At 44.9% G+C, this 240,292-nt stretch overlaps 5 protein-coding genes, 1 non-coding gene and 2 pseudogenes across 11 annotated transcripts; 2 read left to right on the top strand and 6 right to left on the bottom strand.

Annotated features, from left to right (window-relative positions):
• Positions 1-2,728: 2,728 nt before the first annotated feature.
• Positions 2,729-12,890, bottom strand: NT5DC4 (5'-nucleotidase domain containing 4). Its single transcript, XM_024999761.2, is given in 17 exon segments — positions 2,729-3,192; positions 4,521-4,598; positions 7,395-7,455; positions 7,812-7,863; positions 8,288-8,458; positions 8,634-8,700; positions 8,948-9,021; positions 9,024-9,361; positions 10,373-10,501; positions 10,714-10,766; positions 10,954-11,047; positions 11,391-11,445; positions 11,539-11,630; positions 11,842-11,937; positions 12,019-12,136; positions 12,243-12,313; positions 12,814-12,890. Coding segments are annotated over 17 exon segments (1,776 nt in total). The 3' UTR covers positions 2,729-3,042.
• Positions 12,891-17,299: 4,409 nt separating this feature from the next.
• On the bottom strand, positions 17,300-17,718 carry LOC101903687 (large ribosomal subunit protein uL16-like; annotated as a pseudogene).
• Positions 17,719-51,467: 33,749 nt separating this feature from the next.
• On the top strand, positions 51,468-51,571 carry LOC112448970 (U6 spliceosomal RNA). The gene has a single exon (XR_003037419.1). It is a non-coding gene; the product is annotated as a U6 spliceosomal RNA (small nuclear RNA).
• A 30,048-nt stretch (positions 51,572-81,619) lies between these two features.
• On the bottom strand, positions 81,620-96,112 carry SLC20A1 (solute carrier family 20 member 1). Of its 2 annotated transcripts, XM_005212777.5 has the most exons (11): positions 95,907-96,112; positions 94,801-95,416; positions 94,481-94,621; positions 94,205-94,290; positions 90,087-90,183; positions 87,449-87,568; positions 85,490-85,759; positions 84,812-85,370; positions 84,065-84,250; positions 83,609-83,693; positions 81,620-82,581 (listed from the first exon to the last, which is right to left on the bottom strand). In XM_005212777.5, the coding sequence occupies exons 2-11, from the start codon at positions 95,144-95,146 to the stop codon at positions 82,426-82,428; spliced, it is 2,046 nt and encodes a 681-aa protein (XP_005212834.1). In that variant the 5' UTR covers positions 95,147-95,416; positions 95,907-96,112; the 3' UTR covers positions 81,620-82,425. The 2 variants fall into 2 exon arrangements, with proteins under 2 accessions (XP_005212834.1, NP_001178114.1); NM_001191185.1 differs by lacking the exon at positions 95,907-96,112 and having other exon boundaries at positions 81,948-82,581; positions 94,801-95,356.
• A 1,568-nt stretch (positions 96,113-97,680) lies between these two features.
• CHCHD5 (coiled-coil-helix-coiled-coil-helix domain containing 5) lies at positions 97,681-164,921 on the bottom strand. 4 transcript variants are annotated; one of them, XR_009496282.1, is made up of 5 exons: positions 164,776-164,809; positions 163,082-163,222; positions 162,834-162,999; positions 138,030-138,106; positions 131,625-133,311 (listed from the first exon to the last, which is right to left on the bottom strand). XR_009496282.1 is itself a non-coding variant. In XM_059891204.1 (4 exons), coding segments are annotated over exons 1-4 (339 nt in total). In that variant the 5' UTR covers positions 164,778-164,809; the 3' UTR covers positions 97,681-99,064. The 4 variants fall into 4 exon arrangements, 3 of the variants coding, with proteins under 3 accessions (XP_059747187.1, XP_015328970.1, NP_001032690.1); XM_059891204.1 differs by lacking the exons at positions 131,625-133,311; positions 138,030-138,106 and adding an exon at positions 97,681-99,094; XM_015473484.3 differs by having other exon boundaries at positions 131,625-138,106.
• On the top strand, positions 122,713-129,672 carry LOC132346507 (large ribosomal subunit protein eL43-like; annotated as a pseudogene).
• An 8,374-nt stretch (positions 164,922-173,295) lies between the features above and the next one.
• On the bottom strand, positions 173,296-195,269 carry POLR1B (RNA polymerase I subunit B). Of its 2 annotated transcripts, none has more exons than XM_059891025.1 (15): positions 194,927-195,042; positions 193,248-193,415; positions 192,652-192,798; positions 190,886-191,018; positions 189,916-190,052; positions 188,567-188,790; positions 187,709-187,880; positions 185,618-185,789; positions 184,221-184,502; positions 183,039-183,172; positions 180,366-180,536; positions 179,679-179,835; positions 176,466-176,662; positions 175,612-175,865; positions 173,296-174,712 (listed from the first exon to the last, which is right to left on the bottom strand). In XM_059891025.1, exons 1-15 carry the CDS (start codon positions 194,969-194,971, stop codon positions 173,830-173,832), a joined length of 3,276 nt encoding a protein of 1,091 aa, XP_059747008.1. In that variant the 5' UTR covers positions 194,972-195,042; the 3' UTR covers positions 173,296-173,829. The 2 variants fall into 2 exon arrangements, with proteins under 2 accessions (XP_059747008.1, NP_001093762.1); NM_001100292.1 differs by lacking the exon at positions 194,927-195,042 and adding an exon at positions 195,069-195,269 and having other exon boundaries at positions 173,297-174,712.
• A 9,979-nt stretch (positions 195,270-205,248) lies between these two features.
• Positions 205,249-238,605, bottom strand: TTL (tubulin tyrosine ligase). Its single transcript, NM_001113233.1, has 7 exons — positions 238,449-238,605; positions 234,375-234,453; positions 227,016-227,248; positions 220,060-220,195; positions 218,153-218,422; positions 212,810-212,953; positions 205,249-205,768 (listed from the first exon to the last, which is right to left on the bottom strand). Exons 1-7 carry the CDS (start codon positions 238,603-238,605, stop codon positions 205,654-205,656), a joined length of 1,134 nt encoding a protein of 377 aa, NP_001106704.1. The 3' UTR covers positions 205,249-205,653.
• Positions 238,606-240,292: the final 1,687 nt, after the last annotated feature.

The following is a 240,292-nucleotide window of genomic DNA, read 5'->3' as shown; positions in this document are numbered from 1 at the left end:
CAGTCCTGGGTGTTCATTGGAAGGACTGATGTTGAAGCTGAAACTCCAATACTTTGGCTACCTGATGCGAAGAGCTGACATATTTGAAAAGACCCTGATGCTGGGAAAGATTGAGGGCAGGAGGAGAAGAGAACGACACAGGATGAGATGGCTGGATGACATCACCAACTCAATGGATGTGAGTTTGGGTGAACTCGGGAAGTTGGTGATGGACAGGGAGGCCTGGCGTGCTGCAGTTCATGGGGTCTCAAAGAGTCGGACACGACTGAGCGACTGAACTGAACTGAACTGAACTGATATCTGCTTTACAATATTGTTAGTTTCTGCTGTACAAAAACATGAATCAGCTATATATATACATATATCCCCTTCTTCTGGGACCTCCCTCCTTCATGCTCCCCACCCCATCCCACCCCTCTAGGTCATCACAGAGTTATCACAGAGCATCAAGCTGAGCTCCCTCTGCTATACAGTAGGTTCCCACTAGCTATCTATTAATATTTACACATGATAGCATATATATGGGATAAGGCAATAGCAACCCACTCGAGTACTCTTGCCTGGAAAATCCCATGGATGGAGGAGCCTGGTGGGCTGCCATCTATGGGGTCGCACAGAGTCAGACACGACTGAAGCGACTTAGCAGCAGTAGCAGCAGCATATATATGTCAACCCTAGTTTCAGCACGTGGGCTTAGTTGCCGCATGACATGTGGGATCTTAGTTCTCCAACGGAGATTGAACCTGCACTCCCTCCATTGAAAGGTGGAGTCAACCACTGGACCACCAGGGAAGTCCTGACATAATGTGTTTTTTTTTTTAACACACACACACAAACTGCATCAAATGAACAACCCCCAGATAGAAATACAGATGACTTCCTAGGAGTTGAGCAGAGTTCTAATCCAAAGCTGTCTAGCCTTTCCCCACTTCCTCTTGTCTTTATGATATATCTGTAGCCCCACTCTTTTCCCTGCAAGTCTACATGCCGACCCAGAGTAATGATAAATCAGGTTACGTGGCTCATGCAATAAAACAGGACACTTGACAACAGAGATACCATGGTGACCCAAATGACCTGTCCCCATGGAGCCACAAGTCTAGTGGGGACACATGTTAGAGCATCACAAATGTCAGAGTATGATGATCCTGAGAAAGAGGATCAGGGAGGTGGGAGGCCCCTGAGACCTGAGGGAGGAGCAGAGGTAAGATAGAAGGAGAAGCACAGGAAGGGGCCTTCACCTCTTCTTTCTTCGGGTCTGCCTTCCCCCTCCCCCTCCCCCTCCCCATGCCTTTTCCCCTCCCTCTGCCTCATCTCTTCCTCAGACCCCTTAAGGATCTTCTGCCAGACTGCTTATCCCCCAGGCCATTTCTGCATTCTCTCTGCCCTAGGAGGGAATTCTAAGTGTTCATTTTTGTAGTATTAACAAAATACTTTTTATAATGCTGCTGCTGCTAAATCGCTTCATTCGTGTCTGACTCTGTGCGACCCCAGAGACAGCAGCCCACCAGGCTCCCCCGTCCCTGGGATTCTCCAGGCAAGAACACTGGAGTGGGTTGCTATTTCCTTCTCCAATGCATGAAAGTGAAAAGTGAAAGTGAAGTCGTTCAGTCGTGTCCGACTCCTAGTGACCCCATGGACTGCAGCCTACCAGGCTCCTCCATCCATGGAGTTTTCCAGGCAAGAGTACTGGAGTGGGGTGCCATTGCCTTCTCTGTTTATAATGCTACTGGATTTCAAAGAAAAGCATGCACCCTAGGGTCTGAGCAGTTTTGCTGGTAAAATACTATCCTCTAGGCCTTTTCACTTTCATGCATTGGAGAAGGAAATGGCAACCCACTCCAGTGTTCTTGCCTGGAGAATCCCAGGGATGGGGGAGCCTGCTGCGCTGCTGTCTCTGGGGTCGCACAGAGTCGGACACGACTGAAGCGACTTAGCAGCAGCAGCAGCAGCAGCAGCAGGCCTTTAATAAGAGTCTAGTGTTTAAAGACACAAGACCAGGGACTTTTCTGAGAGCCCAGTGGCTAAGACTGCACTCTCGATGCAGGAGGCCCGGGTTCCATCCCACACGCCGTAACTAAGAGTTTGCATGCTGCAACTAAGACCAGGTGCAGCCAAATAAATATTTTAAAAGACTGAAAACAGCTAAAAATATACTTTCTGTTTCTTTAAAAAATAAAGACACAAGGTCAGGGGTACCTAGTCCTTTCCTCGAAAACTTGCCCCTGGTGACTCTGAGGCACAAAAGTCGACACAGGAAGAATAATGAAAGGTCTGGAAGCTTCTGAAATGCACAGGAGATGTCAAAAAGTGTGAACTCTGAGCACAGGGCCTGTTGTCCCTTATTTATCCTCAGATATTCCAAATGTTTCCCCTATTTACCCACAGAAAATAAAACGAGTGAACTGGATCACATGCTTTCATTTCAAACATCTATTCCTTCTAAGCCTCCACTGAGGGCAGGAGGAGAACGAGGTGACAGAGAATGAGATGTTTGGATGGCATGCATTGGAGCAAACTCCAGGAGATAGAATGAAGGACAGGGAGGCCTGGCATGCTGCAGTCCATGGGGTTGCAAAGAATCAGACACGACTGAGAGCCTGAACAACAAAAGCCTCCAGATGATACCATTAACAAGAAAAGTGAATTCAAATTCAGTAAAGGGCAAGGGCTTAACACCATGGAGGAGCTCCAACTAGAATGAAGAATCAAGCTTTAAAATCACAAGTAGGACTTTTCATAGATTTTAATGCATGTATATACATCAAGTTCAAAAACTATCTCGCTGTCTTTCACAGTGACTGGAAAGAATAGTTAATGAAGTCATCGATGGCCATTGTCATTACTAGTAACAGAATCAAAAGTGCACAGAAACACTATTTTTTTTAAAATTGATAGAAATAAAAATGGATGAGAAATACACTCAGGGGAACTGGGTTAAATAGTTCCACTTAGTACACAAAAATGGCCCAGCAGCCAGGGAGAACAAGACCCCTTCCTCCTCCCTAAAAGAGGGGCTCTTGGGCTCCAGATCTGTTACATTTAGATTTCAATATGGTTGCTTTCTCTCTTTCCCATATTTGTCCTGTTATCTGAAAAATATCTCATAGAAGAGGATGGTGATGCCAGCCATGTCCTGGATTCAGTCTGCCTCCATGCAGCCCTCCTGGTCCTTCTCGCTTTGCCCTCAGCCTTACAAGAAACAAAGAAAGCTGGTTATGGAACCTTCCCAGGTTCACACAGTGACTCCCAGCCAGGGGTAGAAAATGTGTCCAAATGCCTTAGTCTGTGCTGGGATGGAGATGAGAGCATAGAGTAACCAACACATCCCCAGAGAACCCACAGTTACAGAGGGGAGTGGGTCTAGTCCCCTGGTGGGTTGGGAGGGAAAAAAATAGTTGCAAACCACTGGTTTAAGATTGGAAATAGCTCAGTTGGAATTCCGTTATCTCCACTAGCTTTGTTCGTAGTGATGCTTCCTGAGGCCCACATGACTCCACACTCCAGGATGTCTGGCTCTAGGTGAGTGACCATACCATCATGGTTATCTGGGTCATTAAGACCTTCAGTTCTTCTTTTGCTTCTGTTAGGTCCTTGCCATTTAATGTTATCGATGTACTTGAATTTTGAGCTTCTCCTGGGCAGGAGTAAAGTGGCTCATAATTCAGTTTCTACTTTGTCAGGCATATGGGAGGCACCTGGTGAAAAACACTGATGGAAAGAATGTACACTGAGCCTGGAGCCACCACACTAAAGGGAACCGATAAGATGGGCATTTTGAAAATCAAGCCCTAAGAACGCCAGGGTAGAAACAGGAACCCTCCTGCAGGGCTCGGGGCTGCAGAACTTGGTGAGGAGCCAAGCCTGCCACTCAAGAAAGCTTGGGTCTCCACTCAGAGGGCAGAGTCACAGAGCGGGCGAAGAAGAAGCCCCTCCACTTTGTGTCCATAAAAGTCGCCTGCTGAGGAAGCCTGGCCAGGGAGAGTCTGTGTCCTGTCACCTGTCCCAGAATGAGGATGGATCTGTCAGAGGAATGATCCAGAAGAGATGTGGGGAGATATGGGACCCCATTCAGTCAGCCGAGCAGGACCTGTGAGTCTGAGAGCCAGTGATTCTTGGCCCTCTCAGACCCCCTGCCTCGTCTTAAAACCAAATACTTTCTAACACAACACTGCAAATCAACTATACTTCAATTAAATAAATATTTTCATTTGCTCTTCTTGATTCTGAATTGAGATTCATAGACAATATGATTGTCTCTATAATCTTAACAATCAATATCATACCTTAACTATAACAAACAAGAAGTGAAAAGCAACGTATAATAAAATAATATGTATTCCTACATGAATATTCAGGAATGATTGCACTAGAAGACAAAATAGCTCCCGCAGACCTCCCAAATAACCCCTCGGGTTGATACTGCTCCACTGGGACCCCTGCTCTAGCCCAAGAGGAGCCCCCAAGTCTCTGAGCTCCCCGGCCAGTCAGCTGGCAGCCCTCACTTTCCAGTAACTCACCCTCTGGCTGCAAGAGAAGAAGCTGAAGGCGGGAACCAGAGCAGCCCTTTCTTGCTCCACTGCTGTCTCATGGGGCACCTGTAGGGACCAACACCGGAGGTGGAGGAGCTCCAGCAGTGCTGAGGCCTTCCAGAGTCCCCAGTTACACATCAGTACCCCCAACGCCATCCTCTGCCTACAGCTGCCAGCTTCCTGCCCAGTGATGCTACAGAAAAGGGAGCCCAAGAGGGTCAGCAGGAGGAGGAAGTTTCTGGCAGATGGACTTCCTCAAAAATCCCAGGCAGCACTGCTGGGTAAGTTCAGGTTTCTTTAGCTCTTTCACCTGGGCTCTCCCGATGCTGTTTCTTCATCTGTCTGGTCTCTACTTTAGCAACGGTGTCTAACTGCACGATAATGCCTCAGACCCCCCATTTTGCCTACAGGAATCCTCCAGCCTGCTCATTTAAAAGCCCAGAGATGAGACGAGGCTGCACAGTGAGAGCTCAGTGTGGCAGTGTGACGCAGTGGACAAAGTGGCCCTGGATTCAAATCCTGACTCTGCAGTCTACCTAGCAGCAGTCTGAACCTAAGTTATTTAGGTTCTCTGCACTTCCAGTTCACCAGTGGTAAAATGAGAAGAAAACCTACTTTGCTGAGTTATATTAAGCATTAAGCAGAATCAATTAAAAAAAAGAAAAAAAAAAAACCACCCAGCCCAGAAACATAAAATGGTTTCTCCTGCTCTCAATTATCAGGAAGGCAGCTGAGAGTGGCAAGAAAAATAGGGTTCACGGAACCCCAGAGAACTAGCTTCAAGTCTAGATCCTTGACTGCAGACGGTACATCATCTAAGATGGAAATAATGACCGCTCGTTGGGAGAAGGGACATGCATGCCCTGGGGAGCTCTGCACTGGTCAGTCTCATGCCCTCCGTGAACCCTGTGGCGTCACTGTCGCCTTCACCTCATTGCTCTTGACTGAGAAGCATTCCAGGTCTTCCAGAGGAAAACCAGCTGGAGTGTTTACTATGCAGTCTGCTGTTTCGTCCACTTTCCCTGCGATCACTGTACTGCGATTACTGAGGGTAAGGGGACCACAGCCTTCCTCCTTGAAAGCGGTATCATGTGTCCTAGGGAGATAATGCAGTCTCAGTTTAAAGCAGGAGTTAAAATTGAGCAGGAGGAAAACTTCTCAGCAGAGGCATCTTATCTATAGAATCATAACCCCTCCAGAGCATTCTTTATGAGACAGTTATCTGCAAGGGTTTGGCCCGTTTGTGCCTGGAGATGGGAGAAGGGGGTCTGGTGATCTCAAATGCTCTTGGCAGGGCCAAGCATCCATGGGTCCTTCTGAGATGGAGGTTCAGGGATGCTAGGGAGGTTCCGCGGGGACATACCAGCTCCCCAGCTGCCCGGTACAGCGAGCTGAGTGGGCGGTACAGGAAACTGAGACAGGTGGCTGTGTAGAGGTCGGCGTAGTGCATCAGCTGGCTGGAGAAGAGTGTCTGGTGGAAACCACACCGGAACCAGGCTGCCCATCACACTGTAGCACAGGTCCAGCTCCCGGCTGACTCTCTGGCAGAGGGGCAGCTCACTGATTCGAGATCCCATTCCCACCCCCACCCCCACGCACAGGACCTGCATCACCCACAAGCAAGCCTGTCTGCCAGGGTCAGGCCCAGCTCTGCCCTCCTGGGAAACAGTCCCCTAAAGACATTGAGGCCCTCGCCCACCGCAGGGAAGGAAGGAGCTGCCATGGCGCTCAGCCAGCCCGGGCTTTGGGAGGTGGGGCGACTCTCTCTCCTTGACCCCAGGTCCCACTCCCTGTTTTCCTGCCTGGTCCTGGAGAGCGACCAGCCTGCTCTACACTCTCAGCGTCACTTACTTTCTGGTAAGACCCACACACCCAGGCCCACTCCTGCCCCACCCCACTAGCAGGCCCCTACCTCATTACAGGCCCTGCTTTCAGAATCTAGAAAAGCATTCATTCCCTCGTAGTTCAGTGGTTAAAAATCTGCCTGCCAGTGCAGGGGACACGGGCTCCATCCCTGCTCCAGGAAGGTCCCACGTGCCTCGGGGACAACTAAGCCTGTGCACCACAACTACTGAGCCTGTGCTCCGTGACAAGAGAAGCCACCACAGTAAGAAGCCCACATGCCACAACTAGAGAAAGTCCATGCACAACAGTGAAGACCCAGGTCAAAAACAAACAAATAGTTTTTTTTTTTTTAAAGAAAAGTGGTCCAATATTACTCCCAGAGTGACCAAGGATGTCTTTGTTACCCTCTCTGTGCCTCAGTTCCCCCATCTATAAAATAAGGGTGACGATCCCTGTCCAGTCCCCCTCGAGGGGATGTGGGAGGATCACATGGCATGAAAGCACTGAATTCCCCACAAGAGGTTCAGCCAAGATCCTACACTATTGGTCCCCACTGGGCCTGGGAAGGTCAAGTGGCCTGAACCCCTGTGGGATTCTTCCACCTCTGGTGACTGGTCAGGAATGACACTAGGGAACGTGTCCTTTCCTTACCCAGACACACCAGCGCATCCACCCTAAATCCAAAAGGTCTTCTCAGGCCCTTTGCCTGGCTGACCCCAGACATGAGCCAGGCAGTCGGTCACTTGAGGACCCAATGCAGGAGGCAGGCAGTTCTCAAGGTTAATGGTGGAGATGGAAGGACCTCAAGCCTTCAAGAGCACACGGCTGTCATTCAGCACGAGGGCCAGCAGAGGGCACAGGCTAACAAGGCCCAGTGGCACTCCTGGAGACTGCGGGAGTCATAATAGGGCTCTGGAGACCTGGGAAAGAGCTAATCCAGGCAGGCAACCTGGAGTCACATGCCTCACCCACCGCCCCGCCAGGCCCATCCCCTCCTCCTCAGCACCCTGCTCTTACCTGAAACTCCCTCTTGGTGGAGTTGATGAGTTGCAGGCCGTAACTGCTGCCATCTGTGTGCCTGGTGCAAAAATGGCCACTTGACCCAGGAGGAGAGGAGCTGGGGGCCCCGGAGTCTCCGGGTACAACCTCCCCAGATGCCATGGGGTGGGAGGCACTCTGCGGGCACCCAGTGGGGGCGCTGAGCTGGGTGTGTGCCCACGTGTGACAGGGTCAGTGGTTCAGGAGGAAGGGCCTAGCGGTCAGTGTGAGCATCTCAAGGGGGTCAGAGTCCAGTTTAATAGGGAAGCCCAGTCTGAAACAGATCGTGATTTCCTGAGCAACCTGGTGTGGACCCTGCTGCCAGGTGTGGACATGGACCACCACCCTCCATCCTGCTCCCCTCCTGGGGTAGGGGTCACAGGTCAGGGCTCTCACTGGTACAGGTCCGCTAGATGCACATCCAGCCTCTTCAGCATCTCCATTCGCTCTGAAAAGCAGACAGGTGACAGGGGGCATGACAGCCCTGCCCACTTTGTCCTGGGCCTAGCTCAGCTGGTGAGGTCAGGGTGGAAAGATCACTGGAGTCTAACCCCACTCCCCTGCCCCGGGCCCAGCTGTATGCATAACATCCTTGCCCCTCTCCTTACATTGAGGGAGACTCCGCCCAGGGCAGAGCAGGGAGAGCCCTGTGGGACAGATGCCTTCAGGCTGTGTGACTTTGGGCAAGACACTTAACCTCTCTGGGTCTCTGTTTCCTCATGAATAAATAGATCCACTCTCATAAACCACAGAGCAGACAGTATGATCATGGTCACTACTGACCCCACATGGGAGAGAGGAGATAATGACCATGGTGCAGGCTTTAGCATCACTGGCCAGTGCCCCCTGCTGGTCTGCCCCCTACAACTCACCCTTCTCTTGGGCCCAGATGCCCAGCTCCCAGGACAGCTCAGGAACCACCAGACAAGTCCGCCAGCCCTGCGGCTTCTTGGACTTGAGGATGTCCCCAAAGATGTGATCCCCAGTGTATAGGATGTCCTTCCCCCGCACCTCAAGCAGCTCACATACCACATCCAATGACCCTGCCGGACCAGGGGAGGACAGGCCCACTCACAGTCCTTCCTGTCCTAGCGAGCAGGCTGGGGACAGGGGCTCCTAGTCCCATCCTGGTGGGCAGGCCTGGGATGTGGGCTTCTAGTTGAAGGTGGGTTGCTAAGGAGGAATGGGAGGGAGGGAGGGAGAAGGGGGAGCTGGTACCTCCAGAGTAGACAGCACAGTGCTGGTGGGGGCTGGTGTAGGTACCAACACAGAGCTTGCCCGTGTCCTGGAGGGGGCAGAGGGGTGCCCTGGTCAGAGACAGTGGGGGGTTGGGACTAGCAGGAGTAGCTATGGGGTAAGGAGAGAAGGGGGCCACAGGGCCCTGAAGGAGTCCCCTCCCTGGATCCCTGCCTCCAGGGACAGACAGACAGCAGAGCAGCCACCACCAAGGGCAGGTCAAGCCTGAGAGGCGGGCTCCCTCCCCACAGTGCAGTCCATGGGTCACGGAGGACAGGCCTCGACCCCTGCATTACTGTGTTGACCTGTCTCAGCACTGTGGCCTCCACGAAGAAGTGGGGCTTCTGTGTGTCCACCACGATCAGATCAAATAAGACCTCCAGGGCCTGGCTGCAGCCTGCAGGTGGGAGGACGAGACGTGGCGGGCCACATGGAGAGGCACATGCCAACACACGCGCTCAGCCTGGAAAATCTGATTCAGGCTCTCAGCCAGGTCCTCACCCACAGCTGTCCCACCCACACCTGACCGGGATGCCTGGCTCTGGACCGGTGAAAACTCGCCAGCTCCCCATCTCAGCCCTGGCCTCTCAGCTAGATGGGACATCCTGAGGCTCAGGAACCGGGGCCTCTGACCATCCAACATCCCCAGCCATGCTGGCAGGAAGTGCTCCAAAGCTATTAGCAGAGGCCAGCGTTGGATGTCGAGTGGGCTGTGTCAGCCCCTGGAGTCCCTCATAGCACAGAGTCAGAGACCCAGGGACACAGGACGAGAGCACAGGTTCCTCCCCACCCCACCCCCAAGCTGGAGCCCTGCTTACCCATTAGCCAGCTGGGTCCCCACAAGGTATGTCGCACTCCCTGCCCCCAGGCCTGCCAAAGCCACTTCTCACCCCCTCCCTCACCCGCTTCTGCCCCATCCAGCCCGTCCCCAAATATCTAGTCACTTTTCCAAGGTCTCTCCACCCCTCCAGGCTCCTCCCATAGCCTGGCTGAAGTCACCAGTCTCCACCCACTGGGGAAGTTCCAGCACCCACTGGGGAGGTTCCGACGGGCCCACTCAGGTGAAACGATCCTTCCCATACCCTTGGTTCCTCCTGGAGGAAAGAACTGGACATGGGAGGGACCTGCAGCAAGGTGGCCTGGTCTCCCTGCCCTAGACACAGCCTCCACCAGCCAGGCCCATGGCACTCACCTCACCAGCACCTAACAGGTAGGTCATGATGGCCTGGCAAGGACAAGGCAGGAGTTAGGGCACCTAGCTGGGTCGGACCAGGGGCAGCCAAGGCCCTCAGCCCACAGGACACACCGGGCACCACAGGAGCAAGATGGAGGGGAAATGGATAATTTCACAGAGACCCTAGGCTTCCCTGGTGGCTCGGGGTAAAGAATCTGCCTGCAGTGCAGGAGAGGCAGGTTTGATCTCTGGGTCAGGAAGATCCCCTGGAGAAGGAAATGGCAACCCACTCCAGTGTTCTTGCCTGGGAAATCCTGTGGACAGAGAAGCCTGGCTACAGTCCACGGGGTCACAAAGAGTCAGACACAGACAGTGACTAACATTTCACTGAGACCTTAAAAGGTCAAGAAATGGAACCCAAGATACCAACCAGGCAGTGAGGGTTTCATCCCCACTGTTTCTGCAGAGCCTCAGTTTCCCCAGAGCCAGAAAAGAAAGTTCTCTGGCCCAGAGGCTGAGCTCCGCCCCTCCACCCACCTCCATTTACACACTCACATCTGTGTAGTTGTAGCTGCTGTTGGTGGCCAGGAACACTTTTCCCACCTCCTTCATCTTGTCCAGAAGGACGAGGATTCATGCCTGGGGCAGAGAGAGGAGCCACCTCCAGCAGTGGGGCCTCCCCGGAGCTGCCCTGGGAGCCTGTTCTCAGGTTTCAGCCCCATGGCTGGGCAGGGGGCCCCAGGTCAGGCAGGAAGGCAAGGAACAAGGCCAGGGTGCAGAGCTCTGTCTACATCTTGAAGAAAGAGCCAGGGAAAGGAGGAGCAGCCCCACCGCCCTGGGAGAGGGGGGGACAAGGTTTAGTCATGACCCTAGTCTAAGGCCACTCACATCCTTCTCCAGAATTTCTCTAAGTCCTCCAAGGTCTTCTCCTTGAGACAGCCCTGCAGGAGGGAGCAGAGCTGTGAGTTCACGTGCTCATATGTGTATGTGTGTATGTGCACACAGGCATGCGTGCACACGCATACATCCAAGATGGAGGAACACAGACCACTATCCTCAACCGGAAGCAGAGTGAAACCTTATGGAGTCTGGGGACCTGGGTGTGGCCTGGGGTCCTGGGACATTCACCAAAAGGTGGACATAATCCATGGCATCCATCACATCCTGGAAGAGGCTTCAGAAGGACATGAGGAGGTTCCCGTGCTGATAGCCTGTGTCACAGCTGAGTCAAGCCAAGAGGGAGGCTGATATGGGCCCCTGAGGTGACCACCGCCCTGGAGCCCTACCAGCAGGACTCCTTCCATCCACAGTGAGCAGGACACCAGCCCTCTTGGGAGGGGTGTCACCCTGTGCTGAGGGTCATCCCTTGGGGCTATCAGTTATAGAGTTGAGGGCGCCCACATCTAAGGCCTTCCCACTGAGTTCTTGAAGCCCTTGTTGAAGGGGTTCCTCAGGAGGAGCCGCTGCCTCTTGCTGGAGCCCCCATTTCAGGGCTTGGCCCCTAAGGGGAGCGCTATCCTGCTGGGTCACCCAGGGCGGGGCGAGGGGAGGGGCACAGAATGCACTTGATGTAGTGGGAGCAGCCAGAGAAGTCTACCAGGCAGGCATACAGGTAGGTTTCTGGGGGTGGGGAGAGCAGTCAGTCTCTGGTCCAAGGATCCAGGCCAGAGCCGAGACTACCTCACCATCAGCCCTCACCCCATCAGCCCTCACCAGGCAGGTTGAAGAGCATGTTGAGGTTGTGAAACCGCTGCAGGTCATCCCTCTGAATGAACTTGCTGAGGTAGAAGCCCCAGACCTCCGCCCTGGGGAAGAAGTGAGCACTGTGCCATGATGCCACCTCCTCCACAGCGCCCACCAGTGGTCGGCCAGGCTCTGCCACTCCTTCGCGCCTCTCCCCATCTTCCTGTCCCTCTTTCTCCAGGTGGCACTGCCAAGCCCCTGCTGTGTGCTTGACTCACCCCTCAGCCCCAACGTCTTTCCTGCACCATCCTTGCCCCCCAGCCAGTGCCTTACTCTGAGAGGGAGGATAAGCCATGGGTGCCCAGCAGCATGTTCCTGTGGGCATCCACCTTCAGCAGGTTTCCGTAGAGCACGTTGAACACCAGCCCCGTGGGTGAGGGCACAGAGGCTGTGAATGGGGTGCCAGGGCCGGGACTCGGCTCAGCATCCCGCCCTCTGGGCTCTGCTCACCTGGTGGGGAAGGTGGGATCATAGGTATAGCGCAGGATCTCGTGCGGGTACCCTATGCACACCAGGCGCTCCAGCAGCAACTTGAAGGCGAGTGTCTCATAAGCTGGGGAATTGTAAACTGCAGGCCGAGCAGACCCAAGGCCGTTGGTGCCCATTCCCCAGCTGGCACCCCTGGCCCCCAATTCCTCACTCCCCCACCCCCCATCCCTCCCCCTCTCCGCTACCAGCCAGAGTGTAGTCCATGTCAAAGCCGCAGCCAATCTTCCCCATCACCAGGCTGCAGTTGACAAAAATCCTGGAAAGGGGAGGATGTCCCCAAACTCCAAGGGCCAGGGCTTCCCTGGGCCTGTGTGTGTCTGAGCACATGTGTGTATCTGAACACGAGTGCCAGCGTGTGCAGGGCTCCTCTCACCGTGGGAGTGTGCTGGGGGCATCCCCAAGAACAAGGATGTGCCCTGATCAGTGGGGGTGTCACTTTCCTGATCGAGGTCACTGTGTCCAAGCTCAGAGATGTTATGTTTGTCCCAGGTGGGCAGCACAAAGCACCATGTCTGGGGGTGGGGGAGGGGGAGAGCCCCTCCCCCCACTGAGCGTACACAGTCAGTTTTCCATGTGGTCAGCCACTGCCCACCTACAAGGGGATGTTCCCTTTTGAGAGCAGGGGCTTGCCTGTGTTTTGAGTGTCATCATCTCTGTGTACTTGAAGGAGTCAGTCCCGGGGCTGCTATGTTGTGTGGGGTATGTCAGGAAATGGGGTGTTTATCATGATCCCCTCCCCTCCCCCATTCATCTCACCATTGATGCCAGTCCGGCTCCAGGGCCTGCGGCTCCCCTCTGGGCTCCCTTAGCTCTCCCCCGTCCACACTGGCCATCGCCACCAGGAGTGAGAAGGCAGTGGTTCCTTCTCCAGTCACCTGCCCACTATCAGTGGTGTCCAGCAGCTCCCCTCTCCCTCAAACCTTCAGACACCACTGCTGACCCTGCTGGCCCCACCCTGGGCCCCCATCTCCTCCTCATTTGAGGGTGGAGTCAGCCAGGACAGTCTCTGGTGTCCCTTCTGTTCTTTAAGTGCATGTGCCTGGGTGCTCAGTTGTGTCCAACTGAGACTCCAGGGACTGCAGCCCTCCAGGCTCCTCTGTCCATGGGATTTTCCAGGCAAGAATACTGGAATGGGTTGCCATTTCCTCCTTCAGGGGATTTTCCCAACTCAGGGATCGAACCCACATCTCTTGTATCTTTTGCATTGGCAGACTAGTTCTTTACCAGCTGAGCCATCAGGGAAGCCCCTGTTTTTTAAGAGAGAAAGCAGTAATAATCAAGGAAGAACAATTCATCTATATTGTACTATCTTCACTTCTTGAATTTATGCATCCAAGGACCACAACGACCTAGAATGTAGCAGAGAACTCAGACTGCAACAAACATAGGGTTGCAAAAGCAGGAGACTCACGTGCTTTAAAAATAAAAGACTGTCCCATGACAGAGGGTACCAGAGATAAGCATTTTAAGAGCTTTGAGGTACTGTTCTGAGAATATATCTTTCTGTTCCTGAGTAATGTGGTCCACTGTTAGAAGACTTAGAGTTTCTTTACTGTAGCTCTCAAAAGCAAACTGAGATTCCAGGTTACTGTGCTGAACTCTGCAAAATTTCCCTTGGAGTCTCATCTGAATGTCAAGTTTGCTTGCCACATTTGTGGCTTCCTCAAACCAAAATTCATGATAAACTTCGATATTTTCCATCATTCACTTACTAAATGCGGCATGACAATCAAGCTATTGGCTGAGCAGAAGACATGACTGTGTCTACTGCCTCATCTTGATTTACAAGCAAAACCTAGAAAACCTAAAAATATAAGTGTTTTGTGGTTTACCTAGGAATAATACACAAAGTATTGTGGGTATTTTTAGTGAAGGAAATCAATTTTGCATAGTTAATTTCAACCTAAATAAAATGTGAATTTTGTTTAAAAGATTTTTTTTTAATAAATAAATAAAAGTGTCTAATAAAGAAAAAAAGCACTTAGGATTCTTGCTTTACAAACAATTCTTGCATGTTGGGTTATCCAATCTTCCTAGCCCAAGGCCATTTAAAGAAGTCATTTCTGGAGACTTCCTTGGTGGCTCAGGGGTTAAAAATCCACCTTGAGATGCAGGTGACCTGGCCAGGGAACTAAGATCCCACATGCCAGGGAGTACTGAGCTTCGACTACTGAGTCATGCATTCTGGAGTCCGAGCACAAAGAAAGATCCTGCATGTCACAACCAAGACCTGACACAGCCAAATAAATAAAAATAAACTGTAAAAAGAAAAAAAGAATTGCTAGAAGTGTGCCTAGTTGCTCAGTTGTGTCTGACTCTTTGCAACCCCATGGACTGTAGCCTGCCAGGTTCCCCTGTCCATGGAATTCTCCAGGCAAAAATACTGGAGTGGGTTACTATTTCCTTCTCCAGAGGATCTTCCTGACCCAGGGATCAAACCCACATCTCCTGTGTCTCCTGCCCTGCAGGTGGAGTCTTTACCCTCTGAATTATCAGGAAAGCCCTAGAAGTGTACCAGGAGCTGTAAGAAATGGCAGATGAGTAGAATCTCAGAATCAGGAAAAAAAAAAAATACAAAAATGAGTACCCAAGAGCAGAGTAATTGCGATCATTTAGTGCAGAGCTGTAAACAGGCCCTGTGCTGTGCTGTGCTTAGTCCCTCAGTCATGTCCGACTCTTTGCAACTCCATGAACTGTAGCCCACCAGTCTCTGTCCACGGAGAATCCTCAGGTTAGAATACTGGAGTGGTTTACCATACCCTCCTCCAAGGTATCTTCCCAACCCAGGGATCAAACCCAGGTATCTGCATTGCAGATGGATTCTTTACCATCTGAGCCACCAGGGAAACCCAAACAGGCCCTAAGGGTCCATAATTGCTGGTTTTGCAACAAAGCACGATGATTTCCATTTAGAGTTTTGATGTGGATCATCCAGAAAGACTTAAAGGATGTAGCATGTCCTCTTTTAAAAAGGAACACAAGTTTGTTCTCTCCAAAATGGCCAAACTAAATGAAGTTAGGCACTGTTGAAGGGATAGAAATTATCTTGGGGGAAGAAAATATTTCAGTGAAAGAGTCCCATACTTGGTAATTCCAAATGAACAACGGTTAGATGGTGAGGCAAGAGTATGGAGGCTGCAGGAGGTACGTTAGCTCATTTTCACCCACCTCTGCTTAGAGTCCTCACCAAGACTTTTCAACAGCGCGGAAGACAAAAGCAGAAGGAATGTTTCAGAGGAGGAGGCTAAAGAGACATGCCAACTAATTGTAGTATCTACTCTCAGATATTCAATCAGGGAAGGGGATTTAACCCAAGGACATAATAAGATCAACGAATAGGACTAGAAGATCAACGGCAGCTTAAAGCACTGGCTCTAGGTCAATTTCTAAAGTTGACACCACAAGAAAAATATTCTTGGAAAATATCGAAGTATTCAGGGTGAAGGTCATGACATGTGTAACTTACCTTCAGATTGTTTAGGGAAAAAATTATGCATGTACACATATGTGTGTGCGTGTCCATTTGTGTGTGTGCATACTGGCGGGGACAGATGATAAAACGATAAAACAAATGGAGTAAAATGTTAGCAACAGGTAAATCTTTTTTATTTTCGGTGGTGGGGGAGGCACACAGCTTGTGGAATTTTAGTTTCTGCCCCAGGGATTAAACCTGGGGACTCAACAGTGAAAAATGTGGAGTCCTAACCACTGGGGACTTCCCTGCTGGCTTAGCAGTAAAGAAGCCGCCTGCAGTACAGGAAACACAGGAGACTCAGATTCAATCCCTGGGTCGGTAAGATCCCCTGGAGAAGGAAATGGCTACCCACTCCAGTAAACTTGCCTGGAAAATTCCACAGACAGAGGAGCCTGGCAGGCTACAGTCCATGGGATCACAAAAAGTCGGACACGGCTGAAGTGACTGAACAGCAACAACACCACCACTGGACTGCCAGGGAATTCCCAACAATAGGTAAATCTTGGCAAAAAGAATAAAGATGTTCTTTGAACTATGTTTTATTTTTACAACTTTTCATAAAAGTTGGAATTATTTCCAACTTTTAAAAATATATATTTTAATTAAGGAGGTCCAAGGTGGCCACATTACCACCTAGAATGGTCACTTCTGCTCCCACTTTCTTCTGAGCTCCCAGCCGGGCCCCTCCCATCCACCCAGAGGCAGCGTAAAAACAGGACCGTTCAGCCTGCAATCCTGTTGACTCTCACACCCAGGCTGTGCCTGTTTGGAAGGTGTCCAAGCCCAGCATGTGATGGCCTTGTTCCCCGTGGCCACCTGACACTCGCCCAGGGCATGGGGTAGGTCAGTCACCGCTCACACTTCACCTCCACCTTCAGCCGGAGGCATTATTCCACACAATTGGTCCACTGCAGTACAGAGTTTGAGGGGCATTTTGTTCCCCTGAGTTTGGAGAAACCCTCTCAAAATCACCAGAAACTTCCTGTAGACCAGGCTTCCTCACACAGGGGTGGCTGGTACGTGGAGGGATCAAGATGGGAAGTGGAGCAATACATCAGGAAGGCCTTTATTCTGTTTTAACAGGAAAGTAGAATTTATTGGTGAGTGTGATAAGAAGGGGACAGCGCCAGGCTCTCCTGAGCACAAGGCCTACCATTTGCCCAGGGGCAACAATTAAGGATGTGTTTGACCACAGTCATCTGGGATGAGCCACTTTTCTGTCATCATGTTTTCAAATTCATCTACATTAAACTTAGTAAGTCCCGGGACTTCTCCAATGGTCCGGTGGCTAAGACTTGGCGCTCCCGAGACAGGGGACCTGGGTTCAATCTCTGGTCAGGGAACTGAGATCCCACATAATACAACTAACAGTTCACATGCTACAACTACAGATCTCGAATGCCACAACTAAGACCCGCCCGATGCAGGCAGATAAATAGATTTTTTAAAAATAATTAATAAACTCAGTAAACCCCCCACTTCTTGGAGACAGGGATCTTCTGGTGGCCAGGGAACTTGAATCTGGCCATGAACAGAGTCTCAGGGCTTCCCTGGTGGCTCAGCGGCAAAGAATCTGCCTGCAAAGCAGAAGCCACAGGAGACACGGGTTCGATCCCTGGCTGGGAAAGATCCCCTGGAGGAGAACATGGCAACTCACTGCAGTATTCTTGCCTAGAGAATCCCATGGACAGAGGATCCCGGCAGGCTACAGTCCATGGGGTCACAAAGATTTGGACACATCTGAGCAACTTAGCACACACCAGGGCCTCAATCACATGCTCCTTGCTCTGCAGCTTGGTACAGATGGACATTATAATTTGGCCAGTGTGGACCCTGGTCACTGGGTCCTGGCGCTTTCCAAAGGCACCGTGCATACCTGTCTGGAGCCTATCAGAGCCTAAGAGCACAGAACAGCATCTTGTTGATGCAGGTGATGTGAAGGGGTAGAGCCACACTTGGATGTGAAAGCTATCTTTGCCACAGCTTTTCACCATGTACGTGTTGGCACACACAGAGGCAGCCTCTGGGGCCTCGGAGGACAGCTGCCTATCCTCATCAGACACTGTGTGCCCACAGAGTGGGAACTCATCCACTTTTGCCTTCTTCTACCCTAGGTCAAAGATGTGGATCTTGGCATCAGGGACATTTCAGCAGAAGTGAGACTCTGGGTTCAGCTTGTTTTCATGTTACCAGTAACACCAGGCAGGGCAGAAGCTCATGGCAACAGCAGGATCTTCAGTGGGCATGCCAAAGGGAGAGTCATCAGGAAGACTTTTTGTTTGTTTGTTTGTTTTTCTTGGCAGCACTATGCAGCACGTGGGATCTTAGTTCGCTGAGCAAGGATGGAACCCACTCCCCCTACATTGGAAGCATGTAATTTTAACCACTGGACCACCAGGGAAATCCCAGGAAGTTTTTTTTGTTTTGTTTTGTTTTGTTTTTCAACAAAGGGGCATCCTGAATGAGATCTTCTGGAAATGTAGGATTTGTATTAGTTTAGAAGAGAAAGAGATTTCATGTAGCCCACAGTGTGCCCAGTGCTTAGGGGCTGAAAAGAAATTGACCCACGAGGACAGTGGAGGCTGGGCACTGCCTACAGGCCATTGGCCATGGGAGCCCGGGCTGGTCCAAGGGGGCTCCTCCCCTCTGATGTGGCCACAACAGCCAAAGGACACATCACCCGTCACCCCCAGGTGAATAAGGAGGGACGTGACTCCACTTGCAAGAAGGGCCTGGGGCTGAGTCAGGGCCCACATACAATTCTGCCCCAATCCTGCCCCACCCAGGGCAAAGGCCAGTCCCCTAAATGGGTGGGGGACCATGGAGGGAGACATTTGGGGTAAGAGGTTAGGAAACTTGCAAGATCCTGTCTCTCTCACCATCAAAATAAAGGAAGTGTCTGGGAGTTTGTTGTGTGGGTGTGAGTGCAGATGTGAAAATGGGCATGAGTGTATGCGTGCGTACTGACTGGCCACTCGGCCATTCTGACCATCCTACAAGAGCACAGGGTGGGGGTAGGGAGGCGAGGGGCCAACATTCCCCCTCAGGACATCATACAGCACTTTGGGGCCACTCTTTTAGGAAAAATTGGCCCCTGAGGGAGTGAGGTGAGGCCTCGTCTACCCCTAACACAATCTTGCAGACCCAGGGTCCCCACAGGATCTGAGGCTGGCAGGAGGTAGAAGAAGCCACAGCCTGGGAGATAGTGCCCTCCTGTCCCTAAACTGATGAGGCAGTCTGAGCCCGGGTTGGAAAAGAATTTCCAGACAAAGAGCATTTTGGAAGGAAAGGAGTTTAAAAAGAACAAAGAGCAGAGATAACAAGGGCACTGTGAGTGCAGTGGGCCGACCTCCTGACAGACCAGGAAGAGGCCACAGTTTTTGTGGGTTAATTGTCAATTTTTATAGCCTCAAGACAAAGAAAATTCTTGCCAGAAGGTTGACATTAGGTGATTGGTTAGGATAACCCACTCCAGTATTCTTGATTGAGGGACAGAGGAGCCTGGTGGGCTATAGTCCATGAGGTTGCAAAGAGTCAGACATGAATGAAGTAACTTAGTATGCATGATGATTACTGGAGTGGGCATCTTTGCCTAATTTTCAACATAAAGCTTGTTAGTGATGATCGGGGCTTTTGGCAAGAGTTACAAAGGGGCTCATTTAGCTTCAGAGGTGACCTTGGTTCTGGGCTCCTCTTCTTGGCCGTGGTACAAGGCCTCACACCTGTGGCCTTGGGGCAAGACTCAATGTAAACCATGTAGCTTGGTGATCCTGATGGGCAGAGGGTGAGGTGCTACAGGAAGGCCCCAAGACAGGTCTGGGGCAGGTTTGTTGTTCAGTTGCTCAGTCACGTCCAACTCTTTATGACCCCATGGACTGCAGCATCCCTGGCTTTTCTGTCCATCACCAACTCCCAGAGCTTGCTCAGACGCATGTCCATCGAGTTGGTGATGCCATCTAACCAACTCATCCTCTGTCATCCCCTCCTCCTGCCTTCAATCTTTCCCAGCATCAGGGTCTTTCCCAATGAGTCAGTCTTTTGCATCAGGGGGCCAAAGTATTGGAGTTTCAGCTTTAACATCAGTCCTTCCAATGAATATTCAGGGTTGATTTCCATTAGGATTGACTGCTTTGATCTCCTTGCAGTCCAAGGGATTCTCAAGAGTCTTCTCCAACACCACAGTTCAAAAGCATCGATTCTTCAGCGCTCAGCCTTCTTTATGGTCCAGATCTTACATTCATACATGACTACTGGAAAAACCATAGTTTGACTAAATGGACCTTTGTTGGCAAAGTAATGTTTCTGCTTTTTAATATGCTGTCTAGGTTTGTCATAGCTTTTCTTCCAAGCAAGCATCTTTTAATTTCATGGCTACCAAACACCATCTTCAAGAAAATAGTCTGTCACTGTTTCCTTTGTTTCCCCGTCTATTTGCCATGAAGTGACGGGACTGGATGCCTTGATCTTAGTTTTCTGAGTGTTGAGTTTTAAGCCAGCTTTTTCACTCTCATCTTTCACCTTCATGAAGAGGCTCTTTAATTCCTCTTCGCTTTAGGTCATAAGGGTAGTGACATCCTGGGGCATGTTGGAAGGGCATCTGAGACCTGCCAGACATGCCTGAGGCTGGGTCACGGGGCTTGAGAGCCACAGGCAGGGGCAGGCTCCACCCCTGACAGAGACCCACACCTCTCCTTGCTGTGATCAGGAGAGACAGGAGGGGACTAGGTAGGATGAGTGCCGGCTTGCACAGAGGGTCAGGGCAAAGGGAAGCTGCACGAGAGTCAGAGATATGGTGCATTTCAGTATTACGTGCCGTATTTTCTTGCACATAAATCCATCTAGTCAGACACTGTGCATTCATTAAGTGTCTACTTCATGCCAAGCTTCTGCTAGAAGCTGGATTTAAAACTATGAAGAGGACTTCCTTGGTGGTCCAGTGCTCAAGAATCCACCTGCCAATGCAAGGGACACAAGTTCAATCCCTGGTCCAGGAAGATCCCACATGCCACAGAGCAACTAAGCCTGAGCATTATAACTATTGCAGCCGTTGTGGCCTAGAGGCTGAGAACCGCAGCAAGAGAAGACACTGCAATGAGAAGACACTGCAATGAGAAGCCCTCATACCGCAACTAGAGATTAGACCTGCTCTCAGTAACTGGAAGACAATGGCACCCCACTCCAGTACTCTTGCCTGGAAAATCCCATGGACGGAGGAGTCTGGTAGGCTGCAGTCCATGGGGTCGCTAAGAGTCGGACACGACTAAGCGACTTTACTTTCACTTTTCACTTTCATGCATTGGAGAAGGAAATGGCAACCCACTCCAGTGTTCTTGCCTGGAGAGTCCCAGGGACAGGGGAGCCTGGTGCGCTGCCGTCTATGGGGTCACACAGAGTAGAACACGACTGAAGTGACTTAGCATAGCATAGCATAGCAGCAACTAGAGAAAGCCTGCACACAGCAGTGAAGTACTCAGCGTAGCCAGAAATAAAATAAAAATTTTAGAGAAACTATGAAGTGTTACCTGCCCTTAAGTAGCTGAAGAAGACAAACAATGCTCATTAATAGGAAACAGTGAAACGAGAAACCTACTGGCTCAGTGGTAAAGAATCCAACTGCAATGTCAGAGACTTGGTTTCGATCCCTGGGTCAGGAAGATCCCCTGGAAATGGAAATAGCTACCCACTCCAGTATCTTACCTGGGAAATTCCATGGACAGAGGAGCCTGGCTGGTTACAGTCCATGGGATCACAAAAGAGTCGGACACGACTTAGTAACTAAACATGCCCAGAGAACCCAGGGGAGGTCAGGGACGGCTTCCTGGAGGAGGAATTAGCCACTCAAGGGCTACCTCCAAGGGTGCTGATCGACAGCCTGGCAAGCATGTGGAAGTCACAGACATGCTTGATTGGGGTACAGAGTTGGGGTGTCAGCTGGGGCTCACTGTGGCCAGCTTTCCAGGCCACACTAACAGGTGGAGACTTTCTCTGGGAGGTGATGAGAGCAAAGGAGTGTAAGAGAAGAATGATCTGGTCCCATGTACCCAGGGGTGGATTGCCACGGCTCAGGGTGGAGGAGGACACATGAGAAGGGTCAGCCAGGAGTCAGAGGCCAGTTCAGTGCTTCTCAAACTTCAATATGCATGTGAATCATCCAGGAGTCTAGTTAAAATGCAACTTCTAAGGGGCAGGGGGTTCAGGATAGGGAACACATGTACACCCTAGACTGATTCATGTCAACGGCAAAACCACTACAATATTGTAAAGTAATTAGCTTCCAATTAAAATAAATAAATTTTTAAAAAATAAAGAAGAAAATAAATAAATAAATAAAATGCAACTTCTGACTCAGGAGGTATGGGGTAGGTCCCAGGAGTCTGCATTGCTCACAAGGGCTCAGATAGTTGCATGATGCCCATCTCACTATATTTCAGTGACAAGAGTGGAGCCTTAGCTGGCAAGTTGGAATGACTAAGGGAGTTTTAAAACCTCTGACATATGACTTACCTGGTGGTCCAGTGGTTGAGAATCTGCCTACCAATGCAGGGGATGAGGGTTCAATCCCTGGTCAAGGAACAAAGATCCCACATGCCTCAGGGCAACTAAGCCTGCGAGCCACAACCAGAGAAGCCCATGTGCCACAACAAGACCCAGAGCAGCCAAAAGAAAAATAAATAAATTAAAATGAAGTCTCTAGTGAATGGGAAGCAGTCAGGCAAGGGCAGGTGGGCACATTGAAGTCAAGGATGGCCAAAGCCAGTGCTGAGTAACAGCCTAGTGGGGGGAACCCCTCCCTCTCTGAGAGTTTCATGAAACTGGTCTAGGGTAGGATTCAGCCATGGGGCATTTTTGCTCCCTGGGTGACTCTGTGTGTTAGTTGCTTAGTCATGTCTGACTCTTCACAACCACAAAAGTAGCCCGCCAGGACTATAGCCCTCCAGGTTCCTCTGTGCATGGGCTCGTCCAGGCAAGAATAATGGAGTGGGTGGCCATTTCCTTCTCCAGGAGGTCTTCCCGACCCAGTGATTGAACTCAGGTCTCCTGCATTGTAGGCATGTTCTTTACCTTCTGAGCCACCAAGGTGACTCTAATATATAACAAAATTTCAGGACCTTGGCTTTTAAAAGTCATTCAACACATCCAGCCAACGATAGATGTAATGAGTGCAAGAAGAAGCTGAGATCACCCTACCTTGGGAGTCTCATGCCTCTGGAAATATTCAGTGTCTGGATAGGACTGACTGTGTCCCAAATTCATTTTCTCATTTGCTTCTCACCTCAGCCCTGTGATGTAGATATTATCACCATGATTATTATCCTCTTTTTCTAGAGAGGCCAACAAAGGCTGGGCTGGGTGAAGGACTTGCTCTAGAACCTCACTCACTCCTTGGAGGCTTCACCTGTCCTTTCACCGCCCCTCCTTCTAAAGGTCAGCCGCCACCACAGACAACATGAGCACTGTTTGTTTTTTTTTAATATTTATTTATTCTGCTGCACCAGGTCTTAGTTGCAGCACACGGAATCTCTGATCTTCATTGCAGCATTCAGGATCTTTAGTTGTGACATTAAAACTCTTAGTTGCAGCATGTGGGATCTAGTCTCTGGACCAGGGATCGAACCCTGGCCCCCTGCATTGGGAGTGCGGATGGAGTCTTAGTTACTGGACCACCAGAGAAGCCCACCAGCAGTGGGTTGGTAGGAAGATTTAGCGGCAGGGGTGGGGGGAGATTCACTTCCTAGCGCGTTCTCTGTAGCCTGCCCTTGGGAATCAGTCACCACTCCATTGCAGTTTGTGGCGGCAAAGGAGGAAAACAGTCACCTCCCTTCTGGGGCTACTGGTCCCTCTTACACTAGACCCATTAGCCAGATGCACTTCAGGGGTAAGAACAGAAATGCCCAGGAATTGTCAGGAGTTCAGCCCAAGGTAGAAATGAGCAGAGGGTAGGAGAGAAGGGTCATATCCCAATGTTTTATTGTTTTATCATCTGGTAAATCCTTCTGAAGCCTGGCCAGGCCCCACATCTCATATAGAATTGTTACGGGAAGCACACTGATTGAAACCGCCCACCCTGGCCAGGCACCATAGTAACCATTTGCATGAGTTGTTTTATGACAGGAGATCCTGATAAGGAATACGGAACTAATAAGCCACCACCAACCGGAAGAATTCGGGAAAGGTCAAAAGGAGACAACGGGTGTCCATCCACTTCCCAGAATCCCTCCCGCTAGCATCCATCTTGGCTGAGTGATGCGTGCACCACCAGGAAAGACTGAGTTAGAATGATTGATCAAAGACCACCCGGAAACTAATTCCATCACCATCAAACCCAAGACTGTGAGCCACACAGCAGAGCAGTTCTCCTGGGTTCCCTTACCCTACTGCTCTGCACCTGGGCACCCTTTCCCAATAAAATCTCTTGCTTTGTCAGCATTTGTGTCTCCTTGGACAATTCATTTCTGAGTGTTAGACAAGAGCCCAGTTTTGGGCTGTGGAAGGGATCTGCCTTCCTGCAACAGAATCAGGCAGGACTCAAGTGGATGGGAGGTCAGCTTGTCTAATAGGCCGTGTTCCTAGAATGACCACCCCTCCTGCGCACAGTGTTTTGTGTCATCAACTAGTCCCCCAGGGAAATGAGACTTGCTTTAGAAAACCACTTGGTTTTGCAGATCAAGTCATGAAAATGTACATTTCCTTGGAACAATCCTGTTCTGAGAATCCATCCTAAAAGTATACAGAAAACAGAAAAAGCTAAATGCAAGAAGAGGATTCACGGATGGGGGACAGATAAATTAAGAGTTTGAGATTAACATATACACACTGTGTGTGGGTGTGTGAGAATTGCTCAGTCGTGTCCAACTCTTTGCGACCCCATGAACTGTAGCCCATCAGGCTTCTCTGTCTGGAATTTTCCTAGCAAGGAAAATTTCCTGGCAAACAACAGGAGTGGGTTGCCATGCCCTTCTCCAGGGGATCTCCCCAACCCAGGGGTCAAACCAGGATCTCCCACATTGCAGGCAGATTCTTTACCATCTGAATCACCAGAGAAACTCCATACACACTTTACTATGTATACAACAGAAAATAGATAAGCAATAAGGAGCTACTGTATAACCCAGGGAACTATACTCAATATTTTGCAATAACCTATCAGGGAAAAGAAACTGAAAAAGAATCACTTTGCTGTACACCTGGAACTAAATAACATTGTAAATCAACTCTACCTTAATTTAAAAAAAAGAGAGAGAGAATTCATGAAAAATCAAAGGCTCCTTCAATGTCCATCTAGAGAAGAGGAGACTCTGTTATTTATAAATTATTACACAAACTTTGCTAATTGTGGTCAAGAAGATTAACTCAGAAAACGTGAAAATGCTTTTCCCACATGGGGAAAAGAAAATCAGAACCCCAAATTGCATTTGCACAGGCTTGTCAACCATTAACAAATCGCATACACAAAGGCTGAAAAAAATAATTCAAATGAAGAGTGGCTTAACATGCATATGAATCACCCAGGGGAGGGTCTGGGTAAAATGCAGGACCATATTTAATTTATTTTTGGTATCTTTATTTCAATAATAAAATTTCAACTACATAAAATGACATAGAAATTTCAAGAAATGTTTATGCTAACTGAAAAAGGAACAGAAAATGATGTATACATTAAGATTCTCTGTTTTTTGAGTAAAACCTCTTTTTTTTTCCTTTATGCATATTGTGAACACCTGCCCTGAACTGCCTTGGGGCATTAAGGGATGAGCCCATTGGTGCTGACTGTACCATTCACCCTACCCCCACCACTCCCATCCCCACCATGCCCATCCCCCCCAACCCCTCCACATTCACCTCCCCCCACAACCTCCCACACAAGCCAATCAATACTGCCCACAATGTCCAGACACAGCCATCCGGAGGGACAGGAAAGCACGTCTGTTGGGATAAGGGCAATTCCAGAAGGTGATGCCCACCAGCCTCTTGAAAAGTAAGCAGGAGCTTCCCCGGAGATTATATGAAAAATTCCTAGCCAAGCAACTGCAGCTGTAAAAGGGGGAAAGAGGGGTCATGAACCCACAACTGTTCCCAGGGCCCACAGCGGGTGGGGGAGGGGGCAAGACCAGATTAAGAAGGTTCCTGTGCCCTAATAAAAGAGCTTGACCTGGACTCCGCAGCTGGTGGGGAGCCCTGGCAGCGTTTTGAGCAGGATGAGGTGTCAAAGCCGCTCTGGTGTCAGAGCAGGGGAGGCTGGGCAGGCTAGGATGAGGGGAGCTGCCAAGCTGACCTCCATGGCCCAGGCAGGAGCTGTGAGCGCCTGGATTCATGAGGAGGGGGTAAGGGAGAGCTGGCCAGGGAGTCACTGGGCTCATCAGGACCTGGGGACTGATTAACCGAAGGGGATTCTGGAGGGAAATGAGGATGAGACACTGAGAAACCTGCAAGTATATGACCACCAAACCAGAAATATCAGCAAGAAGAGCAGGGGCTTGTTAAGACAAAGCCTTCGTCCACAAACTAGAGAGAGCATTCGGGCTCCACCAGCACTGACCTGACACCCTTGGGGCCTGATATATCTCAGAAGTCAGTATTTTCTGAGTCTAAGGAGGTAACACATGATTTACTGTATATATGCATGATCACACACTTGCTGAGGTCTGATGCAACAGCCCATAATCTAATACATTAGCATTCCTGCTGCCAAGCCATGAATATTCATTCACACGAAGTAGGTCCACAAAGACAATAAACAACCTCAGGTCAGGTCAATCAACGCTGCCACCAAATGAGTTTGAAATCCTTTGGGTTTGGGGAAGTGAGATTGAGGATGAGGGATGTTGCTTGAGCAACTATGGTAACTGAAGACCCAGTGGCAGGTGGGCCCCTCAGAGAGACAGGAGCAGAAGAAAGCTGAGCACAGAGTCCTGGCAACAACCATGTGGGGGCCGAGGCAGGAGAGGACCCAGCAAAAGAAGCTGAGAGGGAGCTGCCAGATTTACAGGGAAGAAGTAGGAGGAAGGGCTGTCCCAGCAACCCCAGAAGGAAAGAAGGAACCATGAGCAGTGACAGTGCTACAGAAAAACCAGGGGCAGAAAAGGCCCAAGGTCACAGGACTGGAGACTTGGACCCTGTGGGATGTCAGTGGCAAGAGGTAGTAGCAGTAGAATGAGGGCAGAGGGCAGGGAAGGGGGAGCCACAGGTGAAGACCTCCTTTTGCAGGAACCAACTGGACATGGAACAACAGACTGGTTCCAAATAGGAAAAGGAGTACGTCAAGGCTGTATATTGTCACCCTGCTTATTTAACTTATATGCAGAGTACATCATGAGAAATGCTGGGCTGGAAGAAACACAAGCTGGAATCAAGATTGCTGGGAGAAATATCAATAACCTCAGATATGCAGATGACACCACCCTTATGGCAGAAAGTAAAGAGGAACTAAAAAGCCACTTGATGAAAGTGAAAGAGGAGAGTGAAAAAGTTGGCTTAAAGCTCAACATTCAGAAAACGAAGATCATGGCATCCGGTCCCATCACTTCATGGGAAATAGATGGGGAAACAGTGGAAACAGTGTCAGACTTTATTTTGGGGGGCTCCAAAATCACTGCAGATGGTGACTGCAGCCATGAAATTAAAAGACGCTTACTCCTTGGAAGGAAAGTTATGACCAACCTAGATAACATATTCAAAAGCAGAGACATTACTTTGCCAACAAATGTTCATCTAGTCAAGGCTATGGTTTTTCCTGTGGTCGTGTATGGATGTGAGAGTTGGACTGTGAAGACGGCTGAGCACCGAAGAATTGATGCTTTTGAACTATGGTGTTGGAGAAGAGTCTTGAAAGTCCCTTGGACTGCAAGGAGATCCAACCAGTCCATTCTAAAGGAGATCAGCCCTGGGATTTCTTCGGAAGGAATGATGCTAAAGCTGAAACTCCAGTACTTTGGCCACCTCATGCCAAGAGTTGACTCATTGGAAAAGACTCTTGATGCTGGGAGGGATTGGGGGCAAGAGGAGAAGGGGACGACAGAGGATGAGATGGCTGGATGGCATCACTGACTCGATGGACGTGAGTCTGAGTGAACTGCGGGAGTTGGTGATGGACAGGGAGGCCTGGCGTGCTGCGATTCATGGGGTCGCAAAGAGTCGGACATGACTGAGCGACTGATCTGATCTGATCTGGCCAAAAAAGCAATGAGACTGGGTTATAGAATTAGACTGATGGTGCGGCTGCAGGACCTGGGGTCTCGATGAGTGACAGAGAAGATGAAGGACAGAAAGTGAGTTCAAAGACACTGCAGCACTATTTACAATTGCCAGGACATGGAAGCAACCTGGGTATCCATTGACAGATGAACGGATAAAGAAGATGTGGTACATATGTACAATGGAATATCACTCAGCTATTAAAAGGAATGAAATTGGGTCATTTGTAGAGATGTGGATGGACCTAGAGTCTGTCATACAGAGTGAAGTAAGTCAGAAAAAGAGAAACAAATATTGTGTATTAATGCATAATGTGCAGAATCTAGAAAAATGGTACAGATGAACCTATTTGCAGGGCAGGAATAATGACACAGATGTAGAGAACAAATATGTGGACAAGGGGAAGGTAGGATGAACTGGGAGATGAGCATTTACACATAGACACTGCGTGCATGCTTAGTCGCTCAGTTATGTCCAACTCTTTGCAATCCTATAGACTGTAGCCCACCAGGCTCCTCTGTCCATTGGATTCTCCAGGCAAGAATACTGGAGTGGGTTGTCATGCCCTCCTCCAGGGGATCTTCCCAACACAGAGACTGAACCCAGGTCTCCTGCATTGCAGGCAGATTCTTTGCCATCTGAGCCACTAGGGAAGCTCATATAGACATTACCATGTGTAAAACAGATAGCTAGCAGGAAGCTGTTGTATAGCACAGAGTGCCCAGCTCTGTGCTCTGTGATAACCTAGAGGGGTGGGATGGGGGTGGGAGGGAGGTCCAAGAGGAAGTAGATATATGTATACATATAACTGAGAGACAGGGAAGCCTGGCATGCTGCTGTCCATGGGGTCCAAATAGTCAGACACAAAGGAATGGCTGAACAACAGCAATAGCTGATTCACTTCATTGTGTAGTAGAAACTAATACAACATGGTAAAGCAATTATACTCCAATAAAAAAAATTTCAAATGGCATCCACTGAAAGACATGTATAAGAATGTTCGTGGCATCTTTATTCACAATAATCCCCAAACTGGAAACAACCTGAAGGCCCATCAAGACCAGAAAAGATAAACAGTGACTTATCCATCCAATGGGGTTAGAAGGAGAATAAACTGTATTGCCCACAATAACTTGGGAATTTCACGGACACAATGTCAAGCATAAGAACTCATGTATTGGGACTCCTCTGGTGGTGCACTGGATAAAAATCTGCCTGCCAATGCAGGGGACACAGTTTTGATCCCTGGGGCAGGAGGATTCCACATGCCCTGGGGCAGCTAGGCCCGTGCTCCACAACTACTGGAGCCTGTGCACCTAGAGCCTGTGCTCTGCAGCAGGAAAGGCTGGTGTAAAAGGGAAGCCCGTGCACTGCAACTTGAGAGTGGGCCCCAGCTGCAGAAACTAAAGAAAGCCGGAGTGCAGCAACGAAGACCCAGAGCAGCCAGGAATAAATAAATAAATAAAAATTTTAAAAAGAGAAGGAACTCATATATTTTACTGTCTGTACATTACACCTCAAGGAAAAAAGTTAAGGATGATGGACTTGAGGGTTTCAGATGAGAAACAGTGTAGGAGAGGACCAGGCCCTGCAATCCAGGGCTGAAGCAGATCCCAGGGAGGCTGATGGAGTCTGAGAAAGGAGGGAACCACGTGCCCCCTGGACAACTGAGCCCCTCAATAGTGACGTGATTGTAGGGACTTCCCTGGTGGTCCAGTGCCTAAGACTCCGAGAGTCAAATGCAGGGGGTATGGGGTTAATCCCCAGTTGGGGAGCTAAGATCCCAAGATCCCACATGCCCTGTGGCACAAACAAAAATTTACAAAAAACAAAAGCAAAAAATAAAATAGTGACATGATGTGAAACAGCTATGAAAACCTGCTTTGCAAAGTGGGTGGCACTGTATTCAGTTCAGTTCAGTTCAGTCTCTCAGTTGTGTCTGACTCTTTGTGACCCCATGAATCGCAGCACGCCAGGCCTCCCTGTCCATCACCAACTCCCGGAGTTCACTCAGACTCATGTCCATTGAGTCAGTGATGCCATCCAGCCATCTCATCCTCTGTCATCCCCTTCTCCTCCTGCCCCCAATCCCTCCCAGCATCAGAGTCTTTTCCAATGAGTCAACTCTTCACATGAGGTGGCCAAAGTACTGGAGTTTCAGCTTTAGCATCAGTCCTTCCAAAGAAATCCCAAGGCTGATCTCCTTCAGAATGGACTGGTTGGATCTCCTTGCAGTCCAAGGGACTCTCAAGAGTTTTCTCCAACACCACACTTCAAAAGCATCAATTCTTCGGCACTCAGCCTTCTTCACAGTCCAACTCTCACGTCCACACATGACCACAGGAAAAACCATATTATTAATGGTTTATTCAATGAAACTGCCGGTTCCAGCTGCTTCCTCCCTGTCTGGCCCAGGTCTGGCCCCCAAATCCACTGCAGCTTCTGTTGGGCAACACTGTGGACACCTGCCCACACACACAATGCACACACACACCGCACACCACGTGGCACACTCTCACAAGGACCAAACCTGGATAAAGGCTTTAGTGACACCATATCAGTGGAGTAGCCCTGGCTGGCCCACTACAGCTGAGGTCCTCTAGGACCAGCCTGGTCACACTGGGCTCCTTTTCCTCTCCCGAGCTCCTCTCTAAGGGACTTCTGGCTCTCAGGCACATTCAATGTCCCCTGTCTGCTCACCAGTCTCTCGGGACCTCCATGTATGTGACCCAGGACAGACCCGGCAGGCCACAGGGGAACATGAACAATAGCTGCCAAGCACAGCAGTTATCCTCAGCCAAGACTGTTGTTGTAGTCACTAAGTTGTGTCCAACTCTCTTTGACCCCATGGACTGTAGCCCACCAGGCTCCTCTGTCCATGGGATTCTCCAGGCAAGAATACTGAAGTAGGTTGCCATGCCCTTTTACAGGGGATCCTCCTAACTCAGGGATCAAACCTGCATCTCCTGCTTGGTAGTGGTTCTTTATCACTGAACCACCTGGGAAGCCAAGATTATATCCATCCAAAAATGGATAGTCTCTGTGGTGCGATCGGTTAGCGCATTTGGCTATTAATCAAAAGGTTCATGGTTCGAACCCACCCAGGGACGAATTGGCTTGGACTCTAGCCACATCTCAACTGTTGGGCTTCCCTTGTGGCTCAGCTGGTAAAGAATTTGCCTGCCATGTGGGAGACCTGGGTTTGATCGCTGGGTTGGGAAGATCCCCTGGAGAAGGGAAAGGCTACCCACTCCGGTATTCTGACCTGGAGAATTCCATGGACTGTATAATTCATGGGGTCACAAAGAGTCGGAACGACTGAGCAACTTCACTTTCATACTTTCACTTTCTTTCAAAAACGGGTAGGACACTTACTTCCTGAGTCTTCATTTTCTCTTCAATAAAACAACTAGGTCCCAGTTAATTTTTAAGGAAGATACGTTAGACAGGCATCATACATTTCTCAAATTCAGACTAAGCTAAAGGCAGGCAGCAACCCAGCTCCTGGCTGTGAGGCTCCAAGTTCAGGCAGGGTGCATCCCAGGAGTTCGGGCAACACAAGCTAAGCCCTGTGCAAAGATTCTAGGTCGGCAGGAGAGTGACCTAATTAAACACACAGGCTTATTCTTAGATGAGGAGCCCCAATTAAGGCCCCTGGGCAGCCACAGCGCAAAGGCACAGCCCTAGAAGTGACCGGAATAATTCTTATTTTTAAACAGCAGTTACTTACTTCTGATTATAAAACTGGCACATATTCATCAGAGCACATTTGGAAAATACAGAAAATACAGACAAGAAAATGCTACCCAGAGATAGCCCCTGTTTTTCCTCATTTCCTCATGGGTATGGAAATATTTACATGTTTGACTTTTGGGGGGAATATGTATTCACATAATGTAAGTGAAAAAAAGAGACAAAAATAAACAGTGTGATCCTAAATTTGTTAGAATTGTCATAGGGATATAGTTTCCTATCTTGTTTCTTTCACTCAGTACTAAAATACAAACATCTCCTCTGTCTCATTAAATATTCAGCTACTTGATTTAGTTTTAGATGTTTGTGTGTGTGAACCATTTTTAAAGTGTTTATTGATTTTGTTATGAGACTGCTTCCGATTTATGCTGTGGTCCCTTAATCCTGAGGTATATGGGATCCTAGCTCCCTGATCAGGGATTGAGCCCACACCCCCTGCATTGGAAGGCAAAGTCCCAACCACTGGACTGCCAGGAAGTCCACAGCTACTTGATTTTTAATGACTGCATAGTGTCCATCATATAGAATAATGTATAGACTCTTCCCTTGTGATGGGGTATTGACATTGTTTCCAGTTTTTCAAATAACTTTACAGTGGACCTCTGCGTATATCTCGAGTTTTTTTCTTGGGCTAGATTTCCAGAAGTAAAATTTATTTAAGACTCTCATTATACATGACCAAAGGACTTTCTGAACATTTGAAGCCATTGGCACTGCTATGAGCAAAGTTAGAGCCATCATTGTGCCTGTGGCATGTCTTGATTCTTGTAATAACAACCAGAACTCCTTTCTTAACTGGTGGTAGACTCAGATCCAACCCAGAGGCCAGTGTCAGCAGGTATCATTTCCTTAGAGTCACCTGGACTTTGTAACAAAGCACAATCCTGGCGTAAGTCAGCTTTCACTAGATGAGGCTGCTGTAACAAACAGTCCTAGAATTTTAGGGACTTACAATGAGGAAGCTTTCCCTCTCGCCCGAATTACTCATCAGATGTGACTCAACTGTAGCTGTCTTCCATATGCCATCTTGTTCCAGGACCCAGGCTGAAGAAACCACCCCTGACTCCATTCTCATGGTCAAGGACAAAGAGGCAGAACAAAGAAGCCCACCTTGGTTTTTGAGGCTTTGACATAGATATGGTGAGCATCACTCTCACTTCCGTTAGCCCAGGAAGGTGATCAGTCCAGAGCCAGTGAGAGGAAGAAGTACCAATATATTCCTCCCATGGGGACACAGCTCACATCCAAGTGTGCAGAACCCTCTACAGAGTAGACAGGAAATAACTGGGAGCAAGAATACAACTGACCAGGGACTTCCCTGGCAGTCCAGTGGTTAAGACTTTGAACTTCCAATGCAAGGGTCACAGGTTCAATCCCTGGTCGGGGATCTAGGCACCCACATGCCTCGTGCATAAATCGTGCTGCACGGCACAGCCAAGAAATTTTAAAAATAAAAATTATACAGCCAACCACAGCTCTGAGCTCTCAGATACAAGGCTCCCAGCTTGCCATCACATCCTGGAATGTGACCTCTGGAATGTTTGGCAGGGAATTTCCCCAGTGGTTCAGTGATTAAGACTCCATGCCTCCAGTGCCAGGGACCCAGGTTCAACCCCCAGTTGGGGAACTAAGATCCCCAAAAGCCAGGCAGTGCGGCCAAAAACAAAAAAGGAATGTTTGACAACCAGAATTCCTCTCCCTGTGGAAACTCCCATGCCCTAGAAAGCATCACCGGTAGTGCATGAAGGGGGTCACCTATGTTTCAAATACAAGAAAATACATATGTGCTTGTATGTGTGTGTATTTATGTAATATACTTATAAGTGGCTCCATTAAAAATAGTAAAGATATACTGTTATATTTTCAAAAGTTAAAAGAAAAGCCTTATGTATAACAGGCTACTATTTCTTTTTTAAAGAGGGAGCATACTTACACTTAATACATACAATTTATGCTTATATATGCATAAAACATTTCCCAAAAGTCAGTAAAAAGCCAGTAGCAGTGGTTATTTTAAGAAAGTGAACTAAGGGACTGCGGGTGGAGAGGGGAGACTCTTCACTGTATACTCTTATTTACAATTTGATTTTTTTTCCTTGTGTTTATATTGCCTCCCCGTCTCCAAACTTTTTTATAAATCTTTTGGCTATGTTGCATGGCATGGGGGATCCTAGTTCCCCAACCAGGAATCAAATCACACCCCCTGCATTGGCAGTGCAGAGTCTTAACCACTGGACCACCAGGGAAGTCCCTCCAGATTTTTTTTAATTAGAATCTTTTAAAATTGTCCTTTCTCAATCTGCTCCCACCCATGTCACACAGACTCCCCATCTGTTCTTTCTTCATCTCTCCCACACCAGGAAATGCCCTAATTCCCATACCGCAGTTTTAGAAAGCAGAGTTCCCAGAAAGCACTGGAAAATCCAGAAAAGCAAATAGCAACAGGCCCCCGAATCTAGTTGTGCAGGTCATGCTCTGTTATGGGCAGCCAGTTAAGCCCCTTGGAGCAAGGTGAGGTTGAAGGATGGGGATAATTCTCTTGCAGGAGTCAGGAGTCTTGCACCCAGGAGGGAGCTAGAGAGATGGGGACAAAAGGAGATAGAAGGAAGGCAATAAAGTTTGTGAAGGAAGCTAGTGGTGCCCCCAAGTAAGGACACTCTAATGACGGAGCTGCCTGTGTGCCACCAGCTGCCCTAACCCATGCTCTGTCCTCCCGACATCCCCAGTCTGCTCAAAATCTTCTGTAAAGCCCCCTCTACCGCACATGTTTGGGGCAAGCTAGTCCCTTTGTAGATACCTAAAGGGCTGAAATTTACCATCTGGAACCATGGAACAGGGCAGCATTCATAGAAACAATAGCTTACATCAGAGATAATATGAGAATACAATTTCCAGAGAAACAATGGAGATCCTGGGGAGTACTTCGGCTTTCTAGAAGGCATGGACTTTGGAGTCCAAACTAAGCTTCTTGCTGTTCAGTTGCAAAGTCATATCCAACTCTTTGCGTTCCCATGGACTGCAGCACACCAGGCTTCTCTGTCCTTCACTGTCTCCTGGAGTTTGCTCCAACTCATGTCCATTGAGTCAGTGATGCCATCCAACCATCTCATCCCCAGTTGTCTCCTCCTCCTGCCCTCAATCTTTCCCAGCATCAGGGTCTTTTTCTATGAGTCAGTTCTTCACATCAGGTCGCCAAAGTATTGGAGCTTCAGCATCAGCATCAGTCCCTCCAATGAATATTCAAGGATTGATTTTCTTGACTGCTTTGATCTCCTTACAGTCCAAGGGACTCTCAAGAGTCTTCTTCAGCACCACACAGTTCAAAGCATCAATTCTTTGGCGCTCAGCCTTCTTTACAGTGCAGCTCTCACATCCAGTCCACATGACTGGATGGACCTCTGTTGGCAAAGTAATGTCTCTGCTTTTTAACATGCTGTCTAGGTTTGTCATAGCTTTTCTTCCAAGGATCAAGCATCTTTTAATTCCATGGTTGTAGTCACCATCTGCAGTGATTTCAGAGCCCAAGAAAATAAAGTCTGTCACTATTTCCTTTGTTTCCCCATCTATTTGCCATGAAGTGATGGGATCAGATGCCATGATCTTCCTTTTTTTTCAGTGTTGAGTTTTAATCCAACTTTTTTACTCTCCTCTTTCACCTTCATCAAGAGTTTCTTTAGTTCCTCTTTGCTTTCTGCCATAAGGGTGGTATCATCTGCATATCTGAGGTTATTGATATTTCTCCCAGCAATCTTAATTCCACCTTGTGCTTCATCCAGCCTGGCATTTAGAGTGATGTACTCTGCATAGAAGTTAAATACGCAGGGTGATAATATATAGCCTTGAAGTACTCCTTTCCCGATTTTGAACCAGTCCATTGTTCCAAGTCCAGTTCTAACTGTCCACGTCTGGTTCTAACTGTCCCTTTTTTGTTGTTGCTGTTTTAATTTGCAATTCCCATATGTCATTAAGAATTGCAAATTAAAACAACAAGAAAAAAAAAAAAACAAGAAAAGGGACTTCCATGGCAGTCCAGTGATTAGGACTCTGAGCTTCCACTGCTGGGGGCCCAGGTCTGATCCCTGGCTGGGGAACTAAGACCCCCACAGGCCATGTGATGCAGCTGGAAATTATTATAAATAAATAAAACAAAGAGATATGACTACACACCAAATAGAATGACCAAAATCCAAAACACTAATACCACCAAATGCTGGCAAGGTTGTGGAGCAGAGGGAACACTCATTCATTGCTGATGGGAATGCCACATGGTACAGCCACTTCAGAAGACCGTTTGTCAGTTTTGTGTAAAACTAAACATACTTAGCATACAATCCAGTAATCATGCTTCTTAGTATTTGCCCAAATGAATTGAACATTTGTGTCCACACAGAAACCTGCACATGGATTTACATTACAGCTTTTTTCATAATTGCCAATACTTGGAAGCAACCAAGAGGTCCTTCAGTATGTGAACAGATAAACAGTCTCTTCCTTTGTCCAGACAATGGAATATAATTCAGTGCTAAAAAGAAATACACTACAAAGCCACAGAACAAGAACATCAGGTGAGAAACTGGGAAAGCCTGAATAAACTCCATAGACTTGTTAACAGTAGTTGGTCAATATAAATTTTCTGGGTTCAGTAATTATATAATGATTTCAAAAGAAGTCAGTATTGGAAGAAGCTGGGAAACACGCATAAGAATGTCTCCATATTATCTTTGTAACTTGAAGTTTAAAATTATTTCCAAAAAAAATTTTAAATTAAAGCAATGACAAAAAAAGCCACAATAAAATATACCATGCGGGAAGCCAAAAGACACATGGCAAACTGTAGGAAAGGAGGCTTGCAATTCATATCACAGACAAAGGTCAAACCTCCCTAATACAGAAAGAGTTCCTAGAAGACTATCAATAACCCCAAAGAGAAAAATGCACAAATACTTCAAAGAACAGAAATACAAATGACTTTCAAATGTAAAAAAAAAAAAAAAGATTGTCAATGTAATATTCAAATCAACTATACTTCAGTAAATAATAATAATAAATTTTTAAATTTAAATTTAAAAGATCATCAAACTCACTCACAAGAGAAGTGCAAATTAAAGCTACAGACACCAATTTTCACCTATTGGATTGGCAAAACTCCAACAAGTTGATAATACACGCAGTTGGTGAGGTTGTGGAGAAAGAGGAAACTTCACACATCCTTCACAATGGTGTAAATTGGTACAGCCCCTCTGGGAAGGCAATTTGGCAGCATCTTCAAAATTAAGAGAAATCTTTTGACCCAGCAGTTCCACTCTGACACTCCAGATTGACCTGTATACATCCAAATGACCACCTGGACAAGGGCATGGACCACCCTGCCACATTGTGTATCATTTCAGTCACTCAGTCTAAATCAGATAAACTCATCAATAGAGAGATCAGTTGCTCAGTCGTGTCCGAGTCTTTGCGACCCCATGAATCGCAGCACGCCAGGCCTCCCTGTCCATCACCAATTCCCGGAGTTCACTGAGACTCACGTCCATCGAGTCAGTGATGCCATCCAGCCATCTCATACTCTGTCGTCCCCTTCTCCTCATGCCCCCAAATCCCTCCCAGCATCAGAGTCTTTTCCAATGAGTCAACTCTTCGCATGAGGTGGCCAAAGTTCTGGAATTTCAGCTTTAGCATCATTCCTTCCAAAGAAATCCCAGGGCTGATCTCCTTCAGAATGGACTGGTTGGATCTCCATGCAGTCCAAGGGACTCTCAAGAGTCTTCTCCAACACCACAGATCAAAAGCATCAATTTTTCGGCGCTCAGCCTTCTTCACAGTCCAACTCTCACATCCATACATGACCACAGGAAAAACCATAGCCTTGACTAGACGAACCTTTGTTGGCAAAGTAATGTCTCTGCTTTTGAACATGCTATCTAGGTTGGTCATAACTTTCCTTCCAAGGGGTAAGCGTCTTTTAATTTCATGGCTGCAGTCACCATCTGCAGTGATTTTGGAGCCCAGAAAAATAAAGTCTGACACTGTTTCCACTGTTTCCCCATCTATTTCCCATGAAGTGGTGGGACCGGATGCCATGATCTTCATTTTCTGAATGTTGAGCTTTAAGCCAACTTTTTCACTCTCCACTTTCACTTTCATCAAGAGGCTTTTGAGTTCCTCTTCACTTTCTGCCATAAGGGTGGTGTCATCTGTATATCTGAGGTTATTGATATTTCTCCCGGCAATCTTGATTCCAGCTTGTGTTTCTTCCAGTCCAGCATTTCTCATGATGTACTCTGCATAGAAGTTAAATAAACAGGGTGACAATATACAGCCTTGACGAACTCCTTTTCCTATTTGGAACCAGTCTGTTGTTCCATGTCCAGTTCTAACTGTTGCTTCCTGACCTGCATACAAATTTCTCAAGAGGCAGATCAGGTGGTCTGGTATTCCCATCTCTTTCAGAATTTTCCACAGTTTATTGTGATCCACACAGTCAAAGGCTTTGGCATAGTCAATAAAGCAGAAATAAATGTTTTTCTGGAACTCTCTTGCTTTTTCCATGATCCAGCGGATGTTGGCAATTTGATCTCTGGTTCCTCTGCCTTTTCTAAAACCAGCTTGAACATCAGAAGGTTCACAATTCACATATTGCTGAAGCCTGGCTTGGAGAATTTTGAGCATTACTTTACTAGCGTGTGAGATAAGTGCAATTGTGCGGTAGTTTGAGAATTCTTTGGCATTGCCTTTCTTTGGGATTGGAATGAAAACTGACCTTTTCCAGTCCTGTGGCCACTGCTGAGTTTTCCAAATTTGCTGACATATTGAGTACAGCACTTTCACAGCATCATCTTTCAGGATTTGGAGTAGCTAAACTGGAATTCCATCACCTCCACTAGCTTTGTTTGTAGTGATGCTTCCTAAGGCCCTCTTGACTTCACATTCCAGGATGTCTGGCTCGAGGTGAGTGATCATACCATCGTGATTATCTGGGTCATGAAGATATTTTTTGTACAGTTCTTCTGTGTATTCTTGCCATCTCTTCTTAATATCTTCTGCTTCTGTTAGGTCCATACCATTTCTGTCCTTTATCGAGCTCATCTTTGCATGAAATGTTCCTTTGGTATCTCTGATTTTCTTGAAGAGATCCCTAGTCTTTCCCATTCTGTTGTTTTCCTCTATTTCTTTGCATTGATCGCTGAAGAAGGCTTTCTTATCTCTTCTTGCTATTCTTTGGAACTCTGCATTCAGATGTTTATATCTTTCCTTTTCTCCTTTGGTTTTTGCTTCTCTTCTTTTCACAGCTATTTGTAAGTCCTCCCCAGACAGCCATTTTGCTTTTTTGCGTTTCTTTTCTATGGGAATAGTCTTGATCCCTGTCTACTGTACAATGTCACGAACCTCCGTCCATAGTTCATCAGGCACTCTATCTATCAGATCTAGGCCCTTAAATCTATTTCTCACTTCCACTGTATAATCATAAGGGATTTGATTTAGGTCATACCTGAATGGTCTAGTGGTTTTCCCTACTTTCTTCAATTTAAGTCTGAATTTGGCAATAAGAAGTTCATGGTCTGAGCCACAGTCAGCTCCTGGTCTTGTTTTTGCTGACTGTGTAGAGCTTCTCCATCTTTGGCTGCAAAGAATATAATCAATCTGATTTCGGTGTTAAGCATCTGGTGATGTCCATGTATAGAGTCTTCTCTTGTGTTGTTGGAAGAGGGTGTTTGTTATGACCAGTGCATTTTCTTGACAAAACTCTATTAGTCTTTGCCCTGCTTCATTCCATATTTCAAGGTCAAATTTGCCTGTTACTCCAGGTGTTTCTTGACTTCCTACTTTTGCATTCCAGTCCCCTATAATGAAAAGGACATCTTTTGGGGGTGTTAGTTCTAAAAGGTCTTGTAGGTCTTCATAGAACCGTTCAACTTCAGCTTCTTCAGCATTACTGGTTGGGGCATAGACTTGGATTACTGTGATATTGAATGGTTTGCCTTGGAAACAGAGATCATTCTGTTGTTTTTGAGATTGCATCCAAGTACTGCATTTCGGACTCTTTTGTTGACCATGATGGCCACTCCATTTCTTCTGAGGGATTCGTGCCCACAATAGTAGATATAATGGTCATCTGAGTTAAATTCACCCATTCCAGTCCTGAAATGTTCACTGATTCCTAGAATGTCGACATTCACTCTTGCCATCTCTTGTTTGACCACTTCCAATTTGCCTTGATTCATGGACCTGACATTCCAGGTTCCTATGCAATAGAGGACTAGTTAAAGAAATAAGGTCCCTCCATAATAGAATATCATATATATATACACACAACCATGAAAACGAATGAGAAAACTCTCCATCTTCTCCAAGGTATGCCAATAACTAGCAAGGAAAAAATGTTGCAGAAATAATAAACTATATTCTGTGTAAAAAGAGAGGGGTAAGAATCCATATTTACTTCCTTGTATTTTCATAAAGAAATACTGGAAGGATATATAAGAAACTAAACACAAGGTTTCAGAGGATAGGAAAGGTGGTAGAAATAGCAGATACAAAATAAGGAACAAAGACAGACTTTTAACACCAAATTATATTTTTGGATTATGAGCCATGTAAATGTATCACTTATTCATAAAATTAAATTTAAAACTATTTTAAATAGTTTTAAAGGGCAATTTTCATACAAATTATACCCCGAGTGAATGTCCCTGGTGGTCCAATGGTTAAGAATCCTCCTGCCAGTGCAAGGGACATGGGTTTGATCCCTGATCTGGAAACATCTCACATGCCTCAGAGCAAGTAATCCCATGGGCCACAACCACTGAGCCAGCATTCTAGAGCTCTCACTCTAGAGAATCGCAGCTACTGAGCCTGAGTGCCTAGAGCCCCAGCACTGCAGCAAGAGAGTAGCCCCCACTCACTGCAAATAGAAAAAGCCTGGGCGCAGCAACGAAGACCTCACGCAGCCAAAAATAAAATAAAAATAAATTATATCCTGAGCAAAGCAGTCATTGCTTAGGATGAAAGATGTATTTTAAACTTTATAAGAATCTACTGTAGAACACAGGACACTCTACTCAGTGCTCTGTGGTCACCTAAATGGGAAGGAAATCCAAAAAAAGAGGGGCTTCCCTGGTGGTTCATATGGTAAAGAATTTGCCAGTAATGCGGGAGACCTGGGTTCGATACCTGGGTTGGGAAGATCCACTGGAGAAGGGAAAGGCTACCCGCTCCAGTATTCTGGCCTGGAGAATTCCAAGAGTTGTATAGTCCATGGGGTCGCAAAGAGTTGGACATGACCGAACGACTTTCACTCACTCTATGTACACTTTATGTATACATAAAGCTGATTCACTTTGCTGTACAGTAAAAACTAACACAATATTGTAAAACAATTATACTCCAATAAAAATTAAAAAAAAAAAACTTGCCTCAGCAAGACAAAAGGAATGCACAAGCCCCAAACATTTCAAGATATCTTAAGTCCTACAGTAGTAACATGATGTGAATTAAAGCAAAAAGATGAATATAGCCGAGAGTTGGATGCCAGAAAACCAGCTAGACCAACAAGCTATGAGACATTGTAATATATATTTTATTTTTATTCTTGCCATGTTACAATGGAAAAGGTAAAGCTTTTGCTTGCCTGTTCATTAGGTGGAAGAAAGGAAAGAGGGAGTGGGAGAGAGGGGAAAGGCAGGGAAGGAAATGAGGAAGGGCCAAAGGGAGGAACAATGAATCCACAGATAAGAATGTAAATAGGTGAATGCTTTTTGCACAATAATTTTGTAATATCTATAAACACTTTTAACACACATGTCCTTTGACCCAGAATTCCCTTCTATGGGAATTTACTCAACAGATATATTCCCACAGGTATATAAAAGATGATTAATGTGCCTTATAAAGATTTTTATGCAGCGTAATTTATAGGGCAAAATAAATGTTTACCAAGAGAAAACTAGTTAAATAATGAGGTGTCCCAAAATGCAACCCTCTACAGAATGAAGTCTATACAGAAACAAAAAGACGGGAGACTTCCATGGTGGTCCAGTGGTTAAGAATCCACCCTCCAACACAGGGGACATGCGTTTGCTCCATGGTCAGGGAACTAAGATCCCACGTGCTGTGGGACAACTAAGCCCATGGGCCACAATTACTGAGCACTTATGCCTCAACTAGAGAGGCTGTGCATCACAACTAAGACCCAATGCAGCCAAAAGTAAATAAATAATTTTCTAAAATATCAAAAAGATGGCTATGATATTAGCAAGTGAAAAAAGTTGCAGGATAGTAAACACTGTAATTCTATTTGTTTAAAGTTGAAATATGATTAAGGACAAGCATGTCTATAAAATATGTCTGGAAGGATCCAGTGATATCTGCCAATGATGAGTTAGGGTCAGGAGTGACACCAAGAATGGGGACAAGGAGAAGAGATGGGGAAGACCGATCAGAAAACATTAGTCTTTTGAACAGATTGTATTAGATTCTTGAGAGTCCCTTGGACAGCAAGATCAAACCAGTCAATCCTAAAGGAAATCAATTCTGAATATTAATTGGAAGGACTGACACTGAAGCTGAAGCTCCGACACTTTGGCCACCTGATGCGAAGAGCCAGCTCATTGGAAAAGACCCTGATGCTGGGAAAGATTGAGGGCAGGAGGAGAAGGGGGCGACAGAGGATGAGATGGTTATATGGCATCACCAAGTCAATGGACATGAGTTTGAGCAAACTCTGGGAGATAGTGAAGCACAGGGAAGCCTACCATGCTGCAGTCCATGGGGTCACAAAGAGTTGGACATGATTTAGCAACTGAACAATATTCCACATATTATTTTGTTTTCATTATGGGTAAATACACATAATATAAAATTTCCACTTTTAAATGTACAGTTCAGTGGCATTAAATATATTCACAGTGTTATGTAATTATCATGATTATCAGAACGCTTCATCTTCCCAAAATGAAACCCTGTACCCATTAAACAATAACTCCTCACCTCTTCCGACCCTCAACCCCTGACAACCATGCTCCTGTTTTCTGTCTTTACAAATGTGCCTATTCTGTGTACTGCATGTGAATGGAAACATACAATATTTGTCCTTTTATGTCTGGCTTATTTCTCTCATAATTTGTTCAAGGTTCATCCACATTGTAGCATGTGTCAGAATTTTATCCCCTTTTTTATACTGTAAAACTTTATATGACCAAGCCTGAGGACTTTATACCATAACACTTTTTTCCCCTAAAGTGGATCTGTAGCATTATATTAGTTTCAGGAGTACAATATCGTGAGTCAATATTTTTATAGATTATTCTCCATTTAAAGTTAGTGTAAAATGTTGGCTGTATTCCCTGTGCTATATATAACATGCTTGTATCTTACTTATGTCATACTTAACAGTCTGTACCTCTTAATTCCCTACCCCTATTTTGCCGCTCCCCACTAGTAACCGCTTGTTTGATCTCTGTATCTAAATCTGGTATCTCTGAATCCGTTTTTGTTTTGTTATATCTACCCATTTTTACTTTTTAGTTGCTGGAATTTCACCCCTTTGTATGGATGAATAGCATTCCGATATAGGGATATGCCACATTTGGTTTATCCATTCATCTATTCATGGATATTTGGATGTTTCCACCTTTTGGCTCTTACGAATGACGCTGTTATGAAGATGTGTAAATACTTAGATAGGTATATCAACAGATGAATCTATTTAAGTCCCTGGGCTTCCCCAGTGGCTCAGCTGTAAAGAATCTGCCTGCAATGCAGGAGCTGCGAGTTCAATCCCTGGGTCAGAAAGATCCCCTGGAGAAGGAAATGGCAACCCACTCCAGTATTCTTGTCTGGGAAATCCCATGGACAGAAGAGACTGGTGGGCTACAGTCCATGGAATTGCAAAGAGTCCCACACAACTTAGCGAGTGAGCACGCACTTTACAGCCAGATTGGCCTTCATGCTCTGCGGGTTGGCTGGGTCTTTACTCTCCCTGAAATGCAGGAGGATAGATGGGGAGGAAGGAAAACCCAGAGCGCCTGCACAGGGCTCGCTGTCTGTTTCCCCAGAGCCGCTGGTTGGGCTGGAAGGCGGGACAGTTTGGGGATGAGAGGTGGGTGAGAGGATGCCTCTCTGGCCTCTCCATCCGGCTTCTCTTCCAAGTTACCCCGCACAGCCGTTGCTCCGTTCGCCTGCCTGGACCCATTCTGCAGACGGAGCTGGAGACTGTCAAAGCCCAGAGAACAGCTTGTCAACAACCGGCTTCCACCCTTTCCTCCCCTCTCCCAACTCACTTTCCCCTCTCATCACCCCATCTCCCCAAACACTTCTGCCTCCTGTTCCTTAAAATCACCCCCACTTCTTCCTGCCCAGGCCAGGCTTTCACCAGCCCTTCCAGATGTGGCATATCCCTATAATGGAATACTAAGCCCGAGCCTACATGCTGCAGATACTGAAGTCTGCACACCCTAGAACCTGAGCTCTGCAATAAGAGAAGCCACTGCAGTGAGAAGCCCGCACACAGCAACCATCACCCAGCACAGCCCAAAATAAATAAAACAAAAGTAAGTAAAACATCTGTGTCTTATCCCTCTTTGTGCTGGCTCTTTGTTAGGTCTTACTGATAAACCAATGCAAATAACAGTGTCTAGAGTTTAATGGGTTTGCAATTTTACTGTGTTTATTTGCATGAAGATCCTGTACTAACTCAGGCTGCTAAAACTGTACTAAAGTAAGGAGAGCTTTCTGGGACCCTCGAATCACAGAATCCTGGCACTCACCAAAGTGTATGCATTCATTTCCTTTTCACAGGCCTCTCTCTCTCCCCATGATTCACTCTCTCTCCATCTTCCTTCTTCTCAGTTCTGCCCTCTGTCCCATGCAACCAGACCAGAGGACCCTGCTATCTGTCCCCACGGTGGCCAGGGGAAAAGCCACAGGGTCCAGGAGAAACTGAGCCCTATCTCTGGGGATTAGATGGCCTGATATCAGGGGGAGCACCAAGAGACTGAAGCTTTGGAGGGAGAGCAAAAGTGGGCTTGGCACAAGAGGTTAAGGGAGAAAATGGGCAAGGCTGGCTCTGACCATAGCCCCTAGGTTGGGTGCAGGAGTGAGGGAGGTATGGGTTGGGTCAAGCAGGTCCACAGCAGGAAGGAAGAACCTGGAATGATGGAGGGATGGAGCCGGCAACAGGGGTAGAGTGTGGACCAGGCTGGACCAAAGCAGGAGAAACTGGGTGGATACAGACTATGGGGAGTTGGGGGAAGGGCTCCTGAGGTCACTGTTGTAGCCTTCCTGCAGAAGCCAGAGATCAAGTTCAGGCTTGCTGGTCTCTAGCAACAGAGCCAACTTGGCAACCTCAGCAGAAAAGGGCATTGATGAGAAGGTGGAATGAAGCAGAAGAAGCAAAAAGTAGAAAGGTTAGAGTAAGGGACCCAGGGAGCCAGAACTGAGCTGACATCTATTGGGGTGCCTTCTAGCATGAGTCAACACCAGCCACATTTCTCTGGTTCTACCATCACCTCATGCAGGAGTCAAAGTCCAGGAGAGAAGCTCTCGTTGGCCCAGATGGAGTCACGTGGCCTCACTCTCTGGCTAGTGATGACTGCTTGCCACCTGACCTTGGATGTGTATTTCCCTAGAAGGAGATGGGGCTGCCACATCCAGAATAAGAAGTGAATGCTGAGAGGTCAGGCAACCAAAAATCTTCATGTCAGTCTGACAGTGGAAGGACCAGCCTCTAAATCTATCCCTAAAATTAAGAATTTGAATTGCTCGGTCATTATCCAAATGTCCAAACGGTATTGTGCCAAACTGCCAAACGAGTCCCAACCACTTCCTCTAATTTGGCCATTTCATCAAGTCTTGTGGCTCCGGGTAATGGCAGCCAGTCTCAGTGGAATAAGAAATGTAAAGCTCTGTTGTTGTTGTTGTTTATTTAGTTGAGTCCGACTCTTTGTGACCCCCATGGACTGTAGCCCTCCAGGCTCCTCTGTTTATGAGATTCTCCAGACAAGAATACTAGAGTGGGTGGCCATTTCCTACTCCAAGAGATCTTCCCGACCCAGGGATGAAACCCATGTCTCCTACATTGGCAGACAGATTCTTTACCACTAAGCCACCAGAGAAAGCTCTGTGCATATAATTACTGTTTAGGTTGTGACATTTCTCACTAGATTTCCTGCCAAGTCTCACTCAGGTTTCCATATCCACCCACAAAGCATATGGCACCCTCGCTGAAAGCAGCCCTTGGGAGGCCCACCCAGCTCACTATCACTTCACACCCCAGGGTGTGAAGGGCCAGAATTCTTGCCCAACTGGACCAAGCCATGTCCCTCCTGACACAGGGGGGTAATAGACAAGCACAGGCTGCAACATCATTTGAATTCTGAAAGACTGACAACAACTAAATGTCCATCAGGAGACAATGTATGAAATTATTCATGGTTTGTTGACTATTTCCTGGAGAAGGTCATGGCAACCCACTTCAGTATTTTGCTTGGAGAATCCCATGGACAGAGGAGCCTGGTGGGCTGCAATCCATGAGGTCGCAGAGTTGGACATGACTGAGCAACCAAGCACAGCACATTGAATATTTGGCAACCAAAAAGCAACAAGTAGTTCTCTATTTGTATTGAAACAGAATGATCTAAAACTATGCTATTAGAAGCAAGGTGGCAAATGTTATACAGGGTATGACACTGCTTTGTGTAAAAAATGCACACTACTTTGTTCTCTCTCATATATGTATGTGGCATGAACAAAACAATAAAAGTATAAGCATTCAGAGCTTCCCCAGTACACCGTAAGGAAGAAGAGAGCCTCACAAAGGCAGTAGAAGAGGGATGAACAAGCTGGAGAGTCAAGGAGATAGTCTGGATTACCTGCAATAATGTGGCACCCCATTCTTAAGGAGTTTCTCAGGGTGGTACTGAGGGGCTTCTCTGGTGGTTCAGACAGTAAAGAATCTGCCTGCAATACAAGAGACCTGGTTCGATCCCTAGGTCAGGAAGATCCCTTGGAGAAGGGAATGAAAGGCTACCCACTCCAGTATTCTTGCCTGGAGAATCCCATGGACAGAGGAGCCTGGCAGTCTACAGTCTGTGGGGGCATGACTGATCGGCTAACACTTTCACCTTCACGGGGTGTTATTGTAGAAGGCAAATTTCATTTCTTTGGTCCATTCAGCATCTAAACTTCTGTCTGTGAGACAGGAACTTATTTGTTTATTTATTTATTTGGCTGCACTGGGTCTTAGTTACGGCACGTGGTATCTAGTTCCCTGACCAGGGGTCGAACCCAGGCCCCCCTTCATTGGGAGTGAACCACTGGACACCAGAGAAGTCCCAAGAACCCCCTCTTTAAAGGGGAGAATCCCAGGAATTCCCTGGCAGTCCAGTGGTTAGAACTCTGCGCTCTCACTGCTGAGGGCCCTTGTTCAGTCCCCTGGTCAGGGAACTAAATCTCACAAACTTTGCAGTGAGGTCAAATAAATAAGGAAATAAAATTTTTAAAAAATAGAAGGCAAATCCTCTATATAAGAAAAGCAGGAGAGGCCAGAAGCTCACTCTCCCAATTTATCTTGCAGGTAGGGTATGAACTCTTGGCTCCACCAAACAGAGAGACTCATCCAGAGTTTGAATCAGAATTTAGGAACATAAGGCAGCCGGGGTGGCAGGACGTTCACTCTCCAGGGTGGCAGTTGCCAACAGCGTCCAGAGTGGGCATTGGTGATATTGTCAGCCATAGCCAATGTTGCCAGCCATAGTCCTCATTCGTCGTCATGGTATTATAACCAGAGCAATTCTGGGACATGACCTGGGGATTGGTCTCACCTGCAGAGCCTCCCAGCTGTGAGCTATCCAGAGATGACGTGAGTCCCCAGTATTGTCTAGTATAACAGAAAACAATGATTTCTGTTGCTTCTAGTTAAGAATCCTGACTGAGATACTTGCTTGTGTGGACGCTGTGAGCCTCTCTCTGTAGTGCTCTCAAGAGAGCTTCAGTAAAGCCTAGCAAAGACCTAGACAATTTTGAAAAGTGAAACCAAGGCCTTCTCTGGTGACCCAATGGCTAAGACTCCGCCCTCTCAATGCTAGGTGCCTGGGTTCAATCCCTGGTAGGGGTACTAGGTCCCACGTGCCACAGCTGAAAGTTCACACGCCACAGCTAAAGACTCTGAAAGCCACAATGAAGATCAAAGATCCTGCATGCCACAACTAGGACCCAGCACAGCCAAATAAATAAATATTTTATTTAAAAAGTGAAGCCAGATTTGTGTTTCCTATGGACATATCACTGTTCTAAGGCAAGAACATGGAGGCCCAATTTTTTTTTTTTTTAACACCAAAAACAGTTTGTATTGAGGTATAGCTGATCAACAATATGGTGATAGTTTCAGGTAAACGGTGAAGGGACTCAGCCATACATATACATGTATCCATTCTCCCCCAAACCCACCTCCCATCCAGGCTGGCTCATAACACTGAGCAGAGTTCCATTTGCTATACAATAGGTTTTTGTTGGTTATCCATTTTAAATATAGCAGTGTGTATATGACCTTCCCAAAGTCCTTAACTTATCCCTTCCCACCAGCAACCATGAATTCATTTTCTAAGTCTGTGAGGCTCTTTCTGTTTTGTAAGTTCATTTGTATCATTCCTTTTTATATTCCACATGTTAGTGATGTCATATGATATTTCTCCTTCTCTGACTTACTTCACTCAGTATGACTCCCTAGATCCATCCATGTTGCTGCAAAGTGGAGGCCCAGTTTTATTTGGGTTACGTACAACATGCACATCAGACACTGTAAATGTTGCCAGAGATTCTCACCAACCTGTTCCCATTGGCTGCCCTGAGAAATGAGAATGATGTGGGGAGGAAGACTTTTTTCTTCTCACTTGACATTCTTCTGTATTATTTGAATCTTTTAAAACCATATTCATATATTATTTTTAAATGTTTTTAACATTTAAAATAATTACTTAAGAAAGAAATGTGATATATCCTCAAATATACTGCAGTGTCTGCATAAGGGAAAAGATAAAGTAAAATATGCAGTCTGGCAAAAAGCATAGCCTTTTGAAGAAGCAGGTGGTGAGGGCTGGGTAGTCTGCTAGAGTCTTGATGTGGTAGGCTGTCAGAACTGCACATTTTTTTTTTTTTTTAGCTTTTTAATTTGGCATCTCTTTATGTTACTTTATATTACTTGTGTGGGAAATGGTTATTTTAACACAGTCTTCAGCCTCTCAAGTGTTGCTCTGCTCTGCAGCAAACTTAAGGCAAAGGAGGGGACAGGGATAGGGAGAAAGGGCCCAGGTTAGCAGCAAGAGGTGGGAGATAAAAGTGTAGTACATACAGGGAGTTCCCTGATGGTCCAATGGCTAAGACTCTACGTTCTCAATAAAGGGAGCCAGGTTCCATCCCTGGTCAGGGAACTAGATTTCACATGCCACAATTAAGAGTTCGAATGCCACAACTAAAGATCCCGAATGCTGCAACTGAGACCCTGTGCAGTTGAATACATACATTTTTTTAATTAAAAAAAAACTTAGTTCACACATAGAAGTGGCCCAGAGGGTCACCTGCACCGGAAGGGGACATTGAATAAACCAAAGTCAAAAGGAGGGAAATTTAAAATTGTGATATATCCATACAATGAAATAGTACTCAGCAACAAAAACTGAAGTATTACTGATATACCCAGCAATGTACAAGAATCTCACAGACATTATCTTACTGCAAAAGTCAGACAAAAAAGAGTGCACACTGCTTGATGAAATTTATATGAAATTCTAGAAAAGGCAAAACTATGGTGACACAAAGCAGAAGTGGGAGAGACTGACCGCAGATGGACAAGAGGAAATTTGGTGATGGTGGGGGGTGATGGAAACATTCTCTAACTTGATTATGCTGATATTCACACTGGTGTATACATTTGCCAAAACTCATCCTACTGTATACTTAAAATGGGTGCACTTTATTGTATGCAAGGTTAGGGTTGGGATTTGGGTTTGGGTTCAATAAAGTTGATTTTTTTTAAATATTTATTTATTTGGCTGTGTTGGGTCTTAGTTGAGGCATATGGGATCTTTTTTAGTTGTGGCATGTGGGATCTAGTTCCTTAATCAGAGATCGAACCTGGGCCTCTGCATTGGGACCTCAGAGTCTTAACCAACGGACCACCAGGGAAGTCCATAAAGTCGATTTTTTAAAAAACAGAGGAGGGGGTTTTGAGTGAGGGTCTTATACGCTGGGTTATATTTACTCTAGTATGTGTGTTTGATGGTATTTATGAGTGAATAATGGAAGAGGATGAACCTGCTGTTGCCCATTTGGATACAGGCCATAACTAATTGGAAGCCAAGTTTCCAAGTGTTAGAGAAGAGCAAACCAGGCCTCTATCCATCCATCCACATCCTTGGCCTGGTGCCAACGGATGCCAGGCAAAAGTGAGCAGTTGGAGTAACTCTCCTCTCGCCACTGTCCCTGCAGGAAAGGAGAGTGAGACAGAGCATCACTCTGAGCAGGGCCAACTGCCCAGCCCAGGGCCTTGGCCAACCCCAAGCCCAGGACATCTTCATCAGCAAAGCACCAGGTGTGTGAGTTGGCCACAGCCTCCATTTCAGTTTCAAGATTTGGCATTTATCCTTCTATGGGAAAATAAACGAGCAACATCAAGGGGAAAGCAGACTCAAGAAGATAATGATGGATTTCTCTGATGGTCCAGTGATTTAAAAAAAAAAAAAAAATCTGCTTGCCAATGCAGGGGACAAGGTTTGATCCCTGGTCTGGGAAGATTCCACATATCCCAGAGCACCTAAGACTCTGTGCTGCAATTACTGAAGCCTACCGCTGAGAGCCTGTGCTCTGCAACAAGAGAAGCATCCACGAGAAGTCGACGAACCACATCAAAAGTAGCCCCCTGCTCACCGCAACTAGAGAAAACCCACACAAAAGCAGCAAAGACCCAGCTCAGCCAAAAAATGATTAATTAATTTTTTTTAATAAATAAATAACAGAAATGAAAAATACACTAGAAGGAATCAACAGTAGATTCAATGATACAAAGAAACAAATCAGCAAACTAGAATCAGAGTAGTGGAAATCAACCAAACTGAACAGAAAAAGAAAAAAATAATATAAAAAATGGGGACAGTTTAAGAGACCTCTGACACAAAAATCAAACAACTAACATTTACGTTATGGGGGTCCCTGGAGGAGAAAAGAGAGAGAAAGGGCCAGAGAACGTATTAGAGGACATAATACCTGAAAGCTTCCCTAACCTGAGAAAGGAAACAGACATCCAGGTCCAGGAAGCACAGAGACTCCCAAATAGGATCAACTCAAAGAGGAAAACACCAAGACATATAATTAAAATGGCAAAGAATAAAGATAAAGAACCAGTCAGTCCTAGAGGAAATCAGCCTTGAATATTCATTGGAAGGACTGACACGGAAGCAGAAGCTCCAATACTTTGGCCACCCCATGTGAAGAGCCAACTCATTGGAAAAGACCCTGATGCTGGGAAAGATTGAGGGCACGAGGAGAAGAGGGTGCAGAGGATGAGATGGTTGGATGGCATCACCAGCTCAATGGACATGAGTTTGAGCAAACTCCAGGAGATGGTAAAGGACTGAGAAGCCTGGCGTGCTGCAGTCCATGGGGTCACAAAGAGTCGGACACGACTTAGCAACTGAACACACACACAGATAAAGAGAACATTAAAGCTGGAAGGAAAAAGCAACAAGTGACATACAAGGAAACTCCCGTAAGTCTGTCAGCTGACTTTTCAGCAGAAAGTCTACAGGCCAGAAGGGAATGGCATAATATATTTAATGTGATAAAAGGGAAAAAACTACAACCAAGAATACTTTATCTGCAAGGCTTTGGTTCAGATTCGATGAAGCGATCAAAAATTTTACAGACAAGCAAGAGCCTGTAAAACCATCAAACTGTCTTTAAGAGAAATGTTAAAGGGACTTTTCTAAATGAAAAAGATGGATCACTTCAGCAGTACATACACTAAAATTGGAACCATACAGAAGAAGATTAGCATGGACCCTGCACAAGGATGATATGCAAATTCGTGAAGCTTTCCATATTTTTACCAAACAAAAGTAGAGTCACAGATGTAGGAAACAAACTTATGGTTACTAGAGGATTGGGGGTAGAGGCTGTGGACAAATTGCGAGATTGGAATTGACATACACACACTACTATATATTAAATAGATAACTAATAAGGACTTACTGTATACTCAATACTCTAATTGCCTATATGGGAAAGAATCTTTTTAAAATTGTTTTTTTTTAATTAATTTTTATTGAAGTATAGTTGCTTTACAATGTGTTAGTTTCAACTGTAAAGCAAAATGAATCAGCCATACATCTATATATATTTCCTACCTTTTGGATTTCCTTTCCATTCAGATCTCTGCAGTGCATTAAGTAGAGTTCCCAGTGCAATACAGTAGGTTCTCACTAGTTATCTATTTTATCATAGTGTTAATAGTGTATGTATGTCAATCCCAATCTCCTGATTCCTTTAGCCCATGCCTTTCCCCCTTGGTATCCATAAATTTGTTCTCTACATCTGTGTTTCTAGTTCTACTTTGCAAATAAGATAATCTATACCGTGTTTTTAATTTCCACACATATGTGTTAATATAAGATTTTTGTTTTTTCTTTCTGACGTACTTCACCCTATATGATACTTTCTAGGTCCATCCACATCTCTACAAATGATACAGTTTCGTTCCCTTTTATGGCTGAGTACTATGCCTTTGTATATACGTACCACACCTTCTTTATCCATTCTTCTGTAGATGGACATCTGTTCTCAATCCTGTCCCTACTTGGCTCAGCCACACAGTCCCTCCCTGTGTAACCCACACCCTACTCTGTCCCCTTACACTTTTGTCCATAAGGCGAACAGTTCGTGTTTGATAGGTAGTTGCTTTCATTATAGGGTCTTTGGTAGAAAAAAAATCACCTAAATTCATGGATCACATGGAGTGGTCTCTTGGTTGGCTACACTCAAGAAAAGATATTCTGAGACTCCCCCCTCCCCCTGCAGATCAGCAGGAACCTGGCGTGGGGGTGGTCTCCCTGAATGTCAGCACTGGAACAATAAGGGGAGGGCCTCCAGTATGGGAATGGTGTGCCTCCCAGGGATGCTGGGGGAAATACTGCACTGCCAAGGGCAGAACCACTTTTCCCTGGGTGGTTTCACGCATCACTATTAGTGTTCATATTATCATTGCTATTTTTATGGATGCCTTCTCTTCTTGCTACTGGGCATTTTAAGCCTCTCTGGCGGGGCCAAGCCTCAGTGAAACTTGAAATTCTGTGTACAGATAAGAAAGTTACAGGTCATGGAAGTCTGGCCCATGGGTCCTTGAGATGGGTCTCTAGGAACCTATTTGTCTGGGCAGCTTATCAGGGAGACCTACCCAGCCATGACTCCCAGCCCAGGCCATTCGGTTGGTGAAAGATAACTTGACCTGTCTCCTCCAGGCCTCACAGCCCTCTCCCTGCTCTGAACCCCACTGCACTATCTGGCATGTCATTGCACTAGAAGTGAATTGGTTCTCTCTCCCCACTTGCCTTTGAGCTCCAAGGAGGATGGACTGTGCCTCAGGCTGTGGAGGAGAGTGGCATAGAATTGGAGAATCAGCTGAGGGGCAGAGGGAAGGGCATGGGGCCCTTTCTCTGCTCTGCTAGATGCACTGTAGATCCTCTAAGCCTCTCTTTTCCCATCTATATAAGGAGAGAAATAAGCCCTACCTACCTCATAGGGATTAAAGCTGCACTGTCCAATATGGTAGCCCCTAGCCACGTGTGGCTATTGAGAATTTGAAGCATAGCTAGTCCAAATGGACATGTGCCCTAAGTGTAAAATGCACACCAGTATTTTTGTATCAAAAAATAAACATAAGATCTCTCAATGATTCATATATTCATCACACAATATTTTCTATGTGTGTGCTCAGTCTCTTGGTTGTGTCTGACTCTTTATGACTCCATGGACTGTAGGCTGCCAGGCTCCTCTGTCCGTGGGATTTCTCAGGCAAGAATACTGGAGTCGGTGGCCATTTCCTACTCCAAGGCATCTTCCTGACCTAGGGATAGAACCCTTGTCTCCTTCGCCTCCTACATATGCAGGCGGGGTGGGTTCTTTACCACTGTGCCCGCCACCTGGGAAGCCCCCATATTTTTGATATATTGGGCTAAATTAATTATATTATTAAAATTAACTCCACCTATTTCTTTTTACTTCTCAAAATGTACCTACTAGAAAAATTAAAATTGGGACTTCCCTGGTGGTCCAGTAGCTAAGACTCTGCTCTCCCAACACAGGGTGCCCAGGTTCAGTCTCTGATCAGGGAACTAGATCCCGCGTGCCACAGCTGAAGATTCCAGATTCCGCATGCTGCAACTAAGATCCAGCACAGCCAAATAAATATTTGTAAAATAATAATAATAAATAAAAGTAATGGCACCCCCTCTCAAGCCTGGGTTTCCAGACAACACTTTTAAAAAAGAAAGAAAAATTGCAATTACATATGAGTTTGCATTATAATACTTCTATTGGAGAGTGCCAGTTTAGAAAACCAAGAAGGCACAGTAGACAGCTATCTGGATTGACAAAGTCATTACCCTGTTTTTTCTCTTCCATTCTTCTCCCTGTCTTCTCACCTCAAAGACTGTGGACTTGAAAAGTCCCCATCAAACCTAACAGTCTGGGAATTTTTCAGCTGAAAAGGCCATGGAATCCAAACCTCCCCAACCCACCCAATGCAGATAACGAATCTGAGATTTGGAGCAAATAATTAGATAACCCCTGATGATCAACCAGCAAGATAATCTCCCCAGGAGTTTGGGGGACTTTTCTGTCCCAGAAACTGCTTTTGTTTCTCTCACCCATAGATTCTTTCTCCATGTCAGTCTATGCCTGGTTTTCTTCAGTGACCTAATAATATAAAGGAGCTTTGGGAACAGACTTGTGGTTGCCAAGGGGGAGGAGGGGAAGTGGGAGACAGATGGCTTGGGAATTTGCATTTAGCAGATGCAAAGTAGTATATATAGAATGGATGAATAACAAGGTCCAACTGCAGAGCACAGTGAACTATATTCAATATCCTGTAATAAATCATAATGGAAAAGAACATAAAAAAGAATGTATGTATATGTATAACTGAGTCACTTTGCCATACAGCAGTAATTAACACCGGGAGAAAGCAATGGCACCCCACTCCAGTACTCTTGCCTGGAGAATCCTATGGACAGAGGAGCCTGGTAGGCTGCAGTCCATGGGGTCACTAAGAGTCGGACACGACTGAGCGACTTCACTTTCACTTTTCACTTTCATGCATTGGAGAAGGAAATGGCAACCCACTCCGGTGTTCTTGCCTGGAGAATCCCAGGGACAGGGGTGCCTGGTGGGCTGCTGTCTATGGGGTCGCACAGAGTCGGACACAACTGAAGCGACTTAGCAGCAGCAGCAGTAGCAGCAGCAGTAATTAACACAACATTGTAAATCAATGATACATCAATCAAAAAAAGAAAAACTGTTAACAGTTTCACTTGATAAAAATAATACATAAATAAATAGGAGCTCTGGGTCCCCTGTACGTACAAAGGCCCTGGGGTTAGCAAAGGCCAATTCAAGTGGCCCTGGACAAAAAAACACCACACACAGGTAATGTTCGTCTGCCTGGATTCAACTTGCTGGGCTCTAGAATGGGCCCTGGGACTTCTCTGGTGGTCCAGTGGTTAAGACTCCATGCTTCCAATGCAGGGGGTGTGGGTTCAGTTCCTGGTTGAGGAACTAAGATCCCACATACCAAACAGCATGGCCCAAAATAAAATGAAAATAAACAAAAATAATAAATAAATTGTAACAGGTGTTTAAAAAACAAACAAACAAACATAAGATGGGCCCTGTCCCCTCTTTACTTTATGTTTGGTGGTAGTGGTGGTTTAGTCACTCAGTCGTGTCTAATTTTTGTGCAACCCCATGGACTGTAGTCTGCCAGGTTCCTCTGTCTATGAAATTTCCAGGCAAGAATACTGGATTGGGTTGCCATTTCCTTCTCCAGGGGATCTTCCCAACCCAGGGACTGAACTCTTGTCTCCTGCATTGGCAGGCAGATTCTTTACTGCTGAACCACCCAAGTGACACTAGTGGTAAAGAATCCACCTGCCAATACAGGAGACAAGGGTTCAGTCCCTGGGTTGGGAAGATCTCCTGCAGAAGGAAATGGCAACCCACTCCAGTATTCATGCCTGGGAAATTCCATGGATAGAGGAGCCTTGGCAGGGGGCTACAGTACATGGGGTCACAAAGTGTCATACACGACTGAGCACACACACACCAGAAGCATTTACCTTATGTTTACTTTGGAGCAGAGGCCCAGTGAGGGAATAGACATACATGTGAGTCATTTGAAGGCAAGTTATCTGTCAGAGACATGTGTGTCCCACATGCTATTAATGGATAACAAGAATGAGTGAATGCTTTGGCACAAATCCTCACAGGGCTTGTCAGCCGACAACAGCAACTGCAAACTGTGGACATCTGAGACTCTAAGCTCATCCACCCACATTTAGTCAGTGGGAAAAAGGAGGTCACAGAGAAGGAGGGGAAGGGGCTGCCCAATCCCAGAGGCCAAGTTTGTAGACACCTAGGAGCACACTCTGGAGAAGGCAATGGCACCCCACTCCAGTACTCTTGCCTGGAAAATCCCATGGATGGAGGAGCCTGATGGGCTGCAGTCCATGGGGTCGCTAAGAGTCGGACACAACTGAGCAACTTCACTTTCATTTTTCACTTTCATGCTTTGGAGAAAGAAATGGCAACCCACCCCAGTGTTCTTGCCTGGAGAATCCCAGGGACAGGGGAGCCTGATGGGCTGCCATCTATGGGGTCGCACAGAGTCGGACACGACTGAAGTGACTCAGCAGCAGCAGCAGGAGTACATTCAGTCCATCCCTGGTGAGTGTTTTACAACCACGTTGCTTGAAAGTTTTGAAATAACATTTATTATTCAGATGTTTTTAGAATTTTTTGAAAACACACAGAAAAAAATCCCATCACCCAATTCCCCCAACCAGAAATGATCCCATCAATTTTTAGTGTCTTTATTTAAATATCTTTTTTTCTACTCATATGTAGAGTAGAATACTCATATGTAGAGTAGAATTTTTTCTACTTTTTTTCTACACATATGTAAACATATGTGTAGCGGCTTCCCAGGTGGTACTAGTGGTAAAGAACCCACCTGCCAATGCAGGAGACGCAAGAGACACAGGTATGACCCCTGGCTCATGAACATCCTTGGAGAAGGAAATGGCAACTCACTCCAGTATTCTTGCCTGGGAAATCCCATGGACAGAGGAGTCTGGTGGGCTGGAGTCACAAAGCGTTGGACATGATTGAGTGACTGAGCACAAACATCTATGTACTTTTTCTTTTACAAAAATATGATACTACTACAACTTTTTAAAATATTTATTTGGCTGCACCAGGTCATAGCTGTGGCATGCAAACTCTTAGTTGCTGTGATGTGGGATCTAGTTCCCTGACCAAGGATGAAACCTCACTCTGTGCATTGGGAGTGCAGAATCTTAGCCACTGAACCACCAGGGAAGTCCCCTAATACAACATTTTAGATATTTTCTCTCTGAATAAAGAGTAAACATTTTTCCAAGTGAAATATTCTTTTACACTATTATTACACTATCTTTAATGGCCACATGGTATTCCATTGAATAAACTGATTCCTGATTATTGGGCATTGGGGCGTCCTCTAGTTTTTCTCCATTATAACAATACTAGAGGGACTTGCCTGGTGATCCAGTGGCTGAGATTTCTCCTTCTAGTGCAGGGGGAATGGGTTAGATCCCTGGTGGGGGAGCTAAGATCCCACATCCTCTAGGCCAACAAGCCAGAATATAAACAACAGAAGAAATATTGTAACAAACTCAGTAAAGACTTTAAAAAATGCTACAATGAACATTCTAGAACAAAATATATGGAATGAGTCCCCCCAACACAGATCTTGGCAATGATTTATCTGATGACGCCAAAAGCAGCTACAACAAAAGCAAAAATAAACAAAGGGGAGAACATCAAACTAAAAAGTCTCTGCACAGCAAGGAGACAAATAACAAAACGAAAAGGCAGCCTCTAGAATGGGAGAAAAACTTTGCAAACCATGTATCAGATAAGGGGTTAAGATCCAAAATGTATAAAGAAATCATACAACTCAACTGGAAACAGTAATAATCCAATTTAAAAAATGGGCAAAGGGGACTTCCAGGGTGGTGCAGTGGATAGGAATCTGTCTGCCAATGGAGGGGACTCGGGTTCAATCCCTGGTCTGAGGAGATTCCACATGCCACAGAGCAACAAAGCCTGTGTGCCACAACTGCCGGTGCCACACTCCAGGGCCCACAAGCCGCGACTGCTGAGCTTGGGTGCTGCAAATACTAAAGCCCGTGCACCTAACCTGGAAGGGCCCTCACTCGCCACAACTAGAGGAAGCCGGAGCAAAGCAATGAAAACCCAGTTCAACCAAAAATAAATAAAATTATTTTTTTTTTATGGGCAAAGGAACTGAATAGATGTTTCGCTAAAGAAGACTTATGAATGACCAACAAGTATATGAAAACTTGTTCAACATCCCTAACCATCAGGGAAATGCAAATCAAAACCACAGTGAGATATCTCACATCTGTTAAAATAGCTATTATCAAAAAGACAAGAGATTACAAGTGTTGATGAGGTTTTAAAGAAACAAGAACATTTCTACACTTGTGGTGGGAAGGTAAATTGGTAAAGCCACCATGGAAAACAGTAGGGAAGTTCCTCAAAAACTTAAAAATGAAACTGCCATATGATCCAGTAATCCTACTTCTTAGTATATATCCAAGGGAAATTAAATCAGTATCTTAAAGCAATATGTGCACTCTCATGTTTATTGCAATATTATTCATGATAGCCAAGATATTGGAAACAACAGAAGTGTCTGTCCATGGATGAACAGATAAAGAAATTGTGAGATATTTTATCAACGCTAATAAAATGGGTAAACACACATATATGATAAAATATTTTTCAGCCTTAAAGGAAATCCTTGTTATACTGAGTGAAGTAAGTCAGGTAGAGAAAAATAAATGTCATATGATATAGTTTATATGTGGAATCTGGAAAAATGGTGCAAATGAACTTATTCACAAAACAGAAATAGAGTCAAGATATAGAAAACAAACTTACAGGTACCAAGGGGAAAAGTGGGGGAGGGATAAACTGGGAGATTGGAATTGGCAATACACAAGCGGTGGCTGTGTGGCAAGCTACCCCACGTCCAAGGTCAGGAGCAGCGGCCGAGAGGAGCTACCCCACGTCCAAGGTCAGGAGCAGCAGCCAAGAGGAGCTACCCCATGTCCAAGGTCAGGAGCAGCAGCCAAGAGGAGTTACCCCATGCCCAAGGTCAGGAGTGGCTGGCCAAGAGGAGATACCACACATCCAAGGTAAGGAGCAGCGGCTGCACTTTGCTGGAGCAGCCATAAAGAGATACCCCACATCCAAGGTAAGAGAAACCCAAGTAAGATGGTAGATGCTGAGAGAAGGCATCAGAGGGCAGACAGACTGAAACCACAATCACAGACAACTAGCCAATCTTTTCACATGGACCACAGCCTTGTCTAACTCAGTGAAACTAGGCTATGTCATGTGGGGCCACCCAAGACAGTTGGGTCATGGTGGAGAGGTCTGACAGAATGTGGTCCACTGGAGAAGGGAAGGGCAAACCACTTCAGTACTCTTGCCTTGAGAACTCCATGAACAGTATGAAAAGGCAAAAGATAGGACACTGAAATATGAACTCCCCAGGTCAGTAGGTACCCAATATGCTACTAGAGATCAGTGGAGAAACTCCAGAAAGAATGAAGGGATGGAGCCAAAGCAAAAACAACATCCAATTGTGGATATGACTGGTGATAGAAGCAAGGTCCAATGCTGTAAAGAGCAATATTGCATAGGAACCTAGAATTCTAGGACCATGAATCAAGGCAAATCGGAAGTGGTCAAACAGGAGATGGCAAGAGTGAATGTTGACATTTTAGGAATCAGCGAACTAAGATGGACTGGAATGGGTGAATTTAACTCAGATGACCGTTATATCTACTACTGTGGGCAGGAATCCCTTAGAAGAAATGGAGTAGCCATCATAGTCAACAAAAGACTCCGAAATGCAGTATTTGGATGCAAGCTCAGAAACAACAGAATGATCTCTGTTTGTTTCCAAGGTAAACCATTCAATATCACAGTAATCCAAGTCTGTGCCCTGACCAGTAACATTGAAGAAGCTGAAGTTGAATGGTTCTATGAAGACCTACAAGACCTTTTAGAAATAACACCCAAAAAAGATGTCCTTTTCATTATAGGGGACTGGAATGCAAAAGTAGGAAGTCAAGAAACACCTGGGGTAACAGGCAAATTTGGCCTTGGAGTACAGAATGAAGCAGGGCAAAGGCTAATAGGGTTTTGCCAAGAGAACGCACTGGTTATAGCAAACACCCTCTTCCAACAACACAAGAGAAGACTCTACACATGGACATCACCAGATGGTCAATAGCGAAATCAGATTGATTATACTCTTGCAGCCAAAGATGGAGAAGCTCTACACGTCAGCAAAAGCAAGACCTGGAGCTGACTGTGGCTCAGATCATGAACTCGTTATAGCCAAATTCAGACTTAAACTGAAGAAAGTGGGGGAAAGCACTAGACTATTCAGGTATGACCTAAATCAAATCCCTTATGATCATACAGTGGAAGTGAGAAATAGATTTAAGGGACTAGTTCTGATAGAGTGCCTGATGAACTATGGACGGAGGTTCATGACATTGTACAGGAGACAGATATCAAGACCATCCTTAAGAAAAAGAAATGCAAAAAAGCAAAATGGCTGTCTGAGGAGGCCTTACAAATAGCTATGAAAAGAAGAGAAGCCAAAAGCAAAGGAGAAAAGGAAAGATATACACATTTGAATACAGAGTTCCAAAGAATAGCAAGGAGAGATAAGAAAGCCTTCCTCAGTGATCAATGCAAAGAAAGAGAGGAAAACAATAGAATGGGAAAGACTAGAGATCTCTTCAAGAAAATTAGAGATACCAAGGGAACATTTCATGCAAAGATGGGCTCAATAAAGGCCAGAAATGGTATGGACCTAACAGAAGCAGAAGATATTAAGAAGAGATGGCAAGAATACACAGAAGAGCTGTACAAAAAATATCTTCACGACCCAGATAATCACGATGGTATGATCACTCACCTAGAGCCAGACATCCTGGAATGTGAAGTCAAGAGGGCCTTAGGAAGCATCACTACAAACAAAGCTAGTGGAGGTGATGGAATTCCAGTTGAGCTATTTCAAATCCTAAAAGATGATGCTGTGAAAGTGTTGCATTCAATATGTCAGCAAATTTGGAAAACTCAGCAGTGGCCACAGGGCTGGAAAAGGTCAGTTTTCATTTCAATCCCAAAGAAAGGCAATGCCAAAGAATGCTCAAAATACCATACAATTGCACTCATCTCACACGCTAGTAAAGTAATGCTCAAAATTCTCCACACCAGGCTTCAGCAATATATGAACCATGAACTTCCAGATGTTCAAGCTGGCTTTAGAAAAGGCAGAGGAACCAGAGATCAAATTGCTAACATCTGCTGGATTATCAAAAAAGCAAGAGAGTTCCAGAAAAACATCTGTTTCTGCTTTATTGACTATGCCAAAGCCTTTGACCTTGTGGATCACAACAAACTGTGGAAAATTCTGAAAGAGATGGGAATACCAGACCACCTGACCTGCCTCTTGAGAAACCTATATGCAGATCAGGAAGCAGCAGTTAGAATGGACATGGAACAACAGACTGGTTCCAAATAGGAAAAGGAGTATGTCAAGGCTGTATATTGTCACCCTGCTTACTTAACTTCTATGCAGAGTACATCATGAGAAACGCTGGGCTGGATGAAGCACAGGCTGGAATCAAGATTGCTGGGAGAAATATCAGTAACCTCAGATATGCAGATGACACCACCCTTATGGCAGAAAGAGAAGAACTAAAAAACCTCTTGATGAAAGTGAAAGAGGAGAGTGAGAAAGTTGGCTTAAAACTCAACATTCAGAAAACGAAGATCATGGCATCCAGTCCCATCACTTCATGGCAAATAGATGGGAAAACAGTGGAAATAGTGGATGACTTGATTTTTGGGGGCTCCAAAATCACTGCAGATGGTGACTGCAGCCATGAAATTAAAAGACACTTACTTCTTGGAAGGAAAGTTATGACCAACCTAGACAGCATATTAAAAAGCGGAGACATTACTTTGTCAACAAAAGTATATCTAGTCAAGGCTATGGTTTTTCGATAAGTCATGTATGGATGTGAGAGTTGGACTATAAAGAAAGATGAGCGCTGAAGAATTGATGCTTTTGAACTGTGGTGTTGGAGAAGACTCTTGAGAGTCCCTTGGACTGCAAGGAGATCCAACCAGTCCATCCTAAAGGAGATCAGTTCTAGGAGTTCATTGGAAGGACTGATGTTGAAGGTGAAACTCCAATACTTTGGCCACCTGATGCGAAGAGCTGACTCATTTGAAAAGACCCTGATGTTGGGAAAGATTGGAGGCTGGAGGAGAAGGGGATGACAGAGGATGAAATGGTTGGATGGCATATCCAACTCAATGGACATGAGTTTGTGTAAAGTCTGGGAGTTGGTGATGCACAGGGAGGCCTGGCGTGCTGTGGTTCATCGGGTAATAAACAGTTGGACACGACTGAGCGACTGAACCGAACTGAACTGAATTACTATATATAAAACAGATAACTAATAAGGACCTACTGAATAGCACAGGGAACTTTACTCAATGACCTATATGGGAATAGAATGTAAAAAAGAGTGGATATATGAATATGTATAACTGATTTATTTTTCTGTACACTTGAAACTAACACATTTTAAATCAAGTATGCTCCAAAAAAAATTAATTGTAAAAAATAGGAAATCTTGTCATTTGCAATCATATGGATGAATTTGGAGGGTGTTATGCAAGGTAAAATAAACCGGACACAGAAAGACAAATATCGCATGCTATCAGTTATAAGTAAAATCTTGAAAAGTCGAACTTAGGAAAACAGAAACAAGAAATGGTGTTTTCCAGGGACTTGGGAGTGAAGGAAATGGGAAGATGTTGGTCATAAGGTACAGACTTTCAAATATAAAATGAATAAGTTCTAGAGAGCTAATATAAAGCATGACAACTATAATTAATAATAGATCACATACTTAAAATGTGCTGAGGGTAGAAATTTTTTTGTTTTTTGGCCATGCCCCACAACTTGTGGGATATTAATTCCCCAACTAGGAACTGAATTTGGGCAGTGAAAGCATGGAGTCCTAAGCACTGGACTACCAGGGAATCCCTGAGAGTAGATCTTAAGGGCTCTCCCCTCACCACCTCCTCCACACACAAAGGTGTTGGATATGTTAATTAGCTTTACTGCAGTAATCATTACACAAGGTATGTGTGTGTGCTCAGTCGCTAAGTCATGTCCGACTCTTTGTTACCCCATAGACAGTAGCTCACCAGGCTCCTCTGTCCAGGGAATTTTCCAGTCAAGAATACTGGAGCTGGTTGCCATTTCCTTCTGCAGGGGATCTTCCCCACCAGGGAATCCACCCGGTGTGTCTGTGACATGTCTTGCATTGGCAGGCAAATTCTTTACCACTGCGCCACCTGGGAAGCCCATACAAGGTATACATGTATCAAAACACCACACTGTAAGCCTTAAATATGTCCAATTGTTTTTTCACTCATACCTCAATAAGGTTGAGGGAAAAATCATTGTAAAATGATGTTTCATTTCTTCCAATGATGCTAAAGTGTGGGAACAATCAGCAAGGACCTATTGTATAGCACAGGGAACTCTACTCAATATTCTGTGATAACCTGTATGGGAAAAGAATTAAAAAAAGAATGGATGTATGTTTATGTGTAACTGAATCACTTTGCTGTACAACTGAAACTAACACAATATTGTAAATCAACTATATTCCAATATGCATAAAAATTAAATTTTAAAACACATAATGGAAAAGAATCTGAAAAAGAAGAAAAAAGTGTGGGAAAAAGTGCCAATTTTTGTCACATTTGTTGCAACTCTAGTTGGTATTTTTTATAGTGCCTTTATGATCTTATGGTGTTTTTCATGATTATAGGGTGAAGTCTACCAGTATTTCCTTTATTGTTTTAGATTTGTTTGTGTGGTTTTAAAAAGTCTTTACACAAGGATAAAAATTTTTCTGTTTTCTTATAAATTTTATTAAAGATTTTACTTATAAAAATTTATATTTTACCTAACTTGAAATTAATTTTGTTATGATATGATTCAGAATCTAATTTCATATTTCTTTTTCCTCCTGAATGATTCTTCCAAATATCTCATTTATTCCAAGGTTTCTCACTAGTGGCACTTCTGATATTTGGGGCCAGGTAATTCTTTGGGGGTTGTCCTGTACACTCAGGATGTCTAACAACATTTCTGATCACTATCAAATTCTAGTAGCGTTATACCAGTTGTGACAACCAAAAATGCCTCTAGATGTTGCCCAGGGTCCCCTGGGAAAAAAATCACCTCAAATTGACAACCACTGATTTATCCTTCCCCTGAAATGATTTGAAATACTACATAGACCACAAAATACGTTCTTATATATCATATACACTTGGTGACATTTCAGAACTTTCTATTCAGTTCCAGTTATTTGATGTTTATTCTTAGACTATATAAAAAAGAGTCCCAAACAGTTTTCATTATTGTAGTTTTGAATGAACCTTTAATCAGTTTACACTCTTGTTTTTTCAGTTTCTTTTCTATTCTTCACAGAGGATACTTTATCTTATTGAGTGATTGAATGGAAAGGAACAAAAGAGACCCAAGTGGAATCTGGGACATGGGAGGCACCCCCCTCCTCCCCCGTCATGTCAAAGAGGCCCACACTGGGTGGAACAGGCAGGCATGGGTCTGTCTGGAACTGATAAGAGGAAAGGCGCCTAATAGGATCTGGAAGTCACAACCCCAGGATCATCTGTTGAGACCCAAAGGGAAGAAGCTACAGAAGATAAAATCAGGAAGAGAAGGCAGCCCTTTGATCTGCTGTATTCCTAGGTGGGGCTGAGGGAAGGAAGTGGGGGAACAGGACAATTATGATTATTTACAGAGTATCTGGCCTTCCCTGGGGGCTCAAATGGTAAAGAATCCGCCTGCAATATGGGAGACATGGGTTTGATCCCTGGGTTAGGAAGATCCCTTGGAGGAGGGCATGGCAACCCACTCTAGTATTCTTGCCTGGAGAATCCCCATGGACAAAGTAGCCTGGCAGGCTACAGTCCATAGGGTCACAAAGAGTCAGGAACGACTGAGTAACTAAGTACAGCACAGGGTACCTATGCTTCTCTTTAAGAGCTTCCCCGGTGGCTCAGACGGAAAAGAATCTGCCTACAATGCAGGAGACCTGGGTTCGATCCCGGGATTGGAAAGATGTCCTGGAGAAGGGAATGGCAACCCACTCTGGTATTCTTGCCTGGAGAACCCTGTGGACAGAGGAGCCTGGTGGGCTACAGTTCATGAAGTCTCAAAGAGTTGGACATGACTGAGGGACTGAGCATGAGCACAAACACCTCTGGGAAGGACGAGTCCACCTCTGCCGGGACTATTGTTGGGATAAATAGGTCAGGGCTGCCTCGTCCCTGGAGCCAACAGCCCAGGGGTTCTAGAATTCTGTCTCCCTCTACATCAGAGACAAAAAGCTCAGATCAAAGACTCGGGTGACAGGTATCCCAAGGGTACCACTGAGGATGGTTTCTGTGGCAAGAAATAGGAAACGTGACTCAGACAATAAAAGAAATTTCTAGGCCCCGGTGACAGAAAGTCCATAGGGAGGCTTCCTCCAGCAGCTCCATGACATTCAAGGACCTGCTTCTTTCCTGGGCTCTGCGCTGTTAGTGGCATCCTTGGTTAAGTGCTTGGAACTCCCAGATGGATACTCAGGGCTGCCTGGTTCCCATTGTACTGTGCTAATAATCACACAGCAGAAAACTCTTCGCCCTAGAATTCCCAGCAAAAGTCCTGACGTTCACTTTGATTAGACCATACTCGTTCACAGGTCCATCTGGGAGAAGGGTGTGTGTTAGTCTCTCAATTGTGTCCAACTCTTTGTGACCCCACCAGGTTTCTCTGCCCATGGGATTTTACTGGCAAGAATACTGGAGTGGATAGCCATTCTCTTCTCCAGGGGATCTTCCTGACCCAGGGATCGAACCCAAATCTCCTACTTTGCAAGCAGATTCTTTATCATCTGAGCCACCCCAGAGAAGGGTAGAATTGGCTTCTCTAAATCAGCTTAGAGCTGGGATCACTTAAGTCCCCATTGGAAATCTGGGCTAGCTGGGAAGGGGAAGAAGGAAGAGGAAAGAGCTGCTATGTGCCCACTGCACCAGGAACCCTGGATGAGCCAAGAGAGAGACGCAGTCTGGAGTCTGAAATTTGGAAAGAAATACTTCTGTTATCAGAGAAATTTGTCCCTTACATCTTAGATTCATAGCATCATTTTTCTTTATAACATCCTTATCATTTCTTCTCAAGGGCTTCCCTGGTGGCTCAGATGGAAAAGAATATGCCTGCAATGCAGGAGACCTGGGTTGAATTGCTGGATCAGGAAGATCCCTAGGAGAAGAGAATGGATACCCACTCTAGTATTCTTATCTGGAGAATTCCACAGACCAAGGAGCCTGGCGGGCTACAGTCAGTGGGGTCACAAAGAGTCAGACACGGGTGAGCAATTTTCGCTTTATCATTTCTTCCCAAGTGCAGCATTCAAAAACCCCGTCAGCCCCTAAGAAAAATGTAGACCCAGGGACTTCCCTGGTGGCCCAGTGGTTAAGATTGCACGCTTCCAATGCAGAAGGGTGTGGGTTCGAGCCCTGGTCGGGGAACTAAGATGCCACATGCCACTCAGTGTGGCTAAAAACAAATAAAAGAAATATAGGGCTTCTCTGCTGATCAGGTGGTTAAGAATCTGCCTTGCAATGCAGGGGACACTGGTTGGATCCCTTATCCAGAAAGATCTCACATGCCACGGAGCAGCTAAGCCTGTGGGACACAAATACTGAGCCCAACCTCATTGCAAAGCCCATGCTTTGCAATCAGAGAAGCTACTGCAATGAGAAGCCTGTTCACAGAACTAGAGAATAGCCCCCACTCGCCGCAACTAGAGAAAGCCCACACACAACAATGAAGACCCAGCACAGCCATAAATAATTTAAAAAAAAAGAAAAGTAAATGTGCCCAGAAAAATGCATGTGACCTATATCAGGAACTAGATCCCCAGACAAAACCAGCATCTCTCTGCCTGTTCAGTCCAGCCTCTCCATAAAGAGCACTTACAAGTTTTAAGTGATAGGGACCATGTCACAGTGTTTTGTCCAGGAAACACTCTGCAACTATCATAGCAAAAAGTGCCCTGGTGCTGCAGGCTGGTCTGTGATAACCACTGTCCTTCCTGAAATGCTCGGCTTCTTCTTGATGCTAGGAGGGCTGCTGGGGAAGAAGCAGGCAAGGAACAAGCCCTGGCCTGCCGTCAGCCCAGTGGCTTTGCAAAAGCAATGCCTGTAACAGCCTCTCTATCTTCTCCAAACATGTTTCTCATCTGCTGGTCCCAGCACTTTGGTGTCATCAAATAGATCCCTGGCTCCTACCCATGAACTCTGCTCTGTTTAACAGAAAGTTCTGAAAGATGGCAGTGGTGGGAGGCGGGAGGGCAAGTCAACACTTAGCCTGTTCCGGCAACACGATGCCTCAAGGTTCCTACTGCAGTCAGGGTCAGCCAAGCTGCCATAGACCATGGGGTTGCATAGATAATGCCAGAGTTGCATGCCAGGGTTTCAGAAAACGGCGATATTGTCAATACCCTTGCAGTTATGCCTGCCAATCAGACTGTGTTTCGTTTAACTGAACTATGGTTCATTGATATGGGTACTCTTTCCAAAAGTACAAGATCCCAGCAAAAAAAAAAAAAACAGAAATGAGGCTTCCCTAGTGGCTCAGCAGTAAAAAAAAATCCTCCTGCCAATGCAGGAGACAGGGGTTCAATCCCTGGTCTGCGAAGATTCCATGTGCCTTGGGGCAACTAAGCCTGTGCACCACAACTCTTGAGCCTGTGCGTTAAAACCCAGGATCAGCAAAATACTGAGCCCACCTGCTGCAACTACTGAAGCCTGAGCACCCTGGAACCCATGCCCCACAACAAGAGAGTAGACCCCGTTTGCCACAACTAGAGAAAAGCCTGTGCAGCAACAAAGACCGAGAATAGCCAATAAATAAAGATGATAAAACCCCAGAAATGGGTAGCAGAGGCATCTCTACCATCTCTAAAGCCAATAATAATCACCCTGTTCTTTATTTTCCTTCCCCTTCAGTTGCCACTCATCTTCGATGGCTTTAAAGACCCCAAAAGTCCAGGTCACGGATCTCATGGTCAGGACTCTTTTCTCTGTAATAACTATCTCACAGAATGGCCACAGAATAACTATCTAAACATCTCATCCTCTGCCACTCCTTTTTCCTTTTGCCTTCAATCTTTCCCAGCATCAGGATCTTTTCCAATGGGTCGGCTCTTTGAATCAGGTGGCCGAATGTATAAAATAGATAACTAGTAAGAACCCACTGTACAACACAGGGAAGTCTACTCAACAGTCTATAATGACCAACATAGGAATAGAATCTAAAAGAGAGTGGACATATGTATGTGTATAATGGATTCACTTTGCTGTACACTGGAACTAACACTACATTGTAAATCAGGTATATTCCAATAAAATGTTTAAAAATAAAATTTTGTTTAAAAAAAATCTTCCCTTCGGTTTCTGTTTTCACTACAGCTCTGGCTATCTATTGCCACAAAACAAAACTATTCCAAAACTTAGTAGCTCAAAATAAGCATTTTATTTTGTCCATAATTTGGAGGATCAGGAATTTGGAGGTGACTGATTTGCTCTTCCCTGCTCCACTCAGTAACAGGTGAGGAAAGAGAATCAGTTTCCAATGTGGCTCACTCACATGGCTGGCAAGTTGGGGCTGGCTATTGAGACTGGGAACCTTGGCTCCTCTCCATACATCTGCCTGGGCTATGTCACAACACAGTGGCCCCAAGGTAGTCAGAGTACCTTGTCCCCAGATCAAATACTCTAAGAGATGGGAGGTGGAAGCTGCCAGGATCTAAGGGACTGTGTCTGGAAATTGGCAGTCACTTCTGCCAAATTCTATGACTCAAAGCAGAGACAGCCCACCCAAACCTGAGAAGGGATGCTGAGAGTCGGTGTTTATGGGAAGAGGGTCAAAGGATCTGTGGCCATGCCTTTTTTAAATTTATTTTTAATTGGAGAATAATTGCTCTATGATGTTGTGTTGGTTTCTGCTGCACAGCAGTGTGAATCAGCCATAAGTGTACATACATCTCCTCCCTCTTGAGCCTCCCTCTCACCAGCCCCCATCCCACCTCTCTTGGTTCTCACAGAGCACTAGGTTGAGCTCCCTGTGTTATACAGCAACTTCCCATTAGCTATTTGTTTTATACATGGTAACGTATATGTTTCAGTGCTACTCTGTCAACTCTCCCCACCCTCTCCTTCCCTCACCCCACCCCCAACCCGATGTGTAGTGGCCATTCTTATACTGCCATTGTTGTCCTTTCCTTACGTCAGCTTGCACGCCGGTGCAACAGACAAGGCATTACCATTTCATAGTTCATATACTTCCTCTCTCACCTCAGCCTCTCCTATTCCTTCCAAAATCCTGGTCCTTTGTCCATCTGTCATCTCTCACACCTGCTGATGTTCATCTCCAGTCACAGATTCAGAAGTTCTACTACACTGTAACTTACTGTCAGTCAAAAGCTTTGGCATCTGGTAGACCTGGGTGGGGCTTCCCAGGTGGTGCTAGTGGTAAAGAACCCAAATGCCAATGCAGGAGATGTAAGAGACGAGGGTTCAATCCCTGGGTCGGAAAGATCCCCTGGAGGAGGACATGGCCACCCACTCTAGTATCCTTGCCTGGAGAACTCCATGGACAGAAGAGCCTGGTGGGCTACGATCTATAAGATAGCAAAGTGTCGGACATGACTGAAGTGACTTAGCCCACATGCATGCATGCAGACTTGAATGAGAATCAACTCTATTAATGACTTGCTGTGACTGGACAAATTATTTAATATCTGACATTCAATTTCCTCACGTGAAATAAGAAGCCTACCTCATAAGATTACTGGGAGGATTAATAAACAAAGTATTAGGCAAAAATTATAAAATCTGACAATGCCAAGTGTTGGCAAAGGCATAGCACTAACCCGAACTCTTTTTTAATTTCATTTATTTATGTTTATTTTGGCTGCCCTGGGTCTTTGTTGCTGCACACTGGTTTTCTCTAGTGGTAGTGAGTGGGGGCTACTCTCTAGTTATGGTGCAAGGGCTCTAGGACTCGTGGGCTTCAGTAGCTGTGGCACACGGGCTTAGCTGCCCCATGGCATGTGAAATCTTCTTGGACCAGGGGTTGAACCTGTGTCCCCCTGCATTGACAGGGGGATTCTTAACCACTGGACCACAGAGAAGTCCACTAGAACTCTTATATACTGCTCACGAGGTCATAAACTGCTTCAATTTTGGAGATGAATTTTAGCAATATATGATAAGATTAAAGAAGAATATATACTACAATGCAGCAATTCTATGTCTAGATTTAGACCCTGAGAAACTCCTGCCAGGTACCCAAGGAAACCCGTATAAGAATACTAATAAAAAGAGGGAAAAAAAGACTACTAATGGTAGCACTGTTTTTAATTGCCAAAGATTGGAAAGCACCTCAGTGTTGACCAAGAAAAGAGATAATAAACTGTGGCATGGTCACACATGAGCCAGAGTTACATATACTAACACAGAGGAATCCCACTACTACAGTATATAAAAAGTAAATTATATGAAAATGCATATGGTGAGAAATCATTTACAATTAGCTTGAAACATGCAAAACAGTGTTACTCTCATTTAGGGAAACAGGCATGGGTAGCAAAAGTAAAATGAAATAGAAAACACTAAATTCAACTCTGAATGAAACAGGGGGAAAGCAGTCCAGACCCTGGAATCTTAAACTACTTATTGGGTATAAGAGTTTTCATTATTTTATTATTTTTATAACCTTCTCTATATCTGAAATATTTTACATCAAATTTTGAAAGTTTTAGAGACTTATTTATAGGGATTTTCCTGTAAGTCCAGTGGTTAAGATTCTGTGCTTCCACTGCAGGGGACATGGGTTCAATCCCTGGTCAGGGAACAAGATCCCACACGCCCAGGGCGTGGTCAAAAATAAATAAATAAAGACCTATTTATATGAGTATGTGCACAGCACTGGGGATGAGGCAAAGGCTCAATATGCAGTAGGAACTGCCATCATTTTCATTCTGACATCCCACGCCTTGTTATTTACTCAACCTTGGGACTCTCACTCCACCCTGAAACTAGGAAAAGGTGTTTCCATTTTTACAAGAGCTTAAATGAATGTGTGACTAAGGTCATGCCTGTGTATGTGCTCAGTTGTGTCCAAATCTTTGCAACCCCATGGACTGTAGCCCTCCAGGCTCCTCTGTCCATAGGATTTCCCAGGCAAGAAAACTGGAGTGAGTCACCATTTCCTCCTCCAGGGGATCTTCCCAACCCAGGGATCAAACTCATGTCTCCTGCATTACAGATGGATTCTCTACCACTGAGCCACCTAGGAAGCCACCTAAGGTCATGAGAAGATGCATTTATCTGGTTGCCTGAATCTGATTGGATTTTTAGAAGAGTCAACTTTTTTTTTTCACCAAGGGAAAGAAATGAAGTTGACAAATATGCTATGTGATCAAACACTAACAGTGGAAAGATTTTTCAAAAGTCCTGATTTGAAAACAAGGCATGCCAGTATACCTAGTTCAGTTCCTTCATTCCCATTCAACAGACTGTAACAGAGAGCAGTCATTTACCCCAGGTGACCAACATAGGCCATCTGTTTTCAAGGTCTGAACTCTGGAAGAATATTGGAATTCCCAAGAGAACTTTAAAAAATTATGCTGCCATGGAACTTCCCTGGGGGTATAGTGGTTAAGATTCTGACTTCCAGTGCTGGGGGTGTGGGCTCAATCCCTGGAATGAAGATCCTACATGCCATGTGGCACAGTCAAAAAATATGAAATTAATATATGAAATAAAAATGTTGAAAAATGAAAAAAAAGAAGAAAAAAATCATAAAAATAAAAATCCTATGCCCAGGTCCCATCTATACCAATTAAATCCCAGTGTCTGACTTCTCTGATGGCCAAGTGGTTAAGAATCCACCTGCCAGTGCAAGGGACACCGGTTTGATCCCCGGTCCAGAAAGAGTCCACATGCTGCAGGACTCAGCTAAGGTACAGCTAAGCCCATGTACCACAACTACTGAGCCCTTGCACCCTAGAGCCTGTGCTCCACAACAAGAGAAGGCAACGCAATCAGTAGCGCTGCAACTAGAAAAAGTCCACGCCCAGCAACGAAGACCCAGCACGGCCAAAAATACATAAATAATAAATTTTTTAATTATAAAAGAAGTAATATCTTTAAAAAAGTCCCAGTGCCCCTGGAAGGCACCCAGGCCTCAGGTCTTCAAATGAGTCCAATGGGCAGCCAAAGAAGAGAATCACTGACCTATTTGGTCCTTTCAGGAAAATGATACCCTGAAATATCAGACACCACCTGTGAATTCAGGTTGCTTTCCCTCGTTCTTTCATATGTAAAACATTCATTAATTCGTTTTTATTCCTTCCAAAGCTTTTATCATTCAAGTCAATCATAGATCCAGTTACAGAAATAAGAGTGCTTAGGGTTGGGCCTGTGACAAAGTGCCAGCTGCCTACACCGTGTCTCTTCTACCCAGCTCTTAATAATACAACTCTGACTCTTACCTAAGCTGTGGTCACCCCACTGAAAATCACATTTCCCAAAGGATGGGAGAGAAAAGAAATCTCTCCTTTGCAGGGGTTAATAGTCAGCCACCTTTTGCTCTGGCTAAGCCATGAGAAAATCACCATGGGAAAAGAATAAAAGCAAAATATAGCAATACAGCATAACCCAAATAAAAGTACATCAGGTTGATCAGTTGGGGTTGTCATGCCCTGCTAAGCTAAGGAAAAACATAGTGTGGACCTTGGAACATCGGGTCAGCACAAGTTCAGAATGCTGCTTGTGCACACACTAAGATGTTTTCCCAAGGTATAAGCGGGTCTATGACCTTCAGCTAAGTTATAGCCCTTGTACAAGAAAATAACAAAGATAGTTTAAAGTAATCAATAAAATGGGAGACGTTACTGGGGACAAAGGAGGCTGACTTCACCATAGCACAACAAATACTTTCTGCTTGCCAAGACACTAAATAAAAGTGATGCAGCTCCGAGAAACAGGGCTCTTGACCCAAGAGGTCTTGAGTCCCCTGGTCCCATCTTTAAAACTTTTAATTCTGTCTCTAGTTCCTTTTTCCCAAACTGTGTATTTGATCCCTACCTGCTGTGCTGGCCGCAGCACTCCTTTACCAAAACTACCAACTAATAAATATTCAAGGAGTAAGAAAAATAGAAAATCATCATTTTACAACTAGTTTAGACCCAGGTTTTATCCCTGGGTTAGGAAGATCCCCTGGAGAAGGAAATGGCAACTTACTCCAGTATTCTTGCCTGGGAAATCCCATGGGCAGAGGAGCCTGGCAGGCTACAGTCCATGGGGTCATGAAGAGTCGGACACGACTGAGTGACTAACACTTTCACACTTTGATAATAACGGATTCAAGCAAGATTCATCAATGAATACTGAGGCCATTGAGTGAAAGACGGCTGCGGGGGTGGAGGGCTTAAAATAGTCACGCAATCTCAAAGTTTCATGCCACAGATAAGGTATTCATTGCAAACATACGAGGAGAAGGGGACAACGGAGGATGAGATGCTTGGATGGCATCACTGACTCAATGGACGGAGTTTGAGCAAACTCCGGGAGATGGTGAAGGACAGGGAAGCCTGGTATGCTGCAACAGTCAGAGATGACTAAGCGACTGAACACCAACCACAACAACTTTGAAGATGATAAGTCTGGAAGACGCCCCCCGCTGTGTTCGTTGCTAAGCAATCACATCTCAGCAAACCCAGCCCTCCCTACTCTGTGGTGCCTCTGGGCTGGAACTTTTCCAACCACCCGAAAATCCCATGGATGGAGGAGCCTGGTAGGCTGCAGTCCGTGGGGTAGCGAAGAGTCGGACACGACTGAGCGACTTCACTTTCACTTTTCACTTTCATGCATTGGAGAAGGAAATGACAACCCACTCCAGTGTTCTTGCCTGGAGAATCCCAGGGACGGGGGAGCCTGGTGGGCTGCCGTCTATGGGGTCGCACAGAGTCGGACACGACTGAAGCGACTTAGCAGCAGCAGCACTGCTTGCCAGCTGCCGGTAGGGGGAGCTGTGAGGAGACCGCAGGGGAAAGAAACTACTTGTTCTGCTTCTTGGAGAAGGCAGTGGCACCCCACTCCAGTACTCTTGCCTGGAAAATCCCATGGACGGAGGAGCCTGGTAGGCTGCAGTCCATGGGGTCGCTGAGGGTCGGACGCGACTGAGCGACTTCACTTTCACTTTTCACTTTCATGCGTTGGAGAAGGAAATGGCAACCCACTCCAGTGTTCTTGCCTGGAGAATCCCAGGGACGGCAGAGCCTGGTGGGCTGCTGTCTATGGGGTCGCACAGAGTCGGACACGACTGAAGCGACTTAGCAGCAGTAGCAGCCACACATTGCATCACATTTCTTGTCTCCCACAGCAGTAGTTCCCCCTTGCCCCACCAGCTGAATTCTGTTCTAGGTTTTATAGCCCTCACAAGAATCAGCCTCTTCACGTACTTTTTTTTTTTTTTTTTTTTGGTGGTGTGTCATGTGACCAAGGATCAACCAGGGATCAAACCAGGGAACCAGTTCCCCGACTACGGATCGAACCCATGTCGGATACATTGGAAGGGAGGAGTCAACTACTGACAGCTAGGGATAGCCCCGTTTTCAAACACTTCTTAAAGTCACTAACTGCCAGTATGCCCCTCTCAGGGCTTTGAGTCACCAGCATCAGCCCATCATTGACTTAGGGAAGAAGTCAATTTTCTTCCCTGTTCTTGAGATTTTCACTCACTCACAGTTTAACTTAATCCTAATTTGTACAGGGTATAAATACACTTAATACACTTTTCTTTAAAGGCAAACCACCAAAATTAAATCCTTCACTTCAGATTTTAAAAATACATAAAGGTAGAGTTAAGAAAAATTACTTAGTAGTCATGCCATACTCAAAAAGGTGTCTAGGGGATCAGTGTCAAGTTAAACATTAACATGTCAAGAAAATATATAAAAATACATATATTTATCTGGAGGATGAGACCAGTTATTAATAATAAACACTTTTTAAGAAGTGCTTATGAAGGGTCAGACACAGCACACTTTACATGCATTCTTTTATTTAATCCTGTAACATAAGTAGCATCAGTCTTTAGACAAGGACCTGAGGCTTAGAAAGATGAAATGATTTCCAGGATATAAAAGCAGTAGAGCTGGAATTCAAAGCTAGATAGCTCTGGCTCCAAAGCTTATGCTTGTAGCCACCACACCATACCACACACAAGAGGTCATCACTGCCTTTATAATCTCTGATTCCAATGGCAACTTCAAATTTAAAGCCCTTCTCTGTGGTAGACAATGATTCTACATGGACCATGACAGAACCACCAAAAAAACCAAAGATTTTAAACAGAAGTGTCATATTAACTCTATACTCACAAGCTGACAGTATTTCCAAAAAGCTGGCAAGATCAACCACATTTAGACTGATGGAGAGCTTACCAGAAGCCAAGACCTCCACTACAAGAAAATTATCTCCTTTCCAAATCAGTAATGTCCACATAAGGCCCATTATATGACTGTTCAACTAATGGGCAATATTGACTAATATTCTGAGAATGTGCCCCCCTCCAGTTTTTAATCGAGATTCAATTTAATAAAGGCTTCTAGAAAAACATGTCAAATCAATAGACAGTTGGTTCTTATGGGCTGAAACTGGATCTCTAATGGTCCTTGTACATAGCATAGACTTGCCCTGGGATTTCCAAAGCTCCATTATCCTTCATGCTGAACTTAAAAAGTACTATTTTACTTTAGGAGCCAAACCAGCAACTCAGCTGCCAACGATTATTTTGCAAAGCGGGACACAGTTACTTGAAAATTATATTTTTCCAATTAGCACAGTGGGAAACACGACAGAGGCATTCAGCCCAAGCCTGCAATTAGAGAACATTTGCTTGCTTCTAGAAATAGAATGAATGGGAAGTAGAAACCTGCTATCTAGGTCTTCAGCAAAAATCCTCTGGGAGGGGAGACCTTGCACCAATGTCAGCAGTCCCCAGAAAATAAACATCTTCCTCATTTTCCTAAGTAGCAGTCGGCACTGCATCACAGTGTGTTCAGCTGAGATGAAACCTAGCATCATCTCCGAATGTAACAAAAGGGGTTTCCACAAGAGCCAGGTCGTTAGAAAGGCAAAGATTGCTGCCAATGAGCAGCTCTGTTTTTATTTTTACCTTTTTAATTTTGTATTATGTGTTTATTTTGGGCTGCACTGGGTCTTCGTTGCTGCACACTGGCTCTCTCTAGTTTGTGGGGGCGGGGAGCAGGGGCAGCGCTACTCTTCGTTGCGGTGCACAGGCTTCTTGTTCCAGTGGCTTCTCCTCTTACAGAGCATAGGCTCGAGGCACAAGGGCTTCAGTAGTTGCAGCCCTTAGGCTCAGCAGTTTCAGCAACCTGGCTCGAGAGCACAGGCGTCAGCAGTTATGGTACCTGGGCCTTAGTTGCTCCATGGCATGTGGAATCTTCCCGGATCAGGGATTGAACCCATGACCCCTGCATTGGCAGGTCGATTGTTATTCGCTGTACCACCAGGGAAGTCCAGTGTTTTATTTTAGTATTTAAAAAATCTATTAATGAAGTCTTCTAAGTCTTTCTCTGTCACAAAAGCAGACAGCACTTCAGCCATCTCCAGTTAGCAGGCACTGCTCAGATTTCAAAGATCTCACTGTGTTTCAGTGAAACAATGGATAGTTCAAGAATTTAAATCTCTCAAGCAGAGGCAAAGACAAAGGCAGAACACAGATTTAAAGAGAAACAACTTTCAGGGACTTCTCTGGTGGTCCAGTGGCTAAGACTCCAAGCTGCCAATGCAGGGGGCCCGGGGGTTCAATCCCTAATCAGGGAACGAGATCCCACATGCCACAACCAAGAGTTTGCAAGCTGCAACTAAGACCTGGCTAGCCAAATAAATAAAAATAAAAATGCTGCATGCCACAGCTAAGATTCTGCTCATATTTTGGATGTTAATTTTTTTAAAAAAAGAGAGAGAAAAACGACTTTCACACCATGGGTTATGAGTTCTGTAACTTTTTTGAAATTTTGGAGCTCTACACAAGAATTTTGTGTGAGGCAAAAGAAAACCATTGACAATCAAGATATTTGCAAATCATACCTACTGCACAAACACAGTGGAGAAAGGGTTTAATGGACCAGACAGCTAATACCACTAGGTTGTAGATGAAACATCACAACCCAGCTTTTAATAAGTGTCTTAAATTTGTCACCTTTGGTCTCTAAGCACCTTGATGCTGCTTGAAGCTGAAAGGGTGAGGGCGGTTAAAAACAAATCCTTTTATTTCCTGCCAGTCAGGAAACGAACTGTTGAAAACTCTAGCTTAGCCTACCTAGAGCTGAGCCCAGCTTGCAAAAGTGATGGCAACTTTTGAGTAAACATGATTGTGTAACATTTATCTAGCTCTCAGTTACTATATTGTAGTTTAACCAGGTGACTTGACATTGACCTGTTTAATCTCTCAATGATATTGTTCATTTCCTGTTCTGGTTGCTGGTTTCATGGATTTAAGTCAGCAAGTTACACAATTGTGTACACTTTTCTGTGTACATTATTTCAACTTTTTTTTAAATCTAAATTTTATCAGTAAAAAAGTAATTAATTAAAGGGGGATCAGCTTCCAACAATTTAACTTCTTTTTTTAATTTTTATTTATTTACTTTTGGTGGTGCTGGGTCTTCATTGTTACTGAGGCTTTTCTCTAGTTGTGGTGCTCAAGCTTCTCTTGTAGCTGAGCATGGGCTCTAGGGCCCGCTGGCTTCAGCAGTTGTAACACAAGTGCTCAGTAGTTGCAGCACACGGGCTTAGCTGCTCTGTGGCATGTGGGATCTTCCCAACCCAGGGATCAAACCCATGTCTTCAGCATTGGCAGGTGGATTCTTTACCACTGAGCCACCAGGGGAGCCCTAAAGTTTGTTGTTACTTTAGCTCTTGGCTGTCCTGACTGGGTCTTCATTGCTGCAAGGGCTTTTCTCGAGCTGCAGCCAGTGGGGACTATTCTCTAGTTACCGTGCACGGGCTTCTCAGTGCAGTGGTTTCTCTTGTTCAGCTCATGGGCTCAGTAGTTGCAGTTTTAGTTGCTTAGTTGCTTATGTGGAATCTTCCCGGAGCAGGGATCAAACCCATGTCCCCTGCACTGGCAGGCAAACTCAACCACTGAACCACCAGGGAAGTCTTACCTTCTCTTCACTGTTGAGAAATAGCTCTGGGAAGTCCTTATATATGAGGCCAGGCCAGAATCACTTCCTCTGGGATGTCTCCATCTTTTTCATCACAACCACCTTCCTCATTTATGCTGACAAGCTCACCTTCACTAAGTGTCTCTGACTGCCAATCTAGAATCTCCCAAACAGTAGCAGTGTCAACCCTCCCAAGTTTAGATAATCAATTCACATCCACTGTGAATCCTGCAAAGTTATTTGTGGTGTAGTAAGTTTCTGCCACACTACAAATTACTGCTTCTTTCTGCCATGAAGCTTTCAATAGCTTCCAAACGTCGGCTTAAGCAATCACAAAATCTCCAGTTGTAGCATCTATAGTCTGTCCAAATCTGTTAAAAGCTGAAATAACCTCTTGGTCCATTGGCTGGATCAATGAAAGCTGTGTTTGATGGTCAAAGGCAAGTTTTCACACTTTCACTCAAGCCCCCAGAAGAATCTGGAACATAAGCCAACGGCAGTGCTAAAAAGCCTAGAGCATCTCTCTACCGCTGGGATCACTACTAAAAAGCTCTGTTTTCTGTGAGTGAACTGAATAAATGCTGCACAGCAACCAGACACCAAAAAGACTTTGAAAGTAGCGACCCAAGAGGTCATTCATCGGGTCAGTGTGCATCTGCTCCGTTATAAATGAGATTTGTGGACAAAAGAGCTCGCATTACAGTTTGCACTGTATGCAATTACTCAGTTAATATGCCAGGCACTGAAATCTGAACGGTGTTACCGGGGGAACTGGTGTCATTTACCTGAAAACCATGGTAATGGATGCATGCATTTGGAGTCTTGCAAAAAAGCAAGGTACTGAAAACAGGAAGACTAAAATGCATAGTGACCGCTCCCCCACTGAGCCCTAGAACTCTGAGCAGTTAGGCCTTTACTGATTGAGATTCTTTCTCAGGAAGCTGCTGTATGGTGTTCTCCCCACAAACAAGGGAATAAACCAAGAAAAACAAAAACATGCACTCTTGGGGGGTTTCCTGGTGGTCCAGTGTCTAAGAATCCACCTTGTAAGGCAAGGGACACTGGTTCAGTCCCTGGTCCAGGAAGAGTCCACATGCCAGCAACTAAACCTGTGTGTCACAACTACTGAGACTGTGCTCTAGAGCCTGAGTTCTGCAACAAGAGTAGCCACCACAATGAGAAGCCTGGGCACTGCAACTAGAGTAGCCTCCACTCACCGCAGCCAGAGGAAGTCTGAGTACAGCAATGGAGACCCACCACAGCCAAAAAAAATAAAATAGCTTTTTAAAAAAAATTATAAAAAGAAAACAAACATTGGCTGTAGGAAATCCAACAAAGGAGATAAATCCCCAGAATAGTAGAGGGAAATTTTAGGATGCAGACCTGAAACTTTTGTCTAAACTAGAACAGATCTGAAGCTCTGAGTGAGGCTATCCTAAAATATTGGGAGCTTCCCTGTTGCTTCTCATAGTCCTAAAAGGAAATTAACCAGTGGAAAGTTCCGGAATGACTGATGACCAGCACTTAATAAAAAAGGGAGGGGAGCTTATTCTAGGGAAAACACAATGATCACAATAGATGCACTATGACTCAGCAGCTCAGTGATATTTTTCAAATACTCTCAATTTTGATCTCCCCCAAATTAAGACCTAATTATAAAGCCAAGGAGGGAGGTTAGGGTCTGAGTATAACAGCTGAAGACTGAAACACTAAGGGGTGTCAAGGGCCCCTAACTGAGAGAGCCAAGTAGTAATACAAATACTAAAAGTGGCTGCCTCTGGAAAGGGGGAGATGTGGAGGAAGACCCCTGTACTTGACAAGCCTTGTTCAATCACTTGACTACTTAATCATTGATACATGTAACCCTGATGAAAATAGCTTATTGAAGGGAAGGTTAAAAAAAAAAAAAAAAAGCAACATTTAGGCCTGAGAGACACAGGCCTGAGTTCACACTAGCCTGTGTCCCTGGCCCAGAGAAGTTACTTTTTTAATTTTGGCTGCCCTGGGTCTTTGTTGCAGCACATGGGCTAAGTTGCTTCGAAGCGTGTGGGGACTTAGTTCCCTGACCAGGGGATCGACTCCACGTCCGCTGCATTGGCGATGTGTTATTAACCACTGGACCACAAAGGAAGTCCCATGTATTGCTTTATATGGAAATACAGATCCCCTCTGACCTCTTATTGGCTGTTGGGGTTCCTCTTCCCCAGACCTAGCTGCTCTTCTTTTGTTCTTGGTTCAAGGACTTCCTCAGTTGTCCTCTCCTGGGCTTCAGGAGGGTTACTATTCTCCATTTAATGTTATTAAAAACATAGTTTCTGGGTTTCTGAGGACAGTACCAGGAGAGGAAGCCAGAACCAAAACGCAAAAGGTCTCCTGCAGAACCCTCAATTCTGACCTTAATGCTAGGTTCCCCTTACTAGTAACCGCAGCTCCCATCTCCTTCCTCAAATGACGTTACATGGGTACTTTTCAGTTGGCCTGGGACTCTCCATTCTGTTAACACTGGTACAAATACAGAAGTTCTCTAGACCAGTTCCATGACCTGTAAAGCAATTATAAAACCTACTGCAAGAGGTCTTGAGAATAGAATGTATATAAAAAGCTAGTGCAGGGCCTGACATGCAGTGGTTGAGCATTTACTAAGTGACTCCATGGTAAGTATTTAACCACTGATCTAACTTCTCAGGCACAGGCCAGGTAGGCATAGCTGTATTCTTGTTACTATCTGGCTTCCCAAAAAACATCTAAAACTCTGAGAAAAGGACACACCAACCTAGTTTTGTTGACTTTTTTAAGCCATGTATTGATCAAGCATAAGAGAGATAATGTGTCAAGATTGAAAAATCCCAACACTGGGAGTTTAAGGGTTTTTCGTTTGGCCACATTGCAACAGCATGTGGGATCTTACTTCCACCGCCAGGGGTCACGTCTATGCACACCACCCTCCCCCCGCCACCCATCACACCGGAAGCATGTGTGCTTCCCTGAACCACCAGAGAACTCCCAACAGAGAATTTTTTAATGAAGCTGAGCTACACACAACCCTCACTTTAGCCTTCTTCCTAACAGCGATGCTACAAACAATCTAAATAAGGATCTGATAAAACAAGATAATCCATCGTGCTAATGTATGTCCAAGATGCGCTAGTATTAAAAAAAAAAAAAAGCTAGTCTGTTAGAACAGCCCCCATGGAGTAATGTTACATATATTCTGGGATCTTAAGAAATGTTTCAGGGAGGAGTGGGGAACCTGCTGCTAGGGGCAGTTCTCACCTGCTAAGATATCACCTTCTCCTAAGAATGCACGAGGCTAACTGATCTGGGAACAGATGTGTATGAACAAAACCAGCAAGACAAGTTTTCTAAAAACGGTAGGCTTTTTATTTATTAAGAGGTAGACAGATGAACATGGAAGGCTGGCCCATTTTAACTTGCCCGAAGTTCATATTCCACAGCATTCATCCATCCTGCACTGTCAGAAATCTTAAAAGAAATACCCAAGACTGCCAGAAGGATTTTTCTTCCTACTTCTTCTTAGCAAGAACAGTCAATGAACTGCTTGCAAAGAAGGAACTACTAACCTAAATTTTCACCATGTCCAAAGACCCTATTAGAAGTTCCCACAGATGCCAAGAGAACCCACCACTGCCAACTGGTGGGCAGGGTACAAGTGACTATTTCTCTAAGACTACTAGGGAAGCTTGGGTTATGGTGTTTCTTGTTAAGTCCCTGTGCATGTTAGGGCAGAAGCTGGTGAAACCAACAAAGCAGAGCACACTCTGTCAAATGGCTCTGGATGGTTGTTTAAAAAAAAAAAAAAAGAAATCACGTTATCTTCAGAGACAACATTAAAACATAATGGAACAGAAGCCTGATACAAAAAAGTAGAGAAATATATACAGGAATTCACAGCCCAGAGGGAAAAGGGACCTCAAGAGGAATCAGTGGAAACCTGGCTATTTTACATAGCTAGTTTTGAGACAAGTCATATTTAGCACGAAAGCAGTTAGAGCACAAGTAGAGCTTCCCTCCCACAGCTCCCAATCTTGAAAGAGATTCTTTTGTCAGTCTTCGGTAACACTGCAGTCACTCTTCAAAGGAGCAGGAAATGTGTCAGGTGGTCCCAAACATTGACCTGAATTTCCATCACACACAGCCTCACTCTCAGAGGATGATGTATTTGAAGACTGCCATGATGGCAGCACTGATAACACCTGAAATGGGGACTGTGACGAACCAGGCCATAAAAATGTTGCGGAAGAGTCGCCAATCAACAGCCTTTTTGGATCGGAGCCAGCCAACGGATACAACAGAGCCCACCTGTGGGAGGAAACCACCAAGAACTAGTTACTGACGTGCCAGGATACTGTACTAAGACTTGTGACCTTATACAGGTGAGGAGCCCCAGACTACCAGACTGATCCATGAGAACTGGTTTGTACTAGGAACAAGATGAAGGCTGCATAAAATCCAAGCACTGAATCTGTGCTAACTGGGGTAAAACAGAATAGGAAAAGAAAATTCTCTTTTTCCTTCTGAGTTGCTGGAATTTAATGAACTATATTAATAACAGGGCTTCCCTGGTGACTCAGATGGTAAAGAACCTGCCTGCAAAGCAGGACACCTAGGTTTGATCCCTGAGCTGGGAAGATCCCCTGAAGGGAATGGCTACCCACTCGAGTAGTCTTGCCTGGAGAATCCCATGGACAGAGGAGCCTGATGGGCTACAGTCCACGGGGTTGCAGAGTCGGACACAACTGAGCAACTGATACTTTCACTAATAATAAAAACTGCTTTAGTAACAGATTCTTTCTTAGTGTTAGGTTTCCCAAAGATTCCAGAGGGAGACTGCTATTAGACCTAATAACTAAATCATTTGCACATCTCGCTCAAAGAAAAATGACTCAAAGGCTCCATGATGAACCAACTTAAATTCCCTTAAGAAAGCCAGTTTCTTTCTTTCTCTATAGATATCCTATAGTTCTTAGTCATCAAGCAACCTTAGGATTTAGTAAGTTTCTCGGGTGCTTCAATTCTGAGAGGCTCTGAGTACATGCTTGCTTTATACTGCCTTTCGACAGACCAACAAGCCTCATAGGCTTGCTACCTCAAAAGGGCTTTCATATTTTGGGGGATATAAAATATATTATCTGCTTAAATAAAACAGACATAAGGAATTGCAAAATGGGTCTTTACATTCTTATAGTCATTTGTCCTACACTTGTGAACTCTTGGACACTCCCACAATGTAAAACTTTCTAAACCAAAGTATCAAAGGAAATAACAAAAAACACCTTTCCACATATCTACTAAAACCATTCAAGACACAGTACCCTTTATCACTTACTTTACAATGTGTGGTGCTGATGGGAAGACCAATATTCGACGCAATTACTACAGTGAGGGCAGATGCCAGCTCAATACTGAAGCCGCTGTGGACACAAACAGATCACTAGTCAAGAATGGGATTTAAATTGTGGTAAGTTAGCAAAAGTTAGTACAATCCTGCAGTGCTCTATCTACCCATGACATCTTCAATTTGCTCTAAACTTCTGAGATCTACTTTAAATCAGGCCATGAGATTCCTCTTCTGTTTTCCAATGTTTAAGGTTTTAAGGTTTTCTGTAAGCCCATTATTAAGGCTTGAACTTCTACTTTGAAGAACTTAGTCAACATCAGTATTGGCTCCATAAACACAGATAAAAGCCAAATATACAGCCATTAAGTCTTAGCTCACACATCTTTCGCATATGTTATCTTAAGAACAAAAAGCATTAGCCTGAGACCTGCTTTACCAACTTACCTAGAGGGCGTGATGGGTGTCAGATCCTTCCCCATGGTCTGGATGACTCTCCTTCCCCACACCCAGAGACCAATACAGATACCAACACCACCATACAGCAGAAGCCATATTGGTGTTGCTACTTTTGAGGAAACATCACCGGTGTCATAAACCAGATACAAAGCAACCAGAGGACCAATGGCATTGCTGGAAGAAAAAGAGAGCAAAGATGACTTTGCAGGCGAAACTACAGCTTGGAAAGAGCCTATCTGTTAAATGCTTTGCTAAGTTTTCTAAAGCAAAGCTTTCATTAGCAAACTGTCTTTCAAGGGAAACAAATGGAACCCCCCCACCCCCAACATAAAGAGCAGGAGACCATGAGAGTTGTTCTCAGAGGGAACATCCCACATTTGGTAGCCTGTCTTTCTACAGGCCCATCTGAAGCAAATTTGAATTTCACGAACAGTTTACAAACCACAGAACTAGGATTAATAGCCTACAACGTCAATCTAAGGGCAGTAACTCTTATCAAAGAACTAGATTCTATCTTGATAAATGGCTTCTCTGTGACATGTATATCACCTACAGAAATGGAAGCAAGCATTCTTTGTAATCTCTCTGAAGAAATTTTTCTTCCTGTTTTGTACATCAGTTGCTATTATCTCATTCAATCTGCATTATTCAATGTCCCACAAACTGAGCCTTATATAAAAGGATGATGCAGTATAAAAATAGAATGAGCGGCGCCAAGAATCCTGACTGACTGACCTGACGTCATTGCCACCATGGGCAAAGGACCCAAAGCAGGCCGTGAGGATCTGCAGGAACTGGAAGAGGAGAGACACTTCTGGCTTGTCCTGGTCGCACCATTCTTCCAGGGAGCTAGTGCTCCCTTTCCTGTCGCCCAGACCCATCTCTGCCTTGACACTCACGTCCACCTCCGACGCCGAGTGAATGTCAGACACAGCATTGCAGTAACTGGTGTAGCTGTCCATTCGAATTCGCTTCTTGCTGTCTGCGTTAGGCCACGTCAGCTTCTCCATCTCTTCACCCTTCTGTTCGCCTTCTTTGGCGCGGAAGGAATCCAGAGGCATGCCGCAGATTGCCATGGTGTAGGAAGTGTAACTATTATTGCGCCTCAAGGGTTTGTCACCAGAATCTCCCATGCAGTCTCCCACCTTGGCAAGATGTAACTTATGGAGGAGCTCTTTGTACAAGCCAGAGTCTTTGTGCACGGTGTGATACTGGTAATGGCCGCTGGAGTTAATCTGGTTACTGACAGCTTGACTGAACTGAACAAGGTTCCCATTTGGCAACTGCACAGCACCTGCCAAGACCAAAAGGCACAAACACTCAATGCCAAGAGCATCAGATCCAAACAGTGAGCCCCTCAGTGGTATAGGAAACAGAGGGAAACCCGCCTGTCCCCAAGGAGAGTCCACGCACCGTTCACAGAGCCGTCGATGCTGGTCTCCTCTTTCAGGTCTATGCTGGGAAGCCTCTCTCGCTCAGGAGCTTCTTCCAGGTCTCCAAGTTTGAATGAGACTGTTCTCTCCTCCACCACAGCCCTGTGGGGCACGGTGGCCGAGCCCACCTCTGAAACAGGATTCCTTGTTTCGATATCACTGAGTGACAACTTTGTTTCTTCATGGTCTTCTTTCAAGCTATTCTTTTTTTCCATTAAGGGGCTTTCAGAAGGACTAGACTTGATTTCTCCTAGAAAATAAGGATAGAAGGATGTTCTTCTTTGGTTGTGACCAAACTAACTTGCTCATTTCCCCTTTCCCACCTCCAAAAAAAAAAAAAAAAAGAATCCATGTCAAAGTAAGGCCACATGTAAACTTAGGTGAAAATTCGGGATAATTTTCCTGTCTGCTTTATTTGTCATATCTCCTATTTATCATTTACAAAGGAACCAGAGATGCAAATGCATAATATCCTAGTATCAGGGGTTGTAAACTTTATTCAGTGAAGGCCCAAACAGTAAACTCTGGCAGTCCAGTGTCTGAGACTCTGAGCCTCCAATGCAGGGGTCCTGGGTTCAAACCTTGCTCAGGGAACCTGATACATGTGCCATAACTAAGACCCAGTGCAGTCAAATTTAAAAAAAAAAACACAAAACTGAGCCTCCTGCTGATCCCTTCTGTAGTAGAAAGTAACTCAAGTAGGGAAAGGGCTGACTGGCAACTGAAAACTGCCTGAATTTCGTGCATGTTTTTTAAAATGAATAATGAATTTGGCTGCATTGGGCCCGAGTTGCAGGTGATCTAGTTCCCTGACCAGGGATCAAACTCAAGCCTCCTGCACTTGCTAGTGTGGAGTCTTAGTCACTGGACCACCAGGGAAGTCCTTGCATGTTCTTTTAAAAAAGGAATGGCCCTCAATTTCAGTCCATGAGTTCAAGCAACATGACTCAGCTCAATGCAGGCAACTCAAGGTGACTTGAATTTCTGCCTCTATAAAACAAAGAGAAGTGCCTTATGGTGCTTGATCCCATGATGAGGTGGGAATGTTTTCTGCTTCTGTACCAATGCCGCTGGGGCACTTAGGCATCCCAGTCAGGCAACAGACCAGGATATAAAACCTTAGCAAGATGTGTCTCATCTCCTCCCAGCCTGAGGGAAAAATGAGGTCACAAAGTCCTGAAGGCCACCAGACTGAGCGCAGAGCCTCTCAGAGGCTCCTCAGCCCAGCTGTATGACACAGCACCCTGCTGCTGCCACTGCAGTCCATGCGGCTCTCCAATGCTTCCAAGAAACAACTGAAATCACCACCCCAGCATTCACAGATGAGACGGGCAGAAAAAATGACTTCAAGAGAGCTCAAACAGTGAGCACAGAAATACAAGGTATAGAGACTGATACCAATCAAAACATTCCATATTTGATTCTACCGGAATACTCTGTATATTAAGTCTAAAGGAGCCCTTCATGTGTGCTCCAGTTCTGAGAATTAACCAAATCTAAAGTCAGAGGTATACATGAGCCTAGCTCTGAAGACATTGAACCTGACTTAAGCTATACGTGGTAGTCGTGTTGGTAAATGTTTCCTGTGAAGCTATCTCATACCTTTTATTTTTCAGTGAATCCTCATTCTCTCAATTAATGTAGACTACAGCTTCTCTGTATTTATCTAGCATATCACTGGCAAGTAATCAAGATACAGTTTAACAAAAAAAAAAGGGACAATACCCAAATAAGGCCAAATGTGCCTCATCACACATAGGTCTCAGGTCATATTAAAGAACATCGTCTGGACAATAAACCTGTATCCCCAAATTTCCATTTAAATGTTTCTGGCTTTACCAATCTATCCAAGTAGAGGATTTTTACAGATGGCCAAACAAACAAAAAAAGGCAAGCACATTATGAGTTAGAATTTTTTTTGCTATGATTTGTTACTTACGTTCGATTTTTCTCTTCATCCTGGGACATACAAAGAACCAGACGATAAGGGCACAGAAAACTGCACAGCCCACCGAGATGAGGATGGTACCCCACAGAGGAAGTTTGTCAAAGCCCAGCACTAGGAGATAAAACGGTGCATCTTGAAAACCCCAGGGCAATGGCCCCCCTGTAATGACATGTAAACCCTCCTCTTCGGGATTCCGGGGTTCCCATGCCAGCCCATCACCCTTTTCTGCTACTGCCAAGTCTGAGGCTCACAGGCTTTACTGTGCTCCCGGCTAGAGGAATTTAGGAGGAAAATCCCATAGCATCTGAAACCCACGACCATCTGGCCCACTTTTAACACCTGCTAGACTACCCATCTCCCAAGCTCCTTCACATACTAGGCTTTTTCCTTTCTTTGCTTTGAAGAGTAAAGGATCGTTAACACTGAGGATCTGCAACCAGCTATGAAGCAAATGGAAACATTCCACTGCCCAGCCTCCAGCTGGAACGGCCACACACACCAATTCATGTGTTATGTTGGCACATGGATTTTAACATTAAAAAAGCAAGTACCTCAGTCTTCACTTTTCTCATGCTGATATCATCAGTTCTCTGTGGAAGTTATCACATCCATTGTAAACTAGCTAGAGCAAGATTATCTCTTAGGATGCTTTATCAAACTAAGATACTGAGAAACTATCAAACTAAGAAAACTGGGACATTATCTATCAAAAGATAAGAAACGTTCAAAGGGCTGTCTTTCACATAGTAGTAATCACGCTAACAAGCCACATCTTAATCAGACTTGCCTACTTCTCACATGGCTCAGAGATTATTAACTAGTCACCTGGTTATCACTTAAGTGCCAACAGGCTCCAAGCCACTAGCCTATATTAATGATAAGGGGTAAAGCCTAAAAAGATGCTATAATGATCTGTGGTTTATACAAGAATATCTTAGGTACTTGTGACTGTTTTGCTTATTAGGTGTTACTTATAAAATGGAAACTATTTTCCCTCAAAGTAATTCACATTTAAGAATCAGATATAAATGGAGGCCCCTTCAAAACTAAAGTTCTGTAGTGACACAATCTTTCCATTTTAATTGTTATCAATTTGAATTATGCAGTTAGTCTCATAAGCTAAAATATACATGAAAATTAATCAATCTATCACAATTTAAATTTGCCTATGTTCCAAGTCAAAAAGTGGAAATGAGACTGGTTTTTCTTGTAAATGATCCACCAAAGGACAAGACAAAAATATCCATGTTCCCTTTTCAAAGAATGATTGAAAACTTGAGTTTCTAATTTCATTGAACTATAAGCTGCACTGCTACACCATGCAACACGAGTGCTTAGAGCCTCATGGAGAATTTTTTTAGTTTGACATGAAGAGCCCAATTTAAAGCAGATTGGAAATGCAGAATGCAAGCTTTCCTTTCTCTATCATTTGTTAAGGAGTCTGGTAACCCCTAATAAGATCAATAGTCTCATAAAGTTGTCCAATTTCTTTCCTGATTATTCCAAGAATAAAAACAAGGTTAAAAATACTTCACTAAATCAAACCAACTTTCTAAAGCAATTATCCTTAAATTAAAAATAAATATTTTAATAAGTTAAAAAAAGAAAAAACACTTCACTCACTCCATTTTTGGTCTGTGACTTATTACTTCAGTGAGATTTATGAAGCAAGTTACACTCCATTAGTCAGAAATGAAATCAACTTAGTGGGTCATAATGAGCATTTTTAAAGAAGAGTATTTGCAACTGTGAGCACACATTACAGAGTGAGGATAAGTAGCTTCGAGATATTTCAGTATCTTTCCCTCTCCCCCCAACTCTAAGCACGCTCTGTCCTAGGCAGCAATGCACAATGTGTTTCTCCCAACGAGTCACAACAGCCTGACCCAATGAGTCAGAGGCCATACAACCAAATGAACCTAAGAGTGAAACTGACTGATCAAGGCATAATACTCTCCTGTCTGACAAATTACAGATTATCCATCTTTTTCAGTGGCTAAATTGAACATGTATTATCCTAATTTAATCCGTGCTTTGCCTTCGTCCCAACATAAAAGTAACATTTCAAGCTTTATATTCTCACAAATATTTTTCCTCTTAGCTGCATGAATTCTTCTTCCAAGTGCACTTAGAGCAGGTGTTAAACATCCCAACTCTTCTTATTCAAGCAGATTCAGGGGAGTAAATTTAGGACTGAGAAAACAAAGCAGCTCCAATCGGGAGAGAAAAATGAGAATATCCAGCAAACCAGTCATAAATGACTGATATTTCGAAGACAACATATAACTAATGACTCTTCGGCAGTCAGAAGTTGAGGTTAACATCAATTCCAGGTATTTTTAGCACAAGTAGGAGAGAGGGAGGGATAAGATCAAATTATCGGTGGATCCTGTGAAGACTAAAGAGTAAAGGTCTGTAGTGATTTAGAATCTGAGCAGGTCTCTTTGGTTGAAAAACTATCTAGGTTAAACTCAGCGTACACTAGCCTGCAGCCTTCTGAAATGGGCGCAGGCCAGTCACCTTCTAGTAGATTTCAGCCCTGTAAAGCAAAAAGGGGTAAATTGGGCATTTAATGCAAGTTTTAGAAACAATTTTAAATTCACATTTAAATATTCTGATGTGTACTTACATGGCGCTCCAGTGTACATGATGGAAAAGAGGTTGATTCCAACCGTGCAAGCATAGAACACTGGCAAAGCTCGCAACCCATTAGGAACTGGATCCGCCTGTAAAATTATCATTGTTGTAAAGATCAAGACCTTAAAAGCTGTAAAAAGTCAACCCATTTCCACTGAACCTTATCAAAGGGCAGCTCCAGGAATTACAGTACCAGCCAGTAACTCTCTCCATGGTAGTCTCTGAGGACAAATGGTCTTTTCCTACACTGCTCCTGGAAGTCCCCCTACCAAGGCTGATCTACATCTATCTGAATTTAAGTTTGTGTTTGAATTTATGTTTGGGGGGTTGATTGGGGTTTTTCTTTTGCTGTTATTATCCCCTGAAGAAGGGAATGGCAACCCACTCCAGTACTCTTGTCTGGAAACCCCATAGACAGAGGAACCTGGCGGGCTACAGTCCATGGGGTCGAAAAGAGTTGGACAGGACTGAGCAACTGATCACATTAACAAGGCTACCTATTACAGATGATTAGTGATGTCCTGGATGGTCAGTTTCAACCCCCAGTGCTCTAAGGCAGTGGTCCCCAACCTCTTTGGCACCAGGGATGGGTTTCATGGAACACAACTGCTCACCTCCTGATGTGTGGCCCAGTTCATAACAGGGGGGTGGGGACCCAGGCTCTAAGGTACCTCATGTCCAGATAAAAATCCGAGCACACCCCTGAAGATGTATTCTACATTTGTGAGAGGTCAAGAAACAGACTATGAGTTATTACAACATCTCTTACCTGACTTTATACCTGCAATGACTTCTCAAATATAAAACAAGTAGAATATACTAGCGACAACCATCTTATCTAGACATTTGATAAATAAGCCACAACTAATGATTTACCAAAGTGCTAAGATAAAAATCAATCATATACGAGGTCATCTCGTCATTCAACAGACTGTGTGCCAAGCACCATTTCGGGCACGAAAATGTGGAAGTGAATGAGATAAAGTCTCTGTTCTCTCAGAGCTGACACTGACATGCTAATACAGAATGATGCTCTGAAGAAAAAGGGGAAGGAGGCAGTGATGGAAGGAAGGGCACACTTTAATTTAGGGAGGAGAGGGAGCCAAGACACAGATGTGTTACATCAACAAGCATAAAGCCATGTAGCCAGGTACACACCCAGGTGGAGAAACAGCAGCTAGAGAAGAAGCTATTTGGAAGGCAGAATGTCCCAGAGACATCAGCAAATACAGAGACCCTGAGGCAAATGCTTGAATTGTCTCGAGGAACAGCAAGGAGGCCAGTGTGACTGGAAACAGGAGTTAAAAACAAGAGCACAGGGCTTCCCTGGTGGCATCTCTAAGTCCAACTTTTTGCAAACCCATGGATTGTAACCTGCCAGGCTCCTCTGTCCATTGGATTTTCCAGGCAAGAATACCCGAGTGAGTTGCCATTTCCTCCTCCAGTGGATCTTCCCAACCCAGGGACTGAACCCGCATCTCCTGCACTACAGGCAGATTCTTTACTCGCTGAGCCATCAGGGAATCCCTGGTGGCGCAGTTGGTTAAGAATCCAGCTGTCAATATAAGGGACACGGGTTCAATCCCTGGTTCCTAGAAGATCCCACAGGCCTAGGAGCAATAAGTATGTGTACTACAACTACTAAGTCTGTGCTCTAGAGCCTGGGAGCAACAACTACCGAAGCCGGGGTGCCTAGACCCTGTGCTCTGCAAGAAGTCACCCCCAATGAGAGGTCCACGCACAGCAACAAAGACCCAGTGCAGCCAAAAATAAATTCTAAGGAAAAAAAGAGCACAGATCTTAACACGTGGCAAGGCTAAACCTCAAAGATGTTGTCGGCCTAAAGGTTTAATGCTATCTTAGATTCAATGGAAAATCTTGTAGAGACAAGGAAAAGACTCATCAATAATACATGGGAAGACTGAGTTAATGGCTTAAGATTAAGGAACCAGAAAGCAGAGGTGCCAATCCCAATCAGCAGAGATGATGGGCCCTAAATGAAAACCACCTGAACATCAGCTCCCCAATCTGCAGTCTCAAAGAATGCTAAAGATAAGGGACCCGACAAAATAAAAAGAGCCAATAAAACCTAAGCATCCCTGAGCCACTCAATGATGTGGGTCCCACCCTAAGGGTAGTAAGGTTATGAACCTGAGCTGTATATACCTTTTTCTTCTAAGAATAATCTGTGGTTTTAAGAAATTCTCCAAGGAACTTAAGACTCCCTCTGTCCCACACCCACATCAAAATCCATGAGGGTTCCAGACATTATGTAGGGGCTTCTCTTCCTCCCTTCTGTTACATCAGAACTCCACTCAACCTCCCCCGAGGTAACCAGGGCTGTTTTATAAGAATGTTTACCAACATCTGTCTCATCTAAACACACCAAAAACTTTACCTCGAAGTAAACATCTCATCACCTCGCTACATGGGATGGGAAAGGAGGGTGTCTTCCTAACTCATTTGCAATCAGTTCTTTTTTTATACCCTGGACATGTCTGAAAAGATGCCCTAGATAGATTTAACATGATTTCTGATAGAATGGAGGAATATTGAAAGACCCCTCTTCTTCCTCGATGAGACAATTTTTACTCTCAAATTATACTAAGCGATAGAGATTAAGTTTTCAAAGTATTACATTGCTATCTTTTGCCAGACTCAGGCCATGGTAAACAATCTGAGTCACTTTATACCCGTCACAGAATTTCTATGAAAGTGAAAGTGAAGTCACTCAGTCGTGTCTTTGCGACCCCATGAGGACCAGGCTCCTCCGTCCATGGGATTTTCTAGGCAAGAGTACTGGAGTGGGTTGCCTTTTCCTTCTCCAGGGAACTTCCCGACCCAGGGATCAAACCCAGGTCTCCTGCATTGTAGACAGACGCTTTACCATCTGCGCCACCAGGCAATTTCTATAGAAAGTACAAATCCTCCCAAGAGCAGCTTACAACTAGACCAAACAAATGGCTCAGTACATTCTTACCACTTGAGATTAAGCTACCTGTCTCCCTTCACTCAGATTTCTTCAGTTTAGAAGAGTTTAAGCATTTACAATGGACTGTTAAAGAGTCATTTACCTCAGGAAAAGGACAACTTTGTTTACTGAGAAAAAAATGCATTTATTTTTACTGTAACTCAGTCCAACAACATCCCTTGTTGTCTACATTTATTTTGGAGCCAGCATCAGACTTCATGATAAAAGAAATGCTATAGGGTCCCTCAAAAGGGATTTCAAAGGGACAGGAAATTAAATGGCTATCTGGAATTTTTCTGCCAAGAAAAACTAAACAGACTTTTGTGATTTTTACCTTTACTGGTTCCTTTTTACCTATTCTGAGATATTAAAGTCAAGTCACTGTGAGAGGTAGGAGTCCCCACCATGAAGTTCATAAACTGGTTTCAATAATCAACACTACACAGGTAATTAGGTTAAGGACCCAAACTACTCCATTTTAACTGGCAGGTAAGAAAAAGCCATCCGGGGCACTCATGCTTACAATTCAAACTGGCCCGAGATAGAGAAGCAGATGGACTTCTGGACACAGCGGGGGGAGAAGGGGAAGGTGGGATGAATTGATAAAGTAGCATTGCCATATATAAACTACCATGTGTAAAATAGCTAGTGGGATGCTGCTGTATGGCCCTAGGCCAGTGCTTTGTGATGACCTGGGGGTGGGGAGGTGTGATCCAGGCTTAAGGAGGAGATGTAAGTAACACTTATGGCTGATTCAAGTTGTTGTACTGCTGAAACCAATGACATTGTAAAGCAATTATCCTCCAATAAAAAAAAAGGTGGGTCTGCATATGATGGTGGTTTTAACCTGCATACAGCTAAACAAAGCCATGCCAAACACATTAATTTTTTCTGCTTTCAATCTCTTCCATTTCTTGGCACCCCTAAGTGTTCATTTAATTTCTCCTTTCCAAATGCCTTCTTGGGTATTGAAAACTTTCTTCTTTCCAAGAAGTTAGGTACAAAACAATGTTTCTAACTCTCCAAGGTCACACTCCTACACACCCATCACACTTGTAAAAATGCTATCGGTTTGAATACCACTGAATGTGACCTACTCCAGGTCATGTGAGGGGTGGAGGTGGGGGGAGAAAGATTACCTTACGGAGGATGAATGCACGAACCAGGAAGAATAAAATCCCAGACATAATACCAGAAAGCAGAGGAGAGACGAACCAAGACAACACTGGAATAGAACACATTAAAAGAAACATTAACTAATGAAAATCAGGAACCCAAACGCTCCTCCCTCTCAGTCCTCCCTTTTCAAAACTTTAATCCATCCCTCCAACTTGACACCATCTACTTACTCCCACACACAACGCCTCCTCCTTGTGGTAACAGGACAATAAAAGGACATTTAGAATGAAACGTACCAATTTTTATCAGTTCAGACCACTTGACACCTTCCTGCCCCTTTGCCACCAAGGAGAAACCAATGGTTGCACCGACGATACAATGGGTTCCAGAAATGGGCAGCTTCAAGAACGAAGCCACTAGTTGCCACACCGCAGAACCTGAAAACACGTCGTTTCATTTAGACACAGGCAGAATTCCAGTAATGTACGCAGCGCATATTACTGAAGGTAACCATCTGAAAAGCTTCAGAACACAAGAACGGAACTACCCCTAACGGGAATTCACTAACCCACCAAGAGGACAATCCGGGCGGGGGCGGCGGTGGTGGTGAACTCACCAAACATCGCACTGACGGAGCCGGCCATCAACAGCTTTTGGGTCGAGTTGTACATCTCCACGTCAATTAAGCCCTTCCTGATCGTCTCGCTCACTTTGGCCCCCAGGAGGACAGAGCCCACCGTCTCAAAGATACTAGCTAAGATGCAGGCTTGCTTGAGGGTCACTACACCTGATCCCACGGCTGTACCAAACGAATTTGCTACATCATTGGCTCCCACGGAGAATGCCAGGACGAATGCAATAATAAAACCCAGGATGAGCATCCATAGGTAATCCACCAACGGACCAGAAGCGGCAGTAGCAGCAATAGCAGTGGTAATGAGCGGTGTCACGGTCGTTGCCATTCTCTAGAGTAGTGGTTCTTGAATGAATCAGAGAATTACTGAGCGGTGTTCAAGATGTGTAAACAGAATATGAGGTATCAAAAATGCTATAATAAATAATATATATTATATAAAATTAAATACTGTAAACTACGGCACAGAAACCGAGCTGGGGAGTTACTGCTATACACTGCGTATGGGCATCTGTTGTCTGGGGTTTCTTTGGCTCTGGAGGGCTAGGAACACGGAGCAGAATTCCATGGCGGAGAAGAGAAAGGACGCAAGTTCATCCTGGAAGGAAGAAGGGAGAGGAATAACAATAGCCGTGCGCCCTTGGAGGCCGGTCCCGCACTCCGCGCCGACCCACTGGGACTGGGGGGCCCCGGCCGGGCCCGCCATCCGCGATCCGCTGTCCCCCGACCCGGAGAGAAAGCGCCGGGCACGTGGCGCCGGGGACCACCTCCGCCCGCGCGCGCCAGCCCGGCCCGGCCCGGCCCCCGAGCAGCCGGCCCCCGCGCGCCCTCCACGCGAAAACCGGAAAAGGGCCGTTCCCGCGCGCGCGCCACCAGCGGACCGCCAAAAAGGCCCGCGGGCGGGCGAAAGAACGAACGGACGGACGGACGGGCGGGCGGGCGGGGTGGGGTAGGGAGGCGGGCAGCGACGAAAGCAAAACCCCACTGAGCCGCCAGCCCCGGCCCAGCCGGCCATCCCCAGCGCCGCAGCGCCCACACTGGGCCCCGGGGAGAAGAAAGAGCCTTTCCAAGGTGGCGCCTCCACTCACCAAAGAAAACGAGGAGCTGAACGGGAGGCGAGGTCCAGGCGACGGGCTAGAACCACGGACGCACGCACCTTTTATCGAAGACCAAACGACCTGGGGCGGAGGCTCTGGGGATGGCTCCGTTGGGCTGACGACTGACCCTGGAAGCGGCCGCTGACGCCTCAGCAGCGAAGAGAAAGCACGCAGCGCGCGCCGGCAGCCATCACTCTGGCAGCGCACGCCGCCGGCCCCTACTTATAGCCGGCGCCGCGCCCCGCGTGACCCGCCGCGCCTCGCGCCGGCCGGGAGTCCCACCCCCGGGATGACGCAGTCCCCGCCAGCCCGGCCGGATGAGCCAGACAGCGGCGCTCATTGGCCCGCGCCGCACTGTGGTCACGCCCCCAGAGGGGAGCTTGTCCACGTGGGGAGGGCCAGCCCCTTCCCTGCGGCCTTGCCTCTGCGTCTTGGCACCACCGCCTGGAGTCAGCGGCGGAGGCCTCTGGGGACCCTCACCCGGTCGCTGGAGGTCGTCAAGCGGGGGTTATAGAGGCTACGACCAAGGTCATAGTTCCTCCCTCGCAGTCGCAGTATTACGGAGCTGTCCAAGCCTCGAGCCACACTTCAGCGCCCTTGTGACCTGCTGCATCGGGAGGCCACACCTGGCCAGGTTCCCTCCCTCCCGTCATCCTGGTGACGCTGCAGGGGAGCTCGCGCCCTGGGGCTCCGGATCCGGTCCCGGCACGTGGTCGCACCTGTGACTTGCCCTTGGCCAGACAGGCACTGTCCCTCGCCCGGGGAGGGAGGGGGTCACGTGGTCGCTTTACTCCCGCAGTCATGCACTTGGGTGAAAACAGTACTGCTGCGGAGTCACGAGAACCAGGTTGTCGCCCAGTTATGGCGCAGAGCCACAGGGTGGCTGTGGGTCATTAATTTCCCCGCGGCAGACCGTTTTCTGCGCCGGGGCTGAGGTGCCTGGGGAAGGACTCCTCCGGATTCAAATCCTGATTCTTGCTTGTTGCAGTGTGTCACCTTGAGCGACTTTCAGATCTCTTGCGTAATCGGGAATGTAAATTGTTAACAATTATACCTACCTAGTGGCGGGAATTAAACGAGTTAACGAGTGTGAATGGAACTAGAACTCAGTAGGTGTTCCGTGAATGCTAATTTCCGTTTTGTGGTTTCCGTGAATATTCCTGTTTTCTGTTGTGGAAAAGGGTGTCTGAGGTGTTCTCTTCGGACCACCGGAAACTTTCCTATTTTTAGGTAAATCGATTTCTGGTGCCCCTACATGGCATATATGTTGTAGTGACATTAATAAGATTTGCCTTGCACATTTGGGGGCATTTCATTATTTGGCCTAAGATCAAGACTGTCCACTCATGCTGGGGGAGATTAAGGCCGTGGTCTCTTGTCAGGATTTGGAGTGAGATTAAAGAATTCCCAACAGAAATATTTACCAGGCTTAGAATGTTCTGGAGCCCTCCCGGCCTTTAGCCATCTCTAGCAGCTGGGCACTGAATAGCAGGAACAAAGACATTGTAAATCATTGCTAAGTCTGGCTCATCTATGGAGGCTTAAAACTCCACCTGAGTTTCCTCTGACCTACCTAGAAAATCTGGTAGAGTTATATGAGTAACTTACAAAGTTCTGAGTCCCAAGGTCGTGGCCAAAAAAAGGAAGTGGGCAATGTCCAGGAGCACTGACCCTGGAGTGCAAATCTGATGTAATTCTGGCACCTTAAATTGTGCACCTCCCTCCGCTTTTACTTCGTTGCAAGGTTATGAAAAAAGTAAAGGACTGACATGTTACAGGTCTTTAGTGTTCTGCCATTTTAAAACAATAATTTCCAAAGCAAGTTATTAAGGCAATTACTTAGAACTTTCCCTGGTATGTGTTTGTTTGTTTTTTCATTCTGCCCATGGACATACTTTTGCCAGTCTGTGGTACTAGCCCTTTAAGTTGGCAAACACTTGCTGGACAACCTCTATTGAAGGCAGCGGGGCAGCCATGGTGAATATGCAGCAAGCTGAGAGCACAGGCCAAGCCCCTTGGTGAGATTTGAGGAGAGTGCTGGGGCAAAGATTCACACAATTCCCCTTGCAATGCATGTGAATTCTGTGAGTATCTTCAGGCTGTAGAAGGGCTATACCCTTCCTCCTCAGGACTGCACTCATAGCGCCTCTGCCGATGGGGCTGTCAGGAGAGGTGAGGGTTGGGGTGGGTCCTGGCCATCTCATCTGGGGAGAGGATCAGTAGGGTGTGGCCCTTAGAGACTTGGACTTCTCTTGGCTTGAATGCCTCATCCTCTCATGGGGAGGAGAGGTAGAGTTCTGTGGAAAGAAGTTTCAGGGCCTTGAAATGGAAAAATAGAGGAGGTTTGAGCATCACCAGTTCACAAACAAATGGCACTGGTTCTGACCTTATGGCTGAACACAGGAAAGAGGGCAGAGATCCCAAGGATCATGTTTCTGTTAGAATCAAGGTGTTGGACATGCTCTCTTGAACCCTAGCAAGGCCATTTGGTCTAGTGGTTAAATGTGTAGACAGTTAACCCGAACTACCTGCTCTGCTACTCACTAGTCGCTTGACCAGGGACAAGTACCTTCTCTATCTCTATTTCCTTATCTGTTTAGGGCTTCCAGGTGGCGCTAGTGGTAAAGAAACTGCCTGCTAATACAGGAGACATAAGAGATGTGGGTTCAGTCCCTGATTTGGGAAGATGTCTGGAGGAGAGCATGGCAACTCACTCCAGTATTGTTGCCTGAAGAATCCCATGGACAGAGGGCTATGGTCCATAGGGTCGAACAGTGGAGAGGTTGAGAGTTGCTACTTCATAGGGTTGTTTTGCGGAAAAGGCAATGGCACCCCACTCCAGTACTCTTGCTTGGAAAATCCCATGGATGGAGGAGCCTGGTAGGGTGCAGTCCATGGGGTCGGAAAAATCGGACACGACTGAAGCGACTTAGCAGCAGCAGCAGCAGCAGCAGGGTTGTTGTGAAGACTCAATCAACGTATGTAAAGTCCTTAGAAAGGATGTCTAATCCATGGCTGGTTCAATCTCCAAACTCTTAATATAACAAATAGGGACTTCCCTGATGGTCCAGTAGCTAAGTCTCCGCACTCCCAAGGCAGGGGGCCTGGGTTCAATCCATGGTCAGGAAACTAGATCCCACACGCCACAACTAGAAAATCCTGAGTGCCATAACTAAGACCTGGAACAACCAAATAAATAAATAAAAGTAAATATTTGAAGAATTCAACAACTACCTGAAGGCCTACTGTGCAGAGCTCATATTTAAAGAGATGTGGGTGTCACATGTCAGAGCTGCCATCCAAGCCAAGCTCTTTCAGACTTCTCCCACTGCTGATAAAGAATGGGGGTGGAAGGGAAACAGTCTTGTGGACACAGTAGGGGAAGGAGAGGGTGGGATGAATTGAGAGAGTAGCATGGAAACATATACATTACCATCTTTAAAATAGATAGCCAGTGGGAATTTGCTGTATGACACAGGGGCATAAACCGAGTGCTCTATGACAACCTAGAGGGTGAGATGGAGTGGAAGGTGGGAGGGAGCTTCAAGAGGAAGGAGACATGTATACCTATGATTGATTTCTGTTGATATATAGCCGAAACCAGCACAATATTGTGGAGCGGTTATCCTCAGATTGGGCTTCCCTAGTGGCTCAGATGGTAAAGAATTAGCCTGCAATGTAGGAGATACGGGTTCAATCCCTGGGTCCAGAAGATCCCCAGAGGAGGGCATGGCAACCCACTCCAGTATTCCTGCCTGGAGAATTCCATGGATAGGAGCGTGATGGGCTACAGTCCATACGGTTGCAAAGAGTTGAACATGACTGATGGACTAACACTTTCACTATCTTCCAATTAAAAATAAATAATTTTTTTAATAGAATAAAAGAACTTAAAGGTGAAAAAAAAAAAAAGAATGGGACCCATGAGAAACTGGGGCCCACTGCCAGGAACCTGGGGACAGCAAGATGGGGTATGATATGTGGCTCAGGGCACATGAATGGGCTTGCTGGCTTAGGAATAAGAAGCCTAGGCCTGGCCCAGACTCTGACCACCCCCAGGATCTTTGGTGAATCTCTGCCACAGAGCCCAGGAGCTTAAGGATCCGTCACCCACCCTCACTTCCAAAAGAATTGCATAAGGCAGCCTGCCGAGTGCCACTGAATACCAGCCTGGGCACTGTGGGTTAGTTTTCTTGGAGATGATTCCCTCTCTCAGTGACTCCACATGAGTGGAGTTGAACTGTTGAGAGCTAGGAAATCTGACTCACCAGCCCCACCAGATGTGCAGAGGGACAGACAAAAGGAAGAGGCAAGGCCCCTTGTGTACTCTCTGAGCTCAGAGAGACTTGCAGTCTGAGGTCACCATTCACTGAGCAGGAAGGAAGCATCTAGGAAATGATCTGATCAGAGGAGGGGGGAACTGCAGTGGAGGATGGGAGCACTGTGGAGCCAGGCCCCAGTCCAAGGTAGTTTCAGAGACCATTGATTCCATTCATTAGGACTTGGAGGGGGCATGTGCCGGGGGGTGGGGGGTGGGGTGGAGATATCCAGGAAAGAGAAGGTGGGAGCCTTAGGGTAAAGGAAAACCACCCCCTCCCTACCCACCACCCGCCTCGGCTTGGCTGTAGTCACAGATGAGTGAAGTTGTAGTACTTACCCTGTTTACTCAAAGCCAGGCATCCTATCAAGAGCTCTGCATGTATTATCTCACATGACGCTCCAGTAAACCTCTCTTGATGTACTTTTACCTTAATTTCTCTCTTTTTTTAACTTATTTCATTTTTGAGAGAGCAATCTTCACCTCCTACTACTCCACCATCTTGATCACTCTTATGCTTCTTTTGGTAATATTTATTTTTATTTATTTATTTGACTGCATCAGATCTTGGTTGTGGCATTAGAACCTCTTAGTTGCAGCATGTGGGATCTAGTTCCCTGACCAGGGATCGAATCCTGGGCCCCCTGCACTGGGAGGACAGAGTCTTAGGCACTGGACCAACAGGGAAGTCCCCTTTTACCTTATTTTACAAAGAATCTGAGGCACAGAGAATGAAGCAACAGTTAAACCAGAAGAACTCCACAAACTTGGAGTCTAAGTGCGTTTTCCCTGGCTGTCAGTAAGTGCAGAGGCAAATAGGATGCCCTGATGTGGTGACTCTTCTTTGCACTTAAGTTAATGTATCTACTTCCCCTTTCTTTCCTCTTTATTTTCATTAACTCTGTTGCTTTTACAGCCTGTATTTTAAGCCTCTTCCAACCCTGTTAGAAGAGAAGAAGGCAGTTTTAGGAGACCTGACTTCAAGATTGCTCCCCTTTAGTAGGAAGCTGCTGTATAGCACAGGGAGCTCAGCTCCATGCTCTGTGATGACCTAAAGGGGTGGGATGGGGGTGGTGGGAGGGAGCCTCAAGAGAGAGGGAATATATGTATACTTATAGCTGAGTCACACTGTTGTACAGCTGAAACCAACACAACATTGTAAAGTAATTATACTCCAATTAAAAAATAAATTTAAAAATAAATTTTGAAAAAAGATTGCCCCCGCCCTTTCCCCAGAGTAAGAAGAGGCAGGAAATCAGAGCACATGTTCTTCCCATAAAGTCGATACAGTGGCCTGACCTTATCTTAGAGTTACTGAAAACCCTGTTCTCGTCAGACTTCTCAAGAAAGAAAACCAGGCAATTCCCTGGTGGCCTAGCTGTTAGGATTCCAGGCTTTCACTGCTGTGGCCCTAGTCACTTCTTCCAGAAATAGGTTCAAAACAACAATTCAAGAACGGACCACACATCACCATCCTCACCACTATTCTCCCACCTGCTCTGTGTGTGGCTAGCTTCTGTCTTCAAACATTTCCTCATTCCCCATCCAACAGCACTGACCACCCAGTATCCTCGGCTCTGCCCTGACAAGGTCCAGGGAAAGTTCCAGACAGAGAGGGGAGGTAGGGGACGAGTGCTTTCAAGCACCCGCACAGCCAGGCTCTGATGTGGAGACTCATTGGTTGAGAATGGCCTCAAACCAGCAACTCACAGCAATAAAGAGCTGGATTTTGGTCATGTTGGGAAAACAGGTCAGTCTGTTCCTCTGCCAACACAAGGGGTGGGGGACCGGTCCACCCACTCTAGATTTTTATATGTCTCCTTCCTGACTGCTCCCACTCCTAGTCTCTTCCCTTTGGTTTTGAAAGGGAAGATCTTTGCACTTGGGCAAGATGCGGCGTACAACCCAGACAGAGAGGGCAGAAAAACACAGTTCTTAAAGCTTGAAATGGCCCCGAAACAAGCTTCTGGACAGCCAGATATGCCTGCACACTTCTTCAGTAAGGCCTGTCCGGAGACCTCAACCAGGACTCTGTTTTCCCCAAGACCGAACTTTCTCAGCTCTTGCCAGGAAAGCAGAGAAGAAAGGCAACTTGCTGGAAACTCAGGAACTGTGTGTTATGATGCTCTCATGGCAGAAGGGGAAAGGGATCAGACCCTCGCCACCGCTGCCAGAGAGATGTGGCTTCAGTCTGAGAGAGTGAGTGGGCAGCAGGATGTGAGTCATCCACAGGGCAGTGCCGTGCCACAGACCGGGTAGCTAGTAATGGTCTCAGTTGCTCCGTTATTTCCCCAGCTTTTCATCGTTTCACTCAGGCAACAAACAGTCTAGCGAGGGTCTGGCAGAGCAACAAGACTGACCAGAGCCTTTGCCCTCACAAAACACAAACTGCTTCTCACACCCAGAATTTTACACTGAGGACTGGCCCTGAACACGACAGTCAAAGTCAACCTTCCACCCACCTCAGCAGCTGTACTGACCACACAGTTCATCATCCAGGTCACTCTTATTCATCATTCTGCTCGAAAGCAAACATTTACAGAGCACAGGAGGCTGTCCCCTGCTCTCCATGGGCGCCCCCCAAACCGACTCAGGGACCCTCACTCACCTGATCCAATCAGCAAGAAAAACTGCTCCAGGAGGAGCACCCCCGACTCCCAGGGCTCCATGGGTGAAGCTGGAGAGAAAAAGCTGTCTGTTGGAAGAGCAACCAAGAGCCTGGGCCTGTGTTTGGGGGCTCCGAGGGGCTTCAGCTGTTGGGAATGGCTTCACAGGAGACTGAAGTTCTAACAGAGTACAGTCTGTTCATTTTTCAACGGGGAAATCCATTTCTCTTGGCCTCTGGCTAGAGCCTTGCTCCTTAAAATGTGGTCCTCAGACCAGTAACAAGGGAGATGGCAGAATGTCAGACCCGCCCAGACCTATAGAATCAGAATCTGCATTTTTTTAAAAATTTTATTCCCTGGTGGTCTAGTCATCCAGACGTCACGCTCCCAACTCAGGGGGCTTGGGTTCAATCCCTGACCAGGGAAAAAGATCCACATGCCACAACTAAGACCTGGTGCAGCCAAATAAATATTAAAAAAAAATTTATTAAAGCACAGTTGAATTACAATGTGTTGATTTCTGCTATACAGCAAAGTGATTCAGTTATATATGTGTGTGTTTGTGTATTTCATATTATTTTCTATTATGGTTTACCACAGGTTATTGAATATAGTTCCCTGTGCTATATAGTAGAACCTTATTGTTTATCTATTCTATATATAATAGTTTGCATCTGTTAATTCCAAACTTCCATTCCTTCCCTCACCCACACCCCCCCTTGGCAACCACGAATCTGTTCTCTATGTAGAATCTGCATTTTAACAAGGTCCCTGTGGGACTCATAGGCATGTTACATTTTAAGAAGCAGTTACAGAAGAATAATGACTTGTTATCTGTAAAGTTTAGAAAACAATATGGTAGTACCTTCTTCTTCAGTCAGATGTTGAAAAGCCACCACTGTTTCTTAAGCCTGATTTTCCTCAGCAAGCACTCAGACCATTTTAGCTAAGGAGGACTTCATAGCCTCTGGGGTCAGACTATATGGAATGAGCATCCCACTGTATCATTCTCATGCTGTGAGCTTCGGCAAATTCCCTTACTTCTAGCTGCCTCACATTTCTTTTCTGTACAGTGGAGATAATAGAGTTGTTCTCAGGATTAAATGAGCTTCCATTCTGGCTCAGTGGTAAAGAATCTACCTGCCAATGCAGAAGACACAGGCTCGATCCCTTGGTCAGGAAGATCCCCTGGAGAAGGAAATTACAACCTACTCCAGTACTTGCCTGGAGAATCCCATGGCAGACTGCAGTCCATGGAGTCACAAAAAATTCAGACACGATTTAGCAACTAAACACACACACAGAGGATTAAATAAATAAAGTGCTTGGCGTGTACCTGGCATTAAGCGAGCACGAAATACGCTTGGATACTAATTGGATTTGGGTGTCCCCCAGTTTTCTATACACCATCTGTTAGGATGAAATGCTTCTGGACTTGGTGGTCTCATCCATTATGCACAGATGCTTCGCAGTTTTATATAAGTGACTTTATTTCTGGAGGCAACCTACTGTTACCCCTCCCCCAAATATATTCATTTCAGGACTGTCCATTTCATTTATTCCATCCCCACCATCTGCAGGGAGTTGAACTTTTCTGCTGTGACTTTGGATAATGCCTCTGACAATGATTTATGAAAACTTTGAATATGTGTATGAAGAAGCTGAAGTTGAACAGTTCTATGAAGACCTACAAGACCTTTTAGAACTAACACCCAAAAAAGATGTCCTTTTCATTATAGGGGACTGGAATGCAAAAGTAGGAAGTCAAGAAACACCTGGAGTAACAGGCAAATTTGGCCTTGGAGTACAGAATGAAGCAGGGCAAAGGCTAATAGAGTTTTGCAAAGAGAACACACTGGTCATAGCAAACACTCTCTTCCAACAACACAAGAGAAGACTCTACACATGGACATCATCAGATGGTCAACACTGAAATCAGATTGATTGTATTCTTTGCAGCCAAAGATGGAGAAGCTCTATACAGTTAGCAAAAACAAGACTGGGAGCTGACTGCGGCTCAGATCATGAACTCGTTATTGCCAAATTCAGACTTAAATTGTAGAAAGTGGGGAAAACTACTAGACCATTCAGGTATGACCTAAAACAAATCCCTTATGATTATACAGTGGAAGTGAGAAATAGATTTAAGGGACTAGATCTGATAGACAGAGTGCCTAATGAACTATGGAATGAGGTTCATGACATTGTACAGGAGACAGGGATCAAGATCATCCCAAGAAAAAGAAATGCAAAAAAGCAAAATGACTGTCTGAGGAGGCCTTACAAATAGCTGAGAAAAGAAGAGAAGCCAAAAGCAAAGGAGAAAAGGAAAGATATACCCATTTGAATGCAGAGTTCCAAAGAATAGCAAGGAGAGATAAGAAAGCCTTCCTCAGTGATAGGTGCAAAGAAATAGAGGAAAACAATAGAATGGGAAAGACTAGAGATCTCGTCAAGAAAATTAGAGATACCAAGGGAACATTTCATGCAAAGATGGGTTCGATAAAGGACAGAAATGGTATGGACCTAACAGAAGCAGAAGATATTAAGAAGAGGTGGCAAGAATACACAGAAGAACTGTACAAAAAAGATCTTCACGACCAAGATAATCACGATGGTATGATCGCTCACCTAGAGCCAGACATCCTGGAATGTGAAGTCAAGTGGCCCTTAGGAAGTATCACTACAAACAAAGCTAGTGGAGGTGAAGGAATTCCAGTTGAACTCTTCCAAATCCTAAAAGATCATGTTGTGAAAGTGCTGCACTCAATATGTCAGCAAATTTGGAAAACTCAGCAATGGCCACAGGACTGGTAAAGGTCAGTTTTCATTCCAATCCCAAAGAAAGGTAATGCCAAAGAATGCTCAAACTACCACACAATTGCATTCATCTCACACGCTAGTAAAGTAATGCTCAAGATTCTCCAGGCCAGGCTTCAGCAATACGTGCAATGTGAACTTCCAGATATTCAAGCTGGATTTACAAAAGGCAGAGGAACCAGAGACCAAATTGCCAACATCCGCTGGATCATCGAAAAAGCAAGAGAGTTCCAGAAAAACATCTATTTCTGCTTTATTGACTATGCCAAAGCCTTTGACTGTGTGGATCGCAACAAACTGTGGAAAATTCTTCAAGAGATGGGAATACCAGACCACCTGACTTGCCTCTTGAGAAACCTGTATGCAGGTCAGGAACTAACAGTTAGAACTAGACATGGAACAACAGACTGGTTCCAAATAGGAAAAGGAGTATGTCAAGGCTGTATATTGTCACCCTGCTTATTTAACTTCTATGCAGAGTACATCATGAGAAATGCTGGGCTGGATGAAGCACAAGCTGGAATCCAGATTGCTGGGAGAAATATCAATAACCTCAGATATGTAGGTGACACCACCCTTATGGCAGAAAGAGAAGAAGAACTAAAAGCCTCTTGATGAAAGTGAAAGAGGAGAGTGAAAAAGTTGGCTTAAAACTCAACATTCAGAAAACAAAGATCATGGCATCTGGTCCCATCACTTCATGGCAAATAGATGGGTAAACAGTGGAAAGAGTGACAGACTTTATTTTGGGGGGCTCCAAAATCACTGCAGATGGTGATTGCAGCCATGAAATTAAATGACACTTACTCCTTGGAAGGAAAGTTATGACCAACCTAGACAGCATATCAAAAAGCAGAGACATTACTTTGTCAACAAAGGTCCATCTAGTCAAGGCTATGATCTTTCCAGTGGTCATGTATGGATGTGAGAGTTGGACTATAAAGAAAGCTGAGCACTGAAGAATTGATGCTTTTGAACTGTGGTGTTGGAGAAGACTCTTGACAGTCCCTTGGACTGCAAGGAGATCCAACCAGTCCATCCTAAAGGAGATCAATCCTGGGTGTTCATTGGAAGGACTGATGTTGAAGCTGAAACTCCAATACTTTGGCCCCCTGATGCGAAGAGCTGACTCATTTGAAAAGACCCTGATGCTGGGAAAGATTGATGGCAGGAGGAGAAGGGGGAGACAGAGGATGAAATGGTTGGATGGCATCACCAACTCAATGGACATGAGTTTGTGTAAACTCCAGGAGTTGGTGATGGACAGGGAGGCCTGGAGTGCTGCGGTTCATGGGGTCGCAGAGAATCGGACGCGACTGAACTGAACTGAGTTGAACTGAATATGTATATAGGGGTCTTACCCTACTGGTTCCAGGTACCTTCTGAAACTTTGTTTCTGTCCTTCTTTCCTTCGGATTTATTTCTGGTTTTTCTGGGTCTTCCTTGCTGCCAGCAGTCTTTCTCTAGTTGTGGTGAGTCGGGGCTACTCTAGTTGCAGTGCACGGGCTTCTCATTCCCGTGGCTTCCCTTGTTGCAGAGTTGGGGCCCTACGCACACAGGCTTCAGAAGTTTCGGTGTGTGGGCTCAGTAGTTGCGGCTCACATACTCTGGAATGCTAGCTCAGTAGTTACAGCGCACCAGCTCTCAAGCTCCGGAGTGAGAGCTTAATTGCCCCTCGGCATGTGATATTTTTGTTCCTGGACCAGGGATCAAGCCCGAGCCCCCTGCATTGGAAGGAGGATTCTTAACTACTTGACTACCAGGGAAGTCCTGAGAACCAGTATTTACACCTTACTGTACAAGGAAATGAGAACCTGAGAGCCCATGACCACATCGTGAGTAGGGGAACAGAACCTGGAATGCTGGCTGGCACAGGAAGCCCTGGCAGGCTGGGAATGAATGAATGACTCCAGACCCAACGTTCTTCCCAGCACTTAGGGTTGCCTCCAATGTAAACCAGAGGAGTAACTTTTAGGGGTACAGCTTTCAGGCCAGACAATAGAGAGAGACCAAAAAGACAGACCTCAGTTGGAAGTACTCTGTTCCATTGTCCCCTTGTGCAGGCTAAGTCGCTTCAGTCATGTCTGACTCTTTGCTACTCTATGGACTGTAGCCCAGGCCACCAGGCTCTTCTGTCCACGGGGATTCTCTCCAGGCAAGAACACTGTAATGGGTTGCCATTTCCTTCTCCATTGTCCCCATGAGAATTCATGTTTATCAGATTTTCATTATCAAACTGCGGTCACTGAAATGATTAGGCTAAATAATACATACACATGTTAAAAACTATACCGTACATGGTGGGAATGTAAATTGGTACAGCCGCTATGGAGAACAGGATGGATATTCCTTAAAAAACTAAAAATAGAGCTACCATGTGACCCTGCAATTCCACTCCTGGAATATACAGAGAAAACCATAAAAGATACCTACACTCCAATGTTCACTGCATCACTGTTTACAGTAGCCAAGACACGGAAGCAACCTTAATGTCCATCAACAGAGGAATGGATAAAGAAGATGTGATACATATATACAATGGAATATTACTCAGCCATTAAAAAGAATGAACTAATACCATTTGCAGCAACATGGGTGGACCTGGAGATTATCATACTAAGTGAAGTAAGTCACACAGAGAAAGACAAATATCATATGATATTTATATGTGGAATCTTTTAAAAAAATGATACAAATGAAGTTATTAACATAATAGAAACAGACTCACAGACTTAGAGAAGGAACTTATGGTGGGAGGGGGAGGGTAGAGAGGAAGGATACTTACAGAGTTTGGGATGGACATGTACACACTGCTTTATTTTATACGAATAATCAACAAGGACCTAGTGTATAGCAAAAGGAACTCTGCTCAATACTCTATAATAACTTGAATAGGAAAAGAATTTGAAAAAGAATAGATACATTTATATGTGTAACTAAATCACTTTGCTGGACTAAAATATTGTTAGTCAACTATACTCCAACATGAAATTTAAAAATTAAATTAAAAACACTACACCCTACAGAAGAGTTTTGAGTTAAAAAGTGCCTCTGCTTGAAACCTCAGTTTTCTTATCTAACCCCCAAAATAACTACTATTGAGTTCCTTGTGAACTCATGACATTATTTAATATAATTAAATATGTACAGCTTAAAAAAAAAAAAAAAAACTGTTTATTTACTTGGCTGCACCAGGATCTTTTTTGCAACGTGAAGAATCTTCCGTTGTGTCATTCGAACTCTTAGTTGTAGCACATGCGATCTAGTTCCCTGACCAGGGATTGAACCTCGGCCCCCTGCATTGGGAGTGTGGCATCTTAGCCACTGGACCACCAGGGAAGTCCCTAAGTATGTACATCTTTTTGTATGTCAATCATATCTCACCCAAATGGTTTCTTTAAAAATTCCTTGTAATACAAACATAGAAAGTATTTATATTTTTCTATGATATAAAATATATACCTTTTTTTCTTTCCATGCAGCTTGTGGGATCTTAGTTCTCCAACCAAGGGTTTGATCCCAGGCCCTGAGCAGTGAAAATGCAGAGTCCTAACCACTAAACTGCCAGGGAATTCCCCCATTTTTCTCTTTTTCATCAAGTGAAATCCTACCACACACAGTTATACAACTGGTTCTTTTCACTTAACATGTTTAGATACCTCTGCATGTCACCATATATGTGTGTGTGCTCAGTTGTGTCTGACTCTTTGCAACCCTATGGACTGTAGCCCACCGGGCTCTTCTGTCCATGGGATTTTCCAGGCAGAAATACTGGACTGGGTTGCCATTTCCTACTCCAGGGAATCTTCCTGACCCAGGGTTTGAACCCATGTTTCTTGCATCTCCTGCATTGTCAGGCGAGTTCTTTACCACTAGCACCACCTGGATATGGAACTCCTTGATTCTTTTAAAAGCTGAGTAACAATCAATCATAATATGTGTGTGTGTGTGTATGTGTGTGTGTGTGTGTATTCTAGCACAGGTGGAGTAGCTGGGTCATAGGCTATGTCAATGTTCTCATTTATATGGTATTGCCAAACTGTACCATTTAGACGCCCACCTGTGAGCCTGTAAGAGAAAATGTCAGTTTCAAGGTTCAGGATGTTTCAGATCTCCTTCGGGTTACATGTGGTCAGTGGCCTAATAGCCCACCTACATCTCCTTCATCAATATCGACCTCCCTCTTTAGCATCTCTGAACTCGCAGTAAGAATGAGACCTTTAGACTGTCATCCTCAGCAGTTAATTTTTTTTTCCCCCTTCTGGCTCTTGTAATTCCTGCACAAATCTGTCTTTTCCTTCACATTGTCCCTTCCAATCTAGACCAAGTCCACTCTCCATCCATCCATCCACCCTTCCCTCCCTGCACTCTCCAGAACAGTATCCCCAGCCCAGCACAGCTGTGAACACACTCGTCTCCTTCCCCTCAGGGTGTGTGTTTGCTTTTCCAGTGAGGTCACCCTCCCAGTCACCTCCTTGCTTGTTGATGTTCCTATGACCACAGGGCCTGTTGGCATGGTGCTTGTTATGGGGTCAGTGTGGGTAACCAGGTTCTGAAGAGACAGGTTCTGCCACTGAAAACTTTAGAACTGTAGCTACTTGCTGCTTCAGCCCAGGCTGGCTGAGATCTTGCTGCCAAGAACTCTGATGATTAACCCAGGCATCGCCCCCACCTTCCTCGTGGTTACCCACTTTTACTTCCTGTTTGTCTGTGCCTGGGGCGCCTAAAACAGGGGCCAATCAGAGGGCTTTACTGATGTTTTCAAACCTTTGGACAATATCTAGGCACCGTTTCTGATGGGAGCTTCTTAGAAAGGAGGGAGGAATCCAGGACAAGATGGAAAAGGAATCATTGCTGGTGCTGCTCTGGGTCCCAGTCCTGAACTAAGAACATCCTCCCCTATTCTAGTGGCTCAGACAGTAAAGAATCTGCCTGTGGCGATGCAGGAGACGGGCGTTTGATCCCTAGGTGGGAAAGGTACCCTGTAGGAGGAAATGGCAACCCACTCTAGTAGTCTTTCCTGGGAAATCCCATGAACAGAGGAGCCTGGTGGGCTACAGCCCCCGGGGTCGCAAAGAATTGGACATGACTGAGTGACTAACACACACTGCTGTCCCCAAGAGTGCCTCATTGTGACAGGGAAGAGCAAATTTGGACTCCACGTTGAATATGCTTCTTTCACTTTAACCTTTGCTTCTAAATGCTTTTGTTCTGATCATGACTACCTGTAAGTATTGACAGAATGGCCTGTCACAGGAACTCTTCCTCTGCCTGAATATTAAAATGCCTTTGTTCGGCTCACAAAGAGGCAATCTGACCCTGCCTACCTGTGAATGGTTGCAGAAAAGAATTGAACACATCCCTACCCCAGGGCTAGCCATTCCAAGAGATATTTTGCAAGACTTATGGCCTTTTTACTCTACTTCCTTACCTCCTCCCCTTCTCTGTTCTAGAAAAGAAACTGGCATTCAGACATCATAAGATGGTTTTGGGGGACCCTGTTTGTGTTAGTTGCTCAGTTGTGTCCAACTCTTTGTGACCCCATGGACTGTAGCCCCCCAGGCTCCTCTGTCCATGGGATTCTCCAGGCAAGAATACTGGAGTGGATTGCCATTTCCTTCTCCAGGGGATCTTCCTGGCCCAGGGATCAAACACGATTCTCCTGCATTGCAGGCAGATTCTTTACAATCTGAGCCACCAGGGAGGCCCTTGGGAGACCCTTGGGGAACCCTAGTCCACCATCTTCTCGGTCTATCAACTTTCTGAATAAAGTTGTTATTCCTTGCCTCAACACCTGATTTATTGGCCTATTGTGAAGCAAGCAGAGTGAGCTTGGACTTGTAACATCACCTGACCAGCTGCCTGACTTCCCTCTGCTGCCTAAGCCCAAGAGTGAGAACCATGGACAGTGTGGGGGACCCAGGACAGGGCCCAAGATGAAGGATGGGGGAATGCAGCCTATTGTGAAATCCAAGCTTAGTATCTCCATCCATCCCCTCCACCACATCTGGGTCCTTTCTTCATTTTATCCTCTCTCCTTAGTAGATTCAGTACTTTTCTCACCACTATCTCCTTCTGCCTTCAAACTTCCATAAATCTCCTTTTGTTCTTACAGTCACTGACACCAAGCAGGACCCTGCAGGGCCCTCCTAGGTACAAAATCTCTGTCACCCCTGTCTCTTGTTTGTAGAAAAAAGGCTTTAGTCTACTAGAACGTCCCTGAGTTCCAGAGCAGGAACAAGTCATTACTTAGCGAGGAAATGCAGAAACAAAGGAGCAGTTAAAGGAGAAAAGTAATGACAATAGCTCAGTGATAAAACAAGGTCCTAGTTCCTCCTCAAGGGATATACATCACAATCTGACACTATCTTATTAGAGTTTTCTGCCAAAACTAAGACCCTCCCCCGACCCCGCCCCCGCTGACCCAAGTGGAGGATGATGACTACATGCTGAGCTGAGACTAGGCACTAGATCCCCAGACTGGTTGGAACCAGAAGGTAGATGACCAAAATTCCTGAAACATCACCTGGTTACTTCATCACAAACCAATCAGAAGAAAGTCACGTCCCCTGCACCCCTCACCCCAAATATTGGGGCACAAACTCCCAGTAGTCTTACTGTGTGTGTGTGTGTGCTCAGTCACTTCAGTCCTGTCTGAATCTTCCTATGGAACGTAGTCTGCCAGGTCCTTGTGTCCATGGGATTCTCCCAAGAATATGGGAGTGGGTTGCCATGCCCTCCTCTAGGGAATACCCCTACACCAGGGATCAAACCCACTCGTCTCCTACATTTCCTGCATGGCAGGCAGATTCTTTACCCACTGAACCTGGGGCCTTGCAAATTAATGCTGTGCCTTCCTTCGTCACAACTCTGTATCTGGGTAAATTGGCTTTGCTGTGCTGTGGACGAGCAAATTGATGACATCACTTTTATCTACCACGCGCTCCTAGAGATAAAGAGCCTCTTCTCCACCATGCTGTCTGTTTGATTGTGAAATATGTGGTCATCTTCTCCACGCCGGCCAAAATTTCTGCCATGCCCTAGCTCTAAAACCCCAGCCTTTGCTCTGCTCTGCTCTCCCTGAATCCTCGTACTTGATGATGTCAGTGGACCTCTTTCTTTTGATTGTCCTCTCCGCTGACATCAGTGTGCTCTCTCCTCCAATTCCACACTGGTCTTCTTCCCCAGGGCCTCTCCCTTTTTTGCACACCTCCTTCTCTCTCCCAACATCTCCCTTCGAAATCTCAGTGTAGTCCCTAAATCACCACCTCCATCTCCAGGTCCACAGATCTAAATGCCAGCTGCCCATTTTGTCCATCAAATGAATTTCAACCACAATTTCTCAACTTCTCACCCCTACCCCAAGCAGCCCCCTTCTGACGACTTCCCCATTTTCATGACTCAATAGCTTTCCCAGGTGGCACTGGTAAAGAACCCGCCTGCCAATGCAGGAGACAGAGAGACTGGGGTTTGATCCCGGGTGGGGAAGATTCCCTGGAGGCAATGACAACCCACACCAGTATTCTTGCCTGGAGAATCTCAGGGACAGAGAAGCCTGGCGAGCTACAGCCCGTGGAGTTGCAAAGAGTCAGGTACGACTGAAGCGACTTAGTATGCAGCTGTCTCTAAGATGCTTTGAAGCCTTCAGCTTCCACAACACCCAGTCTTTACCTCCTACAGACTTTCTCACAAATTGGTACCTCTTTTCAGCTCCCGCCCCACCCACATTTCCTGGATTCTTCTGTGCCTCCAATCATCAATCCCTTATGCTAACATCTCAAAGGTGCCCCCTGCTGTGTGTGGAATGAAGCCCAACCCAGCGAAACTTCTCCAGGCTGCCCCTCCTGTCCTTTTCAATCCTGGGACATTCCTCCCTGCCCTCCATCCTGACATTCCTCTTCCATCGAGGCTCAGTATGCAATTCTCCGCTACACATTCCTCTATGGTAATCTCCATGGGAGATCTCTCATCTAAACTCCCAAATATCTGGATCTGGCACACTCAGCCCTCTTGGTCTGTGTGTTAGTCTTGTTTTCCCAGTCATGTCACAAGTTCCTGGAGCGTCTTTGTGTTTCTTAGGATGAGGCCAGTAAATTCATAAACTCAGGAGCAAGACAAGGAAGGCAAATAAGGCAGAAAGGGGACAAGGACATGTATAAAAGATTAGGAGGATCCCTGTGGACCCTCTTAGCTCAGTCGATAAAGAATCTGCATGGAGACTGGGTTCGATCCCTGGATAGGGAAGACCCCCTGAAGGAGGAAATGGCAACTCACTCCAGTATTCTTGCCTGGAGAATCCCATGGACAGAGGAGCCTGTCCACGGCGTCGCAAAAGTTGGACACAACTTAGCGACTAAACCACCACTGTGGACCAAGCAAAACCCATCTGCAGGGGGATGGCCCTGTGGGCCACTGGTTTGAGACCCTCACCTAGATGCCTTGCCTGAGCCAGCTAGCCTATGAATATTTCTTTTATCTCTCTGAAGCGGCATCTAGCAAAGAGAGGGGAAGGGTGACCTGATTTCCTTGGCCTGGCATAGAAGGCGCAGCCGGCCTCAACAGCCCAGGGGTGTCACCTCCCTTTCTCACCCAGCCCATAGTGCTGCACCCATATGTCAGATGCTACCCCCTGGCTCCAGCTTCCTGTGAGGTCTGACCAGCAGAAGCTTTTCTCACTCACAGACTAAAGAAAGAGCCGCCTGCTCCTCCCGCTGCTCATGACCCTAATCAGAGCCGGATTGGGAGCACCTACCAGGTGGCATGAACAGCCTCTTGAAGCATAGGCTGAGCCTATGTGCCCCAACTTGGGTGGCAGGACATACAGGACTGGTGTGGGGAGGGGGGTGGGGTGGAGACAGAAGGACTGCAGGGGAAAGGCAAAGGCAGGGAGAAGACAGGTGGTGGGAGGTGGGGTGGGAGGAGCCACAGTGGGGGTGGGGGCTTGGCAAAGCACGTGCAGAAACCCAACTAAAATACTTTTTTTTTTTTCCTTTGGTTGCACCAGGTCTTGTTTACAGCATGTGGGGTATTTAGTTGTGGCATGTAGGATTTAGTTCCCCAACCAGGGATTGAACCTGGCACCCTGCATTGGGAACTCAGTCTTAGCCAATGGATGACCAGGGAAGTCCTGAAACCCAATTTTGACTCCTCCTGTGGCCACTCTCTCACACCCACTCCTTTATCACTCCCTCCTCCCTAAGTCTAGCCACTCACCCGCAGCTCCTAGCCTCATCCCACTTCCAACCAAGCTACACAGGTGCCCAGACTAATCAGCTAGACCATGACTTTCATGAAGACTCCTTCAACAACTGCTGCCCACAGTAGGGCACAATCCAGAAGGTTCTGGCTGCCTGGCGCTCTCCTCTGTCCATCCAGCTTTCTTGTCCATTGATTCACCACGGGAAAAATCTAGTCAGCCCAGTCTGGCTGTTTCCCACCACCTCCCTTCCCTGCTCTGAAGGCAGCAGCCTCAAAGGTCACTTGAGAAAGTTACTGACTTCCTCACAAACGTTAGCTGCCACCTACATCCCATCATTTCCCTCTTCCCAGAAGGCCTGGGTGCAGTAATGTATGAATGTGTGCGTGAGCATGTGTGTTCAGTCACTCAGTCGTGTCTGACTCTTTTTGACCTCATGAACCCTCATCCCCTGAATTGGCAGGCGAGTTTACTGCTGAGCCACCAGGTGCAGTACTGTGTGCATGCTAAGTCGCTTCAGTTATGTCCAACTCTTTGCAACCCTATGGGCTGTAGTTCACCAGGCTCCTCTGTCCATGGGTTTCTCCAGGCAAGAATACTGGAGTGGGTTGCCATGCCAACACAGGGATCAAACCTGCATCTCTTACGTCAACCTGCATTGGCAGGCAGGTTCTTTACCACTAGCGCCACCTGGGAAACCCAAGAGCACAGTGGAGTAATTCTAAACCCATGAATAAGAAGAAACTGGAGCTCAGAAGGTGTCAGTCCATTCCTGAGACTACAGCGCTTATGAGCAGCTAACCCTCCTATGCTCCTCCCTGGAGGCCTGCCTCGGACCTGCCTTAAATGAGCACCATGAGCTCCTGGAAAACAAGGTGCAGGTTCTCTTTTTCATGTGACAAACAATGCAACAACTAGAGGCCAGAGCTAGGTAAACAGTTAAGAGGAACATTCATTAGTTTTGTGTTTGCTTATAATCTATCCTGTTGCTGAAATTCATTAAAAAAAAGTTGAACACCCCCCACGGACACACACCCTAGCATCACAGACTGCATGATGCTGTTCCCCCTGAAAGACATTGAAAGAGCAAAAGACACAAGGCAAGCGGAGCCCAGACGAAGGCAGTGGTCTGCTGGAATGTTCTGGAATGTTTTGATCCAGTTTCCTTTCAGAGGTGGCAGACCCTCTGTGTAGTGGAGCTCTGTGTTTGTGGTTTCTGTCTTCATGGAAGCTGTGCGGTTACCTGGAACACTGAACCAGCAGAACCATGACTTACATTTTCCGACATCATGTGATTTATGTACTATTTATGTTTCAGGATCTCTGTTATTCCCGACAGTTGGCAAAACATTTTCTACCGGGAATATTGGTACCTTGGAGTGGGAGGTGGAAACCCAGCACTAACTGCCTCCTGCATAGGATTATACTCATGATCTGCTCAGGGTGAGGCCCAGCAAGAGATCGAGGGAAGCTCCAAGGTCCCAGGGTTGACTGTACCAGCAGGGAAGGACCTGGATCACATTCAGACTCTTGATGCCTGGCCTCGAGTTGGTGGTCATCCACCCACCATTGAAATCAGGGCTCCAGGAATGTCAGTCCTCAGAAGTGCCTCTGAGTGCCAAAGTTCATCCTGCACCCCAGGTTGATCGTCTTGATTTAAGTTATGAGCTTTCTGGGCAAAGTGAGGCAATAACTGAGTTTTGAAAATTCACCACTGAATTCCACTCACTGCCCTGGGCAGCTCCTGATAACCTGCTCATAGCAGCCTGCCCCCACCTGCCTGTCCCCACTGCAGCCCTGAGTCCTCAGGCCACTCCTGGCCCAATAACAATCAGGAAGAGATGGCACCAGGGGACCCGGAAAGCAGTCCTTCAACTCAACTCCTTCACACATTGCTCTCCTGTGCTCCCACTTTATCACGCCAGCATCGCTCCAGGCACTCAGCTGAGCAACAAGCCATGTGAAAAAGAATTGCCTCACAAGCCTGTGTGATAAAGGGCAATCACAGAGGTATGCACGAAATATAGGTGAGGCCCTGAGCACCATGAGAGGAAGTCTTTGTGAGTTGGAATGCTTGTGCTCAGCTGTGTCTGACTCTTTGCCTACCCATGGACTGCAACTTGCCAGGCTCCTCTGTCCATGGAGGTGACTCTGGTAAAGGAATGAAGGGAAGACAGAAAAGGCTGGATGAGAAAGCTGCAAAGGGCAGGTCCAGGCCAGAGCATGATTGCAATATGTAGCCACTAAGCCAACCTGGGGCCCTGCTTCATAATGAGGCCAAGACCCTTATCTACACGTCAGAGTTGGCAGAGACCCTCATTTGTTACAGCTTAATCCTAATCTGATCTTGGCTGGAAGGGAAGCCTTTCTCTTCTGCTCTCAGACTGTGGCTTTCCACATGCAAGTCCCAACAAAGCACTTAGGAATAAAATGGAATAAAGGAGAAAATATCAGAGAAGGAAATGGCAACCCATTCCAGTACTAGTGCCTGGAAAATCCCATGGATGGAGGAGCCTGGTAGGCCACAGTCCATGGAGTCACAAAGAGTCGGACACGACTGAGGGACTTCACTTTCACTTTCATCCAACAAGAGTAAGTGCTATTTCTTGAAACTCATAATTGTGGCTGTGTGTGTAGATGAATGTATAAATTGGGTTGTAATGGAAAAAAAACACTTTTTTTTTTTCAGATAATTTCTTTGGCTGTATCAAGTTTTAGTTGTGGCATGTGGGATCAGTTCCCCAATCAGGGATCAAACCTGGGTGCCTTGCATTGGGAATGCGGAGCCTTAGCCACTGGACCATGAGGAAGTCCCTGTACAAAAACATTTCTTACTGAGGGTTGTGGTTTTAAAAGCTGAAGAAACCATTGCTTTAAGGGAAAGCAACCATTTATCAACTATTAAACAAAGACTATCAAAAATTGAATCTTGTTCTAAGTAGAGAAAAAAAGCAAGACTTGGCTCTTGTAATTAAGCTCTGAATTGGGGGATGAAAAGACAAACAAACCAGTAGGACAGGATGAGAAAAACCACAGTGACAGAAGGGTGTGCCCAGGGGAGGCAGGCCACGGCCTTGCCAGGGTCCTGGTGCTCCCAACTGGGGGTGGGGTGTGTGAATACAGACCAGCAGGGGCTGGTGTGGCCGCCCAGAGCCAGGGGCTGCTCGCTGGGAGGTGGGGAGGGAAGCAGGGTCAGTGCGGCTGGGCAAGAATGGAAGGATCTGAGGGGAGAGCTGAAGACTTTCCCCTCTGGGAGATATGAAATTATCCCTATTGTTTAGAAGGGGATGGCTCGAGGCAGGGGCTGGGGGGTGGGGGTGGGGCAGCAGTTGAAGGACCAAATGTTGCGTTTGTCCCTGGTTCAAGGATTTTTCAAACTTACGTGAACATTGGTCCAGATGAAAACTTAGTCTACAGTTAACCATTTATTAGTCTGATAGGACTATCCATATTTTGCTTTTCTTCATATTTCTGCCTTGTGGTCCAGCTAGACCCAGCATTGGTGTCTGCCCGCCAGGCTTCTTTCCTCTCTTATCCCTGCTGGGTACTAAATCCTCCAGCAGGGGATGGGTTCAGAGAAAACAGTGTGTTAGCTGCTCAGTCGTGACTCAGTCCCAACTCTGCGACCCCATGGACTATAGTCTGCCAGGCTCCTCTGTCCATTGAATTCTCCAGGCAAGAATACAGGAGTGGGTACCCATTTCTTCTCCAGGGGATCGTCCCCATCCAGGGATTGAACCCTGGTCTTCTGCACTGCAGGCAGATTCTTTACAATCTGAACCCCCAGGGAAACCCAAGCCTACCCCCTAACACCCCTCCTTACACACCTGGGGGGCTGCCTGCAAACTAGCTGAGAAGGATGCAGCAGGGCTGACGGTCTGATTTTCAGCTCAGCACACAGAGACTGGGCTCTCTTTCTGCTTGTAAAAGAAGAAATGGAAAAAGCAACTTTACACAAATAAAAGTTAATTTAAAAATAAGATAAAGTTTCAAAAAAAAAAAAGTATAAATAGAAAAGCAGAAGTAACCAAAGGGACTAAGATTCTATTTCCCCTTAAAGCAAAAACAGTTTTTGTCTGTAGATCCAGAATATACTGTGTGCCTTTTCCTAGTCAGGGGCTTCCCAGGTGGCACTAGTGGTAAAGAACTCGCTTGCCAATGAAGGAGACCTAAGAGATGCTAGTTTGATCCCTGGGTCAGGAAGATCCCCTGGAGAAAGGTATGGCAACCCATTCTGATATTCTTGCCTGGAGAAACCTGCATGGACAGAAGAGCCTGGTGGGCTACAGTCCACAGGGTCAAAGAGTCAGACAAAACTGAAGCAACTTAGCAGCACAGCAGTTTCCTAGTCATCCCTCTGAGCCCAGTAATTGGAAAGGAACTGCTGCTGCTAAGTCCCTTCAGTCATGTCCGACTCTGTGCGACCCCATAGACAGCAGCCCATCAGGCTCCTCCGTCCCTGGGATTCTCCAGGCAAGAACACTGGAGTGGGTTGCCATTTCCTTCTCCAACGCATGAAAGTGAAAAGTGAAAGTGAAGTCGCTCAGTCTCGTCCGACCCTCAGCGACCCCATGGACTGCAGCCTACCAGGCTCCTCCGTCCATGGGATTTTCCAGGCAAGAGTACTGGAGTGGGGTGCCATTGCCTTCTCCAAAGGAAAGGAACTAGGCAATATTAATATGCAGCAACCAAAGGGCTAACTTTTAAAAGAAATTTTTATTTTATATTGGAGTACAAAATGACCCTGATGCTGGGAAAGATTGTAGCATCACCTACTCAATGGACTGTGGAGGACAGGGAAGCCTGGCGGGCTGCATGAAGTCCATGGGAATGCTAAGAGTCGGACACGACTTAGCGATTGAATAATAACACAGTTGATTAACAATGCAAAGGGCTAATTTTGAGGGGCTGAGAATCCACTTTCTTTCTGTTATACTTTGAACTTTTTTTTTTCTTTGAACTGTTTTTAAGAGGTACCCTAGAGAGTCGTAAAGTGCCCTTCTGTGTTGTCTATTCTTGTGCAAAGGCTGGTCTTTTCCTTGGCTCTCCACACACCAAGTCCCTCTCCACACCTCTGCTCCCAGTGGGTTCTGTTGCCTGCAATTCATTCGCCCTTGTTTTACATCTACTTGAATTTTGCCTCCAAAATGCCATTCAAATCCCATCTCCTCTAGGAAGTCAACCCATATAGGAGGACGTAGCACTCCTAAAATTTTTATCCTTTTAAATCTTTATGAATAAGGGGCTCATTCATTTCCCTATTTTTATAGCTTTGTCATGTTAAATGTTTATCACTGAGATCACAAATTCCTGGAACCCCAGAGACACCAACTTATATTTCTGTGCCTGGCACGGAGCTGAATATATAACAGGACCTCAGAACTGAGATCTATCACAAATCTGATACAAAATCTGAGTTCAAGACTCTGGGACCTTGGGCACTTCCTTAATGCCACTGGGGTATGACTTCCTGTCTTGTAAAACTAGGATGGTAATAGTACCTACAATTTAGAGATGCTGCAGAGGTTAAACAAAACTATAGGTAAATGTTTAAGACACAGCACAGGATAGGTTATTTACTATAAATTGGTAAGATAGAAGTCAAAGGACTTTGCTTATTTCTCTATCCAGTCTTAGGGTTTTCCCCATCCTTGTGATTTTTTATTACATTTTTACTTATTTTTGAAATATGTAATATTTCAAAATAATTACAATGGTTCCAAAAGCAAGTCAGAACAAAAAGCTATTTCAGAGAAGTGTCATTCTTCTTAATTTCCTTCTTCCTTTTATCCTGTTCCCACTATGCCCTGCAGGTAACTAATCTCATTAGGGTTTTTTTTTTTTTTGGTCCTTATTTCCTCCTCTCAAATGATATTCTCAAGACTGTGTTCTTTTGAGACCTGATTCTCGGGAACCTAGTCATCTTTACACTTCGGTTTGGGAGGTGTTGCAAGCAGGCGCTCCATGACAATGGGGTTAGTTGGGGCTAATCCTCAAGGGATTAATCATGGTGAGAAAGAGCCGGCATTCTTCACGGGACTGTTGTAAATACTTGCCCCAGGTCCCAGTATATCTCTGTGACTGGTAAAGGGACCACAGCCCCATTCCTGCTATTTGGGAGTTCCTGCTATTCCCAGAGGCTTAAGGGAAAGTGTCACGCCCTAATGGAGTATCCCCACAGAGCCCAGGTGGCCTGTCAATCCTCCCATAGAGCGCAGGGCCTGACTCAAAAGTATATGATTGGATTTTTAAAAATAATTAATTATTTATTTATGGCTGTACTGAGTTTTCGTTGCAGTGAGGGAACTTTCCCTAGTTGCGGAGAGTTGGGGCTGCTCTCTAGTTACAGTGAGTGGGCTTCTCATTGGGCTGACTCTCTTGTTATGGAATGTGGGCTCTAGGGTGTGTGGGCTTCAGTAGTTGCAGAGTGTCGACTCAGTACTTGTGGCTCAAGGGCTCCAGAGCACAGGCTCAGTAGTTGTGGCACACAGGCATAGTTGCCCCACCGCACGTGGGATCTTCCCAGACCAGGGGTCGATCAAACCGGTGTCCCTTGCATTGCAAGGTGGATTCTTCACCACCGGAGAAATCCCTTTAAAGAATTTTATTTATTTATTTATTTTTGGCTGTGCTGGGTCTTCCTTGCTACGAAGGCTTTTTTCTAGCTGCAGAGAGCTGGAGTTACTCTCCAGTTGCGGTACACAGGTTACTCATTATGGTGGCTTCTCTTGTTTCAGAGCATGGGCTTCAGGGCAGGCAGGCTTCAGTAGGCACACAGGCTTAGCTGCTCTGAGGCATATGGGGTCTTCTTGGATCAGGGATTGAACCTGAACCCATGTGTCCTGCATTGGCAGGCAGATTCTTTACCACTGATTCACCAGGGAAGCTCCTGTGATTGCATTTTTTAAAAATCCACACCCAAGCATGTGTAGTGACCTTTGCTCATGATGGGAAAGCAGCCCTTTATGCTTCTAATCCTTATTTCTCCTTGGGATCTGAGGGATCAAGTTTGAAAAGCTCCTAGGCACTTCTCCATAGGACCTCGTTTCAAGGAGAAAAAAAAAAAAAAAAAAAAACCTGAGTAAATAAAAGGGCCCAGCCATAGGGAGGCGGCTGGAGGAAGCGGAGGCCCACAGCTAGAGGTATTCATTGGAAAAAGCAGTGGGCGGAGAGGCTCCTGACTCTGAGGAGTCAGGCTGGCCCCAAGTCAGCTCCGAGGTTGTGACTCACTGCGAGGAAAAGGAGTGCCCTGTGCTCTGGGGGAGGCTGCCTGCTCCAAACAGGGGAGCGGTGGCCAAGGAAGGAAATGAAGCAATCCAGGATTGATGAGTAGCCTTGGGGCAACCCGAGCTGGGAGCCCAAGTTATCCCCAACTGCTGCCACTCCATACGGTTACCCTACGCCCCCAAGGGACAAACATCATGGAAGAGAGTGGATTTGCCTGGGAAAGGGAATCGGGCCCTGTTCTGGGCAAATAGTTCCACCTTTCTTTCCCCAAGCTGGGGAAGGCCTGGCAGCCAGCATCCTGACACAGCCCAAAGCCATGCTTTATTTTACTTGTAATTAGAAAACCATTTTGGGACTTCCCTGGTGGTCCAGTGGTTAAGATTCTTCACTTCCAATGCAGGGGGCACGGTTTCAATTCCTTGTCTGGGAACTAAGATCCTATATGCCACATGGTGTCTCCAAAAATGATTAATAATAATAATTGTTTCTTTTTTTAAAGAAGAAAAATACTTGAATAGAGGTGACTTTGCACAAATCTGGGCTCTCCAGTTCACCATGGCCACCATCTCACCCTAAGTTGGCATCACAAACTGAGGCTCTACTCCCCACCTGCCTCTGAAATTATTTGAAATGTCAGCTCCTGGACAAGGAGCACTGCAAGTTCCTCCCACCTCTGGGGCTCTAGGAGTCTGTGTCCTGGAACAAAACGATTTTTCAACAGTGGCTAGAAACAGGGTGAGCAGGCTGCCCTGAGATGAGAAGGAAATGACCCTTCGCTCAGCAGGCTAGAGAAGACGAGCCTGGCAAGGCACCAAGACTGAGCCTACACAAGGCAGAAGTGACACAGCTTAGAGAGAATTCAAAACAGCATCTCTGACACCTCCCGGTGCCTCCTGTCTCTCTACGGTATCGCTGCCAGCAAGTGGGCATCACGCCCAACCTGCAGTGGGCAGCGAGGGGGCTAGGTTCCCATCTGTCTGGTGTCCTAAAGCTGGTGGCTGGAACCATAGTGTCCAGGTTCCGGCCGCCCTCTGCTGGGCAAGTACAGAAGCTGCTTCCCAAAGAAAGAGGTGCCCCTCTCTCCTGGAGCCCCCTGAATCTGGGAGGTGGGAAAGGCATTCTGCTTTTCCACCACCTTCCCAGAAAAGCTGGAGAAAGTATCAGTGCCTCCTGAAAGATCTCTAGTAAAAGTCTCAAGTCACTTAAGTCCTCTACCTTTAATCAGAATGACTTTTCATGACATAGGGTCTGACCCAAAGATATGCCCACTAAACATTAATGGAATAAATAACTAGCTCACCAGTTACCCACCATAGAAACTGCTTCTGAGGGACTTGCTTGGTGGTCCAGTGGCCAAGACTCCCAGCTTCCAATGCAGAGGGCATGGATTCGAACCCTGGTCAGGGAACTAGATCCTACGTGCTGCAACAAAGATCGAAGACCCCAAGTGCTGCAACTAAGGCCCAGTTCAGCCAAATAAGTAAATATATATTTTAAAAAATAAAAATAAGGAAACTTCTCCTGGCTTTGTCCAGGAGAACAGGTCCAGTGTACTGGGCATCTTTCTGAAATTCCTAATAGATAGGTCCTTCTACCTAGCTCTTCCAGTTTCAAGCTGCTTCTACTGGAGATCCAACCTGGCCTCCTTTCTTTGGGACCCCGGAGGCATCTTTCTGGGCTTCCCCGGTGGCTCAGTGGTAAAGAATCTGCCTGCCATGGGGGTCAAGAAGATCCCCTGGAGAAGGTAATGGCAACCCACTCCAGGATTCTTGCCTGGAGAATTCCATGGACAAATAAGCCTGGTTGGCCACAGTAGGGTCTCAAAGAGTCGGACAAGACTGATCAACTAAAACACTCACACCAGGCATGTCTCTTCTAATCCCTTCAACCCAGCTCTCCATTCCCAGCAGTGAAAGTGAAAGTGAAGTCGCTCAGTCGTGTCTGACCCTTTGCGACCCCACGGACTGTAGCCTAACAGGCTCCTCCATCCATGGGATTTTCCAGACAAGAATACTGGAGTAGGTTGCCATTTCCTTCTCCAGGAGATCTTCCCAACCCAGGGACTGAACCCGGGTCTCCCTCATCGTAAGCAGACGCTTTACCATCTGAGCCACCAGTCACGCTGGGTCTAGTTCACAGCTTCTTTCCTTTCTCGCTCTCTTTATTTTTATTTATTTATTTTTTTTCTCGCGCTCTCTTTAAATGTTTCCTCTGTCTCTGTTTTGGACACCAGGGTTCTTCATTTGGACATTGAGATAGTCTCTTCTGCCTGAAGCAGCCCCAGGCCTTTAACGAGGCCTCTTTTGTCCATTAATTATTAACTGTTGTTACTTGACACTTGTAAATAATGTAGGCCAGGAGAAAGGGCTGGAAAAGATCTCTGGGACCCCCTGGAGTGAGCCTGGAGAGGGCCAGGTTCCGAGAGGCCTGTGAAAGGGCTTCAGGTCCAGGCCACTTGGGAAGATGTTCGTCAAGCCTGTCTCAGGTGCTAACTAACCAAACCATACTTAAATGTGTGTTTCTTTTTTTTTCCTATTATGCCTATTTCTCTTACAACTTATTTTTCCTAGTTAATAATAGGGATCTTTTTTTAAAGCTAGGTGACATCAGTTCAGTTCAGTCGTTCAGTCATATCCGACTCTTTGGGACCCCATGAATCGCAGCACGCCAGGCCTCCCTGTCCATCACCAACTCCTGGAGTTCACTGAGACTCAACGTCCATCAAGTCAGTGATGCCATCCAGCCATCTCATCCTCTCTCGTCCCCTTCTCCTCTTGCCCCCAATCCCTCCCAGCATCAGAGTCTTTTCCAATGAGTCAACTCTTCGCATGAGGTGGCCAAAGTACTGGAGTTTCAGCTTTAGCATCATTCTTTCCAGAGAAATCCCAGGGCTGATCTCCTTCAGAATGGACTGGTTGGATCTCCTCGCAGGCCAAGGGACTCTCAAGAGTCTTCTCCAGCACCACATTTCAAAAGCATCAATTCTTTGCGCTAAAGCTAGGTGACATATGTGGTGTTAAAAAATAAACCGAGGCATATTAAGAACTTCAAGAAGTTATTTGAGCAAAAATCGATTTAGCTCTCTCTGGGCTCAGACCTAGGTTGTGGTGACATAGTGAAACGCACCAAAAAGGTCGGGACTGTGGGCAAACATGGGACCTCCCTTGGGAAAATGGTGAAGAAAACTGAAGTCAGCCAGCGTACCAAGTACACTTGCTCCTTCTGAGGCAAAACCAAGATGCAGAGACGAGTGGTGGGCATTTGGCTCTGTAGTTCCTGCATGAAAACGGTAGTGGGTGATGCTGGGGTACCATTTCTGGTGCCATTTCTGCTGTCACAGCAAAGTCTGCCATCAGAAAAGGGAAGGAATTGAAGGACAAGTAGAAGTGTCACCATTTCATAACACTGAAAGCCTATAGTAAATGGGTTAATTTATGTAACAAAAATTAAAAAAAAAATCTGTTCAAAGCTGGCAGCGCTCAGTCTCTCTGACAGAAAGGAGCCCCAAGGAACTGTACAAAATGAAAACCTTTTATAGGCAAAGAGGAACAGGAACAAGAAATTATACTGGGCAAAAAATAGCAGATTGTTTATTGTAAGGTAACTTTAGGGGATGGCAGGGGTCTCACAGGCAGATAACCTCACTAGTGCTAATCAGGTGATCCCTGATTGGCTGGGTTAAGATTCCACTGCTGGGAGAGCCAAAAGTGTAATTAAGGCTTAGTTTGGTGACATGGGGCTCAGCATAAGCAACTCCATCTTGGACCTGTCATCTTGTTTTTAATAACTGACAGGAAAAATTCAAAGGACTGAGGTGAGTCAATAGAAAGCTGTGCTCTCCCCTACTCCTTTCCCCATGTCCCTTGCCCACAGAAAGACTGCCACTTTTGAAAGTAGTGCTGTGAACATCCAGACACATGGTTATTGCCAGTCAAAGCTTATTGAGCACCTGCTATGATCCAAGCACTGTTTACAAAAGTTCTATCCTAGTAAACCTGTATTCTGATGAGAGGTGAGGGGATCAGGCAACAAAGAGATAAATCTGTCAAGTCCATGATGTGTTATATGTTGATAAAGTGAAAAATGAAAGTGTTAGTTGCTCAATCGTGTCTGACTCTGCGACCCCATGGACTCTAACCAGCCAGGCTCCTCTGTCCATGGAATTCTCAGGCAAGAATACTGGAATGGGTTGCCATGCCCTTCTCCAGGGGATCTTCTCAACCCAGAGATGGAACCTGGGTCTCCTGCATTGTAGGCAGATGCTTTACCATCTGAGCCACCAGGGAAGCCCTATATGTTGATAAGTGCAATAAAAATAACGTAACCAGGGTCTGAGAGCTGGTCCTGACTGCTCTTTCACTCTGCTATCCTGGCCACACCCTGAGAACCTGGGGCTGCGCTGGCCAAGTCACTCCTTCACTACATTCCTTGGCATTGGGGTGCTTGCCCTGCATGATCAAGTGGGGCTCTAGCAGGTCCTCAGGGGTCAGCTGGAGAACCTCCAAAGTAGCTGTTGGGATTGGGATTGCTCATCTTCATTTATCCTTGATCAGAGTTTATGAATATTTTTTTCATATTTACTTATTTATTTGGCTGAGTTTCATCTTAATTGTGGCACGAAGGTTCTCCATTGTGGTGCGCAGGCACACAGGCTTAGCTGCGCATGTGGGCATGAGGCATGTGGGATCTTAGTTCCCCAACCAGGAACTGACCTGTGACCCCTGTATTGGAAGGCAGATTCTTAACCACTGGACTACAGGGAACTCCCTATGAATGTTTTTCTGTCTTTAATTAAATGTTATTAGAATTCTCTACATCAGTAGTTCTCAAAGTGGTCTCTGGACTAGCAGCATCAGGACCAGCATCATGTGGGAACTTGTCAGAAATGCAAATTCTTAAGTTCCCTCCCCCAGTCCCACTGGATCTTAGACTCTAGGGCTGTAGTCCCTAAATTTGTTTTAACTAGCCATAAGGTCTGCTCTGGGATTCCCTGGTGACTCAGATGGTAAAGAATTTGCCTGCAGTGCAGGAAACCTGGATTGGATCCCTGGGTCAGGAAGAACCCCTGGAGGAGGAAATGGCAACTCACTCTAGTATTCTTGCCTGGAATTCCTTGGACAGAGGAGCCCAGCAGGCTACAGTCCATGGAGTCGAAAAGAATCAGACACTACTGAGCGATTAATACATACACACACATCTGCTCTACAGAAATACTTTACTAATTCACATTCCTAACAATTATGGTCATAAGCACACATTTTTTAGAGTTAGGCATCTTAAAAAATGTTTTCCAGATGAAATCCTAGACTAGGGATAGAGCTTATATGTTAACAAGTAAAAGTTAAGTCTACTTTAAATGGAGTATGACCTATAAAAACTGAACCACTAAAGGTAGAAGTAGAGACTTCCCTGGCAGTCCACTGGTTAAGAATCCGCCTTCCAGTGCAGGAGACGTGGGTTTGATCCCTGGTCAGAAAGCTAAGATTCCACACGTGTGTGCATGCTCAGTCACTCAGTCATGTCTGACTCTTTGCAACCCCATGGCCTGTAGACTGCCAGCCTCCTCTATCCATGGGATTTTCCTGACAAGAACCCTGCAGTGGGTTGCCATTTCCTACTCCAAAAGATTCTCGACCAAGGGACTGAACCAATGTCTTGTATCTTCTGAGTCTCCTGCACTGGCAGGCGGATTCTTTTACCTCTGAGCCATCTGGAAAGCCCTAAAATTCCACATGCCTCACAGCTAAAAACCCAGAACACAAACAACGGAAGTAACATTGTAACAGATTCAATAAAGACTTTACAAATGGTCCATGTCAAAAACATCTTTAAAAAAATAAAAATAGGATAAGTAAAATACAAATCTTATAGCTCAATTATTTGAAAATGAGGATCAATTCATGCGATTCCTGAGGACTTAAATGTACCCAATCTGTCATGTGTTTGTGTTAGTCACTCAGTTGTGTCCGACTTTGTGACCCCATGGACTGTAGCCCTCCCCTAAAAATGGGATTCTCCAGGCAAGAATACTGGACTGGGTTGCCATTTCCTTCTCTAGGGGATCTTCCCAACCCAGGGATCAAACCTGGGTCTCCCGAATTGCAGCCAGATTCTTTACCATCTGAGCCACGAGGGAAGCCAACTGGATGGGTGACCTAGTCCTAAATCCCGTGTAATCAAAAAGCAACAAAAGTTGGAAATAAATGAAGAATAACTAAAAACTGATGATGTGGGTTGTTAAAATACAGATAAATAGTAATATATGTTTTTATTCCTCTCTGTATGTGTGCTAAGTTGCTTCAGTCATGTCCAGCTCTTTGCAACCCCATGGACTGTAGCCCACCAGGCTCCTCTGTCCATGGGATTCTCCAGGCAAGAATACTGGAGTGAGTTGCCATTCCCTTCTCCAGGGGATCTTCCCAACCCAGGGTCAAACCTGAGTCTCTTAGGGGACCTTCCAGACCCAGGGATCAAACTCACATCTCTAAGGTCTCCTGCCTGAGCAGGTGGGTTCTTTACCACTAGCACCACCCAGGAAGCCCTTTCCAAAAGAAGAAGTGAATGGTAGTAATAGTCATTAGGCTATATTCCAGGCAATGTGGAAAGCACATAGTATGCAATTTTATAATAGCAACACAAACAAGAAACTATCAGAAGAACACTTTGGGCTTTAATTTACAGATGAGCAAACAGGCTTGGGAAGCTTCAGGATCTTGCCGGGTACATGCCTAGCAGATGAGAGGAGCTGGAATTGGATTTTTTAATCTCAGTCTGTGCTCATTTTACTGAAAGCCACATTTGTAGATACTAGTGCTTATCTGAGCCTAATCCCTGGAGGACTAGGAGTCTCTGGAGAGAGAGAGAGAGGCTTTGGGAGGTCAGGAGGGAGATAAGTCTTGGCCAGAGTCCATCCATCTCACAGAGTGTCAAGTGTGTCTAGTGGGATCCTAGACACACCTTATGGCTGTTTTGCCAGCCTTGCATCCTTTGCAAGAGGAATAAGGTATATGTTGGGAGGAATGGCCAAATGGAGTCCTGGAAAGGGCCTCCCACAGCCAAGACATTAACCTAAAAGTAACTGTGTACCCCTGGGGATATTACGGAGATTAGTTCCAAAAAGATTTGAAAGATGCGGGTCTAGGGATTTCTACAACATCTGCATTCACCTTACCTGTCTGGTCAGCGTCACAGGCCAGCAGTGTTGGAGAATGAGGGTAAGTCAACACAGACACCCTCTATGGGCTCTGCCTACCCTGCCCACAGCACCTCTGCAAGGAGAGGGGGCACCCACACTCAAGGGGAGGAGGTTATACAGGGAAGGCGAGTACAGCAGCAGGTGGGACTCAGAGCCACTTGGAATTCTGCCCACCACCCCTCCTCCTGTGTGGAGCATGGCTGCAGCTCTAAGCTGTGTACCAGGCAGCATCCACATTACTGCATTGGGCCCCTTTTGTTTAGCTGTCACCCTGCACAAGGACCACAGCGATCTGGGACCTCTGACTTTCACACTTCACTTTCTATGTGAGTAATAAATGGCCTACCCTGAAAATGGGCTCATTTTTTTTTTTTTTTTAATTATTTCTTTTTTTTGACTGCACTGGGTCTTCCTTGCAGTGCACAGGCTTCTCATTGTGGTGGCTTTTTGCGGAGCACAGGCTCTAAGGCATACAGGCTTCAGTAGTTGTGGTGCATGGGCTTAGTTGTTCCACAGCACATGGGATCGTCCCAGATCAGGGATCAACCCCAGGTCTCCTGCATTGGCAGGCAGATTCTTCACTGGACAACCAGCGAAGTCCTTTTAAAATGCTTATCAGAGTATAATGGATTTTCAGTGTTGTGTTAGTTTCAGGTGTACAGCAAAGTGAGTCAGTTATGTTTTTGTTCAGTCACTGTCATGTCAGACTCTTTGTGACCCTATAGGCTGAAGCATGCCAGGCTTCCCTGTCGTTTATTATGTCCTGGAGTTTGCTCAAACTCATGTCCACTAAGTCAGTGATGCCATCCAACCATCTCATCCTCTGTCGCCCCCTTCTCCTCCTGCACTTACATACATATATCCACTCTTTTTAAGATTCTCTTTCCATATGGGTCATTACAGAGTGTTAAGTAGAGTTCCCTGTGGTATACAATAGGTCCTTATTAGTGACTCCTTCCTTCTTTACCAGCCAGGCCTTGCCTGTGCCTAATACTTTACAGCTGTTTAGGGATCACTCGCTACTTGACAGAAAGATACTGGGTCTGCTGAGGGGAGGAAGGAATTGTCTATCAAAGGAACTGCAGGACATGGCCCAAGTGTGCCCAGCAGGAGCTAGGGGACAGACCTGGGACTATATTCTCCTCATGCTGCACTGGGTGAGATGAAACATAAAGTTGGGTAAAGAACACGCTGCTGATTTGGGAGCCCTGCCGTATGGTATAGGACTTACACCCTGGCGAGGAGCTGGAGACGGTGCTGATGCTCTATTTCCCTGGTTCATGGAAGCTCAGAAAAGCCATGGCCTCCACTAAGTGAAGTAGAACTGCCAGAACCACCATGGCAAAGAGCGGGTGAAGAGGTCAAAGGCTCAGCGAAGTGGGCGTACTGGAACAGATATATCACTAAGGACAGAAAACCCACAGGAGGACCTGGACAGCATTCTAAATACCTAAGCAGTAAGGATGCACTGGTGAAAAGGGCCAGCAGCATCAGTGAGAAAATCAGCTACGGCTGCCCTCACTAGACCAGGGCTGGTGGGGGAGGCAGAATTGTGTTCCTCTACTAATGGGGTTGATGGGGTCTCTGGGAATCTGTGTTCACTTCCTGTACCCTCTCTCCTCCTGAAGTATGGACTGGACGAAAGACCTTGACAGCAATGAGAGGGATTAATTCTGCAAGCTTTTCAGCCTCTCTCTGTAGATCCTGCTCTCTCTCATGCCCTGGGGCCTGACTGCACACCACAGATATTTGCATTTATAATATAAAACTTCCTTCCCAGACTTTCTAAACAGGAAACTTGTTCCAGCTTAAAATAAAGCTGGGACCTCCCTGTCTTCCTACCTGTGGGCCCTTAAGCTTCCTTCCCCCTACTTCCAAGATGCCTTGACCCTTAGCTTCTGAGGCTAAGCCTGTGCCTCCCACATGTAACCTGCCCTGTGGCATTAATCTAAGTCCAGCAGACATAGGCAGATGCTACAGAGTTGCCCAATTTCCTCTAAAAGAACATTTTAACTTTTATTCCTGGAGATAGCTTCTTGCTCATTTTCAGGCCTGAGTAATCTTTCAGGCAATTGGGTTACAAGTTATCCTGAGCAGGAAAGTCTCCTGTTACTTAACAACCTGAAGTCTCGTCTTACCGTATATTCTCTTTCTCCATCATTTGTGCACAAATATTTCCATCACCAGTTGATTAAGCATGCCCATACAAGGGCTGACTGTATTCATTGTACCACACCACTTTATATAAGGTACTTGAGCACCCCCAGAAGCTCTAGGAACCTGCCCTCTATGGGTATTGTGCTGTAAAGGTTGTGTCCCCAACAGAACTTCAGGCAATTCTAACGAATGTACTTTACATATTTATTATTTTTTGGCCACACCACATGTGGGATCATAGTTCCCCAACCAGGGATCAAACCCTAACCCTTGCATTGGAAGTGAGGAGTCTTAACCACTGGACCACAAGGGAAGTCCCTAAAGAATGTACTTTAGATAGAAGGGAAGCAATCCACAAAAAAGATCAGAAATACAGGAAAGAATAAAGAACACTGATGCTGTAAAACAAGAAAACCATCTGCTGGGCATAAAACAGCAAAATGAACAGGTAAACAGGGGAGGAACTGAGGTTCATGTATTCAAATATCCTTGTGTGGTTTGAAGGCTATAAAGCTATTTATTTTAGATTTTACCAAGTTAATCATGAATGTCAAAATACCTGGGGTAAAAATTATTAGGCTAAAATATATAAATCTCATACTTGTAAAAATTTAAAAAGGAATTAGAAAAAATATTTAATCGATCCCAAAGGAGCCAATGTGTGTTAGTAGCTCAGTTCAGTTCAGTTCAGTTGCTCAGTTGTGTCCGACTCTTTGTGACCCCATGGACTGCAGCACGCCAGGCTTCCCTGTCCATCACCAACTCCCAGAGCTTGCTCAAACTCATGTCCATCAAATCGGTGATGCCATCCAAACATCTCATCCTCTGTTGTCCCTTTCTCCTTCTGCCTTCAATCTTGCCCAGCATCAGGGTCTTTTCTATTGAGTCAGTTCTTCGCATCAGGTGGCCAAAGTACTGGAGTTTCAGCTTCAGCATCAGTCCCTCCAACGAATATTCAGGACTGATTTCGTTTAGGATTCACTGCTTTGATCTCCTTGCATTCCAAGGGACTCTTAAGAGTCTTCTCCAACACCACAGTTCAAAAGCATCAATTCTTCGGCACTCACATCCATACATGACTACTGAAAAAACCATAGCTTTGACTAGAAGGATCTTTGTTGGCAAAGTAATGTCTCTGCTTTTTCATATGCTATCTAGGTTGGTCATAGCTTTTCTTCCAAGGAGCAAGCTTCTTTTAATTTCATGGCTGCAGTCACCATCTGCATTGATTTTTGATTCCAAAAAATAAAGTCTGTCACTGTTTCCATTGTTTCCCCATCTATTTGCCATGAAGTGATGGGATCGGATGCCATGATCTTAGTTTTCTGAATGTTGAGTTTTAAGCCAACTTTTTTACTCTCCTCTTTCACTTTCAACATGAGGCTCTTTAGTTCTTCTTCAGTTTCTGCGATAAGGGTGGTGTCATCTGCCTATCTGAGGTTATTGATATTTCTCCCGGCAATCTTAATTCCAGTTTGTGCTTCATTCAGCCTGGCATTTTGCATGATGTACTCTGCATACTGGTTAAATAAGCAGGGTGACAATATACAGACTTGACATATTCCCTTCCTGATTTGGAACCAGTCTGTTGTTCCATGTCCAGTTCTCACTGTTGCTTCTTGACCTGCATACAGATTTCTCAAGAGGCAGGTCAGGTGTCTGGTATTCCCATCTCTTTAAGAATTATAGCTCAGTCATGTTCAACTCTTTGTGACCCCATGGACTATAGCCCACCAGGCTTCTCTGTCCATGGGATTTCTCAGGCAAGAACACTGGGTGAGTTGTCATTTCCTTCTCCAGAGGATCTTACCAATCCATGGATCAAATCTGGGTCTCCTGCACCCAGGATTCTTACCATCTGAGCAGATTCTTACCATCTGAGCCACCAGAGAGGAATAAAAACAGAAAAGAAGGCAAATATAAAGCACAAAATAAAATGGATAAAATAATCTAAAGGGATGATAATCTCTTTAGAGATTATAAATAATCTTTAGAGATAATAAAATAAAGAGCTGATTATCATATAAATTTAAAAGGAGTATATAAAATACAAATAACTGAACATTTTCACTTAAAAAGAAAACAAAGATTGGGAATGCCCTGGAGATTCAGTGGTTAGGACTCAGAGCTCCCACTGCAGGGGCCAAAGGTTCCATCTCTAGTCCAGGAACTAAGATCCCACATGCCCCACGTGGCATGGCCAAAAGAAAAAAAAAAATTAACAAAGTAAAGGAATACAACAGGGTATATGGACAAACTAAGGGAAAGAAAGCAGATGTAGCCATGTTATGATCAGGCAAAACAGAATTTAAGGCAAAAAGCATTACCAGAGAGAAGAAGGATCACTCCATCATGATAAAAGGTTTATTACACCAGGAACATAAAACTAGTACAGAAGTATAGACTTATGTGAGCCTAACTAAGTAGCTTCAAAGTACTGTATGTAAATAAAAAATGAACAGAACTACCAGGAGAAATTCACAGAGCTAGCACCCATGAAATATTTTACACATTACCTTCTGCAATATTTAGATCAAGACGTTACTATATTAACTAAACTCTGCAGCCAGGAAGTTTAACTTTGAAGCAGAACAACTGTTGTGGAATACACATTATTTTGAATCTCACATGTAACTTTTATGAAAAAAGATCTCATGGAGCTAATTTCCTCAAATCTTAAAAGATTGATGTCACTCTTTGACTGTAATCCATTTAAATTAGAAAGTATTAACCGAAAGAAAATTAGAAGAATACTATATTTGGAAATTCATGAGATAAATTCTAAATAACTGATATGTCAAAGAAGAAACTATTGTGGAAATCACTTAGTATGCAGAAATAATGACAATATACTACCATACCACAAACACTATTTTTAAAATTAATTAATTTACTCATTTGGACATGCTGAGTCTTAGTTAAGGCACGCGGGATCTTTAGTTGCAGTATGTGGGATCTAGTTCCCTGACCAGGGATTGAACCTGGGCCCTCTGCATTGGGAGCGAGGAGTTGTAGCCACTGGACCACCAGGGAAGTCTCCACAAACACTCCTTAGATATTCATAGTCTTAAATGCTCCTGTTACAGAAAAATAAAAGCTGCAAATTAGAGATTCATGTAAATATCCTACTTAGTGGGAAAGGAAAGCTTAGTTGCTCAGTTGTGTCTGACTCTTTGCAATCCCATGGACTGTAGCCTGCAAGGCTCCTGTGTCCATGGGATTTCCCAGGCAAGAATACTGGAAAAATATCTGATGTAAGAAGTTGCAAAAAAGACAAAAGAAACCCAAAAGAGTCGAAACCTTACTTCATCCCCTGGAACAAGCATTCATTTTCTGTAAACCAGGCCCTTGGTTCCAGTAGAGCCTCAGGTTGACAACCTGCTTATTATGAGTTGTGGTGAGAAAAGGCACTCTTGATTCTTCCCCTTGATTCCAGAACCTGCATATTCTGGTCATTGATACAATGCATAGGCTGCATCCCTGAAGAAAGAAGAATGTCTTAACTCTAAATGTTGTTCCTAAAATGGCACCAGGGCTGAGGTTTTAATGGGTCATCCAAATATTTACCTGGTTGGCTGCTTTTGGGAGGTCTGATATATGGTAGAACTAGTGAATCCTATTATTATAATTAGTACCCATTGTTATGTCTCATTCACACTCAAGGATAATCAAGCCTTCCATGACCCCTCACAGTGGTGCTGGTAGAGACATTCATTGCAGGCAGTGAACTACAACCAGGTGTGCAGTAGGCATAAACTTTAGTAAGAATGGGTGGGGGACTTCCTTGGTGGTCTAGTGGCTAAGACTCTTCCCCCACAGTGCAGGGGAACCAGATTCAATCTCTGGTCAGGGAACTAGATTCCACAGCCCTCAACAAAGAGTTTCCATGATGAAACAAAGATGGCAGTTCTCACATGCTGCAACCAAGACCCAACACAGCCAAATAAATAAATGAACTGTTGTCGTTGTTTAGTAGCTAAGTCATGTCCAACGGTATGTGACCCCATGGACTGTAGCCCGTCAGGCTCCTCTGTCCATGGGATTTCCCAAGCAAAAACACTGGAGTGGGTTGCCATTTCCTTCTCCAGGTGATCTCTCTGACTCAGGGATCAAACCCATGTCTCCTGTAATAGCAGGTGGATTCTGTGCCACTCAGCCACCTGTGGCCCAAATAAATAAATAATAAATAAAAAGAATGGGGGGGGATGAGGGGATGGGGACGGGAGGGAAGCCCAAGAGGGAGGGTATATATGCATATTATAGCTGACTCACTTTGTTGTACAGCAGAATTAACACAACATTGTAAAGCAATTATATCCCAACTAAAAAAAAAAAAATTAATCACTGTCATGTCCAGAACAGATTAGATGTAATCAATCTGCCACCAAGAGACTGGCTGCTTTCCTCCAAGGGATGGCACCACATGGCACAGCTGGTGACACAGTAAATGTTGTTTGATCACTCTTGGACAGAAGGAGTCCATGCTATTTCTCCAGCTGTCAGCCAGACAAACAATGGGGTTACGAAAGACAGAGGCTAGCTGATATTCACCTGTTATGTCACCCTGTTCACATGGCTGCTGAGTGTATCTTCTGAGGCGGATGCTTTTGGTGGGCCCTGACTTGAAGCACAAAGATACACACATCCTGTGCTCATGCACACAGATTCATACCCCTTTGTCTCTAATCTTCCCGTCTTACTTTTTCTAGGTCCCTGACCTCCTAGCCAAACTACTCACCACACCTCAGGAGTTCATACACATACCTACTTCAGGCCTCTTCTCTCAAAATACAAATTGTACGTGGACAAAAACTGCTATTCCAGGGGGAAAAAATTGTATTTGGTTAAAATGTCCCTTTGCGGATGAATGTATTTCTGAAGATGAAATGGAGACACAGATGTAGAGAAGGAATTTGTGGACACAGTGGGAGAAGAGGTGGGTAGGATGAGTGGAGAAAGTACCATTGACATATATATACCCCATAGTGTGTAAAATAGATAACTAGTGTGAAGCTGATATATAACACAGGGATCCCAGCTCTGCTATGACCTAGAGAAGTGGGATGTGGGGAATGGAGGAAGGCTCAAGAGAAGGGGATGTATATATTACTATGATTGATTTGAGTTGTTATATGGCAGAAATCAACACATTGTAAACCAGTTGTCCTCCAATTAAAAAAAAAATCCCTTTGTCTCCAATGTTGTATATTCTTAGAATAAAATACTACTTAAAAGAAAACCATCTGCCATTCCAGTAAACTATGAATGTTGCCTGCCATAGAGCCATCAGCTACTGCACGTGTTCCCTAAGGAGAATTCTTCAGGATGGAGAAAAATAGATATTGTTCCTAGACAATTAAGATGCATATCAAAAGAATAATTTCAATGAGCCTGGATTATTGCTTCTCATGTATAGAAAAACACTAAAATTATTAACCTGAGATGTTTGGGTTTTCTGATTAGCAGTAGTCTTTTGATGTTCAACTACATGGGTTTTGTTCTTCTCCAGCAAAAATTCCTATATATACTGTCTCCTCCTTTACCTCTTTGGAACAGTGCCTAAGAATCTGAGAGGCTGTCTCCCATATACTGCAGTCCTCAGTAAGGTCCCCAGATAAAACATAACTTTAAGCAACTATGTATGCTTGATCACTCAGTCCTGTCCAACTCTTTGTAACCCTTTGGACTGTAGCCTGCCACTCCCCTCTGTACATGGGATTTCCCAGGCAAGAATACTGGAGTGGGTTGCCCTTTCCTTCTCCAGGAAATCTTCCCAACCCAGGGATCGAACCTGGGTCTCCTGCATTGCAAGCAGATTCTTTACCCGCTGAGCCATTGGGGAAGTTCCAGAAATCAACCCTGAATATTTATTGGAAGGACTGGTGCTGAAGCTGAAACTCCAATACTCTGGGCACCTGATGCGAAGAGCCGACTCACTGGAAAATACCCTGATGCTGGGAAAGATTGAGGGCAAGAGGAGAAGAGGATGACAGAGGATAAGATGGTTGGATGGCATCACCAACTCGATGGACATGAGTTTGAGCAAACTCTGGGAGATGTTGAAGGACAGGGAGGCCTAGCATGCTGTATTCCATGGGATTGCAAACAATTGGATACGACTGAGCGACTGAACAACAAGGGGGTCTCCAACCCACATACACACATTGACAACTGTTCCAGATCCCTAGAGGTCCGTGCTGCAAACCTCCTACTGGCCCTTCCTGACTCCACATGGTATCTTTACCTATCATGGACACCTGGGCACCACAGGTGCTGCCGCTACGTTCAGTGGCCAAGGGGCAGGCAATGTGCCTTGTGCTTTGGATCCACGAGAAATCTCCTCTTCCTCTGGACATTGTTTGAACTAGAAAGCAAATGAATCAGTGCTGTTTTGTCTCAGAGTTCCCCCAAATACTATTTCTTTCTTTTTTAATACTATCTGCATCTTCCATAGGGATGGAGGTACTTAAGGTATAGCATTTGTTCCAAACCAGTGGGTTCATAAAAATTTCACCAATATAGCAAACACTTTGAATTTGGGGGAAAGTTTTTTTTTTCCCCTGCTAGCTGGTATCTGGGCATCCAGAATACTTACCGTATTTGGTTCAACAAAATTCAGTTAGTACCATGTGCCATAGAATATCAAGATGATTAAGATCCCTGTGGATTATGCTGTAATAGAAAGCAGGAGAGTTAACACAGCACCGGGGCAGGACAGTCAATGTATTCTGCTGGCCTTGCCACCTATAAGAAGCCTCTGTATTCCCTTTTCTATGGTGGACAGTTTCTCTAGAAAACAGTCACAGGCCTGTTTACGAAAAAACTAAAGGAATATTGTACATTTTTGCAGTGGCCTCACCAGCTCCTTCCTCACAGGGAACTGGAATGCCTGTCTGTCAGTCTAAAAACTGACTCATCTAGAAACCGGGTAAAAACTTGTAATTTTCCATTGAAGTGAAGGGCACCAGGCTTTTGCTTCCCAGCTCTCCATGTTTTCTGGTTATACAACCAAACAATATTCAGATGCCATCATATCTCTTCCCCAAAGACATTATGGATCATTAGCCATTGCCCTAGGTCTCTGTCTATCAAGACACCCTGGTTGCCACTGCAAGACTGCTGCCCGTTCCAGTAATTATGTCCACCCTGCCTCTGATGGTTAAGTGCTCCCACTTGCCTCTGCTATTTCAGAATCTCGTGATTTCCAGTAACACCAGGGAGTCCAGTTTGCTGTTACCGTGTCTTACTGTCATCCCAGCCTATGGAGGACCCCACCAGTGAATTTTTCACTGCCACAAGTGCACTTTGTATCACATAAGGATTAAAGGGCCATGATGTTTGCAATTTATTCTCAAATTGTTCTGGAAAAAAAATGTTAAGAATATACATAGAGAACAAACAATAAGGCAAGGGAGGTAAAATCTTAGCAATAAGAAAATCTGAGTCTGTTTTTTTGCTTAGTCACTCAGTTGTGTCTCACTCTTGAGACCCCATGGATTGTAGCCCACCAGGCTTCTCTTCCCATGGGATTTCCCAGGCAAGAATACTGGAGTGGGTTGCCATTTCCTTTTCCAGGGGATCTTCCTAATCTAGGGATTGAACCCAAGTCTCCTGCCTGGCAGGCAGATTCTTTACCACTGAGCCACCTAGGAAGCCCATTGAGTAAGGGTATATGGGTGTTTTTTATATGGCTCTTTGATCACCTTTCCCATTTTTTCCGTGGTAATTGAGATACTCATGCTTTCTTCCTCTTATGTCAGATTTGATCCTTAAATGTTCAGCAGGAAATTTTTGTAATAGAGTGGCACACAATACTTTCCAGGCAATTTCTGGCTACATTTCCTTTCTAATTTTTAATGCATCTCCTTTAACCTTTTACTTTCTTTTTCTTTGATCAGGCTTCTGAAGAAACAACTTGGGACTAAGCCTTCTAAGCCTTTTATTGCTTGTTTTTATTTCCTGTTTCATTAACATTAGAGTTTAATTTTACTAATCCCCTCTTTTGTGTGTGTATGTGTGTGTGTTTACCTCAAGACCTCAGACTTGGACCAAACAAAATCTTTTTCCCTTTATACTCTCATCATTATTTTTTGAATGGCCTGCTTTATTTATTTTTTGAAATAATACAGGGACTTCCTTCGCTGTCCACTGGTAAAAACTCTGCACTTTCAAAGCAGGGGGTGTGAATTTGATCCTTGGTAGGGGAACTAAGGTCACACATGTTGTGAGACATGGCCAAAAAATAAAATATAATAGAACAAACAGTTGCACAGTCTATGTCCAACTTCAGAACTGGAAAAAATAAGCTATATTTCTATGACTTTGAACAATTAGAGTGTTATCGATTTGATTGTATTTTAAATCATTAAATTGCATCTCAGATTTTCTTTTTTTAAGTCCATCTTTTGGGACTGTATATGAAAACAAGAGGATGACAACATGGCCTGAATGACTGTTATCAAGAAGTTCTTCTCCAAAACTTTATTTTCTTTCTCCAAAGCTTTTTACACTTTCAGTTCAGTTGCTCAGTTGTGTCCGACTCTTTGCGACCCCATGAACCGCATCACGCCAGGCCTCCCTGTCCATTACCAACTCCCAGAGTCCACCCAAACTCATGTCCATTGAGTCAGATATGCCATCCAACCATCTCATCCTCTGTCGTCCCCTTCTCCTCCTGCCATCAATCTTGCCCAGCATCAGGGTCTTTTCAAATGAGTCTGCTCTTCGCATCAGGTGGCCAAAATACTGGAGTTTCAGCTTCAACATCAGTCCTTCCAATGAACACCCAGGACTGATCTCCTTTAGGATGGACTGGTTGGATCTCCTTGCAGTCCAAGGGACTCTCAAGAGTCTTCTCCAACACCACAGTTCAAAAGCATCAATTTTTTGGCGCTCAGCTTTCAGCCACTGTTTTCCCATCTATTTGCCATGAAGTGATGGGACCGGATGCCATGATCTTCGTTTTCTGAATGTTGAGCTTTAAGCCAACATTTTCACTCTCCTCTTTCACTTTCATCTAGAGGCTCTTTAGTTCTTCTTCTCTTTCTGCCATAAGGGTGGTGTCATCTGCATATCTGAGGTTATTGATATTTCTCCCGGCAGTCTTGATTCCAGTTTGTGCTTCATCCAGCCCAGCGTTTCTCATGATGTACTCTGCATAGAAGTTAAATAAGCAGGGTGACAATATACAGCCTTGACATACTCCTTTTCCTATTTGGAACCAGTCTGTTGTTCCATGTCCAGTTCTAACTGTTGCTTCCTGACCTGCATACAAGTTTCTCAAGAGGCAGGTCAGGTGGTCTGGTATTCCCATCTCTTTCAGAAATTTCCAGTTTGTTGCAATCCACACAGTCAAAGGCTTTGGCATAGTCAATAAAGCAGACATAGATGTTTTTCTGGAACTCTCTTGCTTTTTCCATGATCTAGCAGATGTTGGCAATTTGATCTCTGGTTCCTCTGCCTTTTCTAAAACCAGCTTGAACATCTGGAAGTTCGCTGTTCACGTATTGCTGAAGCCTGGCTTGGAGAATTTTGAGCATTACTTTACTAGTATGTGAGATGACTGCAATTGTGAGGTAATTTGAGCATTCTTTGGCATTCCCTTTCTTTGGGATTGGAATGAAAACTGACCTTTTCCAGTCTTGTGGCCACTGCTGAATTTTCCAAATTTGTTGATATATTGAATGCAATACTTTCATAGCATCATCTTTTAGGATTTGAAATAGCTCAACTGGAATTCCATCACCTCCACTAGCTTTGTTCGTAGTAATGCTTCCTAAGGTCTGCTGCTAAGTCACTTCAGTCGTATCCAACTCTGTGCGACCCCAGAGACGGCAGCCCACTAGGCTCCCCCGTCTCTGGGATTCTCCAGGCAAGAACACTGGAGTGGGTTGCCATTTCCTTCTCCAATGCATGAAAGTGAAAAGTGAAAGTCAAGTCGCTCAGTTGTGTCTGACTCTTAGTGACCCCATGGACTGCAGCCCACCAGGCTCCTCCGTCCATGGGATTTTCCAGGCAAGAGTACTGGAGTGGGGTGCCATTGCCTTCCTAAGGCCTACTTGACTTCAAATTCCAGGATGTCTGGCTCTAGGTGAGTCATCACACCATCGTGATTATCTGGGTCATGAAGATCTTTTTTGTATAGTTCTTCTGTGTATTCTTGCCACCTCTTCTTAATATCTTCTGCTTCTGTTAGGTCCATACCATTTCTGTCCTTTATTGAACCCATCTTTGCATGAAATGTTCCCTTGGTATCTTTAATTTTCTTGACGAGATCTCTAGTCTTTCCTATTCTGTTGTTTTCCTCTATTTCTTTGCACCTATCACCGAAGAAGGCTTTCTTATCTCTCCTTGCTATTCTTTGGAACTCTGCATTCAAATAGGTGTATCTTTCCTTTTCTCCTTTGCTTTTGGCTTCTCTTCTTTTCACAGTTATTTGTAAGGCCTCCCCAGACAGCCATTTTGCTTTTTTGCATTTCTTTTTCTTGGGGACGGTCTTGATCTCTGTCTCCTGTACAATGTCACGAACCTCCATCCATAGTTCATCAGGCACTCTGTCTATCAGATCTAATCCCTTGATCTATTTGTCACTTCCACTGTATAATCATAAGGGATTTGATTTAGGTCATACCTGAATGGTCTAGTGGTTATCCCCACTTTCTTCAATTTAAGTCTGAATTTGGCAATAAGGAACTCATGATCTGAGCCACAGTCTGCTCCTGGTATATATAGAGCTTCTCCATCTTTGGCTGCAAAGAATATAATCAGTCTGATTTCTGTGTTGGCCATCTGGTGATGTCCATGTGTAGAGTCTTTTACACTTTACATGTTTATTAATTTTCCTCAATTTTTTTATTTTGGAAAACTTCAAACCTATAAATGTTGCAAAAATAATACAATATACCCTTTACTTTGATTTATTGTTAGCCTTTTTATACATGATTTCTCTATAGATAGCTAGATATGTTTGTGTGTGTGTGAGTCACTCAGTCATGTCTGACTCTTTGCAATTCCTTGGACTGTAGCCCACCAGGCTTCTCTGTCCATGGGATTCTCCCAGCAAGAAAACTGGAGTGGGCTGCCATTTCCTTCTCCAGGGGATTTTCACAACCCAGGGATCAAACTCAGATCTCCTGCATTGCAGACAGGTTCTTTACTGTCCAAGGTACCAGGGAAGCCCCTTGATTACATATAACATGAATATATACATGTATATATGTGAATGGTAAATATAGGCATATATGTATACACCTATATTTATAGGTATATAGATATATACACTGACATTTTTTTCTGAATTATTTGAGAATAAGTTACATTTCTTATTGGAATTCATGCCAAGGCACTTCAATGTTTTTCTCCTAAAGAATTCTTATATATTATATATCATAATTCTCATATATTAAGCAACTTTTTTTTTTTTTGCCAAGCCATGTGTCATGTGGAATCCTAGTTCCCTGACAAGAGATGGAACCCACACCCTTGGCAGTGAGAGCTTGGAGTCCTAACCACTGGACTACAGGGAAATTCCCTATTATTCTCATATATTAACTCAGTATCATCATCAAGTCCAAGTCATTTAACATTTATTATCTAATATACAGGTGTCTCAGTGGTAGAGAATCTGCTTGCCAGTGCAGGAGATGAAGGAGTCCTGGGTTCTATTCCTGAGTCAGGAAGATCCCCTGGATGGAGGAAATGGCAACCCACTCCAATATTCTTGCCTGGGAAATCCCATGGACAGAGAAGCCTGGTGGGCTACAGTCCAAAGAGTCGGACAAGACTGATCGACTGAGCATGCTCACATGCCAATATTGTAACGGCTTGGAGATAATCCAGCAATGTGTCTTTTGCACCAGTCCCTGAACTTTTTCTGTCTTTCATGACACTGGCATTTTTGAAGAGTCTGAAATGTTTGTTTTGCAGATGCTCCATGTAGATTTGTCTGAGGTTCCCTCTTTCAAGCGGGGTCATGAATGAGAGGCTTATGGTACTGCTGTGGAAACATACAGTTGTGGAACCTGAACTCTGAGGAGTGTAGGGACAGAGCAGACTCTCTAAGAGACTCTGGGCTTAGCTTAAGTATGAATGATGAGATGAAATTAACTAAACACACTGGCCATTGGGAGCAAGATCGCTCCACACCCAGGTACAATGATATGGCCTCTAGAAAGAGCAAGGGGGCAGAAGGAAATGACAGGTTGGGGAAGATGATGCTTTTAGTTCTAGATGGCGAATATTCCCTTTGAAAAATCTGAAGAGAAGTCTATATAGTCCGGGACTTCCCTAGTGGCACAGTGGATGAGAATCCACCTACCAATGCAGGGGACACGGGTTTGGTCCCTGGTCTGGGAAGATTCCACATGCTGTGGAGCAAGTAAGCCCATGCGCCACAACTACTGAGCCTGTGCTCTAAGGCCCACGAGCCGCAACTACTGAGCTTGCGCACCTAGAACCTGTGCGTCACAACAAGGGGAGCCACTGCAATGACATGCCCAACCACTGAAACAGAGTAGCCCCAGCTCGCCGAAACTAAAGAAAGCCCGTGTGCAACATCAAAGGTCCAGTAACAGTGAAAAATAAATTAACTAAAAAAAAAATTCAGGTAGTCGGAGGAAGCCTGTGGCAGAGATCCGGGCTCAAGGAAACCATCTGTGACCTAATGAATTGTTTGAAATTCTCTATAACAAATTACATCCTTGCAGAGAGTACAGGATAGCAGAGGCCTGGTTTAAGCCTTGAAGAATATCACCAGGGGTGGGAGCAGGTGAAGGGATGGCCAGAGAGGCAGGAAGAGGCCTGCAGAAGTAAAGAAAGACATGGGAATACAAATTTCAGGGAATGAGGAGCAAGGTTAAAGGTTAACTCTGACACTTGTTAAAATGGTTAAAAAAAAAAAAAAAAGACTTTCCTTGGGACTATTGCAACAGGAGTATTGCAAAAGGGGACAGAGATCTGACTCAACTCTGAACACACCAGGACAAGGGGGATTTATAGCCAAAAGGCAGCTTGAAGGGCTCAGTGGATAGAAAATGACTGAGAGGAGACTTCAAAGGATTCTTGTTAAACTGACAGCAGAATTCTTGCTATTAAGGCAGGTGAAGGACATACATATCAAAGGTGGGGGATGAGGAAGTTGATCACTTCTCAAAAGTCAGGGCTCAGTGCAGTGCTCAGTTACACCTGACTGTGACCCTACAGATTGTAGCCCACCAGGCTCCTTTGTCCATGAGATTTAACAGGCGAGAATACTGCAGTGGGTTACCATTCTCTTCTCCAGGGGATTGAACCTGAATCTCTTGAGTCTCCTGGGCAGGCAGATTCTTTACCACTAGCACCAACTGAGGGAATTCTCCCTAAATTAATTCAGAGGATTCTTTGCTAAGACTAGGCAGTGCAGGTTGGACATAGGATGGCAGCCAAGGTTAAGATTTAGTCAAGAGAAGGCCTGGGAGAAACTGACTTAAGTTTTGTTTTGTTTTGCCATTTGCATGGATGGACCTAGAAATTACCATACTGAAGACTCACAGACAGAGCAGACCTGTGTTTGCAAAGGGAGGGGAGAGAAAGGGGAGGGTTGGACTGGGAGTTTGGGGTTAAGTAAGTAAGTAAATATGGAGAAGGCAATGGCACCCCACTCCAATACTCTTGCCTGGAAAATCCCACGGATGGAGGGGCCTCAAAAGTCAGGCACGACTAAGCGACTTCACTTTCACTTTTCACTTTTCACTTTCATGCACTGGAGAAGGAAATGGCAACCCAGTCCAGTGTTCTTGCCTGGAGAATCCCAGGGATGACGGAGCCTGGTGGGCTGCCATCTATGGGGTTGCACAGAGTCGGACATGACTGAAGCAAGCAGCAGCAGCAAGTAAGTAAGAAAGTGTTAGTCACTCAGTCGTACCCGACTCTTTGCGACCCCATGGACTGCAGCCCACCAGGCTCCTCTGTCCATGAGATTTTCCAGGAAAGGATACTGGAGTGGGTTGCCATTTCCTTCTCCAGGGGATCTTCCCAACCCAGGGATTGAAGCCGGGTCTCCTGCACTGCAGGCAGATTCTTTACCGACTGAGCTACAAGGGAAGCCCTGTTTGGGGCTAACAGATGCAAACTGAAACTGACTCAAATTTGATCGAGAGAGTGTCAGAAGGCAACCAGTCACAAGTGACCAAGACGAGGACTGAAAGGTACTTACTGCATGTGGGGGTCACTGTGGCCTAAGCCAGAGCTGTAAAGAGTGTAGGGATATTTTTCAAATGGTTATATGTATATACATACTGAAAATACTTAAATAGGTTATTTTTTATATCCATATAAAGAAACATTATGTAGCCATAAAAAGAATAAGAAACTTATTTAGATACTTGGGTTTCCCTGGTGGCTCAGACAGTAAAGAATCTGCCTGCAAAGTGGGAGACCCAGGTTTGATCCCTGGGTTGAGAAGATCCCCTGGAGAAGGAAATGGCAACCCACTCCAGTATTCTTGGCTGGAAAATCCCATGGACAGAGGAGCCTAGCGGGCTACAGTCCATGAGGTCTCAAGGAGTCAGACACAACAGAACACACACAGACACATTTAGATACTTACAATGGAATGATTACCAAGTTAAATTTTTAGGTGGAAAAGATGTAGAGATTAACATACTAAGTGAGGTAAATCAGACAGAGAAAGACAAAATATCACATGATATCACATATGTAGATCTTTAAAAATGATACAAATAAACTTATTTACAAAACAGAAATAGACTCACAGATATAGAAAACAAATTTATGGTTACCAAAGGGAAAAGTGGGGGAGAGGGAGGGATAAATTAGAGGTTTAGGATTAACATATACATATACATATACTGCTGCTGCTGCTGCGTCGCTTCAGTTGTGTCCAACACTGTGCGACCCCAGAGACGGCAGCCCACCAGGCTCCCCTGTCCCTGGGATTCTCCAGGCAAGAACACTGGAGTGGGTTGCCATTTCCTTCTCCAATGCATGAAAGTGAAAAGTGAAAGTGAAGTCGTTCAGTTGTGTCCGACTCTTAGCGACCCCATGGACTGCAGCCCGCCAGGCTCCTCCGTCCATGGGATTTTCCAGGCAAGAATACTGGAGTGGGTTGCCACTGCCTTACAATGTTGTATTATTTTCAGGAGTACAGCAAAGTGATTCAATTATATAAGAGTATTTCAGATTCTTTTCTGTCTCAGGGTATCACAAGTTATTGAATATAGTTCCCAGTACTACACAGTAGATCCTTGTAACAACTATTGAACTATATTCAATATATTGAACTATGTTCAACTATTGAACTATATTCAATAACTTGTGATGCCCTGAGACAGAAAAGAATCTGAAACATTCTTATATCATTGAATCACTTTGCTGTACTCCTGAAAATAATACAACATTGTAAATCAAGTATACTTCAATAAAAATGGTTTATTTTGAAAAAAATGTATAATATTAATAATTTAGCATTTCTATAAAAAAAGAAGATCAAAATACACATACAGGGACTTCCCTGGTGGTCCAGTGGCTAAGACTCCAAGCTTTCCATGCAGGGGGACCAGGTTTTGATTCCTAGTCAGGGAACTAGATCCTAAATACTGCAACTAAGACCCAACACAGCCAAACAAATATATTTTAAAAATACACATACATACATGTGGGAATGTGCATTTACTGGTGTATACCTAAGATGCCTCTTGAAAGATACACAAGAAACTGGTAGCATACGTTTCCTCTAAGGAAATGAACTTGATGAAGCAAGGGTTAAAGGGAGATTTTTCAGTAGATAGCTTTTTCTACCCTTCAAGTTTTTGTATTATGTGTATTTAAAATTAATATGTAAATATTCTTCTTGAGATCATACTATAATTATAGTACAATTTGCATTTTATTGGCCATCTTTTCAGATAACAATATAAGGAGATCTCTCTTCTTTTTTATTTATTAATTTATTTTTGGTCATGCTACATGGCATGTGGGATGTGAGTTCCCTGACCACGGATGGAATCTGTGCCCCCTGCAATGGAAGTGCAGAGTGTTAACCACTGGACTACTGGGAAGTCCCTGTCTTTGTTTTTAAATTATATGCATCCCATTTTTTGTCCAATGTTTTCAAGTTTTTATTATTGTGAATTAGATTTCAAGATGTGTTCTTGTACATTCACATGTGTACACTCATGATTTTTTTCCCCCCATTTTTGGCTGTATTGCATGGCATGTGGGATCGATCTTAGTTCTCTGACCAGGGACTGAACCCACATCTCCTGCATCGGAAGCACAGAGAATTAACCACTGGACCACCAGGTAAGTCTGTGTATACTCAAGATTCTGTAGCATAAATGCTTACAAATGGAACAAGATACTTCCACATTGCTTTCCAGAAAGGCTGTTCCAGGCCACACACCTCTCCCTTCCACACCAGTGTGTTCCTAGTACTGTACCTATTCTATAGCCCTGTGCATTGTCCACAAATTGTGCAGGGTACCTTTGTGGCAAAGACAATACTGAGTGCTCACTTGCTTTGCCTCCAGGACAGACAAGTAGGCCACATTTCCCTGCATCCCTTACCATGAGGTGAGGCTGAGTCCTGGTTAGTGGCAGTAAAGATATACACCAGCACTTGCACATCTGGCTTCTAAAAACCCTCCCCGTGATCAAGTTCCTCTCTCTCTCTCTCTTCCTTCATCTGCCTGACCTGTGCAGAAGTTCAAGTGAGGAGCTCTCCGAGCCCAAGGGCATTAGGTTGAGCAGAGAAATAAACTTTTACCAGGGGACTTCCCTGGTGGTCCAGCGGTTAAGCCTCCACACTTCCAATCAGGAGTCCCAGGTGGGATCCTTGGTCAGGGAACTAGATCCCACATACTACAACTAAAAGTTCACATATCACAACAAAGAACGCTGCAACTAAGCCTGCTGTAGCCAAATAAATAAATAAAAATGATTATTTAAAAAGGGATTATGGATACATTAATGTTTAAAAAAGAATTTTACCATCTCTCATTGTTGTCCCCTCCCCTCTCTCTTTCCTGGGAGTGGATCCCATGCCCTGGACCTGGAACCAAGTCTTTGCTCAAATGTGAACTTCTCAGAGGGTATTCCCCACCACCTGACCTAGCACAGCCTCCTGCCCCCTGCCCTATATATCTGAGCAACTCTGAGGGACATGGCTGTCTTCTGAGGTAAGCTGATAATTGCACCTCCAATGATCCTTTTTCCCTAGATGATGGTGCAACCTTGAAAAACCGGCTGGAGCCATTTAGAGCAGAGGTGAGGGAGAACAGTGGTCAAACACTGGGCCCTGAGACTTCAGCTCACCACTCCACCACCACTCTGGGGCCCTGTGCCTCACCAGGACAATGCTGGCCATATTTCTCAAGCTGAAGTCCTTAGAGTAGTCTCTGAAGCCCTGCACCATCTGGGCATCCTATTCCTGAACAAAGGAGGTGATCAAAGCGTGGTGATCACCTCCTTCATTTATTCTAAAATATTTACTGAGGGACTTCCCTGATGGTCCAGTGGTTAGGGCTCCAAGCTTCCATAGAAGAGGTCACCAGTTCCATATTGGTTAGGGCATGCGAGACTCCACAGGCCTTGCAGTGTGGCCAAAATTAAAATTAAATATATATATATATATATATTGGAGAAGGCAATGGCACCCCACTCCAGTACTCTTGCCTGGAAACTCCCATGGACGAAGGAGCCTAGTGGGCTGCAGTCCATGGGGTCGCTGGGAGTTGGACACAACTGAGCGACTTCACTTTCACTTTTCACTTTCATGCATTGGAGAAGGAAATGGCAACCCACTCCAGTGTTCTTGCCTGGAGAGTCTCAGGGACAGGGGAGCCTGGTGGGCTGCCGTCTATGGGGTCGCACAGAGTCGGACACGACTGAAGCGACTTAGCAGCAGCAGCAGCATATATGTATGTATATGTGTGTATATATATTTAATTTTAATTTTGGCCACACTGCAAGGCCTGTGGAGTCTCGCATGCCCTAACCAATATGGAACTGGTGACGCAAGGAGATCCAACCAGTCCATTCTGAAGGACATCAGCCCTGGGATTTCTTTGGAAGGAATGATGCTGAAGCTGAAACTCCAGTCCTTTGGCCACCTCATGTGAAGAGTTGACTCATTGGAAAAGACTCTGATGCTGGGAGGGATTGGGGGCAGGAGGAGAAGGGGACGACAGAGATGAGATGGTTGGATGACATCACTGACTCGATGGACGTGAGTCTCAGTGAATTGTGGGAGTTGGTGATGGGCAGGGAGGCCTGGCGTGCTGCGATTCATGGGGTCGCAAAGAGTCGGACATGACTGAGCGACGGATCTGATCTGATCTGATGGGTTTTTCTGGTGGTCCAGTGCTTAAAAATCCACCTGCAATGCAGGGGACACAGGTTTGATTCCTGGTCTGAGAAGATCCCATATGCTGCAGGGCAACTAAGTCCATGCACTGCAACTACTGAGCCTATGAGCTGCAGTTACTGAAGCCTGAGTGCCTAAAGCCTGTGCTTTAGACAAGAGAAGTCACTGCAATGAGAAGCCGGAGCACCGCAACTGGAGAGTAGTCCCTGCTCTCAGCAACTAGAGAAAGTCTCTTGCAGCAACAAAGATCCAGCACAGCTAAAAACAAATAAATATTAAAAAAAAAAAAAAAACACCAAAATATCTACTGAGGATCTACCAGACATTATTCTCAAACCTTTCGATATACCAGTGAACAGATAAGACAAAGATTCCTTCCTGTTCAAGTGGGAGAGACAGAGAATACGCAATAACACTAATAAGTAAGGTAGGTGAAGAGGTAATAGGGCTTCTCCATTGGCTCAGCAGTAAAGAATCTGTCTGCTACTCAGAAGACATAAGAGATGTGAGTTCAATCCCTGGGTTGGGAAGATCGCTTGGAGGAGAAAATGGCAAACCCCTCCAGTATTCTTGCCTGGGAAATCCCATGGGCAGAGGCGCCTGGAGTGCTATGGTCCAAAGAATTGGACACGACTGAAGCAACTGAGCACACACACACACATGCACAAACACATGAAGAGGTGATAAAGGGAAAAGAGCTGGTTATCTGAAGCACAAGGCAAGAGGTGGTGTCCATGCTAAGTAGGGTGGTAAGAAGGTGACATTTGAGAAGAGACTTAGAGGTGACAGTCATGTGTTTCTCTGTGAAGGTTCCCAGCAAAACAATGAAGTAAAGGCCCTGAGGCAGGGCCACGCCTAGAGCGGTCCAAGAGCAGGAAAGAGACCTTGTGGCTGGGAACTTGGCAGGAAATGAGGTCAGAAGGAGTGAGTGAGGAGAAGGGTGCCCAGATGGCCCAGGGCTTCGGAGGCTACTCTGTGGATTTTGGTTTTTGCTCTGAGATGATGTACATTTGCAGTTTTAGATGGAGAGGTGACAGATATTCTGACTTACATGTTTAAACGATCCCCTTTGGGGACTTCTCTGGCAGTCCAGTGGTTAAGACTTCCAATGCAGGGGCCACAGGTTAGGTCCCTGGTTGGGGGACTAAGACCCTGCATGCCGCATGGCACAGCCAAAAATGTAAACAATAAAAGGATCCCTCTGGCCATTGTATTAAGAACATACTCAGGGTAGGAGGAAGGAGAAACTGGAGTAGAAGGGACAAGGAAATCCAGCTTTGAGGGATGGTGGCTCTGCTGGATATGGGAACAGGGGATGCTGAGAGGTAGTGGGATTGTGGATATATTTTGAGGAAGGAGTCAATAAGATTTCCAAACACATTGGATACTGGGTGTGAGAGAAAAGCAGGGTCAAGGAGGCTCCCAAGGCCTTTGACCTGAGTGGCTGGAAGAATGGATCTGCCTGATTTAGGAAAAGCAGGAGTGGAGCAGTTTTAGGAGCAGAACCAAAGGTTCAGCTCTGAACACTGTAATACTGAGATGTTAAGACATAAAACAGAAACATGGGTAGGCAATGGATAAGCAAGTCTGGAGTTTCAGAGAGATGCCTGAGTGCAGACTGCCCCCTGAAGTGGAAGCACGGAGACCTAACCACTGGACCACAACCAAATTCCCTGCCACTGTTGCTGTTGCTATTTCTCCCCCAATCTATAATTTGTGACTCAGAGTAATGAATCCTCCTTTGCTGCCTCACTCTAATGCAGCTTCAATGTGTAACTTCAGTACACTGCAGTTGTATGTGAACAGTTTGTCTTTGCAGATTAACTGTTGTGCTTTGCACTGGGACAGTGATGGTTTAATTTTTAACATTGTGAATATAGTGACTTTGTTTCCTAGGAGTTAGGATAATGAAAATGAGAATGATTATAATACCAATGCCATGGACTTCCCTGGTGGTCCAGTGTTTAAGACTCCTCTCTTCCACTGCAGGGAGCGTGGGGTCAATCCCTGATCCAGGAACTAAGATCCCATGTGCTGCACAGCATAGCCAAAAAAAAAAACCAACAATGCCAGCATGATCCAAATAGCACCTAAAATACAGACTAAATGTTTATGTGGGCTTCTGAGGTGGCTCAGTGGTAAAGAATCCACCTACCAATACAGGAGACACAGGTTCAATCTCTGGTTTGGGAAGATTCTCTGGAGAAGGAAATGGCAACCCATTCATTCCAGTATTCTTGTCTGGGGAATCCCATGGACAGAGGAGCCTGGGGGGCTACAGTCCACGGGATCACAAAGAGTCGGACATGACTGAGCACGATGCACAAATGGAAGGACACATATAACTGAATTAGGAAAGTGAGTAATCAAAATAGAGCAGACTGTACACTGTACAGAAAAGAATCTGGGATTGCACATGGTGGAAAAGAGTATCTGAAAGCACATGTGGAAATTGAAACTCACAAGTTCAGGACGAGATAGGCAAGTTCTTCTAAATCTAGCAAAAGTGCATTGGTTTTTCTCCCCAAAAGACACCAAAGCTCAGATGAAAACAGCAGCCACTGAATTGACACAAACAAGCACAATTAGTGCATTGTTCCCTTGGCTGTTCTATGAAACTGAGAAGAATTACATTTCCTCATTCAGATACTGCAACTAAAATATCTTGTGGGCGAACAAAAGGGGAAATGCTAGAGCATAACAGATGTGTTGGATCCTTACAGTGCAAAACTGATTCCAGCAGCTCTCCCCAATGATCCCACGTTGCACACAGACTCGGCCAAGGCATGGCAGCCACAGCAAATCCTCCCCTACTGATTAGATTCTTTGATTTGAAAACTGGAGTTTCAAATAATCTCTTAAATTTCTACCAAGGTTGCCATGAAATTGCAGAAGACAAAAGATTGCTGATCTCTTATTTAAATACAAACTGGTGGTGGTGGTTTGGTTGCTAAGTCACGTCCAGCTCTTGTGACCCCGTGGACTATAGCTCACTAGGCTCCTCTGTCCATGGGATTCTCCAAGCAAGAATACTGGAGTGGGTTGCCATTTCCTCCTTCAGGGGATCTTCCCAAGCCAGGGATCGAACCCAGTTTCCTGCACTGCAGGTGGATTCTTTACCAACTGAGCTACCAAGACTTTGTTTATTTATCTGCATATTTGGCAGAAAACGCAATTGTAAATTTTGGCAAATCCCATTCAGTGTATAAACTCTTTACCAAAGAAAATGAAAAGATGTTAACCTGCTAAGCATCCTGGACATATTTTGCTAAAAAGAGATGTGATTACTTCCCTGTGATATTGAGGATTTCATAATGCACAATTTTGTCATTTTGCCACTTCCTCAAAATGTTAAGAATTTAATGTTTTTTTTTTTTTTTTTTACTTTTCTATTACATAAAATTCACTTTGCCTCAAAACTCTACTCTCAACAGGCCCACATCACACTGATTCCTTGTGTCAGGCCAATGTGATGACATCAAGCTAAACATTCTCTCAACAAAATCTTTGAAAATGGAATCTTGAGGATTCTGTTTTACCAATAAATGAAAGAAAACAAGACACCCTGAAGACTACAGGCAGTTTACAGAATTATTACTGGAAAAGGAAACAGAAAAAGCAAAAACTATTAAATACTGTACCATCAGACAGGAAGAAATAGGTCATTATTCTGTATAGGTTATACATCTACTTTAAAAAAATATTTACTTTTGGCTGTGCTGGGTGTTCGTTGCTGCACATGGGGGCTACTCTTCGTTGTTATGCCATGGCTTCTCTTATTGCGGGGCACAGGGGCTTCAGTAGCTGTGGTGCATGGGCTTAGCTGCCCTGCAGCATGTTGGATTTTCCTGAACCAGGGATCAAATTCGTGTCCCCTGCCTTCGCATGATGATTCTTATCCACTGTGCCATGAGGCAGGTCCTATATCTACTTCAATTAGTACTATTTTATTTGCCGTCTTCTTTTTTAAAGTCTCGCATTTGTATATGCTGAGAACATACATGCTTCCCTGGACCAGGTTTCCTGTGGCTTGCACACTGCCAGGAACAGACTCTTTGGAGTTGCTCTTTTTCTTCATTTTTCCCATCTGCATTTCCCGCTTTTCCTTGCCAGCACCTCACACTGCTGCATCGCAGTTACCACTTTATCCTCAATGTTGTCTTACTGGGAAGTCAGAGATTTTGCCTTGGGGCTATCTACCCATGCTTGGCAGCCAGCACAGGCCAGAGACGGTGTCCAGGCCTTGGCCCTTGGGAGACTCAGGAGGGTGGGTTCCCCTTATTGCACAAACTTGTCTATGTTCTTGACACTTTATTACTGCTTAATGCTTTTTAGAGTGACACCCTTTCCTTTTGACTGGTTGAACTGACACACCTTGCATCCCATAATTTCTGGCCCATCAGAGGAGGAGGAAAGGATGTTAAGTTACTTGAATCTGACCTTATTTCTATGTCACCACCTCACTGGTAAATATTCACTGTGTTAAAAGAAATACTATGGTGGGCTTCCCTGGTGGCTCAGTGATAAAGAATCTGCCTGTCAATGCAGGATACACGGGTCCGATCCCTGATCCGGGAAGATCCCACGTTGTGGCGCAATTAAGCCCGTGTGCCACAACTATGGAGCCTGTGCTCTAGAGCCTGAGAGCCTCAACTACTGAATCCACATGCTGCAACTACTGAAGTCCGAGTGCTCTAGAGCCCATACTCCGAAACGAGAAGCCTGTTCACCACTAGAGAGTATCCCCCGACTCACTGCAACTAGAGAATACCCACACAGCAACGAAGACCCAGCACAGCCAAAAATACAGTTAAAAAATATATATTGTGACACTCATAGGCTCCCAGAATCTGCAAATTCTGTTTTATCAGGGGCTTCAGAATAGGGTCAAAAACTTTCAGAACCTTATTTCCAAGCAAATTAGTGTCATAAAATGTAGTCCATCAAAAATTAGGAATTCCACCAAAGCAGTGGTTCTTGATTGCATATTGAAATCAATTTTGAAATTGGTATTTAGGGACTTTCCTGGCAGTCCAGTGGTTAAGACTCCAGGCTTTCAATGCTTGGGGTATGGGTTTGATCTCTGGTTGGGGAACTAAAATCCCACATGCCTTGAAGCCAAAAAAATAAAAGAAAAAGAAAAAAAATCAATGTCTGGGTCTTTCCCCAAGAGATTCTGATTAAACTGGTCTAGGATGTGGCAACAGAACTTTTTTGAAAAGCAGCACATTTTATGATAAAAGCTAGCTTGCTTTCTTTCAAGACTGTCCATTTCTTGAGAGATCTGGCTTCTATTTGCACACATTCTGCCTGAAAGTTTTTGATGGTATAAATGAGGTATTTATCCTTTGAAGATAAATGCTGACTAAACTGTTTATTATCATTCACATAGTGAATGATTATCAACTAAGTATGTTCAGTGACAAGTACAAAATGCTCAGTTCAACCATCAAAGATGAAAATAATGATCCTTGAAGATGCTGCTCATTGAAGAGGCTGCTTCCTGGTTCACATACTCCTACCTCATCACCTTCACACTTCGACTGGAATTCTGCCTCCTCAGAATTCTGAGCGTTGTCAGCTCACTCAACCATTTCAGCATCCATGCCTGCCCTTCCCCACACTCTTCCCAGTTCTTACCCACTTCATGCCCACCATTTCTCATTGGCCTCCTGGGTTGACTATAGCTGTTCCTTGTGAACTGAGTCAAGCATTTTGAAGGCATTCTTACTATCTCAATACTCCCACCAACAGTGGCTGTAGTGTGATGTGGTGATGGCATCAGGAGTGACAGGCAGCAAAGGTGGTCAGGATACTGGTGGCTGCTGATGAGGCAGCCATGAGACAGGAACAATAGCAGCTGTGGCCACAGAAGTGAATGGTCACAAGGTGGAGACCACTGAAGAGAACTCAGTGGGTGAAGCAGCCAAGACAGCAGCTCTTTGCTGGAGAACTTTCTACAGAGCTCACCCCAACCAAGTGTGTGGCAAGCAGGAAGTGGCAGGAAATTAAAAACCCAACCCTTGGGACTTCGTTGGTGGCCCAGTGGTTTAAGACTCCACACTTCATTGCAGGAGCCATGGGTTCCACCCGATTGGGGGAACTAAGATTCCGCAGGTCAAACTAAGATAAAAATAAAAACAAAGCCCATCTCCTTAGTTCAGTTCAGTCGCTCAGTCGTGTCCGACTTTTTGCGACCCCATGAATCGCAGCACGCCAGGCCTCCCTGTCCATCACCAACTCCCGGAGTTCACTCAGACTCACGTCCATCCCCTTAAGCAGCCCTCAATCAAATAAATGGTGGGGGTCAGTGTACAGACACCCTCACCACTCGAGTGGGAAACCTATTTCCACCGCTTCCCAGATTTCCAAGAGGATGAAGCTGTTGTCCACGGTGGTAACTTGCTTGCTAATGCACCTCTGATGAGCTGCCTTCCCATCCCTGTTTCATTTCCCATAATCCTTTCAGTGCTTTCTGGGATCATATCCCAAATCCTTGTCCCAAAGTTTGTTTCTGGGGGAATCCAAGCTAAGCTAATGCATCATGAACCCAGGATTATGATTCAAGCACATATGGCACATAACAAAAACAGACCGTATGCCAAGCCATAAAGTCTCAACATCTTTCCAAAGACTGAAATCATATAAAATGTGTTCCCAGCTCAACTGCAATTAGACAAGGTAACTAGAAAAATCTCTGTATGTTTAGAAATTTAAAAACATAATTTTAAACATGTAAGTGATCTGAGATCAGTGAAAAAAGCAAAATAGCTGTGCTTTGAGGAAAGTTAAGTGTGTATATTAGAAAATGGAAAAGGCTGAAAATCAGTGAGCTAAACATTTAAAAAGTAGAAAACAAAATCAAATCCAAGAAAAGAAGGATTTAACAATAAAGAAGAGATTTAAATTAAAAACAAATATAGAAAGTGGGCACCAACAAAGCCAAGAGTAGATTCTGTGAAAAGATTAATAATAGATACATTCCTGTCAGGACTGACAAAGAAAAAAAGGAAGAGGGCACAAATAACCAACATCAGAAATGAGAAAGGGGACGTCCCTGGTAGTGCAGGGGTTAAGACTTTGCCTTCCAGTGCAGGGGATATGGGTTCAACCCACACTTAGTGGGTTCCAGCTGCATCTTGGCTAAACAGAAGCAATATTGTAACAATTACTTTAAAAATGGTCCACATCAAAAAAAAAAAAAATCTTACCCAGAGCCTAGGTGGGAACTAAGATCCAACAGCCAGGCAGTGTAGCCAAGAAAAAAAAAAATGGAAATGAAAAAGGGGCCTTTTGTTACAGATTTGATTAGACCTTAAAAAGATAATGAGGATATTAGCAGGACGGTGGCCATGGAAGTCAGAATCCGCTAAGGAGTGTGTAACAACTCACCTGCCGAATCAACTAGCCCTGAAAATGGATGGCGCTGGAGCGTCGGGCCCATAAAAAACAAAAAAACAAAAAGAAAAAAGAAAAAAAAAAAAGATAATGAGGATATTAAAAACAAATTAATAACAATTTAAAAATTCAGATCATGTGAAAAATTCCTAGAAAATATATTTTACCCAAACAGACACAGGAATAGAAACTGTGAAGTTTCTGTGGGCAAATATAGGCAAAAATTAATTGCAGGCAAATGCCATCAAGAGGCAGTCTTCCTTCTCCCTGCGCCTTTAACCTGGGTTGGCCTCATGACTTATTTGACTAATAGAATGTGGTAAAGGCGGGAACTTTTTTTTTTGCTCTCTTGGACCCCTGAATAAAAGTACAGTGTTAGTTGCCTAGTCGTTTTCAACTCTTTCCAACCCAATGGATTGCAGCCCACCAGACTCCTCCATCCATGGGATTTTCCAGGGAAGAATACTGGAGTGGGTTGCCATCTCCTTCTCCAGGAACCCTGAGACCCACCTATTAGGAAGCTGGTCCAGCCTGTTAAAAGAGAGGCCCCTTAGAGATATTCTAAAACAGTCTCCACCTCCACGTTGTTCGTTCTTACCACTTCTTTTAGTCACTTGGAGAGAACCCCACAGCAGCTTACTCAAGTAGAGAGGGCTAGGCTGAAAACATACACAGAAATCTGAGGGCTCAACCCACAGCCCAGGGAAACTGAAGCTGGGCACAGAGAGCCACCGAGACCCACACCACCCTTTCAGGAACCACAGGAAGGGAGAACAATTCACTCTCCACTACCTGGGTTTTCTTGTCTGGGTTTCATGGCGTCAACCTTGGCTGCATAGGACTTCCACCCTGGCTCCTAAGCCAACTAACAACGCCCTTTGTTTCAGGAATCAAATCCCCTGGAGAGACTCCCGGCTCATTTTTCCAAGCCAGAGTGCAAGCTTTAGGATCTGGTCAGCACTGCGACATGAGTCCCCTCAAAAGAGGAACAACTTATCTGAATAGTGAAGCTGGGTGCAGGCTCTGGACTCGCTCTCTCCTGCACACCTGCCCATCCACCCTCTGCCCTTTAGGACTTGCCTCTGCAGGAAGATGGATCAACCAACTGTGCCAGTAGAGGCTGTGATCCTGAAAACAAAGACGAAGAAGCTGCAGTAGCCACAGCTGGCACCTACCCATCCCCTGAGCATACTCATCCTGTGTGCTGAAGGCTGCTCACTTCATTCCCTGCTGCCCTCTGCTCAGTTTACCACTGAGCTACCAAAGAAGCCAGGGTTAGACCCTGGAAGGATGGAAACCATGACAGAAGAGAAGTCCAGGGCGGCAAACCCTAAGCCACATCCTTCAATGCAGATGTTTTCAATACAAAAGCAAGTATTTTCACCTACACTGCCTCATGCCCCGTGTCTATCACCCAGCTGGTTCTGAATTCAGGCGGCAAGGAGGTCTGTTATTTATTGCCCTCAAAGCCTCAAGGAAACACTCAGTGAAGACTTGGTAAATGCTAGAGCTAAAGGGAGAGAGAGCTCTTCTCCACATCCATGCAGCAGGAACCAGGAAACGGATGTTGGCAGAGCTAAGGACAGAAGAGGGGTCGTCTTAACCCTGGTGAACAGTTGGCATGGCTTGGCTGGTGCCCCAAGACCCCTTTGGTACACTCGGTTAAGGTGGGGAAATGGGACCCCCTCAGGTGCTGAAGGCAGGACTCAAGCCTGGTATACAGTCTTTATACAGTCTTTATTGTGAATCTTGATGTCCAGGGAAGCCAGGCCCACATCCAGGGCCCTCAGCACTCCACCTGGCCATTCTTCAGGGGAGGGGACATCCTGTGGCCAATCACTCATGTCCAGTTTTCCTACAATCCGAAGGGTCCTCAGGAGGCAGGAAGTGGGTGTGCCTGAGGAAAAAAACACATCAGAGTCTACCAGCACCTCTTGTGTGCCTGGCTGGCCCTGGGACCATGCTGGGGAGACTGTGTAGACACAGCAGAGGCTGCCCTGGCAGAGCTCAGACTGGAGGGAAAGGGCATCAGGTGATGACCTCAGCTGTCTTCATGTGAACACCTCGGGAGCAGGGAATTGTCACTACTGGGGTCAGAAATGCAGCGTTCTGTTGGGTTTACAGAGGACCTGCTGTGTACATACAGGATTGTGACAGGTTCCAGGGACCCAGCAGTGGACACAGACACACATCTCTGACTCCAGGGAGGGACAGATAACAAGTGAACAAAAATTCGTTAGCTGATAAATCCCATGAAGAAAACTACGGACTTCCCTGGTGGTCCAGTGGTTAAGAGTCTGCACTCCCAGCTTCCACTGCAGGGGGTACGGGTTAGATCCCGAGTCAGGGAACTAAGATTCCACATGCCTCTCAGACAAGAAAAACAGAAAAAGGAAAGGAAAGACAAAATAACTACATCAGGGTGAAGAGGAGAGTTGTGTGGTGTGTGTGTATGGTGGTACAAGTAGTACTTTATGCGGTCAGCTAAGCTAATAGATGTCTTTATACTATGTTATACTAAATGAGCCTGTGCGTTTGCTATTTTGGAGACCAGAGGATACAGGAGGCCTGAATCTCAATGCCCCCCTCAAAGAGGAAAAGCTACAACTGGGATGTTAAAACAGGGAAAGAGAGGACACTGAGGAGGAGCTGGGTGTGGGGTTAATTACTTTGAGTGCACTGGAGAACCACCTGGCTTTAAAGGAGCAGATGTGACCCAATTTCTGTTTTTAAAAGCTCCTCTGGATATCGCTTATGTGTGGAATCTAAAAAATGGTACAAATGAACTTATTTACAGAACAGAAATAGACTCACAGATGTAGAAAACAAACTTACAGTTACGAAGAGAAAAGGGGAAGTGGGGGATAAATTGAAATAAAACAGATTTTGTGTGTGTGTGTGTGTGTGTGTGTGTATATACACACACACATATATACACATACACGAAAAAATCAGTGATAGTCCATAGACTGGCTCCTCTGTCCATGGAATTCTCCAGCTAAGGCTATTGGAGTGGGTTGCCATTCCCTCCTCCAGGGGATCTTTTCAACCAGGGATTGAACCTCTGCCTGTGTCTCCTGCATTGCAGGCAGATTCTTTACTGTCTGAGCCACTAGGGAAGCCTATATATATATATATATATATATATATATGTATGTATTGAACAGATAACCTACTGCATAGCACAAAGAACTCTGTTCAATACTCTATGATGACCTATATGAGAAAAGAATCTAAAAAAGAGTGGATATATATTAATGTATAACAGATTTACTTTGCTGCACAGCAGAAACTAACATAACACTGTAAATCAATTATACTTTAATAATAATTTAAAAAACAAATAAATAAAAAGCTTGTTTGGCTTCAAGGGGAGAGTAGACTTGAGGACCAGGGCAGGGGTGACCACAGGAAGACAAGGGTGAGGCTTGGTTGCCCACTCAGGGAGGGAGGGAGGGAGGGAGGAACTGGCCCTGAGATGGGAAGATGAGGTCTTTCCCAATAACTTGAAAGAAACGTCACCAACATATGATTAACAGTACTCTTGCCTGTTAAATCCCATGGGTGGAGGAGCCTGGTAGGCTGTAGTCCATGGAGTCGCTAAGAGTCAGACATAACTGAGGGACTTCATTTTCACTTTTCACTTTCATGCATTGGAGAAGGAAATGGCAACCCACTCCTGTGTTCTTGCCTGGAGAATCCCGGGGATGGGGAAGCCTGGTGGGCTGCCGTCTATGGGGTTGCACAGAGTTGGACACGACTGAAGCGACTTAGAAGCAGTAGCAGCAGCAGCAGTATAAATAGTATGCAGTCCTTAATGAATATTTTTTGGAAAGAATTAAGTCTGTCTCACAAATGACTCAATTGGGATTTGAACTCATCTCTGCCTTATGGAAAAAAACCCACTGACTACAGGATCTGGTATAAGGGCAGCTCCCTAGTCTTTAGCCAAGAACTCCTCTGAAACTGGCAATAGGAAGAAAGCAGTTACAAGGGGAAAAATATAAGCCATAGTGGAAGGAGCTCAGGGATCCTGGGAGCAGGGAGATAGGCCACAAGGGGAGGTTTCCTGAGGGAGGGGAGATCTAAGTTGGAAATGGAATGAGTCAGATGGAGTAGGAAAGGGCAGTCCAGGCAGAAATAGTGAGACAGAAGCTTAGCAGCAGGCAAGTTTAATGGGCATTTGAATAACTGCACGTTCTCTGGGGTGGGAACGCAGGGCTTGAGGAGGATATGGGGAGTGGGAAGGTCAGAGGCCACATCCTGCAGGGCCCTGGAGGCTGTCCCAGAGTCGGGGAAGAGGGGTAGACTAGACCTGGTCAACATAAGCACCATGAAAAGGTTTCTTTTTTTCATTTTATTACTGAAGTGTAATTGCTTTACAATGTTGTGTTAGTTTCTGTTATACAACAAAGTGAATCAGCTATATATATACCTATATGCCCTTCTTCTTGAGCCTCCTTCCCACTTCCCCATGAAAAGGTTTCTAAATAAAGCAGTACATTATCAGATTTCCTCTGGAATCACCCTGGGACCATCACAGAGAATGGATTGAAAGAGCTAAGACAGAGCATGGAGGCCCAAGAGCTTCTCTTCTGGGCTGGAGAAGAGAAGATGGCGCCCCAAGAACTGAGAGAGGGGGGCAAATGAAGGGGGATTGAGAGGGAACTGGTGAAAGATCTGACTTTCACCTTCAGAGCTCACAGTACAGTGGAGGAGACAGTAAATATCTAAACCAGCATTTCTCAACTTTTCTTTTTTTAAAATTACTGCCTCCCCGCCCTAAGGAGTCTTTTCGAACATTCCAAAAAAAACAAAAACTGCACCCATCCATGACATTTTAATACCATAGATATATTGTGCATCTGCTTATGTACTTTTTACATTAAAACCAGTTATGATTTTTTTTTTTGCCCCATCCCTGCAGAGCTGAGAGGCAGTGAGGAGGAGAGAGGGGACGTGGGTAAGGGAGGAGGCAGATCGGGTCAGCCTGGAAAAGAACACAGAGAACCAGCAGAAAGCTGGGATTCTGTTCTCAATGTGGATCAGAAGCTGCTGAAGAACTTTAGACAAAGATGTAATGTGATCAGTTTTCAGTTCCTAAGTGTTATCTCTGGCCACTGCATGGAGACAAAGTAAGAGGGGGGCTTCCCTGATGGTTCAGTGGTTGAGAAACTGCCTTGCAATGCGAGGAACACCAGTTTGATCCCTGATCCAGGAAGATGCAACAAAGCCTGTGGGCCACAACTACTGGGCCTGTGCTCTAGAGCCTGGGAGCCACAACTACTGAGCCCATGCGCTGCAACTACTGAAGTCCGAACATCTAGAGCCTGTGCTCTGCAACAAGGCAACAAGAGAAGCAACCACCACAGCCAAAACCTCAAAAAAAAAAAAAAAAAAAATCTTTAGAAAGGTAAGAGGGGATTCAGGGAGACCAGGGAGAAGGCTGAGGCAGGTCTCCTGGTGGTGGAGGTGGCTGGACTAAAGCAGGGGCTATGGAAGGGGTGAGAGAGGATTGTGTCCCGATGTCCTGGGGTCAGGATACATGGTGAAGCTCTGTGTGGGGCTGAGGGTGACTCCCTGGTCTTTGAGCAACCAGAAGGATGACAGGGTGGGATGAACTGCTGAGCCCCATCTTACCTCCAAGGTGGAGGGTCTATGTGTCGGTTGCACCTGCTCTGCACACTGCAGGAATCGGCGCACATGCTCCGCACAGTTGCCCATGGCGGCCTCATTCTGTCGAAGACATTCCTCAAAGGCCTTGAAAGGCTCCGAACAGGCCTGGCGGATCTGACGGATGATTGGGCTGCGGGACGCAGGGTATTTCAAGCCAGGGAGACTTCCACTCCGCTGCCCACCCCCACTGTCCCGTACTTGCCCACACTCACTGGGCGGATGTGCACTGGGCAATGCTCATCTTAAGGTGGTGACAGTCTCGCTGCCATGACTCCGGTTTGGCTGCCACACACTGGCCATACTGCTCCAGCTCCCGGCTGCAGTAGCGAGCAGTGATCTCCAGGGCTGCCTGCCTGTGGGACATGATACACTAGGAACAGTCCAGGCAGAAGGCAAGAAAGGGAGCACTCAGGGGCAGGCACTTGGCCCATTTTGTTCACGGCTGTACCCCCAGTGCATATAGCAGTGTTCAGTATATAGTGAGTGTTCAAAAATCATTTGTTGAATGAAGGAAAGTGTATGTGTGTACCATCCCATTTTAGATACTTTAGAAGACAAGCTATTAATGGCTCTTGTTTTTTAAAAGCATCTGCTTATACCAATGCATCCAATGAAAAGATTAAGACACAACAGAACAACTGAAAAAACTGCCTATACTTTTACTGTTCAAGTATTCATATTTGTACACTGCTTTTAGCTATTACCATTAGGAAAGAAAAACCAAGATCATTTCTAAACCTAAACTAAAATTTAAAATTCTGTTCTTAAAGACTTTCAGAAAAGAAACAACACTAGATGTTCTTACTGTCACATCAAAAAGATGGTTCTGCTTGTTTGTGACCTTTCCTACGTTAATAAACAATAAACAAGAAACGCTTTTTTAAAAAGGGAGGTAGTTCTGATCAGAGTCAGGAGTGGGACTGGGGTCTTGGGTAAGTCTGAAAGTTTGAAGAATCCTGGAAAAGGGCCAGGGAGTAGAGAATTAAGCATGAGCCTTGGGGATTGTGGAGCAGGCTGGAAGCTTCTGGGGAGATAGTGAAGGCCCTGGAAAAAAAAGTCTGATTATCTAAGGCAGGTTTTAAGGTTCCTGGAAGAAGGGTCTTGGGAGTCCCAGCATGCAGAGAAGTCTTAGGGCCTTAGGACTAACACCTAGAATTCTCTGAGAGAACCTGGGAGCCCTAAATGAGTCTGAAGGCCCTAAAAGTGAGGTTTAGAGGTCCAAATGGGTGACCTCTTGGGTTCTGGGGAAGGGTCTCTTGACCAGAAGGTTTTAGAGATGAGGCCTGAAGACACGGGTACTGAAAGTGAGACCTGAAGCCCTGGTGCGTATTTGGAGGTTCTGGGGGAGGTCTCAGGCTCCTAGGAGCATGACCTGGAGGCCCTGGGTGAAGGCCAGGGCTCTGGGGTAAATCTGGAGGGTTCTACAATTGAGCTTTTCCCACCCTCAGGAACACAGTCTGGAAATCCAGAGAGAGATCAGAGGTGTGGGCCTTATAGGTGAAGTCTGAAGAACTGGACAGATCTGAAAAGTTCAACAGGTACAGTCAGATGATCCAGGGGGAGGAATATGGAGCTCTAAGGACAGGCTTATTAAAAGTCCTAGAGCTCCTGGGACAAGTCCGGAGTGGTAGGGATACAGGGTGAGTGACCAGACCTGGGGTTTCAGGGGCAAAGTTTGGGGTGTTAAGAGACTGGACCCAAAAGAGGAGTGGAATTTAAACGCTCAGAGAGGGCTCTGTGAACACGCAGAGAACTGGGGCCTGTGAAGGACAGAGATGAATCCTGAGGCTCGAATCTTCAGGGAACAGAGAAGTCAATCCTTCTCGGGGTCCTGGCCTAAGTCCAGAACACTGGGGAAGACGAGGAGTACGGGGGTAGGTACGGGGTAGGCGATCCAGCTACTCACATCCTGAGGCCGATGCTGGAGGAGGATCAATGAGGAAGAATAGTCCCGCCTTTTCCGATATCAAGTTGTCATGGCGGCGCCCGCCCAGCCTCCTTGACTCCTACTTTCGGTAGGAAATCCCCTTCCCAGCAGACCCAAAGAATCATGGCGGCGCCCTGCGTAGCGGCTTCCGCCTCCGGCCGGCTGGGGTACTTGATGCCCATCTGTTTCCGGCTTGCCCTGGCTGCGTGAGGAATTCCCTGGAAGTACTGGGAAGTATCGCGGTACCTCCGCCATACTGGGAGTGCGGTGCAGATTTGCCGGACGGCGGCACTTTGCCGTCGCCGATCGCTCTCTAAGCCTCCCGATTGGAGCTGGTGGCGAGCGGCTTCCGCTGCCGCGACCCCTCAACATGCTACTGTTCGCTGCTTGGTTGCGCTCTGTGGCTGCCTGCTGCTGAGTGCTCGGACGGGGAACCTGACCCCTGAAGCCGCGCTGCACCTTCGATCTGCGCATGCGCTCCTCCGCTGCTCCGGAGGCTGGTCCTGCGCGTGGCCGAGTGGGCGGGAAGGTGGAAGTCACTCCAAGAGCTGTACCCTGGAAGTCTCTCCTGAGACCTGAAAGTCTCCTTTACTCAAGCTGGGTTACCCAGGCCGTGACCGCTACCCGGGGCATACACTCTGAATCTAAGGACGGACGCTGAGTTTTCATCTCGGGTCCCTGTCACCATGGGGGAGTTAGTTCAGTTCAGTTCAGTCGCTCAGTCGTGTCCGCCTCTTTGCGACCCCATGAATCGCAGCACGCCAGGCCTCCCTGTCCATCACCAACTCCCGGAGTTCACTCAGACTCCCGTCCATCGAGTCGGTGACGCCATCCAGCCATCTCATTCTCTGTCGTCCCCTTTTCCTCCTGCCCCCAATCCCTCCCAGCATCAGTCTTTTCCAGTGAGTCAACTCTTCTCATGAGGTGGCCAAAATATTGGAGTTTCAGCCCCAGCATCATTCCTTCCAAAGAACACCCAGGACTATCTCCTTTAGAATGGACTGGTTGGATCTCCTTGCAGTCCAAGGGACTCTCAAGAGTCTTCTCCAACACCACAGTTCAAAAGCATCAATTCTTCGGCGCTCAGCTTTCTTCACAGTCCAACTCTCACATCCATACATGACCACTGGAAAAACCATAGCTTTGACTAGACGGACCTTTGTTGGCAAAGTAATATCTCTGCTTTTTAATATGCTATCTAGGTTGGTCATAACTTTCCTTCCAAGGAGTAAGCGTCTTTTAATTTCATGGCTGCAGTCACAATCTGCAGTGATTTTGGAGCCCCAAAAAATAAAGTCAGCCACCGTTTCCACTGTTTCCCCATCTATTTCCCATGAAGTGATGGGACCAGATGCCATGATCTTCGTTTTCTGAATGTTGAGCTTTAAGCCAACTTTTTCACTCTCCTCTTTCACTTTCATCTAGAGGCTTTTAGTTCCTCTTCACTTTCTGCCATAAGGGTGGTGTCATCTGCATATCTGAGGTTATTGATATTTCTCCTGGCAGTCTCGATTCCAGCTTGTGCTTCTTCCAGTCCAGCGTTTCTCATGATGTACTCTGCATAAAAGTTAATAAGCAGGGTGACAATATACAGCCTTGACATACTCCTTTTCCTATTTGGAACCAGTTTGTTGTTCCATGTCCAGTTCTAACTGTTGTTTCCTGACCTGCATATAGGTTTCTCAAGAGGCAGGTCAGGTGGTCTGGTACTCCCATCTTTCAGAATTTTCCAGTTTATGGTGATCCACACAATAAATGTCAATGTCTATGTCTATGTCAATGGCTTTGGCATAGAAAAGGCTTTGGCAAAGAAAGTAGGGAAAACCACTAGACCATTCAGGTATGACCTAAATCAAATCCCTTATGATTATACAGTGGAAGTGAGAAATAGATTTAAGGGACTAGATCTGAGAAATAGAGTGCCTGATGAACTATAGATGAAGGTTCCTGACATTGTACAGGAGACAGGGATCAAGACCATCCCCATGGAAAAGAAATGCCAAAAAGCAAAATGGCTGTCTGAGGAGGCCTTACAAATAGCTGTGAAAAGAAGAGAAGCAAAAAGCAAAGGAGAAAAGGAAAGATATAAGCATCTGAATGCAGAGTTCCAAAGAATAGCAAGAAGAGATAAGAAAGCCTTCCTCAGCAATCAATGCAAAGAAATACAGGAAAACAACAGAATGGAACAGACTAGAGATCTCTTCAAGAAAATTAAAGATACCAAGGGAACATTTCATGCAAAGATGGGCTCGATAAAGGACAGAAATGGTATGGACCTAACAGAAGCAGAAGATATTAAGAAGAGGTGGCAAGAATACACAGAAGAACTGTACAAAAAAGATCTTCACGACCAAGATAATCACGATGGTGTGATCACTCACCTAGAGCCAGACATCCTGGAATGTGAAGTCAAGTGAGCCTTAGAAAGCATCACTACGAACAAAGTTACATATGACTGGTGACTTAATTACTCATACCTGTGTAATGAATCCTCCACTGAAAACCCAAAAGGAAGAGGTTTGGAGAACTTGCAGGTTGATGAACACCTAAAAAGATTTGAGGAGGTGGTCTGGTGGAGAGTTTGGACGCTCCATGCCTTTTCCCCATATTTTGCCCTATTCCCCTCTTCCATCTGGCTGTTTCCAAGTGACATACTCAGTTATATCTTGGTCCAACAGCAAGTAAAATGTTTTCTGAGTTCTGTGAGCCTCTCTAGCAAATTCATTGAACACAAGGAGGGTTCTGTTGAAAACTCCCATCTTCTCTAGCCAGTTGGCCAGAAGTACAGGTTAGCACAGCCTGGGCTCAGGGTTGCCCCCTGAAGTGTACCTGCTTATGGGGGTGTGGGGCAGGGAGGGCAAAGAAAGGCAGCCTTGGAGGACCAACCCCTTAACCTGTGGAATCTGATGCTATCTCCCTGTAGAAAGGGAAATCCAGCCCCACCTGGTTAACAGAAACTGGTGACTAACAGAGATTCTTGAGCTTATCTTACAGCAGATAAGGAAACAGATTGCTAAAAAAAAGTTTATGTGTTTAGTGCACAGTGAGGCTAAAAAAACTGAAACCTCGAAGTTTGGAGCAGCGAAAGGTTTATTTCAGGGCCAAGCAAAGAGAATGGGTAGCTTGTATTCAAAAACCCCAAACCCTCCAACGTTTTTTTTTTTTTTTGAGGGGGGGTGGTGGTGATTATAGACAATATAGGGTGAAGTCTGCAGGATGTGTGACTTTCTTATTTTTGTGTGTGTGTTACTTTCTTCTGATTGAACTTTTGTTAGTTCCTGCTTTTGCCCTCCCCTTCTCCTTAGGTGGGAAGGCCGCGCCATACAGCTTGTGGGATTTTACTTCCCTGACCAGGCATTGAACCTGGGCACATGGCAGTGAAAGTGAGTCCTAACCGCCAGATCACCAGGGAATTTCTCTGCTTTTGTCCCTTCTTAAATAATCAATTGCTTGAGTCTCTCTTCTGAAACTTGAGAGGGCAGGGAAACTAAGGTGGATTTTTTTTTTTTTTTTAAGGCAGGAGGTTGAGGAACCTGGAGGGGACTGCAACTGGGATAGCCCTGTAGGGTTCTGCTCAATTTCCTTAAGATTGGTTGAGACCACCAGCCCTGAAACTGGGCCTGCACAAGTGTTGGGTGAATGACTTTTTGACATCAGAGGGCTGGAAACTTCACCCTCAGATCCTGCTAATGCCTCCACCTTTGAGCAGGCATCTCATGAAGAAGCATGTAACTTGGATATCCTGTGCAGAACACCAGTTACCTCATCTTTTTCTCATCTCTGGCGGGCCACCCATCCCAGTGCCTAAGGCCACCCTGCTTCTTTATCCCATAAATATCCCAAGCCCCTTGCCTTTGGAGAGGCGGATCTGAGACATGTTCTGCCATCTCCTCACTTGGCTGCTCTGTGAATAAACTCCTTCTTTGTTGTAGACCCCTGGCTTGGTAACAGTAGGGTCAGAATTCAGTTGAATTATAGGCCACCCGGCTGGTGTCTGAAAAATTGGGTTGGTGGTGGAGACCTCCACTCATTGGAATTGCTGCAGAACTTTAGAGGACCTCCCGGAGATGGTACACTGAACAAAGATCTGAGACGGGGAGAGAGGGAGCCCCGGGAACAAGTGTCCCAGGAGAGAAAATGGCAAATGCAAAGGCCCTCACCTGAGGTTGGAACATGCAGGATCCATTCAGGGAGCAGGAGGATAGGGCAGTTTAGCTGGAGTACAGGGTGAATGATGAGGGAGGTCAAGGCACTACCAAAAGGCTGGATGCGTGTGGCCTTGGGGGCAGTTACCAGGACTCTGGCTTTTACACTGAGTGAGATGGTGTGTGGGGCTTCGGATTCTGTGTTTTCAGTAAGCTTCCCAAGGCAAATCTACCTGTAATAGTGTTTGAGGATTCAATGAGAAGCCAGAGAGACAGAAAGGAAGCCCCTTCTTTAGGCCAATTTATCTAGAAGGGAGGTCCTAGTATTACTGCCCTCTGCTGAGCAATGTCCTAGAAGCAGAAACATTCAAAAACAGACACACAAAAACTACTCGCCCTTGAGGTGGCACTAGTGGTAAAGTACCCACTTGCCAATGCAGGGAACATGAGAGACTCGGGTTTGATCCCTGGGTAGGAAAGATCCCCTGGAGGAGGAAATAGCAACCCACTCCAATATTCTTGCCTGGACAATCTCATGGACAGAGGAGCCTGGCAGGTTACAGCCCTTATGGTCGCAGAGTCAGACATCACTGAAGGGACTGAGTACACTCACTTGAATTAATTTGGGTTAAAAAGTACCTACTTACATATGCAAACCCCTCTGGGCAGCGTTAATGATTACTCTCTTCTTGATAGTTTAGCTGAGAATAGCACTAAGAATTGGGAGAGGTTGAGAAGGGAGGAGGAATCAGCTGTTTGATTTTATGTGAGATTTGCACATTTCAGCGGGAAGGGAGGAGGGTGTGGTGAAAAGAAAGGCAAAGGGGAGCAGGTCGCCTGGAAGGGGATTGGCCAGGTGACTGGCCAGGGAGAGTGGCCTCCATTGGGCCCCTTCACCCCCTCTTCACTGATCCCAGTGTTAAACATACTGTCCCAAGGGAGGCATCTAAATTTCACTCTTGGAGCCCATACTATCCAATGGCGTGTTCCTCCTGGCGTCAAGCTCAGTCCTTGGATTCCTGAGGCTGTTGAATGGTCAACCACAAACTTAGGAGACAGATACATATCCTCTCACAGTTCAAGCCCGAAGTTCAGAATCAGGGTGCTGGCAGGTTGATTCCTTCGGGAGACTGGGAAAATCTTCAGGCCTGTTTCCAGCTTCTGGTGGTTGCTGACAGTTCTTGGCTTTTCTCTACTAGTAGATACTCATTCAGCCTTCACTAACAACCTCCTCTGTCTCTGTGTCCTCTCCTCTTGTAAAGATACCAAGCCCCAAGCTCTAGGGGCCACGTTCACTCACAACCTTTGCCACAGGCTGCACTCTGTATGCTGCTGCTAAGTCACTTCAGTCGTGTCCGACTCTGTGCGACCCCAGAGACGGCAGCCCACCAGGCTCCCCCATCCCTGGGATTCTCCAGGCAAAAACACTAGAGTGGGTTGCCATTTCCTTCTCCAATGCATGCAAGTGAAAAGTGAAAGTGAAGTCACTCAGTCGTGTCGAACTGTTCGAAACCCCATGGACTGCAGCCCACCAGGCTCCTCCGTCCATGGGATTTTCCAGGCAAGAGCACCGGAGTGGGGTGCCATTGCCGTCTCCAGCACTCTGTATAATTGTCAGTAATTAACACTTGAAATTCAAAGGCTCTCCAGGACTGACTGGTGTGAGTGGAAGGACAGTCTGTAGTCTGCTGGCTGGTTTCTTAGGCACACCTGCCTCCACCATATTTTAAATGCCAGTGCAGTGGTTTCCCTTCTAATCCTACACTGCTTCTCCTACACCACATGGCTGGGCTGGGGGTGCCAGACAGGTCCCAGAAGTGTGTTCATCCCATTGCTGCTGTTGTCATTGTAACATTTTCCCAGTGGGAGCAACCCTTACCATCAAGAGAATCACTCGTCACTGAAACGTGTTTTTATAATACATCACGCAGTACGTTACAACCACTAGGTGTGTTGGCAGGTCCGTGTTTCAAGGGCACAGTTGGGTGGACAGAGTTGGCAGGATTGTTAAAGCAACACTATAACCTGAAGATGTGCCAAGAGTGGCAAAGGATAGGGACTTCCCTGGTGGTCCAGTTGCTAAAACTTGATTCCCAATGCAGGGGGCATGGATCCCATCCCAGGTCGGGGAACTAAGATCCACATGCTGCACAGCTTGATAAAAAGAGTGATGCAGGACCCCTAACAAATCTGGATGAGGGTGAGAAGTCTAAGGCTGGATGTCCTCCATGTGCCCAGACAAGTGGGGCTGTGGCGCTGCCCTGTGATACAGCCTTTTGTATCACAAGACAGATGGAATAAAAAGTGGCTTCTCATTAGGAACTTAGGTGAAAGTATTTTGACCGCCCGATGGATTGAAGGCTGAACCTATCCCGTGGATTTGTCTCCAAGTGGGCTAGATCCGGAGGTCTGGCTTCTAGCAGCACCCAGGGATGGGTATCACCAGGAACCAAAATCTGCCATTCAATTGGGTATTTACTTCTTTGAGATACTCAAATTCTTTCATTATTTACCACTCCATTCATGGATATAAGTTACTTACTCAGTTTTAAGTTTAGCCCTATCCTCTCACTGAAGATATTTTTCTGCAAATTGCATAACATATAATTAAATCTTTTGAATGTATTTTTCCTTTAAGTAATTTTTTTCATAATAAATTTTTATTAGAAGAAAACTTAATTAACAAACTTATATATTCAACATGGTCATGCCATTTTACACAAACATACAGTCACTGCTGCTAAGTCACTTCAGTTGTGTCCAACTCTGTGCGACCCCATAGACGGCAGCCCACCAGGCTCTCCCGTCCCTGGGATTCTCCAGGCAAGAACACTGGAGTGGGTTGCCATTTCCTTCTCCTAAGTAATTTTTTGCTTGTTCATTAATTATGTATTTATATATACATATATATTTACACATGAGTTTCTCACACACACATAGACCTTGTATATACCTTCTTATCTGAGTAGATATATTCATTTGGGTTCACCAACACTCCATTCATAGAGACATAAAACATCATTCAACATGGCAGCTTGTTTCCATAGACACCCAGCAACCCATTCATAGGGAAGAAACCTTTCAGTCTTGTTTCTAAATCCTATTAACAGGGACAGTTACTTGTATTCTAATACTCCATATACATCACTTGTGTTCGCAAACACTTCATTCATGGATACAAACACGTCACTCGTTCTGATTAGATACACTCGTCATTACACCAACATTCAATTCAGAGATAAGTAAGCAATCATTCAGCTATACTCTTGAGTAGATATATTCATTTCCATTTTAGCCACATTTTATTCCAGATTCATAGTATGTGTTATATAGATGTTTCCTTTCAGTAGACAGCTTTTTTTCCCCCCTTCTTTTTGGCTGCACTTTTTGTGGGACCTTAGTTCCCTGACCAGGGATTGAAGCCAGGCTTCTTGCAGTGAAAGCACGGGGTCCTAACACATGAACCACTAGGGAATTCCTGACACCTTTTTTGTTTTCTACCAACATGCCATTTAGACATATTTTCTATTGCTCACTTTTGTATATAAATCCTTCCTTTTAGTAGATACACTCATTTAGATTCACAAACTCTTCATTCATGGAGATATAAAAGATATATTCAATTATGTATATAGAAATTTCTTATGTTGAAATATTTTCTTCTATATTCTATTTTCCTATTATAGATACGTAGCATATAGCTGAGTTGGGTGTGTATAGTTGTTCCCACTCTACAGTAGTTTATTCTCAAAGATACCAATCATTCTTGTATTCAGATATTTCCTGAGTAAATTGTTTTATACAAACTGTCCATTCATAGATATTAATATATATCATTCCATGTTGAATATAGCTCTTTTAGATACATTTTTGTTATAGTCACGTAAGTATAAAATTCAATTCTGAGTTATATCTTTTTATGTGTTTTAGCAACCATTCACTTATAGACATGTTATATACAGATTCAATTTTATCACTTCTTCAGTAAAGATTGGCTTCCCTGATAACTCAGTTGGTAAAGAATCCGCCTGCAATGCTGGAGACCTGGGTTGGGAAGATTCCCTGGGGAAGGGAAAGATTACCCATTCCAGTATTATGGCCTGGAGAATTCCATGGACTGTATAGTCCATGGGGTCACAAAGAGTCAGACATGACTGAGCAACTTTCACTTTCAATAAAGACATTGTTTTTTTGTTATACAAAGACCCAGTTTCTGGAGACACATATCAATCTTTTGAATAACTTTTTATGGAGTGATATATTAATTTGTGTTCTATCCATAGTCCATAGCATAGATGTCAAGTTCAGTGTTCTTACCATAAAAACACCAAAAAACAACCCAAAGAGACACAAGGAAACTTGGAGGTGATGTTTATTACCATGACTGTGGTGATCATTCACAGGTATATGCATATGTTCAAACCCACCTAATTATATACATTAAATATGTGCACTTTTTGTGTAAACATACACTTCAATAAAGCTGTTAAAAATTTCTACCTTTTATTTTTTAATGTAAGAAAATATAAAATTACATATACGCTTACACTGTGTTTATTTTGAACTGCTCTGCTCCACATGGACAGATAAATGTTTGACAGTCACTGCCTGCTGAAAGCAGGATGCAGAGAACCTGGGGTTAGACAGACTTTTCCCTGAATATCCTTCTATTTGTCAATGTATGAATTTTAAAGAACAAATATACTGAAAGTCACCTTCAATAGTTATACTAGAACAACTGAGAAAGTCTGCCTTCTGAGTTGCCAGGTCTTGGTTGAAAGCTCTGACAACCATGAAACACTCCAGAGTAATAACTATGAATAGCCTCACCAGAACAACATCTTGTTTTAATCTGACAGCAGTCTTGACCCAAAAGACCTGCGTCAGGTTAAACGATGTCCAGCTTCACTTTGATGTTCATAGCTGCCAGTTCAGCTACAAAATACCGAAAGACATAAGGCAAGGAGATGGTGTCAATGGTGTCACTGCGGTTACAGAGGGCACAGATGTACTTTCTGTTGCGCAGGGCAGACCACGATGGGGGCGGCTTCTCCAACAGAGGGGAAAGCAGACTGCCACACTTCACACACACGTGGGCCACTGACCGATCCGAGCAGTTGAAGAGGCGGTCATGGAGGAGAAAAGATGTACCGTGAGCTAAAAGGGCATCCCGCTCCATCTCCCCAAAACGGATTCCACCCTGGACGTTTCTCCCCCCTATAGGCTGGTTAGTGACTTTGTCTCGGGCTCCTGTGGTCCTCACTTGGAATTTGTCGGAGACCATGTGGCGTAAACGCTGGTAGTACACCACGCCTATGAAGATGTCTGCTTCTAGCTCCAGCCCACTAATGCCACTGTACAACCTCTCGGTGCCATAGTAGTTGTAGCCAGCGGCCTTCAGCATCTCGCCAAAGTATTCCAGGGCTGAGTTCTCCTCTGAGAAGATGAAGGGGGTCGCATCGTGGCAGAGCCCGTGCAGAGCTGCAGACTTGCCAGCCATGCTCTCGATCAGCATGCCTATGGTCATGCGGGATGGAAAACCATGGGGGTTGAACAGAATGTCAGGGACCATCCCGCTCTCGGTGAATGGCATGTCCTCCACTGGCCACAGCCTGCTCAAGATGCCCTTCTGCCCGTGACGACTGGCGAACTTATCTCCAATTGTTGGGTTCCGGGGCACTCGCATCGTGATGCACACACACTTGAACTTGCCAGTGCCGGTATCATTACTGCACACTTTAATGTTATCCACAATACAGTTTTCTTTACTCCTAGGAAAAAGTAAACAGGGCAGAATGTCAAATATTTGTTAAAATGAATAGAGGGTGCCTTAGAATGTGGCTGTATTTGGACATCGGAGCTTTAAAAAGGTAATAGAAGTTAATAACGAGACCATTAGGCCGGTCCCTCCTGAATGCAATCTAATAACTGGCATCACCATAAGAAGAGGAAATTTGGATACAAGGAGAGACAAGAGAGGCACACGTGCACAGGAAAAAATACCATGTGCGACAAGGAGAAGGTGGCCACCTGCAAGCCAAGAGGCCTCGGGAAACCAAACCTGCCTTCACCTTGATCTGGGACTCTGACCCTCCAAACTGTGAAAAAATAAATTTTTGTTGTTTAATAAATAAATGTCTAGAGATACTTTTATTGATATATTAGTATTTAGTGTTTCATAATGGATATTTGCAAAAATTATTCTTATCTCTATTCTTCACTACAAATAGAGCTGGTATCCCTAAAAATACTTATGGACAGGGGTATTGATTACATTCACTACAGAACTGTGATTGGAAGAACAGTAGCAAGAAAGGCAGCTAAGACCTAAAAAATCCAGTTTTAGTAACAGGGATAATGAATTCCACTTTTTAGCTAAGACACATTATTAACATGTCTGAGAGAGATGATCAAGTCTGAATAATAACAGTTGTAAAATAAATCCCAGATATAACTCATCAGATTTAACAGACTGACAAGAAAAGTAGGAAAACAAAACAGTACAACAGACCACAGAACTTCATCTCATATAAGAAATGTCCATTCAGTTAATGACTAAGCTACCCCTAGTATTACTCCAAAAATTCTGTTGAAAAATAACATTCACTGACTTCCAGAGATTTCACTGAGAAATAGCCCATAAGAAATAGCTCCGGGTATGCAAACTTACTTATAGTACATCACAAAGCCTTCCCCAGTGTTGAGGTTTAGGTAGCTGTAATATGGATCTCCATACTTCAGTTGTGCTCCAATAAATGGCAATCCATCATTGTCCAACTTCTGCAGAACCCGTGGGTCTCCAGGTTTGACTCCAAAGACCAGACTATCATCTCCTTGTTTAATTCTTTCAGACAGATCTATGAATTCAGACTTGTAGACACTCCCATGGGCAAAGCCTCGTTCCCAAGAGGCCTTATTCACAATCTGTGAAGTCAGAGGATCATTAATTTAACAGACTGAGGCCAAATAAGGGTTTTCAAAATAAAGCTGGTTAGCATTATAACTGGTTTAGGATAACTGGCATTTGATTTTAAAACTCCACATCTCCCAAATCACCTATGCTAACTATTAAAATCCAGACACATATAGATGGCTGAGAACCCAATCATGCATAAATACAAAAAGTAGATGTTTCTAAGATTACTTTACATTCATTTGACATCTACTTGTACTGTGCACTCAAATACGCAGGCTATATGCATATGAAATATCTAGTGATATCCCTCAAAGTTTGACACTTTTTTGCGGGGTGGGAGGCCTTACTGAGCAGCATATAGGATCTTAGGTCCCCAACCAGGGATGGAACCTGTGCCCCCAACACTGGGAGGACAGAGTCTTAACCATTGAACTGCCAGGGAAGTCCCCTTGTCACTTTTAACTTAGACCAGGAATTAATTAATAGAACATTCATGCATCAAATATTAGGTACTTGGGCACATAAGAAATACTCCTTCAGTGATCTGATGGTAAACAGAAAAGTTAAAAATGAGAAAGGGTGGAAGTACACCTCTTAGCAGCACTTACCATGGCATCTTCCATGTCGTAGCCAGTGTAAGAGATAACAGCGACAATGGCATTTGTCCCAATTGGGTAGTTATCCATGTCATAATAATCATACATGTACGGTCTTACTAAAGGGCTCTGTGGAGTCTGAAGACGATACAGTTTATTATCTGATCGATCTTGAAAAGTGAGAAGTGGAAAGCCCATGGTCTGCTTACCTACAAAGGGAAAAAAAACATTAACATTTTGTTTTTTTCCCTGTTGATGTCAAAGATAACATATAAAATTGGAAACCAAATATTCATCATAAGGGGATGAATAAATGAGTAAGTCATGCTGGTTACGTTTACTACAGACTAATACCTGGTGTGAAAATGAAGTAGACAAATGTGTATGAACATGACCCAACCATGAAAACAATGCTGTGTGAGAAAAAGTAGGGAATAACATTTACTAGGATATATTCGTGTAGATTTGCCACACAATCCGAATAGTTCTAGACCTAGTTTATGGAAATGTGTAATGTAAAAAAAGCATAAAAAGAGGATTTAAAGGATACATACAAAACTACGGGACATTACTATTACTGGTGGGAGAGGAGTGATAGTAACTATTGTCTAATTAGACGACTTTCTTTTTTTTTTTTTTTAATTTTATTTATTTGGCTGCACTGGGTCTTAGTTGAGGCATGCAGGATCTTTGATCTTTGTTGCTGCATGTGGGATCTAGTTCCCTGACCAGGGATCAAACCTGGGCCCCCAGCACTAGGAGCATGCCGCTTTAGCCACTGGGCCATCAGGGAAGTCCCTAGACTACTTTCTTACACAGACATCCACCTACCCACACACACATACAGAACAAAATGTCAGTATTTGTTAACTCTGGGTAGTCAGGTGCAGGATAGAGAAGTTTCTTTTTTGTACTTCCCTACAGTACAGAGAATCAATTCAAAACAAAATGATTTTAAAAACTAAAATAGATAAATATATACATAGGGGAACTTTTAAAAAACAGAAAGGGAGATCTGCAGCTTCCAGTAAGAGAGGGCCACTCCTACAATATCACTCTCAACATGTATAAGTAAAAGATCCAGAAGAAAAACAAAAGCCAATTACATACATACACATACTAGCTGAAAGCACTGGAATGTAACCACAGGAAGTTACAAACTAGAGAGGGATTAACACTTGGACAAAAGGAACTGCGCTGAATGAATTTCCAGTTTTCTCAGTTTTGGATGTTTTGTTTTTTATGTTTTGTCTGATGGCCCAGTCAGAACAGCAGTCCAAATCTTTGGTGGACTCTAGAACTATGCACGGTGGGACAGACATAAGCAGTCCAGCTAAGGCTAAAGAGCACATATCAACCACTGGAAGCTTGCTTCCAGAAATCTGAAAACCAGCCCTCGCCAGAGGAACAGAATAGAATCCATTTTTTTGTTTTGACTACACAGCTTGCAGGGTCTTAGCTCTTCAACTAGGGATTGAACCTGGGCCCCAGAAGTGAAGGCACTGGGTCCTAACCATTGGACCACCATGAAATTCCAGTCTTTACCACATATTTTCCATCTACAATACAATCCAGTATTACTAGACATACAGAGAAACAGGAAAATGTGACCTAGACTCAAGAAAGATGCAATCAGTGGAGACTGATCCTGAGACGATCCAAATGTTGGAATTGGGAGGTAATGACTTTAAAATACCTGTTACAACTGTGCTCAAAATGTAATGGAAAATACGTCCACCATGAATGGAGATCAGAATCTCAGATAAAACAGGAACTATAAAAATGAAACAAACGGAAGCTCTAGGCTAAAAAATTAAGTGTCTGAAATAAAAATTCAGTAATGACAGAAAAGTCAGTGAATATGACAGATCAATAAAATGTCCCAATCTGAAGGAGAAAGAAAGAAAAAAAAAGAGAACAGAAAATTCAATGGCTTATTGGACAATATTAACAACTTATTGACTGGAGATGTATTAGTATGTCTTTTGTTACCCAAATGTTATTTACCAGAGACATTTCAACATTAACTTACATAACAAATCATCGGCCACAAGCCTTAGTTTCTGCAAAAGTCCTTCGGTCAATAACGTGTTAAAAGGCTTAACATATATGATGCATAACAGACATCTCAGGACATGAGACAGAACAGTCTCATTATTTCTAGAAATAATGACAGAATATCTTATAGATTTGACTTAATTTTTAAAAACAGGTTTAGGAATATCAGCAAAATAACAGGTTTAGGAATATCCAAGCAAGATAAATACAAACAGCAACATATTTAGGCATATCACAGTCAATCAGCTTACATACCAAACATAATGGGAAAATCTTAAGGACAGAAGAAAAATAAATAACACTATAATCAAGCAAACAATAATACACATAACCACTGACTTCTAATTAGAAATGACAAAGATAAAAAACGGAGCATAACAACATCTTTTAAGTGCTCAGGGAGGGGGGAACCCGAAAGTCCTGTCAAATCAGAATTATATATCCAGTTTCTGCAAGTGAAGATGAAATAAAGACATCCTCAGATAAATGAAAACTAAGAGAATTTGCAGCCAGCAACCTGCAGCTAGCTATAAAAAAATGTTAAAGAGAAGCTGTTCAGGCTGAAAATTCCAGGCTGAAATGACCCTCCATGAAAACTTGAATCACCAGGCACGAATGAAAGAAAGCACTAGAGATGATAATGACGGGTGACCACACGGCTTGTACTGTTAACAAATCTAATCACAGGACCTTAGGCAAAACCAAGCTGATGGACATTCTACAAGATAAATTTATCTTTTTCTTAAAAATAAGGTAAGACAGACATTTAAGGCTAAAGATCTAACTTAAAGAACTAAAGAGACAAGAGAACTGAATACAACATATGGTCTTGGACTAGGTGCTACCCAGGGAAAAACTTCCACAAACTTTATTATGCTATAAAATAATGTATTCTTAAATTTCCTGATTTTAGTAATTGTCCTTGATTATGTAAGTAGACCGCCCTGTTGTTAGGAAATACATAGCAGGATGTTCAGGGGGTAAAGGAGCAGCTCACTTTCCAAGAGGAAACTGCAAATGAGGCAAAATCTAGGTAAAGGGTCTATGGAAGTTCTTTGTACTATTCTTATAACTTTTAGCTTTTCTCTTGAGTTTGAAGTTATCTCAGAGTTAAAAATTGCAGTCTGTTTTCTTTTGTGACCACCACCACTCTATGCTCTGTCTTACCCATTTGGCACTGGTACATATTTCTCGGACTCTGGTTGTGATCTGAGAAAGGGATGAAGTTGGCGATCACACTCAGCAGGCTGTGAGGGAAGAGCTCCTGGTGCGTGGTGACCCCAGCCAGAACCTCATCCTCGAAGATGGCAACATTCATGAAGATCTGGAAAGAGGAAGGACCAGGAAGTTCAAGGCACAATGTAACTGTGACTGCTAACACATATTAGCTCTTACCTTCCCACCCACCCAGTATCATGAACACTGCAGGGATGCACAGTAAGAAATAGCACGTCTTAAACATTTCATTCTAAATCTACCCTGGTCCAACTATGAAGGGGGATAGGAAAGAGGAAAAATTTTTATCAGTAGCACGAAGCCTAGAGTTTTGCAACTACAGAGATGTAAGCAAAGATTGTGAGTGATTTTAGCAGAATGTTCCAGTCTCACCACCCAAGGCAGAGCCGGGTGCAAAGAAACTTGGGGAGCTGAGTGGGATGGGAAAGGCAGCTAAGGTGAATACCAACCCTCTCAGGTTTGATAAGCATGAAAACTGCTTCATGCTGATCACAGAGGAGGCAGAAAATAAGTTGTGACTTTCTTTCAAATGCCTGACTGTCATGATAACTGTAACACTTTAACAGTTAACTGAGTCTCTGAAAGCTGTATATTATATCATCACAGGGGTCTATGTACCTGTTCCATAGTTCCAATCAGTTCTTCTTTGCCTAGTTCCAAGTTCTGCACAGGCCGCACCAGTCGACAAGGAGTGGTAAAAAGGTACAATCCTGGGTACAGACTTGGTTTTCCTGTCATGGGGATCAGGGCCACCTCCATCCAGGGAGGAATTCTTTTTTCTCTCAACACCTGTTTTCAATAAAAAGAGAGTTCCGTGAAGAATAAGTGACGTCTATCCCTCTGCCACCTAGGAGGTGGGTACGGAGGAGGAGATCTAACATGAAAAGCAACACCTTGAAAGTTTCGCAGGTAACACATCTAGTACCCTGCCAGCCTCAGCCCCCCACAGGTGGCTATTCACCCCACACTGAGAGCTGGCAAAAGCCCTACTTTCTTGGGGACTCAATCTCACTATGAGGCAAACTAGTAACAACTGAGACTGAGCAAAAGGTAAACCAAGAATGTGTGGGTAAACACAGTATATGCAATTCTGTTGGCTGATGTCTAAAATATAAGATTACTGGTGTTATTTTAAAATGGATTCAATGAAAAAGCCCTTCCACTTGGCAATTAAAAAAACAAACAAAAAAATCTATGAACACTTGGGTGAAAGGAGAAATACTAAAATTACAGAAATGTGAAAAAAAAAAATGAAATCTGTATGGTAGAACTTATGGCAATAAGTATAACATATATTTAAGTATATATAATACTTGAATATATAATATATAAGTAGAACTTATAGATTTACAGTTAAATATATTATTAGTAAAATGAAAGAATAAAAATAAATGAATTAATTCTTAGCCCAAAAGGTAAAACAACAAAGTATAAGAAATCAAAGATAAAATCTGAAATTAAAGAAGCAGAGAACAGAAAAAGGTTCAAACTAATAAAACATTTTTAGTTCTTTTGATGTAATTGAGAAAGGGATGGGTATTCTTTTTCCTTGTGGGGAAACCAAGGGTATGAATATACTGAATAAAAAAAGGCAAAGGGGGGAAGAGCATAGAAACAAAATTTTAAAACCATGAGGCTGCTTTGCATATCCCTGAAACCAAGATGAAATGGATAAAATGCTGGTGACCAGAACAGACCTCAGCAGAGGTAAAAAGCTTCAAGACCAACTTCTGTATTAGACATAAAGGTATCAAGGAGCTGCCCCAAAGACAGCACTAGTGCTGGACGGCCTCACAGGTGAATTCTAGAAGACCTAAGACCAGAGGACTCACTGCTGCGCAGACTGCTCCAGAGCACTGAACACCAAGGAAAACTTTCTAATGCTTTTTATCAAGCAGAAATTTGTGACTGTCGATTTTTTAAAAAATCTTAAATAAAATTGAGAAAGTATCCATATTTATTAGGTATTAAAATAATAACCAAGTGGGATTTATTCCAGGAATGGAAGATTTGTTATTCATCTTTATTAATAAAGAATGATCTTTGTCAGGGAATGAATATAATACTTTTAATATGTCTAAGGAGAAAATCTCACAACTTTTTTCTCCATAGGTGAAGTATACAAGCAAAAGAATTGTGTGTGGGGACTAAAGAACACAATCTTAAAGTGATCACAGTTAACATCAGCAGCCAGGAGACCAGCCTACATTAAGTTCCTCCTGAAATGATATTCTGAGTCTCATCATAAGAAAGCTACATATATCAAGAGACAATGTACACAATTTGGTCTATACTCTTTAAAAACAAAAAAGTGAGACATTAAAGGTTGAGGAACTGTCCCAGATTAAGGGAGACTGAAGAAACACGCCAATCACACGTAACATGGGATTCTGGACTGGGTCCCAGACAAAAAAATCTGAATATCAGCTATAGACTTCACCCACCTGAGATTTTTTAAGTGCACTGTGGTTAATAAAGAGAAAATCCTTGTTCTTAGAAAATATACACTGAAATCTTCATGGAAAAGGGGACATGTCTGTACACTGTCTTCAAATGGTTTGGAAGTAAAATGTACACAGTATTTATAGAGCATACAAATGAGAAAGCACGTGGGGGAAAACATAACAACTGGTATATCTCGGTAATGGGCATATGAGAGCTCTCTATGCTGCTCAAACACGCTTTCAGTGTAAAACTATCAAAGTAAAGCAATGAAAAAGCTGAAAAACAAACAAAAAACCCAACTAAACAGGACAGAGCATAAACTACAAATTCATCCTACTGCCAAACTCCTGGCCATTATCTAAGCAACAAAGACTCTTTCCCAGAGAGAATTCTAAAGTTTAGTTATTCAAAGAATGTTATTCTATTTGACTTTTTAAAAAAGTATTTCAAGAAACAGAAGGCAACCAGTTATGACTGCTATCTTGATTAGCTTCAGTATTACCTGAAATATAAGGCCATATTTTGAGATCCCCTATCTGCCATTAGTATTTACAAAGGGAAAAAAAAAAGTTAAAAATGTGTTAAAATAGTAGACTAGGGCCTCAATGAAACAAACCAAAAAAAAAAAAAAGCATGTAGCTCAAATACCTGTCACTGACCCTAACCAATGAGGTCAGTGTAAGGCAAGATGCTGCCACCAGAAGGACCATATGGGCAATTCCAGAATTAGCTTCTGACCTCCAACCCCTTCACACTCAATAATACCCTAGGGCTACCTCAACAATTAGAAAAGACATGAAAACCTAAGATGGAGGGACAAAACAATTCACAGAGACTCAAGATCACCTTAAAATGTCGGAGAGAATCGGCAATGCCAGGGGCAATCTCCTTATCGGCCCAGCCAATCATGACACCGTCCAGCAGGACAGGGTAGCACTCACTGTACGGCCGATGTGGAGTTCCGTCAACTGGAGTGACCCCTGGTGAAGTGAACAAATGGAATGATCTCATCAGGATGCTTTCCCAACATTTAAATTTCCCTCCAGACTCAACAACGGCTTTACCTTTCCAGACATCTAATCACCTTGTCTCTAGACCAGAATGTTTTTATATGGCTTGAGGAAACATTTAAGTCTTTCAGCAAGGACCCCCAGGTCTAGGGTCTCTGGCTTTGAGCAGAGTAGCAGGTGGACAGGGGTATAAAGGAGGCTTTTTTTTTGTATACCTTTTATATTTTTGTTTCTGAGCCAGGTAAACATATTTTCCCCCTCCGAAATCTAATTACATTTGCTCATTATTCACACATTACAAATTTGCCAACTTGCTAAAATGTATCTGTAACCCCAGCATCAATACTAGTGGCTCCTCTCGCGTCATTTGAGGACATCTAGTGAAAATTTTGAGTCACCAGAAGCATGTTTCCGGCTGAGGTCACACAAGGGGATGCAGTTTCAGCTCATACTGCAAATAAGGGTCCTTTCTGCACTGTTCAGTGCTGTATGTGCTTTTGCTGTTTAAAATGGCCTTCAAGCACAGTGCCAAAGTGCTGGCCCCTAAGCACAGGGCTCTGATGAGCTTATAGTTACAGTGTAGTTAGCTGAAAGCTCAGTATTAATGAATCAACAATATATATTAAATAAGGCATCTTTAAACAGAAGCATGCATAAAGCAAGGCCATGGACCCAGCAGCCGATGAAAATGCTGTCACGAGAGGTATGCAGGAACCTAACCTTTTCTTCCCTAGGACCAATGACTCAGTGTCTGCTAATTCAGTGCCAGTGGTGACTTAGAGAAGTACTGCAAATAACAAGAATCTACTCTAGCTAAGTAAAGAACACTCATCCATGAGCTGTCAACAACCTCTGTAAAGGTGCTTTACAAAATGGCACAGGTTATCCACAGTGTGACACCATCACCCTTATATGAATTCTCTGCTCAAACCCCAGAGAAGCACAACTGAATAGCTTTGCACCTGTAAAACCCACACAAGCAAACAAGACAGACTGCTGACTGCTGCGAACCACCTACCCAAGTTGCAGAGTAGAGCCGGAATAGATGCTGTGTACACAGACTGTGTGACGACCTCACAGATGGCGGTTAAGTGGTTCATCAGTCCACAGGGCTCCCCATCAGGGGTGTGCACGGGACAAAGGAAGCCCCAGGACTCCGGCAGCAGCCTGCGCACAGTGGTGGTCCGCATTTTAGCAAAATCAGCCCCTCTGTGCACACAGCGGAAATGGGAGAGATAGCGTATGAAGTTCAGCTTGTCAGCCACGACACAAAGTCCAGAATCTTGCAGGAAGCCAAGACCTTAATAAAACAGACATCATTGACAAATAGAATAAACTGAAAAAAAAAAAAAAAAAGAAAAAGCCTCTTTTTATTTGAGGCTCTGAAAAGATAATAAAACCTTAGAACACATTTCAGATCATGCATGCTCAGTTGCTAAATTGTGTCTAACTCTTTGGGACCTTGTGGACAGTAGCCTGCCAAGCTCCTCTGTCCATAGGATTTCCCAGGTAAGAATACTGGAGTGGGTTGCCATTTCTTTGTCAGGGGATCTTCCCGACTCAGGCATCAGCAGGCAGGTTCTTCATTACTGAGCCACCTGGGAAGCCCACACTAGCGATCACAGAGTGGGTTATCACAAAGTTTATTCAGCTGTGGGGAGGGGAAGAGTTTACAAAGGAAAAAAATACAGTAAAAATCCCCAGATTTCACAAACTATTAGCCTTAATTGTTTCCCCATCTCTTCCACATGATCTCTATGGAGAAACATAAGTGAGTTACAAAACAGCAAATAATTAAACGGGATTCACCCGAGAGAGTTGTATAACACACAAGCACTTGTTAGCCCTTAAGGAATTTGCATCAGTACCATCTCCTTTAAAAAAAAAAGACTTCTGGCCCTTCAATAACCACTTAGTAAAGTTTTCCAGGTGTTCTGATATGACTGGTTTAGGGATGGGTATGTCTAAAAACCCTCTCAGACTACCACCTAGTTAACCTATCCTCAGAAATCTAAGCAGTTTCTGGTTTTCTAGAAGGAGGTACGGGAAATGCATTTGTTCATTAAAATCAGATTTAAACTATACAGACAACCTGTCTAAAGCCCTTCAGCCCAATATACACCTGTCAAAATTCACAACCTGAAATCGGTCTTTAATGAGTGAGCAGCTCACTTTTAAAAAGAACCTCTCCCGGGACTTCCCTGGCAGTCCAGGGGTTAAGACTCCAAGCTTCCACTGCAGAGGGCACAGGTTTGACCCCTGGTCAGGGAACTAAGAACTGATGTGTCATGTGGTGTGGCCAAAAAACCAAACCAAAACAAAACAAAAAAACATCTCTCATAGCAATATGCAAACTGACATTAAGCAAATAATCTGAAAATTGTAACAAAATGAAGCCCATTTATTTAATTTCACCTGTTTTAGAACGTAGATTTCCAGTAGCAAGAAGGTATTCAAATGGTTTTGTAAGGTCTATTCCCAGACTAAAAATCTTCATCAAATTTTCACTGTTTAAGGACACATTGGTCTTCTGAGACTTCTTGTCTATAGCTATTTTAATAGACACTAACCAAGCTTCCAATTTTTCCTGCAGTAAGAAAAACAGTTTAATTTTTAGGTGTTTTAATTAACCACAAATTTCATATTTACTCAGTCTATGGAATTTTCCAGGCAAGAATACTAGAGTGGGTTGCCACTTCCTTCTCCAGGGGATCTTCCCTACCCAGAGATTGAACCTCTGTCTCGTGTACCTCCTGCATTGGCAGGCGCATTCTTTACCACTGCATCACCTGGGAAGCCCTAATTATTGATAATGAATTTGGAGATTTTTACTTCAGTCCTCTCCATCTTTCCTGTCATTATGTTATCTCTTAAATTCTTTTTTTTTTTTTTTAAACAATCATCATTTTATTTAGCCCTTGATCCTGTGGGTCAGTTGGGGAAATTTTCTGGTCTGGGTCAACCTAACTGAACTCTGCATTTTCAGTCAGCTGGAGGGTCAACTGATGGCTGGGCAATCTAGGATAGCCACCCTCACCTGTCTGCAGTTAGCAAGCTATTGAGGGAGTTTCTGCAGTTCTCTTCCTCTGCACTTTTTCCCACTACTCCTCCCTCTCAGAATTTGATTTTGTGCAGGTATCTTTCCCCCACCATCCCAACTCCCTATATGTAGCATGAGCCTCAGGGAAACTGCTGGAGAATTGACATGATAATTAACATAACTGCATTTCCTTTGCTGGTGATTGGTCAGGAGAAGGCACACCCAGGTCTGGCCAATGAGGAATGTGGGCAAGTCTGTTCAGAATGCTCCTAGGAAAGCTTTCCTCATCCCATGGAAAAGCTATGGAGAGAAATACCTAACTTTGATTGAGGGCTTGTTATGCCTGCTGCTGCTGCTGCTGCTAAGTCACTTCAGTTGTGTCTGATTCTGTGCGATCCCAGAGATGGCAGCCCACCAGGCTCCCTCATCCCTGGGATTCTCCAGGCAAGAACACAAGAGTGGGTTGCCATTTCCTTCTCCATCTTAAATTCTTTTTAGGGATAATATTAAAAATATAAAATGCTATCCAATCAACTTTCTTATAAAATTATTATAACATTCTCTCCCTAGACACACACAGACACACCGAGTTCTCATTATTTACAATAATCACGTCCTACAACATCTGTGTGAACACTGCACAAAACCCCTGCTCCCAGAGGAAATGCAGGGTCAGATGTCAGCGAGTTTTCATTTACTGACATCTTTGTCAACTGATCAACACATGACCTTGTTTTCTGTGTTTGTGAACACTTAGTTTACACTGTTGATTCTTTACCACTGAGCTCAGAGCAAACAGCATCATAACTCAACGCCTGCACAAAATGTGTCTAACGTAAGTGTTTCCTCTATAAGGCAGGCACAATGCAGCCTTCTTGAGCTAGGACCACGGAAAGGAACTTCAGCACTGAGCATGGGGGCCATTTTAAACAGCAAAATCACCAAGAAAAAGCAGAAAAATGTGAAAAACATGGCATTGAGGAGACACTCGTTTACTGCTCATCAGAACTGAGCTGGGCCTTGTGCCTCAGAAGAATAACTTTTCAGCACTCTGTACATGTCTGCAAATGACCAGGAGTGTGCCGCAAGTACTGATATTGCTGAGTTAAAAATAAATGTTGAGTAGTTGAATTTAATAGTACAGAATCTGTAAATAATGGGGACTGACTATAAGTGAGTATATTGGCCATTTACACTTCATCATTAATGTTATGACCAAGATTTGACAGTTTTTATTTAGCGTCTATGAAGATACTAAAGTCCTGAACCTGCCGTAAGCTAATGCCTCTGATTAAGTCCCTTACTGCTAAACAAACAAAAAATAGAAGGGAAAAAAAAAAACACAAACCTACAAAAAAAATGCTCAAACTAGAAATTATAAGCATGCAAGAAACAATACTGCTGAATATGGCCACACCATCCCACAAGAGGTAAGGATGCTCCAGGGTGAAACAGCCTGCACCTACCTTCAGAAACATGAGGAAGAGCTGACCAGGAGTTAGAACCTCTTGGTTCATTAAACTGTCAGGATTCTCCTCCATGCACTCTCCTTTGGCTAAAGCAAAGAGCTTCCGGGTCATGAGACAAAGCATATAGAACTTCTCAGTGTTGGATTTCAGGTGGATACAGATACACTGGCTGCCGAAAGAGAAAGCTTAAAACAATCCAGCTACTGATACTATCCCATGTCCTGCTAACCAAGGTCCCCAATCCACATTTACCCTAGACGTCTTCAGTCATTTTCCAAAAACTGCTTTTCACTTTTGCTGGCAACATTAGCAAAAGAACAGAACAGACTCACAAAATCTAGGACTGTAGGGACAGGCCATAAGTGGATATTTAAATTTAAATCAATTAAAAAAAAAAACAACTCGTTTTCTCAGTTGAAATGGCCCTGAATGTGGCTTGTGGCTACAGATTGCTCAGTGGAGGACTACAGCAGGGCTCCCTTAACAATTACACAGTGGATACAGAAGACAGAGTGCCAGCCTTGGGGAAATAAAGGGACATGATACCTGCAGCTTCCAGATAATGCAGAAAGAAAAACGATGTATATGCAGAGAAAGTAAGAAAGATGTTAATAAACTGGTGAGTTGGAAGTCTGAAGTTATTTCAACATAAAACCTTAAAAGTACAATATAAAATAGGAAGCTAGCAGGAAGAGAAAGGTGAGGATGGCTGCAGGAACAAAGTTAGCCCCTATCTCCCTACACCAGAATCCCACCCCCAGGGCTATTCTGATTTCCAGACGACTCACCAGCCCCATGTATATCCTTACTGGTAACCACAGACACTGCCCAACCCTAAGAAACAGTTTCACGTACTTAAACAGAAACTCTGCAGCTTGTTCGTTCGGGTACCAGTCAGGAAGGCTGAGTTTCACTCTGAAGCGCTCCCCCAGATAGTTAAGGACCTGTTTTTGTGTGGAACATCCCTCTTCCATTACGATCCTTAACATCTGAGAAACCGAGTTCCTAAAGAAAGAGTCATCCTCCTTTCCTTTGATGAGCTCCTGAAAAATCTGATAATCGGAAAAGCTGACGAGTGCCTAGAAAAGAAAGAAAGAAAAAAAGATTATTTAATTAATTAATTTTAATTGGAGGTTAATTAATTTACAATATTGTGGTGGTTTTTGCCATACATTGACATGAATCAGTCACGGGTGTACATGTGTCCCCCCATTCCAAACCCCCCTCCTACCTCCCTCCCCATCCCAACCCTCTGGGTTGTCCCAGTGCGCTGGCTCTGAGTGCCTTGTTTCACACATCAAACTTGGACTGGTCATCTATTTCATATATGGTAATATTCATATTTCAATGCTATTGTCTCAAATCATCCTACCCTCGTCGTCTCCCAGAGAATCCAAAAGTCTGTTTTTTATATCTGTGTCTCTTTTGTTGTCTCACATATAGGGTCATCATTACCATCTTTTAAAATTCCATATATATGCAAAAAAGTTTTTTTTTTTCAAAATTGTTAACCATCATTTAGTAATAGTTCTCTCCTACTTCTTTTTAAAACCCAAGAAAAATCAGACCTCTACTACTGCTGAATCTAAGCAAGCTCTTCAAAATAAGGGTCACACTTGTATGGGAGACACCAAGATGTCCCAATGACCCTTCCCACTTGGTACCCACAATCTTGGTCTCCTCTGCCTTGAACAGGGCTGGCCTGTGTGACCAAGGGAGTATGGCAGAGAAGCTGAAGTGTGACTCTCAAGGCTGGGTTGTGACGGGCACTGCAGCTGCAGCCTCATTCTCCTGGTGAACTCTCTGGGGAAGACAGGTGCCTCAAGAAGCCTGTGGAAAGGCCTGTGAAGAGGAACTGAGACCTCCTGCCAAGAGCCTGCACTGACTTGGCAGCCAAGCTCAGTCGACCTCAGAAGGGGATTCGCCAGCCCTGGGCAACCCTTCTACACAACAGCAGCCCCCACTGACATCTCATGGCAACCTCCTGAGACCCTGGCCAGAACTGCCCACATCAGGAGCTACTTCCATATTTCTGACCACAGAAATAGAAATATTTAGTCATGTTTTAACCACTGCATTTTGAGGTAACTTGTTATGGAGCAGTGGATATTAGCATAGCATGAACGCTGATAAGGACGACCTATCCATTTTGCACTTCCAACGATTCGCTTCCTAACAAAAGAAGTATATTCAGTAAGTCACACCTTAAGTGCAAATCCCAAAGGAAGGAAAAACAGTTCTTTCCGGTAAATAAAGTTCAACATAACCGTGCCATTTTCCAAGTAGTGAAGGTTCATATTGACAGCGGAATGTTCCTCTCTCACACAGTGCATTGAAACTCCTATTGAAACAAACAGAGCAAATAATCAGAAACTCAGCAACACTACCATTAAGCAGTATCCACGGGTATAATTAGAGACAGATTTTTAGCTCAATTGTAAGAATGAACTGTTTAACTATAGGATTCCAGACTGCAAAATGCTATCTTGAGCAGCCAGGCCCTGTCATGGACAGTGATCAAACAGAGGTCAGGTTGCTATCAGTCAGAGACAAGGCGAATGCCGTGCCCCCTGAACTGGAAGAATTCAGAGGCCCAGACCCACCTCTGGCCAAGTCAGCCAGCCTTCAGTATCATAAGCAATAACATAAAAACCCATGTTCAGGGGCTTCCCTGATGGTGGTGAAGAATCCACCTGCCAATGGAGGAGATGGGTTTGACCCCTGAGATCTGGAAAGATCCCACATGCCATAGAGTAACTAAGCCCATGAGCCACAGCTATTGAGCCCACATGCAGTAACTATTGAAGCCACGCACCCTAAGAGCCCATGCAGAGTCACTGAAACAAGAACCCCATGCACTGCAACTAGAGAGTATCCCCCACTCGCTGCAACTAGAGAAAAGCCTGTGCAGCAACGAAGACCCAGAACAATAATAAATAAATAAAATTATTTCTTAAAAAAAAAAAAAAGTTCATTCAGTTTGAAAAAAAAATTGAACACAGTAGAAACTAGGTGTTCCACTATGAATTTATAGCACAGAATTGCTTAACAGAAAAACAAACCAAAAATTATATATATGAGAGAAAAATATCAGACTCTACGTGCATACATCTACTTTTAATAAAACAGCTTAACTATTTCTGAAAGAACATTCCAAACATCCCTGCAACTTACCATACTGAGTGTATCCAGGCCCTCTGCTTTTCCACTTTGGTCTTACCATTGCAATGGGGAAATTTCTGCGAGGCATAATCAACATTCGGATGACTTTTTCAATGCCATTGATGATAAAATAGCCTCCCATTTCCTGCCAAAGAGATGAATTAAAAATTTTTAAACAAAGACACATAAGTACCTGCAAACATGATACTGACTAAGGGCCAGTATCACCCTCATTCCTAACCAGATGTGCACAAGAAGTGCCCTTAAGCAAGAGGACCTGCGGGTCCCTGGGAAACTGCTGACTTAATTAAATCTTCTCAAGCACATTAAAAAGGCTGTAGAGACTTGGGAGAAATGTATGGAAGGAAATCATGGTACTTCCTTTGACCAGACAAGTTGGACATAACCTGCCACATTCTTATCCCTAAAATGACTGCACTTTTCAATGACATTAAAAACCAAAAACAATTTACTCAAGTCTAAAGTTGACAACAGTAATGGTTTTGCTTCCACACAAGTATGGTTTCTCGTGAACCCAGCATGGGCTTCCCTGGTGGCTCAGTGGTAAAGAAACCACCTGCCAATGCAGGAGACACAAGACGACGTGGGTTTGATCCCTGGGTTGGGAATATCCCCTAGAGGAGGAAATGGCAACCGGCTCCAGTATTTTTGCCTGGAAAATCCCATGGACAGAGGAGCCTGGTGGGCTACAGTTCATGCAGTTGCAAGAGTCAGACACAACTGAGCCTGCGCGTGTGTGCACACACACACACACACACAGCAGGTATATCATGCTGGGTGCTCTATGTCAGCACAAGTGGGACAACTACATGCCATTTTCAAAAGAGAAAACTGAGCCTCAGGGAGATTAAACTTTGCAAAGATGCACAAGGGGAAAGTTGAACAGCTGGCTGTCAAACCCAGATCTGCACCAAAGGCCTCTTCCCACCACATACAGTCTCCCTGTTGTAGGCAGAGTCTGCACATCTTGATTACTTCAACCCAAGCCACCTAACAGAGCTGAAGGAAATGCTGAAGGGAGGGTATATGAAGCATTTAATACATCCACAGAGTTCGACTGTAGGTAAAGCAGACATATTAGACACATTTTGTGGGTTAAAATGTTGAGAGAGCTGTAAAAATTCAAATACATCTCTAAATATGTATCATTCAGAAAATTAGGGAAAAACCTACCAATTATCCCCCACAAATAGTAATATTCTCTAACTGGAGAGTTCTTTTTTTTTTTTAATCACAAATAATGCTTTTAAGTATTTAGCTTCTTATAGTACTCACATAACAGAAACTGACAAATCTATCTTGTTGTTGTTTAAACGTTAAGACATGTCCAACTCTGTGACCCCATGGATTGTAGCCAGCCAGGCTCCCCTGGCCATGGGATTTCCCAGGCAAGAATAGTGGAGTGGGTTGCCATTTGCTCCTCCTCTTTTTCCTTTTTCTGCTGATGCCACACAGCATGTGGGACTTACTTCTCCCACCAGGGATTGAATCTGCACCCCTTGCAGTGGAAGCATGAAGTCTTAACCACTGGACCACCAGGGAAGCCCCTAGAGTGTTCTTTTTCATACACTGTCTCATCTGAGACTCGTTATGAAGCCTACACAGGGCACAGACAAGACATCAAGGCCCCTGTTATCTAGAAATTAAAGCAGAGAAAGAAAACTGAACTCCCTGACAAGCTTTCTGTTCTCGCACTCCCAGTTCTGGCCCTTTCTACTGTCACTGGGTCTTTCAGGGCACGGCTCCCCTGCAGGTACCTCTGCTTCCTCATGGTGCTCAATGAGGGCTTTTGGAGGAAGGTTGTATAAGTTGCAAAGCTTGGATTTCACCATGATGGGAACGTAGCCCAGAAACTGCTTAATGACTCCTTTTGAGATTCCATTCACTGACCAGCTGATATCGGCCTAAGTGAAAATGAGAGAGAAAAGTTAAAAAAAAAAAAAAAAGAAAAAAGGGGGGACTATCTAGATCTATAGGAATAAATGAGTATTCTAGGGGAGGGAGACAGAGGGATGGACTGGGACTTTGGGGTTGGTAGATGCAAACTATTACAATTAGAATGGATAAACAACAAGGTCCTACTCCATAGCACAGGGAACTATATTCGATATCCTGTGATAAAGCACAATAGAATACTGAAAAAAAAATGTATATAAAAAAAGAATAGATGAGTATTTTAAAAGATTAAGGCAGAGGACCATAAACTAAATGATTCTATGCTTTAGGTTTAAAAGATGGGATCGCTCAGATGACAGCACTGAGAAAGCCAAACTCTGGTATAAACCGTATTAGGCACTGAGCTTATTCAAAAAAATGTACAGTGTGTGAGTTGCATGCTGTCACTCATACTCACTGTCAGCTTTCCCCGGTAGGTACTCCTCCGGCCTCGGCACTCTGCTGGATAAACGTTGAGCTCTTTGCAGATGCTCCCTTTGGGAACGGCTGGAGGGCTGATGACGGCATCCACAATGGTGAGACAGATCCGCTCATCTTTGAAAGCAAATTCAAAGGGAGGCACGGCCTGAAATACAGTTGAGACAGTCAACCACTTGCACTTTTAAGGCACTCTCTCTCGAAGACTCTTTCAAATCTCAAGCGTTCTACAAGCACTGATGACTATCATGCCAATGCAACACATCTAAAAAGAGCTAACACGACATCCGGTATACTCATATCCTAAGTACCTAAAACAGCATTAAGCAGATTTTTTTGGTCTACTGACTGTTGGATTCTATAATAGGTTCTAGGGATACAGCTGTTTACGGGACAAAGCTGTCCTCTGAACCAAGTACCTGACTTCAGTAGTGTGTATATGTTAATCCCAAACTCCTAACTTATCTCTGCTCCACATTTTTACTTTGTACCCTCTGTGCGCGTATGTTGTTATTCAGTTGCTAAGCAGTGTCCAACTCTTTGCGACCCCATGGATTGTAGTCCCGTCAAGCTCTTCCTCAAGAATACTGGAGTGGGTTGCCATTCCCTCCTCCAGGGGATCTTCCTGTCCCAGGGATTGAACCTGGGTCTCCTGCATTGCAGGCAGATTCTTTACCATATAGCTACCAGAGAACCCATTTTAGCGCAAACGTTCCTTGATCATCTCAACGCTGGACTCTTTTTCACTGTTTTAATAAATCCCAGGGTCAATTAACTTATATGCAGATTTACAATTTTTCTCATAGACATGATACAATGAGTCCAGGCATGATAGAAATTATTTCCCATCAGACAAAAATATCTCATCTTTTGCAAATGGGTGAAGCAGCAGGATTAATCTTCGAAGAAGCTTCGATGGTTCCCCCATTATTTGCAGAAGAGAGTTCAAGCATCAGAGACTGGCTCAACTTTCAACATTCTCTCCACCCCTCCTGCAGAACAAGTCCTATCCAACAAAAGCATAGGGTGGAGACCCCTGAGCTCTGCTCTTGCACTTCACCTGGAGGGAACGCACTCTTCTCCTGGATTCATGAGGTCCTGCCCTGGGTTAGCTGCACCTCCCTCCTCTGTGCCCCCCTGCTTTCACAGCTCCACCTGGTGCTGCTGCTGCTAAGTCGCTTCAGTCGTGTCCGACTCTGTGCGATCCCATAGACGGCAGCCCACCAGGCTCCTCCGTCCCTGGGATTCTCCAGGCAAGAATACTGGAGTGGGTTGCCATTTCCTTCTCCATCACAGCTCCACTACCTCCACCCAAAACAAGATCGCAAGCAAGAACTGTCTCTTACACAGGTCTGCTTCTCCCTCACTGTCAAGAGTCAAGTGCCCGGAGACATCAGGATGCTTACTAAATGAGACCCTACCCCATTATTTTCACCTGAAGCCTGCTACCATCACCCTCTCGACCAATCACTTTAGTTTGGAGTAAATGTTACCTAATAATGTTACCAGTCTCTTAAGGAGGGCCAAAGGTTTCCCACTGAATCTCGCTTTAATGCCTCACTGGCCCCTTCTTCGACATAGCCCGGCGCTGAGCCTGTGCCCCACTCCCCCGTCTCCTGGATCTCCCGCTCCCTCTTCCAGGCCCCCAGCCTCACTCACCTCTCCCTCTTCCTTCTCCAGCGCCTCACACAACCCGCACCCCATCCGCCGCCAGGTCCCTTTGCTCCATCCGCCTGTAGCAGGGGCTAGCGGCGCCAGAGAACCCAGAATCGAGGAGCGCCTGGGAGGACGCCAAGCTCACCTGCACCGCGTGGCTGAGCCCTTCGCGCACAGCGTAGTTGAAAGACTCGACATGCGCCCGCGTCAGCTCCTGCAACGCTGGCTTTTGCTGTTCCCGCGGGATCCCGTAAGAGGGGTCGGTCAAGTGCTTTAGGCTGGGCCCACTGGGCAGGTTTCGCCACCGGCCGCCGGGATCCATGAGTTTGCCTGCACACCGGGCGCCAGCGACTGCACACGCGCCGGAAACACCGCCCAGCGCCCAGCACCCACAACCTGCTGGGAAGTGTAGTTCCTCTTGGTCTGCCTGCCCTGGGTCCTCCGATTTTACAGGGTCGACTAGAAATTAATACTGTGGAGCAAATGGGCCGGCTCAAAATCCTGCAGAGTCGGAGAGCGGCGGATCGGCCCCGTCTCCTCTCTTCCGGCGTCCACCCCTGTAGATCTCCGCTCTCCACTCAGAAAGCGGAAATCCGCTCCAGGGCCAATTCCGCGTGTGAAATCTCCATTTTTCATTTGCGGTTTAGGACCGGCGGAGAGTGGTGTTCAATGATTTCCTTCTCTTTCCTTGACCACTTTGTGATTCAATACTCTCGGGATGACAGCCAATCAGGGTTCTGGCTTCAAGGAAAAAGCAGTTGGGCACCAAACCGACTGCTCTCTGCCCAACTGTGAAGTCGGGAAGGTTCATCTCTGGGACTGTCTAGCGGTGGTCCTCCCCGCATTAGCCCCTCCCCGCGTCGTCTAGACTCGAGTCTTGAGCAGGAGCCGGCGACTTGTGTGCAGGCGGGCGTCCTGGCCCTAAGATCCTTTAGTTATTTAGTCGCTAAGTCATGTTCAACTCTTTGCGACCCCATGGACTCTAGCCCGCTAGGCTCCTCTGTCCGTGGGATTGCCCGGGCAAGAACACTGGAGTGGGTTGCCATTCCCTTCTCCAGGGGATCTTCCCCAACCCAGGGATCCGGGGATCTTAGTTCCCTGACCAGGGATCAAACCTGTGCCCCCTGCAGTGGAAATGCAGACTCTTAACCACTGGACCTCCAGGGAGCCTTTGAGTCTCTAAATCCTATACTCCATTCACCTCCCCAGAAAACAATTTATCGGAGGCTGTCTGCAGCTGTCTTTCAGCGTAATCTTTCCTGTGTATGTGCGTTTAACAGCTCTATTGTGTACTGCGTTATAACACACAATAAACTACACCCATTTAAAGGGTACGCGCTGGTAAGTTTTGACCTAGGTGTATACACCCTGGGCTTCCGTGATGAAGCTATCATCACAATTAAGATAATGAATTCATTCACCACTTAGAGAAATGTCCACCTGACCCAATTCCACCTTTACCTAGGTCAGGTGGTAATTCTCATTCCTATATCAATTAAAAAAAAAATCTTCTGTTTCTTTATGTTTACACCATCAAATCTCCCAAGATGTGTGCAGTTGTGACCTAAATTCTGCCTTCTTTTCCTTTACAGCGACTGCTCCTTTTAAGAAAAACTGTCTTCCTCTATTCCCTCTCCCTTGTTCAGGAAGGCAGGAGAATGAGGGGATTATGACAGGTGCAATCATTTCCATCAACATACAAACTTGCTGGAAAAGCTGTTAGACAAAAAACAACTCACTGATCTCTTTCTTGTCCCCTGTAGAACACAGATCTTAAAAAGGTTGATCATCATTCCTGTCTCTCTACTGCTTTCAAGTTTCATCCATGTCTCAGCATATTTAATTCTTCATTCTTTTCACAGCTGATTAAGAACCCATTGTATGGAGACCCATTTTGTTAATCTGTTCACCTGTTGATGGACATTTGGATTGTTTCCGCCTTTGACTGTTTGGAGTAATGCTGCTAGAAACATCCATGTGCAAGTTTTTGTACAGACATATGTTTTCAATTCTCTTGGGTACTACAGCTGTTTATGGGACATATGGTAACTAACTTTTTGAGGTACTGCCAATTTTTTTCCAAAAGCAGCTGTACAATTTTACATTCCCACTAGCAATGTATGAGGGTTTCACTTTCTCCTGTCTTCACCATTATTTACCCTCTGTGTTTTAAAAATTATATCCACCTAAGTACATGTGAGGTAGTATCTATTCGTGATTTCTGTATTTCTCTAATGACTAGTGATATTGAGCACATTTTCATGTGTTACTGACCACTTGCATATTTTCTTTGGAGAAATGTCTGTTTAGATACTTGGTCCATTTTTCAGTCTCTTTTTAGGTCTATTCAGCATTTATCTTCTTAAGTCAGTTTCATTAGTTTAAATGTCTTTCTAGGAATATGCCCATGGTATCTAATTTGCTGGCCTACAGTTGTTCATAGGATTCCCCTATAATCCTTTTATTTGTAGTAATATCCCTCTTTCACTCCTTATTTTAGTAATCTGAGTTCTTTATATTTTTTCTTCACCAGTCTAGCTAAAGATTTCTCAATTTTGTTGATCTTTTTTGAAGCGCCAACTTTTGGACTCATTGATTTTATCTATTGTTTTTCTATTCTCTAATTCATTTATTTCCATACACCTTTATTGTTTCTTTCTACTCCCTTTGAATTTAGATTATTCTTCTAATTTCCTAAGATGGGAGGTTAGGTTATTGATTTGAGATCTTTCTTAAAAATAGTCATTTAAAGATATAAAATTTCCTTTAGGCATGGCTTTAACTGCACCTCAGAAGTTTTGATATGTTGTGTTTTCATTTTCATTTATCTCAAAGTTCTTTCTATTTTCCCTTGTGACTTCTTTCTTCAATCCATTGGCTATTTAGGACTCTGCTTTTTAATATTCATAGATTTGTGATTTTCCCAGATTTGTTAATGGTTTCTAGTTTTATTTCATTGTGGTCAGAGAACATATGTAGTATTATTTCAATAATTCAATGAGGCTTTATGGTGTACCATATGGTTTATTCCTGAGAATGTTCCATGTGTACTTGAAAAAAATGTATATTTGCTATACAAATATATTAACTATATAGTTGGGTAGAGTGTTCTATAATACTTGTTAGATCTGGCTAGTTTATATTGTTTTTCATTTCACTGTTGATTTCTAGACATTATTGAAAATGGGAGATTGAAAACTCCAACTCTTGTTATTGAATATCTATTTCTGTCTTCAGTCCTGCCATTTCTTGCCTCATGTATCTTGGGACTCTTTTGTTAGGTGCATGTGTTTATAATTGTTGTATCTCCTGATGGACTGATCTTTTTATTATTATAAAATCTCCTTCTTTGCCTGTAGTGACAATTTTTTTCTTAAAGCCTATTATGTCTAATATTTGTATGGCCATCTAAGCTGTCTCTGAGTTACTGTTTGCATGGTATATTTTTTCTCATACCTTCACCTCTTGTGTCTTTGAATCTAAAGACCATCTCTTGTAGCTAGCATAGAGCTAGATTGTGGTTGTTTTGGTTTTTTACCCATTTTGCCAGTCTCTGCCTTTTAATTGGAGTCTTTAATCTATTTGCATTTAATGAAATTACTGATAAGATAGGAATTTATGTCTACATTTTGTTATTTGCTTTGTATATGCCTCCTACCTCCCCCCATTCCTTCATTACTGCCTTTTCTTTTGTTAAATATTTTCTAGTGTAATATTTTCCACCAGGCATTCTCTGGTGGCTCAGATGGTAAGGAATCTGTCTGCAGTGTGGGAGACCTGGGTTCGATCCCTGGGTTGGGAAGATACCCTGGAGGAGGGCATGGCAACCCATTCTAGTATTCTTGCCTGGAGAATCCCCATGGACAGAGGAGCCTGGTGGGCTACAGTCCATGGGGTCACAAAGGGGCGGACACGACTGAGTGACTAAGCAGCACAGTGTAATATTTTAGTTCCCATGTCCCTTTTACTATATAAAGTCATTTTCTTAGTGGTTAATGTGTCTTGGGGTGGATCTCTTTGAATCTATTCTATTTCGAGTTCATTGAACCTCTTGAATGCATTTTAATGGTTTTCATCAAAGAGGGAACGCTTTTGGCCACTTCTTCTTCCAGTATGTTTTCTGCCACCCTCTCTCTCGCCTTTCTTCTAGGATTCCTGTTATATCTATGTTGGTGTACATATATACTTCTGGAGCCTGTTCATTTTTTCCTCATTCTTTTTTCTTTCTATTCCTCAGACTAGATGACCTCACCTGAATTCAGATTCACTGATTTCTTCTTCTTTTGCCAGCTCAAACCTGCTTTTGAACACCTCTATTAAATTTTTCATTTGCTTTATCATACTTTCCAATGCCAAAATTTCTACTTTGCTTTATTCAGAAAACAATTTCTATTTCTTTAATGATATTGTGTCTTTGGTGACACATCATTCTCTCTTTTATTTCTTTAAACATATTTTAAATAGCTGAATTAAAGTGTTTATGTAGTTAAGTTCAATGCCTGCACTTCTTCAGGGATGATTCCTATTGACTGTTCCCTCTGTGGGGCATGCTTTCTTTTTCTTTGCATGTCCCGTAACTTGTGATGAAAATGTTGATAATACTATGGGGCAATTTTGGAAAACTACTGTTCCCTCTTCAGGGTTTATCATTTTTTTTTAGTGACTTTCCTGAACTAATTCTGTCAAGCCTGTATTTTTTGATGTATGGCCACTGAAGTGTCTGCTCTATTAGCTTAGTGGTCAACTAATGATTATACAGAGATTTCCTTAGACCCTCGGGACAAGTACATCTCCCAGTCTTTGGCACAGGACTGTGTGTGTATGTTTGTGTGTGTATGAAAGGTATGCCTTCATGCTCAGGCAGGCAGTTTACATCCCTGCCTTAGTCTTCACTTCCTGCCTGTGAATATCCTTCTAGTCAGACAGAGGTGAAGGCTGAGAGAATTCAATTCTCCTCTGGGCACATACACAGCCTATACTTGTATTTTTAGGAATATACTGACATTTTTCAAAACTTATGAACATCTCATTCCCTATCTTTCCCTTCTAAGTTTTTTGTTGTTCTTCCAGCTGTTAAAACCATCTCAGCAAGTTGAGGTGTTAAACAGTTGGTGCTGATTATTTTTAACAAATGCACCCAGGGATAGGCTGCTCACAGTGGGCACACTCTAAGACAGATCAAATAAAATAAACTCCAAGATGAGGACTTACAGGAAACTGCCAGTCAGGCCAAATAAGAACACCTCATTAGGAATGGAGCTTTGGGTGAGCTCAGCACCATTCTGTACCCTGTAATGGCTTCTAGGCTGCTGGGGTTTCACCATGACTCTGGGGCTCTTGGTTTCCAAGGCTATCACAGAGATGATATAAAGATGTGATATAAAGATGATATCACAGAGATGATATAAGGGAGATGAAAATGGGACAAGTTAAAACATCACCAAACTTGCTGTTCTTATCAATATGCAAACATTTTTCTTTAATAAATGCTTCCTGGATTGTTGCAAGCTTTTGGCTAATTTGCCACTGTTCTCATTGCTTTTATGCAAGATGGGATTTTCAGAGGCTCTTACTCTACTATTCCCCCTGATGTCTTCACCTGTGAATTTTGAAAAGGAATTTTGATTGTAGCAATCTTCAAGTTGTGCCACCAAGTATCCCATGGACAGGGACTCATTTTCCTTTGTCTTTAGGGATGCTTTGGGGAAAACCTCTTTAGAGTATTACTGGAACTTTTAGGCCATGGGAGAGTATCAGTTTAAGGGGAAGGGGCAGCTACTAACAGCAAATGGGACCAGACTCTTAAAGAAGTCCTTTGAACCTGTCCACTTTCAGGATTCTAAGTAGCCACCTGCCTGGGTCCATGCATGTCTACTGATCTCTGCACCCTACCCGTGCAGTCCCCACTGAATCCAGTGGGTATGTGTCATGTCACATCAGAAACTTGTTTGGAGTGGGGTGTTTAAGCCAAGGTTTCAGGTGTGAAAGCTAGAGTTCAAAGCATCCAGCCTCAGTTGGATGACTTGTCCACAAGTTACAAGTTTAATTTCAGTTTACATAACTGAAGCCCTTTCTAGGCATGTGACTAAGGGTCTGAGGTGAGACCAGTAGGTACTGATATGGTGGTGGTGGTTTAGTTGCTAAACTGTGTCCAATTCTTGTGACACAATCATCCAGGCTAAGCCTCGACAATAGTCGAGGCTAAGCCTGGACTTAGCCTGCCAGGCTCCTCTGTCCATAGGATTCTTCAGGTAAGAATACTGGAGTGGGTTGCCATTCCCTTCTTCAGGGGATCTTTCTGACCCAGGAATCAAACCCAGGTCTCTTGCATTGCAGGCAGATTCTTTACCAACTGAGCTACAAGGGAAGCCCCTAGGATATGCCTGCTGGTATTTATATGGCCTTAGTAAAGTCTTAAGAAGGACTTCTTGGACTTCTGGCTAATTGGAGAAGGAGCCTCACTTTAAAGCACACAATCTGCAGCATGATTCAGATAATACACGTCATGTAAAACATGATGGGCTAGATTTTGATAGCTGAAATTGTTTCAGTGCATCATCCTGGAGCAGCTCACAGTTTTAAAGGACAAGTCTATTGGCTTACATACCAACATTCTTAGGTCAACAAACAATGGCCATGTATGTGCTTATTTTTGCATGGCCCATGAGCTAAGTTTTGTTTTTTTAATATTTTTTAAGAGTTAAGGAAAAAAAGAAGAATATGCAAGACAGAACCAGTTGGGCTTGCAAAGCTTAGAATATTTACTACCTAGCCCTTTATTGGCGAAGGCAATGGCACCCCACTCCAGTACTCTTTCCTGGAAAATCCCATGGACGGAGGAGCCTGGTGGGCTGCAGTCCATGGGGTCGCTAAGAGTCGGACACGACTGAGCAACTTCACTTTCACTTTTCACTTTCATGCATTGGAGAAGGAAATGGCAACCCACTCCAGTGTTCTTGCCTGGAGAATCCCAGGGACGGGGGAGCCTGATGGGCTGCCGTCTATGGGGTCGCACAGAGTCGGACATGACTGAAGCAACTTAGCAGCAGCAGCCCTTTATAGAAAAAGTCTGCCTGCCTCTAGTTTAACAGAATCACGAATTCCAATAACCAGGCATATCGGAGGACAGTCAACACCCACAGTAAGATGAGAGAACCAAAGGGGACAAAAACACTTGAATACGATTCCTTTAATGCTCCAGGCATTCAAACATTCATAGAATTGCCTTGTTTCAGAAGTCATTTCCTCTTAGGTACAGATTCTGTGTCCAGGAGCAGAGACAGTTTTCTCCACGGCACCCACTAGTGCTGTGGGGACCCACTCCAGCACTTTGTCTTCTCTGGTAGAGTTCCCACGACCCATGGCAAGGCTGGATGCACCCCTGCTTGACACAACCTCCACTTAAGGAAACACCCTTTGTAGGGTTACCACAGCTTGTGGGTCCGTCCGCTTCCAGCACAACCAGACATCCCAAGTCTGGGACCATCACCCTGAGGCGCTCATGAAACACCACATTAGCTGGTTAAGTCCACCAGCACCTGCTCCACTATAACAGACAGACACTGAGGCACTTTCATGTCCTGGGGAAACAGAGTTTACAGTCATTATAGGAGTCCAGTGAGACAGAAGGGGCTTTCCTCTCAATAATTCATTTGTAACCCTAACACATATTTAGCAGATTTATAAATTCATGTCTGGTTACATTTGACAACAAGGCTTCACTAAGTAGATGAAAGCAGATTTAAGTAGATGAAAGCACGGCTGAGTTTCCAAAGGCTATGACGGGGAGCGGAGAGAGAGAACTTGTTTGGATGGAATACGCTGTATATCACGTCAGCATCTGGTCATCCTTAAATGCCTGGCCTTCCAAAAGGAATTTTCAAAAAATCTCTAACCCTTATTGGATTCTTCCAAGGTAATAATGTTATCTGTCCTTCCTTCTCCAGCAGTGGTTCGAGGCATCTCAATCCATCTGACGCCTGAGGTTCAAACCTAACAGGCCAGGGGTCAGGGAGGACGGAGGTGTGGACACCAACATTCTTTAAAGCTTCCCCAGTGACTCCAGCAAATTATCGGCATCGAGAACCTTGGTTCTCAGGGTTCTCCAGCTGTCCTAATCTCATGTGTCCTCACTGAATGCCCTTGAGGTAGTCCTTGGATCAGACAACAAGTTCTTCCACAAGATAAGAAACTAAGGCACAGAGGTTCATGGGTTTCTCTGATGATGCGCAGCCAATGAGTCAAGACTGAAATTAACATCTCCCAAATAACACCACCACCTCCTTCCCTAGCAACTGGCGACATGAACACAGACTACACAGATGAAGACTGACTGGGGGCGAGGCATGACCATCTGTGCCACGGATATCACTGAAGGGTATGGAAGAGTTTCTGTGCCAGCTGCTCTCCCTGATCAGACATAAATGCACAAAACAGATACTTATTTGAAACCACACGAGGAATGAAGCATAATTTCCTCTTTAAAGCCTTCCCTTACATATATTGCTATCAATTCTGTTTTCTTAGAAAATCCATCAAAATCCACAGACTTCCTAACACCTGGATTCTTAGTTGTCACTGAAAGAGACACTGGAAAATTCCCAAATGTCCCTGTAATTTAGGTCCAAAAGATCATTACAAATCTGCATTTGCTTGTGACGGGACTACAAAATTCTCCCTGCTTTTTTTTCCTCTTGTTTTTTGGCTGCACTGGGCAGCATGCAGGATCTTAGTTCCCCAACCAGGGATTGAACCTGAGCCCCCTCTAGTGCAAGTGTGGGGTCTTAACCACTGAACGGCCAGGGAAGTCCCAAAAACCTCCCTACTTGTCCCATCACAGGCCCACACAGACTTCCCAAGCCCCAGAACCCTACACTTTCTCCATGGGTGCGCACCTGCCCACAATCTACTCAGAATCTCCCCAAACACTAACCCATCAGCTGCTCTGGGCCTCTAGGATTCCAGTAACACTTGTTTTATTTTGCTCTGGATGCAAACTTCATCATCTATATATTCTGGGTAACCACTGGCATGTTTATTTTTTAATTCCAAACTGCAGGGTGAGCCCAGCCGGCTGGGCCTTCCTCCACTTCACTGAGACACAGTACGTTCACATCCCACACCCACTGCTGCATCCATGAAATCATTGCCATCATTCCTTTTTTTACCATCAGCTCCCACATCTCATCATATTTGAGGTTGCTTTTTCTTTGCTTTGTAAAAAAAGTCTCCCCTGGCAGCAGAACTCTTTTCTGATGACAAGTGGAGATGAATGAGGGAGGGCACATGTGCTAGAGAGTAGGCTTGCACCCGCATCTCCCCCACCCCCCATTTCCCCATCCCCCAACCCGGCCCAAAGTCCTGGGGTGGAGGGTGCATGCCTGTTCAGCGGGTCTGCGGGGATCCCCATGCACTGTGCACTCAGCTCACACTGGACACAAGTGGCATGTGGGGGCTCCTTCTTGCTAGCGACATGGCCTCCCGGAAAGTCTGTAGAATATTCATCCAAGCCGTGGGTAGTAGAAACTACACCTAAGGGGACACTGCTAACATTTGCTGATTGACAGGGTGCCATGTGCCGCTCTGAAACTACACCTTTTCCATTTCAAGAGATTCCCTCATTCGGGTGAGACACACACTGATCCACAGCCTCTCCCGGACGTTGAGAGGAACAAGGAGACGAAAAATCTTCCCTGGAACAAAACCTAACCTTCCAACTCCTAAAGGTGTTGAAGGAGCAAGAAAAACAAAATGGGGAAGAGCCCCCTGGGGTGGGGTGGGGGGAGGGGAATTCTCCTCTCCTGGAGAGCATTCTAACAAAAGTTAAATCCTCCAAAAAATGAACAAAAGGGAACCTGTCCAAAGGGCATGTAGAATTCTGGTTAAAACAAGGAGATTTGAGAATCACCATAATCGTCATATTTCAAAGACCCACCCCACCACCCACACACACCCAGCTATTATGTAAAGCAAGACATCGTGTTTTTTCCTCTCTCATGCTTATTGAATGCTTATGGGTTCACAGCAAACTTTGCTGCTTGGTTTCTAAAACATGCAGAGAGCAGACTGAGAGCAGCGTTCGGCGTCCAGTCCACGCCAGCCCGGACCGGTGACCGGCCAGACACCATCAGGATCGGGATGAGCACGCCCCCTGGCGGCGAGGCGGCTCCCGCACAGCCAGGCCCCAGGGACAGATGGTGAGCAGACGGTTGGGGGAGTGACTGGGACGAGCTGGGGGGACCCATCGCCCACCTCCTGAGTGGTCTCACATCCCGTCCCCACCCCAGACCGGAGGCTGCACCTGGGCACAGAGCTAAGGCACTAACGCAGCAGTGGACAGTCACCAACCAGGTCCGACGGCTGCCACCCCTGGGCGGGAGAGGCGCTGCTGCTCAGAGCGCTGCCTTAGGATATAATTCAGATCTTTTCAAAGAATGAGAGCGTAAAGTAAGTACATCCCTGTTTTTGCCCCTTAAAAGAATATCTGGCTCTCCCGTCTGAGAAATGTGCTGCAGTTTTCAAATCTCCGTAGCAGGGCTGAGAGCTCCACCCGGGGACCTCTGGGCAACCAATCACCCCTGGGGGAAGCTCCTTTGTTTTCTCCCAGCACATCTCTCCGAGTTGCCTCTCTTCTTCCCTTTTGGCTTGACAGCAATTCAGACACATCTCCTTCCCCTGGGGCAGGGCCCCCCGCGTGCTTCTTCTGAGGCATCTCTGCGCACCTCCCTGGGTCACAGCTTGATGAAGGTGGCCGGCTGGGGGGGCTGCTGTTCCGCGTCCGGGGGTGGGAAGACGCTGGCAATGGCTATGTCCACGATGCCCTGGCACAGCTCTGCATAAAGCTTCCTGAAATGGGTTCGGAGATCTATTATTGAGGATGCATATCAAAGTGCAGGTGAGAAAATCAAAGGTGGTTTTTTAAAAAAATTAGGATTGTTTAGTTGCTAGGTCCTATCCAATTCTCTTCCAACTCCATGGACTATAGCCAGCCAGGCTCCTCTGTCCATGGGATTTCCCAGGCAAGAATACTGGAGTGGGTTGCTATTTCATTCTCCAGGGGATCTTCCTGACCCAGGGATTGAACCCGAGTCTCTGGTGTCTCCTGCATTGGCAGCTGGATTCTTTACCACTGCACCACCTGGGAAGCTCTTTTACCAGAATCTGCCCCAAAATTCCACCTGGTATTTATAAGACACGTGTCAGCTGTCCATACAAATACTGCAGGAAGTACTACTGCATGAAGATAAAGCATCCACTCAATGGATATTTCTGGAAGGTCTTGCAGGTGAAGAGATAAGGCAACATCTACTCTAACTAACTGCAGGGAAGACAGGCAGTTCCAAAGAGAACAGGGCCATCTTGCCTGTCTGTGGAGGGGTACACATGCAGACACAGGCTCTCCCCAAGGAAAGCACCCACGTGGTGTGGTTGAGGGGCCTTTAAGGAAGACTCCTCAGAGTAATAGCTCAGCTGAGACCTGGAGAATGAGTGACATCGGACAGAGAATGGATGACAGGGCAGAAAAGAGGAGGAAGGAGAGGGGAGTCAGACACAGAGAATGAGAGTGATAAGATCATCAGTATCATTTTTCTAGAGGCCACAAATATGTGTTAATATACAATATTTCTGTCTGTTTCTGACTGACTTCACTCTGTATGACATTCTCTAGTTCCATCCATGTCTCTACAAATGATAAAATTCTGTTCCTTTTTAGGGCTGAGTAATATTCCACTATAGACACACACCACACCTTCTTTGTCTAGTCCTCTCATTTGGAAAGCAGAAATAGAGAGACAGATGTAGAAACAAATGTATGGACATCAAAGCGGGAAGGGATAGTGGGATGAACTGAGAGACTGGGATTGATACATATATACTATGCATTAATATAAAATAGATAACTAATGAGAACTTACTGCATAGCACAAGGAACTCTACTCAATGCTCTGTGGTGAGCTAAATGGGAAGGAACTCTAAAAAAGAGGGCATATATGTATAAGTATAGTTGATTCGTGGACTTCCCTGGTGGCTCAGATGGTAAAGAATCTGCCTGCAATGCAGGAGACTCAGGTTTGATCCCTGGGTTGGGAAGATTCCCCTGAAGAAGGGAATGGCTACCCTCTCCAGTATTCTTGCCTGAAGAATCCCATGGACAAAGGAGCCTGACGGATGACAGTCCATGGGGTCACAAAGAGTCGGACAGGACCAAGTGACAAACACTTCCATAGCTAATTCACTTTGTTGTATAGCTGATTCACTTTGTTGTAGAGCAACTATACTCCAATAAAAATTAAAGATAATAAAAAAGAACGAGGGTGAGATACAGAGACAAAGGAGGGGAGGGAGAAAGAGAGAGGAGGGTGAGAGAGAGGAAGGGCCATGCAAATATAGGGAGGGGCACCCACCAAGGAGACAGAACTCAGGAAACCTGGGAAACGGGACCATCGCAGTGTGAGGCAGGGGACAAGGTGGGGCCTGACATCACGTGCTGGCACCTGGACTTCAGCCAGAGGCCAAGGAACCACCAAAGCCAAGGAGGAAAACCTCCCATCCAGAGCTATAAGGAGGCCCTCAAATTCCGCACCCTCTTGTTCCCTACAGGATTTTTGTCTGCTTCACATAGAGTGTATGAGGCGAGCTCTTTTGGGACTGGCTCCAACACAGGGAGGGCTTCCCAGGTGGTGCTAGTGGTAAAGAACCTACCTGCCAATGTAGGAGATATAAGAGATTCAGGTTTGATCCCTGGGTCAGGAAGATCTCCTGGAGGAGGACATGGCAACCCACTCCAGTATTTTTGCCTGGAGAACCCCATGGACAGAGGAGCCTGTTGGGCTACAGTCCATGGGGTTGCAAAGAGTTGGACATGACTGAAGCAACTTAGCACAAACTCATGTCAACACAGGGAAAAACCAGAGACATATGGTTCAAAGAGAAAACCCACATCTGAGACGATGCTCTGGGCCAGATGTGCCTATTTGCTATGTGCCTAACTTGCTCAGGACTGCTGGGATACAGGTGACACGAGTCTAGGCCAGCCCAACCTGGAGGAACAGAGGTCTTCACTGTCCTGACTTCCTGAAGATGCTATCTCCCAATCTCCACCAGGTGGGAAATCTTCACAACCAAATTCTGGTCCCTCCTGATCCAGTGGCAAATCTCTGCTATTATTCTCATCATAGAAACTTTCTGCCACCCCTCATCCCCTTCTACTGCCCTTGAGGCTGGAATTGCTATGTCCTAACCTTTTGTAAGGCCCTCTGGGAAAAGAGCTCGTGCAAAGCCATGCTTCTGTTGTCTGTCTTGGTAAGCCCTAACTGCTGGCTGACCTTCGTTTCTCCTGTGAGATGTCTGCTCTTTCCCACCTCCCCTCCCCCCATCCCCCAGCCCCTGCTTCTTCTGTCTACATGGATCAAGCCCCATGGTCAAGGCTACACCACTCAACCTTCCCCTTCTGAAGGGACAATGATCAGGAGGCCTGCACGGGAGGGATGGTAGCTTGGGTCTTAGTAGTCTTGGGTCTTGGCAAGTCACCAAGAGCCAAAACCATTGAAACAGACAGTGTTTGGTGTTCCATGAAGCGTGTCATTAGCCACCTTGGGAAAGATTTTCTGAAGGGGATGCTGGGGGCTGGGGGAGAGGACACAGCTTCAACCTCGTCAAGTCAACTAACGACTTCGGTATTTCTGGCATAGGAGGTGCCCAATATACAAGCAAGTGTGGGTTTTTGAACATCCTGCTGTGTTCATACAGCAAGACAAGTAAGTCCTGTTTTAACACCTGCACAACAATGGAAACCGAGCTTCCTGAATAAAGACTTTCCTTTGACTACGCCATTGTATCATCATCTCTATCAACTGTCTTCCCCATTTGTCCTTTAGGAAGCAAGGATAAAGGCATTTGAAAGTTTATTTCCTTCAAGGACTTCCCTGGTGGTCCAGTGGTTAAGACTTTGCCTTCCAATGCAGAGGGCACAGGTTTGATCCATGGTCGGGGAACTAAGATTCTGCGCCCCGCGCCCCGCCCCCCCCGCCCCCGCCAAAATAAAAAATCAGGAAAAATCATATATCATTGTATTAAAAAAAAAGTTTACTTCCTTCAGCATAAGAACAGAACCCATACACCTCATGGTGTGGCCTCGGTCCCTTGGGGCTTTCCAAGCCACCTCATAGTAAGCCCCCCATTCCAAGAGCTCTCCCTACTCAAAATTATACACCTAAAAGATAGAAGAGCTTCCCTTGTGGCTCGGTGGTATAGAATCCACCTGCAATGCAGAAGACCTGGGTTCGATTGCTGGGCCAGGAAGGTCCCCTGGAGAAGTGGTTGGCTACCCACTCTAGTATTCTTCCCTGGAGAATCCCATGGACAGAGGAGCCTGGAGAGCTACAGTACATGGGGTTGCAGAGTCGGATACGACTGAGTAACTAACACTTTCACTTCAGTTCTTCTAGAAGATAGAATCTGTTTCTTTTCTATGACAGCAACTGTAACTCAAAATAATTCATACAATAATTAACTGGGCAGTGTCTGGCTCACTCCTCCAGTGGACTCTTTAAGGATGCTCATTTTTACATGTTTCTCAAAACCCCACTCTTCTGTTAGACTCCACTGCTCTCATCAGGACTCTGAGCAAAGGGGATCCAGCAGATGGGAAGTAGCTTGGAGGCGCTAGTGAGATGGAGTCAGAGAAGACAGCGAACCCTGATGCCCAGTGGCTTATCACTAGAGGCCTCTGTCAGGCTCCAGCATGACCAGATCCTGCAGAGCATCTCAGCAAGCAAGTGAGCCTTCGCCCGTGTGTGGATGCCACTGATGGAAAAAGAGGTCAAGGATATTACTCATCACTCCAAGTGAACTGAGAAATTGCTGTTTCTCTGCCCTCTCTAGCCTTCAATCCTTACATGAATAAAAGAGGCAGATCCACCTTTTCCTGTCCAGAGACTAGAGGTCAACCCTTGAGCCAAAGCTGGAGGCAGAATTGACCAGGCCTGATGGACAGAACCTTGGGGGTCCTGGAAAGGGGGAGGCTGGGTCTTAGTTGGGTTTCTGGCTCAGGATCCCAAAAGAGGGGAGTTGGACATTCACTGAGATGGGCAGCTCTGGTTTGGGACGCCCAATGGACATCCACACAGCTCCTCGCAGGATGCCAGGAAGACAGGTGCAGACACTGGCCTGGGACTCAGGGATACAATGTAATTGGCTGGCTTTAAAATCCAGGAGTGCAAGATGGACTTGGCTGGAGACCTGGAAAGAGCAGTTTCTGTGAGGGTGGATGGAAGTCAGCCTGGAGCGGACCACAGTGTGGATGGGGACTGAGGAAGAGGAGATAGTGTGTGCAGATGTGGCTTCTCCAGATGTGTGGCTGTGGGCATTTCCCTGGTGGTCCAGGGTTTAAGACTGTGCTTCCATTGCAAGGGGTGCAGGTTCGATCCTGAGTCGGGAAACTAATAAGATCCTACACGCCATGCAGAGTGGCCAAAAAAAAAAAGCAAGTGTGGCTGTGAAGGGAGCAGGGAGGGAGTGGTCAGGGGAGCAGGACAGGGCATCAGAGGAGGGCCTTTTTTTTTCCTTTTGGCCTCACTGCACAGCGGGCGTGTGGGATCTTAGTTCCCTGGCTCGGGACTGAGCTTGTGCCCTCTGTATAAGAGGCATGGAGTCTTAACCACTGGACCACCAGGGAAGTCCAAGAGGGCTCTTTGTAATCACTGGGGAAATCTGCTGGGTACCACATGCTGGTGGGAAGTATTCAGCAAAGAGGTAGCTGAGCACAGCATCCTCATCCTGCCCTCCTGCCTGGAGGGAGGGAACTGCATCAGAGCACAAGGAGGGACGTACTGCTGACAGGAAGGATGGAGAAGGCGGGCACCCCTAAGGATGTGATGAAGGGGGAATGTGAAACGTTCCATACCCCTCCACCCCAGCCCCCTTCACTCTCCTCCTCCTCCAGATCTCAGTCCCAAGCATCACCTCCCAAGGGGATCTTGTGCTCAATTTTATTATCTTCTAACATCTTTCACTCTATGATAGCGTGTGTCCAGTCTGTCATCTATATTTGTCTTGTCCTTGGTCCTTCCCAGTCCCCCTCTACAAAGGGTGGGGCCTAGGTCTCTTGGTACAAAGGCTGAGACCCAGAGCCCAGTTTGGGGCCTGGCAGGTGACAGGGACCTAACAAGTACCGTTAGCTGCCGGCACGGATGAAGCTGCAACCTTTGAGGATGAAGTGCGAATGACTCCTTTACATGGAAGGTTTCCCATAGGTAGACCCCAACTCACCTATACCCTCACCTTTTCTTACCCCACAACACTCACACCATGCTGCAGCCAGACTCCTCCCAGGAGGACTGGAAGCTCCCTGAGGGCAGGGTCTGTTCATTTGCACATCTCCCCTAGAGCCTGGCCCAGAGCAAGGTGCGGCTGGAGGCTGGGTCCCTTTCCCCTTGGCACAGGTGACTCTCTCCTTTTCCAACCCAGCTTCAGCTCCACCATGTCCATGGCACCTTCTCAGACCACCTCCTGTCCAGGGAGCCCCTGAAATGCTTGCTCATCACTATCTCCCCAGCTCACGGGACCTGCTGACCCATCACCTTGCCACACAAGAGGGTCTCGGCTGCTACTACTGGCTTTGTTTGGAATTTTGACCGCATCCCCCACCCACCTCAGCACAGGCTAAATGCTCAGCTCATATGGGAAGGAGATGGAAAAGGGAATGACTCAACAAGGCCCCCTGCTGGCCAGGGTCCAACCAAAGCACTACCATCACTGGAACATCCTCCTTGACATCATTCAAAGGGTCTACGCGAGAACACCCAGTAATGGGCTTCCCAGGCGGTGCTAGTGGTAAAGAACCCACCTGCCAATGCAGGAGACCCAAGAGACATGGGTTCAATTCCTGGTCTGGGAAGATCCCCTGGAGAATCCCATGGGCAGAGGAGCCTAGTGGGCTGTTGGACATGCTGAAGGACTTAGCAAGCACACATGCATATTCTTGGACACCCCTGAAATGGGAGCTCACACTGTGTCAAGACAGACTACCCCACCCGTGGAACCAAATTCCCACTTGTTAAAATCCAGTGGGGGTAGTTGCATTTTTAGTTTTTTAAGGAACCTTCATAGTGTTCTCCATGCTGGCTGCAGTAATTTACATTCCAAACAACAGTACTACAGGATTCCCTTTCCTCCACACCCTCTCCAGCACTTATTGTTTATACACTTTTTGATGATGGCCATTCTAACCCGTGTGAGGTGATACCTCATTCAAAAAGACACAGGCATCCCAGTGTTCACTGCACCACTATTTACAATAGCCAGGACATGGAAGCAACCTAGATGTCTATCGACAGATAAACGGATAAAGAAGGTGTGGCATATATACAGTGGACTATATTACTCAGCCATAAAAAGGAATGAAATTGAGTCACTTGTAGAGACATGGATGGACCTAGAGTCTATCATACAGAGTGAAGTCAGAAAGAGAAAAACAAATACCACATATTAATGCATATATGTGGAATCTAGAAAAGTGGAACAGACGAATCTATTTGCAGGGTAGGACAAATGCAGATGTAGAGAATGAACCTGTGGACACATGAGGGAAGGGGAGGGTGAGACAAACGGGAAGATTAGGACTGATACACATACACACTATCAAGTGTAAAACAGCTAGCTAGCAGGAAGCTGCTATATAGCACAGTGAGCTCAGCTGGGTGCTCTGTGATGACCTAGAGGGGTGGGATGAGGGGGTAGGAGGGAGGTTCAAGAGGGCGGGGATATATTATACATGTAGCTGATTCACTTCGTTGTACAGCAGAAACTAACACAACATTGTAAAGTAACTATACCCCAATAAAAACACGCACACACAAAAAACCCCCCAGTGGTGTTCAGACTTACTGAGCACAAGCAGGGGCGCCGTTGACTTCGATAAGCCAGACCTTCAGCTCCTCGTCCACCATGAAGTCAAAGCCGAAGAGCTGAAAGCTCTGGTAAGGGAGGTGCTTGGTGCTGATGGCGGGCTCCACGCTCATGAGGCAGCTCCTGCGGGGCACAGGGAAGAGCTTGCTGAGGATGGGGTGGTCTGGGCAGCAAGACCAGGGGAGTGGTGCTTGGATGATTTTACATCCAATGTGCCGATGAAAACTGGCTTTGGCTTAATTCTCTCTTTTAAATGTATTACCAATAGATTATTCAAGGCGATGCAACTTGTTAGAAAACTCTGCCATCACCTTATTCTGACAAGTAGTGGCTGCTTTCCCAGCAAGCGCTGAGTCATCACGGTCCCTTTAAATGTGGATTCCCCCAACGGGTGGGCTGCTACCACATTTGCTGATGATAAACAAAACACTTCTATATATATTTGCCATATTAGAAAAAATGGCCCACCATTTTGTGACACAGAATTTGCAAGGAGAAGGCTGATCTCATTCATTTCTTTCACAAGCTCCAGTTTGCTGCTTTTAGTTAAAAGCCTTATATGCTGAAACAAGATATTGAAATATGGGACTGTTATTAGGATCAACGATCCTATTGCAACGATCCTATTGATCAACGATCAATTTGCAAAAATTAGAAGATTTTAGTGACAAGGAAAAGTTGAAAGTGAATCTTAGAAACCATGATGAAATAGTACATGAAGCCTGAGGTCATGCTGCCGAAGCCAAAATCTCAGACAAATTTTTTAACCTCTTTAAACCAAGTGTTGACGTCACTGTCTGTGAAACTGGGGTAAAAATAACACATATTCCCAGTGCTGAGATGGTTCAATGATATAATTACCTAAGGAACTTGTCATAGCTCCTGGAAGCTGGGAGGCATCTAATGAATGTTGTTACTAGTGAACAAGTATATTTTATTAATTTATCATTAATTTTGGATAGTCATGAATCTATTACTTATGAATGAAAAAGAACTCTTATCCAGTACATCCAGTACATCTTATCCAGTACATCCCAGAAAGTCTATGCCATTTCTATTTTATAAAACTCTTCCCTGGTTTTTCCCTCAACTGGATGTTGGGGCAAAATATTTATTTTAGTAAACACAGTATGTCAGGATGACTCTAAGAATATCAGGGACATCTCTCCTTCTACTCAAGCTGTATATTTAGAAGGAAAAAGATGTGTCTTATAAGGAGGTTTTGGCTTATGACTTTAAAGAAGAACTGGGGCTTCCCTGATGGTCCGGGCAGGAGTTAAGAATCTGCTCGCCAATGCATGGGACACGGGCTCAACCCCTGGGCTGGGAAGATGCCACATGCTGCAGGGCAACCATGCCGGTGTACCACAACCACTGAGCACGCTCTGCAGCAAGAGAAGCCACCACAATGAGAAGCCTGGCACTTCAATGAAGAGTAGCCCCTGCTCACCCCAACTAGAGAAAAGTCCACATAACAATGAAGATTCAGCACAGCCAAAAATAAATAAATAAATCTTAAAATAAATAATAAACAACAAAAGAATTGAGGCTTTTGTGAACTTGGAATCACGGTCTTGCTTCCCCAGCCTCCCTCCACCAGTCTCCTACCCTAAATCATCAGTTTCCTTCTTTTTTCCTACGAAGGGGAAAAGCTTTCTATAGATGTGTTCAAACCTTTAAAAATCATTTTGACAGTTATTTAAGAACCAGTTGGAATAAAATTTCTTCTCCCATTCACCTCTAACCTCCAAGTTGCTTTTATTTTATAAAACTCTGCCCTGATTTTTCTCTCAACTAGATGTTGGGGCAAAATATTTATCTTAGTAAACACAGTATATCAGGATGACTCTAAGGATATCAGAGACAGCTGTCCTTCTGCTCAGCTGTATATATAGAAGGAAAAAGATGTGTCTTATAAGTAGGTTTTGGCTTATGACTTTAAAGAAGAACTGGGGCTTCTGTATTCTGCATTTTCTGTATTTCATCTCTATGAGAGAATACTCTTGACTTCTGTAATTAAAATGCCCTTTACAATATTATAATTAAGAAAAAATTTAAAATTTAATGGGTTCTCATGATAAAAAGTTTATTACATTTAAAAATTTTTCTTAAATAAAAAAACAATACAAAAGGATAAAGGATAAAAAGTGAAAGAAACATTACACTCCAGCACTTATAGGAAAAATCAGAAGTCAGAACCAAATCAAAACAAAATATTTTTTATTTGTTGGAAGTTCAAGTTAATAAATCACTTTAGAAGAATTTTTTTAAAATATAGTGTTTCTAATTTTTTTTTTAGCTGGAGTAGGAAGTCTGGGGGATGTTAGCTGGGGGAGAAAAAAAAGAACATGAGATCCAGGAGGAGCATTTATAGCACTTGAGTAGGAGCACTGTCTGAGTGGCACAGAACAATGGGAAGGAGGGGGATAGCAAACATCAAATACATCTTTTGCCTAAAATAGGAATTCTTTCTTCAGTATATTTGATTTATCTGGTGTCAGAATTCTAAGCACGTATAATCCCTGAAGAAATGGAACTCTCAGCCTTGTAATTATTCTGCTGGACTCTATGTAAGAATTATTATTGTTATTTTTATTGTTTAGTTGCTCAGTTGTGTCTGACTCTTTGTGACCCCATGGACTGTAGCCCGCCAGGTTCCTCTGTCCATGGGGATTCTCCAGGTAAGAATAATGGAGTGGGTTGCCATTTTCTTCTCCAGGGGATATTCCCAACCCAGGGATTAAACCCCATGCATCCCCTGCGTTGGCAGGCAGATTCTTTACCACTGAGCCATCAGGGAAGCCCAGTGTAAGAACATATTAAGGAAAAAGGTTCAGTCATCATGACAGGGTGGCAGCAACAGGGCGGATAAAACAGACCACAGAACAGAATAGAGATCCCAGGAATAGATTCTCGCATAGATGGCCACCTGATTTATAACAGAAAGGGACACCAAAACGTGCTGCGGAAGGGACGTCATATGTACAGGTGAGCCTGGGTCAACAGGATGTATTTCCAGAAAAACACGACACTTAACATAAAACAATTCAGAGAGATTACAGGTCTAAAATATGAGAGAAAACCCAGAGGTCCATCAAATCCAGAAAGGATAAACCATGGAGCATTCACACAATGGAATATGACACAGAAACAATATTGAAAAAATCGGAACACAAAGCAAGAATTACAGTATAATTCCACTTATATAAAGTTTAAGAACAAGCAACAGGAATCTATGGTGATAAAAGTCAGAGAGTGGCTATCTCTGGCAGAGAGTATATATTTTGAGGGAGTTCAAGGGTATCTTTTAGGATGCCTTAAATGTTTTATATCCTGACTTGCATTATGACTAGATGAATGTATGCATAATTTAAAATTCACTAGATTTTTACCATATATGTACATTTTTCCAAATAATGTATTACTTAGCTTTGCTTGTTTTTCAATTTATATGAACAGGGCCAGTTCATAATTTTTTGCTTGACATTATATTTGGGTAACTCTAGTGATAAAATCCTTCAGGAATAAGGAGAAACCAAGACATTCTAAGATGATGGAAAAGCAAGAGGACTTATGACTAGCAGAACTGCTCTAAAAGAAATGCTGAAGTCTGAAGGGACATGAAACTTGGAATTTTAGGGCTGAAGCAAGAGCAAAGGAAACAGCAAATATCTGGGTAAAGGTAAAAGAGTGTTTCCCTCTTTTGTATTTAAAGTGGGTTTCTTGTAAACAGGATACAGTTTGGTCTTTTTTTAATCCAACAAGATAATCTGTTACATATTAGGTTTATGTACATCATAACCCCTGGATGTTAACCATTAAAACAAACAAACAAAGATACAAAGAGATACAGCCAGATACTCAAGGGAACTCTAAAAAAGTTCAAACAATTCAGAAGAAGGCAAGAAACAAGGAAATGAAAAAAAAACAAAAAAGAGGGGACAAATGGACAATGAATGATAACATGGTAGATGTAAATTGCATCAAGCCAGTAGTTACTTAAAATTTGAATGGTATAAACACAACGATTGAAAAACGGATGATTCACTGGATTAAAAGCAAAACAAAACAAAATCCAATGACATGTCTATCAGAAGCCCATTTTAATTATACAATAGAGAGGAAGAGTAAAGGGATGAAAAGATACAAATTATTAATCAAAAGCTGGAGTGACTATATTAATATCAGACAAAACAGACTTCAAAATAAGAAATATTACCAGAGATAAAGACAGGAACTACATAATGATAAAGAGGTCAATTCTTCCCAAAGAAATAACAATTCTAAATGTATATGCACCTGACAACAGATCTTCAAAATATACAAAGCAAAAAACAAATAAAACTAAAAGGAGACATAGACAGGTCCATAATTATACTTGGAGACTTCCAAAGTTTTACCTCTCAGTAATGGACAGAACAAGTAGAACAGAAAATCAGCAAGAATACAAAAGACTTGAATGACCCTACCAACTGCCTTCCCCTAATGGGCATTTATACAACACCCTACTCAACTACAGCAGGATAAACATTATTTTTAGTACACGTGGAACATTCACTAAGATGGACCATATTAAGAAAAAATTTTAAATAAGTAAAGATAGACCATATCCTGGACCATGAAACAAACTTTAACAAATTTAAAACCATACAGAGTATGTTCTCTGACCATAATGAAATGAAAATTCCTTGAGAATCCCAAATATTTGGGAATTCAGCAAAAATTGCTAAATAACACACAAGTCAAAGATGAAGTCACAAGGGAAACTAGAAGGCATTTTAATAAAATGAAAACAAAAACATGATGGCAAAATCTGTGGGATGCAGCTAACGAGTTCTTATAGGAAAGCTGATGGCATTAACTGCTTATATTTTTTAAAAAATGAAATATCTCAAATCAGTGATCTGACCTTATACTTTAAGGAAACTAGAAAAAGAAGAGAAAAGCAAACCCCTCAAAAGCAGAAGAATAAAAATAATAAAGAACATGAAGAAATTGAAAACAAAAATGGCAGAGAAAATCTTAAAGCCAAATGCTGACTTTTATAAGAGATTAATAAAACTGATAAGCCTCTACCCAATCTGCCCAAGTGCAAGAGAGAAGATATAAATTACCAACATAAGGTAATCGAAGGATTAAGCATAAGGATTTTAAAAAGCTTCATCACCACAGATCATATAGATATTAAAAGGATAATAAAGGGATATAACAAATAACTTTCGTCCTTAAATTAGACAACTGAAATGGAACAATTCCTTGAAAGGCACAAACTCCCAAAGCTCCTTCAAGACACATTTAACCAAAAGAGAAAGGATTAGTTACCTGATTATATGTTTGATTTGTAGTAAGATACTACTTTCCAGGGTGATGTTCAAAGCACTTGTTAGGTACCGATTGAACGCCTCAAAGAACATTTCGTTCCCTTCTTCATACTTCCCATAGTTCTTTGAGTACTCCTTCTGAATGCAGTGATTGGTCAAGTGGCAGGTTTTATCTTGGAAATTATCCATATGATATGGTTCTGAAGCAGTCCGAAGGACACCCTCTCTATAGAGGTAGATATTAAACTGATGATCCACCAAGACCCAGCTTCTGCAAAGTCAAAAAAAAACACTATTTTATTCAAGTTATCCAAAGCTTCTCCATGTTCTATTTATCATCCCCACACCTTGACTATTCTGGGAGGAAACAGAGGAAGGAGGTAGTTTCTAAAATTATACGAGGTTACAAACTTCCCTGGTGATCCAGTGGTTAAGAAGCCGCCTTGCAATGCAGGGGACGCAGGTTTGATCCCTGGTCGGAGAGCTAAGATCTCACATGCCGTGGGGCAACTGAGCCTGTACACCACAACTAGAGAGAAGCCCATGCGCTGCAAGGAAGACCCAGTGCATCCAAAAATAAATAAACAAACATTAAAATAAATAAATAAAATTATATGAGGCAAGCCATGACAATTAGCCAAAAGAGCGAATTATCACGTGATGAGGCAAAGAAAACATTTCACCATAACTGACAAGGAGACTTTGGTCCATTCAAAAGATACAGTATTTTGAAGAGATCTGAGCGGGCTGGTTTTTGCAGTTAATATGAAACCCCCAGTTGCCAAGTTTGCTCGTTTAGTAATCTTAAGAAGACTGTTCCCACTGAAGCTGGTCTGATCAGGCTGGTGTTTGAGAAGCAGTAAGTCAAAGTGAAGGCATGAAGGTGAGAGAGTCCTGGTTGGGTGATGACAGCAAGGCCCAGAGCAAGCTGGGGCCAGGGCCATTCAGCTTTTGAAAGCACCCACAACCTCTTTCTCCTTGCCATGTCCTTTCTTGGAAACATAAAGTCCAAAACCCTAAGGTGTGTTAACAGAGGGAGGACACAGCCTTTAGCAGGGTCATGTGATCTGCTGTGTCTGACTATGTGTTCCGTGTATATCTCTTTGCTTCTTTCATAAGCAAGCCCCACACACTGATGCCCTTCCTTTTGGATCCACTAGTCATCTCCAGTAAAAAGAATATTAAAGGGACTTCCCCAGTGGACCAGTGGTTTAGAATCCCACCAACGCAGGAACATGGGTTCAATCCCTGGTCTGGGAAGATCTCACATGCCATGGGGCAACTAAGCCCATGTGCCACAACTACTGACGCCCAAAAGCCCTAGAACTAGAGCCTCTTGTGCTCCACAAGAGAGGCCACTGCAGTGAGAAGCCTGCGCACCACAACTCGAGACAACTAGAGAAAGGATGTGTGCAGCAACAAAGACCCAGTGCAGCCATAAATAGATAGTTTTTAAAAGAGAGAATACTAAAAGAAAAGGAGAGAGAGGAAATTCATCATCTTAGTAACATTTTATAGAGAGACAAGAGAAAGAGTGAAAGAAAAACAGAAAATGAAGTTAGAAACTCAGTCCCATTCAGCCACTCAACTTGAAAGTGCTAGTCACTCAGTCATATCCAACTCTGTGCGACCCCATGGACTGTAGCCTGCCAAACTCCTCTGTCCATGGAATTCTCCAGGCGGAATAGTGGAGTGGGTTGCCATTCCCTTCTCCAGGGGATCTTCCCCACCCAGGGATCAATGCACTGCAGGAAGATTCTTTACTGTCTGAGCCACCAGGGAAGCCCAACTTGGGTGACACTGAATGCAGTCCAATACTTTCTCACACTCCAGATCACACTGCTCACCACACACGATTGCATTTTTCCCAGATTCGAAAAACAAAAACTCCAGACGTGGATGCGTTACCGGATGTCAAACTTGCGATGACCAGGCTCCAGGAGCAGCGGGCGCTCCAGGTATTTCTGGATCACGTGCACCTGGCCTTGGTTGTCTATGAAATCCAACAGTTCTGTAGCGTCTGAGGAGATGAGGATGCCTTCACCTAACAGGGCAAAAGCAAAGCCAGATCAGTCCGGTTCATCCCAAGAGGAAAAAGAAAACTCTCCGCAAAGCCAGAAGGGAAATGCTGACAGCAGGAAAAAGCCGACAGGAGGCTGCTATTGGCCAGCTCACTTTTCTTCTCCATCCCTTCCCTCCTTCCATCTCTCACTCTTCTGTCTCCCTACAAAAGCACCTGCATTATCCAATCCCACTCTCTATTTACGTAGGATTGTAAACACCATCATGGCAGGCTACAACCATGAAATTTCATTTTGATGGATATTCAAAATCTGAGCGCTCTGAATACAGGCCACTACTCTTGGTCACTGGTGTCACGATAAAGGTTGTGTGTTGCTTATAACCAATAAACCCACTGGAAACACTATATTTTACAGAAACATCAGTAAGGTTACGGCATGAAGACAAATGTAATAGAACACTCTTGCAGCACTGTAATAGAAAACACTGGATACATTCAAAGTGTCCATCAACTGAGAGATAATCATACTGAGTGAAGTCAGTCAGACAGAAAAAGACAAATATCATAGGATACCACTAATATGTGAAATTAAAAAAAAAAGGTACAAATGAACTTATTTGCAAAACAGAAATAGAGTCACAGATGTAGAAAACAATCTTATGGTTACCAGGGGTGAAAGGGGAGGGGGATAAACTGGGAGATTGGGATTTACCTGTACATACTCCTACATATTGGAAGAAGCACAAGCTGGAATGAAGACTGCCGGGAGAAATATCAATAACCTCAGATATGCAGATGACACCACCCTTATGGCAGAAAGTGAAGAGGAACTAAAGAGCCTCTAGATGAAAGTGAAAGAGGAGAGTGAAAAAGTTGGCTTAAAGCTAAACATTCAGAAAACTAAGATCATGGCATCTGGTCCATTCTAAAGGAGATCAGTCCTGGGTGTTCATTGGAAGGACTGATGCTAAAGCTGAAACTCCAATACTTTGGCCACCTCATGCGAAGAGTTGACTCATTGGAAAAGACCCTGATGCTGGGAGGGATTGGGGGCAGGAGAAGGGGATGACAGAGGATGAGATGGCTGGATGGCATCACCGACTCAATGCATATGAGTTTGAGTAAACTCCGGGAGTTGGTGATGAACAGGGAGGCCTGGTGTGCTGCGATTCATGGGGTCGCAAAGAGTTGGACATGACTGAGCGACTGAACTGAACTGAACTCCTACATATAAAACAGATACTAAGGACTTACTGTATAGCACAGGGAACTCTACTCAATACTTGATAATAACCTATATGGGAAAACAATCTAAAAAGAGTGGATATATGTTTATGTATAACCGACTCACTTTGCTGTACACCTGAAACTAACACATTGTAAATCAACTATACTCCAATAAAAAGTGTCCCTCAACATTAAATAAATGATGCAATATTTTAAAAGAGCTTTGAGATATTTTACATACTATAAAATTCACCCTTTTAAAGTGTAAAATCTCTCACTGTTTCCATTATTTCCCCATCTATTTGCCATGAAGTGATGGGGCCAGGTGCCATGATCTTTAGTATATTCGAGAGGTTTGCAACCATTACTACAATCTAATTTTAGAATGTTTTCATCACCTCCCTACAAACTTCATACCCACTAAGCACTTATACCCATTCCTTCCTCACCCAAGCCTCTGATGACCACTAACCTACTATCTATCTCCATAGGTTTGCTGAATCTAGAGACTTCATATAAATGGAAATAAATAGTAAGGGGTCTTTTTTGGTCTAGCTTCTTTCATTAACATAGTTTTTTTCAAGCTTCATCCATATTGCAGCATGTGTCAATATGCCTTTCCACCTTTCTATGACTAAATATTCCACTGTGTGGATGGCTACATCACATTTTTTTCAATTGATCAATCAATGGACATTTGGGTTGTATCCACTGTTGTTTGGCTTTTTAAAAAACTTCTATTTTATATTGAAGTATAGTTGATTTTCAATGTTATGTTAGTTTCAGGGGTATAGCAGAGTTGATTCGGTTATACATATACATATATCTTTGGGTCTTATAAAGGTGCTATGGAGATTTTATCATAGTTTTTGTTTTCAAAAACTTTTGAAAAATGTTTCCATCTCTTTTGGAAATTAGCATCATTAGCCTTCTTTCTGACTAGACTGTGGGTCCATGAGCGCAAGAGAACCATGTCTGTCTCATTTATCTCTATCTCCAAATGTTCATTATTTCTCTTATTCACCCATCCATCTATACATTCATTCATTCACTCAATATATATACTGATCCTCTGTTGATTGTCAGGTGCTATCCTGGTCCAAATAGGAAAAGGAGTTCATCAAGGCTGTATATTGTCACCCTGTTTATTTAACTTCTATGCAGAGTACATCATGAGAAACGCTGGACTGGAAGAAACACAAACTGGAATCAAGATTGCCGGGAGAAATATCAATAACCTCAGATATGCAGATGACACCACCGTTATGGCAGAAAGTGAAGAGGAACTAAAAAGCCTCTTGATGAAAGTGAAAGAGGAGAGTGAAAAAGTTGGCTTAAAGCTCAACATTCAGAAAACGAAGATCATGGCATCCGGTCCCACCACTTCATGGGAAATAGATGGGGAAACAGTGGAAACAGTGTCAGACTTTATTTTGGGGGGCTCCAAAATCACTGCAGATGGTGACTGCAGCCATGAAATTAAAAGACGCTTACTCCTTGGAAGGAAAGTTATGACCAACCTAGATAGCATGTTCAAAAGCAGAGACATTACTTTGCCAACAAAGGTTCGTCTAGTCAAGGCTATGGTTTTTCCTGTGGTCATGTATGGATGTGAGAGTTGGACTGTGAAGAAGGCTGAGCACCGAAGAACTGATGCTTTTGAAGTGTGGTGTTGGAGAAGACTCTTGAGAGTCCCTTGGACTGCAAGGAGATCCAACCAGTCCATTCTGAAGGAGATCAGCCCTGGGATTTCTTTGGAAGGAATGATGCTAAAGCTGAAACTCCAGTACTTTGGCCACCTCATGCGAAGTGTTGACTCACTGGAAAAGACTCTGATGCTGGGAGGGATTGGGGGCAGGAGGAGAAGGGGACGACAGAGGATGAGATGGCTGGATGGCATCACTGACTCGATGGACATGAGTCTGAGTGAACTCCGGGAGTTGGTGATAGACAGGGAGGCCTGGTGTGCTGCGATTCATGGGGTCACAAAGAGTCGGACACGACTGAGCGACTGATCTGATCTGATCCTGGTCCCAGAGACAGTGCTGAGTACAAATATGACATGGTCTGACCCTGCTCTAATAGGATCTCTGTCTACTGTACTGCGTGGAGACTCGGGAGAATGGCCAAGAATAGGAGGACAGGGGGCAATGCTCCAGGTGACGGTGAAGGTGACTCAGATCCAAGATGGGCAGTGGAGACGGTAAACAGTGGCTTGCTCTGAATATAGTGTAAAGTTACGCCAACTACACCCAGAATGCTAGGTACTACATGTTTGTTTAACAAGAATACAATTCATTCATTCAGCTATTCATTTCATTTTGTAATTCTCCAATAAAACAAATCCACACCACTAATCTCCTCAGCTCCTAAAGCAAAATGTCTTCTCTGTTTGGCATTAATTCTCTCTGTACCTCTGTCTGCTGCTGAGCATCACTCTCTGTCTTGTGTTGGGGAGGGTCCAGGGACCACCCAGGTGGGATCACCACCATGACCTGACGTGTCCTTCTGCCCAAGGCCTGCCTCACTCCTCGTTTCATGCCAGTCAAGTCCATGACATAAGGATGTAAGATGTCCTCTTGGTGGCCACCTGACTCCAGTCTCCACCCACAGGAGGAATCTGGAATACTGTAGACGATTATTTCCTCTTCCAATTCCCCCATTTACTATTGGAACAAAGCTAGGGGACAGTTCTGCAGAAGAATTCACAGGAGGGGAGGGAGAGGTAGGTGAGGCACATGAAGATTCTAGGTGATGCCCTTCTGTCTCACAAGTGGTGAAAAAGAAGGTGAGGTCCACTGGACCTGGGATAAAAATAAGTACCAATGTGTCAGGGAGAAGGATGGGGGGGAAGGGACAGCTAGGGAATTTGGGATGGACATGTACACACTGCTGTATTTTAAATGGATAACTAACAAGGACCTACTATACAGCACAGCGAACTCGATTCAATGTTATGTGGCAGCCTGGACAGGAGGGGAGTTTGGGGGAGAATGGATATATGTGTCTGTATGGCTGAGTCCTTTAGTTGTTTATCTAAACTAGAAAATCACAACACTGTTAATCAGCTATACCCCAATACAGAATAAAAAGTTTTTTTAAAAAAGAGATAATTACCAAAATGATGATAATAGGTGTTTTAATTTGTAATAGAGGAATAATAGTATCTGTACACTCTAACTTTCTATAATGAACCCTTATTATTTATAAGATCAGAAATGAGGTTGGAAATAATAATGAAGTTGATTTTGACTCAAAAAAAAAAAAATGAGTACCAATGGCCAGATGGTTTTTCAAGGCAATCAAAGAAGTGTAAGTTCAAAATGGAATGGTTTTTAAGATAGCATATAATAATAGTTATAGAGAGGGACCATGTCTATGTGATCATTACATTGGCTGCTGCTGCTAAGTCGCTTCAGTCGTGTCCGACTCTGTGCCACCCCATAGACGGCAGCCCACCAGGCTCCCCCGTCCCTGGGATTCTCCAGGCAAGAACACTGGAGTGGGTTGCCATTTCCTTCTTCAATGCATGAAAGTGAAAAGTGAAAGTCAAGTCGCTCAGTCGTGCCGGACTCCTAGCGACCCCATGGACTGCAGCCCACCAGGCTCCTCCGTCCATGGGATTTTCCAGGAAAGAGTACTGGAGTGGGGTGCCATTGCCTTCTCTGATTACATTGGCAACTGCCTTACTTTAAGCCTGAGTTATGACATACCTTCTGCCTTTAGTGCATTCACTCACACACATTTATTAAGTGCCTGAGGGGAAGGTACAGAGATGAAGAATACACAAAGTCTGTGTTTACATGAAGCTTGCAGGATTATGGAGGAGATGAAGAGATAAACTAATAAGTAATAGAGTGCTGGAAAAAGTTAGTGCAGGGATGGAAAATTAAAGCAGGGGAAAGGATAGAAAGCAATGGACATAGAGGCTATTTTAGATCAGAAAAGCCTTTCTGACAAGGCACCATCTGAGCTGAGAAACGAAAAACAGCCCATGGAAGCGCGTTCCAGGTACAGAGATGAATTTAAAGGATTTGAGGGACTCTAGGCAGGCTTCCTGGCTACAGTACAGGGAGCAAGGCCAAGGATAGGGGGTGAGATCAGAGATACGGGCAAATATCAAGTGGTGTCGACTTCCAGCAGGACTTGAGTTTATTCTAGTTGCCTCGGGGAGGCAGCTGGTACATCTTGAGTGGGGAGTAATATGATCATGTTTCCATTTTTAAAACATCACTGGGCCCGAAAGCAGGAGAACTGCTATGAAAAGGCATTGTAATTACCCAGGTTAGAGAGAACAGGAGCTTTGATGTCCAGTGAGAACAGTGGAAATGGCAAGAAAAGTTCTATTGGAGACTTTATTTTAAAGGTAGAGTGAACAAGACTTGCTGATGTGTTAGAGACTGACTGTAAAGCAAAGAGCAGGCAAGAAGGACTCCCAGGTTTGGGGTTCAGAGGCCGGGTGAAAAGTGGGATCATGTACTCCATGAGCAGGCAGAAAGAGGAGCAAGCTGGGGTGGGTATAGTTCGGAAGGAAACGAAAGGTTCTACATCAGACATATTAAGTTGAAAATGCTTACCATTGGGTTTGGGCTTAAAGAGAAAGCCCTCAGCTAGAGACACTTTTGCTTATTTTATTTTACTTTACTTTAGTATACAGTAAGTCCCCTACATACAAACCTTCAAGTTGCAAACTTTCAAAGATGAGAACGTGCGTTTGTATGTCAAAATCATGCAAGGCAGTTCACGTGTCTGGAGTACAATGTCACAGGCTGCGTCCCCTACAGGTGGCTCTGCAGCTTGTCCTTCGTCTCCTACTGCTGATGACCCTTCAGCTGTACCATCTCCCACCTCCTCTCCCTCCTCCATCAGTAACTCTTCTTGCCTGTTCACTCGATGCCAGCCCCTGGTGCCAGCTCTTGCACTATACTACTGTACTTTTCGAGGTACTGTACTGTGAGATGAAAAGTGTTTATTTTTTTTTATGTCTTATTTGTGTGGAAAGTATTATAAATCTATTACAGTACAGTACTATATGGCTGATTGTGTTAGTTGGGTACCTATGGGAAGATCCCCTGGAGAAAGGAATGGCTATTCACTCCAGTATTCTTGCCTGGAGAGTCCCATGGACAGAGGAGCCTTTCCATGGGGCTGCCGATAGTTGGACACGATTGAGTGACTAAGCACACACACAAACAAATTGGGCTTATGAATGTGCTCTCAGAATGGAACTAATTCGAACATGGAGGATTTACTGTAAGTGATTTGGAGATACACATTTCTAGGTCATCAGAACCTAGATATTTTAAATTGTGTAACTAGATGTGGTCTCTATCCTTGAGGATTCAGATTAGAATAGTCACAAACAAATTGGGCTTATGAATGTGCTCTCAGAATGGAACTAATTCGAACATGGAGGATTTACTGTAAGTGATTTGGAGATACACATTTCTAGGTCATCAGAACCTAGATATTTTAAATTGTGTAACTAGATGTGGTCTCTATCCTTGAGGATTCAGATTAGAATAGTCACTCACCTAAAGACATCAGTTGAATCTAACAAAGCATATCAAGCACCCCCGCAGGGAAAGGAGAAGGGGCAGTGATGCCAACTCACCTTTGGCTCCGGCTGATGACTTTGCAATCCAAACGTTGCCCTCTCCCTCCTCTTTCTTTCTGTTATATGAAGCCAGGAAAAATTCTCTCTCGTCTGTCCTTGAACTATGGAGTGGTGGATGGATTCCATTCTGAGCTGGAGCAACTGGGGTCTTGAGGTTGGTTGGGTAAATCACGTAGGACTCGGGGAACCATGTGCAGGACTCAGCCAGTTCTGGGCTGGTTTTGATGAGCCTGGCAGACGATAGAAGGTCAGTCTCTCTTCTGAGGACAGTCTCTCCCTCTATTCAGAAAAGCCAGTGCTTCGCCCACAGCTCTCCAAGGAGGCATGGCCAGGGCCCGGAGCTGGTCTCCTTATCCCACACCTCACTCTTGGCCTCACTGGGCAGACCTCCAATGGACCACAGAGCAGCACACAGCTGTTACACACGACCTTACAAGCACACTCCATGGAATTCCAAAGGGGCTTAATGTCCAGAACTTTAACTCCTCTTAAAATGCATCACCAAGGAAACTTAATTTGCAGTGATCCCAAAACAACATATTTCCAACAAATATGCCATAGCCAAGCTAGACCCGAACTAACAAAACCAAGTGGAGAACTGAGGAAACTATCTGGATTACTAGCAAAATACTACCTTGCCCCAACTCTGGAGAGAAAAGCTTAATACTTTGGAATTTAATTTAAAAAAGTATTAAAATACTTTTAGCTCAGCCTGGTTTCAGTGGCAGAGTAGGAATCTTTTTTTGGTGGGGGGAGGGGCAGCCCCATATAGCTTGCAGGATCTTAGTTCCCAGACCAGGGGATCGACCTGTGTCACTTGACTGCCAGGGAATTCCTAGGAAGAGTCTTTCTAATGAAACACAGGACTCTGGTGGTCATAACTAAACACATCTCCTGCCTCCCAAATAACATAACAAGGGGGATATAATGTCAGGCACTTAATAAACACAAGGGCTTCCCTCGGCATCTCCTTCCCAGTGAGATCCCTAAGGGGAGGCTCCAGCATCACCTTTCATGGATGAGGTACTGGGTCACAGAGAAGTGAATTTCCCAATATCATAAAGGTAGAGAGGAACAGGCAGGATGCAAGCCCTGAATTGTTGCCAAGTCCTAACTCTAAAACCATCCTTGGTCCCCAGGAATCAGAGGAGGGAAGAACCTACCCAAAGACACTCACAAGTGTCCCCTGAGCTGCACTTCCTGGTCTCTCTAAAATAGAAATGCCAGAGCCTGGTCTGTAATCAGCAAAACTCAGCTGGTGAGCCAACAGCAGAAATAATGAAAAGAAACTATAATTTGAGATTTTTAAATAAAGCTCTTCTCTGGTAGCTCAGTAAGGAATCCACCTGCAATGCAGGAGACCCCGGTTCAATTCCTGGGTCAGGAAGATCCGCTGGAGAAGGGACAGGCTACCCATTCCAGTATTCTTGGGCTTCCCTTGTGGCTCAGCTGGTAAAGCATCTGCCTGCAATGTGGGAGATTTGGGTTCGATCCCTAGGTTGGGAAAATCCCCTGGAGAAAGGGAAAGGCTACCCACTCCAGTATTCTGGCCTGGAAAATTGCATGGACTATAGGGGTCACAAAGAACGACTGAGTGACTTTCACTTTCACTTTCTTTTTAAGTCAGAGGCAATGGAATTTAAAGAACTCAAAACAAACAAACAAACAAACAAAACCCACCATACATCTCTACTCACAGACCATTTGGCTCTATCTGCACTGTCCAATATGGTGGCCATGAGCCACATGGAACTTTCAAGTGCTTCGCAGCACTTGAAAAGTGGCCAATGCAACTCAGGAACTGAATTTCCAATTGTGTCTAGTTTTAATTTAAAAGTTGAAGCATAGTAAGATATGTTTCCATGAAGCACAACAGTACTGCTCTGGCAAGATGATGTTCCCCTTTGATCACTGGATGACCTAAGACGCTGTTGTTGGAGGGTGGCCTGTGTGTCGGGGGCACATGCTGCTTCTGGTATTAAACATAAAAGCATCACTGTTCTACTTGTGGACAATAGATGGATTCATGTGAATTGTTTTCCAGGCACTGATGAAACATTATAACATGCTTATTATGCTCATAGCACAAGTTATAGTAGTAGCCTTGTTGCTGTTGTTTACTCAGTAAGTTGTGTCCAACTCTTTATGACCCCATGGACTGTGGCCCTCCAGGTTCCTCTGTCCATGAAATTTCCCAGGCAAGAATACTGAAGTGGGTTGCCATTTCCTTCTTCAGGGGATTTTCCCGAACCAGGGAGTGAACCTGTATTTTCTGTAGGTGATTCTTTGCCACTAAGCCACCTGGGAAGCCCTAGTAATAGCTAGGTAATCATAATTGGTAAACAAGCATAATTGTTTTTTTAATTAAAAAAAAATGTGTACAGACAGGTTCTTCAATTTAAAACAAAGGTATACTACTGATATAAAATTGAGTGGAGATGCAGAAGCTAGAGCCATAACCACACAATAAAGGAAAAATAAGCACTAGAAGACATTCAAATGTGTGTCACAAATTTCACCATGGACGGCAATTAAAATCTGCTGTGTTTAGGAGAAGGCAATGGCAACCCACTCCAGTACTCTTGCCTGGAAAATCCCATGGATGGAGGAGCCTGGTGGGCTGCAGTCCATGGGGTCGCTAAGAGTCCGACACGGCTGAGCGACTTCACTGTCACTTTTCACTTTCATGCATCGGAGAAGGAAATGGCAACCCACTCCAGTATTCTTGCCTGGAGAATCCCAGGGACGGCGGAGCCTGGTGGGCTGCCGTCTATGGGGTTGCACAGAGTCGGACATGACTGAAGCAACTTAGCAGCAGCAGCAGTGGAAGGAAAAATGAAGTTTGTTGTATAAAGGGGACATTTTCAAGAAACATAAGGAATTCGATAAGTGTTTACCTTTCAACAGTCAAAAAACAAACAATGAAATTAGTGGCTAAAATCAGAATTAAAAATTCAACAGAAAAAAAACTTTGAACATTTTTAATACGATCTGAGTTTGTAATTTTGTTCAGCTATGAAATGGCTTGGATTCTTACACAAAAAAAACAGTGTCATTTTAGATGGAAATGTAGTAAAAGAATTTTGAGGAAAGCCTAAAAAAATATTTTACAAAAAGTGAATGGTCTTTAGTTAAGCCATCAATAACTGCCCAGAGAGTACAAAGCATTTCTAACAATATCAAAGATTGAATCAAAATTTGAAAATTTTGAAATATTTTTCCTTAGCTTTAGATGAGTTGGGTGCTAGAAGCTGCCCAATTAATAATTTGTATGTTTTGCCTCAAGATTTCCAAATATATGAAAAAATATTGTCAAATTGCAGCCTAAAATAGAAACTCATGGTAAAGATATTTTCTAATCTTTTATATTTGTCAGATGAATTTCATCTATATGTGAAAAAATAGTTTCTATCATAACAGACATTACTTCAGCTAACCTGCGTTAAAGTCTGGATTTACTGGGATTTAATAGACTGATGTTTGCTTGGTTTTTTTGTTTTTGTTTTTTTTTGCTTTATTGCTACATTCTATTGCATGATACATATCGACACATACTAAAAACATTTGTACTCAGTATGGATAAATTGTTAAAATGGTTCAGTACATACTTGCAAATGATACAATGAAGAATGGAAGAAACACAAGATGATGAGTGTAATGATACTATGTTCTTTACCAATGCCCCTGAGTGAGAGATAGGCGAATTTTACCAGGATTCTTGTACTGTTAACTCCAATTCACATTTTCTTAAGAGGAATGCTTACCAAATCATTCTTTTCAATTATTATTTCACTCAATAATCAAAGATAAAAAATGGCCTTGTGATTTATACTTTTTCACCTATATCCATGCTGCATGTGTCTTTCTTCTTTTTTTTTCCCCCACACCCCAAGGCATGCAGGATCCTAATTCCCAACCAGGGATCGAACCTGTGCCCCCTTGCAGTGGAAGAGCAGAGTCTTAACCACTACACCTCCTGGGAAGTACACCAATGAAAATTTAACGTTTGAGTTTAGATGTACTATAAATATAAAATACACACCAGATTCTGAAGACTTGAATACAAAAATAATATATCTCATTAGTTGTTTTTTATATTAATTACATGTCAAACTGACATTTTAGAATTATTTGGTTAAATAAAATATATTACTAAAATAAATTGTACAATGTCTTTGTACTCATTTAAAAAAATAACTAGTTTGGGGGGCTGTCTGGGCCTTCATTACTGCGCGGGCTTTTCCCTAGTTGTGGTGAGTGGAGGCTACTCTCTAGTGGTGGAGCGCAGGCTTCTCGTTGTGGTGGCTTCTCTTGTTGCAGGGCAAGGGCTATAGGGCCTGTGGGCTCAGTAGTTGTGGCCCCCACGCTCTAGAGCACAGGCTCAGTACTTGCGGTACATGGGCTTAATTGTTCTGAGGCCCATGGGATCTTGCATCAGGAACGGAAACCGAGTCTCCTGCACTGGCAGGCAGATTCTTTACCACTGAGCCACCAGGGAAGCCATCTTTGTACTCATTTTAATGGGGCTACTAGGCAATTTAAATGATACATGCAGCTAGCACTCTATTTACTTTATTTTGAATCTGCTAGCAACGCAGGGAACCTGGGTTCAACCCCTGGGTCAGAAAGAACCCCTGGAGAAGGGCATGGCAATCCACTCTAGTATCCTGCCTGGAAAATCCCATGGAGAGGACCCTGGTGGGCTACAGTCCATGGAGTCGCAAAGAGTTGGACACGACTGAGCAACTAACACTTTTACTTTCACTTTGGGACAAAGGGAATGACCGCAGTCCTTCACAGGACGCCTGAGAGAATGAAGGAAGTTTAGAGGATGACGATAACCCCCAGCCCGAGTAAGTCAGGTTGCCACGTATAGCATGCCGTAACAGACCACGTCACATGCCATGGGGAGGCAAAAAGCGGGCATGATCCCCGACATCCCCACAGATGGGAGATGGGGATTCTGAGTGGCACTGTCCAAGGCCACAGAGATCCAGACACTTACTCAGATCTACTCATGCCTCTAGTTCTGAACTCTCTCCATCTTATCTTAGCTACCAAGTATGCAAACATAGAGAACATTACTTTTCACAGTATCCTCTGTTTTTTTTTTTAAAAAATCCTACCTTTATCTTTAGGAAAAAAATCATAGAATGAACAAGCATTTTATCAAAATTTCTAAATGAATAACCTCAATAAACAATCCCACTTCTACTCCTAGCTCTTGTGAAACAAACTTCTGAGTTCTAAATATGTAAATAAGGGGACATCTCTGGTGGTCCAGTGGTTAAGAATCCACCTTGCAATGCAGGGGACGTGGGTTTGATCCCTGGTCAGGGAACTAAGATTCCAAAGGCTGTGGAATAGCTAAGCCCGTGCACCATAACTAGAGAATCCATGCGCTACAACTAAAGATCTTGAATGATGCAACAAAGATTCCATGTCACAACTAAGATCCAATGTAGTCAAGTAAATAAATGTTAAAAAACAAATAAATATGAATATATGTAAAAAGAAGACTTTATGAAGCTTTGTTCTTTAGAAGTAGCTGACAAATCATGAAAATCCATCACAGGGAGAGGATGATACGTAAGTTACTGAGGGGCAGTGAGTCTGAGCCAAAAGGTGGAAATATTCCTATCAACACAAGTTAGTAAATATCTAGAGCCTGCAAAGCAGTATGACTGGGGAAAAGAGTATTTTCATTGAGTTACGCCTTTTAGTGTTGTCTTATGTAAGTGATGTGTTTGGCTACATACGCATTCACACTAGTCACTGTAGAGGGAATTCTGGAGACCTGGTTTTAGGGGCCCCACCCCTCTTTCATTTATACAGTATGGACTCTGACCCTCGAATGAGTCCAAGACTTGACATAAATTAATTCAACTAATCCTTACAACAACCCTGAGGTAGTTGCTATTATTACCCTCATTTTCCAGAAAAGGAAACTAAGGCATAGGGTCAAATGCTCAGTGTGTGCCACTGTTACAGACATTACGTACATTACAACCTCTTTGTGAAGGATGCACTGAGGCCTAGAGGGGTTAGAAACTTTGCCTAAGCTGTTAAGAAGAGTTGAAATTAAAACCCAAGCTGCTGATCCTAGATCTTAATCACTGACTCAGGCTGCTCCCTTCCACCTTATGATACCACTCTTCTTTTTTTGTTTTGTTCTGTCACACAGCAAGGCATATGAGATCTTAGTTCCCTGACCAGGGATGGAACTCATGCTCCCTGCATTGAGGAGGAAATGGCAACCCATTCCAGTATTCTTGCCTGGAGATTCCCATGGACAGAGGAGCCTGGCGGGCTACAGTACATAGGTCACAAAGAGTCGGACACTGGACTGACTTAATCACTTTGAGTCTTAACCACTGGACCATCAAGGAAGTCCCATGATGCTGTTCTTTTGGCAGCAAGCCATGAGCGAACTGCTCAGAGATGGGCAGTGTGGTAGATACCAGTATATTCTCCCCAGGTGTCCCTTCTGAGGGGCCCCTGGCTGCTGAGAGTTGACTGCTATAAGCATATGTGAACCCCTTCTCTAGGGACCAGCTGCTGCCTAGAAATGCTGGGAAGGTGCGTCCTCCCATAGCCCATGGTTGACCAACATCAGAGTCTAGACTATCAAGGGGCAGTTTGCTCCCAATTTCCATGGAATCAGGCTGAGCTGAGATTTCAGCTGAAACCACCTCTTTGCTTGGCTGCTTCCCGGGCTTCCCTGGTTCTCAGTGAGTTTCTCCTGCGAGCCCGCTCCTCATTAATCACTGCCATGAGAAGCCCTGTCTCAGACTCTGCTTCAAGGGATCCTCACCTAAGAGTTATTACTGTTGTTGAGTCGCTAAGTCCTGTCTGACTCTTTGCGACCCCATGGACTATAGCCCGTCAGGCTCCTCTGTCCATGGGATTCTCATACTGGAGTGGTTGCCATTCCTGGGGAATAGTCCCGACCCAGGGATTGAACCTGTGGATTAGCAGACAGATTTTTTACCACTGAGCCACCAGGGAAGCTCCTCATGTAAGAGACAGACAGGCTTTACCAGACACAAACAGCAAAGTTTGGATAACAATCAAAACTAATATTTGGGGACTTCCCTGGCAGTCCAGTGGTTAAGACTCCTAGTTTCCAATGCAGGAGGCACAGGTTTGATCCCTGGTCAGGGAACTAAGATTCCAGCAATGTGGCAACACACACACACACACACACACACACACACCAAAACTGATCTTTGATTGCTTTCTAAATGAAAGTATTTTCACTCTTAAAAGACAATTCCACATTCTGCTTAAGTGCTTCAGGATGAAAGCTCACATTTAGGTGACAATGGAAAACACTGGGTCTTAAAGAACACTTACTTCACTAAAGATGCTTTGCGACACAGTTTGTCGGCCCCTCTGTAGTAATTCACCAACTGCATCAGCCCAGGCTCATGACCTGTGAAGCAGAGAGGAGGTTCAGAAAGGAAACAGACCGTTTCTCCAACGGAAAACAATGTCAGCACCCGCATACAGGACAGAGAGCAGCGTGTCATGCCTAGCTCGTCTTTCCCCCGTTATCAGACTGGGTGTTGGAAAGACAGCGATTCTGTTGCCCTGCGCCTCAATGCCCCTTTGCTCGGTTTTCGGCTGGCAATTCTCCCCCTCCCCAGAGTGGAGAATATACCAGTATCATAGGTCTGCCAAGGACCACTGCTGCCTTTGTTCCTAGGGTGGATGAGTATTTTCTATTTTGCCTCTCCTGGATTCCCACTGTACCCCACTCGTGGCTTAACACATGGATTTAATAATCTCTATACAGTAAAGACTCAAATGGTCAGACTTCTGATGTTGCTACCCTTGCTCTCGACAGCCATCGAGGAAGGCAGTAGAGCTAAGGTCCTGCTATTCGCAAGCATGCCTACCTCTGCAAGCTTCTAGGAGAACCACTAGCTAGCTTAGGGGGGACGGTGGAGAGGTCGTGTCTATAAATTCAGAAGACCTGAGAATATTCTTCTGTGCATACTCCCACAGGGAAACTCATTTCAGTAGGTTGCACTGCATGTCCCCTCCTCTATAAAACTAAAGCAGAAGGATACAAATAAAAACAAAAGCCTCAATTAAAAATTTTTTTATTGAAGTAGTTGATTTACAATATTGTGTTAGTTTCAGATGTACAGCAGTGATTCAGTTATATATATCTCTATATATATTTCAGATTCTTTTCCACTATAAGTATTTAATAATCATACCCATTATAAGATATTGAATATAATTCCCTGTGCTATACAATAAATTCTTCTTTTTCATCTATTTTATAAATAGTAGTGTGGATTGGTTAATCTCATAGGCCTAATTTTTCCCTTCCCCTCCTTCCCCTTTGGTAACCATAAGTTTCTTTTCTATGTCTGTGAGTCAGTTTCTGTTTTGTAAATAAATTTATTTGTACTATTTTTTTAGATTCCACATATAGGTGATACATATTTGTCTTTCTCTGTGTGACTTATTTCACGCAATATGATAATCTCTACAAAAGCCTCAATGTATATTTAACATCCTAACAAAATGCACTGAGTTTTCAGCCACACAAAAGTAGAATGAAACAAAGGGAGTTTGAATTGAAGATGCCAGATGCAAGAATAATTCATCTGATGACAGCATATAATCAAATAAGTTTCAGGCACTAACTAGCTCTTATTATCTCCCTAAGACAGGTGGACTGGTTCACACCTAAACTGCCCACCTTCTCATCTCCATGGCACCAGCATTCTTGGGCCTTTATCCGGCTGGGCCATCTCCTTGGGTTTCGCACTGTGTACAAAAGATAAATACCCCTAACACTGAAGTCATATAATGACCTGGCTGTGGGATGCTGTTTTGCTTTTTTTTTTTTGGCTTGCTTTTAAGAAGCTAACCTTTAAAAAAATTTTTTTATTGAAGTATAAGGGTTTGTTTTATTTTTTGGCTGACACTTTTTTAGAATTTCTTTTTTTAATTTTTATTTTATATTGGACTAGAGTTGAATTGGGGCTTCCCTGGTGGCTCAGTGGTAAAGAATCCACCTACAATGCAGGAGTTGCAGGTTCAATCCCTTGGTAGGGATGATCCCCTAGAGGAGGGCATTGCAGCCCAGTCCAGTATTCTTGCCTGGAGAATCTCATGGACAGAGGAGCCTGGGTGGGCTACAGTCCATAGGGTTGCAAAGAGCTGGACATAACTGAAGAGACTTAGCGCGCGTGCACACAGTTGTTATTTCCGGTTATACAGCGAAGTGATTCAGTTATACATATATAGAATAGTTTGCACCTGCTAATATCAAATTCCCAATCAGGATACTTGGGAGTTAAAGTTATACAAGTTTCTGATGTATCATGGGAACTCCATCGAAGGACTGATTCCAACCCCCAGAAATCTTGGAATAAGAGAATGTGCCCAGAGATTGCCTTTTATCTCCCCAGGAAGCCCTCAGCTTTCTCATAAAAACCAAATGTTTACTGAGCAACTGCTGACTTCACGGTATCAGTGTAGGTTTTGGACCTTTTAGAATTCTGCTTCAACAGCCTAGTGCTGAGCCCCACAGCAGTGCTGATGGCCCCTGCTTCCACCACCGCTGAGCCACTGTTATCGGTTGCTTTTTTCTAATTTATTTATTTTTTATTGAAGGATTGTTGTCAGTTTTTAATTTTAGGATTCCGATTTCATCAGCTAGACACCATCCAGTCCAAAGAAGAAAGTCTGTCAGGCAGGGAAGCAGAGAGAGTAAGGAGGAAATTAAACATTCTCAACAACAAGCAGGTCTTTTTCTTTCAAGGAAGGCATTCTTCTTGCTGAGGGCTTCCTGGGGAGACAGTTTAACAAAAGGCCATCTCCAGGCACATTCTCTATATTCCAGAATTTCTGGGGGTTGGAATCAGCTCTTCCATGGAGTCCCCATCATACATTAGAAATTTGTGTAAGAATAAAAAGTTGTTCGTGGTCCCATTTTAATGAAATTTCAGTAAGGATAGGGTGAACCCCCTTCATTGCTCAGATCATTACAATTCTACAGGCCCCCACCCAACTGTGCTCTCTCTGTAAGCTCATCAAGGGCTTATTGTTTGGTCGATAAGTTGTGTCTGATTCTTTGCAATCCCATGGATTCTAGGCCGCCAGGCTTCTCTGTCTATGGGATCCTCCAGGCAAGAATGCTGGAGAGGGTTGCCATTTCCTTCTCCAGGGGATCTTCTCCATCTTGGGACTGAACCCATGTCTCCTGCATTGGCAGGTGGATTCTTCACTGCTGAGCCACCAGGGAAGCCCTTAGCAAGGACAAGTCAGTTTCAAATGGCTATTTTCATTCTTTGCCTCTTCCATCTCTCCACCCTCTGACCACACCTATTTCTAAAAAACGGTCTCCTCTACTGGAGGTAGGACAGTGCCCTCTTTGGGACGCCCTCCAAGGCACAGATGACTTTTTCTCATTATCAGTCCTCCCCTTCCATTCTTTGGCAATATGTTGGGGTCCCAAACCCAGGGGAATTTTGGCAGGGCGCACTGGCGACCTCGAGTGAGGCTGCAATTCCCGGATGACTGTGCAGTGAGGAGTGGCCGTGAGACTATGCTCAGGTTAATGAGATGTGAAAGGAAGTGATCCGCACAACTTCTGGATTACGTCATCTAAAAAGGAGCCGCTGGTCCTCTCCTTCCCCAGCCCCTTCCTACAGGCGGATATGGAGATGTGGTGCTGCCTGCAGCAACCATGGGCGCTAAGGGAACTCCCTCGGAGAGAGCAGGGCAGAGAATCCAGTGTCACGAAAAATCTGCATTCAACACGCAACTGTGGAAACGTGTTCTTTGGTGGTCTAAGGAATGGTCCAAAATCAGACACCCTTCCGCCCTTCGCCGGGCTGGGTTCACTAGTTTTGGAATTCAGAGGTCTTTTCCAAATCCCCTGACAGTTTATTTGAGTCTTGGGGAGCTCAATCCTCAGGGCTTTCAACACACGCAAGCACCCCTCCCGAGCCCACACAGGCAGGGCGGAATCCTCGGAGGAGGAAATATGCAAGAGGACTCCAGCCAGACAGCCGTCCCCGGCTCGCGGAGCCTCGCACCCCCCGGCGATCCGCCCAGCCGACCTGCCCGTTTTGGGGGTGTCGGGCCCTGGAGAATCCGGGGAACAACCGTTCTCGGCTCCCCACCCCCGGAGAGACCGACGCCCCCGCGGGGAGGGGGCTGCGGGGACCGGTCATTGTCAGGAGGCAGCTGCCGTCCCGGGGGCCCGCACAGCCACTCCCGCCCCAAATTCGATCGAGGGCACGAGAAGACAAGATAGACTCTGCGCCTGGCCCTCTACGGATGCAGTTTTCGATATGACCGAGGAACGAGAGGAGGGGAAAAGGTTTCCGACCTTAAACAAAAGCTCTCGTCCTACGGGTGGAGGGAAGGAGCAGGAGGGCGCAAAACGGGGACGCTCACCCAGTCTCCCGAAGGGCAGCCGGTTCCTTTCTCCCAGCATCAGGTTGAACCTGGGGTTGTCCCGCCGCAGCCGCTTCCAGTGGCCGGTGGCGAGCAGCAGCCGGGACACCTCGGCGTAGACGCTGCTGTTCTCGTCGCGCACCACGAAGGTGTACATGGCGAAAGGCCGCGCGCCCGGGCCGCCCCGGCAGCCGCCGCAGGGACCAGCCGGTCGGGCGGCGGCTCAACTAGGGACCAGCCCGGGCGCCAGCCGCGCTCCCGCCCCGCTCCGGCCCCGCCCCGCACGCTCCGACCGCGCCCCCACGCCCTCCCCCAGCGACTCCCGGGTTCGGGAGGAATGCCCGAGGTTGAAGGCCTGGGCCTCTGCTGGAGCCGCGAGCGCAGCCGGGACGCCGCGCCCACCCCCGGCGCGGCCCCGCCCATCCTTGGTGCGGCCACTCCCACCACCGGCATGGCCCCGCCTCCGCCCCGTGATTCCGTGCGGCCGGCCCTGCGGCTGGCTGCGCGGTGGAGGATTGTACCCATAGGCTCGCCGGGCACCCTCCTCGGGCCGGCTCCCTGAGCCTGAGGGTGCGGGGGCTGGCTGGAGGAGGGGGAGCGCGGCGGCGGGAGCGGGCCCTGGAGAGGACCGGAAACTGGGGCGGTCCTCCCGAGCCCAGGGTCACTGTCGAGGGGCGGGGACTGGGCGGTGTCGGAGGATCACTTTTCAGGGGGTTTGCTCCAGTAGCTTTCCACCTGCTATTTCAAGGGGACATTTTATGGATTAAAAGCAAGTTCTAAGGCTTCATTCTGTGTCTACGATGCTCTTTTACTCTCCTGCTTAAAGACCGCAGAGAATCAGAAGCATTCCCGTGGCTGCTGGTTTCCTTTGGAGTGAATGCTCCTTTCACCTTCTGAGACCTCCTGGGTGGCGCACAGCCGGGGGTTGGAGGTGACTTTAGATTCCTTAGGTCACTGGCATGGGGCTTCCCTGGTGGCTTAGTGGTAAAGAATCCACCTGCCAATGCAGGAGACACAGGAGACTGGGGCTCAGTTCCTGAGTGGGCAAGATCCTCTGGAGAAGGAAATGGCAACCCACTCCAATAGGCTTGCCTGGGAAATCCCATGGACAGAAGAGCTTGGCGATCTACAGTCTATAGGGTCGCAAAGAGTGGGTCACAATTGAGCGACTAAGGTTGTTGGTCCCCTGCATACAGGCCCTGGGGAGCCCTGAATCTGCTCTGCTCTTACCAGCAATGGGTCACTCGTTTTCCCTTCTTCAGACCGATTTCTCCTTATGAGTGAGGGGAGGGTGGTACTTTGAAGTCCGTTCAGTCCTGATCTCACTCTAAATTCCTTTTAGGAAACAATTTTTGATGCATTTGAGGGAAGGAGAGAGGATTTCTCGCAGACGTTCCTAGACTTCCTTATAAATTACCCACATCAGCCAGGCCCCTCACATCTCTTACTCTTCTTTAGCGAAAGAGCATCCTGGACCTGCTCTCCCAGTGCTCACGGTATTTTCTTAGCATATTAAGAGTGCTCTCCTCCTTCGCATTTTGCCTTTATTCCCAGGGGTGAGTACTTGCCTGTTTTGTGCACAAGCTTCCAGTTGGGCCACTATCTGGAGGCATCACTGGCTGTGAGAAGCGGCTCAGCGGGGAAACGGAGCAGGCCCAGGAGGGCGGGGGTGATTACATTTCCTCACCCGCAAGCCCCACCCCCAGCAGTCCGACATCCCTGAGGAATGAGAGTTGGTAGATAGTCCCCCAGCTTCCTCACCCCTCCAGTGAATGAATCTGAGGGGAGGCATCCTTCTACACTTTAATTCAAGGTCATCGGCAGAAGCATTCCAGTTGTCCACA

The sequence above is a fragment of the Bos taurus genome, chromosome 11 (assembly GCF_002263795.3).
Source record: "Bos taurus isolate L1 Dominette 01449 registration number 42190680 breed Hereford chromosome 11, ARS-UCD2.0, whole genome shotgun sequence".
NCBI lineage: Eukaryota > Metazoa > Chordata > Mammalia > Artiodactyla > Bovidae > Bos > Bos taurus.
Note: the sequence above shows the minus strand (reverse complement) of the source record. Positions and strands in the feature narration are given on the sequence as shown.

Excerpts from the sequence above, each read along its gene's own strand:
- CHCHD5 (XM_059891204.1), bottom strand. Across the intron at positions 163,000-163,081 it reads GCCCAGTGCACATCCGCCCA|CCCAATCATCCGTCAGATCC; the intron begins GTGAGTGTGGGC and ends TGCGTCCCGCAG. Across the intron at positions 99,095-162,833 it reads ATAGACCCTCCACCTTGGAG|GTCTTAGTTATGGCACTCAG; the intron begins GTAAGATGGGGC and ends TGGTTGTTCCAG.
- POLR1B (NM_001100292.1), bottom strand. The coding sequence starts at position 195,245 with ATGGATCCCGGCGGCCGGTGGCGAAACCTGCCCAGTGGGCCCAGCCTA. Across the intron at positions 193,416-195,068 it reads GGCTCAGCCACGCGGTGCAG|GCCGTGCCTCCCTTTGAATT; the intron begins GTGAGCTTGGCG and ends ACTGTATTTCAG. Across the intron at positions 192,799-193,247 it reads CCTACCGGGGAAAGCTGACA|GCCGATATCAGCTGGTCAGT; the intron begins GTGAGTATGAGT and ends ATTTTCACTTAG.
- TTL (NM_001113233.1), bottom strand. The coding sequence starts at position 238,605 with ATGTACACCTTCGTGGTGCGCGACGAGAACAGCAGCGTCTACGCCGAG. Across the intron at positions 234,454-238,448 it reads GCTGCCCTTCGGGAGACTGG|GTCATGAGCCTGGGCTGATG; the intron begins GTGAGCGTCCCC and ends TCTGCTTCACAG. Across the intron at positions 220,196-227,015 it reads GTCATCAGCCGGAGCCAAAG|GTGAAGGCATCCTCATCTCC; the intron begins GTGAGTTGGCAT and ends TTGCCCTGTTAG.
- SLC20A1 (XM_005212777.5), bottom strand. The coding sequence starts at position 95,146 with ATGGCAACGACCGTGACACCGCTCATTACCACTGCTATTGCTGCTACT. Across the intron at positions 85,760-87,448 it reads GATGAAGAGAAAAATCGAAC|GAGAAATCAAGTCTAGTCCT; the intron begins GTAAGTAACAAA and ends CTTATTTTCTAG. Across the intron at positions 83,694-84,064 it reads ACACCCATCACGCCCTCTAG|CGGCTTCAGTATTGAGCTGG; the intron begins GTAAGTTGGTAA and ends TTGTGTCCACAG.